General features: G+C 37.5%; 1 protein-coding gene and 1 long non-coding RNA gene across 6 annotated transcripts; one reads left to right on the top strand and one right to left on the bottom strand.

Annotated features, from left to right (window-relative positions):
• Positions 1-13,383: 13,383 nt before the first annotated feature.
• Positions 13,384-195,997, top strand: LOC311438217 (uncharacterized protein). 5 transcript variants are annotated; one of them, XR_014694011.1, is made up of 8 exons: positions 13,384-13,521; positions 14,607-14,721; positions 111,731-111,795; positions 121,812-121,902; positions 153,958-154,162; positions 171,337-171,374; positions 172,688-172,732; positions 194,797-195,997. XR_014694011.1 is itself a non-coding variant. In XM_084522374.1 (5 exons), exons 2-5 carry the CDS (start codon positions 14,618-14,620, stop codon positions 190,407-190,409), a joined length of 402 nt encoding a protein of 133 aa, XP_084378500.1. In that variant the 5' UTR covers positions 13,384-13,521; positions 14,607-14,617; the 3' UTR covers positions 190,410-190,728. The 5 variants fall into 5 exon arrangements, 1 of the variants encoding a protein (XP_084378500.1); XR_014694012.1 differs by having other exon boundaries at positions 14,607-14,663; XR_014694013.1 differs by lacking the exon at positions 14,607-14,721.
• Positions 132,168-238,138, bottom strand: LOC311438220. The gene is made up of 4 exons (XR_014694017.1): positions 238,087-238,138; positions 199,467-199,525; positions 186,978-187,073; positions 132,168-132,787 (listed from the first exon to the last, which is right to left on the bottom strand). It is a non-coding gene; the product is annotated as an uncharacterized lncRNA (long non-coding RNA).
• Positions 238,139-253,554: the final 15,416 nt, after the last annotated feature.

Here is a 253,554-nt window from a genome sequence, read left to right on the forward strand (position 1 = left end):
CTTGTATGGGAATGCCTAAAACTCCACAATTGCAGATTAGTTCTTTCTTTTCTTGTGCAATGCGTCTTTTCAGATCCTACATTCCACAAGATCTCCTGTGACTTTTCTTGCCACTTTCTAGAGTTTCTATCCCATCCTTATCTTTCTTCCTTATCTTTAACCCCATGGTACTCAAAACTGGACACCATAATCCAGTTACAAAACCACAACTGTAGAGTGATACTTGCTTCCAGTCTTACATTCATCTACTTTACTGGTATGTTACAGTATGACATTTGTCTGTTTATTATTATTAATAATAGTATAATTTTGCTGACTTTTTTTTTTTTTTTCTTTAGCTTGGATTCTACACAGTGTGATTATCACTTCTAGTTTTTACTCCATTTCTATTTATGCAGTCAGGTTGGGGAGATATTTCCCCTTACCACTTTGCAGTTATTCATATTGAATAATATGCTATTGATTTCAGGTCCTGCTTGCAATTTATCTCTTTGAATGCTAGCCATGCTCTTCAAAATACTCAGCTTGATGCTATTTTCAGATATTACAAGTAAACTTTCTATTCAGTCCTTAATCAAAATACAAACACGTGAATAATGAGGTAGATGGCCCCCTTTTTAACAGATTAGCTTTATGAAGTGGAATGCAATGGAGAATCACAACACTGCATAGATTGGAATTCTATTTTGCCTCAACGTCCTTTTAAAAGGAATGTAACACTTACATATTCTTTGGTCTTACACTTACATATGCTGTCTTGATTGTTGCAGTACCCTACAATAAGCAGTCATTGTCCAGGAACCCTGTAAGTATGTTTCATGCCTAAGGGGTTACGTTTAATAGCACAATGATGTTGAGCCTAGCACCACTGCATCCATTAAAAACAGTATCTATATTTTAGTAGGTGATAGCAACAGACATAATACTTGTCATTGATTTTATAGGTTGAGTTTGTATCATAATATATTGACATTGTACTTTTATACAAGACTTGCTTCAGGGTGTAGCTGCATTCAGCACTGAATAACAGGCTAATAAAAACTGTAGCAGAAACAGCTTTACGACCCTCCATTGACTTGTGTTTTACATTGTATTATCTTATTGCAGACATCTGAATTAAAGGTTAACAAACACTATTTAATGGGTTGTCGGAATGAATGTACAGTACATGAATACATGCCTAGCAATGTCTATCACACTGTACATGCATTGTGATTTGGGTGAAGGCAAGACTGTAAATGGGTGATGGCTCCTGACTGACTCTTTTTAGTAGTATGAAATAGCACATTTTGTTATACTTCCTCCAATTAAGTGCATATCTACCATTAAAGCAATCTGTCATCATTTTAACAATGTCATTAATTTCTACAGTGTCTCACAGATGCTTTGTTCTTCCTTCAAAATTAGCAGCACATACATTCATATAGAAACTTCAAAATGCAAAATAGGGAAAACAAGTTTAAGAAGCCATCATCTGTAAATTATATAAATAATAAAAAAGTGGTTACTGAGGAAATGTGACTGCTTTAAAAAGAAAAAGTACAAAGTACTTTATCTGCAGAAATTGTACAGTAATAAAAATGTACTAACCTATAAAAATATAAATTATTTTTCTCTCTCTGGTAATTATAAGGAAATATGGTTTACCATACTACAAAAATGTACTAATCCTATAAAAATATACTAAATTATTTGTCTATCTATAGTAATTATCAGGAAATATGGTTTACAATAGAACAAAATGTACTAGCCCTGTAAAAATATACTAAATTATGTTTCTATCTATAGTAACTATTAGGAAATATGGTTTACAACTCATAAAACTAGCATTTTAAATATGATGATGTTGGCTACACAACTACAGAATCAAAAATGAGACTGATCTTTTCCTGTTTTCTTCAAAGACAAGCCAAACTTACTTTACATGGCTCTAGTAAACAGAGAAAGAGCTACTAAATGCTCTGTTCAAAATCAAATGTTTAAAAAAATTGATGGATAAAGCATGAACACGATTTTTTTATGGGATATTTATTTTCCTGAAAGCTTCACATTCAAATTATAGTGACATGTCAGGCTGATGAAGTATCAGCTCTAGAAGCTAGTTTTGTTAACACTGCACTATATTTTTCTAAATATAGTTAAGTTGTTATCCCTTTAAATTTGATTTGAAACAGTATCAATCAAATATACTATTCAGTTAAAAATTAAACTGCAATAAATTCATCTGCATTACAATTTTTAATTCCTTTCAACTGAAATGGGGCAAAGATACCAAAGACTACTTAAAAATATATTGCACTGTGCCCACAATGTATACAACTTATGGAGAATATCAAGGCAAAATTTTTCAAAAGCATCCAAACCAATTAGGATACTAAATTCTAATTTCAGAAGGGGCTTAGGATGAGATATTTGAAAGTATGAAGCTCATAAGTCCTTTATCATAGGTGCTTAAATGCTTTTAAAAACCTGTATAACATTTATGCTGTGATAACAGCATAAATTTACTAGCTTTCAGTGAGGCTTCTGTCACTGATTGTTGCCACTTCAAACAATGACACACAGTATCTCAGGTCACTTTTAGGAACTGCTGAAATATTAACCCTAGTTAGAATAGTAGCCAGCCTTTTGACTCAAGTGCCACTTTGTGAGGTTTCCAGTTTATTTAAGCATCCCCATCAAAAGGACTATGATCCTTTTATTTGTGAATGCAATGTAATGTTGGACTCATTGCTGTCAGGAAACTGGCACGGTTGAATCACTTGATTCAACAAATAATTTTTTTTTTTTTTTTGAATATAGATATTTGTCACTGTGTATATTCAGAATCTTTCATATCCTAAAATAATATACTTGAAAACTCAGAAGAACTCATAATATTCTTCTGTTACATAAAATGATTATAATAGTCTTCTCTTTCCTTGTAATGATGATCTGATGTGATAAGAACACTGTGTTTTGTTAACTACAGCCTACAGATTTCACAGGACATGGGGAGGTATTTATATTAAACAAAATTTTCATAAGGTACATGTAAGACAGGGATAAATTTCTCATCACAACTCTAAGAAGAATATTTACATAATATTTTAATGACTTGGGTGGGGCAATATTATCAATATTTATTATCAATAATCAATTCATGAGTTCAACCGCAGTTATCTCCTACTCTTTCATTTCAAGTAGGGGAAATAAGAAACTCATCAGGTGGAGGGAGCAATTAAAGAAGGTGCCAAATACTGGGGATGTGAGAATCCTGATCTCCCTCTGCCTCCACCCTAACAGAAGTAACAAATCTGTACTATTTAAAAGGCAAGTTACTGAGGTCAGGACCAAAAATCTAGTGTCTGTTTGATCTCTGCTACTGTAAGATTCTCTGGAGAAGAGAAACAAAAGTAAAAATCTTCTGCCTAAATTCAATTTCTGCATAATAAAACGGATACTCTACGGAAGCTAAGGGAAACAGAATGGCCTTGTCAGTATCTTGACATAAACCCAGAAAATTCAAGGGGATGTGCCAGTAATTCTACAAGAGCCTATTCCTTGGCTTTTGTCCAGCTTGATCCTACAGAAGTTTTGACATCAGTCCAGAAAGACAGAAGGCCTGAGTCAGTTCTCCAGAGAGGGCCCTGCTTTGACATCAGTGCAGCATTCAATATACTGATGAGCTGGTGACCTCAAGGATACATGACAAAGTCTACCACTTTTAGAGCCACTAGGCTGGAGACCTCAGATAAGTTTATGCTTTCAAATCAGCACGGTAAGCTACTGTTTCTGACCCAGTCACTTCATTGTTACTCACCACTTGGCAGGAGACCAGAAAGTTACAGATAATATGCCAGTGACTTTATAGTGTTATTTTGTTTCAGACTGTTCCTGGTTCTTCTGCCTCAATATCAGTTCAGAGAAGCTGCTGAAGGGGCTTTGCCTTGTCTAACCCCCCATGTTGTATGTTCTAACACAGTGGCCTCACATATTCTTTCCCATGTGGCCAGCAAACTAGGGGTGTATGAGAATCTATGTCTTCATATACAGCTAATAAAACGAACCTGTTATTTGAGAAAAATAACTCTATTTCGTATGATTTCAACATCTAGCATCTCCCAACCTTGGATTTTTTTATTATTATTATTATTTTTAAGTATCTCTTTTAGAGCTGTTGATGCTGTCAGATGCCTGGTCTTCAGTCTACATGGTGGGCACCTCTGGGGTCATAGACCCTAAAAGCCTTTTGATCATGAACTTACAATCAGATGAGCCCTAAGAAATCAATGTCAAATAATGCTGTCTGTCAGAGAGAATTCTTTTAGAATTTCAACTTTATTCTGTTGAAATCATGGTGCATTTAGGCCATCTCAACCAAGTAATCTGATTCATTATCTTGGAAACATCTATTAATGCATCTTTTTTTTTTTTTTGGAACATATGAAAACAGCTCTCCCAAAGAGTATCAGATACCTTTCTGTGGCATGATATTATCTCAAGTATCCATAAGTACCAAGTTACTGCCTAATATAAACAAGACAGAGATCTTCAGAATGGTCTTTGTGGGAGGGCAGGAATCCCATATGATCTGACCATTTCACAGAATCACAGAATTGAAAGGTTGGAAGAGACCTCAAGATCATCGAGTCCAACCTCTGACCTAACACTAACAGTCCTCCACTAAACCATATCCCTAAGCTCTACATCTAAACATCTTTTAAAGACCTCCAGGGATGGTGACTCCACCACTTCTCTGGGCGGCCCGTTCCAATGTCTAACAAAACTTTCGGTAAAGAAGTTCTTCCTGACATCCAACCTAAAACTCCCCTAGCACAGCTTTAGCCCATTCCCCCTCGTCCTGTCACCAGGCACGTGGCAGAGTAGACCAACCCCCACCTCTCTACAGCCTCCTTTAATGTACTTACAAAGAGTGATAAGGTCACCCCTGAGCCTCCTCTTGTCCAGGCTGAACAAACCCAGCTCCCTCAGCTGCTCCTCGTAGGACTTGTTCTCCAGACCCCTCACCAGCTTCATCGCCCTTCTCTAGACTCTTTCGAGCATGTCCATGTCCTTCTTGTAGCGAGGGGCCCAAAATGGAACACAGTGCTCGAGGTGCGGCCTCACCAGAGCTGAGTACAGGGGGACAATCACTTCCCTAGACCTGCTGGCCACACTGCTTCTTATACAAGCCAGGATGCTATTGGCCTTCTTGGCTACCTGAGCACACTGCTGGCTCATATTCAGCCGACTATCTACCAATACTCCCAGGTCCTTCTCCACCTGGCAGCTTTCCAACCACTCATCTCCCAGCCTGTAGCTGTGCTTGGGGTTATTGCGCCCCAGGTGCAGGACCTGGCACTTGGCCTTGTTGAACTTCATGCAGTTGACTTCAGCCCATCGGGGTCCAGCCTATCCAGATCCTCCTGCAGAGCCTTCCTACCCTCGAGCAGATCGACACACGCACCTAACTTGGTGTCATCTGCAAACTTACTGAGGGTGCACTTGATCCCCTTGTCCAGATCATCGATGAAGATATTAAAGAGGACCGGCCCCAGCACCAAGCCCTGGGGAACGCCACTAGTGACCGGCCTCCAACTGGATTTGACTCCATTCACCACGACTCTTTGGGCCCAGCTATCCAGCCAGTTTCTAACCCAACGAAGCATACGCCAGTCCAAGCCAAGAGCAGACGGTTTCTTGAGGAGAATGCTGTGGGAAACAGTGTCAAAAGGCTTGCTGAAGTCAAGGTAGACCACATCCACAGCCTTTCCCTCATCCACCCAGCGCGTCACTTTGTCATAGAAGATCAGGTTCGTCAAGCAGGACCTGCCTTTCATAAACCCATGCTGACTGGGCCTGATCGCCTGCTTGCCCTGCAAGTGCTGCATGATGACTCTCAAGATAATCTGCTCCATGAGTTTCCCTGGCACTGAGGTCAAACTGACAGGCCTATAGTTCCCCGGGTCTACCCTCTGGCCCTTCTTGTAGATGGGCATCACGTTTGCTAGCCGCCAGTCAACTGGGACCTCCCCCGATAGCCAGGACTGCTGATGGAAATGATGGAAATGATGGAGCTGATGGAAATGATGGAAAGCGGCTTGGCCAGCTCCTCCACCAGTTCTCTCAATATCCTCGGGTGGATCCCATCCGGCCCCATCGACCTGCGCACATCCAAGTGCTGTAGCAGGTCACCAACCATTTCTTTGTGGATAGTGATATTTCATATGAACGTGGCTTAAAAAATGCTCAACATTTCAATTTATATTCTTGAAAAAAATGAAATATTTGCTACTTTTTTCCTTCCTGATTTTCCACCATTGAGGCAAATTAAGTTAGAACGAACTGAGCAAGTACACCTTCTTCAATAGCAAAGGGGAAAAGGAAACAGCTAAGTGTGAAAGCTGCTGAAAATAGCATGATGGATATGGACAGAAAAAGGTGGAGGGAGTATGCAGTAGTGATAAAAAAGGTTCCAGCTGGTTGGGTAGTCAGTAAGATTTGAGTGACTCAGAAAATTTCATAAAATGGCACTCAGCATTGCGACCATCTTTCATGCTGGAGCCCATCCAAGAAGAAGGTGGTATGGCTCAAATACCAAGGGCTCCCTCTTATCCTGATTTGTGTTCAAGCAAGCTAAAACTTTCTCACAGCTGTTTCTTTCCTTAACTCAATTTCTAATGAAGTGATCTCCTGTCTTATGCATTACACTACTTTTCCATGCTCTACTCTACTTTCACATGCTCTTAGAGATACATTTAATGGGCAGTATGTCCTCAGGGTAAGAACCTTTGTATACACAGTTCTCACATCATGGCAAGTAATGTCAGCTCTATTGTGACATTACTAGACCCGCTAGTGTGAGGGAGTGGGGTCATAAAACAACAACTAAACCAAAATAAAAGCAAGAGTTACTTGTTTAGAGTAGCTCAGTATCCTACTTGGTTCTTAACTAATAGCTTTCATCACTGGAAACAACAGGTCTCCTACAATGGTCGTAATTTAGAAAAGAGTTCAAGAACAGTACAAGCATGTTATTTCCATAATGTACACTCCTAACTTCTAGACATTTCACTCTAAAATAGTGTCACCAATCAAAACATACCAGAAAGTAAATTTAAAAGAATGGCAGATCCATATACTTACTTGCTCTACTGTTTTTCCTGCAATTGCCTTTAAAAGATCTCTGGTATTGTCTCAGGAGTATTAAGGTGGTACTTTTTTTTTTTTTTTTTTTTTTTTTTTTTTAAATCAAAAACAAAAACAACAACAACAAAAAACAACAGGGCACAACGTTGTATTTGTTAATACTAGAAAGGTATTTATATTTTATCTCTATTTGGCAGTAACTGACTTGTGGCAACTAAAAGAAATCAGCTATTTCCTAAAAGAGTGAAGAGAATATCATAATTACAGAAAAATCTATGGTATGCACTACATTTTTATTCTAATTATTTATTCTGTTATTAATTATATGCTTATAACACTATAAAGGAATAAATTTCTACCCATTTTTCTAACCACATGACTGAATTCACCTATAATAGATTGCCCTGTTGAGAATATGGTGTGACAGTCAATACTAAATGATATATGATGAACTTCAAATAACCAGACACCACGTCCTATTGATTGACATGCCAAAACCATTGCAGTTTAAGAAATTGTAGACAATGCAAATTGCTGTCTTCCTGCACCTTCACTTAAGTATCTTTCTGTTGATGTAATTAAATTGAAGTGGCATCTGAAATTTATCAGACAAACCATGAACTTAAAGAAATGTCCTACAGAGATTGTAAAAGACTTTTGCAGTTACATTTGTAGTTCTTTTTTCTCGAAACATTGCTGAGTTCAGTGAATCAGATCCATATTTTATTTTATGGATTTTTATTGTCCTCTGTCTAAATATTTTAATACTGGTTAGATTTTAAATGATAATATTGGAGTTATCCCTCAGTGGATTACTGAACGTTTTTCTAGTATGAGTCAAACATCTTCATTACAATCATTTCACATATAATGGGTTTGATAGATTATATGCAGAGGGCAAAAAGGCATAACAGGAGAATAAAGCCCTCTTACTCCTGTATTTGCTGAAGTTATTGAAGAAGACACCTACAGACTATCTTTTCCAGTGCTTCCGAAGTGGGAGCACACCATGGACAAGACCTAGGAAATAAGGTGCGTGAAAAGAGGGAAAGGTGTGAAACTTTACTACAGGATTCTACATAGTGTTACTTCCCCAGGTGTCTGGTGAAAAGCCCTTATAAGTAACCCATTCATCACCTAAAGCCAACAAAGAGTGGAGAACACATGTATTTCCCACAGCTTTAATCCTGTTTCACTGGGTGTAAGTTCAGTACTGCACCTCTTCCCACAAAGCAACTTACTACAAGCTTCTAATCGTTATCCACAGTCAGATCTAAAATAGTATTGCTGTTGGAAGGAATAAGAGAAAAAAACACTTTTTAAAAACAATGAATACAGGTAATATGTTACTTCTTAATGAAAATAATAAGCAAGTCAGAAGCTTGCCTGCTGTCTTTTACATTCAATGGCAAATATTTGTCCTTGTTGCTTTAGAGTTAGCAGATAAGCAGTGTTACAGTATTGTCTGCTCAATGTATATTCTTTAGTCATGAAGTGATGCAAAATCAGGAACATTATTTCATCTATTATATGGAAGATTATAAAAAAGAGATTGAACTTCATTTTTACTTTTTACATTTTAGGCAATGTCACATATTCATAAATTGGGACCAACTAACCAGGACAGCAAAGGCAGATATAAAAACTGTTGAAGTTGAGGAATAAATTCATTTCAAAACTTGACATATGAATCCTGATACCTCAAAACATGTCAGCTGTTGTCAAGGGTATTGGCTGCAATCCACATGAGAAAAAGAACAATAAAGCAGTGAGAGAATGAAGTGGGTTAGAAATAACCCTAGTTAGATGAAGGAGTGGTTCCAGTTAGCTCTGGAAATTTATGTTTAATGCCAGATAAGTTTTATTAGTTGGCAAATATCATATCACTGAGGGGGGCATATAGGAGAAATACTATATAACATACTTCTGGATCATATTATAAAACACACACGCACCCAAAAAAAAATCAAAACAAAACCCATCTCGGTGACTACCTAACAGCTATAATCTCTATTCAAATTGAGGAAAATAAATAAATAAATAAATCAGATTCTTACAAAATTTAAAACAATGTTCTCAGTTATATATACAAGAATGTTTGGTGTGTTAATTTCTTTTTAATTCCATAGTATGTAAAACAAGTTTTAATTTCAGTCCACTACAATGCTTTACCAATCACAGAATTAAGCTGTCCACATCAGTGCACTGCAATATTATCCAGAAGAGTTAAACCTTTTCTATGGTACTGTCTTCCTTTCATAAAGCTGTATATGTACTCATAGTCATGGCTGGTCAGCCTTTCAAATTCACTGGAGTGTCTCTCTACTCATTTCAGTGGGTTTTGCTTACATTTTTATAGAGTTTCCAGTAAGTGGAATAAATACGTTCTTGTTTTCTTATTTCACAATAAAACTTCAAAGCTTCCTCATTCATCCAAATTTGTCTTAATCATATTACTGCACTGTCTTTGCTCTGACAACAAGAAGAATGACTAAGTAGCAATATCTCCTCTGAGAAAGAGTTAATTTTAATTAATCAAGAGATCCATCTGATCTTTAGTAGAAAAAAATGGGGATTGTCACTTTAAAAAAGAAAAAAAAATTGCTCACAGTTATGAAAAGAGTCCAAGCCTAGTGCAGTAGCAGGAAGTTTAAGGGGGAACAGACTGAGAATGGAACAGAATGAATCAAAAGTGAGGACTGAGGATAGGGTCAAATCTTCAGGGCATAGTTTTGCTATAATATAGTGCTAAACAGAAGGAGAGACAATTCAAAATGCCATGGAGTTCATGAAAAAAAACTATTCCCTTCACCCTCTCTGGGTAAAGTGCAAGCATGTTGCTGGCAGAAAAGTTGAAGATCTTATTTATGTCAATACACACTTGTATCATTTTAGAGTTTTTGTGCAAGTGTTTTTTAGAACACATACTTGAATGTATGTGTGCAAGTGCCCTTTTGATAACTTAAGAATAGCATGATTAACATAAACCTGAAGGTATAAATTTAAAGCTGCTCTTGTGAGAGTCTGCATACATTGCAGTTAAGAATGGAAGTGATAACCATCTTTTTAATTCACATTTCCTCCCATAAGCCTGTGACTCTGTACAACAATTTTGTTTTTGATCCTTGTGTAGGAATGGTCCTTTTGAACGACAGCATCTTTAGCAGATGATTTAATGCAACAATTCTTTAAAGCAAAGGAACTAACTGAAATGATGTTGAGGTAATTCTCCAAGACTATGCTATTAAACCGTCTACTTTCTCCATTTCCCATAAAGCGATGCCAACCACTCCTTGCTGAATTTAGTAAAAGCTATTCGGTTACTTAAAATGTGCTATGCCATTATATGGTAGAGAAATATGAAAAGGGAAACTATATCAATCCTTGTTTAAAAATCCCTCCTGAAGTATGCGGTCAGTGAAAACAAGGTGCCCAAATGTTAGTTTATGTATGAGCATTTTGAACTCTTTTTCAGATGAATGGCACCTAGCCAGCACACCTGCCCCATGAGGAAAACACACATGCATAACTCAGTTAATTAAGGAAAAAGTATGTAAACGGTGTCAAAGAGGGAAAAAGGCAATGCATATTGCCTAGAGCAGTCTGACCTTAGAGGCATCTGAAAGATTGATTAACGAAGAGGCCATCAGGCTGCTGTGTAAACACACCCTTTCATTCACTTTATCTATTATGCAGCTGACCAGTTGGAGGATCTCTTCAGTAGCAAGAAACAGTCATTTCTGTCATTGACTAGTCAGTCCCCGGGGCACAAGACTAAGGACACTATTTTTGGAATAGCAAACCTGTTATCTGCAAAGTCAGCAAAGTGTAGTCTTGTTTTTTTAAATGGCTTCCGGGTAAAGTTAGAGGAAGTTTATTTGGTGGATGACTTATTTACTTAGAAATGCAGTTTCACAGCACATTTAGCGTGTATTGACAGATTGATTTTAGATATGAAAACAAAAATGTCCTGAGTCATATTCACAGAGAAACAGTGGTAACCACTCTGTTCCTGACCACTGTGGTAAAAGCCCACTCCTTTGATGAGGCAGCTCCCGGGTCTATTATCTACATCTCTACCCACCTCATTCTGTAAGGTAGTCTCAAGTCTGTCATGCTGATATGGGTTTCAGACACAAGAAGTGTTATCAGACTCACAGCTTCAAGGCTGCTTTCCACCCATGCAGCTGGCCCACCTGTGGGCACCAGGCATCCAAAAAGCAGGCTGCTGAAACCCCTCAGAGATGGGACCCCATCCTGACTACAGCTCTGAAGAGGTGCAGCCTCAGCTTCCTGCTAACTGGGCACTGTTCAGGGTGATCAGATGTCATTCCAGCTCAGCATTCCTTCCCTAGCAGGACATAAACAAGAACACTTAATGTTTTCAATGGGAAGAAAAAGGACAGGCCTACTAGAAGCCTAAGGGCTGAGCCTGGCATCACATGGGTCCCTGCTGGCTGGGGCAGCAGCTGACTGGGCCTTGCTGCCACCACCACAGGCACCCATGCACTGGGTACAGGCGGGAGCTATGCCCTGCTGCATATAGGGTCAAAGACACAGGATGTGGTGGGGTTGTGTGAGGAGTTTCCAGCCTTAGAGCCTGGCCACATTGGGTACTGCTTCCAAGAGGTACGGTGAAGCTTAAATTTCCACTTCTTGTCATGGAGAGAAGTAGTAAGAAGTAGAAGTAAGAGAAGAGTACTCTTGTCAGAGTACTGAGACTCAGTACTCTTAATACCTAATCTCTTTGTACAGTCCTAGATAAAAAAGAAATCTCTGTAGCATTGGTATATTACACATGATGACACATGCTCTATTAATATAAACCAACATAGGTCCACTTAATTCAATCTGGCTATTATAATTTACTATCTTACAGGATATGATCAAATATTTCTATTTCAAGAAAAATAAAATAAAATACAAAAAATACTTTTCTAATCTCAAACAATAACAATGAGAAACTAGTTTAATCTGAAACCTTTAATTCATGTGTTGCTGCACTTTGATGAGGACTGGATTCACAAGCAACTGTGGAACAAAAAATTGCAGTTTCCCTTGCTTAATAATGGCCCAGATTGAAAGTCTTGATTTAATCATGACTCATCATTTATTTGGGAGGTTAGAACCAAATGTTGCAAGTGGCAGTTATCTCTTTTTTAAAACAAAGAAGACTTAATGAGTCAAGTTGTTAGCATTATCTCTCAAATCTACCAGACTACAAATAACTGACAAAACCGTCCTGTACATTTTTGAGAAATTAACATAAATTAAAGTTTATTTGCAAAGTGTTCCAATTGGCAAAACATTCTCAGTCTAATTTTAAAATATATTTATTTGGTCCACCTGGCTGTTACTAGTTGCCAGATCTCTTTCAGCTGTATGACAACATTCGACCTCATCCCAGCAGGTATGATGCCGTGCTGTCACAACTGCCATGGCAATTGCTGGTGCCTAGGGGGACAGGTAAATAAATGCTCTTTCGTATTATATAACAGTTTTCCCAAGTGGTGTAGCCCAGCAAAGTGGGAGACAGTAAACTACAGTGCTGAAGGAATCTGTGTGCACTCAAAACCCAGAAAGTTACCATCACTTTGTGTTCTGAATACCTTCCCTAATATACTGGGAGAAGAGTGGTGTCTAATGTATCTTTTCCAATTAATAATTCTTCTTCAATACTAAATTATTAAATAGTATCTTTATTATGTATAACAACCAGTACCCCCAATGATTGAAACTATAAGGACTTGTATGCAGAATCTGAAAAATCTGGAATGCAGTTTCCAAGTATTGCCTTTCCACTGTAGCATTTGCAGTTACCTGAGCTATTATCAGTAGTATTACTGATACAAAAGTTACAAAGAGGAGAGTAAAGATTACAGGGAAAAGTAAAATATTTAATAGACATAGTTGAAAAAAAAAAAAAAAAAAGATATAAGGCAGAGAAGAATCTGAAGAATGGCTTGTACAGCTGAAAGTTCATGTACTTTCTGTAGTTATATTAAGTGAGTCTGATAAAAGATTTGAAACTCTTCAGCAGTTTTTGACTGCCTTAAAACCGCAATATTAAGTTGTGCTAAAAATACTTTGTCCTAAACATGTCCTAACAATTCTGTGTTCTGGATTGCAACATGAAAGCATTATCAGTAGAGCAAATATTTAATCAAGAGTGAATGATGAGTTTGGATATTTAAATAGAGACTGTGAGTATGAAACACATGAAGAAATTCTACAAACTTAGGAAATGGGAAATATGTCCAATTTTCAGCATTAGGGAATCTTTATTTTCTTAAAAATATTTTCTGCTTAAGAAAATATGTATTCATTTGTTAAAAAGTGTCAATTTTACCTGCCTTTTCTGATGTATTGAACCTGACCAATACTACAAAGGTAGGTTTACTCTTGTTTTTATGTTTGTGGAGACAGTCTGGAGTATAAAGAAAATATAAGTAATATAACTTGTGGAAATGAAGTGGAGCTTTCAAGTTACTGAATTTAATAAAGAGAAACTATGGCTGAGGAGAAGTGTTGATGAACAGGGAGCAGGGAGCTGTTCTTTGTAGGTACAGCTGGTGCTAAGGTATATTCCCTTATGAAAATACTTAATGATGACCTTTGGTTAGATATAACTCTGTATTCCTTCCTCTGAAAGAAATGCAACTTCTGAATGTATGACAGTTCTTAAGAAATTTTCTAATCTAATCTTGCATAGCACATGCACCCTGTTATGCTTTCATTAGCTTTCATTAAATGGCTTTATGATAAGAATTAAAATTTTGTCAGAGCTTCCTATTATTTCTTCATGTGGTTGAGAAGGAGATAGGAGAGAAAAATGTATGATTGCCATTGTAAAGCAAGAAACAGTTGCAGCCAGGTCTAAAGTATGAAAAGGAGAAATAGAAAAAAATCTCAGGAATAGAAAAAAAAAATCAACTTAGATATTTAAAGAATTATTTGGAAATCCTTTACAATAATGTTAATATTACACTTTGGGAATCACCACTGTTCCTAAAATCTGAGAAGCCTAATGAAAGAGGAGCTGAATCAGATTCATGCTGATGTACTTTCATAACAGACAGGTAAAATCTGTTTTGCTATAAGTATGGCCTTTGAGAGCCTTACACATAACCATAAAGTGTATCTCTAATAGAGACATCTTCTGCTAATACGTAAAGAATTCATTTTTCTTAAGTGCCCCACTCCTTTCTTTCCTTGGAAAGAGTGCATTTGTAACATCTGTACCTAAGTGATCTTAAAATACCCTGCTTACTTCTTGGAAAATAACCAATTTATGGTAATTCCATACCATAGAACTAGAACAGATGTGAATTGCTGACAAAGGCTTGACTAAGAGAACAGGAGGGCTGCCTGCTAATAGCTGCCCAGTGCAGCATGCCGTGTGGGATTGTTTGAGCTCTGTGTGTCTCCAGAGGACAGCAAGGTGGCTAAGATCCTGCATTTACAATCTCTTTCAGATTTTCCCTGAATGCAATGTCATCTTAATGGAGCATACTGCAATGTGGAGTTTGACAGTATGTGGAGTTTTCTGTCCCTGGGTTCGCTCTTCTGTGTCAGCAAGTCAGCAATGAGGTGGGAGAGAAGGTGTAGTCCTTCCTGGAAAAGGCAGTAGCACCAGTCAGGAAAAGTAATCAAGGGAAGTGCTGTGTTGCTTGGTGCAATAGATAGAGCCTGAGTTACTGCGACAAGTGCAAAATGGGAAGATATGTGTAGCATTGGTAGCATATTTGAATCTTTTGAAAGTGCTGATTTAAGCCAGCTACCACTATTCACAAATTAGTGTAATTTCACAAATTGCAAAGTTCTGTAAATATGAAAAAAAAATAAATAAAAAAATCCTGTTTGGAAAAAAATGGAAAAAGATTAAGATTTTTTTTAAATTATTTCTCACAAAATTTATTTGAATATACTTGAAAGGGTAAAACTAATTGTTTTGGTGGGAAGCTGCCTTACTTTTCTGTGTTGTGGTACCACTTACAAAAAGCCAGTAATAAGATTTTAACGGTAAGGCAATTTTCTTTAGAAAATAACAGTTAGGATCATTTGTGCTGCTTTTTGTGTCACATATTTAGACTAAAATGACAGTTATTCACAGAATGGGTGAGGTTGGAAGGAACCACTGGAGGTCATCTGGTCCAACCCCCTGGTCAAGCATTGGCACCTACAACCTAGACCATGTCCTGGAAAAGCCAAAAGATCTCCAAAGAGAGAGACTCCACATCCTCTCTGAGTAACTTATAGCTGCTTTGCAGTTTACTTATTTTCAGATCTCTGTAAATACAGTTGAGCTTTATTAAAAGTTTAGTGAGAATGATATCCTGAAGAGAAAAACACAGAAGTGACAAGTTACTAAGCATACACTGAAGGAATTAATTAGATTTAATACATAAATGAGTTTCTTGAAAAGTATCTGAAACTATTTTTTGTCTAGAGATTATAAACTACAGTTTTGAGCAAGACAAACTGTATTGTCAGGGAAACAAAGAGGATGAATTCTCCCTGTTTTTAAGTCTTCTGTCTCCCTGTTAAAGCCTTTGATTTGGAGTTACTGTGAAAATTTGACATCAATTAAGATGATTTATGAATCAAGTGACCTTGCTGTTGGGATATTTTTTTCAGTACTGTTGGGTCTTTGGCATGTTTGAGGTAGGCATATGACATTTAACTTAATAGCAGGCTATTAGGAAAACTATAAGGTAGCACAATGTTAAATATAGCAGGAATTAGTGAAAGTCTGAGCCCTAGGTTTTAGCTACTAAGGTACCATTTCTAGGAGCATGTCAGCATTACACAACTTCTTTTATCAGTGCTAGATACACAAGATCAAAATGTTAAAAAGGTCATGCTGTTTGGGCTGGGAGGCGGTTGTCATGCAAAGCAGGAAAGCACAGAAATCAGTGATGCTGTGGGGACTGAAGAAACAAATTTTCTTTTATGTTGGCCTTTGTTTTCAGTGTTAACATCACACAATATTTAGTGTTAAAATCTATTTTGTTAGCTGTGTTAACCTTTGGACACAAGCTCACCAAAGAAGACCTGAAAGTGCTGAGCACTGTGGCATGTCAGTGTCTTAGCCGAGGATGAGCTGCTTATAGTGGAAGATGGCACTGGCTCCATAGATAGTGGCAGAGGGGCTGAACCAGCCCCTGCCTGCTCCCTTCAGGCACACAGCTGTAGTCCTGCTTTATATTTTCTTCATCTCCAGTTCTTCATTCTCACTGGTTGGGGACACTGGGGATGGCTTCACCAATTGGGAGGAAGGCAAGGAGAGCATAAGATGCTCTATTATTTTCCCTCTCCTTGCAAGAATGTCTCACTGGGGATGTATGTACATATTTGTTAAAGGCTTTGCTCTAATAATTTGTTAAAGGCTCTAATAATTGTTAAGGGTTTGCTCTGATAGCAGTACTGCATCATATTCAACATGCCAGTGGCACGTTGGACTGGAAAGTTTTTTCAGTCCTCTGCATTGCACAATTTCGTTTACTTTCAGTAAGAAACAATTCAAAAGGTATTGACTGGGTCCACCACCTAAGGTGACATGGTATGGAAAGTTGCCACCGCTAGCTAATGTAGATTTTATAGCAACCCCCAGTTTCTCAAATGCCATGTTGTTGTTTAAACTCTGGTGACAGTGACTGAAACTGGTGGATTGCCTTCTGGTAATATTTCTATTGGACAACATGACAAGTTGAATTACTGCTGTATAACAGATTCTACATACTACCACAGCTTTTAGAAAATTGTTTTTGTCAGCTAAGAAATTATTGATTGAGTAAAAAATATATTTAAAGTCAGGCAGTGAGACAGGTTGGTGAAAAGGTTAGGTATAGTGTGCTTTCCCAGAAATCACCCTTTAAATTCTTCAGTGATCAACACTAAAGCCACGATGCCACCTAAACTTCCAGGTAATCATCTCTAGTTACAGAATATATGCTTTAAGATACTCAATTTTGATTATGTAAACAAGAAACAAACTTCTTACTACATTAAAATTATGTAAGTCAAACTTGTTCGTCCTTCTAAGCTAAAGAAAAATGAAAACCTCCACAGTAATTAGTTTACAGATACGATGCAAGACATTTTATGTGGCAGGTCAGCAAAGTCAAAGGGAAAAAGTATATACTTAGCAAAGGTAGCAAATTCTAAGCTTAGAGAAACAATAATTTCATGAACATGCAGAATCATAACAAAAGCCTTACATGGAACAAAACGGTAAGACATGTTTTATAAGTACAATTAAGAAACCTGGTTTAACTCTGTAGGTATGAACAGTGTTCAGCACTGTTTAGGAGCAGCTGTTTTACAGTAAATTGTACAGCTTAATGGAAACTTGTGTGCACAGGAAGAGACATAAAAGGAGTGCAGGTGATACAGACGGAGGGGAGTTGATTTGCAAGGTATGGCACAAGCGAGAGGCACAGCTAGGCTGTTTATTCAGAATCTTTGCATTGAATGTAACAGCTGTCTCTCTGCTTAATAAAGAATGCATGGATGGGAGCCTTCAAGAAGCCAGAATGATAGTTTTGGTTCGGGTGTCTCATTAGAGCATTTTGTGGGGCATGATACATAATGATACAATTTTTTAATTGGCCTCCAAGCAGAATTCCTTGAGACCTTACCATTTAGGTCCTGCAGACTCTCCTCTAGATCCTGAAAACACATCTTACTGTTTTGAAGAAAACTCTATAGATAATTTCAGCCATCAAAATCTCTCCATTTTTAGATCAATCTTTCATTGCTTCATTTGCTTTTTCTGGTTACCCTGATGGTGCATTTATGGAAAGCTGAAAACTTCTTTTAAGTTTCATGGGAGCAGCAGATATCCAGGTATTGATGGACTGATGCTTTACAGCTTTTTAAAGCTTTCCATGTGTCTTTGCCCGTCCTAGGATTCTCAGTGGTTTCTGAAATTGCATATATACAGAAAGTGAGCTATATGAACAATTTGAACGTAATGTCTCTTCTAGCTTCACTTGCTTTCACCAGCTAGAAATTTATTTAGTTGCATATTCTAGCCCCAGATTTTTTCTTTCTTTAACAATATGATAATATCAGGCTATCGGTGTAAATACACATGCAATTGTCAGTTAACCTTATGCTATTATTTTCAGAGTGCCTGCGGCACTGTATCAGTACTGTCAGAGCAAAAATACCACAGAACAAGGTATTTCCACATTCTTTTCCATGAGCCAAGACACAAAATGGGATCATTACCAACATGTGGTTGTCTGCAGTTCAATATTAATATGTCTGCTGCTATCCAAAAAGCATATTTGTGTAATTCAGCAAAATGTAAACATGTGTTCCTGAAGAGACCAGGTGCTGCCAAAAAAAAATAAAAAAATCATATCTTTTTAATCAGGCATAAAGTGTTTTGGTGTGAAACTGCTCAGATAGTCTTTAGACTAAGTTCAGTGCTGGTGTAAGCAGTTAAAACTGTTGGATTCAGAAAAATTGCTGTTGCTTACGGCAGTTGAGTGTGCAGCCCAGAATTACTTAAAATCATCAGTTAATATGTTGTATGCTGGGCGTGAGGGCTGAAGACAGGAAACCCCAAGTTCCAGTACTAGCTCTGCTGTGAACATGGAGAAAGGACTTACTTAAAATTCCTTATGACACTTAACTAATCTGGCTAAATGTATCCCTACTGTATCGCATGTACAGAGTTGGCCTTCTGTGTCAGCTTTACCACCTGTAAATGGTGATGATTATAGACACTTACCTCACAGGAATATTGTCAGGATTCATTAGTTAATGCCTGTGTGGTGCCTTGAAAATGTTAAATGCCACATGCTGCAAAGCAAGGTATCATTAGAATAGTTTAAAAAGACCATTTTAGGTACCTTCCTTTCTTGATTTATATACATAATTCTGTTGATAATAGGGATTTCTCATGTGCCCCAAGAGGGGAATAGGGTCCAATAGGGTACACTGGGACCAATTCTCTTTTCATAGAAGAATGACCTAAAAAATTTAGTCACAGCACATCTGGAGTCTTGCTATTTAAAATTCTTATGACAAATTTTGAAGTTTAAGTGGACAAGATTGGATACAGATGACCATTATCATATCAATTACCATACCTAATACCTTTTTAAAATGTCATTATGAATCAGTAGCATCTTTTCTTCATTAATGTATGTCTTTACACTATGGGTGGAGTTTTTATACCCTTCAATGTCAAGTACGGTGTAATCAGCTCTGATAAATGGTGCTTCTGTTGTAGACATTGACAGAATCCCCTCGTTCTTTAAATATAGTGGATACAAATGCAACACATACATTTTAAAGCTAAACAATGGTGTTCAGGTTAATTCTTAGCATTTACACAGTATTGTAGGCCTGTACATGCTGTGAAAACAAACCTTCATTACATTTTTGAGGTAGTTAAGATAACAGAGATCAAATGTTCTGTCAAAAAAAGAAACTTTGGTACTTGTCCAATTCTCTAGTCACTGAGCACTGTTCACTGAAGCCAGTAAAGTCACACCAACACACTGAGCATAACCCTTTATAATTTACGTTGTTTTGTTTGTTTGTTTGCTTTTTCCACACTGCTATCATATAAAAGTCTGAATATCTTATATTTTGTGGAAGTCTATTTATACCTTTATTTTTCAGATAAAAGTAGTGAAATTAGATCTGGCAGCAAGGGAAAAGTTGAAATGTACAAAAAGCGGTGCTGTCTTTTCTAGCACAGTGTTATTCTTGACAAATGTGTAGATCCAAACTGAAATTCAGATACTGTTGTGGTTGCTCTCCTCCATTAACTGTTGCCAGGATTATTCATACGGTTCAAGGGAAGAGATAGGCAACCGGTTGTTCTGTTGGACAGGCATCGATGACTTAATGAGTGAGGTTGTTCTCATCCTTAGCTATTGCTCTACCCTCTGAAAACACATCCAAGATAGGTAAAACTAATTGATTCATTAGTAGTCTCTCAAAGCATTGTAAGTTTAAGCTTAGTAAATTAAGAAAGCACAAAACTGGCAGCAGGATCTTCATCTGTCTAGCTTTAATTTGTCACTGCTTATATGTTGAGTGCACTTGAGTAAGGACATGAATGCACACAGAAGTCAATGAACTGAACAAGGATGCTCCCTGCTAACCAGTAAGATATTCTGAAGAAGACAAAGCTGGATACATCACAGGTATCTGAGTGCCTGAGCTAGGTCATCTGTTACTCATTAAAAAAAAAAAAAGGAAATAAAAGAAAAAAAATTCAATAACCAAATGCTCAACAGTTACCACACGTCTTGTTGCAATCAGTAATCCTATTGTTAGGAGGAAAGAGATTTCAGATTCAAGGGGGTGGAAGCACAATTTGAAAATGTTTTACATGTCTGGGAATGTCAGACTATCACATACTTTTCTAGTTGTTTCTTTAATTCCTTTCTATTGAACCTATTTGTTGACTTCAATAAATTAACGTTATTTGGAGTAAGCACCTTAATTTGAGGTTCATATAGAGAGTAGAGGCAATATTTATCTTCTTTCTCTTTGTAAAATGTAGTAATTTCAAAGATATAGAGAGCAATGCAGTTCTTTCTGTGATACTATTACCTAAGTTTTTTGTGCTAAAGATCAGGCTGTCAAAGCCAAACAATAAAAGTTTGACAGGTGTGATACCACCACTCATGAACCTACCTCAGTGTTGGGCTTAGGTGGCTAGCGTGACAACAAAGTCCTTGTAATTTACCTGCAGCTCTTGATTGCTAGCTACCTTACTGTAGCACTCAAGTCTCATTCTCAAAGGCGAGCATGTACCCTTTATGCTTACAAATAGAGAGGACTCCAATTTTAATGGTCAGAGTGCAATTTGTTCTCTGCTGTTTAAAAATAAAGCTTATCATGATCTGTATGAGAAAACTCTTGTGCCTCTAGACAACATAACTTTGACTCTGTGAGCACACATAGAAATACCCACCTGTCAGTCAGTCAAGGTAGTTTAAAATACCTGTGCTGCAAAAGCCTATGTGTCATTATAGATTTAGCAGTACGAGCAATGTTCTCTTTGTCAAACAATGAAGCAATATGACTAATTAACACTCACTAGGGAACCTGAAATAATGATCTCTCTCTCTCTCTTCCTAGAGCCAATTACCCCAAATATTCAGATTAGCTACCTACTATTTCTCTGAAAGAAATGTCTTGCTTTCATTTTCTTTTTAATTTAAGGCATTATGTACCATGTAGCATCATGTTATAGGATGTTATGTCACATCCTGACAGCTTACAACTAGGGATATGCTGAATTTATTGGATAGTTAATACCTGCCTGAATTAACAAGATAACCAACTTCTCAGGATAAGGAAATCTGGGAAATATTTGCAGTACTTCCTTCTATATTTGTAGGGACAATTTACCTGACTGATTTAATCAGCTGTAGTATTTCATTATCACTTCCACTAAGAAAATGTTTAAGCATACATGTTTATTTATGCATACGTTAAATTCATATAACATGTATGTTCTGATTGTACAAATGCCTATAATACCTATAAATATAAACAATGATTCTGTAACATAAAATTATGATGCTTGAGAAGTCCTTGATCAGGAAGATAATTCCACAGATATTATTTTGATCAAATTTACCAAGTTCATAAACACTAAGACTGTTCATGGAAGTCTCTCTGTTATATGGTGACTTTAAGCCATTACATAAGAAACTTTACCTCACCACTAAACATTGCATCAGCCCTAAAACAGAAAATAATTTAAGTATGACACCTTTCCAGGTCTTGATGAGGCCTGATAATAGATGGTTGTACAAAGTCCACAGCTGAAGATCCTTTCCTGAAGACAGAACTGAATACTCTAGTTTACAGAAATGGAGCAGGCTCTTTTTCTTCTTTCCCTCACAAATGGGATGAAAGATGGGTAGGCGTGTTGTTCATGAAGCCTAGTAATACTAGTTGACTAGTTATGGGATTCCTGTTGAGTTGAAAGCAAACTGTTTTTTTGACAGCTGTCCTGAGATTGCTGTAATTAGAAGGGTGTTTTTAGACATCGATGTTGTCACTTGAAGGTTGATCCTTGAATTTTTCTGAGCAGAACAGCTTCAGCATGAGGATGGGGAGTATACTGGCCTTTCAGAACCAAAGGAAGCCTTTATGACTGGATGCTATGCTGGCACATGGAAGAGGTGTGTTCATTTCTTCTCAGATGCAGAGCATTCAGCCTTTTCCACTTAGATTAGTGCTCTGCCACTAGAACAATGCGGTGTTAAAAATTAATAGCTGAATAAATAAGAGAGTTTAATACCACTGCTTGGGTAATCTGTATCACGCACATCATACATGATCCTCATGTATACATCATACATGTTCCTCAGGGACCCAGACAGAGGAATGCCAGCCTTCTGCATGAAAATCGGTGATATCAAACTGTGGTGCTTCTGGTGTGCATAAAAGTGATAGCACTACAGCTACTTATACAACCTTTAACATATGACATATCAATAGAAAACTTGGAGCCAGAGCTGGGCTACATCTGAGCAGAGGCTTATAGGACTGGAACATTTACGTAAGTGCAAAAAGTTCTGCTTAGGTCACATTGGCATTCAAAATCTATTTTTGTATTAGAGTGGAGTCAGGTAGAGGACTGTTGAGTCACAGTACTGAGAACAGTGCAAAACTTAAATGATTATTTTTTGGCCTTGTTTTATAATACCAAAGTGCATCTTTCTATGATTCTTAATATTAAGAATCAACAAAACACATAAGATACACCTAATTTTAAACTATCCAGATATCTCACAAAAGTCAAGTTTGAATGTGAGACTACTTTCATGCTCTTATTTGCATTATGATGTAGTAATTAGGTGTTCACACACATCAGAACTTCTGACTCTCATTTCTTTCAGGGGGAGTGGCAAGAGTATGCATTTGCTTGTGACAGGGGCACTGCAAATTTATTGTGACATTTCTTAATGAAAACCATCTTTGATTTCTAAAGGAAGATTTTTAATTTAATATATTGTCTTTCAAAAAACAAATTTTAATATCACTATGTTGTAAATTTTGCACGTTTCATTTAAAAAGTGGCAGAATTTCAGCACTAGGGTGAAATTTTCCTTTTTAACCAACACTGTTATGAAATACCTATCTTTGTATCTGCTAAACAATAAGAAAATTGAGTTTCCAAATGGTTATGGTCCCATTTGTAGTGAAATTTAGCCTGAACCTACTGATCAGATCTAACTTGTAAGCCATTTCCTTCTGTCTTTCAAGCAACTTGAGGAAAGATCAGACTTCATTCCCAAATCAGACTTTCCTAATATTAAATGAATTAGGCAAGCAAAATTATTTTTTGCCACACCGTACCTAGAGGGCTGTTAAATGAACACACTTGAAATTATACTGTAAAGGTTTTGAAAAATTCTGTTAAGGATAAGTGATAGTTTTCAGTGGAGAAATTGGTACACGACAAATGATGTCAGGCTATGTCATCTGAGACACCAGGATCTGTAAGGCAAACACTTCTTTCTCATGAAAAATACCTGGACTCAAAAATATTCTTATTTCTGCTGCTGGCACACAGGAGATGTTTGTTCATGTCCTCTTAGATTTTTTTTCTCCTCTCAAATTTCTGAATTTCTGTGGTACCGTCACTCTCTATATTTAAACTTTACTGTCACTAGTGAGAGTGTAAAATCTTTGACTCGGGCAGAAGTTGGCACAGCCAGTCTCAGCCAGTGCATGACACTGATATGCATGTGTAAATATAGGAAAATGATGTTTATTTTCTCAGTGTACATAACACAACATGTAGATCATGCATAGATCAGGGTTTGCCAGTCTGTTGTGATCAGGTGTATTAGTGGGAATTAAACAGCTAAGGCTTGAGCATTTGTGCAGTAGCTACACAAATACTCTCTGTGTCAAGCTTTGAAAGCAACATATGTGGACAATTTTTCTTTTCCATCTACTTGTGGCTGAGAAAAACCGAGATTGACAGAAGAAGCAGCATTGAGGTGACATGAGACTGTCAAGTGGAAAGTCAGTTTAAGACAAAAAAACAGGGAAGCTTCCATTGACTTGACTGGAATACACAGTGTGCCTTTAAGGGGAAAATATGCTATGTCCCCGATGTTTACAAATTAGTTCACAGGTAGAAAGTGCTTTTAAGTTGCTCTGGATGCTGAATTTATAACAATTTTATGAGAAAACAGCACTAGGTATCATGTCCTTTTAATGTGGTTGGAATTGAAGTTCTTCATTCTTGCTTTTCCTATTTAAAAGGTTCAGTTCAACACCATTTGAAGTGGCAGCATAAACTGGTTACATGAACCTAAATTGCTGGCACTGAGAGCCCGCCACTGACTTGTGTTGTAAGCCTTTCACAACTCGGATCTTTTCAGAGGTTTTATAAAACATCTTGTAGCAGCTCATCCTGTTCAGGGATTTTTGGCTATCATAGTATCAGCAATTGCAAGGCGTTGTAATATATATATTATTATATACATTCAGTGAATATTTTCTTTGTCTTCCTTCTCTTCATACAACAAAATGAGGTTTCTTAACTGTTTCTCTGCATACTGTGCTTCACAGAAAGCTGTTCGCTGCCTGGTGTTGTAAATGGAATACTGATTTGTTACAGCTTCCATCCTTTACTAGTGCTCCTGCTGCTCTCCTCCTCTATCTTTAGAAACTTCCTTTTTAGACAGTGAAAACAGGATAAGACAGAAATGTACTTCGTTTATTCATTCTCTTTCTTCAAGCTGCATCATATGCCCCATATTACAGTGACTAATGTGATAAATTACATGGTATCGAGACTGAAACAAAGGTACTTACAGGAATTGGAAATACAGCTCTACAATTAATTTTCTAGTACTTTTAAAACTAATAGTTCTATAAAACTTCTTAAAGGTTTTTAGGATTCAGCAGACTGCAGTTAATGCATTTTTGTTCAGAGTTGTGTGGAGTTTGGCTAGCTTGTTGGCCACACGATTACAAATCAATTTAAGAGCAACCTCTTAGGCCTGTCTGCTAGGTGTGCATGCAGACCTGTTGAACCATGTCACCATTTCTATAATTGCCTTATACCAAAGAGAAATACTTGAAACTCCATGTAGGTACAGAAGCGGTTTACTTAAGTATTGTAGGTTAACACAGAAAAGAGTGTAAGATGGCCTAAGAGTCTTTTGTTATATGTAATGCTGCTCACTGCTCCCAAAAACATTTGCTGCCTTTAGTTTTCTGCTTGATTTCTGCAGAGGCAAGAGGACTGTCATCACTGACTAACCACACAAATGTTTTCTAAAATTATGATGGAGCTTATTTTACTGAGCCTTAGAAATGTAAGGGCCAAAGAGCAAAAGCATCTTCAGAAGTAGCACATGAAATGTGTGTGAAAATAATATTTCTGAGTTTGTTACATGCTGATATCTCTCAGTTCTTTTTGAACTCATTGCCATGGTCTTTTAAAAAGCACAAGCTTTTAGAACCATGACTCATTCAGATAAAAGTTAATTACTTGTGACTTTCATGAGCAACTATGAACAAAGGAGAGTAAAACAGGCACAGCCTTATGCAATTTAGAAAGAATTTTCAAGCTACATTTTAGCTTGAAGAGCTGTGTTACTAAAAATGTTACTGCCAGTGAAGCTTTCCAGTGTGATAGCACTGAGATGGCAACATTTTCCCCTGATAGCAGTCCAATCACTGCTGTATAGGAAATTATTTTGAAACAGGTGTTTGCTGTCCTTTTCTTGTTCCTGTGCTTGCTACCAGGGAATAACAGAGTGCAGGTCAATCAAACTATTGTTCTTCTACTCTGAATGAGAAATAGCTGCTTCTAGTAATGATAATTTTAGAAATGACCACTATGGTTAGAAAAAAATGAATCAGTATTCTGTGGTCTGTGATATGTTTCAAATGACAGAGCCTTGTTAAGAGGACATCATTTCTGCTGGGTAGTTTTCAGAGCTGTGTCAACTTTTGTGTTGGTGCTTCTTTTTGGTATTACCTTTGGTATTTGGCTGCCTAGCAAAGCACAGTCAATTCTGTAGAGCTGCTATGGTCTGCTACAAGTAATACTGCGTACTTGAACCAAAGTTAATGCATGTCTTGAAAGTCAATTGTGAAATAAAAGCAGTAATTTTTCCTCTCATGTGTCCTACAGTATGTGGCAGACCGGCTGCACACATGTGGACCCCTGGAACTGGAGAGCTGTTGAGTTAGGAGGATCAGGTGCTCCCACTGCTGGCTCTAGTTAGCACAAAACAGAGGAAAAAAAAAATCAGTTTCAGTGCTGATTACAGCTATTGTTGAACTCTGAGTCTCTGTCTCTGCTATCCCTGCTGCTGTAATTATAGTGTTTGCCCCTGCAACCTCTCAGTTACCTCAGTTACCTCAGCAGTTACCTCTGGTGGGAGTCTAGGGAAAACTTCTAGGGAAACCTCTGTTGGCTGATGTTCCCTGAGGTGTCACGAGTCCTTTCAGAATCGTTGTGACATTTACAAACCAGAGTCTTTTGTTTTATTTTTCTGTGCAACAGCATAAGCACTCTGACAGAGTTTATGCCTCATGCTGTCACCCTGTGGAGTTTGCTGCTGTTGGAGGTCATTGAATCAAACAGTTTAGCTGTATTTTGTTTTAGGGGATGAATACTTCTATTGGGATTATGAATGCATGCATTTTTTCAAGACTCAATAAGTGTAATGAGATCAGATGCTTTAGGATACAAGTATATCACTTAGCTAGAGGGGTAAGGAAAGAGTGTTCTCCTCTAATGGACACCATGATACAATTTGAGGAGTAGAAGCCAAGGACAGTCATCTTGACTAAATAATGCGTTGGTCATAGCAGGGTAGAAGAGATCACTGATGGAAAAGATATGTGCTGGGGCAATGATTTGCATGTACAGTTTCTGCTTATGTTCAGAACTATAAAATAAAAGCTTAGTGGGGGGGTTAATTTTTGTTATTGCAATCACATGTTGATTGCTACCATTTCAATAAAATATTTTAAAGAAAACCGCACTCAGTGGAGATGACAGATGGAGAAGCAAATAAAGTCCTGCATGATTTCAAGTTTTAAGTGATTTATCTTGCTAAAGGCAGCATACTTAGTGCAGGTAACCACTTCAGTCAGATTGATACAGTTGTTGTTTCAGAGCTTGTCCAAATAGCCTTTTATGTTGCAATCAAGTAATAGATGCAAGATTGACAAGGTACAAAGAAAAGGAGCTTTCAGTCAACAAACAGACTAAAATCCATTATTGTGGTGTGTACACTGTGTCCTGGACCTGTAAACACATCTTCATTGATCCCATGGAAAGATAGAAATATCTCCCCTTGTATGGTTCAATCAAGACCCTTTTCACAAAGGCAAAGTGCAAACAATATTGAAAAAGCAGAAAAAGACTGACATTACAGTCAAACAGTAAATAATGGTTGTGCTCGGGAAGCCTATCTATAACATTTCAAACTGCTGTCAGCTCAGATGAAATGTATAACCTCTCTATTACAACCTTAAGAAAGATCAAAACACATGTACTGTACATTCCCCTTACTGTCATACCCTTTTTACCAACTGACCAAATCAATAAGAAAAAGAATTTATTATTTATTTTTTTTCAGTTTTGCATGTTTGTGGGTGTCTCAGGTCTAGAAAAATCATTGAGACAAAGCTCTGCTTTTTGTTATTGTTTTTTTAATCCTCATCATTGTAATGCCTGCAAAAAATGTTGAAGTATTTTTAGCTGAGTTTCATGTGATCGGGCAAGGCATGTAAGATAGATGACCTAATACGGCATTGTCCTTTTTGTTGTTTTTTATATATTTAATCATCTGTGTTACATATAATTTTTAAATATGACACTGCAGTCAGAATTTATTTATATAATTAATAAAAGACATACTCTATTACTTTGCCTATTTAGGTCTGCAGTTGAGTTAGAACACACAATGAGTTCACAGCAAGTGCACCACCCTGGCAAATGACTAGCTTAGCCACCCCTTTCACTCCACGTCCCCAAATTCCATTTAAATCCTTATTTGAAACCTTAAGTGGAATTGAAATTTAGTATAAGCTTTGGTCTTTCTCACCAGTGGCAATGAATTTTATGCATACTGCACCAGGTGGTGCTAATAACTGTAAGGTTCTGCCCAAGGATTAAGCATGGTCTATAAAAAGATTAATTTGCTATTTAAAGTTAATATTGCTCATCTTGAACTGTCATCTAGATAGTATGAAGCTGCTCCTCACTTTCTTGAGCACTGAAAAGGGGTCTTTATGTAATGAATAATTACAGCCTCTGGCTAAGGTCACTGGAAATCTGTCCTACAGGAAACTTGTGCAAATGCAAGGAATTATGATATCTTTCGGAAATACTCCTTTATGAATTGGATTGGAGGGAAATAGCCATTGCTGGCTGATGTCTTAGGAGGTACTTCAGGAGGCTGTGATTACCTTGCTTTATTAATCTCCTTCTATAGGCTTATTGCAGGCACCTTTTCATCACAAGGTCCAAGTAAAAATTTGATCAGTTGTATTTGGTTAGAAAGTAATAATAGCATTTAGTTGGGGTACCTACTCTAAGTCTGTTGGGAAACTGTTAGAGAGCCACAGAATGGCTGAGGTTGGCGGGGACCTCTTGGAGTCATTTGGTCCAACCACCTGCTGAAGCAGGGCCACCTAGAGCAGGTTGCCCAGGATCACATCCAGAGAGCCTTTGAGGGTCTCCAAAGAGGAAGATACGTGCACATCCTCTCTGGGCAACCTGTTCCAATGCTCAGTCACCCTCACAGCAAAATAAGTGTTTCATGACATTCAGATGGACCCTCCTGTCTTTCAGTTTGTGCCAGTTCCCTCTTGTCCTGTCACTGGGCACCACTCAGTTGTTATCTTTTGTTATTATCTTTTATCTCATTGGTGTTTGCTTTTTATCTAGAAGTACTGGAAAGCTTACAAGACAAGTCATTTTGTTATGGAGACCTTTTTGTTTCACAAACAAAGCGATTTAGTTGTTGAAGAAAGTTTCAGATTAACATTAAGGGTGAAATCCTGGCTATGTTGAGGGTAATGAGATTGTTGCCAGGGCTTCAGTAGGTCTGAAAAGCTTTGCATCAGACCAGATCAGTTCTGCTTATCTTTTGCTCAACAACAGCTGACTTCCTGAGAGGAATGAGGATGTTGTGGCCCTCAATTAAATTTTGAATATATCCAAATATTTAAAGTCCTTACAGCAGAGCAAAATACAATTATTATTATGTAAGATTATTGTAAATAGAAGATAAAATGCATAACAATATTTTCATTATGGTAATTTTAGGAACAATTTATAAGAAAATGATAGCATACATTACATACTGCAGCTGTTTAGGGTGAGAGAAGGGGAGAGTTTGAGAAAGGAGGTTACCAGTAAAAGGTAGAAAGGTGGATGGATATATGTGTGAATGGTTAAATAACTGTGTCAGGAATCCTGAGCAAAAATAAGGGCAGTTCCCTTGTCAGGTGTTGTATCAATTACTGGATTTGGTTGTGGGGTCTATGTTAGGCAGAAGTGAGAGCTGGCTGGAGTTGATGACTGCACATCTGTTAAACTCTGAACTTTGCACTAAACATTCTTCTTTGCTTTTTATGCATGGCTGGGTCATAACAGCTAACTCTTCTGTTTAGATCTAACTCCGGTTGTTAGATGTAATCACTTTCTTCAGCACCTCTTTATTGAAGGCAGCCAGAAGGAGGGAAATTTCTGTGAAGTACAATCATTTCTGCAGCTGCTTCCCTAAATTAAGGGAGTTAATAAATAATGGCAGCTTTTACTAAAAAAAGTTATGGAAAAAGTAAGGCTACTAAATAGAAGCCAATAGCTGCTAATATAAGATCTTTATTTTTTTATTACTATTATTTATTTATTTATTTATTTATTTTTAATGAAAAGATTTGCTAGGTTAGAACAACTCACAACATTGCAAACAATTGCATGCTTGTGTAGTTTCTCTGGTAGATGCAAGACCTAAATTAAAGACCTTGATCTTGATTAGTCTGACTGGGTCAGCTACCTACGTATGTGTAACAATATAAATTTTTACAGAACTGATGTAATTGGAAAATCTTCATCCTACTCAGATATACAGCTGGGTAGTTAAATCATAGAATCATAGAATATCCCTAGTTGGAAGGGACCCGTAAGGATCATTGAGTCCAACTCTTGGAGTGGAGAAAGCTCATTTTCTGGAAATGGGAGCCTTAGGTTAATCAAAAACGAACCCACAACTATCACATCCTGCATGTCTATAAAGGATACTGTCTTACTGGTATTTGGAACTTGGTGGTCCTTTCCTCCACATTTTTCTTCCTTCTTTGTCTTTCTTTCCTTGCAAGTCCTTGGAAAGTCTTGAATTCTTCCTTTAGTGTACTAGTGTGGAGAAATGTTAAAAAAAGAAAAAATGCCTATCCAACTCTACAACTCTCCAATACATCCAGCTGAGAACCATAGGAACTAGAATTGGTGTGTATCTTTCAAAGTTGTGTTCTTCTTGCTTGTTTGTTTTCCTTCTAAGTCAATTGTAAAATACTTGTCTTACTCTTACATGAAAATAAAACTAGAGGAAAGTCTTTACTTTGCAGCCCTGTTTGAAGTCTGCATTAGTCTGTTTAGAACAGCACTACTTGAAAATGATAACTGGATGTTCAAGTGAAAATAACTTAGATTATCAAAAATTGACCTCCGAAGTGTCTGACGTGAATTGTGTATCCTAAAATACTTCATAGCAGATTTTGAAATCCAAATTTTGAATACAAAGTGGAAAGAAAAGTCTGTTCTTACTTATTTGTTTCTCTTGTATTACAAAACATTAAAAAAATGTGTGTTTTAAATACCCTGTCTTACCTACTTCTTTAATTACTTCTGTCTAGGACCATCCTACATCCTCCTATTAGGTCATTCCTCCTTAAAGAGGAGACTCCATAGGCAATCCTTTTGGAAAAGCAAAAGAGTACTGAATAGTCTTTCCATATGATCAGGATTTCAGAATGTATATGGTGTTTGAAATGGGGACAGGGCTACTGAGCATAAATTTACTGCATGTAGCAGTAACTGTAATGATTTTTTTAAATTCTGGCAAGAAGATACTCTTCATTTTGGTTATTTCCTACAAATATTACAAAATAAAAATAAAAATAAAAATAAATCCCTGGGTATTGCCAGATCTTTTAGTTTGTATTCCATCTGTGGAAACTAAATTTATTTATAATCTCCTAGTACAACAAGAATTCTAATACTGAAACTAAACAGGCAAAATTATGTATATGTTGTAGGATACCAGCTTTGCAGAAAACAAATGTGCAATGACACACTGGGTATATGTCAATTAGCATTTTATTTTGGCTAAGGAGCATGTGAATATCCCAGTAGTTCCCTCTGATCTGGTTTTAGTTCAGACATTGGCATGGTTTCTGAGCATGCCGGCTGGACTCCGAGCTGGTGCCAAACCAAAAGATGTGTTCCATAAGTACTTTTAATCCACTTGAATTGCTAATGGGTAGTAAGTCCATGTCAGTGTGATAGGGATAACTGATGCAAACTCATCTAATACAAGGTTAGTATATGCAGTGGGTACTTGGCAAGGACTGTTTTGCTGCACAGATCTATTTTTATTTGGTCACTCTACTTGCTAATGCAGGTGGGGACACTGGGTTTGGAATCCTTTCTCTGTTAGTAGCTGGTAGCAAAGGTGTCCAGATGACGAGACGGTAAGAGAGCAGTGCTTCTGTAGTGTGCTCTCGCAGCCACTAACCAGCAGGTGATGTCTCAATGATTTTCTCATCCTGATAGTATTATTTATGTTCAATCCAAATAATTAAAAAAATAGGAGCTGTGATACCAAACTCAAGTTCTTAGTTCAAGGCTTAGCCTAGAAGACTGTGCAATTGACGTACTTAAGATGCCCTGTAAGAGGTTTCAAGTGAGAATCTCAAAAAAAGCATGTAAGTGGAACAGACAAAAGCTTTAAACTCACTCCAGAAATGCTTGGGTCTAGTCTGAAGCCACTCTCCTGAGAGTGTCTTTTCAAGGCAAAGAGTGGTGGTTTTTTTTTTTGAGACCCACAGCACTGCATCCTTTCTGAAGATAGGTGCCTAGGCCTCTACTTCCAAAGAAGTAAATGAGGATTATTTTTTTTTTCCTTTAAAAATGATGAGAGTAGTGGAGGTAGTGGTTCTCTTTATACAGTAGTATAGTGAGTACAACATTCACTCAGCAGATGAATGGTTTCTCAGTCTGAGACTGCTTTACCCAACAATTGGTGGATTACTCAGTGAAGGAGGTTTACTCAGCAAACCAGGGGAGATACTTTAGTTGACATCTCTAGGATTTACATCTATAATCTAAAGAAACAAACATGCACTCTAGCTGCTCTGAATGAATAACAACTTAAGAGTACTTGATACTTATCAGTCCCCTTCCTGCTTCCCCAGAAAAGCAGATCCCCAGAAGAAGAGCCTTAAGATTTCTTAAGAGTCTGTTTGTAATATATGAGTAGGTAGAAAGTAAATTTCTCAAATTAGTTATTTGCCCATCTGTAATGAAGGTATCTGGGACCATATGACAATAGCTTTAGACTAGATTAAAAAAATAAAGATTGATGAGTACCTAGATAGATGACTCGAGAAATTAGCTGATGTTGCACTTACAGACTACATAGTTATGAGACACAGGGAAAATTCTATGTGAGGCTGTTGATTTGAACATTGGATTATTATTATTATTTTTTTTGTCAACTAGATGTTGACTTTACAACCACGAAATCTTAGTGTTCTTACATAATATTATAATATTAAATATTAAAAAAAAAAAGTACAAGATACCTAAGATACCTGTTCCCCAGAATGTGTATATAATGTACTTTCCAAGATAACTGTAAAACACTCAGCAGAAGCACTGAGAGTAGAAATGTACTTATCATAGGTACCTTCTATGGAAAATGAAGGAAGCAAGCACCCCAAAGGGTAATTCCATTCATCTTAGGCCTGAGTTGCCTTTTGGCAGTGCCTATCAGTCTTCATTGACAGTACAGAGAGCCTCGGGACAAATGTGCATCTAAATCCATCCACCTGACTTAGGTGCTTCAGTTAAACACTGAATGTTAAGTGGCATAAATGTGAGCATGGTGAATTGTGTAAATTCTTACTGATATTTAATTCAGTCCTGTCATAGACCAAGGTCATTATAATAATAAAAGTGAATTACAATCATTTTTTTTCATAGACACCCATATCAGATAGCCTTAAGCAATATTACATATAACAATTAAGCAGCTAGTAGCCAAAATAGCAGATTCAGCTGAACAAACAAGTAATGCAATATATGAACATTCTTGCTGACATCATATTTCATATGCATATTTATTTGTTAATTATGGGAGTAAGATATACATAGAAATTTTTAAACTTAAGATTTTTTTAAAATTATTTTCTGGCCTTTCCAAAAGGTTTTTTTCATAATCAAATGATAGAGATTGCTTCAAGCTCCCTTCCCTATTTTGTTATGATTTGTTTTTAATCAACTAATAATAAACCTTCCCATATATCAGCTTTCATTCCATTTCTTGCAATAGCCTGTTCTTTATTGTTGTGTGACATAAGCCTGGATAATGGATGTAAGATTTTAGTACTGGCCCACTGCTGAAAAATGCACAGTACAGCCTGTTCAGCCTCTGGGAGACAGACACTGACTTAAAATAATTGATAAACTATCTCTGCTAGGTTATCCCCATTTGAGTACACTCACTACTGTGTTCTCACAGAGAGGGTAGATGACTCTGAAACAAAGTACTTGAAAAATGGCTTGGATTTCCATATGACACCCAAGAACAATATGACTTCCAATAGTCAGTATCGTAGTAAGAATTCTGTAGCTTTCTTTCTGTAAGAAATATCAATCACTTGTGATTGAAAAATGAATCTGTAAAGTTAACCTATGCTGTCAAATTTGATTTATTCAGAGGTAAACAACATTCCAAGAGGATTTAGTGAGCCTGTGTTTGGCAAAGGGGTATGTTCAGGTTGTGGCACTACATAGATTGAATGTCCAAACATTTAAAAACTCTTTTATCATTGGCCTGAATACAAAAACGACAGCCTTCATTTGGTGACCTTAGAATGTCCCTGCTATTTGTTATGGGCTTTCTGTATTTAGTTTAACCTTCCATCATGCTGGGGTTAAATAAATGACAAGTTGTTATTTTTCTGATTTTTAGATTAATATTGAGCCATTAAGCTATAAACATATTGAGTAAGAGCTCAAGCCAGTGTAAATCAGCATAACTTCATTGTTTCCAGTAGAGGTTTGCTGAATTGCATCAGCTGAAGAGCTATCCTGTTATTTGGAACCGTACTATATCTTGCTTTCCTACAGAGCTTCTGGCTGGAATGTTTGATCTGTAAATCACAATATTGTCACTATATTTTTTATCCTAAACTCTGCCTGCTCCTTCAAACATGTCTTTATTCTTACTTACAGCTGTTCTCCCCTCTCCTTTCCTTCACTTCTGAATATTTAGAATGAAATAAAAACCCAAATATATTTATGAGGAGCAGAATCTTGGACTGGTAAATCCAACTGTGCTGTTATAAATGTGGACTACATTTTTTAAAAAGTAAAAATAAAAATGAAGGCCTGAGGTCAATTTACCCACTATATTTACACTTGCAATTACCATAAGCGTGCATGCAAATGGGGTGACTGAATGCAAAAACAGCGAGATAGGTGTCTGTCTAAAATAGACAGATGGTAATTACATGCAGAAATGTCAGGGAGCAATTGTGCACAGACCTTTAGCCTCCTTTTCAGCTGACTGTAGCCTTTGAACTATTTTCCTTCCTTTGCAGGGCACGGTGCTTGCTTGCTTAAGGTATAGCTTCTTGTCTTGAGAAAAACGAGTGGACACAGGGTTTCTATATTCTTTTTATTTTTATTTACTGTCATGAGAAAAGTGGCAAAAAATATATATACAGATATTCTTTTCCAAATATCAAGCACAATGTATTTCAGAGTTCAGTATTTCCAAGCTTTTAGATATTGTTTCCAACTAATCTGGCATTGTCTCAGATCACACCCAAACCATTACTATCCAATTGTATAAAAACATATGCTTGGCCTGCTACTCAGAAATTACAACACTCACATGGCCTTATGGTTCAGAGAGTTGTGAAAGTGGGGTGTTTCCATAAGACAAGTGGCAATAGCCTGTGGTTGTGTTGCTGTAAAAGCCATTTAAAACAATTACAACTGAAAATGAAATTGCCTTTGAAACAACAGGTAAAGAAATGTGGTGACTATTGTATAAATTTCCTATTTGTGTGTTTTCAGTCATAAAGAAAAAGAGCAAATTAAATTGATGTATTTCCATTTATTTTTTCTATATTTTTAAAATTACATTACACTATATTGGATGAATGATACATGTTTATGCTAAATTTAATTTTAGCATATTTATAAGCCTGTCTTAATACATAAAACCAATTTCCCCCTTAGAGAATAACGTTACAAGTTTCTGTTTTATTGTATTCCCTCCTTCCTTTCTCAGCTTTATTACAAACCACAGCCTGACTCCTTTTTCAACACTGTATGTGTTGAATCACCAGTAAAAATCTCCAAATCTGAAAGGAAACACTTATCACAACAAAACCAAACCAACTTTTTTTTTTTTTTTTTTTTTTTTTTAAGTAAACACCTTTCATGAAGTCAACAACAGTGACTTCAAGGAAACTATTAGGTGTGAGTTTTGCAGTTGTGTGTTTTTACGCAGAAAAAATACTGCGTAACTTTGCGTATGTTTCTGCGATATTTAAAGAGTGCATGAAATAGGTGGGTGCAACAAACAAACAAAAAATATATTATGTTTCTTACTTATACAATGTTGTATTTGAGTGGGCCTGATCCTGCATCTGCTCTAGCACTACTCATTGGGGTCCTGATTCATTACATGTTTTACTGAACCATATGAAGACAGTGGCAGGGCTTAGTTTGTGGACCCCACAAAAACCTCCTTTTAGGTGTTAACCCAGAACAGACATCTTTGAGGTACCCGTCCAGTTCCCTGGGGAACTTATCTTTCTGTTTTCCCAGTCAATGCATTTATTTTGTTTATTTTTGGTTCAGTCTAATACTCCCACTTCAGAGCTACCTAATAATGACCATGGTGAATAGCGCTCTTCCAGCATGCTGGTGAGGTCCCACACTACTGTGTGGTCACTGTGCTCTGACCCACCTGAGACCTCTAAAATGCTTCAGAGATAACAAAGTTTGAATAAAAGTTCGGAGTTTCTGTGGCAGAGTAGAGCTCACTGTTGTCTAATTATGTGGGTTCTTAAAATGCCCATAGCCATGCGAGCCAATGCCAAATACTTCTGAGTAGAACTAGCCATGTGTGGCCTTTCTGTCCAGCGAGGCAGTGTGCAACATGGGAGCTGAGCCTCATTTCTTAAGAATGTGCTTAGTTTGCATGTTGTTACAGTGTCATGCTACAATTTTCATATTCTCTGGGGAAGAAAGTCACTATGTTTTTTTCTAAATTTTTTGTTTGATGGAGTGATGAAAAATATGCTTACCATTAACATGACATATTTCCCTCAGGGTTAATTGTTCAGAGTTTCCTTCATTGTTATTTTAAAAATATAACATCCCAATGTGCTGTTTATGAGACCTGTAGACTTGGATACAGACAGGCATTGCAAGAAGATGGGTCCCTGAAAAGCATGTAGCTTGTGACCTGTGATGCCATTGCTGTTCCTATCTGGGTCTTTCAAATGGAAAAATAAGAATCAGCAAAAGACATCAAAACTCATGTTCAATGTGACCTAAGCTAGGATTTGTATTGCAGTATTTCTTTAACAATAAGTGGATACTATACTAATTTATTCTGCCACTAAGTCCCTTTGCTCATTCTCTCATGTAAAATTATTCATAGAAACACAATTTTGATGTCATTGCTTTTATCAGCTTCAGCCTAGGTGGCTGAGTTGATCTGAGAGCCTGAACCATTCAGGTACAACACGGACTCTGCTATCACATGGCAATGCAGCCTCGTAAAGTTGTGTTCTGGGAGCACAGAGGGACTGCTCAGCCACTCACTGTAGAAGCCCTTCTACATGCTCAGGAAGCCCATGGTAGGACATGGGCTTTCTCTTGTAACCTCCAATCCCAGTCAGACATTTTTTTCCAACATGCAGTTAGTTTCTTGTTCTGAATATTCATTTATTGTTCTTCAGCATATAGCTTTGCTTTTAGTTATGTCAGTATTTTGCATGGAGGGACCTAGCATACTATACCATCTTGTTTGCTAGCCATGGCTTTCCTGGATTTTAACTACCACTTTCCTATCTCCGTGTTATTTGCCCATTTTATTAGTCTTGATTGTTTATTTACTGACAGATGAGTACACAAATTTTAAATAGGGTCAAGCCCAATACCAGTTTCACACAGTAGAAACACCCAGATCTGGTGGCAATTCTTCACTGAAGACTGCCTGTGGGACCTGTCAGCATGTCAGTTCTTAGTTCATTTGACCTGCATAACATAACTAAATGCCATGGTAATAACTTACCCTGCCCTAAACCAAGTTTTCTTATGTCCAGTCCAAGTATGTGTTCAGTGTGCTGTGGGGATGAAGAATCAATGACTGAATTGAAGATTAAAAGTCATTTACTGCTGTCAATGGGAATGCCCCAAAAGAGAGAATAAAATAAATGTTGTTATGGGAAGGTAGGGTTCTGCAGAAGAATCTTTTCAAATCAGACTAGGAAGCACAGAAAGTTTGCCCACAGTTGGCCCACACTTGACAGACTTGACAGATTTTTTTGGCAAAGAAACAGGAGGATCCATAGATAAAGGGAGCATCTTATCTATAGCAAACATAAATAACCACTTTCTGCTAATGTGGTTTGTGTCTTCTGTGGTTGAGGTTGCAAGTGGGATGCTTCAATAGTGCAGAATAAGCCTGAGAGCTATAAAGGTAGACTTTGAAATAATAAAAAGAAACTGAAAAATTCAGAGTAGGCAGAAGAGTTTGCTACCCACAAACCAGATCAGACATTAAAAGAACAGCTGCCCTGCCCTGTTTTTATGTGGTGTCATATCTACCTGGTTCTTTTTATGGTAACTTAAGATGCTTGATAATAATTTAAATGTTTTACTCCTTTAAATTGTTCTTTGTTTCTACAAGAAGCAGGTAAAATAATCCTGAAACAACAAAGCAGGTCATTGCTTATCTTAACTTGCATCATGTGTGGTGTATACAAAGATCCATTGCATGCGGCCTTGCCATGGCTTTTCTGACCTTCAGAACTCTCCTTGGGCAACTGAACTTTTCCCTGGGCAGTGTTAAGGCAGAGGAGTCTTCACGTCTATTCCCCAAAGAATGGCAAGTAGTGAGATGTTGCACAGTAGTCAGCCTGTTACAACAAACAAAAAAGAAGGGGAATCTTACTTCTGAAGGACTTACATTAGCTGATGTCAAAATCTATGTTTTTGATAGAATTGCTCATTTCAACTCTTGTTCAGTGGTCTTTCTATTTAGAGTAGACAAGTCGCATACTGCAGAGTATTTTAAAATGACTTTTAAAAATTTTTCTGAGGTTGCAGGCTGTTATTGAAGCACAGTTAGGGACACAGAGTACAGTACTGGAGTCTAGCTTCTCTGTAACTCTTTAGAGTCCATTTTTAAATTTTATTTAATTTACTTTAATATTTTAATTTATTTTGATAGATTTTGAAGGAATTCTTTTCAATATTGGTCCTGCATTTTTCAGCATCATATGGCTTTCTGATGGTGAGCTATCACAATATCTAAATGGAATAAAGTTTCAGAAATTGTAGTGTGACATCTTATTAAGCCAAAGATAACCATTAAAAATTAATCTTCACCCAAAAACGAACCTAGAGATATTTAATGGTGTTCAGATTCACTTCAGTTCATCAGAACTAACAACCCAGCCCAACTCCTTTTCCTATATTTTGATATTTTTTCTGATGTTTGAGGGGGAAAAAAGGATTTGAAACTGATGAACAGAGACACAGCTGGTTGAGAGACACCTCTGCTTCATTTTAGAATAGAGTGCTGTTTCTAAGCTTCTCACTGTATCTCCAAAATCCTGGAAGAGTCGCATATGGAGTGCAGTTTCAGTAGACAAGATAAATAAAAACTTGGACCCACAGTCTAAATCTAAAATGCAGCTACTATACAGTTTTAATGGTCTTATTGAGACAGTTTTTATGACAGTATATATCTCTTAATTTATAGTTAACTTTATTGCATAATCTATATGTGCATACACAATGAGTTCAGTGTTTTAATCCCACTCCCTCATGGACAGTAATCTGCATCACAAAGCCACCACACATAATTCACCTAAATTGGCAGTCTTTTCTCAAAAGAGTTTTTGCTCAGAAATGACCTGTAGCTGCAGAGGAGCTGAACTGCTTTCACTTCACCCCCGTTGCTCCTTGTTTAAAGTGTGGTGTGCCCTGATTGCAGCCAGGGTCAGTGGCAGGGCAGAGCAAAGTGCTCTAGCTACTCACTCGTGGTTCCCCTTCCTTGGGTGTGTGGCTGTGTGCATACCCTGCTCCACTGACAGACCCTGTCAATGCTTAGACATCGGGTGTGTTAAGAATTAAAAAATATTTTTCTTGTTATTGTTTACAACCATGAATTCTCATTCTGTGTGTTGCAGTTGTGAAGCAGGATGAGAATGGTGAGCATTGCACAACAGCTGGGCTGTAGGTGCTTTGTAGTTAATGGAGCCAATTGATGACTAAAACCTTTGTCTTTCACTGCTCGGTCTGCACCCTGTCATCTGTACACAGGAATGCACAGATTGTCATAACCTGCAAAATACTGGCTCACTGATATTTTGTACACTCTAATAGGTGATGTTAACCTCTCTCCTTCACACTTTCTTCTTCTCAGATTGAACTGACTGTAAGCATGACTCTGTTGTCTCTTGCCCCCTTCATGTGCCAGGTGCAGGATGTGCTGCTGAACTGGAGGGGGTGAAAGGCCGGTATCCTGCCTAAGGGCTGTGTTTCTTAGGGATGCCCTGGGCTGAAGAAGCATTAGGAGTCACTGTCACCCTTACACTGATATGTAGCAGCCCTTCTGCAACTGCATGAATGGATGAGGTGCACCCCTTATGTCGCTCCCCATGGGACTGGAGTAAATATTTACCCCTACTTGTGATAGCAGGTTTCATGCCTTGGCATACTAGAAAGTTCAAAAGCCTACTCCTGGGCTGTGGAAACCATAGCTATGTAACTTTCTTTACACAATTACTGTAGAGTAACCAATCAAATTGGAGTGAGAGAAAGCTTCCGGTTTCAGGAGGTGATTGAAGAAGCATTGGAGACTCAGGAAAGTGAAGTGGTGAGTGTGTCGCTGAGGGACAGGCTGCAGAGCCATGACAGAGTACCAGATAAAGCTCTGGTGAGTACAACTCTGCTTGCTTGTTGTATCACCTAGGGCCATAAGGAAATGCACGTGAAACCCTCAAACCTGCAGATGGTGCTGGAATTATAACAGCAGATTAGAGAGACTCCACAAGGAGTGCTCACCCCACCACGCTGCTCTGGGCACCTCTTCCGAATGTTAACCTATCTATGAAAAAAGCCATGCTGTAATTGAAGTGTTCTTCTCTTCAGAGAATTTGGTAAGGAACTGGAGGAGGCATAGAGAATTTAACAGTGTTTTTTTAGCTGAAGTCACTTCAGTATAGAGTTTTGGTGGTGCATATCATAGAAGATGCACACAGGAAATCATATGCATCACAGATAACCCACAGAATACTAAATGCATAAAACAAACATCACAGTGGCTAGTTTTTACTTTTTTTTTTTTTTTTTTTTTTTCTCCTTTTTCTATGTTAATATAGTGAAGAAGTCTACTTAGGTTATTCTTCTATTTCAAAAGAAACTTCTTTTATATTGTTTGGGAACTATGTACATTTTAACTTTCAGAGTACAATGCTTGCAGCACTGAAATCAGTAGTAAATCTTACTGGCTTCAATAGAGCCACAACTCCAGTTTTATTGAGCTTGTGGTGTTTGTCAGGCTGTAGGCTTTGTTGTTGTTGTTGTTTTTTATTGTTTGTTTTGTTTTCCATAATATGCAAAGTGGATAAAAATATGACTTGATCAAAGTAAAAATGTTATTCATCTCTTTTGTATATAAAATAAATGTGCACTGACATCATCTGACTTTTTCTACACATAGACCACAACACCACTCCATAGAATATATACAAAACACTCCTTGATCAATATTGTAACAATTACAGAAAATGCATTGTAAATATAGTAGGGAAAGAGGCAACCAGATCATAAATTGAATGACTTTGTTTACTTGAATAGTCCCTGAGCAAATTGTAGTCCATGAGAAAAAAATCCATAATTTCAAGCCATTTTGCACAATTGACAGCCCCAGGAGAGGAGAAGATTAAGGAACAGAAAGATTCCCTACCTTGATAGTAGAGAAGACTCACTTGTTTTCCCTTTGCTTACCGTCATTAGCTTGGAACTGCAGACTGTATTATTCAATTATTGTATATCTCTGGTAAATTACCTTGAAACGTCTTGATGTTTCAAAGCACTGTGTAAACTGGATTTTGTGTTGCACAAGATAGTTGCTTATTATTGTACTTACCAAGTTTATGTGTGGCAGGACCCAATATGCAGTACTTAGAAAAAATTATAGACTTAGCCTGACACTTAATCTTTCATGTGTGTGGTGTAAGGGATGTGGTGTAGGTACATTCCCTGTGGTCTTATGAACAGACATGATGAGCTGAAGCATTCTGTTTTTCTACTAATAGGACCTTGTGAAAGAAAGTCTCTCTAATATTCTATATTCTAATGATGGTTTCATCTCAAGCAGATCTGCATTTTTTAATCAAATGAGGGAATTTTTTTTTTTTACTACAAGAAACAGGTCTTTCAGATGTTGTGTATTCTCCAAATACTTTCTACTTCCAAGTCTGTAGAAACAAATCTACCTATACCCTGACAAAAAGGGGAAATGTCAACTTGCATAATACCAAATTAGTTTTGAACCTCCCAGATTTTGTTGCTGTTGGAATGTATGTTCATCATGGTTATTTTCAGATCTTTATTAAAACCGGTTGAATATTGAACGTGTCTGAAGACGTACTTAAAGTCTAAAACTTCTGAGATTTAAATTCCTTTACACTCGGCCTTCTTAGTTTCAGTTTGGGGGAGATGGAAAAACAATTTAAACACTTTACAACTGAAAAAGATACTTGATTTTGTTCACTTCTGTTGTTAGCAGTATGAAACAAATGTAAAACAAATGGAAGTTGTGCCACTCAATCAGTGGATGTCAATCAATCAATGGATGATTCACAATAGAAGGGACAACTTAATAAGCTTTATGAGACAACTGTGGTGAATTCAGGATAACAGGAGCCAGGGACAGGAGGATGTGTTGTGAGTAGCTGAGTTTGTGTGAGGAAAATGTGGGTGTGAACAGGCGTAACTGCTGTTTGGCCTTCATAACTTTCTCATCCTATATCTGAAACATTTGTGTCATCAAAAGAGCTGCAGGAAAAAAAGTGACTTGGGTGACTAGTCACCCTGAGTAATGCCTTGCAAATTCTCAAAATGAATGGACTGGCAAGCAGTGACTGGATATTCATTTAAATGAAAGAATAGCTACAAATGAGAAATTGGATAACAGAAACCAGCTTCTCCTTTAGGGTCTGTGTTGCCCTGATTAAACACAGAGAAATGTTTGACCCATACCTTATTTTTACTCCAATTTAAAGATTTCTGATCCAGACAATTTCATAAGGTAGCTGTGTCATGTGGTGAACAGTGGTGGTGAACAATACTGTAGTATTTCTGTGGCAATCACTAGACAAAGACAGCATTTTCATTAGCCAGTCAAGACTTTTTAACTTTGTACCATCTTGGAGAAACTTACTGACTGCAACTGTGTAACCTCAAATGTGAAAAACAAATAAGAAAGGTATAAATTTATTCCTGGGTTAGGCAGTTCAGAGATTGTGTTCACTCTGGAAGCGTTATTACTTTTTCTTGAGAGAAAGACAGAGTCTCCACAGGAGACTGTAGTAGAGAAAAGACAGAACAGGTGTGTGCCTAAATTATCTGCCCAAAACAAAGCCTGATGAACCTAGGGGAAAATCCTCATAGAATTTAAGCATTTTGAAAGAACTGTTTGTACTGGGTAGGCCTTCTTAAAATCGAACTCAAGTGCCATGAATCTGTACTGACCTCACAGGGGATATACCAGTTTATGGCAGCTAAGAATCTGTCCTTTTTATTATAAAAATGGAATTAGATTAAGTTCATTATTCTAAATGTCACTTTTACAATAAAAAAATGAACTTGAGAGTGGCTGCATGGCAAAAACTGCTACTGAAAAGGTAATGAGGGGTAAAAGACAAAGGAAGTCTAAATAAGTCCATTTAACACAAACACAAAGATGAATAGGCAGATATGAATATGTACTGTGAATAAAGTACATATATCAGATACATACATAATGATAATATACACAGAGGAGAAAGAAATATATATAGGACATTTTTTCTGCCTGAGAAAGATTTACTTACCCTAACAGAGATTAAAACTGATAGGTGTATTTGTAATCTCTGTACAGTTCTTTAAAGCTGTTATAGGAAGAAATGTAACACAGAGGACAAGAGCTGTCACTTGCCACTCATCAGTGTGGTAGCCTCCCTTTGCTTGTGTGTTCCTTCTCTTTCCCCACCTTTACTTTGGCAGAACTGGGAGGAGAACTTACTTCAGTACAGATAGCCTTAATCAAGCTACAGTGGCTGGCATTTGCTAAGAAGCAGTGATTGCACCTCATTTCACAGGGTAGCCACCTAAATAAATGTTTTATTTTTTGTATGCCAGAATGTTCCCCATGACTCCTGTACCTCTGGATTGTAATTTTTTTGTTGTTTATTTAATGAAGAATCTCCTGTTTCTTATCAACTATCCTCAACACCTACCAGTTGTGTTACTGTTTATCGTTGTTACACTGTCTCAAATCATCTTTGGGAATCTGTGAACAGTGATGAAATAAAATAATCATAATTGTCTTTTCCATTATCATTTGTCCCAATTTTCCTTCCTTAAAAGTATTGTTAATGAAACCTAAAATAAGACTCCATGCTACTGTGAAAGTTTGCAAAAATTGCTGTACTAGGTTGCAGGGTAGTAGTGAAGGATGCTTTGTGTCTTGCTATTTACTACAGTGTGCCCTAAACAATAGCTGAACAGTATTTGCAAAGTGTTAGGAGAAAATTGGGACAGCTAGGTATTATTTTTTGTCATTTGTATTCATTAGTTCCATCTAGTTTCTATCATCCTGTGCGAAGGTGATCAGTTAAGATTAGTGAACTATTAAGTACCAGCCTACAAAGAGGATAATATGGATTCCCCTTCGAGAAATAATGATTCCTATGATGATTCTTTTATTTTAAGCCAGATGCTTAGATTATGGGCAATACATTGCTCATTGTAATGTCTATGGCATGGTTTGCATATAATGTTGATAGAAAAGCCTACCGTACCGCTCTGATGAAACCAACCTACAAATCAGTTTCCAAGAAATGAGAATTAATAGAACAAGCAATAACATCCTAATTTCTACACGACAGCTAGAGTAACACTTAAAAACATTCTGCATTACCAGATAAATACACCATTCATTTTCACAAATGGAGTCTGTTTCAATTCTCAGCTGTTGGATGATGATTTGACTTGGAGCAAAGGCAGCATAATTGGGTAACAGCTGAAATGTGCTTCATTGAAAAGGGTTGAAAGATCCATTGCTGGATTTCCAGGAGTGTGAATTACAATTCCAATAATATCAGAAGCAACTAATTCTATTCTTTAGAAGTGAGGACATAAAAGAAGTTTTAGGTTTTCTTATTTCAAGCTTTAATTGAGGCCTAGGTTGTAACTCATTTTCATCCCTGAATGGGTGGTAAAAACATACACAGTAGGTAATTCACACTACCTCAAAAACTGTTAGTGCCATAAGAAGACTAATCAGGGTAAGCTTCCAGTAGCAAATTATCAGCTACAAATTAAAACCTTGCCGCATGTCTGCTAAAAGCAACCTTTTTTTCCCCCCACTAACATTTGTCTAGATTAGTAACTGTTGGATTACTACAGGCTACGAGGAATAGGGAGTGATCTGAGCAATCCATCAAAACCTAATGTTTCAGAAGTGAATGGGGAACTGTTTTAAGCCCTTACTTTTGTTTAACTGTCACATTTACTAAATTTTGAAAATCTAGTGTTTTGTTATTTTTTAATGGCACACATAAAAAATATGTCAAGGAAGCAATTTTTTTTTAAATTAATGTATTCATTTTGTTTAACTTGTAATGCATCAGTCTGAGCAATGAGTTGAGGCACAAAACATCTGGCAAAGCACCTACACTCCTGTGGATGTGTGTTCAGGACGTGATGTGTCCCATCTGCCATTTAAGCCCTTTGTCCTTTCTAGGGGCACATTTTAGCAGACTGCAGTCTGTCGTGAGGAGCCCTGAATACCCCCCAAATTTTAAATGCGTTGCCTTTGCTTCCTTACCTAACAGAGAGTTTCATTCCCTTTGTGATAAATTGTTGGGTTCATTTGGCCCTGGACTCTTCATTTCTAGATTTCTGTTTTTCCATCAGACTTGAAGTCAAAAGAAAATGAAATTTGTCAGTCCCATCACTAAGGCAATGAAATGTAGAAGGGAAGCAAGTGATCAATTAAGGGTCATGTGTCATGTGCAATACCAAATGTTATTATTTTGGTCTTATACCTCTGTATATCTTTTCTGAAAACACCCTTTTAAAATATATGTATATATATATATAAAATAAAAGGGTGAACTCTTCAAATGTTCTTTTTTCCAGTTTATTCTTACTGTTCTGCTTCCCAGCCCCTGAGTTGTTTAAAAGAGCAAGAAATATTTGCACGATGTGTTTGTACTCTTAGAGGAGGTTTTTTGATACTGAGTGCAGGTGTTTTACAAATCACCAGAGACTTGCTCTCTTCCTTAATCGCTCCAGGTAGAGTCAATTTATGGTGTGTGTTTGTTTGGTATTGGTGTTTAGGTTAAAAGAACAGTGATCCCTGAAATAAAGGATTATCTTGTACTCCTTGCAAGCACCTTATTTATGGATTACTATATACATAGTATGAACAAAATAATTACAGTCAGAAAGCATCCTGAATCTGTTTCACAAATGCTCATTTCATCCTCTGGATTCTGTTTCATAGACCCAAATTCCACAAAGTGCTTAAGCTCATGCTTAAATGTAAATAGTTTCTTCATTTTTAAGCTTTAACTGGGGCTATGTGCTGTATCATACCGTAGGTAGTCATGATGAACCTTTTTGGTCTCCGGTGATAAAAGTTGTTACTTTGCTCATTGGTGCAGATGATTTTTTATCATCGGCCAATGTGATACCAATGCTAGTAGATGCAGCACCATTGTTATGGATGCTGTTTTTCAACTGAATGTATCTCATGCAAAAAAAAATTGCAATTTTTACCCTTTGTCCAAGGTCTAATAAAAATAATATATATATATATTTATGTATGTATCACACATGGAGGATTTCTGTTGTGTATTTTAGATTTTTGTGTTTTTCCTGATTAGCAACAAATTTACAAAAATAAAATAAAATAAGATCCAAGATAAGCTTATTCTCCTACTGGTTGTTCTTTGTATGGAACCAGGTAGCACTACTTAATTCCATGACATTGAAGTTTGCGCTATGTTTAACCAAGTCAAAGAGAACCTCAGCCAAATTAAATGAGTTTTTTATGTCTCTGTACTACCTGATGCTTCTCTTAATTAAGCTTTGTATGTGTTAGGACTTTTCATCAAGCTAGTCATCATCTTGCATCAGGTCTGGGTGAGTCCAGGCATCCAAGGTAATACACAATACTCTTATTTTTGAGGTTCCTGACTCTTCCTTATATGTGTTAAGTTATACATGAATGCTCATTAAATCTACTAAGATAACTGTTTAATGTGTTACTCAATAGATGAAACATAAAACTGTTCTTTAAAAAATCAGTAAAATTGCTTGGAGGAACAACAAATTCATACATCAGCCCATTCTTTATGTTCTAAAGTGCAATTTACAGGACTGAACTAAAGCAAATGTCATACCTTTAATTTTGTAAAAAGTTATGTACAAGTCTATTATTCAAAATAATCACATAACTGGGAAATTCACTGAACAGCTACCTTTCTGCTCAGCAGGGTGCCATTTTATAGACTTTAAAATTCACTAAGTTCAAGCAGCTTTCGTTCTCAATAATACATGTGCTAAATATGTCACATTAAAAGTGCTTTTGGCATGTAAATGATCCGTTTTCACATAGAAATGCTTTTAAAAGAATCTGAGCTCACTTTTTTGGAAATTATAAGTGCATTGAATTTCATTGTCCTACAGAACCATGTAGAGTTGATCGAAGTGAACTACAATGACAAACCAACCCTTGTCAGCCCTTATATTTATGTATCATTTGAGCTGTCAGAAGTATATATAGTTTCATTTTCTTCTACATATTTTCTACTCAGTTCAAAAAAAAAAAAAAAAAAAAATTTGGTGTAAGGAGGGGGAGGTGGGTTTGCTTTTCTAGGCCTAAGTGCTCACAAGCACTTCTGTGTATAAAAAGTTAACATTTCACTGAAGACTTGCAGCATGTTAAACTGATTTCCTAAGCTTGTTAATTTTTTCTTAGAACTCAGCAGTACTTCTACCACTGCTTTAATGTTGAAAGATAAGGCAAATGTTTTACAGGTGATTTAGGATGCTTATCCTCCAAAGAACGAATTCTGAATTCTTATGCATAATATGAATAAAACTGAAAGCTTAATCTCTGTCTCTCACTGCTTCATTATACTGCTGCATACCGAACAAATTCTCTATACTCTGTATACTGCAGAGCGAGATTCTTTCATGATAAATTGATTGTACCTATTCCCATTCTCTGTAACTCCATGTAAGGGACCTTGATAATGTCAGACATATCCTGCTTTTAAAAATCTTTTGTTCTTCCTTATTAGAATAAGTAAAGCAACTTGAATACTGTTTGGAAGTCATTATGTTATTATTCTGGTTACCTATAATACAGTACATGGCTCCAGGATTCCCACAGATACTTGTTTAAGAAAACAATCTGTCAAAAATGTTCAATTCTTTTTTTAAATACAGAAACAAAATTTGTGAGATGATTCAAAAAAAATAATAAATTGAAAAGACTTGGTTTCAGGAAAGGAGAGAGAAAAGAAGAAAGGAATAAAACATGTATTGGTTTGCAAAGTCCCAAAAGAAAGGAAATAGAATTCTTTAACTTGGTGGAATTGCAGTGTATTGGAAACCCTATACAGGCCTGTGGTGGAGGTCACTGTGGGTAGGCATTAATCCTGGGTGCTAAAACCTGTGGGGAAGAGAAGATACAGGAATCCATAGCTCCCTGGTTTTGAGTTGCAGCTATGAATAAGTAAAGTCATAAGATGTAGCTGAGTATAGGATCCAATTAATTCCATTTCCAAAAGTGACAAGTGGCTTGATTATATGTTATATATATCTCTGAGCGTTTTTGTTCTGTACAAATCAGAGTGTAAATAGACATATCATAGATTAAAAATGGGAGATTGATGTGACATACAGTAAAAGCAAAGTTTGAGTATCTGTGTTTTGTGTATGTTTGATTAACACATTTATTATATTAAAAAATATTTTGTGTGTATTTACATCATGTATTTTTTAGCATTTTTATTTCTATATCAAACAAGAATTCTAATATTATTCTGTCTAGTGATCTCAGGCAATACTAGATGGAGACTTGAGAGATTTAGACTCACATTTCTCCTCTTTCTTAAAAACAGTCATTGTTTATTATGTATTATCTAAAGCTAATCTGAACCAAGAATACAGGTTAAGTCTTTGAACATGGAATATATGGCAGAAAGAGCTCCAAAAGCACTCAAGTACAAATTCTGTATCCTAGTAATAGGCTGGTTATCAGCTGGTTATCAGCAGCCATCCACTCAGGAAAGTCTGCTTCTGGAGAAACACTTGGCCAAGGCATCCTGGAAGTTGTCCATTTTACTATGGTGACATGTTTGCTAGATGTCAGTGGATACTTTAAGCATTCAAGACTCTCAGATTAGTTATTGCAGATTTTTCTTACCAGGTGTCAGATTGCTATCTTTCCACATTTCTTGTAATACCCATTCAATAATGAGGAAAAACATTGCATCAAAATGTCAAATACTTGTTCTACTATCTTCCAACCTTGTGTAATTATTTTAACACGAGCCATGACCTTGTCTTCCAGATACTAAAATACAGTAAGAAAAGTAAAGCACATTAACCTAGTTAATCCTTGTTTTCCATTCAAAAAAGGCTTAAAATTTCTTTAGGATCTGGATCTGAACTGAAGGTGTCTATAGAAGCCTATCTCAAAAATAGATAAACTTGTACTTAGAGAAATGCTTTTCAACTTTCATTCAAGAAAACAGCCGTTGAAGAATGACCTCTGAATGTGTCTAAAACATGTTTGTAGCACAAAGACCCAGTAAAATATCCTGATATGTGAAGTCATCTCTTCAAAAATGCTACCCTTATGTGTGAAGAATTTGTAAATTCCAGTTATTGAAAGGTATAACTGAAATTGTGATATTTCTTATAGCTCCCATGTATGATCTCACATGCACTATGTAAATGACATAGAAAATAAATAACAGAGATGCAGCCAGTAGGAGTCTATATAGATTGAACTGACTTCCTTAGAAATTAATCTAAAAGCTGACAGCCTTTAGTAAAGAACTGTACCTTTTCTGTATTTCTTTTTCAAATCATTTGGCATAATATTTTATCACAAATCCTGTTGCATTTATAATTTCATGGGGGTAAGCAGGTTATAAAAAGATCAGCTGTAGTTTTAAATAAATTCTGTAGAACTTTTTTTATAAGGGTTTGTTAATCCAACTCATATTTGTTGCCAATGGGAAGCACTTTAAGATATTTCTGACTTCATACAAATTCTTTCTAACTTTGTGTCTGGCATTCAAAGCTATTTACGGGGATTTTTAAATTATTGACATTTTTAGGCTTTTAGATGTTGTGGATGCAACACTGAAAGTACTGATTTACTTTTTAACTTTCTGAGGTATGTTTTAATAAAAAAAGTGAAAAACAGTGCCTAACTTTGAACATAAAAGAAATCTCGGTCTCATTAAGTCAACAGTAATGCTCTCCTTAACTTCAAAGGAGACCATGATTTCATCCAACATATCTAACAGTTCCATAAAACACACAATGAAAATCACTTTACAGTATTGGCAGGCAGAGTATGCATTTTGTATGCATCTCAATGAAGAAAAGGCAGAAGCATTTTGACATATTTACTAATGCACGCCAGCTCAAAATTAAAATAGCAGAGGGAGATATTGTGTTATAGCTCTCTGGGATTATTAAGTGTGCACTGCTGCCATTTAAAATGAGGCAAAATCTATGCTGTGAAATTACAATTTTTTTATTTTATTACAATTCTGTTGAGTTCATATATACTGGCTTTATTTACTGGCTATGATGTACAATCCATGGTTTCTCTTAGACAGGGAAGAACATTCAAGGTGCATGGGTGAAAGGTGAACACCAGCAACAAGCATCCTGCTGAGCTCAAAGCTGAAAACATACCAGTACGGATTCTGTAAGAGTACAATAAATACAGCCACCTAAGGTTAAGTGAGTTAATGTGTGTTCTGTTAGACACTTTCCCGTGGTAATGTTAAAGCAAGTTGAAAGCTACACCTTTAAATAAACTGCAAGAAAAGGAAAAAAAATGGGCCGATACATCTTAGTGAAATTTAATATTGGTAAGTGTACAATGATTTTCAAGTAATTTAAAATGTATACTTAAACTGGAAGTGGAAGAAAGGGTGTGGGAGCAATGATTTCAAGGTTAAAGGTAAAACATAGATTTTCTTTGTATTATATTTAAACTGATATATATGTATTACATATAAAAGTGAAGAAAAATCTCCAGAAATATAATATTTTTCATCACTGGCTCTGATAGTATCACACTTTCTTCATTGTCAAGAATAGTTTCCTAAGAATGTAGGAATAGTTTTAGAGGATTAATTAAATTTGTACTGTTGCTGACCTCCTGGAACAAAATTTTACATCTCTACTCATGTGTCTGAAGATCTTAATTGTGTATAAACAATTTCCTTTTCATACAAAAAAGGTTTCCAAACTTCTGGTGAATTATAGTAATCTTCATCTGATAATTCTTGCTGCTCTGAAAACTACTAGTGTTTGGAAATAACTTAATTTCAGATGAGTCCTTGTATCTGAAATTGTTTATCTTTTCATAAAGAGATCTTGCACTTCTACATTTTTGCCTTAATGCCAGAAGAGTCATCTGCTTAGGAAAAGCTCTATTATTCTCTACTTGCAGTGCATGTCTGGTCTGAGAACAGGTTTTTAATAAGAGAGGTGTGGAATAATGGTATGATGAATCATCCTGCTGGATCTTACAAAAAAAAAAAAAAAAAAAAAAAGTGTTGTAAATAGTGATCAGATATTCTGTGGCCATGCCTTTATCAGCTGAGATTTGTTCTAAAATCTGAACAGTGTGCCAACCAACTTGTCATTACTGCCTTCTCACTACGTATGTTTGCACATGCTTATTTTGTCAGTGTGCCTCATCATTTATGTACAGCCTATATTTCCATCTCTCTGCCTATGCCTAGTTCATAAAGCTGCAGGGAATTTTCAGGAATTGCTTCTTCCTGTTTCTCAGCTGTTAGTTATCACGGTCAATCTGAGACAGGCTGTCTGCTTACATGAGCACTGCTAATCCGTTTCAGCAGAAAGCCAAACAGGTTACTGTAAACCATTACTGTATTACACAGTGTGGTTGAAGCTAACATGTTTGTCTTCACATGGGAGAGGATAAGAAGTGCTGAGATTCAGGTATCACATCACAGATGGTGAAAGTCAAGAGCAGAGTCCACATTCTTCCTTCTGTTGTGTTACTGCTCTCTCACTCAGCTCAACCCCGACTATGCATTAGTGTTTGATGTTCAGGTAATTCCCAAGGGCATTTATAGGACAGATTGAACGTCATTGCAATTAAGTGTATAGATATAGGTCTGTTAAGGCTTTTTGATATTTTAAAATAGGAATATTAAATAAGGTGCTGACATATATATATCCTGGTGGTATTAAAAACCAACAAGTCTCCAAAATGGAACATAAGGAGACAAAAAGGCCGTCATCAGACAAGGCTACAAAATTAATGATGTATTCCATTTCTCACTTGAGAAGAGGATCAAAGAATATCATCTATTCTTAAAATTACAGAACCTACCTTTTGAGGATTAAGTGAATTTTCTGATCTTTACAATAATGTGTTCAAGTGTACTGTTGTTACTCCTTTATGTTGTACTATGATATGGGAGGAGTGTAATGTGTGCCTGTGGCACGAAGAACTATTCTGGAATTGCTTAAACACGGCATTGCTCCTTTTTGGTCTGGGATTTCAACAGCCAAGAGCTGCAGTGGGGGAAGCCTATGGCATTCTGTGAAATTGGCATTTAACATAGCTTGGGCTTCAGATTCCTTGGGGTTCTGTTTTTGTATGCTTTGACCTTGGAGATCCTAATCTCTGACTGGCATCCAGGAATGCTACTGCACTAGGACAAGTTGGACAGTGTCTGGCTGTAACAACTTTGGATGATTGCAGTGTTTCCTGTTCCTATGTGTTACTGTTCCTTCTCTCCTAGAAATTCCTGCCTCCACTATGAAAGACAGCTCATCAGCTCATATTACATTCATAGCACTGCATATACTTGTATGTGAAAGTGCATTATTCCTGCTAAGGGCAACCTTAATATTCTGGGGCTTGTTCAGCAATTGGGGATGCTCAGTGTGAGGTTACCAAATATAAATAATACTGTAGTACATAGGTAACTTTGAGGTAGATCTGCCAACAGAGGGGCAGGAAAATTTGCACTTGCCCTAGGGTAAACAATTTCTACTTCTGAATCAGAACATAACTGTGGATTAAAACCACCTCATACATTGAATACATGAGAACTCAGACCACTAGTTTTCAGGTGTTTTACGACAATACAGCTCACAACACTTGCACATGATAAGTAACCTATCACACTTCAGAAATAACATAATTTTGGGGTATGTTGCCTTTCTATTAGGAAAAGTTTAATGTGTTGTTTGTTTTTTTAATTTTATTTTTTATTAGAAAGCATAAACTGTACTCCATCTCAGTGCTGTCAAATATTTGTAATATTGAAGACAATCCCATATGGATAATATAAGGAAATAACAAGGTTCCAAATGAGAGCTCAAACACCTAAATGTAAAGATAATTTTGCATCTTGAGATTCTTCATTTTGTTCTTACAAAATTTGAAAATGTGGTTTGAATGGATTTTGAGAAGGTCAGGGCATGAAAAATAAGAGGTTACACATCACTTTTGTTTACTGTACAGCACCTTCCAAACACGCACATTCAATTTAGTAAGAGCACCAAATATTTTCCCGTGCTCCTGTTTTGAAATACAGGCTTTGCCTGCTTTCTGTTTGCTGCTTACAAAAGAATGACATCTGCTGGAAGAGGTCACTAGTAAAAAGGTGTTAGCAACTGAGAGAGAAGTTGAAATCCAATCTGGATAAACGTATGTTTGAATCTTTACCAGTTATCACCTAGACATGTATTTACAGTAGATAGATAAGTAGGTGAAAACAGTGTAAAATAGTATTACCTAAAATATATTTGAAAAGTGATACTTAAAATTGTAAGACATAAGCAAAAATATCTGTGCTGAACTTAAAGAGATACAAGAGATGCAATCAAAATACAGTTATATTGATTTGATTCTTTCGGGAATACAGTTGATTAGCAAAAGCTGTTTTGTTTCTTGTGAAATATCTTGGGTTCAATACAGTAGCACTTAACCCAGGGAAGTGCTTCAGTGGAATTTTCATGGACTCCTGGGAGTTTCCATAAGAACTGGAGCAGGCTTTTTCTACATTAGCAAGTAACTTAGTGTAATACAAATTAATCAGTAGGTTAACATAGATGGTGCTGAGGCCCTTCACATCTCCATTACATCTCCATTACATGTGGTTTGAGGAATTTACATTATACAGCATTTTATCTCATTGCTGGACCAAACATGTTTGGTACACAAATGGTTTTCTGAAAAGACAAAGTGCTGGGTCCAACCTGGGGTGTTGCAGTGCACATACTTGACTTGGAGGCTGCCTAGGGTGCTGTTGGACTAGAGCCACTGGTTTAGCTGCCCCAGAAAGAATCTTGAGCCTTTTTTTGAAAAAAAAAAAAAAAAAGTTTACCATTTCTAGATACTAGGGCATAGATAAACATATGTTCAGATATCCAGCCACAAATATTTGAATAATATTTCAGAATATAAAATGGTTAAATTCCTTCATTGAAGTAACCAAATAGGACACCCGGCAGAGACAGAAGAGTTCTGTGGCCTTAGGCCACAGAACAACTCCAGAAGAATCTGCAGAAAATATTTCAGCCCAATGGCTAACTTAAGCTTCATAACACATTTATGGGACTTCTTTATCACAGAAAATGAGAGCATTTGCCAAACAGTATATCCCAATAACATATTCTTGCTCAAGTCACTGTATGTATTATACAGAGACATAATCTGTCCATAGCTAGGTACCATTCTAGACACAACGTCATTTTAACCTGAAAAAAAAAAAAAAAACAAAAAAAGGGTACATACTCCTCTGGCTGTCCTTTAGAATAATTTTGAATAATTTTGCCACCAACAGTTTCAGTCATATTGCTGTTCTGAGACAGAAGAATAGCTTGGAAAAGTTAGTAACAGAAATAGTTCGTCCAAGTAAGTCCCCGTAGAGCAAAAGGCTGTTTCCAAGGCTACTTAACTCTTCTGACTTCATGCTGTCAATCAACATTAAGATAGTTTTATGTTAAAGCTTTGAAAAATTCAGCAATATACAAGCAAGATGGAATCCATATTTAACAAAAGAGTGAATTTAATAGCAGAGCTATAGATAAAACATTAAAGGTCAAAAATACACAGAAGAACAATAAACACCACAGTGATACAGGAAACAGTATAATGAACAGAATAAACACTGAACTGGCAGTTGAAGAGTAGTAAACACTACTGAGATATTAATCAAGAGGGACTGTGGTTTATGGCTGGATTTGCCTTGAGTCAAAGCAAGACATAAACCAATTTATGTAATATATTTTTGTTTCTAATATTTTCACAGACACCAAGATGAATATTTAATAAAACAATTAAAGACTTCTTATCCTTTTTGATGTGGTAAGAAACTAAGAAACAAAGGCCCATTGCTAATAGTTCATCTTTGTGGGAATACTTATCATTATTTTGACATGAAGCCTGAATTATTATTGAAAGCAAATAGAGAAACAAGGTCTCAAAGCTCTTGGATTTTTCTTTTATTCCTGCCATTGTCACTGTGTATTCTGTGGCAATGAAACAGCAGATAAATTAAAGCTCACAGAAGCAGATCTAACAGTCCTTATAAGAACATATCTTTCCTTATAAAATTATGCAAAAAGATACATTTAATTTCCCCTCATTCTTATATATAGACTTTGGATTCTTTGATGCCCTGGACCTGGTGCCCTAGAAAAGCCAGGTACTTTGAGTCTGTACTTCCTTTTCTATTTCTTATCAGTCACTTACAGAAGCTTTTTTCCCCAAGATTTTTTTTTTTTTTTTTCTTTTTCTCAGGAAGAAATGTCCACCCCAAAGAAAATGAAACAAATCAAAAACAAACCCCCCAAAAAACACAAAACAACAAAATAGCACTTCTTTCCCTCCTACAGAATTCAGGGACAGGAAGTCTCTGGAACAATGCTTAAATACCAACCATCAGCAGCACACAGCTGCCTGTGTTTAAAGATCTTCAGGAAATGAATCAGCATATCACTTAAACTAGGCATTTCCAAAGGCTAGAGGATGGGAAATCTTTCCATGGCAGAAGGTATCAGAAGGTTTGGGTGGCACAGTGATTCTGTACACTGGCATTCATCCTTTTACTTTAGGAAACGTCCAAAAATATTTTTAAGCCACTTAGAGATGATATGAAAGCCTCTGTGAGCAACTGGTCTAAATACATTGCAGAAATAATGCTAGGTCATCTAAAGCAGTTGTTGGTATGAGATGACAGCTGTGCTGATTTTACATACAAAACAGAGAGGGAAGCAACAGAAAGTTAGCACCAGTTAAAGCCAAGAAAATACTGTTTAAAATAAGCAATCCAGATTTTACATATGTACTTTGTAAATGACAGATGGACACTTAACATCCAGTTGAGAGGTTTAGCCCTAAAAAAGTAGGACGTAACTTTCATCAGACCTTATCCTCCCTTTCCTAACTGGGCAGCAAAGATGCCAAAAAGGTAATTATGTGTTTGTGGTTTTGGTTGATGTCTCCTTTTAAACCTCATAAGTTAATGGAAGAAATAGTCTTGTTAGAGACCAGAAAGAGTCTTTTTTTCTTTTTAATTTTGGAGAAAGTCACCTTAAATTCATTGTTGTTTTTGTTATAAAAATAAACATGCCAGCACACATTTGGAACCCCATATGACTATTTTCTTCCCAGTGAGACAGTGTGTTCAGAGGAGTATAATATTTGACAGTCGTTAGCAAGCAGAGAAGTCCATTTTTCTTTACCAGTAATATCCTTTCACCTCATTATAAAACAAGAGTTGTCATACCAAAATTGAAGACATGTCAACAGAGTGGGGAAAATCATTTTTAATTACTGTATGAATAAAGCTGGGGGATTATAAGAAATGGGGGATGGAAGTGTGATAATTGAAAGAATTACAGGCAATTCTTGAATTACATTTTGTATTTTTAGTTATAACATTATCTATGTGTTTCTATATTAATCACAGAATTGTCTAGGTGGGAAGAGACCTCAAGATCATCGAGTCCAACCTCTGATCTAACAGTAACAAGTCCTCCACTAAACCATATCGCTAAGCTCTACATCTAAACATCTTTTAAAGACCTCCAGGGATGGTGACTCCACCACTTCCCTGCGCAGCCCATTCCAGTGCCTCACAACCCTCTCAGTAAAGAAGTTCTTCCTAAGATCCGACCTAAAACTCCCCTGGCACAACTTAACCTGTTCCCCCTCGTCCTGTCACCAGGCACGTGGGAGAACAGACCAACCCCCACCTCGCTACAGCCTCCTTTAAGGTACTTACAAAGAGCAATAAGGTCACCCCTGAGCCTCCTCTTCTCCAGGCTGAACAAACCCAGCTCCCTCAGCTGTTCCTCGTAGGACTTCTTCTCCAGACCCCTCACCAGCTTCATCGCCCTTCTCTAGACTCTTTCAAGCATGTCCATGTCCTTCTTGTAGCGAGGGGCCCAAAACTGAACACAGTACTCGAGGTGCGGCCTCACCAGAGACGAGTACAGGGGGACAATCACTTCCCTAGACCTTCTGGCCACACTGCTTCTTATGCAAGCCAGGATGCCATTGGCCTTCTTGGCCACCTGAGCACACTGCTGGCTCATATTCAGCCGACTATCTACCAATACTCCCAGGTCCTTCTCCACCTGGCAGCTTTCCAACCACTCATCTCCAAGCCTGTTGCTGTGCTTGGGGTTATTGCGCCCCAGGTGCAGGACCTGGCACTTGGCCTTGTTGAACTTCATGCAGTTGACCTCAGCCCATCAGTCCAGCCTATCCAGATCCTCCTGCAGAGCCTTCCTGCCCTCGAGCAGATCGACACATGCACCTAACTTGGTGTCATCTGCAAACTTACTGAGGGTGCACTCGATCCCCTCATCCAGATTATTGATAAAGATATTAAAGAGGACTGGCCCCAGTACTGAGCCCTGGGGAACACCACTCATGACCAGCCTCCAACTGGATTTGACTCTATTCACGCCTGGCTATCCAGCCAGTTTTTAACCCAACGAAGCGTACACCAGTCCAAGCCACGAGCAGACGGTTTCTTGAGGAGAATGCTGTGGGAAACAGTGTCAAAAGCCTTGCTGAGGTCAAGGTAGACCACATCCACAGCCTTTCCCTCATTCCCCAAGTGTGTCACTTTGTCCTAGAAGGAGATTAGGTTCGTCAAGCAGGACCTGCCTTTCATAAACCCATGCTGACTGGGCCCGATCGCGTGGTTGCCCTGCAAGTGCCACGTGATGACACTCAATCTGCTCCATGAGTTTCCCTGGCCCTGAGGTCAAACTGACAGGCCTGTAGTTTCCTGGGTCTACCCTCTGGCCCTTCTTGTAGATGGGCATCATGTTTGCTAGCTGCCAGTTGACTGGGACCTCCCCCGATAGCCAGGACTGCTGATAAATGATGGTAAGAGGCTTGGCCAGCTCCTCTGCCAGTTCTCTCAGTATCCTCAGCTGGATCCCATCTGGCCCCATTGACTTGCGCACATCCAAGTGCCGTAGCAGGTCACCAACCATTTCTTCTTGTGAGGGCCACATTCTGCTCCCCATCCCCTTCCACCAGTTCAGGGTACTGGGTATCCAGAGAGCAACTGGTTTTGCTGCTAAAGACTGAGGCAAAGAAGGCATTGAGCACCTCCGCCTTTTCCTCATCTTTCGTAACTAAGTTCCCCCCCGCATCCAGTAAAGGCTGGAGATTCTCCTTAGTCCTCCATTTTGCACTGATGTATTTGTAAAAACATTTTTTTGTCTTTGACAGCAGTCACCAGATTGAGCTCCAGATGAGCTTTGGCCTTTCTAATTTTGTCCCTGTGCTGCCTCGCAACATCCTTATAGTCCTCCCGAGTGGCCTGCCCTCTTTTTCAAAGATTGTAAACCCTCTTTTTTCTCCTAAGCTCAGGCCACAATTCTCTGTTCAGACAGGCCGGTCTTATTCCCTACCGGCTCGTCTTTGGGCACGTGGGGACAGACCACTCCTGCACCATTAAGATTTCCTTCTTGAGCGCTCAGCCTTCCTGGACTCCTCTGCCCTTCAGAACCGCCTCCCAAGGGAATCTACCAACCAGTGTCCTGAACAGTTCAAAGTCAGCCCTCCGGAAGTCCAACACAGCGGTTTTACCGTTCCCCTTCCTGGCTTCTCCAAGAATGGAGAACTCTACCATTTCGTGGTCACTCTGCCCAAGACCACCACATCTCCCACCAGTCCTTCTCTGTTTGTGAAGAGAAGGTCTAGTGGAGCACCTCCCTGGTAGGCTCACTAGCCAGCTGCATCAGGAAGCTATCTTCCACGCTCTCCAAAAACCTCCTACACTGCTTTCTCTGGGCTGTGTTGTGCTTCCAGGATATATCCAGGAAGCTGAAGTCCCCCACAAGAACAAGCGCTGACGATGTCGCTACTTTTGTCAGCTGCCTGTAGAACTCCTCATCAGTCTCCTCATCCTGGTTTGGTGGACTATAACAGACCCCCACCAGGATGCTTGCCTTGTTGGCATTCCTGCTGATCCTAACCCACAGGGACTCAACCTTATCATTCCTAGCCTCAAGTTCCATGACATCAAAACTCTCTCTGATACAGAGAGCCACACCACCATCCCTTCCATGCTGCCTGTCCCTTCTGAAGAGCCTATACCAAGATATTGCAGCACTCCAGTCATGAGAGTGGTCCTACCATGTTTCCATGATGGCAACCAAGTCGTATCCTGCCTGCCACACGATGGCTTCCAGCTCCTCCTGTTTGTTACCCATGCTGCGTGCATTAGTGTAGACGCACTTCAGTTGGGCCATTGCCTTCTCTCCCAGCTTTGCCATTGTTACCCTTGGCACAGCTCTAACAAGCCTTGTTTCAGCCCCATCTCCCTTCTCACCTAGTTTAAAGCCCACTCAATAAGCCCCGCCAGCTCCTGGCCCAGGTTCTGTTTTCCCCTTAGAGATAGGGGCCCGTCTGCAGCCATCAGGCTGGGTGCCAAGTAAAGCGCCCCATGGTCAAAAAAAACAAAAATTTCTGTGTTGGCACCAGCCTCTGAGCCACGTGTTTATCAGGTGGGCTTTCCGTGTCCTCTCTGTACCGCTCCCTGCCACTGTAGGGATGGACAGAAACACCACCTGTACTCCTGCTCCATCCACTAACTGTCCCAGTCCCCTGAAGTCCCGTTTGATGGTCTTCAGGCTTCTCTCTCCAATGTCATCACTGCCAGCCTGGACTATTAAAAGAGGATAATAGTCAGAGGGGCAAACCAGGTTGGGAAGCTTTCTGGCAATGTCCCTGACCCTGGCCCCAGGGAGGCAGCAGACTTCCCTACGGGTAGGGTCAGGCCGACAAATAGGTCCCTCTGTTCCCCTGAGAAGGGAGTCGCCCACAACAATCACCCTTCTTTGTGTCTTGGTGGAGGCAGTCCTAAGGTGTGGAGTCGACTTCCTCGCCCTAGGCATCCTCCTGGGTAGACTTTCTACCTCTTCCTCAGCTACCGGTCTCTCAAGCTCCAGGGCCTCAAACCTGTTGCGTAAGGGCACCAGGGAAGGTGGGGCCGGTGGGGGAGGGCATCACCTGCGATGTCAAGCAGGGACCTGTTTCCATTCCTCCTCAACTCCTAGGTCCCCTCCCTCTGCCCGACAGCAACAGGGCAGGGGATCCACCCCCATTTGGGGTGTCTCACCCTGGCACCTGTCCTTCAGGCCGCGCAGGGAGTCGCTCCACAAGTCTGTCTCCCGCTCACACTCCCTGATATCCCTCAACCTCTCGACCTCCTCCTTGAGTTCTGCCACGAGGCGGACCAGGTCGTCCACCTGCTCGCACCTCACGCACACAGTCTCTCTGCCCCCCCTGAGGTGGTAGCAACAGGCTCAGGCACTCCCTGCACCTGGAGACCTGAACTGCCGCAGTTTTGAGCAGGCAGTCGGTCTGGGTGCGTACAGACTTCCTGGAGAGCGCACTGTGCCTGGTGGAGACCATTGCAGCTGAGCTAGCGGTAGACCGCCGTTAGCGGAGGTGTTCGTATGGGCGGGGGGGTGCGCTCTGCCCTTCCTACTCGCCCTGCCTGCGCTAACTGCCGCGCCACTCCCTTCTGCCACTCCCTTCTGACGCACTATGCCCTGTTTGCCCGTCCTGGTCGCCGCGCTCCCTAGGGGCAGCTTTTGAACGGCCGGGGAGGGGACTGCCTGGGCCTACGCCTCGTTCTCGCCTCGTTCACCTCCCTCGCGAGGGCTGCCGGGTCCTGGCGGCTGCCTCGAGTGGGCTCGGTGCAGGAAAAATTAGCCCTGCCTGTCTGATCCCCCGCTCCGCTGCAGAACATGTCTGCCCCGGAGCCAATCGCTTTGGCAAGTGCAATCAAAATTTAGATTTTGAATTAAGAACATTTAAATTAATCTTTAAATTAAGAACAATCAAAAGATGTGTTGGTAAGGGGATGTGCAGGTTAGATTCTTTTAAAGTATTTCCATTGTTACTACCATGTACACTGCAGCCCTGAAGTAAGCTCTGGAATAAGTATACCTCAGTTCTGGGCTTCAGTGAAGATATAAGGGTCAGTCAGTAGCAAAAGTTGTTTATCAGAAAAGAGATACTCAAATTAAATTTAAAGTCAGATCTATAAATAATTGAAATTGAAAGCAATGTACAATTTTTAATATAGGACCTGCACCTCTGTGTTTCAGAAGGTTCTTACACATTTTGATAAGATACACAGTATACAATGAAAAGGTTATTAATATTAAGTAAATATTAAAAATAAATATAAAAATAAATAAATAAGGTTATTAATATTAAATAATTTTCTAGAATGGCAAATGCAATTGAAAGATTATTAATTTAATTGAAAGATTATTAATTTAATTCTTTTTGTATTTTTTTTTTTTTTTTACTGTTTAAGATATGTTTACAATGGCCTGGAATGCCATTTTACATTTTCTCTTTCAGACATGAATTATTCAGCATTACTAAAATACTTACTAAATTGAAGAAATAAAAATTAGTAGTAATTAATAATAGCACGCTTGCTGCAGCAAAGATACAAAATTGCCATTAGTTTCTCAATATCAACAGCCACGTTTTATTATGTTCCATTAGTGTTTTATCTTAGTCCCCTCACTGTTCCTCCTTCAGAGAAGTCTATAGCGTAAAGTAAATGGGCCACATTAATATGCCATTTCCACCTGAGCCAGTGCAACTGCACTATAGATAGCCATGGCTGGGTGCATTTTCACTAGTAGCTGCCAGGCATAATTTAATCATTTTTAATAATTTTATAGATATAACCTTTTACTCAACTGCGCACTCTGTTACATTAATTATTAGTAAGTGAAAATATAATTTAAACATGAGTCAATAATCTATGATATATTTTTTGTACGTTTCCTTCTTAGGCAGTCCTAACTAATAACAATAATAAGATTTCTACAATATTTCAGTGTATGGCTGAGCAATAAATATTACAATGTGAATGAAGGACAAATACTAAGCATGATATGTAGAGAAAATTGAATTAGTTTTCCAAGTACTGCATTCAGTATGGAAGCTTACAACAATATGTATATGTTTAGACAATCTTTTAAGAAAATATGATACATCAAAGTCTTCAAAACTTTAACAACAGATTATTGTAACAGTTGAATGAACCTATTTCTAAAATTTAGTCTTTACAATGCTGGCTGTATATGGCATACAGAAGAATAACCTTCCTTCAGATCAGGAAGGTTCTTAACTGTATTGAAGTCTGCTTTAGTCCTTCCCCCACAGTCATTTTCCCCTGTTTGCATTCGAGAGCCTGAGCCTTTAAATTCCTGAAAATCAAGGAACTGGAACCCTGTGGTGACTATTTTTAAGCTTTGTACTACTTGTTGTATTTTCCTTTCTATTAACTGTTAGATGCTGCCAGCTTTTGCCTTTCCTGTTTATTAGATTTGTTTTCATTTCTTATTTCTGGAGATGTGACAGTCTTTCTTATGAGTTCAAAACATTTTACTTCATTTCTCAGAGCATGGAAGGAATTGAGGAAAAGTGAAGGACCATATTTTCAAAAGTTTGGATATCCAGTAGAGAAAATGGCTAAATAGAGTTTTTTGATTTTTTTTTCATTAAAAAAAAAAACAAATGTATCCAGTTCAGCTGAAGGTTATTAGGAAGTGGTAGATAGTTGGCATAACTGAAAACAATTCCCATTTTGTGAAACGGGACATGAAAAATTAGAGACAATTTAAAAAAAAAAAAATTCTGCCCTTTTATTTGAAGGGGTACAAAGTGCCTACGGTTTTCATACTGTCACTGATTTAAAATCAGTAAATGTATTCTATCTAATTAGTACTTCATGTCAAAAACAGGAGTCCTTTGAGAGTGATCAGAATCCAGGTCTCTTCCCAGGGAAAGGCATTCATCCCACTTTCCATGAGAAGGAATGAAATCTAGGTCTCCTACTTCCTAGCCTCCAGCCACCAAGATCTTAAAATGAGTCATCGCTGCTGTCTTTATTATGCATATATTGAGTGAATTAGTTGTGGGAAAGCAAGTCATGCATGTCAAACTGTAAGAAAACTTCTGGAAGAAAATCTTTGGGGAAGAAGCATTAATTTCTGGATCTGAGCTGGGCTTGCACAATTAAAAACATAATGATTCAATGTATGTAAAACACAATGATTCAATGAGATGTAAAGCTGGTACCCACTTCCTGATTTTAGGGTCCTAACCACAGACTCTGTGGTACTGTGGACTCAGCAATAACCTGAGGAGGGCTTTGCAGGATCATAGCTTAGTCAAAAGTTCTGCTTGCATCCTTGTTTCTTTGAAATTTTTAAGCTTCAAGCAAAAACCAGTAAAAGTGTTGTAAATGGCCAAAATACAGCTTGCTCACTAAGCAGTCACTAAACCTGGGGAAGTATATTATAAAAATTAGATAATACAACAAATCATTTAAAGAGGTGCATGGACGAGTTCAGTTACGCTGCTGATGCAGAGAAGTTTATAGAAAGGATAATAAAAAGCATATGATTTGGTAGGTAAATAAGAATGTCTTCTTTATGCTTTATCTGGACTTAGACAGAGGGTAAAATCTGCACACCTGATAGCCCTGCCTGCACCTCAGCTGTGCTTACCTTGGGGTTGGGGATTGGGCTATACTGCTGTTGGAGAAAAGGCTTTGCTTGGAAGGGTGGTTAGATGGATGACTGGTGAGAGCCACTGAGGTCTGTTATTTATTAGCTAAAACATTGCAGAAATGAGATAATTAAGATTAATATAAAAGGAGTAACTCAGGATGTTCAATGAAAAGCAAGTCTTCCTGCAGAAGGAAGGAAGGAAGGAAGAAAGAAAGAAAGAAAGAAGGATGCTTGAATGCTTAGAGACAAAATTGAGACAACAAACCACAGTTAAGAGCTTAGAGACCTTCTCTCTGGCAATTATAAGCAGCAATTTGTGGACATTTGTATATTCCTTAATTTGTGATTGCATCTATTAAGTACATCTGTTGAACTGAATCAATTTAATCTGTTAATTATCTTTTTATCCATTTTTAACTAGGTGTGTTTTCTCTTTAATGTAAAGTCTGTGGCTCTGATACAGGGCTGGCTATCTTCATCCCAAATTAGTCCCTATTCCCATGCCTCATTCACTAGATCGTTTTCTTTCTGCGTTCCCATTTGTAAAGTACTTTACAAATTGTGATTACTCATCTCAACACTCCTTCATGGGAGATAAAAACAGAGAAATTGATATATTTACAGTAAGTGTGTCAAAGCCAAGAGAACTCAGGCATTTCTGGTTCCTGGGTTCAGACTGCACCCCTTGTTAATCAACTGTATGAAAAATTGACTGTAAAACAAAGCATAAAGTAAACAAATACCTACTGCATGACCAGCAGAAGAACATGATTAGAGAATAGGATGCTGAGAGGTGTGTACCACCACCAAGTTTTGAGGAAAAATGTGTCGTATCTTCAACAATACAGATAGCATTCACTGTCCAGTCTTTCATAAAAAGCATTGTACAGAAATAAGAACTACTTACTACAATGCTTCTTGATTTGAACAAATGTTGGCATCATTTAGTTTTGTGGCAGAAAGTTGCTGCTCTTCTTGCTGATGCCAGGAAAAGTGCTTAAGTGATCTGCTAGATAAATCCTTGCTGATATGATATTGGAAATGAATACCCTGTTCTAAGACGGAGTTACCTGTTGACATGCCTCCAAAAGGGTTGTTTGAGCACCATTTTGCAACTTACTTCACTGAGTTTTGATTTTAAGACTATGGTCATGGTGCTAAATAGTGTAACTCCATTTACAGAGAGGATGAGCTTTACCAAGTATTGTTCTAAGATTTCTTATAAAATTACACTGCTCTCCACTTTATTGCGTGTCAATAAGTAAATTGTCTGAGTTTTGAAGCTAGCCTTAGACGGTATAGATGAGGAAGTTAAACTCTGATCTATAAGGAATCACAGAACTATAGGGGTTGGAAGGGACCTCAAAGGATCATCGAGTCCAATGATTCTGGACTTTATACAGTACTTGAGATTTGGGGGCAAAATAACCATATATTATTAGGAAAGCAATACAGTCCTGATCTGAGTTACATAAACGTGAAAGCTTCCCGTCTGTGCTATCCTAAGCAGATTTTAGAGCAAGTATCACACATCCATTAGGGATCTAATGCATGTTTAGCTTAACTGGTAAATGTGTGTCTGGACTACACTATGGTGAGTTGTGATTTTCTGATCTCTTCTTTCTCTTCAAACAGTCCTGTTTCTTGAACACTGTACAGAACTTGACAAGTGATATTCTTAGGCAGCATCTGACTCTCTGAGAGTTATGAATGTTGATTGTATTTTAGTGTAAAAAATAATTGAATAAAGCTATTTTTTTCTGTTTCCTTTAATCATGTGGTACTTCCAGACATTCCTATTACAATCTCACTGCTAACAATAATATTACTTGTACAGGTTTGAGGGCTTTACCTGGCCAAGTTTGGTTTGTATTATTTGGTAAATTTTTCAGCTTTTTTTTTTACAAGTTTCTAAGTGATACACATACCAAAGTATGTGTATACTAAGTGATACACATACCAAAGTTTTGTACAAAACCTTTGAATATCTGTGAGCAGTGATTCCTAAAGGAGAGATTATCATTTGCTTGGTTTGAAAGATGAAATTCTATTTTTATAGAGTCCTTTTATCCTAAGTCTGTAGCCAAAATATCTTTGTGATAGTAGAAATTAAAATAAAACTTGTGTTCACTTTGAACTGACATTATCTTCTACTGATGAAGCTTAAGAGATACCTCTTCACCACATGACCCTTAATTGCACTGAAACTCAATGCTCTGTTTTAAACAGACCGGTTTAGTAAAATAAGTAGCTGTCATCATTTTTCTGTTTTAACTGCACCTCAAGGTTGAATGACAGATCATATTGGTACGTGCCTTAATATTCTAGAAAAAATAATCTGATGCAGCCTATGTAAAGGACAGCCTTTCATGACCTTTATTACCCTTGATAAAGGCCATCAAAGGATGTTCTTTATTGGATGGTCCTTGAGCTTTGAATATATATATCAAAAAAGTGCACTGTGTGAAGCAAGATATTTGTCTATATCTTTGGGCACTGGAAAAAAAAGGAAGGAATTTGAAATATACCCTCTCTTCAAATTAGCAAATAAATCAGAATCAATAATGCATTATAACTTTATTATTATTATTATTATTATTACGGTGTTTTCTTTTAATAGTTTAGAGTTTTGTGAAAAGATATGTATTTGAAAATGTCACTTCATACAGGTATATATGATGTTTCTGCAGTTGGACTGGCTGGGTATTCAGCAGCTTTCATGTAATATTTTCATTACATATGTGATCTGGTCTCTCTCTTTCTATCTTTTTTTTCTTTTTTTTTTTCTTTTTTTTCCCCTACATAAATCTGTGGTACTGTACTGTGGGTCTCTAAAATCCCTGAAAATACTGATAAAATGTAAGATTAATTTTTAGTTTTTAGTTTTTAGTTCCTTTGACTTCAGTGGGATTTCTTACACAAGGACATAGCCCCATTATGAAGAAAGAATCACAGTATACTCATCTGAAGGGTGTCTTAGTGATTTCAGAGATCTCATTCGACATTATTAAAATGCAACAGTCATACCTGCTTCAAAATTAAGGCACCTAAAAATTACATTTCTTTTTCATTGTAGATTTCCATTTTTTTTCCTAAAAAGGTCATCTTTCATCTTTCTTCCAGCCAAGAAAGGAAGATGATTTAAATCTCTTATTCATCACTATTTCATATTTAAAATATTTGTGAATTGTCTGATGGCTATATATTTATAATGAGATAATGTGAAAAAGCAGATCACCTACTTGTGAAAAGGTGTGTTTTTGATGGCAGTCTACACATCTATCTCAAAGCAAGTGATCTTGCCATAACTTCAAAAGAAGAGCAACAAGTTGTCAGTTGTTTCTTCCATGTCTTAGTGTTTTTCCATAGACTTTTAGTGGTTAAAACAGATCAGATCTGACTACTCATCATATTGACTACTACCTCTTAATTCCTGTTGTAGATCCTATTTTTATTTCCTGTCACTCAAAAAAACAAAACAAAACAAAACAACAACAAAAAACATCTTTCATTGTAGTTATGTTTTAATATAAGCTAGCCATTGTGCTCCTCATTACTCTTATCTTCAAATAATCTTGCTTGCCTTCTGATTTGCCATTTCTGCATCTCTATTAGGCAACTTCCTCTCATCCTCCCTTCTTCACAATTTCTGAGTTTCCTCACCTGTTAGGGACTCCCTACTCAGAAGCTTTCTGTCCTCTGTTTCACCCCTTCAGTCCCCTATTATTACTCTGTGGGATGTTGACACATTTATACATGATGATTTTTTAGTACTAAAATAGCATTTGTCTAAATTTGGAATCAGATTTTTTTTTCACTAGCATTTTGTAAGCTACAGAACTTTCAGATAACAAAAGCCAAAAAATAAAATAAAAAGGTAAAATCCAGCTTCTCGTACACTAACATGATCTAAAATGAACAAACAAGATGTGAACAAACAAATGTGTAGCATAAGGTAACAGTAAAATTATAATTTTTTGCCTATGAAGCAAAAATTTTCTCACACCCTACTTGTGAATATATAGTTCCAGGGTGACCTTATCTTGACTTCTCAGATCAGAACATTCTTTAAGTATTCCATATAAAGATGTATAATAACCAGATTTTTTCTTATACACCTGTGCATTTTTCCGATGTTTTTTACTGACTCAGCTTTGTAAATATTTCTGTTACTCCCTCCGCTGTTGTAGCCAGATCCTTAGCTTACAACCAACTATTTATTTATTTATTTTAAAGCTTGTAGAAGAAATTTTCCTAAATCACAAATCAAGTTTTACTGACATATTTTTGTTGTAAAATTCTAAACATCTAGTACAGAAATGAAAATCCTTTATGGGGCTCAAGTGCAATTTCTTAAGATCTAACCTGAAAAGGATTTCCAGCTGAGTAGTGTATTTCCATAAATAGTGATTTACAATAATAAAATATATAATATAATACTTGAAATAGAAATACTGACACAAACTGAACTCTATATATGTGAATGTTGCTTCTATGAGAAGATGGTTTATTAGTTAAATAGAAGCAACTTTCAGAAGAATTTAGTACATATTTATATTTAATATTAATCAAATTACTATCTTTTGTTTATTATTGTGCACTTTGAATAACATTTTCCTGATTAAAATTTCATCAGTGAGTACAGTTCGGGGGAGAATTTGCCTCCTTTTTCTCTCTCAGTAGGGAAGGCCCAGGGAATATAATTGTCTGCTTTTACATAATACGAAGTACAATTGCCTAAACTAATCTGAAAGAAATGTACATATTTTCATGCTCTTAAAATCAGTAAAAATAGCTTTATTTGGTTCAGTTTTCTGAACATGTAATATTAAATTAAAACAGGTGTTTTGAAGAAATACAAGACATGCTTGTTTCTTCATTAATTGTTGGTTAAAAGACACAAAAGTTTCAGAGGTTTGGTGATACTTAAGTTTCAGCTTAATCAGCTTGCAATTACTCCAACACATTTTTGTACTAACCCTAAAGACAGGAAACTTTGCTGCTTTATACCCAAATGTTTAGATGATCAATACACTCATTGGGCATCTGGTTTTCTTACTATGGCCTACATAATTTACTTGCTTTGTTTAAAACGAAAAGAATTAACTTTGGCTAGAATTAGTATATTTTTTGCACTTACTGTGAGGCATGTGGTGATCTAAGGGGTGGTAACAAGTTGTTTGGCTCAAGCTCTTTCAAAGTAGGACTAATGCCCTTGTAAGCTGGGTAAGCAACATCTTTGTCTAGTGAATCTGGATAACCTCCATAGCCTCTCTGTGTGAGTCCAGGACAGTGCTACCAAGATGGTCATGTTGGTGGAGGGATTGGTAGAGGGAGCTGAGCCTATTGGTGAAGAGGGACAATCTAACAGTATCCTACGACTGGTATCCACAAGGGCCAACAGTACACTGAGTTGCATCAGGCACAGCATTTCCAGCTGGTTGAGGGAAGGGACTGTCCAGCAAGGAGCCGGGCAGTGCAACAAGGACTTGAGCTAAGCTGGTGCTGGTGTCCAGACATCCAACTCTACCTGCCTTGAGTGGCCACTTTGGCAGATGAAGACCTAATCATCAACAGTTCTTATGAACATTTTCCAAGAAAGACCTATGGAATGAAAAGATACACCTGCCTATTAATCCTGTCCTGTTAAATCCTTGTCCTGTTAAAGGACAAGGAATAATGATGAGAATGCTTGTATGCTAAAATATGGGGATCTGAGTGTGACACAAATGTTATGGAATAAGGGGTGGAGGTTGTACTGGGTCTGGCTGGACTGTTAACTTTCCCGGCAGCAGCCCATACAGTGCCGTAGTCTGTACTTGTAGCTGGAACAGCAGTGTTATCACACCAGTGTTGTGTCTACTGCTGAGCAGCAGTGGCACAGCATTGGGCCTTTCTCTAACCCTCCTAGGGGGTGGGCAAAAAGTGAGGAGAGAAACATCACTAGGGCAGCTGACCTAAACCAATCAAAGGGATATTCCATATGTCACACTCAGCAATAAAAGGTGGAAACAGGAAGAAGAGGGGAGGGGTGGGCTCTCGTTGGGAAAACGTCGGTCCTCCTCTCGAACACCGGCTACGTGCGTTGAGGCCCTGCTTCAAGGACGTGGTCAATCATCGCTCATTTGTGGGAAGTAGAGAGTAAATTCTTTCCTCTGGACTTCCATATAGCCTTCATTTATTTTGTTTGTTTGTTTTCCTCCCTTCTTTTTATTTTTCCCTTTCCCTCTCGCTTTTTCCCCTTCCCCTTTTATTTCCCTTTAGTTAAATTGTTTAGTTCATAATAATCTTTATTTAATTATTATTATTATTTCCCTTTAATTAAATTATCCTTATCTCAACCCGTGAGTTGTTCTTTGCTTTACTTCTCCCCCTCCTCATCTAAAAGAGGGGGAGTGACAGAGCGGTTGTGGGGTTTAGCTGCCCAGCACGGTAAAACCACCACAGTCCTTTTTGGTACAGTCCCTCTACACTGTTGTGGCCTCACCTTGGCTACTGTGGGCAGTTTTGGGTGCCACAAAGTGAGGAGGCCAAAACTATTAGGGAGCATCCAAAGGAGGGCTATGAAGATGGTGAAGGGTCTAGAAAGCAGAAGGAAGCTGAGGAGAAGCTGAAGTCCCTTGGTTTATTCAACCTAGAGAATGGGACTGAGGGGAGGCCTCATGGCAGCCTGCAGCTTCCTCACGAGGGGAGCGGAGGGGCAGGTGCTGAGCCCTGCTCTCTGGGGACAGGACCCGAGGGAACAGCATGGAGCTGGGACAGGGGAGGGTCAGGCTGGGTGTTAGGGAAAGGTTCTTCATCCAGAGGGTGGTCAGGCAGCGGGACAGGCTCCCCATGGGACAGGGATGTGGCCATGGCACCAAGCCTGCCAGAATTCAAGAAGGATTTGGACAAAACTCGCAGAAATGTGGTTTTATTTTTGGGTGGTACTGTGTGAATCCAGGAGTTGGACATCATGATCCCTGTGGATCCTTTCCAACTCTTCTATGACTCTATGGTTCTATGAACTGTTTGAAGTGGAGTTACAAAGATGACAGAGTAAGACTCTTCTTAGTAGTAGCAGATAGTTAAACACCAGACAGCTGCCCCTGGAGGATCAGCTTAGGAAGTTAAGTTTGGACTCTGGGAAGTTGATAAAGAATGTTACTCACAAATTTGTGAATACTTAAACTTGTATTAGTGTAATATTACATCTTAAATTTGTTTTGTGTTTTGTTTATTCCTCTGGTCTTAAGACTTTGTGCTGCTCTTTTGTAATGACAACTGTATAGGTGGGCCCTGAGTGGAATCCCAGGCTGTGTCTGTTCTTTAGCCCTGGCAGTGAGCAACAGAATATGGTATTCTCATTTTTATTATCTGTAGGGAACAGTCCTAGTCTTTCATATCTCCTGAGCTGTGTCAAGGCAGCATTGGTGAGAGAATGCTAATTGACATAGGATGAAACCATGAAAAGGGGTATGCTTTTGGTGTGTGCTCAAGGTCGTACCCATCTCTGGTTGGATTACTAGTATAAGATGTTGCCCCAGTGACTTCCTTAGAAGTATATTCTAAGGCACAATCTTAAGTGTCAGGGGCTAAATTAATTTATACTGAAAGAATTTTTCAATTCAAATTAACTTTTATTTTTTTTTTTTTTGGACAGAAAAATGGACTCCAAGCATAATGAATTTATCTGAATGCATTTATGGGTCAAGCAAAAGTCGTTATAGACATCTTCAAGTTATCTTCAAATTTCACATCCAGTTTGCGTTAATATAAATCACTTTCCCCCACAAAATATTGCTACTTTTTTTTTTTTTTTTTTTTTTTTTAAATTAAATATTCTTCTTGTGATTGGAGAAAGACAGCACCATTTGCAATACCATTTTCATGTACTCACACAGGTTATTGCTGTAGACACAGAGAACTATCTGAACAAAACTATTCCCATTTCTGGTGGATGGCAATTAACCTTCAGGTTATGAACTCATAAAATATATTAAGGTTTATGTTATCCAAATAAAATATCAAAGCAATATGAAGCTTCAGGAAAGAGGATTCAAGTTATTCACTATGGAGAAAAAATATCCTCTATTCTACTTTCAGTTCTTCTATATTGCAATCTGTTTTAGACTTCATCATTTTATTTGTTTGTATACAAGACCAGAGTATGTATTAATATGTGACTAGATGAAGAGTGAATATATGTAATTTTTGCAGGTATACTGTGGTGTATTCTTCTGTGTTCTGCTGAACTGATTCATTCTTCCACAATGGGAAATGGTAGTGACTCACTGTGGATGCACAGATACAGTAAATGCACCAGTGGCCTTTACACATTTGAGGTGGACCAGCTGTGCACAGGGACAAGTGCATTTTTTTCCCCATAATGTGATCTTTAAAAGCAAGAATGTAAGACCATAAATAAATGGACCAAAATCACACTATAACACCATATGTATTGTATTGTAAGGGCTTAAGGTGGCCTCACCAAGTTATAAGTTCAGCATACAGTAAAAGACACTACACCATCAGCTTTAGGGATAAATAACTTACCTCTAAATGTAGTAACATGATACAGTAACAAATAGAGATGATTTATCCAGGTTGAAACAACAGCAAATCCAATGATTCAACAATAGTGGTCTAAAATTAACATCTAGGGGTGTAAAGACTTACATAACCATGGTTATCAAGAAGGCAAGCAGGAAACAGGGCATGGCTTCTTTGGACAGTGGGCAACTCAGACCAGCTGACAGGCTTGAGGAATGCCAAACTTCCTGACCAGGCTGTCCTCCTTTACTGGGGAGGCACAGAAGCACCACCTGGACTTGTTAACCAGGCATCATGTCCTACTTGTGCTTCCTCTACGTCCTTTGTGTGAACAAGGCAGGAAGTACTGTGTAAGGCAATACTTGTACAACACTTTAGGGATCTTTACACACTCTGAGCTATTTCTTCAATAAATCTTGGCAAAAGTATGTAGCACAGAAGTTTTTGTAATTGTGATACATGCAGGCAGCTGAGAGTTTATTGGCCTTCAAAATTCCACTTAAACAGTCTCAGTATGAACCTCTGACATGAAATACATCCTTGTGATAAGAAAAAATTATTATTTTATGTTATCTAGTGCTTGAAATTTGCAAAAAGCACATTGTTTTACTTAACTAAATGGATCAGCCCATCTCTTGTTGAATACAGTAAAATGTTACTTCCTGTTGTTTTAGAACATTTTTATCCAAAGATAAGCTTTGGATTTTTTTATTTATTAATTTGTTTATTTTAGTCATGATCTCATATAGACACATGGTGGTACTCCAAGTGTTATTCAGGTCTTATTCTTAATATGGAGATCTTGGATTACATTTAAAAGAGAGGAGGAAGAGTAGGGAAGAGAGAGGAATGACAACCAAAAAAGACAAGGAGTTCTTGCATGTGGGTCCTCCAGATCGACAGGTACAGAAATGGGGAGGGGCATGCCCTATACGCTACAATATTCCCTGCTGGAACAAACCTGACCTAGCCATATGCTGCTGAAGTCACCTTTGTTCTCTACCTTCTTTCTCTTAGATTCACATTTCACTTTTTTCTCTCTTCTACTTTTCTCAGTTTTGGGGACTTTCACTCCCATTTTGTCTTTTAGATATTCCTTGTACCCTTGAACACTTCAAGTCAATTTGTTTGCAGTCATCTGGAGAACAACTGCTTAACTTAGTGAGGCTTTACCCAGAGATCCCAAAGCAGCACAGACCATGTCAGCTGCAGAAATTAAAGAAACGTAGGCATTTGAGTGCAGTTTTACACCTGGAGTAAGACAGTGGTGGACAAGGCTATTAGCCTGACAGAAGTGCTTCATTAAAGCTGCGGGTCTATTCTGGGGAGCTGGGCTATTGGCACTTGGTAATAGTGCACTCTAATGTCAAATGTACTACATTACTCAAAGGAAGCCAAGTCTTGTTCACTGGTAGCATAATTAGGAAGATAAGTCCCAAGATATTAAGTAATTACCAAGCTTTGGTCATAAAAGACTTTTTTTTTTTTTTTTTTTTTTTTCTTTTTTAAACATTCTGAACAGAATTGGAGATTTTCAGAGAATTAGAGTACAAAACACGTATCACTTATTCTGTGTTACCAGACTGAAATCCGTGAAGTGAGTTGCTCATGTTGCATTCAGTATATTTCACAAGTATGAAGAAGAATTACATAGCATGTGGTGTATTGAAGAAGCCTAGAAGTGTGTCTAGATCATCAGAGGAACTTCAAGGAATAACATAAAGAATCTCATTGGGAACTTACAAAGCAATAGGCCATTTTATTTGAGCGTGGTCCTGAGTGTTTCTGTGAAATTACAAATCAACTTCCTGGCTTCCCCCATACCTGTCTTTTTGTATGCAATGTTAATGATACAATGCAATAAGAAGGCCTTGTTGCTGTAGTGTTCAACTCTTTGGAAGTCTTCCAACAGGTTTGGACTAATTGCAGAATCAGAAAAATAAGAAATTAAGAGTTATTCTTTTCTACACTTTTCCTTTCCTCTTATCCTCTGCCAAACTAGGGCTGCTGAGGTGTTATTTCAAACACAGAAAACTAGTGAAAAGCATAGGGTAGGTTGGAAAGATTGAAGCCTGGGAAGAGTGCGAAGTGATCTGTGAAACCCTGCTGATTCGAGAAGGAACTCATTCTTTAGCGGATTTGTCATACTAGAAAGGATTGGAAGAGAAATTTGCCTGGATCCTCTGTTATGTGGTCCATCTTTAGAGCTCAGAAAAGAGGTTTAAATTTAGACTCAAACAGCAGTACATTGTACAGACACTGTGTAGATATGTAGGTACTAATGATTTGCTAAATCTTACTGTGCTTTGGTGGAGCTATTACATATGTTAGGCTCAGATAAAATGCTTTCATAAAATCAAGAAGCTAGAATGGAGTCTTGCTGGTAAGAGGCAAAGAGGAAAAGTAAGGTAGAAAGAAAAAATAAAAGACTTTCGGACTGTTGTGCACCATGTTAAATCAGGAGATTGGAGAGAAGAAAAGCAGCTACAAAGTCACCAGTGAGTACCTAATGGACAATGAGCTCATTTCTCTGTCTCCTATGTATTCTGAAAGTTTTCTGTCCCTAGTGCTAGCTCCCAGTTAGGATTGAGAATGGTGTTTCTCTTTATGGCATGTTTGATTTTTAACTTTCTGGGTTTATCCTTTATCTATTTATTTATTTATTATTTTTTATTTTGCCTTCTAATAAATACAATTGCAAATGAGCCTTTTTCCAACTTATTTACAGTCAGTGAAGGTGTAACTACTTTAAACGTACCAAAGGTTATTGTTAGCCGGAAAGATTTGTCTTCAGGCATGTTAAATTAAGAGACGTATTATAGCCCTGTCATGAGGAAAGGTGTCTGCCTCTCCACAGCTAAAGTGAATAGACATTGTTGGTGGCAGAATGCGAATGTAAAGACAACCTTGTTTGTCATGGCCTAATCAGTACTTGTGGGTGACATCCTTGACAATATTGCTGCAGGTTAAGTAGTTTTGATGCTACCTTTTGCTAGGCTTCTGTTGTGACAAATTTTTGTTCTTTGGGAGTTCAACTGCTGCATAGGACTTTAGAATTTTGCCAAATCTTTTCTTTTACTTTCTCTCTCACCCATTTTGGGGAAGTCAAATATTCAGGCATGGATCATTTTATATGTATGCTACCACATGCCTATTTTTATTTTTATTTTTATTTTTATTTTTATTTTTATTTTTATTTTTATTTTTATTTTTATTTTTATTTTTATTTTTATTTTTATTTTTATTTTTATTTTTATTTTTATTTTTATTTTTATTTTTATTTTTATTTTTATTTTTTTTGCATAAAAGTAAACATTTGCTTAGTGTAATCAGCATTTTAAAAAATAAAACATGAGTAAAAACACACACATAAGGGTTTTGGTAGCCAACTTTTGGCAAGTAATTCTTAAAGTTGCTTGGCACCAGATTTAACCAGATTCGTTAAACTATTTTTAGGACAATTTAATATTCACTGTCCAAAACTACTCAGATAACAAACAGTCCTTTGTTGAAATACCAAATGGCTGTTTAGCCCATTTCTTTTGTTCAGTGCTCAGGATTTCTTTTGCTGCCGTGCAACTGCCCACGTGTTGCTTTCTTTAGTGCATACAATACTTGCAAGAACAGGAGTGGCACTCCTTACCGAGTCACAGCAGCACTGTCCTCACACAAGGAAGAATGACATCAGGTGATAAGGAAATTGCTGTGCTTGGAGCTGGAGAGTGACTGGTTAGCCTGCTCTCAGCAGTGCCATGCTGGGTTCTCTTTCAGTAGAGCCTGGCTACATTACCCTGCCCAATGTTTAGGCCAGTGAGCTCACTAGCATTGACTTCATTAGATTCATGAGTTCAGTTTCAGACTTGTGCAGCAGAGGGTGGATGTTATGTGTTATGTGCATATTTGGATACATCACTAGCGTGTACCCAAACTTGCCATGCTCCATCTCTCTGTAGTGTGCTGCCATGTAGTAGCATAAGATACAACAAGATGCATCTGTTTGAAGAGGTTTAGTTTAAGTAACCTAAGACTGAGATTTGTATGTAATGTTTGAAGAAAGATACCTATCTACACTTGCCTCTATCTCTGTATATTACATGAGTGTTGAGAACAGGTAAGTGTATTTTTGAATACGAACATGGTCATGTTATATTAACAGTTTGATATACAACTCTTTGGAATAAATATGCTGAACAGAATATGGTCAGAAAGGGCTGAATCTTTAGTGATCAATTTCATTGAATACATCATGTGTCTTTCAGTTGTCTTTAAGGGCAGCTGAATGAGACCCAACACGTAGTTAGGAAACAAGGTGAAAAAAGCTGAGTAAACTTCTCTTCACTTTTTTCTTTTTGCTTCTGTTGTAGCTTTCCAAGTTTTTTGATCTGTACCTTTGACAGAAGAAATATGTATCTACTGTTCTAATGCTCTTTCCAAGTACATAGTTCTTTCTCAGTGTCATTAAGCATTTCCTTGACATACATCCACTACCATGTCTTGAATCTCAGAGCAGAAGGAAGTCCAGTAAGTCCTTTTGTAAAAAGATTTTACTGAGTCCAATGAAAGAACACAGGTTGTCATATAATAGCTAAGTAGTCCTACATTCATAGGCATTTGCAAGCTTCCAAAAAGAGTCCTGTGATGACTTGCTATCAATGTATGTGAATGCTTGGTTCCTCACATGTGAATGTTAACAATTAGGCTTTCCCAAACATAATGTAGTGAGTTACTTAGAATCACAGAATCACAGAATCAGAGTTTCTAGGTTGGAAGAGACCTCAAGATCATCGAGTCCAACCTCTGACCTAACACTGACAGTCCTCCACTAAACCATATCCCTAAGCTCTACAACTAAACGTCTTTTAAAGACCTCCAGGGATGGTGACTCCACCACTTCCCTGGGCAGCCCATTCCAATGTCTAACAACCCTTTCGGTAAAGAAGTTCTTCCTAAGATCCAGCCTAAAATTCCCCTGGCGCAACTTAAACCCATTCCCCCTCGTCCTATCACCAGGCACATGGGAGAACAGACCAATCCCCACCTCTCTACAGTCTCCTTTAATATACTTACAAAGAGTGATAAGGTCGCCCCTGAGCCTCCTCTTCTCCAGGCTGAACAAGCCCAGCTCCCTCAGCCGCTCCTCGTAGGACTTGTTCTCCAGGCCCCTCACCAGCTTCGTCGCCCTTCTCTGGACTCTTTCAAGCATGTCCATGTCCTTCTTGTAGCGAGGGGCCCAAAACAATATATTTTTTTATTAAATATAATGACAACCAACTGTAATGGTTAAATGTTAAATTATTTAAATGAAATAACAACCACCGGATGGCCTCAAGAAAATAGGTAATTTGAACAAATAAGTAGTTAAATATTACAGAGTCTCAAAATAGGACTTATATTTGTCACCTTTTTGCATTCTTAAGCTAAGACAAAAAGAGAAACTAGTGGGACTAGGAAAAAATATTTTTTACCAATAATGTGTCTGGAACAATGGCTTTGGTATTACGTTGCAATCCAGTAATAGTAATAATAAATTAATAAATATTTTTTTCTTCCTTCCAGAAGTTTCACATTAATTTGTTGCTTATTCATGTTCTTCTGTTATCACCAGTACAAGGCAAATAGATGCATCTGTTGTACAGTGGCTTGTCAATGCAATAATGACAGAGGAAGGGTTTGCAGTTGCAGAGTCCCAGGCCCTATTCTTATGTCCATACATGCTTTGAAGCGTTCTGCCAGTCCACCCAGGCTGGTGATATGTAGTGGTTAATATATGTGTCTGTATATCTGTGTCAATGCAGGTGAAAACAAGTTATCTGCTGGTTCTGAAGAATGTTTGAAATACATGCTCCAAAATGAACTAGAGGGCAGCACTATTATTGTGACAATCTTCTCCAGCTGCATTGGAGAAGAGGCTTCTGAAAAAATACTATCAATTCATTCTATGATTCATGCCTCTCGGCCTGAGTGAAAGGATACCCCAAAGCAGAAAGAGTAGGCACAGCTTGGCTGACCATATAACTTTGTATTTCCCAGTCTTGAAATGCAACAAAATTCAGATTTACACATCAAAATCAATTAGGCCAATGAAAAGAAAGAAGAAATTTAAAACAATCACTGGCGTTTACAGGTATCTATATACATATAGATACCAATAGCTTAAGATACCTTTTCATTTAAGAGAAAGGCTCTGCTTTTACAGAAGACTGGACAGAGTGGATTTGCCCTTCAAGTCAACCAAAAGTCTATTGCTTTAATTCCTTATTGCTGCCTTTTTTTGGCCTTTAGCGTCAGTCACAGTGTTTACCAGTCAAAGTCCCAAATATCAATTCAAGAGCTACTTAATCTATGGAAAAGTAACTGAGACTGTCTTTGTATTTGACTGAAGCACTGTGGGGAACTAAGAACTGGATTGACAAATTAGACAAAAGATATTACTAATCCTATTCACTGTATACTGTTAAATATGTATGAAGAGGATTTATAACCAGTTCTTGAAGAGTTACTTTATCATCAGTTTCATTTGTAAAGAAAAATACTTGAACTATTTTACTGCAGCCTTTTCCCTGCATTTTGCTTTCCACATTTGCTTACCTGAATTCTGTCTTCTGATGACAAAGGAAATAATTTATGATCTGCTACGAAGTTTATTGGTTTTCTGAGTATCTTGGTATGGTTCTCATAGTAACTTTTAGTATCACCATTTTGAAGTTTTCTTCAGCTTCCCAAATAACAACTTACTCATGTGATCTTGAAACAAAAGAACCTTCAGCTCAGCGATATTAAGTAAGCACAGGCAAAACTAAGACAGACAGACTTCTGCTGTTATGTGGTTTGATCAAATGCTGAAATGTTGTAAACATTTGCTTCAGTTTACCATTTAAATGCCCACATATCAGAAGAAAAGCAGATGCCAGAAGATGCATATATTTAAGAATGTGTTTAGGAAGAAAGAGAAAAAAGTTTTAGAAGGTATGATCTGCTAGTTTTAGATCGCTTCTGGACTTAACCTGTAGTCCTCACTCTGTCTAAACAGACATTGAAGTCTCAGAGTTGCTAGGAAAAAAGAATCTCGTTCTGATCCAAAGCCCACAAAGATAACAAAGATATGTTGATTTCGAAGATTCAGTACAGATTCTATATTTTATAAGCATGCTAGAAGAAAGGCTTATTTCTTCAGATGAGCCTAAGAGATTTAAAAATCAGAGTCTTATAGAAGGTCAATGGTACCTGAGTTTACAAATAATTTTGAACCTTTAGTATGAGTGGAATCACTACCCAGTTCGACCTGAAATGCTTAGAACTGCTTTTATCATCAGATGTTTGAGCAAAATTGAAATTGGTACCTGCCACAAAGATGAACTAAAATTATTAATGCAAGCATATTACTCATTAAAGAAAAAAAAAAAAAAGGATTTTTTTTTTCTTTCCCAAATCAATCATTAAACCAGAAATAATTTAGTTCTCAGCAAGCAACCCCTACTTGCTTCATCTCAAAGGAAATTAGCATTATATACACCGTTGCCAAAACACTCTGCTGCTTTACCTACTCCTCCTAGGCACTTTTCTGAAATCCAGTAGAACATTAAATTTCAAGATCAGATTTCTTTGGAACTGCTCTTTTCTACCAAAGGAGCATCTTTGTTTGAACACACACTAATGAATATGAGTTGTTTGGATACTGAGAGTCACCTCAAGAAATGAACAGAATAGTCTCCTTTTGTCTCTTGAATAGCTTAGGTAAGATCCTATGTTCATTGTAAACATGGCATAGTATTCCTTCATTATGATATATTGAAAGTTCAACCAGATTGTCTGTATATCCACACTTACGTCTTTCATTGTTGTGCCTCCAGACATGCAATAACATTTGCAGTCTCTTTTGTTTCTCTGATATTTTCATACTAAAGTTTTCGACAATTTTTCTGTCTCCTTTTCTGTTTTTCCCCCATGTATTTCTTTCTGGATAGTCTAGCTGAATTAAGTGAAGAATTAAACTATGTAATACTGCCTTATTATAGGCAGAACAAAATGAAGATGATCTGATGAGATAAATCGCTGAAGGTTAATAGCTTTTTTAAAATCAATCTTCCTTACAAAGGAAAAGGGTAAATGGCTTAGTGGATGAAGCCTTGGCCTCTCACCTTTGTGACCATAGTTCAACTCTAAACTGTGAGGGTCCTGAGTTACATGCTTTATTGGGCTGAGATCAGTCTCTAGTGGGCAGGAGTCTGTATTACAAGATTCATGGACGTATTTTTCCATACAGGCGGTAGCAGCACGTGAGGCTGATAGAGACTACTCTGTCATTTCCCTAAGCAGTGTGACTGACACACCAAAGTTAGCATCGCTCCAAGCGAAGTGTGAGAAAGTCGCAGCATGAAACCCACTGCACTGTATCCATGCCGTGCATTGATTAAGGACACTGGTGTCTCACACAGCTTACAGACTTTTGTCAACAATAAATACAATGCTATCCATTTAACAAACAAAAATGAGGCAACTTTTTTAATAATAATTAACAGATTACTAGGGAGCTTTAATAATTGTAATTGATCATTTTTCCTACCAAGTTCAGGCAAAGAAATAATTTATCTCAGCTGTTATTCAGAAGGAAGGCAAAATTTCAGAGAACAAAATAATTGAAGTGTCAATTAGGAAGTTTAAGTAAAAGTAGGGAAATTAAAAAAAAAAAAAAAAAAACACCAACATTTCTAGCATAATTTATTAGCATGTTAATCAAGTTTTAATCAGATATTAGTCTGATAATTTATGTATTCCCATCAGTCATGTGCATGAAATGACTATTAAATAAGCTTCTTTCTGATTTAGTTTTAATAATGTGTTTTAATAGAAAAGCACACTGCATTCAGAGTAGCAAAATGAGCAACCCAAACTGTCTACTGAATAAACATACAAGGCACACACACACAAAAAGCTTTCAGTTAAGGAAGCTGTCGTAAGCGTGATTTTTGTGAGCAAAGATATTTTCCCTTGGGACCCAACTAAAAGCAGAATTTCTTAATCTTATGGGAAATTTTATTTTCTAAGCCAAAACAATGTAGGGGAAAACCTGCTATTTAAATGTGAAAGGAAATTGTTTTGGTTTACCTGTTTGGCCTTTACAGCAAGATACAGAGTCTTGTGTAAAAGTATTCAGCTGGCTATGCCTGGGTGTTGTGAATGTCTGCGTATAAGCTTAAAATCAGATATATAGAATGTGTATTTTTGCTGCTGAAGACACTGTATAATTAATATATAAATATAATTTGAAAATAATGTGTATGCTGAGACGTAGAAATTGAGTGTATGTTAAGATGTACATACATTCATGACACTTCAACATTCATCCCAGTGATTTTTAATGATTATTGCTTACTGTTAATTCAAAACACCTGCAAGTCCCTTTGTTTTGATCAAAGCACTTTTTCTCCCCTGAGACTGGTGGATGGCTTTGTAATTTGTGAGGTAATATGTTAAAGGTCATGAGTTAATATGTCCTATGGAACTTGTTCTTCTTCTTGCCTTCATTTCCCAAATGGATGAAGGGAATAGCTTTATTTTTGGAACTCAAATATAATAGCTTTATATTTGGAACTCCTGCTTATATGTGCACTAAGCGTATTTATGCATGTGTTTGTGTGTGTATCTCAGTGTGTATACATACATACAAATGCACAGAGTCACTTTTAAGACAATTTTATACAATACTTCTTGTAGCAATCTGACTATCGCTGTCTGAATCGAGTAGTATTATTATCCTTTTTAAAATTAAACTACCCACAAAACATGCATTTACTTTCAGCTATAGAAAATGCTAATAATGCTTTTAGAATGGTCTTTAAAAAGTCTAATTATATCATTTAAAAACTGAGAGACCAAAGGGCAAGCTAAATTCTCCTAACATAAATCAGACTTTTTTATTTCAATGACTTTAAAAACCTCAAATGCAGTAATTTTAATAGCAATGAAAGAATGAATAAGTCATAACTCCGCCTGATCACATAACTGTCTATAACTGTTATTAAATGCTCCAAAATAAGTGAACTCATTATGTTTCTGCACTGCTTTTAGCTAATCTAAGATTCTGCTCACTTAATCATGCAGAAAAGGCTTTACCACAGTTTTAGACCCTCAGCAAGGTCACTTCAATGCCTCTTTTTTTTTTTCTGTTCTGCACCGATCGTTTAAGAACAGCACTTTGACCCGAAACTGATGATCTCTCATATAAGCTTGAATGCTTAACCCTGGAAGGGCTGTGTTTCAGATGTACATTTGCACAGCCTATTGTCATATTTGTTGCAAACTGAGCCAGACACTCTTTTCAGGGAAGGAGGAAATGCCAATCAGAATTTGTAGATGTCATGTGCATGAGGAAAGTACATTTTACAATACCTTCAGAGACTGAAGTAGTGATTTTTAAAACACATGCTCCTGCTATGAACTATTTGATGAGTTCTAATTGGCTTTAGAGGTATGGCAATTAAATGCTGTTTTTCACTCTATGTGTCTGTTGGACAACATATAAGTCATACATGTCAAATCTACCTAGAAATATAATTCATTTAGGCCTGATAACTCATTCAGACAACTCTTGCATCCAGTGAAACTATAAACACATCCAAAAGCTATAGTATCTTTCATGGAGCAAATGTTATGCCTTCTCTTCATGGTGTCTGTGCTACAAAAAAAAGTGCTTTTTAATGTCACTAACGTGTCTTCAGAAATCAGTAGCAGAGGCCAAGTCCTATACCACTGTAGCTAATGGAAAAACTCTTTTATTGATTCAGTGCTAGAAGGCTTGGACTTTGAATCACAAATGAAGACTGTAATTCTCAAATGCTAGTGCACAGGCTGAACTTTACTCATCTGGTTTGTGCTGTTGATATCAACAGGATGATTTCACCTAAGTTAAAGAAAACTTAATCCTACAGGCATTTATTTCTTGACGTGCTTTTTCCTTTCTCTCCATGTATGCACACATAGTCAGAGGGAAGCATAATGCAGCCTTAGCATAGATGCAGAGTGGTTAACAGGTCTGTTATAAAGGTAATCCTCATCCAGCACCACTGTGTTTTCTACACTTGATGAAGAAAGATGTTCTTTATGGTGACATGTTTCAAAAATACTGCTCTTTTTTTTTTTTTTTTTTTTTTTTTTTTATTTTTATTTTTTAAATGCCTTAAAGGGAGAAAGATTGTGTTTGGCATGGATAAGAAATCATTCACATATTTCTCCATCCTTTTCTGAGACTTAGCAATGCAAAAGCAAAATTTTGTTTTATTACATTTAATTATAAAGGAGGATAAAAGTAAAAGAAAATAAATCCTAAGGAAAAGCATTCCACCAATTCTGCATTGCCCACTGCAGCTTTTCCAGCTGTCATGGAAAAGCTATAGCAGTGCTTACCTGCGTTGGAGAGACAAGCACTGGTCCCTCACACTTTCCTGTGAGATGAAATTATCTTCTTTTCTACAGATATAAAATATACTTTCCAACTGTATAATTTCTGGCCATTCAATGCTGCCTGGGGTTAGAGTCATAAAATCTAGATTGTAGATCTATTATGCTTCTTCCCCAGAGAGAGCATTGGTGGGAAGGAACCATCCCCCCTCTCCTCAGCCCTGGAATATGAAGGAGAGTAGTATGCAAAGGCATTTGTACATCTTGGTCATGCTTTTGTTCCTCACACTACTTGAAGAATAGCAAGGACGTGTACGATGGTGTTGTCACTCCCTCGGACTGTGGGGTGGTGGGTGCTTCTACAAAGGAAGTGAGCTTTTCAGCTGTATGGAAAGATAGCTTTCCCTGTACTGCCATAAATCTTACAGCCATCAGTGTTCCTCTGGGCCTTACATCCCTAACATGTCTGCTAGGGAGCTGCAGCTGATTGTTTAGAGTAGGTCTGTGGTGTTTAACCACAAACTCTTCAAGTCAGAGACTAATGAATGTTTCTACTGTACCTAAGCACAACTGGTCCCTGACTTACAGACTCTACTGTAGTGCACTTTATAAAAAGGCAGCATAGTAATTCCTAATGTCACATGCTGGCTCTTGATGCAATACTTCAATATCCTAAGATTAAAAAAAAAAAAAAAGTTTTAGGAGTGCAGAGTGTTCATATATTGTTATCTATTTCTTGTACAAAAATGTACTTTGGTATATGATACATTAGGATTGCTGTATTTTCTGAGAAGGCCAACAAAAGAATTACGTTCTGAATATTCCACAGTGAAACAGTAGGTTCACCAAAAAAAAAAAAAAAAGCAACGCAAACCAAAAAGTAATAGAATGGCCCTTCAGCTGGACGTAGAAGAACAAAATAATATTATATTTTAATATTGTTTGCTTGAGGACAATTAATATTTAATTAAAATGTAAATTTTGGTTCATTCTATTTAGATAAATGATTGAGCCTCGAATCAGTGCTCCTTTTCTCATTTTAGATAAGAAAGAGTACAAATACAGGTTTGAGGGAGACAAGCTCAAATGTGCCTCAAGAACAGGAAGGAATTTACCCAGTTCCCACTGGAGAAGTGTTGTATTTGGAGCCCTGTGTTCTTGTGTCTTTTCTCAAGTCCATTCAGCAACTTCAGAAAAATACTTGGAGCATTGTGTAACCACGGATTTTTAGGCCCCTTTTCAACTGTAGTGCCCTGTCCTGCATTCTGCATGTGAAATAAGGCCACTGAAGCACTTAAACAAGTCAGATTCATACTACCCTGTTCTGCATATGATAAATTATTGTGACACCAAGGTACTGCCACTGGGCAGTGCCACAGAATCACTGCTGCAAGGAAAATCTCTTTTATTTTTGAAAGTCTGTGTTCTCATCTAAACAGGCTAGCTCTTCACCGTGAAAACAAAATCCAGCTGCTTAGCAGCAAGAAGAGTCACATCTTCAGTTGAATAAATAAAAGACAAATATTACCACTAGAATGGCAAATGAGGAGATTTTCTACAGGCAAACACAAAGCAAAATCCCTTTCTAAGCATTTCAGAGTGTAAGCAGTATCTGCATCCAGATCAGAATTGCGTAAATATGATCCACATTCTTAATTCACTAAATCCAAATCCTAAAATGTGATGATTGTGTGCGTGTTGTGTGGGTGGGGGAGGAGGAATGCTACCACATTTTGTTTCCCTATTTTCTTGCTTGAGTCCACCTAAGATTTAGGAAATATTTTAAGGCCAGCCAACAAACAGTTGTGTAAGCAGGATTATTAAATTCCCTTTGTTATGATTTATGAAGACATAACATTATTTATGCATATTTGGATAAATGCTGTGTATTAGCAATCATGTTTATAACCCCTGATGTTTAGCACATTTTAGCATGAATTATTGTGTATGGGAAGTAGTTTTAGAATATTATAAAGTATTTTCTCCTAATCAACATGTTTGTAAATATCCAAGCTGGCCAGTGAATTAAAGCAGAGTAAGACACATGAATCTGTATTCAGCCAAAGTCAGTGAGAAATTTCCTAATGACTCCCTAAGGAATTAGATCAAACTCTATAATAATATAATATAATTTTATATATATATATATATATATATTTTTTTTTTTTTTTCCAGAGGATTGATCAGCTGTAAAAATTAACAAAAAAAAATCTCTGGTTAAAGAAAGTGAAAACATGAAACAAAAATATCTGGTCATGCTAAATTCTAGCTATATAATCTATAATATAGATTATATTATAATCTATAGCTATATAATCTAGCTATATAATCAGTTACCCACTTGTAACCTTTTTTCTGCTAATTGTATTCATTGTATTGGATCAACAGAGCTACATAGACTGCTTGTAGGATTCCGGGACAGAGGATGCACAGGATTTTTGACTGGTACTTTCAAAATTTGTTTTTCAGCCGTATTACTTTTGATTTAACTTTGGTATCTGAATGTTTGTCACACTATGCTGAAGCACAGAGAATTATGATTTGAAGACCTTTTTGATACAATCAGTTTTACTTGGGATCCAAATCCATGGAAATTTGACTTTGCATAAAATACATTGGTTTCATATCTGTGAGCAACACAGAACTCGGACATCAATAAATATTTCAAGAGACTGATTTGCTTATTTGTAAGCAAATTTGTGTTGATTTGTGGGTTTTCCATGGGAATCACTAAAACTATGCTAAATGGATTTCTTCATTGTGGTTCACATTTCCTGGTAACACCAAAGATGGCTCAGGATCTCCTGGATCCACTGTAATTCCAGTATGAGAATTAAGAAACTTTTCAAACCCCCTGGCAAACAACTTAGTTAAATTATTGTTCACATTCATAATGTTTTATAAAATGATGCAATACAGTGTAGATACCACTATAGGCCACAGGTATCTAGAGCCTATTAAATCAAATTACAGATAAACCCACTTGAAAAAGGGGGCAGTATGCAAAAGGAAATTGAGAATGGTCAAGGATGCATGGGGTCCTGATTTTTGAATGGGTTTTCAGAGAAGCAGAGAAATTCTGGAAGGAAACAAAGGTGGATAAGAAAAATACTGAAGCACACAGAATTAAAATGAAATAGGTAGACATGTTTTTTTCTCCAGATAGAGGCACACGCTATAAAACCTGTACAGTATGTAATGTAAATGTATTTGGAAAGTCAGTCAAATGATCAAGAAAAGACAAAAGGAATGTGTTTTCAGTACTGCCCTGGAGGTTGCTAGGTGTGTGTTCCATCAGCTTCAGTCAAACGGAGTAAAATTTTTAGAGTTATCTGGATGGAGTTAATCTTTGTACTTACATTGAAAAAAAAAATTAAAAGCATGTATCTTTAAAGGCAAATTAATTTTTTTTTTTTTGTTGCTAGACAGCAATATTTTGATGAATTCTTATTAATTAAACTAATTTAATCTAAATTATTGATTAATCTGTCAGACTCCTACAAATATTTCTTTTAAAACAACACATACGCAGTATGGTGGTGCATTGAAATAGCATTGTATATTACCTTGTCAAATAATGTGAAATACTTTTTCCAGAACCTGAAATCAGAAGAAAAGTTTTTAAGCCAGAGATTCTTCTCAAACTCTTGCTTATACATTCATCTCCTTCATGGGCATCTTAATTTTCTCCCTTTCTAATAGAGTCTTCCTCTGCAGGGAGGGGAGGCTAGTTTACCAACCCTTCTTTACTGTGTCTCCTTTGGAAAGTAGGTAATCCTACACTGCATGGTTCTTTCCTCAGTCAAGGGTCTAAAAGAGATTAGGAAATGCCTCCATATAGTCATGATGCTGCAGTACTTCAAAGCAAGTTTGCACCCTTCAGACAGTATAAAATTATAGCTGGTTTAACATCACCCCAAGGTCACTACTATACTGGAGGTATATTTAATTAGAGTTAATTCTTAGCTCTTGTGTTACCCATTTGCCTAGCTGCCACTTGTTCTTCTGCCAGGCAGACCAGGCAACAGAGTGCATCCAGGCTATTTCAGCTGGTGTAACTCAGAACAGCTTTGGATAGATTTAATGTGTACTTAGGACTGGAACATTATCTCTGCAGCTTCAATTTTGGAGGTATTTGAGGGCTAGCTTTATATCTTTTCATGCTTGATGTGTTATTGTAAAGATACAAGATGTATTTCCAGTTCTGTGTCTGGTCTTGTGAGAAAAATGATGAGTGAATTGTGCTCTTCACACAAGTCGTCCTTATGTAATGAGTGTACTGGTGGTAGTTTTAGCCCTCGGAAGTAGGGAGAAAGTACTGTGTTAGCACAGAGTTAGTATAGTTCTTTTCCCCGCACTCTGAAAAAGAGAGGAAGTAGAATTCTCTTGCCTTCTTCAAGTCCATCTTAAATATCTTAAATACCATCAATTAGCTGGTCATACTAGAAATAAGGGAAAAAAAAGGAGTGATTAATCCAAGCCTCTTTCAGATGATAATTTCAAATCCATAGCTTCCTGGAATTTGGGGTGAGCACTAGAAAAAAATAGAGAGCCTAGAGAGGTTTTGTATGCTTAGTTTCAAAGCAAACTGCATTTTCTAGCTTCCAGTCATTTTATTGGACTTCCTTTTAAATTTCTATATTTTAACAAAGTTATCCAAGTACTTGCAAACACAAGAGTGTGAAGAGACCTAAGACAAATGTAGATTAAATGTTACATGAAATTTAGGAAAACTCTTGACCCAAATTCAGGACCTCGGTTTTGAGGATTACTTAGGATGCTCACTGAAATCTCTCTTTCAGATTGGAGATTGTGTTGTTTTGTTTCTTCTCTAGTTAAGTGATTAGTGTTGTGCAGACAATTATTATTTTTCAGACATATTATTTTTGCCTAAATAATTAGTGTGGCTCAAGGAATGAGTATATATACTTACCTGTCAGTAGGATATAGTCCACTGAAAAGGAACGCTATGAGGCATGTCATTTATTCATTTTTTGAAGAGGAGTGGGAGCATTCTTATCCCACATCATTGTCAAACTAACCATAAATTCTAAATATATTAGTAAAGATCTTTACTGATCATGAAAATATGTTAACCATATGTAATGCTAGAAGTGCTTTACAGGTGAAAGTATTGCCATAACTCACAAAATCTCCATGCTCGTCTGTCTCCAAATTCCTCGATAAGTCAACCAGATGCAGATGACAGAATAGTCTAGTATCCTGTCTTCCACCTATTCTTAATTTAATTTTACATATTGTCCTAAGACAGCCTTGGACAAGAGTAAACTTGTTTTTCAATACTTATAATTTATTAACAAACATTATAAATTATTATCATTAATTTATTAAATTATTACATCAATAAATTTTAATATTATCACCAAGCTTTGAAAGTAATCCACCTCTATGATTATTTCTCAGGTAGTCTCTGAAAATCTGCAAAGAACATATATTAATCTTAAAAATAGATCTAGGATATTTTTATTTACTTCAGTTCTTGCAATATGCCTACTTATTTGGATGAATTTACCACAGTAGACAGAAGAAGCTAATTCTTTTGAAATGCGTTTTTGATTTTCTTTTTCTATTGATAGCGTGTGATTTCTAAGGCAAGCTCCATTTTCAGAGACAATCTTGTCAAAGGGTTATTTTACCTCACAGCAAACATACTGATCTCTACTGGTGTGTTCATAGGGATATCAGAGTTTAATCTAGGGCCTGTAGTGGAAAGTCACTTTAATGCTGAAGACTCTCACAGCTGAGAGGATAACAGAAACCCTCAAAATGTTCCTGATCAGCCAGGACTTCTGTGTCCTTCCTGTCTCTTCGACAATAGCGGCCCTCCTATGTCCATTTCGGGAAAGGTCACACTTACTGCAAGTTAAAGCATGGTGAGATCCCTATATTCTGTCCATAAATATATCAGTATTCTGTTCATATGTATCCATATTCTATGGATAGATTGTGTTTTTAAATAGCAAAGTTATTTATGTTAGGTTTATGTTCAGCTGAGTTGTTAAAGCTGACCACAGGATGTCAACACAGCCGGTGCTGTGAGCCAGATTCACAGCTTGTTATTCTACATGTGAATTATAGACAAAGGTGCTAACCTAAGGAACAGTTTCCTGACATGTGCTATGCTTTCAAATAAAGGTAGTACCAAAGAATTCTTAAAAGTTTCTCCTTCTTGCTTTCCAGCTAACAGTTCTCTAGCAAAGCATACAGTTTGCCAGAGGTATGAGTCAAAAATCATGCATGGTGATTCCCTTCAATCAGTAGAGACTAATTGTTTATCCATCTGTTAGACAACATGTAAATCAGGTAACTCCTGAGAATGTAAAACTCCTTCCTTTCCTTTCTCTCCCTACCCCTTTTGTAGGAGAAAGGCTGACTTTCCTTACAAGTCCACTGCTTGTTAAATTCATCCACGCTTCTAGGCTTGGCTGGTGTCCTTAGACATATCTTAATGTACCTTTTTTTTGTTTTGTTTTGTTTTAATTACTCAATTACCTTAATGACATCACAGTCTCGACTTGTTCTTAAGAATATATAGAGACTAAATATCAAAGCAATAGAAAATGGAATTAAAAACAAGGTGTCAGAACTATGTTTCATTGTTGGCTTGAGGAAGTCTGGTTTTGTCATGCTTTCCCCTTCTCCTTCATCTCCCCAAACCACCAGATTTGTCAGCACTATTTCAGAACAGTATAAATAGTCCCTGTGAGAGAATAATGAGCTTTTTGTTAATTTTGAAACTTACTGGGAGTTCAGTAATTCACGGATGCACATGTGCATCACTGATAAGATCAGTCAGGTATCACCCATGAATTATATTGTAGTTATCTGTACTGTTTAATCATTATTCCTGTTTTGCAAGAATGACAATAAAATGTGTTGGACTGTTTAAATAAAAGACATTCAGAATCAAATCATCAGTGGAAGCACTTTTAAAAAGATGTCAACCTACATTTATGCTAGTGATAGCAATCCTCTCAAACTGAATGCAAATGGCTAGCAAGTTAGAGTATTTACAAACGCCTTGGATATTTTAACATTCGCACTCTTTCTACCTGCCACAGCAAATTTGAACTAGATATTCCAGCTGCTGTCAGATCCAAAAACAAGCGTGTCCTTCATCATGAGCACCCCTACCAGGAATACTTGGCAATATGTGCCTATCTTTCCTGTGTATTCTCTGCCCTGTAGCTTGCAATTAGTTGATACAGTAGAAAAGGGAGGACTGCAGAATGATAGAAGTGCTGATGCTTTGCCTCGCCTAGTGGAATATGAGAGTCTTTAGAGGCAAGCTGAATGTCAAAAATGGAGAAAACCCCTCCCTTGCTTAAAGGAACAAAAAACTCCAGGAGACTGTGGGCTTGTTCAGCTTTAGGCATATAATTATGTAATAGACTACAGTGATGAGTAACAGCTTGTGTTTCAGTGTGGCAGAGGCAATGCAGTACAGTGATCCAAAGTACATTTTTTTGCAGTCCCATTCTGAACCACCACCTTCACCTACACTGCTTTGCCCTTCCTGCTGCTTCTGATCTGATTCTGATTATTATTGTAAATTGTCGTTATAACAGCTTAAAGAATAACACCTAAATTAGGCCTATCACTGTAGTCCATAGGTTTCTGACAGTAAACATGACTGTCTTAATAGCTGATATGTTTTCCCGTAATTGTTTGGTTTCTGATAGGATCCTTATTTTTGTCCAGAACAAGTTTGACTTCAGTAATTTTGCAAACACTCCAACAATTTTGCTACTTTTGACACATATCAGCAGAACCTTTTGCTGTTGGCAAACTATCATTTAATGAAACATCAGGAAACGTGCTGTAACATTCATCTAAATGAATCTCTCATGCCTAAATGGGTAATATTGAAACACAAATATTTTTGTGTTTGGGAGAGTTTCCCTCGAGATAAGTATACACAAAATGGAAGCTGTGTGAGTAATGAGTGACAGTTTCTTAAAGGTTAATATTTTCTTTAATCTATTTCCATAACGGGAGAAGAGAAGAAAATACTGTGCTAAGCATAAGGTGTGCTTTTGGGATTAGAGAAACAATCTCCGCTAGTATGTATATCTCAGACCACAGGGAACAATATGCACACCACAAACACATTTTTATTTCATTTAATAAAATATAGAAGTGTCTTAAATATTTTTCCGTGATATTAAAAGGATTGAGGATTCTTGAGATTTTTTCTTTTTTTTCTCTTTTTTTTTAAGAAAAGTAAAACTGCCCTTAATGCTGGACTAGACTCTGTGATTGTCATGTAAGGTAATGAAACCATTAAATGCACAGTATTAAGAAGAGACGAGATGCAATTAGCCAAGAAATTACTCTGATCTCAGTGACATTTTCAAAAAATCATAATACAATATACATTGCAGGACATGATTGACAGTCTAATCCAGTTTTGATGGAACGTAGTCCACATACTGAGAGTAAAGCAGTACACGGCCAGATAAAGCTCACAGCTGTGAATCCCTGATATGTCCTTACAGTCTTGTCACCCAGGAAATTCCTCAGGTTTAAAAGATGATGAAAGTATCGACCATTAATGACAGGATCATCTCCTACCCTGAAATAAAATGTACTAATCCCTTTTGCTAGGTCTATGAATTCCTAATATAAATTATATAAACTGTAGTAATTCATCTCTGTTAGCACAGTTGTGTTTGGAAATTGTACAGCAGTCTTTGCCCTATTTGAAATGCTAGATGAAAGCAAGACATGTTCGTTTAAGCTGCAGCATAAAGTAATTTAACACAGGGGACAGAATAACTTCTGGATAATGAGCAGTAGATATGTAAAAGAAGGAAGTTCTAAAGTTCTAAAATGGCCTCATGGATTTATGGCTGATCTTAGAAAGAGGCCAAAAATGTAAATATAAGAAGTATGGTTAAATGCAGGTGCTTTGTTAGACATTTGTAAGATGATTTAATGATTGAGTCATACAGAGTACATGCTCTGACTTCAAAGAGACATACAATGGTCATTTATGTCTTACAAATAATTTGGATGGTAACCTATCCATCATTTTAAAATACAGTAATGTGGATCATACTGGATTATGCTGCAAGAAAAAAAAAAAGTTAAAAATTAATTTGACATGACATTAAAAACACATTTGAAATTCTGTAATCCATTTTTGATAATACATAGGCTGCACATATCTGTCAAGCTGGACTTGCAGCCTTATGCTTATATGTCATTGACACCTGCAACATTACATAGACAAACAGTCATCAATGAAGTCAGATAGTTAGCCTGCTAAGGGACCTGCCCTGCATCTGCAAATAATACAAAGCACAAACCTGGATCTTGAGTATTTTTCACACGAGTAATGACAGCAGGAAACATGCAAGGTTATTAAAAGAAATATCTGGGATGAATGGAAATAAAAGCATTCAGTAAAATACATGTATGTTTTAGCTGTGTGCATTGTCCTCATGCATAACAGTACAGACTAGTTTTAAGAGTAAATACTGTACAAAGAATATTGCTAATAAATAATATTTACTTTTCAAAGACTGTAGTTGTTATAGAGGTAACTGTTCAAAAGGATTCTGTTTGGTAGCATCTTCGCATTCTGAATCCGGTCAGCAGAAATTTGCAGTGGAAATCATTGTATCACTTACACAAAGCAAAGCCTAATGTTATTCAGTACTCTGAGAACAGATTGGGAAGCAGAACAAGGAAGAGTCAATTCTTTCATGTCTGACTAGCATTGCTTTTGCCAGTTATGTTCAGAATCATTGTAGTAAGATCAAAAGCTAACAGTATACATAAGTTCCCACAACCTGTGGGATTAAAGATATCCCACAGGTATGATGGGTTACCACCGATTCAAACTCTTCAATTTTCAGCAGGTTCCAACATAGTTTGAAATATGAGCCAAGCCACAACTGATTGCATGCCATTCTGCAATTGCCTCAAAGAACCACCTCCCCCCCCCCAAAAAAAAATACACCACAAAAAGCAGCAGCAGTGCAGCTGAGGTCTATTTTATTTTTGTCATTTGAAATGTCTTGAACATTTCAAAATAATACTGACATAAGGCACAATTAGAATGCACAAAATGCAGCATTTAATGACTACATTTTATTACAATGATGTACATATAAAAATACAGTTAGATTACTATCATGCTAATAAATTGTAATGGTGATAAGAAAATGTGGGAAAAAGAATGTTCCATAAATTAGCAGCTTGAAATTGGCAGTGTGACAAGCACCTTTGATTTCACTAACTTTGGTAGTAGCCAAAGGCTCTCAGCAATTCTCAGAAGGAGCTTTGCACCACACCACATCTCATAGTAAACCAGAAACATTGAAAGAAGTTAGGAAATGGTAATATAAAGTAAGGCTGCTTCTACTGCTGCACAGTATCTTCCATAAGCCTTCCATAGATGGCTTCTAAAAACTCAGTGAAGCCTCCTCAGGGAAGATTTTTCCATTCCTTTTCTGAGTCAGATACTGTACAGTCTTATAACTCACTGTTATAAATTAGCTTTGAATGTATCTTGCCTGCACAGTTTAATATCAGTAGGTTCTGTCTTCTCTCTTACTTTTAATGAACTAAAATTGAAGTACATTTCATTCAAAGTCAGGGAAAAATGAAAGAACACCAGTTTTTTCAAGGGATAGTTTGCTCTTGCAGCATGGGTTCTCCCAAGCAAAGATTCAGGGGAGAATGAACAAGAATGTTTTGTGGGTTTTTATAGTAATCATTTTTACATTCAGTAATTGTACTCAATACAAGAATAAAAAGAATTAGAGACAAAGAATTGAATTGTATTCTTTGTCTCTAGCTTTGACTGTCTTCACCTGAGGTAACTGAAGATTATTGGCCCAAATTCTTTTTTATTACCTATTCTCTAATTTTTAGATGAACAAATAGTTAAAACTGCCTTTTCTTTTTCCTATGTGCACAATGTAATCAAGGTTTTTATTTTTGTTATTTCTAAGGGAATATAATAAAAAAGATGGCTTCAATTTTAACTGTTTTAAAAGTAAACAAATATGTTGAGCTTTCTAAAAATAACAAATACATTGACATTTTTGGATATCTTCCTGGGTTTCAGTACTTTGCCATTTATATTTGGTTTTTAGGCAATCAGCTTTCAGATTTTGGCACAGTAATTTATTAGAGAACCCCCATTCTTGTGAGAAAAATCAAAACTGATGATGCCAACAGACTCAACATGTGTATATAATGCAAATGCTGTTACTTTGCTGTGCAAATGTTTAGAAAGAGGCAAGAGGAAGATGCTACTGAAAGGGAAATTAATATTTTAGTTGGCAATATTTTTACTGTACACATTTTGCTCTTCATATGTTTCCGGGTAACCATAGATTTTTAATATGTATTGAACTATATTATGCCTAGGATCCTGAGGTGATATTTTTTGTTTGTTTTTGTTTTCTAATAGAATTGTACACGCTGAAATTTAAGTTGTTGAATATTATTTTGACTGTTTAATTCCAACATCAGCTACATTATATCTTTTTATATATCTTTTTTTTTTATATATATCTTTTTTATATAATCTTTTTATATTTTTCTGCTTTTGTAAGATGAGTAATGTCATATTTATTAGTAATTTTAAAAGATCTCAATTTCAATTTAGTATCAAACAATAGTCTGATAATAAAGAAGACTACAGTTGCTGCTACTGATAGTAGTGGAATAACTGAATTTGTTGTAAGACTAAATATAGGATGACGACAAATGTTCTTTTTACTTTGTTCAGAAAGCACTGTGTAATGTTTCTATTTGACCCAAACTTCTAAGTGACTCCCTACAAATGTTATTATTTTGGTTAAAAAAATAAATAAATAAATCACAGAAGTTAATGCATTCTGAACTGCCAAGTATAGAAGATATATTACTACACAAAGTTGTTGATGTTGTATTCAAAGGTGGGGGAGGGGGGGGGCGGAATTTAGCGATGGTCTCCAGTCAACATTAGATAATAATAGTTCACAGTTCTATAACACTTTACATTCTCAAAGTCTGTATAGTCATTTGGAAAGCATCAGAAAAATATGAAAAGAACAAATCACTCTCAGTTTAAAAGGAATCTGTGTGCTTTTACAATTAAAAGAATTCAGTGGAAGACCTGAATGCCATTTTTGGAGAATGCACATGTAGAGGGAAAACCTTGTTCACTTAAGGGAGATGTTAAATATTTTTCAAGATTTGAAACCACTTTTTTTGACAGATCTGCTATGGTTAATTAATTACTTTCATTTGCTTTAAGTTGTATTCTCGAAGATGAATAGTGCATGATAACAAGGCGAGACTGTGTGAGGAAGACCTTTGGTAGTCTATACAGTGTGCTGCCTCATTACAGAGCTAGCTATCTGCAGGAAGCCTGACATTGAAAGGTACCACACATCCCATAACGCCCTCCCTTAACTGTGATGATTGTAGCTTCTTCCTAAAAGTGATGATTAGGAGAGAGAAAAGCAAAACTGAATGCTGTATGAATATTTCATGTAAATGTAAGCAGGCACTTACTGGACGTGGACCTTGATTGATGCTAGAGTGCCTCTAAATGCCTTGACATTGAAGGGTTTAGACTCCCCTTTCCACAATGACTACTTCAAGAGCTGCAGTTAATAGTGGAATATAGCTGTATTTAGCTGAAGAGCTCTTTATTACTGGCTGATATTAAACAAGACCACATGCCTTAGGTTTGAGTAAGTGAATCTAGATAAAAGAGATAGTGGATGTCTAAATGAGATAAGATAGTTCAGGTTTCTTCTCCTTCTTGCTTCCCCTTCAGAAGCTCAGTTGCTTATACCCCTTTTAAATTTCTTCCTATGCTAAAGTGAATGAACAATGTACAAGGGGATTCTGCTGCAAACTGTTTTACAATACTCATGTTCAAAAAAAGCACCAAATGGAAATGTCCAAAGATTTTTTTACAGGCAGGCAAGTGTTACAAAAAGGTACTAAAATTAATATAATCACTGGCCAAAGAGAAAAAGACCAGCTCTTTCAAAGATTGATTTTTCATTTGCTTTCACAGGGATACAAATATTTCTGTGCCTGTGTTTACAAGTAAGAATCTGATTCTGTCATATATTTGAATTGTCCTTTTGAAAAGAGAGTGGCCTTTAATGGATTGCTTTAAATGGAGTAGTAGTACATGCAAGTAGTTTAGAAGCTGAAATCATCATTGTAAAGGAATTATCTTTCAAAATCAGTCACATGAAGGAAAAATCTTTTGAAAGTTGACACAGATGTTTCATAGAGAGAATGAAATGGTGGTCATAATAGGTCTTTTCGACATTTTAGTAACAGACAAATTAGCCTTACTTTGAAAAAAGCTCAGTGACTGCCATTCAGTTTTGTCAGGATTATGGACTACTCTTTCCAAATACTTGTTTTTTTTTAAGGGTGATGTAATAAAATACCATAAGTTGAGCTCTGCTGCATCTATCTTAATTGATACGGTACTGAAGGAAGAGGAATGATTCCTCACCATAAGCTTGAAGAAGGCAGAATACACTCACATGTAAAGTGCGTTTGACAATGTTTTGTGCTAACTTTGCCCTTCCTTGCAATTTGTATAAATAAGACTCTGTGTCAACCAATGAGGGTGAAAAGATAAGAGGAGTTAAATTATACTTCTCACAGAAGCAGGAAGGCTGGAACCAGTGTAAGCCACCTCCTCCTCCATTCCAAAGTGAGTAGTTTTGTAACTGGTGCACCCCGTCTCTGGAGGAGTAGAAGCTCTTATCTATATGACTTCTTCCTGTGCCTCCAAAGTTCTAGTATTTTATGTATCATAAAGGCAATTGAAGCTTTCTTTTTATTCCACCCTTCTCAAAAGAATTAAGGTGTCTTAATTAAGAAAACTTTGGGTCCATCTTTTTGTTTGCCACACAGGTTCTCTCAGGTGCTTGGAGGATGGAATTGGCCTTTCCCAAGCATCCATATGGATGGGTGTTGCAAAAGTTCTGTTCTTCTCTGAGGTCACCAGTAAAATGATTCCTCAGGCTGTATCAACTAATAATCAACTAGTTTTATCCACTGGGATCACAGAAGTTTGAATGAGTTTTCCATTGGATTGAATGAGTTTTCCATGGATTTTTCCAGCAAATTGTTAACTATACCAGCAGAAGAAACGAATTTTCTTGGTTTTGTGCTTTTTATTATAGCTCAGTGTCTTCTTTGCTCTAGACTCAAGCACTTTTTCTTTGTGTTTTGCCAACTGATGTTTACCATTTTTTTCTTTTTCACATGACATACTAGAAATAAACAAGCAAATAAATAAATAAAACAGGATTTATTCTATAGGGATGTGTTGCACCTTGGCTGTTTATAGAATAATTGGCTACATGTATTCATAGATTTTTCTCCTTCTTCATCACATAGATCACATCTAAGTATGCTTTCCTGTGAAAAAATGGGGCTGGATTCTCTTCCCTGATGAAGTCAGGAGGACTTTTAGCTATTGGCTGTAGCAGCAAGTGGATAACAAATATATTCTCCAGTTTCCCACGTATTTCTTTTTTAGTTTAGAAGTTTATGTATTGCATAAACTGTAACATGAAGAGAAATGAGTGGCAGTAACTCTAAGGCAAAATTGTAGGAGCTGCCATGTGACAGCCGCTACAATGTGCTCTCATTTTTTCCAATAATACATTGGAATAGCTCCTAACTCTGTGCTAGTTAGTAAGGTTCTGAGCACTTTCCAGCTGTGAATAATCCCTGTGTGCTTGCTCATGCCCACAATTGATTTTGTGTATTACTGAGCTGACCATATATTTTAAGAACGTTAAAGCCCATATGCACCCTTATGCTCATATAAAAATTTCACAGAACATTGAAGTTAAGCTTGTACGGGTAGGTCATGGCGGCAGAGTGAAATGGCAGAACAAAAGCGAACCTCAGTAATGTTACAGTCCTGCTTGTTTCTAAAGCACAGTAGTGTGCTTTAGAAATGTTATGTTATTCACTAGAGACTGGGAAGACAAGCAGGAATACAAAGGTGCACACAGAGGCTTGAAAAAAGGCGGGTTAATGGATACTGGATGCTTTTGTAATTAAAAATAAAAACAGATTTAATCTTAACATTTCATAGTCAGTCATGTGTCTGACTTTAATAACTGTAAACTTGTACTCATGTCTTTGTGCACTGATACAAATGCTCTAATTACCTATACGTGCAGCCTGTTCCTATGTGTCCTGAGCACACAGGTGAAGTCACTCCACTACCTGCTGGAACTCCAGCAGATGGTTATTCAGGCAAGAGAAGTAGGATTTTGATGCCACAGTTAGATATTTATGAAAAGAGATGCATTGAATTGTATCTCAGTATTATAGATCAATTTTCAGGACAGAGTTCCTAACAGTGTGTTCATAGGCTGGGTACAAAACCAATTTTATCTGCTTCAGTGGTGTGTGAACTGTATAAGGCAAGACATCTCTTTACTCTCTGATAGCTTATCTTCCCTGGTGACCATTTATGCATGCTCATGTAAATATACATATTTTACAGAAAAAGCTCTTTAAACTATCCTTTGAGATGACCTTGAAGTAAGAGTATTTGAATCTTCCAGGAAATTAGCAGCAAAGTCTGTTTTTATAATGATTGGTGGTGTGGGAAGTGCCACTCAAAGCAGAAGTAATAATCAGAGCAGCAAGCTGTATTACAAAGAAAGTTTTTTTTACAAGGAAATATGCAAAAAGAAAAACATAACCACCCTTCCAACCCTGCAAAATTGGATCTGTGAAATCTTTGGAAAATTTGTGTTTGTCAAAGTGGAGCTACTATATAAGAATAAAAATATTAGAAGTAAACAACAGTAAAAATAACCAATACTTTGTTGTTTGTTTGTTTGTTTGTTTGTTTTTTGTCCTGCTGGACACATAAATAATGACTAAATTTAGTTGATGTTAATAAAGAAAATAACGAAGCTTTTCCAGGTGATACAATGAAAGCTTCAAAACTTTTAACAAGGCAACACGTGGGATGTTTTATTATATCTTAGTGTGTAGTTAATTATTTTTATTGCCATTTCCCTTCCCTTCTTTCTGCTATGTTTTCCCATTTTGCCACCAACCAAGGCTTCATACAGGAATATCGTTCCTCTTAAAATATGAAGTCCATACTTTGTAAATATGTATGTATAGTGAAGATTGATATCACTTAGATCCGCTGCCTTAGTATATACATAATGAACCAGACAAATCAAAATATTCTCCCTTTATCTATGCACAAGCAGGTTTATAACTCCATGCTAAATTCCCTCACACAGATGCACACACTGTACAAATACTCTTGTCTATAAACGTCTTTTGGCATAAGCACTTTTGTCCGTAACAAATGTGTACTTTCCATGTGCACATGCACATTTCATAGAACACACATTCCTGTGTTCCTTGCCAGCCCATATCAAATGCCTGTATTTGCTTTTTCTCTTGCTGTCTCTTCAGAGATGCCTATATAAAAACTTAATCCTTGCATTATGCCTGTATCTGATACTATACATAGATGTATTCGTTTTCTGTACACAAGCACACATGGTCCTCGTAGCGTTCCTTGTAGAATTCATTATGTACCTCTTATGTAGTAGCAGCTTGATTAACCATGAAATTATGGTAAAAAATTTCTGTGTGGAACTGAAACACACCTCTGTAACAATTCTACAAGGCCTTCCCTTTTGAATGCTATCATAGTGTAAAACTAAGTCATAAAGAATTTTGAAAATGCTCAGAAAATAAACTAGCAGATGAGATGACATGGTAATAACATATATGTTGCTATTTTGAATTTTGTTCAGTGGAATTGTTACTGTGAATTTTACTTATTCTTAATGTTTATGAATATATTAAGAGTCAAAGTCTGTTATCAATTCCAGGTACCAATACAAAGTATTGAGCAGTGACTTTGAGACAGATTCTCAGAGAGCAAGACAGAAATATTTGTCAGAGGTGAAGAGGAGGCAAAAAGCCCAGCTGGAGCTCAATCTAACACAAGATGTTAGGAATAAGAAGAAAGGCATAGATATGTGAGCAACAAGCATAAGTACAAGGAAGATGCAGGTCAGCTACAGAACATTAGTACAAGCTGACATGTTAGTTAATACAATACAGAAAAGGGTGACATGCATTCTGTGCCTTGGTGTTCAATGGTAAACTTAGCCTGCAAGTCTGTGCCAAAAAGAAATGACAAAGCAAGATGAACCCCTGCCTGAAGAGGAGAGTCAAGTGCCACCTATAGTTATTGTACATATTCAAGCATATGGGAAATAGTGGGATGTGTCTGAGGGTGCTAAGATAGTTGGCCGATAGCACTGCAGAGTTTCTCTGTTTCATCTTTGAAAGGTTATGGGAGATCAGGGGAAGTCCTGAACTAAAAAGACAAATACATACCCATCTCTAAAAGAGAAGGTCTGGGAAACTACAGACCAATGAGCCTCAAGTCAGTCCCTAAACAAATTATAAAACAGGCACTGATGGAAGTTGTTTCCATGATCATGAAAGACAAGGTGATTGGGAAGAGTCAACATGGATTCACCAGTGGTAAATGCGTGACCAACTGATTGCCTTCTGTGATGAAACAGCTTGCTCAGAGGGTGAGGGGAGAGTGGTGGTTGTCATCTGCCTTCATTTTAGCAAGACGTTTGACACAGTCTACTATAATTCCTTTAGGAAATTACACTAAAATAGCTCCTAGTCTGTAAGGACCACATCAGTCAGATAAAAGAGGTAGTAACTGTACAAAAAAGGAAGATAGTAAACTCCAAGGGTTGGCTCAGATTTGTTACCAGTGACATACTACATCTACCTAATTAAATTATTTTAGGAACTACAAAATTTAATATCTAGCAAAACAAGTTTGGGGGAAGAACAGTAGATATTTTTGTTTGTTTTTACCAAAAGAGCTAGTTATTAATCACCTGATAATATTTTTAATCACCTGATAATATTTTTCCTTTTCATGAAAAACACTGATGTATTTAAAGTAAGGCTGATGGAAATCCATCAAATTTAATTACAATTTTGTTGGAAGGTTTCTTGTGTCCCCGAGATGGGCATAAGATGCAACAACCCTATAATAACCAATGAAGCAGTAGTGTGAGAACTAAGGGACTCAGTTGCAAGTTCCTCTGCCAAATCAGTCAGAACAAGGACTTCTACTTCCATTTGGTGTATATCTATTATATTTACAGTTGTTTAACTCACAAATGATAAAATTCTGTTTCAGCTGTATGCTTCTAACTACGATAATTTCACATGAAAGGTAATGATAGCCCCTTCTCAAAGGCTAGGCAAACAGCAACCCTACTGTGAAAAAAGACACAAAGGGAAGAAGAGTTTAGGCTGTGATGTCTGTACAGCACTGACTCTTACTCAATTACAATTACTCATTTCTACTCTTTCTGCTTCTACCCTCCAAAATAATTATTAAAGTCTTCTTTCTTGTTCTCTTGTCATTTAAGCCACTGATTCTGCAAACCTCTGAAATAAAATCCTCTTTGGCTATGTCAGTGACAAGACCCGTTGACCTTCAATGTAGGACGGATTTCAGCTCCATTGGGTCCAATGATTTTAAATTGGACTCTGTAAGCTTTCAAGAATGTTTTGATGCTGATCTCAAACTAGTTTTACATTGTGTAAGGTAGGACTAGAATTTGATTAGTCAGCCTAACTGAAAAGGCTTAAGAACTAAATGTGGGACCTAAATCTAAACAAAAGTTGTGTGACTCGATGTAACCAGAACAAGAAAATATATTTCTAGAACTAAATTCTGAAATATTTAATATTCATAATGATATGAAAACAAATATTTGTATCATCTGGATTCTCTGTGAAATACAGATTATGATTAAATTTGAACAGCTAAGTAGATTAATATAGTTTAAAAAGTAAATCAGAATGCTGATTCCTGTCATCCCTATTTTTGGATACCATCAACAAATATTCAGGTATAAAGGCAGGGCAGGTTTTGTTCATTAGCAATTGCATAGGTTATCATAGACTAACTGTCATCACTATGTTTTCCGGAAATTTGTTTTTAATCCAGCAGTACCATATTGCTAATGATTGAAACATCTAACCACAGCATCTTCTACAACAGCAGAGAAAAGCCATGGAATTTATTTTAATTAGCCTTTGGAAAACAAAACAAAACAAAACAAAACAAAACAAAACAAACAAACAAAACAAAACAAAACAACAACAACAAAAAAACGTAGAACTCAAAATCCATTGTTCAAATCATATGGCAGCCAAGCAGTGTAAGAGGTTTCTACAGCTAACTGGACATCAGGGACTCATGTCTGTGTTCAGAAATGTACTAACCATTTAATACAAAAATGTAAGGGATGTGTTCACTTACACAGTATCTGCCTAGATAGCCATATAATTATGATTATGATTATAACTGAGAAACAGAGACAATAACAGAGGCCAAATTTTTAACTCCAGAATAAAGTTCAAAAGGACTGTAGGGATTTCTCTGGAGATGAAAGAACATGTGTCTGCATCATATGTTAAATATGCCTCCATAAATGTATGTGAGTGTTTTACTAAAATATGGTTGTGCTAAATTAAGGCCTGTTGTCTGCTGAAAAATGCAAATCACAAAACAAGTTGTTGACTGATACACGATGCCAGATCTTAGGAAATCAAAGCCAGATACCTTTGTACCTTTTTTTTTGATGTTGTTGTTAATGGTCTATGAGGACATCAGACAAACGTGTTTTTCTTTGGCTAAATAACACATGCTTCTGGGCACTAAAATGTTGACATTACAAGCTGAACAAGGTTAACTTTCCTTGCTGATCTATAACTGTTTGCATAATCTGACTTCACAGTGTACAACAATTTCTGACATATGCAGCTTACCAAAGTTGATGGACCTCAGTGCAGATTTCAAAAAAAATTTAAAATTTCATTTTTGAAAATACAAATTGTGTACAATCCTTGAAATGAAAAATATGTTTTGTGTTGCAACAGGAGTGGCAATTCACTGCTTTTTTTCTTCACTGAAATGCCTTTGTAGGGCAATACTGAAGAACTTTTTAAATTTATTGCAGTTATGTTTAAAAACCTATTTCCACTTGTGGCAGTTCAGAATACTCTATAAAGTGGTCTTGCTGAAGCTCTGTGGAAATTTTGCTTCAGATACCCAAAGAAGTCTGTCTGAATTCAATATTATTTACATTTATTAACCGTAACATGATAACGAAAGGTCAAAGCATGTAGGAATTCTGTTTTATGACCAGGTTAAATTTTTTTAGAATTTGTTATAATAATAATTAAAAAAAAAAAATAATCAGAAGGACAGAAGGAAAGTAAGAAACAGTAAGGCCAGCTAGGGGGTAAAATCATGCCATGGTATACTGAAGATTCAAGTATGACTTTTCTCATAGTAGGTCTTTCTGATCTAGAAAGACAATTCCATACTGGGACTAAGAAAACCAGTTTTGGTTTCCATGAATCATAACCTTTAAAATTCTCAGGCTTATTCTAGTCACTAGACTAATATCTCTGATCATTAGGTCAGCAGAGATAATGTTTCTCAGCCTTTTTAAAAATTTTCTGACACATCTTGGAAGCAGAATAAATTAATGCTGGAAGGGATTTCTGGAAGCCATCTGGTCTAACCTCCTACTCAAGGCAGGGCTAACTTTGAAGATAGATCAGATTGTTCATGGCCTTTTGCAGTCAGGTTTTAAAAATCCACAAGGAAAGGGGTTCCTTAGCCTGTTCCCATGCTTAATTTCTCTCACTGTGATTTTTTTTTTCCCAGTCGGAATTCACCTTGCTGCTACTTCCAATTGCTATGATTATCTTTCCATGAATATCTCTAAGACAAGTTCTTCTCCCTCTTCTCTATAATCTGCATTTAGACATTAGGTATAAAAGCCTGCAAAAAGATCCCCTTCACCTTCTTACCTCCTAGTTGAATAAAGTCCATTCAGCTTCAGTGTATATCTACACAAATCATATGCAGATATGCATATGTGTACATTTAAGTGTATATGCCTGTATATGTGTATATATCATGTACTCTAGTCTCATACCCATCTTGATGCCCTTCTTTTGGGTTCTCTTGGGTCTCTCACTCTCGCGGGAACAGGAGAGGACACTGCACTCCAGATGCAGCCTCACAAGTGCTAGGCAGAAAGAATCATCATTTCCCTTGACCCACCGGTTCCATTCTTGTAAACAAAGCCCTGTCAGTGGCTAGTGGTATCACCTCGAGGACATATTCCTGGCTCATGTCCAGGCTGTTGTCCACCAGAACCCCTAAACTGCAGACTTACTGTGTTGTCAGTCAGTTGACAACACGTAATGATGGATGGGATTATCCTAACCAGACGGGATTTTGCTTTTGTCCTCGCTGAACTTGGTGCTCCTGTCAGCCTGTTTCTTCAGCCTCCAGCTTAGAGAATCCCTCAGAGTGGTGTCCCTAGCTTTGACAGCATCAAGCATTCCCCCAGCTTTGGTGTCACCCGTGAAATTCATGAGGGTGCACATCATCCCATTGTCTAACACATTTAAGAATGTGTTAAACAACATCAGCCTCGGTATCTGCCACAGAGGAATCCCACTTATAATCAGTCACCATGTAGACTGAATTGCTCACTTTTAACATTCCAGCCCCACAGTCCAGTGTATTTTTCATCCACCTGGTAGTCCAGCGCTCCCATCCATAGCTCCCCAGTGTGGCTACAGAGATGCTATGCCAAAAAAAACATCCAGTTTGGAAGTAAATGATATCTTCAGCCCTTCCCAGGCCTGGAGAGCCAGTCATTGTGTTGTAGAAGACAGTGAGGCTGATGAAGCATAATTTGCCCTTAGATTTTTGAAAGCTGTTTCCAGTTACCTTCCTCTCCTTTTTGTGATTAGAAGAGGCTTCAGTGAGGACTTCCTCTGTGATTGTCCCATCTTTTTTCTTTAAACAATCCTAGAATATCCTTGAAATAAGATAGCATCAGGGAGCCATATGGACTTAACACCTAAAAATATTCAGAGCAAGTACGTCTCTCCTCTTTCTACAAATTTTGACACAAATAGTCTCTCTAGTCAAATCTAAAGCTTTAGAAAAGTATGCAATAGAAAAAATACCTGATTTTATAGCTGTCCAGTCATTTATACTCTTTTTGTTGTTAAAGCTGCCCTCTTACAAAAGCATTTTATCCAATCTTCCAGTCAAGGGTGGAAGTATAACACAGTCAGGCAGCTGCAGTCTTAAAATGCCAGTTTTAAAACCATCTGCTATCAGTGACATCTGCCTGTGTTTCAACTGGTAAATGTTCTTCCTTTTTTTTTTTTTTTTTTTTTCTGGAACGATGCTGCTTTCTCTCACCTATTTCAGAAATATCGTACAAGCTTGGCAATATTCGAAAATATTCCTATTCATTTTTATGGCAAGCCCACAGGTACGCATGGATAATGCCACTGTTTGGGAGCTGGCTTTGAATATTTACATATGTATATATGGATGGATTTCCTTTTCAGTGTTAATTTGAAAAGGACTTGGGAGGACTGACACATAGAACTTTGGTATTACTTTAATTTAAGTTGTTGAAGCAAAATGAAATATCAGTCTACCCAGACAGTTCTCTCAGACAGATTTTTCCTCAGAGCAGAAATGACCGTCTTGGTAGGAGTCAACACACCAGGTGTCAGTTTGGTCTATGCAGCCTTTTTGGAAACAGCCTTGTTACATAAATGAAATTGAGACACAGGTTGAACAAAAAGCTTCTCCTGAAAACAACTAGTGAACTGTTTCACCAGTGTTGCATTGCACTTCAATATAGGATGAAATATATTTCTATCAAAGGGCATCTGTCAATATGACCTCTCAAAAATAGCAGAATCAGTTTTGTCCAACAATGTTAGCATAAAAAACTTTACAAATCGCTAAAAGGAGAAAGGTAAGAAATGTTCTCAAATACTGTAGGTTTGAGCAATCTGCAACCATATCTTGAGTTAAAAAAAAAAAAAAAAAAAAAAAAAAAAAAAGAGGAAGAAGCAAAAAGCAGTGAAAAAACAATACCCTTATTTTGACTGGGCCAATGGTCACGGTCCAAAAATGTTTGTATCATATGCAATGAACACTTTGCTATTAAAACATTTTACCTTACAGAACAGTTGATGTTGTGGTTCCGCTCGAGTGGGCAGCCGAGCTCCACCACAGCCGCTCTCTCACTCCCCCTCCTCAAAGAGGAATGGGGAGAAAATATGTGAAAAGGGGCTCAAGGGTTGAGATAAGGACGAGAAAAATCACGCAATAATTATTGTAACGGGCAAAACAGACTCAGCATAAGGAGATAGTAAGATTACTAAGCCTATTACTAACAAGCGAGAGAAGTGAGAAAACAAAGGAAAAAGCAAACCAAAAGCACCTTCCCCCCCATCCACCCTCTTCCACCTCCTCCCCCTGAGCGGCGCAGGGGAATGGGGGAATGGGGGTTATGGTCAGTCTACAGCACTTCTCTGCCGCTCCTTCTCGGTCACTCTCGTCCCCTGTGCTGTGGGGTCCCACCCACAGGATGCAGTCCTTGATGAACTGATCCAGCGTGGGCTTCCCACAGGCAGCAGCTCTTCCAGAACTGCTCCAGATATAGGTCCGTACGACGGGGTCCATCCCTCAGGAGAAAACTGCTCCAACCTGGCTCCCCTACGGGCAGCAGCTCCTGCCAGGTCACCTGCTCCTGCGTGGGCTCCTCTCCACGGGCTACAGGTCCGGCTCAGAATCTGCTCCGGCAGGGGTCTTCCACAGGCGGCAGCCTCCGTTGGTGCAGGGCCACCTGCTCCACCGTGGTCTCCTCCACGGGCTGCAGCATGGAACCCTGCTCCACCATGGTTCTCCATGGGCTGCAGGGGGACATCCTGCTTCACCATGGTCCTCACCACAGGCCGCAGGGGACTTCTGCTCCGGCGCCTGGAGCACCTCTCCCCCTCCCTCTACACTGACCTTGGCACCTGCAAGGCTGTTCTCTCACTCCTGGCTGCTGTCTGGCGCAGCGTTTTTTTCCCTGTCTTAAATATGCTCTCACAGAGGCGCAAAACAACATCGCTTATTGGCTCAGATCTGGAAAACAATGGGGCCCTTCCCAAACATGGGGCAGCTTCTAAATCTTTCTCACAGAAACCACCCCTATGGCTCCCTGCTACCAAAACCTTGCCACGTAAACCCACTACAATGAAACTGTCTAAATTATGAGTATTTCACATAGCAAAGATGATCAAAAGCAGTGATTAATATCAAGGTATGTCCCAGCTGCTTAGGGAAACTATTGGAAAGATTATTTACTGGACTATCTCATATTTTCAATATTCAATTTTCCAGGTTACTCTATCTTTTAGAGAACTTAGATTTGGAATTTTTCTGTGTCATTCACAAACTTAAGCTCAAAGCCAGTACATTGTTCCCACTTTTTTTTGCAGCATCTTACCTCATATTACAAATATTGCGATCAGAGGTAATATACATTTTCAAAACAAAATTGCTTCTGCTTAAATTCAGACCTTGAAAAGATCCTTGAGTATTTAACACTGTATAACAAATTATAATTTCTACTTTGGTGACCTGGCAAAGCTAAATTGCGATCAAGCCCAGAAAAGAAGAATTCATACAGGAAAGATGACATACCCTTGAATGGAAGAAGTACTAATGGCCTTTACTGTAAAGCAGCATCAACAAACTTAGTTCCAGAGAGCTTTCCACAATTCTTTTAATATTTCTTTCTCTTTATCATAGCATAATACCTGACATGACAACAGAAATGTCAACAGTTAGGGCTCTATTCTTCAAATCGTCATGCTCTATTAGCGCTGTTTTTCTGTGGGATTTACCCTGTCAAAGAAGGAATCACCAAGGAGTAAGGTCTATGGTTGTCTTATTCACTAAATCCCTTTTCTCAGTGATGCACAAATGACTAAGTACTTTTGGTGCCTCTGCAAGACAGAAAGTTAAAACAGGGCAGTCTTAGGTTAGGGTGAAAGGAAGTCTGTCCTACACAGGCCAGATGTTCTATGTGCGAAAGAAACAAAATTCTCAGGTGTTTCAAAAAGAAAAGACATAAGGAATAAGTGCTTGAGGGTAGCTCTTCCCTTGTTCATCTCTTTTCGAGGGATTTTATGGGACTCCATGCAATTAAAGGCAATAGAATTACTAGCACACACATCTGTGACCTGTACTTGAGATGTACCATAGCATGAGCATTGTTCGTCCAGGTCTTTCCAGAATGCACGGCTCTGCATTGTTTGTGTTCTTCACTGTGCAGTGGCACAGGGCAGGCCTGTGACCTCAGAAAGGAACAAAATGAGACCCCTTAGTAGGTCAGTGCCAAGGCCCTTTGCCTCGGAGGTTCCCATGCAGCAGCACAACATCTACGTTCACAGTTACATGCCTTACCTGTGTATGCTATGAGTCTGACAGGGAAACTTGGTAGGACACTGTTCTGCTAAGCTTAGGCACCAGTTGTCTTGGGCTTGGAAAGGATGTTGAAAGGCTTTTTTTTCTGGTAAGTTGAAAGTATCTCCCCACTTGTCATGCCCTGCACCTCCAGCATTTGGTCCAGCTGCTGAGGCTGTGAACTTGATCCACACTACTGTGCACATAGTATGGCTTAGTCTGTGGGGAACATTCACAGCAGAAGTCCAATTAGGAGGGGCTTATTATCAATGTAGAATTGTTTGATAGAATGATCTCTCCGGTGCTGAGCAAATATTGGTTTTGGAAAATGAAGTGGGAAGTTTTGCTACTGTTGCTGTTCAGCTGAATACTATGGCATTGTGTTTGGACAGAGTCTCTTGTGCTGCTTCGATGATCATTAGTATTTATGAATGTGAGAAAGAAAAAGAAATGCAGATGTGAATCTGTAGGGTGAAGCCTCTGTGTGAGCAGCTGTATGTTCTACATTCTACAATTTTCTAGTAATTACTTTTACTCATATTTTGCCCTATAAAGAACTCTAGGACATAACTATGACAGTAGCTCCTACAGAAAAGTTACTCCCTTTCCATTTCAGTCCTTTTAATTTCTAGAAGGAAGTCTAATTTGCCTTCCTTCAAAACAGTCTTTCCCCTTAAAAATATTTCTTCTGCTAGAACCTAAGATTTAATAGCTACATGGAGGTTTTAAAAATGTATTTTTGATCACTTGATTTCCCCTTCAAACTAGTGGTAAGATTTTTATTTTTTTTTTACATCTGTTTTTTATTGGAAAAAATGCTTAGCAATAGTCAATTGAAGTGCTTCCTGTTTTGTGCAAGTAAGAATCAAATTGGACCAGCTATATGGATGCTAAGATACATATTAAGGAGAATAAATTGGAATAAATGGAGAGATTTTTAATAAGGGAAAGGGGGTGCACTTAATAAAAAGAGCATATAGAGACCCTGACTGTGGCTAATGTGCATAAAAAATTCAGCCTGTCAGATCCTCACTTTTCTAATTCAGTAATCTAAATAATTTATTTGACATTTTAGCTCAAGATGACCTTTCTTGGGAAAAAATTACTGTTTTAAACTTTTAGCAAGTGCAACCACTGCAGAGGATTGCTGTTGAAGTCTGCATTTTCCCAAACGAGTAAAGGTTAATCTTGTACAGCTCAAACACATTTCTGACCCTTTTAAACAAGTTCACAAAAAGTCATTTAATTTTTTAATATAATTTCAATTATATTGCAATATTTGTGTTAAACGAGCTTTCTTCCCACCCAACCCTTTTATTTCTGTTGCTCAGAAGCCATTTCCCATGTGTTCAGAAGGATTTAGGTGAAGGGCTTGTTTTGAATGAGTAAAGGTACCATTCTACCAAATGTTACTTATAAGGTAAGTTCCATAAATCAAGAGAAAATGCATGGTAGATTAATAGGTGAGTAGGTTAAAACAGCCACTAGTAATAGCAAGAAAATGACTGTCCAGAGATTCACAGTTCCCAGACTGGTCACTTGACTCGAGTAATCAGCCTCAGAGCTATGCCACAAAAAATGATCATGTCTGTCCCTGGATTCTCTTCCTCTAACTAAACAATCCCATATTTTGCAGAGGGCATTTCAGTGGCTCTACTAAAGGACATTTAGTGTAATTTTACTTTGCTATTTCTGATAATTTATCTAACTTCCAGACAGGTCACTAAAAAAATCTTTCAATGTAAGGATTAATATACCCCCAATTGTACATAATAAAGGCTATAATTCTCTCAGGGTGTTCAGGTGACTTTATAGGGGTACATTATTTATTATTGAAAATGTGAATTTTCTAGAATGGCTGAAATATCACAAAGGCTTCAGAGTCTGTGTAAAAGCTATGGTGCAGCTGCCAGTTCTGAGAGGATCTAAGCAACTAGCTATCAAAGTAGATGACCAGCAGTACTTAACTCACTCATGAGATAAAGATTCAGGGTCAAGGATTCTATCATGAGATAAAGATTCAGCTGTCTTCAGATTGTTTATTATTATTATTATTATTATTACTTTATTTATTTTTTCCCCATGTTATGTTTTACCTCTGACTCACATTATTTCTATCATTCCAGATCATCATCTTACTCATAATGGTGTGCAACTGGAAGCACTCCAGTACACTCAGTATGAGACCAGTGTAAGTAAAAGGAGGATCACTGCACTCATCTCTGCTGTAATATTCTCTCTTCACACCTCCACTGTTTTCAGCTAATGCTTTCTTTTCTGGCATAACAGTAGGGGTTTGATCTGATATGCCTGCACATACCAGTCATAAACTACTACTATAAAAATGGGGAGCTGAATGATCAGTGACGCTTATGCTCCTAAGTCATTTTGGCAGTTTTAAAATCCAGGGTAAGTGTAATTGGCCTCTTAAAGGCTTCCAGTGTTATTAACTCTTAATTAACAACAATGGAATTATCTGTGTTGCAGATAGTGTTAGAATTGCAGACCCCTCATAGTGTGCAAGAATTTATTAAGGCAGGTGTGGTATAACGTGAATAATTCTGTGTTACTCTCAGGGCCAGCTTGTCACTGGAAGTGGCACGGCTGTTCCCATACCACATGGAGATATAACTCTCAAACCCTCCTTTGAAAACAAGCTAAAGGATGCAGATCTAGCCTGCCTGGCTCTTCCCCCATTCCAATAACTAGAAGCACTGGGCAAATACACCCTGACGATATGGAGCAAGTTTATGATAGCTGTAACTGTCTCATTAACAATTAGAACATTACGTGTGCATATATTCCAGTTGCTCCATTAAGTAATAAAATGGAGATTGAACTGGTGACCACCAGGACTATTAGCATAACCTCTATCGCTTAGGAAACCAGCGTTCTTTGTCCAGGGTCCTTTATAGTTGCTTCATTCTCCATAGATGAGGCATGCAAAGTTTTGTACTGCATACTCATATGGGAGCTAACCATTTTCACTGTGTGAATAATAAAAATTGTTATAATCATTTCCTTCCCATACACTAGATTGCAAAAGAGAGCTTTTTTCAAAGGATTGAGTCAACCTTTCTATGTCTGCCTAAATGCCATCAGTTAGGGTATGCCCACTGGCTAATTTAAGTTAAGGCATTCAACTTTACAAAGGATGTCATAGGGGTTCTGGACAGGCAACATTTTATGTAGTGCCTCTATTTTCCTATCTGACATGCTTTTTCAGCTCTTAGACTTCTCAAGCAGATGACCAGAGTCTTGTGCAGTGAAACACTATGGGCTGTAGTTTGTGTAATTAATGAAGTAGGATATTGCACCATGTTTGTGAGACATGGACTATGCATCCAGTTTATACATGTTTCCACTTTATGCAAAATATAAAATATCATGGCAAAATAAAAGTAGTAAAACTCACAACAGCATTGTAAAATGATTGCTCCATTTTTAAAATTTTAATAATAGAGATAAGCTATTGTTTTGTAGCTCTTTATTGTCTAACTACCAAAATCCATGAGGTTACAAAATACAGTTTTGGATATTTTAATATTTATTTTTCAACCTGAAAACTGTTAAAAAGGGGATGATTCTGAGTGAATTAAATTGGACCAATAGGATTAAGTTTAGAATTCAGAACTGGACATGTTGAAAATGTGAACTATTACAGGAAGAGTTACTTTAAGCACTTTACTGGGTAAAGCTAACAAAGGAGAATTGTAAGCAATAAGCTGCATACACTGCCATATGAATTTTATTGCTAGTTGGTATGATTGCAAAGATGTCTGTATGAAAAAAAGCACTGGTATACTGGCACTGGAGTCAGGGTAATCCTGCTGCCTTGCCAAAAATGGCCTGCAGGTAATCTGGTTGCTTACTAGTTATGGTTACTAGTCCTATTAACCACATGCTGGTCTTGCATCTTCATCTCTAGTTGTACCCTAAAGCTGTTCAAACTATCTTAGACAGTAGGAGAGGCAGCGTTCATAGAGAGATGGAGTATTATTTCTTAGATCAGTATATAATGTTAGGTGATGTTGAAAAACACATTAAGACTTAGTGTTCATAATTGAACAGTAAGTCTTGGACAAGAATTATCACAGAAATTATTTGATCTTTATATTTATTTTTCATTTTAGAAATGTGACTTTGACTCATGATTGAAGTAGGAATTCAGTGTAGTCAATGTGACTTCTAAGGCACTTGAGTAAGGACTTGAATTAGCAATCTAAAGCTGAGAGGTTTGTTCTTCTCATTGACAGTTCTCTATGAAGTCTAGATCTTTTGGCTTGTAAACCTGTTGCTTTTGCATGCAGTACTGAGGCTCTGAGAATGTCATTGTGAGAAAATGACAATGAAATAATGTTTAAATCTTCTTCCATGTTTCTATCCTTATTATGCAAATTGCATGTCTCAAAACTGTCTACCTATCAGTTATAAGTTTGGCTGGTGTTCACATGACTTTTCATGAAAGATGTTTCTAATTGATTTTCTTTATCCATATTTATTTTCTGTGCATCTGTGATGTCCATGCGTTAAGTAAGAATCCTATAAGGCATTTGGTGGTGATGTGGCAGATGGTGATATTTGTTCTGAAGTTATTTAATAGGTATCTTACTAGTCTTCACAGGAGAATGCACGGAGAAAAAAAAATTGAAATGCAGGAAGATTGGCCTGCTGTGCTCTTAGATATCAATGCTAAAGATCATTTCTTGACATCTTCTGTCCAACCATACTGTACAACCTGTGCAAGTTACACACCTGGTTACACACCAGGTTGTACAACCTGGTTAGCTGTGCAACCATACTGTACTTAGGAAGATGACATTGTTTCTCAACTTCATTTCCAGCATGCAGTGAAAATACATAATTCTCAAATGATCAAACATTAGTTCCCACGAAGTGTTGGGACTCTTCCACTCCTTTAAGCAGTCAACAAGGTGAGAAAGCCATTTGTCACCAAGAAGGAGCAACACGAACCCATTGCATAAGAGGACTTCTTAAAATTTGCCTGTGTTTTCAGGAGATTTCTCAGAACAAATGCAATTTGGAAGAATTAGTCTCACCCATTTACAGTGTGTTATGTAAACTCCTGATGTGAGAGTTCCTGTGTGGAACTTACAGTCCTGTGTAAGTTCCCTCCCTTGTGCTTATCTGGCCTGCACAGCATTGCAGGATACAGTCATGATCATAATGGGGGCACCAGGGACTTCTGACACCCATGAAAATTTCTGTTGTTCCTTAGGTGTAGGCCAGAAATATGACCTTACCTTTGAGGACAGTGTAGCTCTTTAAAATCTGATATGAAGAACTGCAGAATTCACACAATGGATTGCTAGATGCTGCTCCCAAACTCATTTGGTTAAGGTCAAGAAGCTGCTTGTAAACACATAGTATGATTTCCCAAAAAGGCACCTCGTTCTTTATCCCACTGAGTGGCATTGTGATACATAAAGAAGGTCAGCCTAAGTGACCAGTAAATGAGCCGCTACTTAAGACTGTGAAAGGCAAAACTGGTTTCCAGATGCAGCTGGAAAAAGGCTAGATCTAAGAATCCTTACCACTCCTGATCCTGAGGAAACACAGGCTCTTAATCAGATGCTGAATCCCAACACTGTGGTTTGAGCTATGCATGGTATGTCTGCATTTCTATTTCAGTTTATCAGATTAATACTGCATGGTATTAAAACTGCAGTTCTATGTTAAAATGGTTATAAATGTTATACAAGTCTGAAAATTGTATCAGATCCGAAATTGGTTTAAGACTGTTATTTCCTACAATGAGAAAATGCAAACAAGAGAATAGAATATCATTCAATTTTTACTTACTGTGTTGTTTTCTATAAAACCTATAGTAAAACTAAATTTGTGCCCCAGATTAGCAGCATATTCACAGGTAATGTGTTTGTGGAATAGAATAGAGACATTACTACATTTTTGCTTTCCATCGGTGAAGACCACTGTCATAGCACCTGTACTTGGTAAGCTGAAGTGGAGCCTGCTGTGGGGACCTTACTGGAGTACTAACTGTTAGCTGGTAGTCTCGAGTCTGAGTCCTGTCCCACTGCCCAAGTGTAGGTAGTTGACCCAACCACCTCCTTTAGGAAGGCAACCACCTCTGCTAACAAAGGAGAGAGTCAGGAATCGGTTAAAAGTACTCAGCTTAGACTGTTCCACGGGAGTTTCATAGCAAGAACCTCTTTCCTGTAACTACACAGTGTGATTATAGCCAGCTAACAGCCTGCTAAGCCACATGCCTAAAATTTGCTTAACTGCTCAGGGTTTAGCCTAAAGGTGGTCTACGTACCCCCTAAACCTATGCATCATTAGTTAAAACTTTTGCCTGCCTAATGCACGTGGAAGTCCATAGATCTGCGCTGTCACTAAGCTAACAAGAGCTGTTGAGCGTATGCTGTTTCTGGCATTTGATGGATGATAATGGCTGCTATTTTTTGTTATGACCATCACAGCTTGAGACTGTGGCACACAAAACATTAACCTCAAGCCCTGCATCAAAGTTATTTACAAGATACTTACACCTCTATGCACTGAGGAAGTTGAAAACAAAACAAAACAAAACAAAACAAAACAAAACAAAAAAAAAAACAAAAAACAAAAAACAATTTTGTATCAGAAGGCTGAGTTGCGTTTCTATATATGAAAAAAAAATAAAATTGCCCTGGATTTCAGACTCTGAATGGGATTACTCAAAATGGGTAAGAGGTGGAATGAACCATCATCTATATAAATACACAGAGAAAGAAGACATAACTAGAGGAAATAATTTAAGGTCTCTTCTCACCTGCACATTAAGTTCAGTCCCGACTGGTAGCAATACCAAGTTACTCTAAGCTGTTGGCATCCTGGTAACCTCTGTGAAATGGATTTGGTGACCTCAGTCCAATTTGTATTGCCAGCTGAATATCCCTTTTTCCTGGAGGCATGAAGCTTTTGGGTGTTCCCTGGCATCCTTCTTGGAAATCTCAGGACTGAAAAGAGCAGACAGTCCTCGACTGCCTAATAATATTGCAAGGTGCTTCCTCCATTTCTAGCCATTTTGATCGGATTCTCTGCATGAAAAATGCAAACAACACAATACATAAGTTTTTTTTTCCCCAGGGATATCAATCTGACCCTTTTCAAAGCTACTCAGCTTTCAGGTTTTTTTCTTGTATGCTGAGTACATGTCAGGCCCCGTTTTCAAACATAGATGCTCTGACTGGAAATGTTTCATTCTTTCTGGTGAATTATTTTTTCATTATTTCCCTGTCATCACCACTCCACCTTTCTTTTTTAATGAAAGGGGTGGGCGAGGTGGGGGGAGACGTACAGGTTCATGTGAAGTTGATCTTAGGGCCGAAGTAAACTTTTGGCCTAAAATTCTTTCCCAGGAAGAGAAACATAAGAAACAGTATTTTCACTTCAGCTCAGACATCTGCATGGGCTTTTGTGCAGCTGTAATAAATTATTCACTAATTTGCTTGTAATCAGACTATCTGATCTGCTACTTGATGAGTAGCCCAATAGAGAAAGAAAACCACAGAGATGTAGCATTACATTCAACTTGTTAGAACAGACCAGGGAACAGAGATATGAATGATCACATGATTTCTATTAAATTAAAAAGGCTAGTACTCCGTTGTGCTGTCCTTCCAAAATGTCATTAAAACTACTTGTGATGGAAAACTGCACGAGCAGTCACCCAGAGCTAGTTGATGTTAACTTGCTTCCTTTGCAGTTTACTGACTGGAGAGGGAAATCCAGAAAGGGGAAAAATGTCAGACAGGCTTAATGATTTCTAAGGGAGAAAAAAAAAAAATATATATATATATATATATATATATATATATACATAGATACTCTACCCCCCCACACCCTGATACCTTCATTCCCTGTCTTTTTTCCTCCCATCTTTTCCTGTATGGCTGCATGATGATTTGGTTTGAAATTCGGAATTGCCTTCCAAGTATAAAAAGAGACAAAATTTTTACCTGTTAGTTTCAGCAAGCCAAAGACATTTCTGAAAAAGCTTCACTAGGCAACTTGTGTAGGTCCTCTCAGAACCTCACCTACGAAGCCTGGTGTTTTTGCAGCACTTTTCAGCAAAAAGAACAAATCTATGGCAAAAAGAGGCAAGCAACCAAAGCTTTAGCTCCTGCCTGTAGAAGACATTTTTACCTAGAGACAATAGAGATTCATTTTAGACCAAACGCATACAGCCTATTTTCTCTTCCTCAGAAAGAAACAGAAATTTCTGGTCCTCCCCGCAAGTCTGCTCTCCCCAGCACTGCACTCATCCCTCCCCCTGCAGTCACACTTTGCTTGAAACCAATTCACTGGCATTTGCTGGTTTATTTTATTTTTCCAGCCAGAAAATGTACTGTTATTCTGTAAATGTTTTCGTGCTGTCATACTTCGCAGACCATTTTCTTCCTATTTTTGGAGGCCTGAATCTGCCTTTGGTCACACTATTTGCTCCTCTATGGTCACCTCTGAGAAGATTAACCCTTTCATTAAAAAAGCTTGGTCAGGGTCAAACTACCGCCTGGCTCTGGACTCTTACATCCCTTTGATCTCTCAGCTATGGAGAAATTATTAGCAAATTCTAAGCCTTCCCATGTGATTTGTTTTTGTAAATTTGTAGAAATTATTCCTAATCCTATTACGTGGCCGAGGGCAAACCTGCATTAAATATATGAGACTTTTTGTTATGTGGCAGATGGATAATAAAGGAATGCTGAATGCAGCCCATTCCAAGTTATGGGAATCTGGACACTTCATCAGCATTCACTTAATCCTCTGCCATGGCCTACGCCTTTGATGAATGCTCTCATTTATGACCACTGATGCCACTCACTTAATTTCAGAGAAGAAAAATAATACCTAGCTGTTAATGTGAATATTTGAGTTTATAGCTGTACAATGAATAATTGTGACATTATCAAGGGAACATCTTCTTATACATTATTCACTTGTATAGACCACATTAACCAGACAGAGGAAACTTGCAGTTTTGCATCTTCCATCTTCTTTGGAAGGTAGACACTGTGCAGACAAAAGTCAGTGTCTTAACCCAAATTCTAGCTGACAGTCCGTATCAGCCCTCACTATATTTTGCTCATTGTGGTGCCAATCTCCTATCTCACCAATGACATTTTTTCAAAGAAAGAGTGGATTTCCTAGAGACTCTACCCCATGCAACTTCCATAGCTTTTTATTGAATAGGAAAATGTATCCCTCCTTTTCTCTTCAATGCTGTTGCCATGTAGTATGTCTGTAAATTTAAGCTGAAAATTAAGACAGCACACAGTTTTCATTCGTACTTTATAAAAAAACGCACATCCCCTAATAATAATGTTCTTTTCATGCATTTAAAAATAAAAATAAAAATAATAAATAAAAACGGAGTTTATTACATCTTCAGAGTTTCTCATGTATTAACTCACAGCTTTCTCATTCAGAATTACAAATACTAAGGTGTGGAAACATATTAGCTTGGTTTACAGAAATCTGTGTTATCTGTTTGTTTTCTTTTTTTCTTTTTTTTTTTTTTTAAGCATGTTTGTACTATCTCTATCTGATCTGTCTCCGAGTTTCCTTATTTCATTCAAGAGAAAATATAATTCATTCCTAGTGTAAATATTATTTTTAATTGAAAACACTTCCACATTTTTAAGCGTATTTATTTGCATTCCTGACTGTATAGCAGTATTTAAGAGTAGGAGTTTGTTATGTTTTTATCCTACTTTTCTGCAAGTGTAGTAATTTTAGTTGATATTTAGTGGTGCTAAAATTCTAAAAGTAGAACCCTGCTGTCCCTTTTGGTTTTCATGTATAAAATTCAGAGGTATATTGAAGCTCTGGTAAATCATCAGTGTGAGAAACATGTCTGTATTTAGTAAAGTGTAATAAAAAAACAGTCAAACATCTTTTCTTAGTGGGAGTTTTCACACGCTGTAACTAATTTACTGGAATCAACTAGAATATGCAACAAGAATAAAAATAAATACTATATTTATTTTTAGTACATTTGTTGATCACTACTTTGAAATCTAGCATAGCAGCCTATCAGGACACCCTGGACTGTCTGCTCCAAAATGAATATAGATAGGGGTCCCATGTAGAGTGGTTGCTTCAGTGATCCCTTCCACACTGTCACCTAATTTAACACACAGGCAAGCTTCTGCACACAAGTGTTATTTTGTATTTGCTGTATGTATTGAGATGCCTGTCAGAACCAAGAGCACTGTCAAAGTGGAAGTTTGTATTTGGAAAAGGGATTGTAATACCTTGTGCAGTGTGTCCATATAATTGTAATGATCCAAGATCTATTTTTTAAAATAGAAAGAAATGCAGACTGTTCTGTGATTGTAAAATGGTACAATGATGAAAGATTACAACTTAATTGACTTCAGGGAGAGCAAGGCATGGCCTTAACATCATAATGTGCTAAGCTAAATTCTTCTCACCCACTTAGATTTCTGTGTTGATTTTTGATACTTTTGTTTTTTCCCCTGAGAATCTCTAATCTAGAGACTTCTGCAGTCACACGATTATTTTTAAAGTATTCTATTTACTATTAACCAAAACATTTGGTTAAAAAAAGAAAGTAAGCTATATGTTTGCAAACGTAGAAGACAAGAATACAAAGCCTATTAACAGTGGGTCAAATTTTCCAATACACCTTTTGGTGAAAATCTCCATAATTCCAGTCAGATATTTTTCCTGAAATAAATTGCACCGAAATTGCCCCCCCACCCACAACACCCCCCCCCCAAAAAAAATAAAAATAAAAATAAATATATATATATATACACACACATATATGTGTATATAGTGTAGTCCATAGTAGAATTTTTGGTGAAGCAAATCTAAACTAAATCCCAGAAACTAAACAACAAAATAATGTATGGGGGTTGTATGTGCATACAGATACTTAGCTATATCTCTTGGTATAAGTAAGAAGTAGTTAAAGAAATCCAGACTGAATATACTTTGGGGAAACCCTTTAAATATATATGGGGTTTGAGAATAAGAGTTACAATAAATATTCTTCACCAGCACCATGTCACTTGAAACATGTAATACTTACCTGTGTTGTGGCTAACCTACTTTGGCAGTCAACTTTGCAAAATTATTCTTTACTATTATATAAAGGTTTCATTATACACAATACATGATCAATGTCTAAGGGTTACTGGCTGTATCATTTCAGGCTTTGCTGATCAGTCAGCTGGTGGTCAGGGTCCCTGTTTGCTAAAGCAAAGTACAGATCACTCTACAGTCATGCTGTTAAATGCAAAATGTGTAAAACATCTTTCATATGCTGTAAATTGGAGACCATAATAAAAGAGAACAGGCATAGTACAAAAACATTTTTCTTGGTTTACTAGAATTAGGGCTGACAGTAAGAATATTATATTTTCCAGAAAGTATATGTGTGTGCTTGGGGGTGAGGAGTTACCTCTTTTTTATAATCTACTGGGTACAGACTTGTAGGTTGTTCACTGAATTTTTCCTTACATTTTAAAGCTCCTCTTACATGGCGTCTTAAAAGAATTTTAAATGAGTCTAAACAAAGCCCTTCCTGAATGTAATATTACTTTAAAACAATGCATTCTTTTCATATCTCTAATGAAAAGGTAATGAAAGCATGCTGATGTTGTGGCTCAGTTTTACAGTCAGAAGAGCTTGCTTGAACAAAAAATATAAGAAGCAGCAAGGCTAAGCTGCAAAGCCGAGAGAAAGGACATCTACCAAGGCACTGGCTGTTTTGTACTGGGCATTGAGAGCAAAGCAAAAACAGCCTCCTGCCCACCGCTTGGAGTTTGCATGATCACAGAGCAATCCTCCAAACCCATTGTGTCCAGAAACTGAGAAAATGCTTTTACTTGAAAATAAGACATGCTCACGGCTTCTCTTTCATGAGTTTGTTTTCCAGGGTGACTGTCTTTGAAGCATACAGCATATATCATGTGTGATAAATTATACTTTGCTGAAATGTTGCCTTGCTAAAATATGCTAAGAAAGCTCTGAGCAATATTTACAAATAGTTTAAGTGTCACAACAGTACACCCACCACTCAGTCTTCCATTGATTTTACTATAATAAGACTTGTAATAAAGGATACCACTAAGTATTATGAAAGTATTCCTTATAAAGAAAGATAATTGGTGAAAAATCTCTAAAATCTATATCAAAATCATTTTGCAGATTCTGCAATCACAGCTGTCAGGAAAAGCAACCACAATCTCTTGTCTAAGAAGAATTGTGCTATTACTTCTTGTCTTTCTTTCTGTCCCAGGTAAGTTGTTAATTTACTCACAAAAAAAAAAAAAAAGCTTAAAAATCTGCTGTGGCCACTGTTTTTTTGTTTTGTTTTAAATAAACTGCTATAATTTAATTTAAGTTGTGCCAGTGGAATGAAGAGCAGCCTTACTTTGCCATTTAGGATAAACTTTAATCCTGTACACCAAGTGTTAAATTCTGCTGTCTGCTACGTGAGTGTAAATCTGGTGTAATTCCTCTACTGCTGAAGAAAGCAGTTCAAATTTACATCAAATCGAAAGAAGGAAGAACCAGACCTTCCCCTGAGCATTTGAAAATCACTCCAATATATTAATGAATATTTCTTGTGCATGCGACTGTATGTTTTTAAGATCTTCCTTAGGGAAGGTAAGAAAGGCATTCAAACACAAGCTAAACCTTTTTTTCTATCAACCTTTATCTTTATTTGTTATTTTTAATGGAGTGTGGAATATGCCTGATATATTTGTCAGTCACAAGGGCCTGTTTCACCCACTAATACCAGTGAGTGACATTGGGGTGATTTTAGCTTACTTAGGCTTGTTCTGGCGGGTTACTATATCTGTCGATCCACACCACTTAGATCTTGACAGAAACATAATCATGTTATATGGGTATATACGGAAGAAGTAGTTAAAGTATATTAGAAAACATATACACTGAAGTGGATCATTTTTTTCAGTCTAAGAAAACAAGGTGCAAGCTGAAGGATGTTGCTCTACTCGGAGCTTACTATTATTTGGTTAACCAAGAGGAAATATGGTGTAATCTGGAGAACTCTTGCTTCCCCTTCCAAACACATTGTCTTGTTTTTCTACTAAAACGAATCTATAGATTCAATGACTTCTTGAACCCTTTTTCTCATGCTGAAATTAGCACTTGTGAAAAGAGAAGCCTAAACGCCTCGACCACACCAGTGTAAGGATCTGAAGTCTGACACTGCCAATGTGCAGTGTCAGACTTCATTCTAGCTGCATTCTAGCTGCATTTTTAGCATAGCAACTGGGGATAATATAGTCAGGTGAAATCTAAAGTAATTTACCCCACCATCAAAATGCTTCCGAAGACCAATCTGCATTTTCATATTAATAGCAATGCTTAGACAAGCTGCCCTCCTACCATTAAATGCATATCTATGCTTTTAAATTTATTATTTATTTTTTGGCAAAAACAAGCAAAGTCCCATAATAATGTTTTAATTTACAAATTATAAGTACATTTACATACAACTAGGAGTACTTTCAGAAGAAAAAAGCACTTACATTTAATAAGAAACACATACAAAAAGTGCAATGAATTCCATGACCGGGTGTTTGTTCAGATGAGCTACAAAGCAAGCTGGGATGGAAGGGAACTTGTGGGTCCCTGTTTAGTATTAAATTTTCAGACTTGATGTGATTGTATTATTTTATCTCTGTGAATGTAGCACATTTGATATATGGTTATAGCCTAATAAATGTAACAATAAATATCACATTTGTATTCAATTTCAGAGGTCTCCTTACCTCCCTCACACCAGCAGCAATGGGTGTGATCTTATAAGGGTCTGACTGTAAATAATCTGGTTAAACACAAGGTTACTGATGCACTTACAATATAGAGAGTCACAGAGACTGTGGTAAGATTCAAGCCCCTAGATGTGTCTTCCTGTCTCAGTCAAAGCAGATGTATTTGATTCTGAAAAGCAATGCATAATCTATTTTTGTTTGTTCAATAAAGGAACTGTATATTTTCCATATCTTTAGGGATTACTTTTTGTTGTTTTCAAGGAAATAATTTCAATGCTTACAAATTGTTGGATGACATTTCCTTGTACATTTTTAAATATGATATGCAGGGAAAATATTTCTGGTTCTAATCTTTTTATTTAGAATAGAGAAGCTATGTGTAATCTAGGAGATGAAATATGATATCTTTATTAAAGTGGCACATGCTAGCTCTATTACACTTACGGGTCTGCCAGTATATCCATTAAGGAATCCATTTTTCAGACTTTTAACACTTGTCTGTATTCATACCGGAGTGAAACTTGGCACTCAGGTTTATAGCCCAGAAGCAATTTGTGCTGCTATTTACAAATGTCTCTTGGTATTCATTTAAAAAAATGTTTTTCTATTAAATGCCTGAAAACCATTTGGTTATTTAAAATGCAAATGGGAGTAGTATTAAAAAGAACCGTGTTGTCTGCTCAAGTCCCATGCTGTAGCCTGAGAATACTTTTGCCATATGAAGTTTATCATATTAAATCATTATGGAATGAGCTGAAAGTTAGGAGATGGGGAATTTTTTGAGATTAGAGGCTTTATATACCCTTGAGAGAGCTGCTTCTGATTATCATTTCTCTACTACATGATTTAAAAATTGTGTATACCTTCATTTGCAAGTTACAGTGATTTGAAAGATCCCTGTACTCAGATAGATAACAAACTTTCTTAGAAAACATTGAGTATGTATTCATACAATTCATTTGTTTATTTCAGGATTGAATCTATTAATAGTCTTTCATGGTAACATAGTCTTGCTTATTTTATTTTATTTTATTTTATTTTATTTTATTTTATTTTATTTTATTTTATTTTATTATTTTATTTTATTTTATTTTATTTTATTCTATTCTATTCTATTCTATTCTATTCTATTCTATTCTATTCTATTTTAAAAAAGTAAGTAATTCTATCTAAGTATGCCATTTTACCTTGGCAAAAGGTGGTGGAGAAAAGGTAGCACATTAACCTAAAGTCCAGTCATATCTTCCACTGTCTTAGTGTTTGAATGTAAATTTACAGTGATTTAATTCAAATATACTTTTGCTTCTTTATTTATACATTATCATTTCTATTTGGTCTTTAAATAAAAGCTCACTTCTTCTGAAATGAAAATAACTATCACTATTTTATTCTCAAAAAGTCTTTATCCTCAGCTGATGTAAATCAACATCTGTGTTGATTTTTGCTACTTTTTGCATCAATCCAGAGATTACCTTGTACTCATAATAAATACATTAAAAGTTCTTAAACAATTTGAAAAAAGTTGGAACCATAGCATCTATAAACCATTGATATCAAGTCTCCTCATAAGTAGAGATCTATTATGACCTCCTAACTCAAATTCTGGATTTGAGAATATATAAACTAAACAAAATGATAAATAATTTTTTAACCTTATCAGCATGGGTTTCTCTAAACTATGAGAAACCTGAGGTTTCTGAGGTGGAAGCACTGAAGAAAATGTTACAAATAAAAGAAATCCAAAGTCAAGTGTTCTGTATACCTTCAGGTCATTTTAGGTTTTAGGGGTTTAGAGAAGCCCCATCAAGCTCAATTTAGACTTCAGGAATAATTCCTTAAAGCTATTCTGTAAACAAAATGATTCATAGCATAGACTTTTTGTTCAATTCTGTAGCTGCTGTTCCTCAGCTGTGGATAAAAAAGTGCACAGGGTTTTTTTAAGACTGTACTTTTCACTTCTGTAAACCTAATTTTTAGTCTTGGGTTCTGAGAAATCAAAGGCTATTTAGAATACAATAAAGAATAAAAATGTGATCAATTCTAAGAAGTATTTCTGTGAAGTCTGAACAAAGTGGGAATCTGAATTGCAGCCCCAAGTATTTAAATAAGCTATTACAAAAGGAGTGCTAGGAACCATTATATTGCATGATTTCTTGTGAATAATAGAAATGCTCTCTATCAGGTATTTTTGCTTAAATGGAATAAATGTTTGAGAGAGATGGTGTTCATCCATTGTAACCTTTCACGCCACTACTGTTGGTATTGTTATAACTTCATCTATTAAAAATATGATTTGAATCTATTAAAAATACTCTAAAACTTAGAAGTGTGGTTTTAAACCACCATACATTAGAATCTCCATCTTTTGGTAGTGTGTCATTTATGCTTTAATGACATCAGTGTAGAATTTCAGCATTCTTATACAGAAAATGTCTGTCATACACAAACAACATTATGGCACTTTTAGTATAATATGCCTATAGTAGTGCTATTATTTAATGGTGTGCTTTTATATTGCTCAAGTTTTTAAGGATAAATGTGCCTACATCATACACTAGTCCTGGGGCTAGAAATGGGATTACTTGCTGTTAATAAGGTGAGTGGGCTTTCATCTCTAGTTATGATGGTCCTGATGTCACTGATGTTCACTGATTACTTCAGTGAAAAGACTTGTCACATTTATGACTTCAATAAGAGCATAAGCAGTCTCTGAGTCCGAGTTCATCAAACTTCCTGCTTAAATCTGGTGCTTTTCACTGGTGGGACATATTCATGTAGTGCAAGAGTTTTGTTGATTAGGACTAGTTTCACTCGATTGTCATTTAGGAACAGAGGTCTGGTCTCTGTTTGGGCTTAATTCTAGCTGACATCCACACTCCTCTTGCTTTTGCCACAGAAAAAAAAATGAAATTAAGTATTTTCTTAAAATTTTAAAAGTTAAATTAAGGAAGTCTGCCTCTAGACTGCAACCACACTGCAGTCAAGGGTATAGCTTGAATACAGGTAAGAATCTGGCTCAAGTGAGGATCAGCCAAGAAACAAATGGGAGAAGTATATTTGTTCCAGAATGTCTGGTGATTAAAATACCATGTGTTCCGTTGCTGTTCTCATGCAGCACTACCACATAAAATTACAGTAACACTGCATAACAGGGTATTCTTTACTAGATTTGGTGGGATCTAGTATCCCAAATACAGAAATGGTTCCTGTTCATGCAATATGAAATATCCCATTTGTTTTGGTTTGTTTGTTTTTTTTTTTCAAGGAATGTATGACAGCAGGAAGGACTGATTTGTATGCTTTATTAGTGAATAAGGCAAAAAATACACATTGTCTCTTTCTAGTAATGGGAACTTAATTTAGAATATTATTTTCTGATGTGAGATACAGTTTTATGACAGTATGTTTTAATACTGTGTTAAACACTTATGAAATGATTTATAATACTGTTTTTTTTTTTGTTGTTGTTGTTATTTTGTTTGTTTGTTTTGTTTTGTTTTTTTTTTTTTTTAATTTTGCATTGTATCTTGCTTTTCATATCCAGTGCAGTCATGGTTTTCATATTCTTTGGCCTATGAATTTCCACACTGAATGTACAAACTGGCTTTCCTGCTAAAGCATAAGATGAATTCTCTGAGCTCACCTAATCTATAGGCATCCTTCTCAAAAAGTAAATACCCTGAAAGCTGACTGAGAGAATGAAAAGATTTATTACCCATTAAAACCTCTAATAAATTGCATAGTTAAGATACTAAATACAGGAGATGTTTGAATTTCAATTGACTGTGTGTGTAAAGAGTCTTTGGGCCATAGTAAATTATGAGAAATTTCAGGATAGGTGATTGTACAACATCACAAGGGAACATATCCTTTAATAATGACATCAGTTTTACATCCCCTAATGTAGTTAGAATGCTATAGGTTATTTAGCTCCAATGGACCAAGCTTTCAAATCCAGTCAAACATCTCCTTGGTGGTCTTTTGAGAATGGCCTGGCATGATCTTGGGAAAACAGAGCCCTTCTACTTAGTACAGTCACATTTGAAACCCACCTTCAGGTCTCTCTGGATGTCACAGCCCTTGTCAGAATGTGAGTACTGCAAGTATCTGGTCACTGCTCAGACCTGCAGCCGATACTTTTTTTGGTCTACAGTCTTTTTGATTCCTAAAAGAAAGTCTTGAAGCTGTGGCTCATATTGATTTGAATATGTTTTCTCCAATTCTAAAGTAATTTATTTTCACAATCTAGTGGATGCTAGCTCACTAGTTAGCATACAGTAAAAGTCTTTTGTTCTTCATTCAAGTTAATTCATGTAATAAGATATGAGTGCAGGTCTGCCAATGTAAGAAATAACTATATATGAATTTGGAAGAAGGTGCTGGTTGTTCAGAGGAAATAGATACTTGAGCTGAGATGCTAGGACTCTGATCCCTTGACACTTAGGAATAGTTACTAACTACACATGCAACAAATGTAATCACAATTCTGGTACGTTTAAACCCCTGTTTTACCTTCAAACATTGCTACTGGTTTTTAAGCTGAACCAGGTGGCATATCCAGGAGCCCTTCAGGTAAAGTGCATCGTTTCAGGCACACCTGTGCTTGTGTCTGGAAAAGAGAGCCTCTCTGCTTTTGCTGCTGAGGCAGCCACAAAATGTCAAGATAATCTTAATTTATCCATTAAAAATGTAGGCCCATATTTAAGAGTCATCAGCAATAAAGGAAAATATACTGAATCATTTCAAGTGCATGCTAATCATTTAATGTAATAAATGGAGCAACTCTAATTATCTCCCGAGGAAATGATTTCACACTAAAACAATGGAAATGAAGAGGTTACTTTGGGAGCATTATACACAGCTGAAAATTACTCATGTGAATCTAGAGGATATTTCAAATAAATAGAAAGGATTGCTTATGCCTTTCCATAATCATTTAATGCTAGGAGAGAAATACTAAACGATGGTAAAGATATTTAGTAATTTGCACTCAGCCAGTGAGGCTTTCACAGGTACAGCTACACGGCCAAACACTGCTCCTTTCCACCGAGACACTGCTTAGCACCAGATCAGTGTCATAACTACAAGTTCTTAACACAGAACAGTTGAACAGAGAACAAAAAGATGAATATACTAGTCTTTGATATTTGTTAATTCCAGTGTGCATTAAAATTTACAGATTTGTAATTGATAATGCCTGTAAGCCTTTCCCTTGAGGTGCCTGGCATTCTTTATTTTTAAAAGGATAAATACAAATCTTTTTTGATTATTTTTTTTTCCCAAACTAAATCCCATGAAAGCTTATTTTGGAAATTCAGCACATTTTTAGCCAACAAAGAAGAAAATGAAAAGCAAACTTTTGAATAAGATGTAAAATTTCTCAGGGAGTGGGGTTAAAATTGAGTTTAATGATTCAGTCCATTCCCTCCAAGGGAACTGATTTCACTGCAAGCTAAAATGTTTTGTTAAATTATGTACTTCAGTTGCTTGGGTGTTATGTCTCTCTTGGAGAAGCACATGAAATGAGCACTATCCTCCTAGGCATTTTAAAAACACATCCACATTAAATAGAATATATATACAGTGGTTGAGCATACAGTCTTTTTAAACTAGATAACAAAATGATTTTGACTTGTTTTAAAACCTTTTCCTTTAAATGGCTCTAAAGCTAAGACTAAAAGATAGATAATGTGGACTGAAAATTTTCCCCCTTGCTTTCAGTTTTGTAGAGAATAGCACATTATAGGTACTTTCCTTTGTGCAAGAATCACATCAAATGCCAGGAAAAATACGTCTGTTTTGGCTACATATCTAACAGCATGCTTTCCAGAACCATCAATTTGTCTTTATTAATACATCAAATGCAGTTTGTTTAAAGTGTTTGTCCATTCTGGTGCCATGCTACTATAGATATTATTAGCTTATACTTATTACTAAAATTGGGTAAGATACAAGAGAATACAGCTTTTTGCATAGTGAAAGATATGACCTAGATCAAGACAAATTAATGCACGGTGATTCTAAAAGCATAAGCAGATGACTATAACTTTTTGAAGGTCTGCGTTTATTTTAAAGCTGACATATATTTCACAAGAGAATAAACAATTGTTTTTTATCATAAGATTACTGCTCATTGTGTACAAGAAAACAATTGTTATCAGGTATGAACTTAAATGGAATCAACTGCAGCAGTCTTTACAGGAATTTACCGAAATGTCTGCCATTCAGAGCTGGCTTACCATAATATTCTCTATGGAATAGTTGACCACAGGATTCTCATTCACAAACAGCCAGGTTAAACAGTTAAATGCTAGCAAATCCTGCATAGCCCTGTGGGAAATTTCACTTTAATCCCGAACTTATAAGAGGACAATCAAAGCCCAAAGCCTGGGTAACAAATCTGATCCTCTGTTGCAATCTGTGTCCTCATGGGAAGGAGAGAGATGCTCCCTGTACAAGCCTGAGATGGATAAATACCTAAATGATGAGATAGATGGGGAATGCAGAAGAAGCGTCTGGCTTCAGCCATTCGCTTCCAATTTCACATTACATTGTGAAAGGCAATTCTTGTGCAGCTCGGGAACAGCCAGTCCTGATTACTATAAGTTGAAGTGTGGCTTAAGGAATGATTAATGACAGTGTCAGGAGAAAACAAAGCACAATGAGAGTTATCTCTAATCCACCTGCTTGCAGATGCTATAGTAAGGGAATGAAAATGGCCCCAGCGAGCCCTGATAATAAAAAAATCAAAATAGAAAGGTGCAAAGCTGTAGATATGTATTAATCTGATATATAAAAACTAGGTCTTAGCTTGAATAAAGCATTAGGCATGAATGGAGCCCCATAGGTGATAGATATTAGAGCATAGTGGACTTCACATTGTCTGTATTTTTTAAATCAAACAGAACTGTTCCCTTCAGTATTGCCTTTGACATTAATAGGTTGGTATTTGAAAAGTCACAGTTCACTAGATGAGCAGGCTTGTGAGTTCAAGCTCATTAAACAAAACCTCTTTTTGTTGGTGTTTCAGAAAAAAAAGTGACACCATACCACCACCTTGTGGCTTTGCCTTGCATAAGCCCAGGGAGGAGAGACAGCTGTTTCCATTGCCAAACAAGCTACAGTCAGATAAAACATAATTATAAGATCTTCGTTCTTTCTGAAACGCAAACAGGCTTACAAGCTACTTCAGTTAGCACAAAACACCTGAGAGGCAGCAAGGCCATTTCAAATAAGTCTTTAATTCGATTTCAAGCTATTCCTATTAGATCTGCTTTAATTCAAGACAGCAGCTATTGCAGACATAAGAGGGTCACTGATCACAGCTATGACTGAAAATGCAGTGGTGGTTTCCTTCAGCTGCATTTCAGCTGCTCCTCTTCTCTCTTTTTCTGACCTATCTTCCTAAACTTCATGTCTGCTGGGAAATCCTGCACTAGTTGTGAGCTGGGATCTGGAAGTTCACTGCATGGAGCTCTAGGACACCCGTTCTCACTCCTTAGTGCTTGTGTTGTTCATCAGACAGGGCACATCTGTTAAGATCCGTAACAGTGACAGTCTGCTGCTGGATATAAATCACAGCAGTCACATAAGAACTACTTGCTTGCTTTGCAGGTTTCATATTCTGAAAAGTAGTTTGATTTAAATAGTTCTACTGTCTTTTCATTAGGGAGAATTGTTCAAATTCAAGGCACAATGTAAGGTTTCATAAAACATCCAACTGCCCAGGAACCTAAACCTTTTTAACTCTCACTGGGACATAGGTTCCTCCTATATCACCTAGGGCAAGTTGAAAATTTTAGCTATCATCATGGAAGATGGGAATATATACTTCTTGAGACCTTCATGTACATCAGATTTAAAGCTATTGCCCCTTGTTGCCAGCACTGAGGGAATTATTTGACCCCACTGAATTCAGAAACAGAAGTCCCATTAATTTAGATGGGTCAGGATTTCATCCCAATTGTCTCCCTCCCAGCCCCCCTTTTTCTTAGTATGACCAGCAACAAATTAAATGTTAATTTATATTTCATGGAAGTATTTTAATATTGAAAATCTAATGAAGATTTAGCACTCAGTTTTTAATGAGGCTGACATAACTGTCAAAAGAAAGCAAATACATTATTTTAATTAATATCAATTCATAAGTGCTCCTGATTTATATATTAAACAAAAAAGAAAGTGTCTTGTCATACACTACAATTCATTCTGTATTCACCCATCATTTACTCAGAATCTTTTCTTTTCTTTTTTTTTTTTTTTTTTTTCATGTGAAGGGTATGATGGAAGCTGCCATGTAGAATTGTGCAGCTGCTGCAGATGCTATAAGTACTGTGATCACATCACCCTTATTTTCTGATGACGCGCCTCAAATCAATTCTATCCATGTGTCTTTGTCTCCACCTGACACCTCCTGCTATCATAATAATCATGCTGTATGGTTTAAAGCCTATAGCTTTTGCATACTGTATTTTCTTAATAATACCGGGGATCCAGACAGTTTCAGTGCTATAAAGATACATTGTTATAACCAGAAAAGGGTCTCCATTGAAAAACTTTTGATCAAGGTATTGAAACCATCCAAAATCAAGTATGTTACAGCAGAAGTTTTGATTGGTCCATTTTAGAATCTGATAAAAATTGAAATCTGGGTACATGTTTGGGTCCTGATCTCTCCTCTAGTCAGTAGGGTGTTGGGGTGTTTATTCAAGCTAAAATTTGGAATGGAGCAGAACAGACTAGAGTAGGTTATGAATACATTTGGAAGTGCTTTTACTTGTGCAACAGAGCAGAAAGGGAATATTTTAACAAAGAGAAAGTAGTGTTGCAATTACAATGTTTTATATAGTCATGAAAGATGATAGAGTTAAAACTTGAAAATTAATATATCAGCATCATTAAACAGACATTTCACTGTGAAGATGCAATAGATTGAAGATTACAGTTACATAAATCCAAATCCATTTAAGGGTTAACATCTCTGCTAGAATCAAAAGCATGGAAGCATGAAGGTACCACTGTCAAACAATTGTCTGAGATCCTTTTATACCCATTTGTTACACTATGTACATGGTTATACTCCTCCCCACTTCGGTATTTTTCCCTTTTTTCCAATAAAATACTTCATTTCCTTCAACCTCATCCTCCCTTCCTATGGCATAAGTTTCTATCTTGATCTAATGCAATCCTCAGGAACCTGAAAGGTTTCTTTCAAATGATCGCACTAAGCTTTCAAATGTCTCCTCACAAGCATGCTACCTTTGGATGAAATTCTGGTCTTGATGCATGCTCTATTTTAGGTCTGTCTTCCTGCTTTCTTTACAATGTGTGCACCCAGGCATCTTCAACCAGGATTCCGTTCTGAATGTACAATTCCTGAAAAACATTGAGTCTTAGCATGATAACCTGTAAGATCTGAAGGCAGCAGCAAACTCAGCAGAGATTTACAGACTATCACAAAATGTATTTTAACAGAAGCTCAGAATCCTGTTCTGTTAAAAGCAAGGGGTGAGAGAAGATACAGGATTAGAAGATCAAACTCCTAAAAAGGGGGGTGGAGGTTCAGATTGATTTTGGACACTTGACTGAGATTTAAACTGTCTCTCTCCAAGCTGTTTTTGTGCAAGCAGATTTGTCTCTGAGCTGCTAGGGGTGAAATCTTGTGTTCAGAAAGAGCTCCTTAACCAGTCATTTCAAAAGATTTTGCATGAATGTTCTTTCTGGCCAAAACTCATTCCACCCTACAAAGTCAGAAACCAGCCAAAAGCAAGAATGAATAATTTACAAAGGGCAGCTGGCCTGGTTCTTGCAAAATCAAACTAAATTCTTGGCTCCAACCCTCCTTTAAATTACTAGATCCAAAGCTGAGCCCTGCAGGTCAAGAGTATTCTTACATCTGAATTGCATATCTGCCTAAATTTCCCTTTTTCTACTGTATGTAGACCTTGGATAAGGTATTTGATTTTCACTTACTTCCTATCCCTAAGTTGCATAGCACTGCAGACTCAGCCACAGTTACCAGTGCTACTTGTGATAATGTGTTTTAAGAGCAGGCGAACATTGCTTGTAGTTTGCAGAGGACAGGCAGATTACTGCCTGGTGAGAAGTTCTCTTAAAGTAGGGTATCTGAAAATCGAGCTACAGTCACTTCCTGTAAAACAAAGTATCACCCAAATTGCTTGCTTTTGTGTAATTATGAGGACAGTTACCCTGCTTCCAGGGATGTTACCACACAGCAGTGTGGTAGTAAGTGGTCAGCTCACTTGTGTAACTGCTACAGGTAACCTTCTGAGGTGGGAGATAATGCACTTTACCAAGTAATCTCTTGTTTTGGTTCAAAATCCTAGCAGAAGATGTGAGGCAATGCTGAGATCCCTACCTGAATTTCATGCTAGGGCAGTTATTTTAGAAGACCTGAATATGTTTTCAGTATATCACATAGTGACTTTTCAGCCATCTCCTCTGACACATTAACCTGCAGCAAAATAAAGAGTTCTCTGTAGTAGGCAGCTTAATATTGAGTCCAGTTGTATTTACCTTAACTAACAAGAATTCCAGCCTTTTATGTGAATGTTGTTCCTGTTGTGGCTGCATTAAAACATTAAGAAAGTGTCACGTTTGGAAACTGGATCTCTCCTTGACATTCAGTAGGTGCTGAAACTCCACGTACTTCAGTTCTGATTTGAGTTCATGTTCCTTAGAGTTTGATTGCATATGCTGCTCTTTGTGACAAAGTATCTGCTATTGCAGCAGATACTTCAGCATTTTCATAAAAGAATCCCAACAACAACAGCAGGGCCATAGGCCATTTATTATAGACTTAATTTCTTGGATAGCTGTATGATTTTCTTCAGCAGTATGTCTACAACATGTACAGCAATTGTCAACTGAGTGTCAGTATAAGGCCTGCTGTACTCCCCAGGGGAATAACCTGTACCAGTATAAACACATTCATGCTGATAACTTAGTCCATGCTGTAGCCTTTTGTGTGTTCAGAACATTTAAAAGAAGCTACATTTTTATGGAGTGAATTGAAGTGTGTAGTCTGCAAAAGGAGCAGAAAAGCTGAAACAGAGCATAAGATGAGGGTAGCTCAGACGCATTTAGCATCAGCAAACAAAAATCAGTGTTCACTCAGATAAATGGATTTCCATGTAATGTTCCTACCTTCTCTCTTTGTTACGCATGAAGCTTTTTTTTTTTTTTTTTTTTTTTTTTTTTTTGCTTTTTTTCTAAAGCTAGTGGTAGATCTGCTCCTGGCAGTATGTTATGTTCAACCATTAGTTTATTTTTTAGGACTAAGAAGAGATATTTCTACATTATAAATTATTTATAAACATAAGAACAAAGGGAGGCTTGTCAGGGCTGCTGGTACTTTGAGAAAACAAAAAAAAAAAAAAGATGATGAATTTATGAAGAATACAATTTTATGAAGGGGGGGGGGAACGCAACTACTAATTATTAACATTCATCTGCAGACAAAGAATCGAAAGGATAGGATTAGAGGGATACATTTACATCTGTCTGTCACAAAAAGAAATCTCATTAAAGGTTTACTAGACTGTCACAAAACTTCTTCTAATGTTAAACTTGAGGGTCTCAAGGGGGACAGGAATATCTCATTTTTGGCCAATACAGTGAAGTGATATTAAAAAAGCAAACAAAAAAAGCAAACAAAAACATTTGCAGTTTTAGGAAAAGCTCTAACTGAATCTCCTTAGGTGACAAAAAGGTTCATATGCCATGGAAAAAGTTTTACATGTCACTGCAAGTTTCAGTAGTTTCTATTTACACAGCCATGTGTACTTTGAAACATGATATGGCTGCCACAGCAGTCACTTTGTGAATAGCGTTCATCATCTGGACGTTTCGTTTCATCTATAAAAAGAAATCTGCAATAGGTTGCTTTGACAATTCAAGATGCTGAGCCACAGTTTCTCTGCTTTAAAGAAGCAGACATTAAGGTTAAATACATTAAAAGTGCACAAAAATAAACACACTGTGTATGTACAATATGTTGACAATAGCAAAACTTCAGTATACTGTAGTGCATGATCAAAGAACTGAATCTGTGGAAAAGAAATCCTGAATCTAGCTAAAGCTGTCATTTTATTTTTCATAGCAAACTAGTTTATACTGAATACACATCACTAAGGAAAGATCTAGAACACTTCTATATTACCTGGGCTGATGTATGTGGCCACATTAGTAAGGTATTCAGATAGTTCCTCTTAAGGTCAGACATCTATTTTCTAGGATTGTATTCTAATTGATTTTATTTTGATTTATGCACTGGTTTGATTAACAGATGAAATGGCTTGCAAAGGAGAATGTTTTCATATTGAACATCATGTTAGAGAAAGTCAAAACTATCAAAGAAAAATACCACAGGTTCATCCAGATTCATCCAGATAAGTCCTTGTAAAGACAGTTCTCAGCGGTGTACAAAACAAACCCAAGTAAAACCCCTGAGATTCAACTATTCCATTCCAGTTATTAAGGATTTGTTTCCAGGTTTTGGATTGGATTAAAAAAAAAAAAAAACCTAGAACACTAACCTCTGATTTTCCATTCATTAATTTTTCTAACTCCAGTTTGTAGACTATTCTCCAGTCTCAATTTTCAAACCTGACTGGTGATTATCGGTGTTTACTTTTACATGCATACCCTGAGACAATATAGAAGGCCTGATTTTCAGAGGCTAGTTCCCAAGGTCTGCTGAAGTTTCAGCTCTCTAGGTCTCTCAGCTTGGGCATCCAAAACAGATGCATCCAAATGTATGCCCATATGTTTGAGCATGTTGCACCACTATATATGCACTCCCTGGCACTGTTGAAAGGCATACATTCCCTGCAACCCTCCTACGCTCCTCCCTCTGTTCTGCTCCATTTAGGTCTGTGCACATAATCTAGATTTCAGGTAACCTGAATGAAGAAGTTCTTTCTATTCCAGTAGCTGAAAAATTAGATGGTCAAGACTGGAGCCTCCTCTGCAGCCCACTTTCAACATGTGAATTCCCTGTGCATGCAGGTTTCAGTTACCTGCAGAAGACACTGTCACTGAAAGGAAATACAAAAGTGCTGGCTTTTAAAACAGCAGTTGTGTATGCAGAAATAACAAAATATTTTGTTCTTAATATACCTATTTTCACATTTTCCTTCACCCAAAACTTCTTTTACTGAATGCAACTGTATAACAAAGCCAAACAATTGTTGTAACTTTAGGAAACACCGTAATACATTCCTGAATGACTTTTTTAAAAAATAAAGCAAAATTCATGCAACAGTGACAAATAGCCAACAAGCCCTTAATATAAACAAGTTAAATAATGTAAAAATCCCTAAAAATGTGAAATTATAGATGTAAATATCTATAGATGTATAGATATAAAAAAGCACTTGGATTCTTATTGCCTTTTTCAAATCATTTATCTTACAGACAGCTCTTTTTTACGTACTTTTTGCCATTCTTGCTTGATATTTTAGTAGACAAAAACTGTTCAATAAAGGATATTGTTTAAGAGTTACCACATTATTTTCTTTTTTTGCATTCCATATCATATAGTACATTAGTACTAATCACATTCTAAAGAACAGAAAAAATATACAGTAATTTAATAGAGGATTAAATTTCACATCTTTGCAATTGGAAGTCTGTTTTCTATAACTCATAAGGTAGGCATAGGAAGCCAATTTAAGAAGCAAATGGTGAGATTTAAAAAGCTACAGTAAAGCTAAAATTGAATATTTACTTTGCACCTGTTTTCTAATACACACACACACACATATATGTATATACATACATATATATATAAAGGCAAGTGGAAAATAAAATCTTTGTTTCCTTTTCATTTCACTTTTTACTTGGGAATTAGATGTTTTTCATTTTTATGTCCGAAATAAACATCTGGGTCAGATAGCTACATGAAATACCTTTCCAGTCTCCAGATAGAACAGAATTATTGAAAAGCTACTTATAACTGAGGATTTCTGCTAAATGCAAATTATTGTAGTTGACAGCTATATCAATATGAAGAGTATAATACTCTTGCGCATTATTAATATTTGTTTTTGTAACATACATTGCTAAAAATAGAATTGTTGCACTTCAAAAATGTTCTTTATGGTTTAAAGAAATGTATTATTCAAGTGTTTTTAATTTTATATAATAGGAAAATATGTAGTGTAGACAGGCAAGTAAAAAAATCATTGCTGAAACTCATCAAAGCAACGGCAGGATTTTCACAGAGCAATTATTGAATCTCATCAAAGTTTGGAATCTGACTCAAGAAAGATGTGTTTTCAAGTGCTTGTGCCTAATTCCTCTCCTGAAGCAAGCACTTTGCTGCCTATGTGCAAGTTCAGGAGATACAGCCCTGGAAAATACTTTCTGTCTGCAAGCTTAAACTTGTGTTCAGTCCACACAGCCTGTCATGTTTAAGCTTGACTCCACAGGAGTGCTAACTGTGAACAGTGCATATGCACAGTGCAACGCTAATATCAGTTCCTCCACTCTTCTTCCCCATGAAGAAGTCTGCACAGCTATGGTGCTCACTCATCTTTTGTCTCCTGCCAACAATTACTTCTGGTGAATTTTATTTCACGTTCCCTAAACTGCATCTTTCAGACAGTAGTGTGGGTCATATGTACAAAGTTAGGGCATTTGGACATGAGGTACCTACTGAAATAATAGGATTTGGGAGTTTGGATTCTGGAACTGTTCCTGTGTACACATAGGCTGATTAGGAAAGTCTCCTGTGCAGGATTTGCCTCCTGACAGATTTTTGTGTCCTTATGGCACAGTGGGGAGTAGTAAACCTATTTGGATTATTTGTCAAATATTCTAGAAGGCCAAAATTCAAGGCCTGGAGTTAAATATTAAGTGAACTAGAGATTTAGGAAAACTTCAGGCTTTTCTGTAGTTCAGAAGCAAGGAATGCAGCTATTGGCATACCTAAGTGTCTAAATACATAAATATAAACACTTAGATAAATTTCAGGGTTGTGGTACACATATGGACAGCGAATTCTGCTTGTTTTAGGACTGTTTTCTCTCCTGGAAAAGGAAAATACAGTTTCTAATTCTTCCAAGAATACCTATATAGTAGCTTGCATTTCCAGTGGGGACTTACCTCTCTGCTAGAGCAATCTGGGAGATGCAAGGCAACAAAGAACTGTGTATGGCTCATGTTTATCTGATACAGCACTTTCTGATCAGGGATTCCAAAGAATTTTTAAAAATTAGGTCCATTTTGCAAACAAGGAAGTTGAGGCACTGCACAATGCAATGACTGAAGCTCTACTACAGGCAAACAGTCAAGCTACAAACAGACTTGTTACTTCCTGGTGCTAGATACACTAGGCCAACCTTGCTGTTACTCACTGCTTTAAAGAAGTATTCCAGATGTTCTGATTTAGGCTTTTTACTGCAGGCATTATTTTAATTTCATTATCAGCAATGATTAATGGAAATTAATTTTGAAAGTTAATGGAGCTACCCAACAGTAAGATCTTGACGCTAAAAATTAGTTAGGGATTTTAGATACTTTTTCAAAACTTCAGATAAAGTCACTGAAGTTATTTAAATACGCTGTGTAGATTCTGTAAACACTGGCAGTTCTAAAGTCAAGGCAGAACATTCCCCTAAAGCAACTTTTCTCATTTAAGAAGGAATTAATTCAGGACATTGTGTAGGAAGTCAAACTAGGTGATCACACTTATCCTTTCTGGCTGTGTAATCCATGAGAAATGTGGATATACAAATATATTGAAATATCATTTCCCACAGAAGTAACTATATATTTCTTCACATGCTATATCTCTTTGTGTAGTGACAGACTTTATATTTCTGATTAGTATGTTGTAAAGTGGGAGAAGATTTTAAAACATTGTTGGAAAGTAATCCAAGTTTCAGCGTATTTCCTTTCGGCTTTATAGTGAAAGCTTTAAGTGCCCTCTTTTGGTATAATATGGGAATTACAAGAAAGGTGTTTTGTTTTTATTAAAAAAAAAAAAAAAAAAAAAAAAAAACTTTGAGGGAATCACAAATCTCCAAATTATGGGAATCTTACCACGAGTGTTATACAAATGAAATTTGCCCACAGAAAAAGCATTTAATTTCATAAAAAGTCTTATTATATGGTATACTTCAATATTGATCTCATATATACAATCACTTCATGCTTTGCCACTAAATTCTCCAAAAATATTGGACTTCGATTGTGATGCTTCAAGAATATCTGCTTAAAGCCAGTGCGTCTGGAATGCATATGTGCAGGAAAAGTAGAATTATAAGTCATATACTTTCTGTTGGTTTAGCTGTATGGTTATGTCACACTGTTTAGCATGGGGTTGGACTTATAAAAATTGTGACTAAGTTATAGTTGCAACATCTATGGTGCAGTAAAAGGTCAAAAACATTTATTTTAAGAATATATAGGTACAAATGTGGAGAATGTATTGGTTTAACTTGTATCTCTGTGTTTGGCCATCTGGATGCATGTAGTGCTTCTGTCCATGTTTCTGGATGTCTAGAACAGTGATACTCTGATCTGTGTAAACTTTTCAATTGGCTCCTTTTCTATTTTTATTTAGTATCTATTTAGCTCATTTTACCATGACAAAAGAAGCTATCATCTTCTCGTTTCTTCTTCCTCAGTAACACTTGCTACTGAGATAGTTTGCAATACATTCAGAGTTATTGCTAGTAGTTAACATTTATGCTATGTGAGAGTGAATCTCAGATATAGTTCTAAAAGTAGTTAAAGTCAGTTTTTAATAATATTGTCTGCCAATTAAGAAAATCTGTAGAAAATTTTGATTAGAAAGCATCAATAGGGTGGTAGTCTTTAAATTTTACTTTTAAGGAAGGTACTTCACTGCATGAAAGAGGTGTGCTGAAAGTACATGCTTAACAAGTACAGCATGAAACTAGAAGGGAGTGCTTTACAAGTTCTTTATTGACACTAAGATATTCTTCACAAATGTTCTTATATCCTGCTACACTTCAGCCTCTGTTTCTTTGATCATATCAACACTAACCAAGAGATAATCGATTCAGCTTTTCCATCACAGGTAGTCCTACTGAGTCCCAGTTTCTATTCCAGTGAGGAATGCTTGAATCCAAAATCTTTTTCAAACAGATACAAGTATGAACATTTAAGCAGGAAGTGAATACAGCTCACAACATCTTTTTCCAGTCCCTCATGAAAAAAAGGAATGGTCTTGGTATCTGCTTTTTGCTGTTGGTATTCTCTTTAAAAAGATGAGCTGCAATTTTAACTACAACTTGCAGAACAGTGGTTGAATATGAAAGACTGTAACTTTGCAGGCATAACATCAGTGCTAGCTTTATGAGCAGACCGAGGGCAATAGGGCACATTGTCACATCAATTTTTAATCAGGATTCTCCAATTAAATCAATGGACAGTATTGTTTAAAAGTCAATAGTATAGTAAAACCCTATACTTGGCTCAAATCAACAGATTTAGAGGACAGTCAAATTCAGGCTGACTGTAATATAAATAATGGAGGTTGCTTTGCTTTCAAGCACTCAATCATTTAGCTCACTCTAAAATGCAAAGTTACAAAATGCACATCTGATGATACAGTTATACTCCATTTGTAAGTACATTTTCTGTAATGTGGAATGGAATGTATTTTTCATAATGTGATGAATAACCAAAAAAAAAAAAAAAAAAAAAGCAGAGTTTTGTAAGCAGGTAGGAGACAGAGAAGCAATTTGATATAGTCACAAATCATTGATGGCTAAGAAAGAAGTGTTATATTAAGCAATTTAAATGCCTTTTCTTATACTCCTGTGCAACAGCACATATTTGTTTTTTAAACAAAATACAAGAAATTTTCACAATATTTCTTGGCTTTGTATGCTAATAAGGCAGAGTGAGAAGACTATTACACAGCAATGTTGCCTAGTGTTAGGTAAAACTGCAAAAATATTAAACATAACCATTCTATAGTATGGACAATATCTGGATTTAGAAATAATGATGCTGTCAGGAACAAGACAGAGAGTTAAGTTTTCCTCAAACAAAGGAGAATCTAACAAAGAACAAATGGGGTAGTTCTGATAAGGACAATTTGCTGGTACCTATCTAGAGATTTATTTATGAGTACACTAACATTTTAAAAAAACTTTTATTCAGGACCAAAGAGCACTCTGGGAAGATTTAAATTAAGAGGTTAGCAAGATTTTTTAGACCACTTTATTTTACTGTTTGTTGGGTCTGAATTCTCAACAAATAGTTCAGCCTTTAAAGATGGGAGTAAAAGAGGTGTCCACCTGGAGACCAAGAACAGTGTGTTTCAGCAGCTAACTGTGAAGCTGAAAAGTAAAAGAAAAAATTGTCCTAAGTTTTAGTCTGTCTCATACAAATTGAAAACTTGATAAACATACAGGCTTTCATTGGCAGGTTTTGTTTTTGTTTTTAATTATTACTATTCAGTCAGTTGGGATTATAATCAATTTCTCTTTACCTTTTTTCAAAGGACTACATGTCTGTGAGGGAAAGAATACAGTTGATCAGAAAAGCCTATATTTGCCTAGAAATTGATTCCCTGAAATTATAAATAATCCAGAGTTAATAAGGAAGGTGGACTAGAAATGTTTCCTTTTATATTTCAGAAGTTATAAAATTCTTGATAGGCTCCAGTTCAGAAACCTGAATCTGTCATTCCCATAGATACAAGTAGATTGTAAATTTTCATAAGCTTCTGCAAGAATGCGAGAGTTTAGGGATAAGATTTGCTGATTTTGTGGAGATTAGTAAAACTTACGTTTATTTTGTTAGAAGCAGCATTAATTTCATACATACTGGTTATGTTCTTAAAACAATGGGTTGTGATTAGACCTGAGTGCTTGACTGTATTACCCTTAATTCTTGCCTTTTGCAATTAATGATTTAACAGTGTTGGCTACTTCAAGCACTCAAAAATCTTGATAAACCACCCAAAAGTATTGAGACTGTTTAGGGAACTACTTTTACAAAAAAAAAAAAACAAAACAAACAAAAAAAAAAAAACACCACCTACATTTAGAGGGTTATTTATCTTTTGGATATAAAGTATTAAGAGCTCACATTCTCAATCTTTCAATCCTTTTTTTTTTTATTATTATTATTTTTATTTTTAGGATTCAAGATTTTGATAAAGCAATAAAAATTAAATTTTGATTTTTTTGATGAAGTCCATGAGAATTCTGTCACTAGTTTCTCACTGACCAAGATCACCCGTAATAACACCGGAATTGTGAGGAATTTATGAATCTGGCAAAGCTGATTGAAGATAAATCTTTGAGGTTGCAGAATTCTCTGCTATTCTTTGCATTTTATATGACCTGAGGGCTCTCAGGTATTTCACTGAGGTATTTCAGTGTATTATTGGCAAAGATCAGAATTAAAATTTGGATAGATTTTACAGAGAACAATAAATTTTCGTAGAGCTGAGTGTGTTCTAGAGAGTGAATATATGCTTGGTATTTAGCATCAGAATGGCAAGATATTGTCATCTTGTACAAACGCTCATAGTTGGCCTAGGGTGACATATCTAAACATCTGAATTTCCTGCAGGAGTCGTCAAAGGGGAACTGCAGTCTTCTACATTCTAAGGAGCAGGAGGGACTGTAGTTCCCTGTAGCAATGATTATATTGATAACAAAAAAGAGACAGAAGGACTCATCATTATAGATTTTGGTCTCAAAATAAGACACTAAGAGAAAATTATACTATTTTACATTATGAAGTCAGGAAAGAGGACAACAATACAATATGGGTTAAGAAGGAAAATGTTATAAGCAAGCAGGCATCATTCAAATGTGCATTTGTCTAAGAATGTTTTTCTCTAAAATCAGGGTTAATGGTATTCTAGTGCAATGACACTCTGTAATATCGGCCACCCTGGATATGATCTTCAGAGATCCCCAGTTTAGAGCTTTAATGCTCATCCAAGCCCCTGTTCCAAAGTTTTTCTGATGCCAAACTGCTCCCACTCCTTTACCAGCCTGTTCTAGAGATTTGACAATTTTTTTTTAATACATCCCACATCTTATCTCAGCCCCAGGTCTTTCCATGTTAGCCTCCTATTCTTTCATATCTATGAAGCACCAAGTGATAAGATGAGGGGAAATGGCCTCAAGTTGTGCCAGGGAGGTTTAGGTTGGATGTTAGGAGGAATTTCTTTACGGAAAGGATTGTTCAGCATTGGAGTAGGCTGCCCAGGTTAGTGGTTGAGTCACCATCCCTGGAGATCTTCAAGAAACATGTAGATGTAGAATTTAGTAGCATGGTTTAGTGGTGGACTTTAGTACTAGGTTAAAGGTTGTACTAGAGGGTCTTAGAGGTTTTTTACAACCTGAGTGATTCTATGATTTCTGAGCTTCCAGTCCATCAGGAGCCTTCCATATTCTCCCAAGTCTACCTCTCTAATCTACACTCATCAAAATTCATCTGCAAGGAGATGAAGCAGCATTCTGTGGAAACAGAAGGTTTCTTTCAGTAGTTGCATAACGCCAGACATGGTGTGTACTTAATCAAAAATCCATCCTCAGGGAACTTTGTTGGAACTAGGAAACATCAATTCATAGAAAATACAGATGTATGGTAGTTACAGCTCAGAAATGATGGGTTTGTTAAAAAACCTTCTTTTCAACAAAAAATTTAATCTTCTTTAGTGCCTTCTCATATTCATATAGTAAATGAGTACAGTGATTTGAATTCCCTTGTCCAATAAATAGCATTGCTGCATTCCCAAGCCTCAAAATCAATCCTGCTTCCCAGAGCCCACATCAGTTGTGAACCACCCACATCTCTATGATGTCATTTTAGATCAAAACCAGCAAAGACTGATACCTTAGCTCCTAGTGGTTTGGCTACCAATGAGATGTGGGAAACCCACATTCTTTGATTTCAATTAAGGGTAGGAGGGTTTTGAACTTCTATACAGTAGACTGGGGTTCCAGCCACTAGGAAGGCTGTTACAGGGCTTCTTGGTTGTTAGAGGATGCAAAAATTCTTGAAATCTTTCAAACATTTTATCAGGCTGAGAAAATTGTTTTCCACTCAGTTCTAATTAGATCGTAGGGTCAATGGAAATCGTAATAATTTCTGACTTTGAAAAATGTGATGTCTCATTGGCTTGAACAGTTAATCAATGATTGAATTCACTCGATATAAGTTTACTTAAGAAACCAGAAAACAGATGTTATGTCTCATTCATTTTGTTATATAGGCTCAGAAAGGTAATTACTAACAAAACTTAGAAAACCTGATCTCTGACAACTGAATTACATTTCTGTGTGCATATACTGTATACCATGAAATGTCCTGGAGTTAAGAGTTACAGATTCTGCAGCTGGCCTAAGGGAACCTTTCAAGACATTTGGGATTTATAAAAGGTCAAAGATTACAAGCAATGCTGACCAGTTAATTGCTTCAGGTGAAATAAAATGAAAGTAAGAAAACCATTTTGCATAGTATCAGTGTAGTTGTTGGAAAAAGTCAGGACAAAAAACCCCACTCGTTTGGTGCTAAAACAGCTATTTTTGGATCTGTAATTGTCTATCATAATTTTTGCTTTCATAATTAATAATTTTACTTTCAGAACATGTGATCAGATTCCAAGTTTACAGTAAGCTTTCATGAGTGAATACAAAAGATTAAAAACAGAACAAATAGGTAACTCTATTCTGTACAAAAACCCTGTTCTTCAGCACAATTTATGACAAATTGTGCTAATGCAATGCTAGTCAGAAAGTCTTGTAGAAAAAAGGTAAAACAAAATTCTGTTTGGATGAGAGTGTCTTTTTTTACATATTTGAATTAAAAAAAAAAAAAAAAAAAAAAAAAAGAAAGAAAAGAAACAAACTTTTGTAAATCTAGGAACTGATGTCCTTGCTTTATATGCAGTTTTCAGGGTTATTTTACCAGGTGACTTTTAACACACAAGTTACATTTAGTTCCTACTTGACAATTCTGATGTGTGAGCCACAGTAGGTGCTATGATTCTTTTCCTTTGCCATGCAGTTTTAAAAAGGGGGTAGAAACTGAGAAAAAAATAAATAAATCTGAATTTTGTCACTCCAATGAATATACCAATTGAGCAAGAAGTTGTTTTGACATAGTGTTTTATTAAGCATAAGTGTGATCTGCGTCATAATACTTGTTAGATTGTAATTTGTATTGGAAGGAATTGAGAATCTAAGAGACCCACAGTAACTTAGAATGACTTCCTGAATTAGCACCAAGTTTTCATTTGATCTGCTACTGCTTAATCTTGTTTGTAGAGACAGTCCTCTGATTCTGTTGGAATCTGAAGATTCCAACATTATCCAGAGCCTTAAGTCATTCTGAGATGAGTAAACTCAAAGAATTACATCATGATGCAAATCCAATGACCTTAACTCTTTCACCACCCTAAGATATTTGATTTTCCTCCAGGAAAGTTGTGTTGGGTCTGTCTGAGCTGGAGTCACCTTTTCCCTGCAGCAGCCCACACAGTGCTGTACTCTGCACTTGTAGCTGGAACAGCACTGATATCACTCCAGTGTTGTGTCTATTGCTGCATAGTGCTGGCACAGCATCAGGACTCCTTCCAAGCCCCCAAGAGCCAGCAGACTGGGGGTGGGCAAGTGATGGGGAGGGGACATTGCTGGGGCAGCTGACCTAAACCAACCAAAGGGATATTCCATAACACCTGATGTCACACTCAGCAATAAAAGGGGGGGCTCTCGTGGGGGAGGGGGCTGTTCCTCCTGAACAACCACTACGCGTTTGGGGCCCTGCTTCCCAGGACGTGGCCGAACACCGCTCGCTGATGGGAAGTAGAGAATAATTTTTCCTCTCTCTGTGCTTCCGCGCGGACTGATTGCTTCTTTTGTCTCTGTTTTTTTCCTCCCATTCCCTTTCCCTTTAATTAAACCTTTCTTATCTCAACCCTCGAGTTCTCTGTGTTGTATTTTCTCCCCCTTCCTCTTTGAGGAGAGGGGGAGTGAGAGAGCGGTTGTGGTGGAGCTCGGCTGCCCACCTGAGTAAAACCACCACAAAAGTATATCTAATTCACTCACTTAATCTAGGCTGAAATACCACTTCATTTATGAATCTAGCATAGACAGAATTATATCACAAGATAAGTGTCCCTTGTCAGCCCTCCCAAGAAGAATGTGCTTTTAGAGAGCCAACTGATGCACATTCTATAATGTGGTAAAACACCCCTCCTTGAAGCTAGCAAGTCACGAAAGGCTGTTGTACATCAAACAGTCTGAAACTGCATTTCAGTTACTCTGCTGACTTTATATTGTTTTATTTTGTTCTGTTGATAAAGACATAGAAGATTAAAGGCTAAACAAAGGCTAAACATTAAACAAGGCTTACATTGGCTAAAATACTCAGTCTGGAGTGAGGTCTACAATAAGAGGTGACAAAAAGTTAGTGTTGGTTTATATCATCATTAAATTGAAATAGAACATCTAGAGAATATACAAGGTAGGTTTTTTGTCAGGCATCTGATACCTTATATGTTATTAAAACACAAAAAGCTGTACAACTGAATGCAATGAAACAAAAAATACATAGTCTACCTGAAGAATTTATCCTTCTTTCTTATCAGTGCATTGTTCTTTATTACATAAGGATATCTGCAGATTCATATGCCAATCCAAGGATTTCACAGGTTTTAGTTTAATATTTCAATACCTCCTTGAATCACAGATTTGTGCAAATATTCAGTATTTTCTACCCATACAATCTTACTTAGGTGTTAACAATTGGAGTGGTAAGTGATTGTGGTACATACAGTGCTCAAGCATACCTGTTTGAAGCTAGTACTATGCCGATCAGCTCCTGCACAGACGGCTTTTCTGGTTCTTGTGAGAAACCTTATAAGTGAAAGTTAGTGATAGAGATATTTCAAGGAAAGGTCTGGGGCAAAAGGATCTGCAAATATGAATGCAGATTTCCTAAAAAAAAAAAAAAAAAAAAAAAGAATTCATTTTTTAAAAGGGAATGACCTTTTCTTTTTTTTTTTTTTTTCTGCTATAGAAGTCACATCCCAGGAATGATGATTAATAATGATATATCTGTGCTGGTTCTCTTCACAAAAGCTCAGTTTGGGGATGTTAGAGAGGCTAACGTGGTATTTTTATTTGTTTGTTTTTTTTTGGCTGGCATTTACTGAAAATAAAGGGACTGGCAAAAAATGAAGGAAAGAAATTAAAGCTTTCCTACATAATTCCTTGTAGCCTGGGGAATACACAGGAAATTGGAAAGCCAGAAAACAAGAAATGTTGTCCTAGAGCCTTCCAAAAGCTTTTTCTAATGTTTCAGTGAACCTACCTGTGAAACATACAAGGCTGAAGACAGCACAATTGAAATAACATCATCCTCTCTGCCACTGTGGTAAATGAACTATTCCTGTAATCTATGCTGACAAAATAAATCATTTCCCAGTGTCAGCTGAAGAGTTTGTACAGTCTCTTCATTATTATCTCTCATTGCATGCTGTCTTTCCCTCTGATCTATCGCCTAAATTACTGGTACGAGAACTCCCTCATATGCAGGGATAGCTCCATTGGCTAATTCAGGCTAATAGGAAGGGGAGCTGCTCTGAGGGAGTGCTCAGTTGGCAGGTCTGAGGAGGACAGTGGTAATCAGCTCGGGGCAGTGCTGATCAGGTGGGAACTGTAATTTCTTTGTCTGGCAGAGATGGACCTAGGAGAGCACATACACCCACGGCCTAGGCCACATGCAAAGTTGGGTCACTCTGCTATCACTTCCACAACAAAAATTCTGGATTTTTAATTCAAAGGAGAAAAAAAAATCATGCTTTTTTCTTTAGAGATGCCTAGCTCAGGCTCCACATCTGAATGAACTGTGAACACCATAACATTTAGCAGTGCTGTATGTAACCACTAAATCACAATCTGCCATGAGCAGAACTGAAACACGGCACTGTTCCACTGCTCCCTGACAAATATCCAAGTCACAGCTAGCAGAGCATGTGTTCGGTATCCTTCTGCAGGTCAGCTGCTCTTGCATTCCTCAGTATTCACTGATGGGTGAAGTGGAAGACGTTAACAGTATGAATTTGAGGAGTTTGGATCAAAATATGTAAAAGTCAGATGGGGATCTTTGAGTTATCAGTAGAATAATTTATTTTTATTACACAGTATTTAATTTAAGTAAAACATTAATTTTACTTTTCGAACTTTAGTGCTTCCAATTTATTTGATTCTCACTGCTCCCTTAAAAACAGAACAAGGCAGTTATTAGAGACTCTGTATGAAGAAAATTCAAAGTGACACATGGGAAATTCTATCCATCTTTGAAAGAAAGCAACTTACTGTTGTAAGAGTATTTGGAATTGGAACCTCCACTTCATTAAGGTTATTCTATTAAGGTCACAAGAACACATAGAGACACAGATCTGGTAGGCAAGGCATAAGAAACAATACTGAAGACCAAAAGTCTCCAGTCACTAGTTGACAGGCCATCAAGAAACTACAGGCATCACTTCAGAAAGGGACAACTTGGACTTTGTAGCTGGTGGGAAGAACTAAACAAGAGGAACATGAGGATCTGGGATATTTGAAGGTTTTCTGTCGGCTATGCAAAATTAGTGAAGGAATGTTTAGGGGAAAGGAGCTGTGGAGCAACAAAGGATGAAAGAGACCAAAAAGAGTATAAAAGGAGCCCATCACATACAAATTGTTGCTGCTCAGTACATTCATCTGACTGAGCCCTGCACGTGATCACTGCAGTCTGCCCTGTCTTATTATTAAATATTTTCTTAAGTGTGTAATCTCACTCTTTACCCCACGTGTGTGAGAGTACTGTGAGGGCTGTGCTGGTATTCATAGGGACCCATGAGCACAGGGTGCCTGGGAGATGAGTGTGCAAGTGCATGCATCTGTTCGCTAGTGAGCATCACACTGCACCAGCCAACAGGTGGGAGATTAAGGGAGTGGGTTGGAGGGCTCAGCACTGGCTCTGAAGATGCTGTCTCTTCCCTGAAGAACCTAGAATCTGAGAACCCAGTGTTGCAGCTGGATCCTGACAAATTGAAATCAGTATATATTGATAGATTTTCAGAATTGGATGAGATTAACTTGATTTTAAGGTCAGCAGATGGGATACAAGAAAACAGGAAATTCAGGAAAACAAACAAACAAACAAACATTGGAGTTTTCAAGTGAAGGGGAGATTTTTGGAATGGTTCAAGTGAAGTAGTGGTTTTGGTTATTTTTTAAGGATCATTTAAAAGGGTTAAGTCTAAAGTTATTAGGTTTTAAAATCATTAGATCTAAAGGAACGACAAAAAAGTATTGTATGCATGTGTACTGTCTGCTAGGGAAAAAATATCTTGCCTTCCAAGAGATTAGGTTAATAAAACAATTTGCTTATATCTCCTTTGTAATAATTTAGCTAAGAGTTTGGAGATAATGTTTTTAACATTAACATAATGTTTTTATACTATTTGAATATTAAATAACTATTAAATACTTTTAAATATTGAAAAATTAAAGATGAAACCCAGGAAAATACAGCTGTTTATATCATATCACTGTTCCTCTGAATGAGATCACAGTATAATTGAATGAAATATATGTATCTGGAAGGTCATTAATTAGTCAGCATGTAGTAGTTCACAAGACCTGCTAATATATGGGACTTCTGGGAGCTTTTTCAGATTGAAGCAATTGATTTTGTCACAGAGCCAAAAACTAGAAAGTAGTTTTAATATATTTTTTCCCTCTTCTAGAAACATACCTGATAAATCTGGCAGTGCCTTTTCTTTTCTTACCCTCTGTTCAAATCAGACCATAATTACTCTGGCATCAAGGTCAGGCAACTTGGCTAGCTCTGAAAGATATCAGCTGTTTTTCTCATGCTTGCTGAACCTCTCTTAGACAAATTTTGCATTGTTATTTGTGTCAGTTTTATTGTGGAACATCGCGCTGCCATCTGGGAAGAAAAACACCATGGTACAGGAGCAGCTGGTGAATGAGAATGGCCAAATAAACATTGGCACTCATTCTGCCATTAGGTGAGATAAGAGGGCTGAGGCCAAGCCAAAAGAGACAGCCCCAAACTACTGCCATTATCCTTCACTGTCCCCTTCCCCCTTATCTCTGTTTAAAAACACAGCTATCGTTCATTTTAGAGAAGGGCAACCAAACCTAGCTATCAGGTGTTGGATGTGCCCTTCTGAAGCCTGGAAAACAGAGATATCCACAGTCAAAAGCATCTGAAGTGTCTTGCCAATTGGCTGAGTGACTGGATGCTTTTATTTCACTGGAAAAATAACAAAAACATATCATATTTCTGTAATGATTCCTATCTTAGGAGCTCAAAGCACTTTAGACATAAATTAATTCTCTAAGCACTTTGAGAATGGGTAGGGAGCTACTAGCTCCTTTTTCATAGGCAGGCAAGTTAAGGCACAAAGAAGCAAATACCTTTCTTGTCTATGGTTAGATACGGAATTTGTGTTAATGCCATGAATAAACCCTAATTCTATACTGCCTTGCCTTTTGCCCTACCAGCAACCTGATTTTCCCTCCAGAGACTTGAGGCCAAACAAGAAATTTAAGGAGACAAAGTATTTACCCAATTTTTATGTCCAGAAACACAAAACACTGTCTAGGGTGCTATTCCTGCCTATTTGTTGGAGAACTGAGCTAAGTAGCTGGTTGGGGATCCCTTACTGGCAGACACATTGCAAGTTAGAGGAACTACTACGTACTTATACGTAGTAGTACATATAAATAAAATATCACTTCTTTTTTAATAATTAGCATAAATGGTTGCCAGACAAAAATAAATTTGAAACTGATAAAAAGCAGTCTGTATGGTATTCAAGATTAAGAATGGATCATTCCTTGTAATGCATTATGTTTGTCTTGTGGCATCAAACACAGACCCAGTTGTCCACTCAGGCTTGACTGCCAATAGTCTTTACTGGCTGATGGCTGTTTGGGGAAGAGTTTAGTAACCTCAGTCCATTTCCCAGTAATAACAGATGGGTCATTTGATATGTCCATTTCCCATGTGATAACAGCAACATCATTTTTATGGGCTGAGAGTCAAAAACAGGCAGTTTTTCAATGATAAGGGGATAAGCCTTGCTTCCTGTCATATACAGAAGCCTTGCTTCCTCACTTATGTGATCCACCCCCATTTTATCTCCTTCCATTTTCCTTGGTAATCCTTCGTCCCCTGCACAAGTCTTCCAGTTCCTTCTGTCCTTGATTTGAGGGCTCTAATCGCTGCATCTATTAGGGTTAACTGAAAGCTCCCTGTGTGTGTGTGATGTTTAGCTTCAACTCTGTAAATGTCTCTAATGGGCTGAATTCCGCCTGCCTTTCTCTCAGTGGGAGCACTGTTTCAGGTCTCTCTCTGCAGCTCTATTCATATTCATAAACTCGTGCCTTTATGCCTTCACCAAGTTGCTGGGAGAAGGGGCCCTTACAGATGGATTCTGTGTGTTGTCACTTCATTATTTCAGAAAGCTGTGCTACTTACCAAATGCCTAGACCACTGGGTGCAACCCTAGTCATGGCATATGGACACAGCCCCAGAAGACATGAACCATGTAGCCACATCTCATGGTGACCAACTGTCCTGTTATAGTACCTTCAGTACAGTAGATTTGTTCTACCTTTTTATTTTCCCAGGACAACTTCTGTTCACCATGGAGAATGCTGATGTTACCATTAAACCTCCCTCCCCGCCCCCACCAAAAAAAAAAAAAAAAAAAAAAAAAAAAAAAAAAAAAGAATAGAGAAAAAGAAAAATTAGTGAAGGATGCAAAAGTCAGTGAAAGAAAACAGAAAAATGTTTTCAAAAATCATATTTGGTGAAATGAAAAAAAAAAGCTCTAAATCACTGAATATTTTTACACATTGGCATTATAGGTATTTTATAAACCTGGATCTGTTGTATCAGAAACAAATTCTAAACACCTGAGCTAAAGACATTTTAAAACCTTTGGGGGAAAAAAAAAAAAAAAAAAAGAAAGAAAGAAAAAAAGAAGTGACCGTGAATGAGGCTATGCAATGTTCCAGGGCTAAACAAGGAATTTTAGTAGACTGATGCTGGTTTTGTGTGGGAACTACTCAGACACTGTGTCATTAGTGTAATATCCTAAAAACATGTCAATACCACACAATAGAGAACATCCCAGTGGGAATCTGCAGTGGCCATCTGGTACAATATATAACCATGAAAAAATATCTGTTCAGGTCCTGAACGTAATTTAGATTTATCAAATATTACACCTACATTAATTAGCCATAATAATGTGCCCTAAAACTAGGCCTTGTGTTGTCTAATTCATTTTTTCTGAGTATAATATTAATTGCATACTCTTTTAGTAAAGTATTTCAGTTGCTCTTAAGTGTAAGCGGTGTAAACTGTAAGCAGTGACAAAGAAACATGGTTTCTATTGTGAACTCTAAATGCTAGTTTTTTTGGGGGTTATTTTTCTTTTGCCCATGAGTTTTGTACTACAGAGAATGAAAATCTGAAATTTTACTTTGCAGGAAAAAAATATGTAGCTTGATTGATCCACGGTGACTTTGAAACTTCCCTTTATATTTTATTGTGCTCCAACTTCACTTTGATTTAAATGTCTGATTGAACTCAGTATCTCAAAGAGAACAGTACTAAAAGTGGTTTCCCAGCAAGATTCATGCAAAGTTTGCAAAAACATCAGCAGTTCAGAAAGTGACTGAACACAGCCTGTTGTGACAGTGGAATCTTGACTATATCGTGTGACAGTGTCAAGTCACAGCACAGAGGGGAAGTTATGAGGACGTTATGGTCTTGAATAAATACAGTTCTGGCTTTTCACAGAACAAATGAAAGCTTGAGATGCTAGGTAGGTGCTGGGAAACATGCCATTTAGCAGGTTTCCCAGCTGCAATAGTACTCTGCCACTCAGAATCATGTATCTGCTGCTTATTTGTGCTTGAACTGTGAGGACTCAGCCTGACAGTGAAATGTGCTGCCATTATATTAAAGGCAGGTACAGTGGCTTTGAGGCATCAAGTGGGGGGCAAAAGAAGGTATATTTTGTTTGAGAGACGTTACAGTGAAAGGGAAAACAGTGAGTATAAAAGAGTATTCAGAAGAAATTAGATACTAAACTATTTCTTTGACACTAAGCTTCTATGGATGGTGCTAGGCAAATCACTATGTGATTTATCACTCCATGATTAGTTTTGACATACATAAAAGAAGGACGGCCTCAGTAACAATTGTGATAAAATGCTGTGGGTAAAAATGCTTTGAGATAGATTTTTCTTTCCTAAACCAGTCACTGCATCGAATCTCAGTGTCCAGCTGGTGATAAAATTATTTCTCCTGTGACTCTCCAATGACTGTGCAACCTGCTTTTCCCACAAATTTTTCATCACAACTGCAGCAATGTTGCAAAATATGCACGGTTTTGTTACAGTAGTTTTAGATATATGCACTGAGAAACATAAAGAAAGAGTGAGCACTGCATAACTGTTCTCATTTGTGCATCTTCTTAGGTTCCTACAGGCTGAGAACCTATATATTGCCATTGCTTTTGGGACTCTCTTGTAGTGGTAACCAACACATACCAGTAGAAGCCTAGCTGCAGCAGCATGGAATTCATTGCAGAAGGAAATGCCTCAAAACAAACTAGATAACTATTCAGTTTTTCTCCCTGGAAGACATCCATACTACTCTGAGTACAATCTTCTTGGTATCAAGGTACGTGGTTTGAAATTAGCTTATGTATGCCCTCAAATACTGCACTTGTATTACTGTAACGCATCCTGGCAATAGGTAGTGATGTGCTATATTCTTCTTGTCCACAAGATGTCAATGCATCCTAAGAACTCTAGTGCCCATATCTGCCAGTTTCTGTGTAAAACGAGGCCTAAGTGTTTGTTTTGTTTATTAGTGTTTAGTATAACTACAGTGCCTAGGCCACCATAGCCATTTTTACAGGGTCCACTGAGCAAATGTCACTGCTCATAACTGATACTAATGGCATAGATCACTCCATCCTGCAGAATGAACTTTTGGGAATGGTGCAAATCTCAAAGATCTTATGCCATGCAGTCAGCTGCTTGTCCTGTCAGAAACCTGGAAGGAGACAGCAGGATGGGGCAATTAGCAGTACACATGCATGCAGAAGGAAAAGTAAGGTATGTTCGCTTAAGCATTATGCTTATTAGCTTGAACTCCCAAAGGGGAGCTTTGCAACATCTGACTTGCTCAAAGCGTAGGTGGAATGAGTCTATATGTATCAACAGCTGCCCTTGTTTCCTGATCAGTTTAAAAGAGGATTAGAATTAGATTTATAGAAATTTGAATTATTGCTGGTCTGTATAGAAAGCTTCAATTTTGCCCCCATTTATATGACAATATTATTGTAATAACATGAATGTCCTGAATTAAAACCAATGGGATAAAGCAAAGAGTTTTTCTCTTCTGGTTATAAAGAACTCTCGAGGTCTTCATATGATCAATATTAGGGAAGTGCTAATTTTGCTGTGTTTTAACAAGTTAATCTTTTATTTGTATCCCATATAGATAGTTGAAGGTCATAATATACTTGTCTGATGTCTGAAGTCATTCATACAAATGAAATGGACCGATGTAGTCCTTATTTGCCTTGATTTAGAATTAGCTGGAATGGCACAAAAGACCTACTTTATAATGTTTGAATTTTGGCATAAGTCAGCAGGACCTAAGAATGTTAAATTGGTGTATCTGGAAAGGGAGATGCCAGGGTGGGTACTTTTACTGGCATTCCCCCAGGGGAGAAGCAGCCAGCATTCATGAATTTGTTTCAGTAATGCAGTAACTGCTGCCAGTTTGTCAGAAGCCAAGTTTTGCCAAATGCCTGTTCATTTTTTCCATAGACCTTTAATATTTTCTTTCAAAAGAGAAGTAGGGAAAATAGACTGAATGTCATTTTTACAACAGAGGAGTGAGACTTGTTCTCTTTTGAACCTTTTAGGAAAAAATATATAATTTTTTATGGTTAATTTTGTGTAGTATAAACCGCAATTCAGTCATTGTCATTCATCTCTCATTTTGAGGAGGAGATTGATTCTCATTCCATCTACTTGCATAAACATTTTATGGAATTAGTGGAAGTGAAATAAAATGAAATAAATTCAGAATTAGTTTTATATAATATTATTGGTTATTAATTGTCTAGTACATGATGTTTTCATTCTGATTTCATTGGGATAAATCTGGATTAACATGCACATTTCCATTTCTACTAACTGATAGAGAAATACAGGGGGAACTTTTTGCTCTTAAAATCCTTAGCTGAAATGCATTAAACAGGATCAAATGCTACCATGATTTCTTGCAATCAAAGTTTACTCATTTGTTTCCCACAGATAAATGTTCTACTGTAGAAAACACAAAGATTTTATAGGCTTTTTTTATTGTGGTTTTATTTTTTTTCTTCTTACTTTTATTCTTAACAATAATATGCTTCTACCCATTTCTGTTTTTATTTTTTTATCTATCAGAAATTATATCACATGAATAGAATGTTCACAGAGGCAAAGCATCTGTATTTCGATGAAACATTTCATTTATCCATGAAAGGAGGAAAAGTTAGTATCCTTTCCCAGAAACATAAGTGATACAACTGGATATGGTGTGGAGGAAAATGGAACTCCTTTTTCCCATTACATCTTCCAGGATCAGTTCAGACACAAAGAGCTGTGCTCATGGGATCTGGTGCTATAAACTTCCCATCTGTGGGATCTGCCACTGTTTTGGGTATCTGAGTCTGGATATGAGTAGGGGTAAATCTTTAACTAAGTTGGCTGGACTAGCAAGACTGACTAGAAACAGATTGGCTGCCACTTCAGTACAGCAGATAAAGTTTTGCCTATGAGTTCATACCCTATTCCACATACTTAGTGCAAACAGACAGTCCCTGGTTGTGCCAAAAAGCCAGAAAGCTCTTCTGAAATGAACTTGTAGAAAATGTGTTTTGACAGAACAAAACAGAAAATTAGCTGAACAAGAATTACAGCCTAGGAATTAGGAACTAAACTGGTTTTCTTTTGATTTTTTTGATAACATTTTAATCAACAATACATTAACCTCTCCTAACTAGGAACATCCTCAGATCCACCTCTGGCAATCTCTCTTTGTTCTCTGTCTCTGTCTCACTCTCTTTCCCATCCTTGATGTCCAGGTTTATGTCTGACAAGTCACCTCAATAATAAACTATTCCTTTTCTTCCCTTTTTTGCTTTGATAAATAGTGAAATAACAACGTTTTGCACTTTGTAAAACATTATCTTTAGCATGAGGTGACAACTGATGAGACAGTTAATCTCTTAGGAGCTGAAGTTGCAGGCGTTAAGCAAATTCAGGCATTTCTGCATTAGTTATACTTGCATCACATTTGGATGATCTTCAATGAAACTATAACTTTTGGTTTTCTTCTCTAAATGAAAGCTTAGAGTCTAAACAGCAGTTAAAACAACTGCTTTTTTCCTAATGTCATACAAGTATTTCACATCTTGTTTCTCAGAGAAGTGCCCTTTCTTATCCTTGTGCCTTTGCAAGTATGAAGAGAGGTAATCTATTTTAATAGCTTCAAGTGGAGACACTGTATGTTGAAAGGAGAATACAACCAGTAAGTCAAGCTTACTACCTTACAAAATCCCAATTTCAAGCACTGCATAACATACATAAAATGAGAATCTGAGTAAAACCTAAATTTTTGTGGCCAATAGTCTACATATGACTTCCTCTCATCAGGAGAGTAATCCTTCAGGAAGCTTTAAAGCTTTCTGAAAAAAAGCTTCCTGTTTTCAAAGGACACTGAAAGACAAGGCTAGCTTCAAACCCTCTTGTTAAACTGCTTCATAGGGCACAGCCACACCTGATTTCACCTCCTTCCTGTAATTAATCATTACAAATTTTTTCTTTAACAAACAGAACTTCTGTATACAGCATCTGAATTTGTGGCAATTATGTTTATTCATTTCCACCAGACTGGTAGGGAAGATAGATCAATAGACAACATTTTGACCTGAGGCTTGTGAGATGTAGACTTTGTGTCTGTACTATATGAGACCTCAAACAAATCACTTCGAAACAGACAGCTAGGTGTATCTCTCAACTGTATTGTTCTGTGTTTCAGGTGGCTGACAGCCTCTGTGAGTTTTGCTTTCAGTTTTGGTATGCCTGTATTGTCATTTGATGGTAGTTTTCATGACAAGACTATGGCATGAGATTTATCCAAACAGACGTACTGTTCTTCATCCACATTATTGTCTAGACTTTCTATGGTCAATGGAGAAAAATAGGCATTGGAGAGCATGATACATCTGTTCTTTTAGCAGATGATTCATGCCCTAAAAGTGCCTATTTCTCTCCATTGACTAGAAAGGAACCTTAGTCCTCACTACCCATAATTGAATAAGAGACTATGGTCAGCAGATCTGAAAGTGTGGCTTCAGGAACATCTGGAGAGTCACCTGTAAAGTATATAGTGTATCACCTTTAATACTTTAACACTGTGGCTTCCTAAGCTCTGACAGGGTGACAGCAGATGCCTGAAGCTCCATAGCTTTACAAAGTATTGATGAAGACATGAGGAAAAGGAAAGTGCCATGTTCATAGCCATGCTTGAGATTACTCTTAAAGAGCAATGCAGAGTCTAGCATTTTCACATTTCACTAAAATGTTGAGGACAAATATCTCAAAGATTTTGAGGAGCTTAGATACTATAGTGTTGAGGGCCAAATAAGGGCCAGCTGAGATAGATAAAGCCTGCTGTTTGGAATTATGTGGTTTTGTACATCGTGATCTTCTGCACATTAGTGCTTGCCAAGTGTACAACAAAAGCATTTCAAGCACTGAGACATTAAGAATGTCATTCCGGAAGCAGTTAAATTGTTGCTGACCAGATATATGCACCCTGAGAATTAAAGTCTTTTTTTATGTTTTGGAGGTTTTACTACATTTTGTTTGTTTGTTTGTTTGTTTTTCTGCTTTTGTGCTGCCACCCCCCTATTTAGTCTTTTTTTTTTTTCTCCAGATTTATTTTTTTTTTCAAATTAATGGAAAACCAGTCAGCATGTAAATAGTGATCCAGAATGATCATTAAACATCTGTTAAAACAGGCAAGAGCCAGGAAAAACTTCAGCTGGACTGCAATTGTTCTTGAGAGGGTCAGCAAGGGAGAGAGAAAGCACACAGAGCACAGGAGGCAGCCAGAGTCTTTCAGATTTGGTGGGCTTTTTTTCTTTTTCTTTTTCTTTTTCTTTTTCTTTTTCTTTTTCTTTTTCTTTTTCTTTTTCTTTTTCTTTTTCTTTTTCTTTTTCTTTTTCTTTTTCTTTTTCTTTTTCTTTTTCTTTTTCTTTTTCTTTTTCTTTTTCTTTTTCTTTCTCTTTCTCTTTCTCTTTCTCTTTCTCTTTCTCTTTCTCTTTCTCTTTCTCTTTTTCTCTTTCTCTTTCTCTTTCTCTTTCTCTTTCTCTTTCTCTTTCTCTTTCTCTTTCTTTTCTTTTCTTTTTCTTTTTCTTTTTCTTTTTCTTTTTCTTTTTCTTTTTCTTTTTCTTTTTCTTTTTCTTTTTCTTTTTCTTTTTCTTTTTCTTTTTCTCTTTCTCTTTCTCTTTCTCTTTCCTTTTTTTTCCCTTTATTTATTTATTTATTTTCCCCAGAATCATTACTGTTAGGAGGAACCAAATGTCTGTGGCAGTTCTGTCCCAAGGGGTACATGGCCCCCTAGGGTAGGGTAAGATGAATAACTTATGTTCCACGCCTGCTGCACTTTGCCATTTTGTGAAGTGCACAGATATGACAAGGGTTATGGAGAACATAGAAATGGATGTTCCTGCATGTTATGACAGAATGCACCCAGTAAGCTATTTATATTATACAGTGGCAAACTACACTAGCTATCCACAGCTTAGGAAGCACTTTTATCTCTACAGAATTTTGAGAAACAAGTTCTGGTGAACCCTTCTTCTGAAATTAAAAATGTTTCTGCCTCCAGCTGTCCATCCCACTCTTCTGCCAAGAGTTACCACAGAGTTGGTAGAGGGGAACACGTGTAGCACTGAAAAAGCCTGGTGTCCTAGCATAAACCTAGCATAGAAGATGGACATCATCCAGCACCACCTAGATGGAGTGGCTAGGAGACAGGTATCTTCCTTCTGCATTGGTACAGGAACCTTTGCCAAAGGTGGGGTGGACAGCTACCTGCAACAATGTCTTAGCTCTAGAGCAGCTCAGCTATTACAGCTCCTACTAACTTCACCCTTTGTTTATAGAAACTACCAGGAAAGTCTCTATGTACTAATACATGTACATAGAGCCTTAAATGTTACTTGCTTTCATAGAGGCACAGTGTCTATCCAAGTATGAAATCTGAATGAAGCTATTGCAATATGAACTTCCAGTGTATAGCTTTTCATTCAGAGGAATAGGGGCAGAATGCTATCAGTCTGGCTGAGTCTGTTTAAATGGAGTAGCCATCTGTTATCAGAATGCCATGTTGCCCAATTAAAACAATATGACTGGATTACAACAGTTTGAATAGCATTTTTTGCTAGACTGTTCCTGATTCTAAAAAACCTACCATTCCTTCTGGCTGCTTCTGCACCTGCTAATGCAGACAGTGCAAAGAAATAGCAAGCTTGACATTTATTAACAGTATGGCCAATAAGCTAGGTCTGAACCTGAAAATATTTATGCATTTTAAACTTTGGCTGACTGTCCAGTAGTCATTTCTCCATTTTTTTTGAGGAAGTGCATGGATTTCAATATGAGAAAAATTTCTGCAAAGCTTTTGTATACACATAGTACATGGCTACTAAGAATGTGAGTTTATCAATGAATTATTTTTACTTTTAAAAATAAGTTTTTAAAAGTAGTAAGTCCTTCACTTTTTTCTAATTTAGAATGCTAAACTGGTAATTCTGAATGTTTCTTATTATATGCCTAACTCATTATAACAGAATTTCTGTCTTTAGAGTGTTCTGCATTTATCAGCTTTTCTGTAAGATGCAGACGAACATTCCTTTCGGAGGTAGTAGAGCTTCCATTTTTAATTTGTATTTTTGAAAAGATAAGAAACAGCAAACACAAAATGGATACCAGCAACTCAAACCTGTGTTTTCAAGAACAAAAATAACTGTTGACTGGAGAATTAACATGATGGCTAAGAGAGTAAGGCAAGTCTGTTAATCAAAGACTCTATTAGTTCCCACCTCCAGAGCACATTTATTTTACTTAAATGAAATGTTCAGTTTGATGGCTGCCAAACATACCAAACAAGACAATAAGGTCTTTCAAAATATGCTTTACAACTGTATTTACATTTTTTCTTAGAAAGATTTGAATTTAAGGAAGTTAGAATACCTATAAGGTTGGATTTCCTAGTTTACCTATCCAGACCATCATGAAAACATAGCCCCTAGGATTCCCACCCAGCTTCACACATACTTTCTTGTTGTAGTCTAGTCTTTGGCTACTGATAGGTCCCTGTACAATTGCAATAGCCACACTTGAGCCAAGCACAGGAGTGGATTACATACCTGTAAAACTGTTCCGTGGTTCTGAAAGTATATTATACCACATCCCATTAGATGTCAATTCTGCTGCTGTCATTAATTCAGTTAGCCATGGCACCAACTTTGTACCCTTCTCTCTGACATTTTGGCTATGCTCAATCTACTCTGCACACTGCTGTACTTCTGCTTTTGCTCTCTTTCTATCACTTTCAGAAATCTTCAGTGTTACTTGTGTGGTTTTAGTGTTCTGGTATTGGGAGGGAGAGGAAATGAAGGCTGTTCATACTCTATTCCTCTGTCAATCAGCAATCCTTTAAAGCTGCTATGGGTACGGAATAAGTGGGTCCTAGGTAGGGATTGAGTGAGGAAGGGGGTTGGATAAAATATTCTTCTGTTTCCAGTGCCACATACCATCAACTTTGTTCTGAAATCCTCCCCAGACAGGTTTTGGCCTCCAATAAAATGCTAATATTCCCAGATTAGTCAGGAGTGAGAAAGATCCTCATTCATAGTTTTTTTACTCTTTTAAAACCCCGCTGACTTTATATTCAAAAGATTTAGGTTTAAAATACTTGCTGGTAACATTAATTTTGTATCATGAAAAGGTTCACATTATGTAACGAACCACTGGTCCATCACACTCTTTAAGCCTTGTTTACCTATGCTTTATTTTTAGAATGCAACCTTTTTTTGTTGTTTCCTTCCACTAATATTGTCTCAGTCTCCCATCAGCACAGAGCTGGTATTTGGTTTTGAGGGCTCTAGGGAGAAAACAAGTAGTGGGGCTCCGAGTGACAAGTCTACAGTGATGTTTGAGTCCTGGACTTCCTGCCTACTTACAGAGAGACTCAGGCTAACATTTGCCCTAAGAGATTTATTTTTTTTCTATTTAGAACTAGGCCATTGTGTCTCAGTGAAGATTGCAGACTCCTGAGGACTTTGAACATTTCTTGAGAGGAAATTCAAGTTTGATTTCAGAGCATACCTTCTATAACATGTGAAGCTACTAATAGATCTACTAATAAATGTTAATTATTTAAGTAATGGAAAGGAGTGTAGTCCTTAATCACATTTAGTAGATTAGACATGACGTAGCAAGTCAACCAAGGCATAGTAAGTCAAACTTGATGAAAAGTAAACTTAAACATTTTTTCTTGATTTCTTGGTTCCTCTTAGAGTCTCCTAACCACTCATGAGGTAACTTGTCCTGCCAACTGCATGAGCTGCCCAGGCATCCCAGCATATTCCGAAAACCATAGTAACTGCCTTGTAACCATGTCTCCTTCAAAGAGACCATCTACCTTACTTTCATATGTCAAATTTGTCTTTTATGGATTCCTATCTCAAACCTACTTCCTTTCATCAAAGCATGTGGAGTACCATGAACACTTGAATTTTGTGCAGAAAATTACTTAAGTTCTCAATTGTCTCATCTTCATCATTCTGCTTACCGCAAAATATATCACTGTGCTTCTTTATCAGACTAAAATGAATTATAGATTAATTGAAAATGGCAAAAGCACTGAAGAGAAATTGGATAATTTTATGTTTTATGAATCTGCACAGCTCCATAGACTGCAGAAGTAGCTACTTTACACCAGTTGTGGCCTACAGCAATTTAGAAGTCTGCTTTCACTACTTCATCAGAATTGAAAAATGTTTCAATTACAGTTCTACATGCACCCAAAGTGACTTTGATCTCTTTGTTTTTCCTCCCCACTAACCAGGAGCAAATATAATTGCTTGTAAACCATACAGAGATGTATCACATGCCAGTCTTATTGCTGTAGTAAGTCAAAAGAGCAAAAGATTGGAAAAAAAAAAAAAAAAAAAAAAAAAAAAAAAAGATTGTCAAAATCATAAAATGGTGGCAAGAATTTTTCATCCTGAATTATTATCAAATTATTATAGTCATTAGTAGATTGTTTTTTTATTTTCTTTTCTGTTTTTAAATCACTTGTGAATGATGTGACTGACTTTACCATGAAGTTGCATAATCTCTGGCATTTATACTAACCCTATACTTTTCTATATTTAAATGTCTCAAGTGAGAATCTTGGTTTTCCTTTTGAAAACAAAAAATTCTGAGCCTGCATGGCTACACTTGAAGAAAACTTCAAAACCAATGAACCTTAAAATTTGAGAAGCTTAAAAACAAATGAGAATAACAACAAATTTTATTTATTTATCTGCTTCTGAGTACCATAATAATTAGGCTAATCTGAAAGTGTCCATGAAACTCTATTGAACTTTGAACAATCTGGGATTTTTAAGTGTTTTTTTTCTAGATAAGGAAGGAATCTTCCAATCTCCATGTGACAACCCTGGGCTTAGACCTCCTCCCAAATTCCCATGCTCAACAGTGACACTAAGAATAAAATACTCAAAATCCACCAGCATCATCAGAATCCCAAAGTTAGCAAAGGACTGGAAAGAATCAAGAAAAGTTATTTACCTCTGTCTTAAAACCACAGATCAGAATCAAACCTACTGTATATATAGAAAAGAGAATTATTTCATTCTTTTGTAATTTTTTTCCAAATTCATAATTATTTCCCCCATAACATGAAGAATTTTTCAAAGTGGGAAACGATCACAAAAATGTGGTGTTTTAAACTATTTCAGTACCAAATCTTGAAAGTATTGCAGAAAGATAGTCGTGTTTTTAAGAGTTTTAGGGACAATCACATATAGCTTCAAAAAAAAAAAAAAAAAAAAAAAAAAAAGAAATTAAAACTATTCTTGTTTCTTATTTAAGCAGCTTTCAGTCTGTGAACTATGTTTAGAGTTCTTGTTCTCTGCCACAGTCATGCAGTAACACATCTTTTTTTTTTTTTTTTTTTTTTTTTTTTCCCCAGGGCAGGAGCATACAGCAGTAAAAGAGGAAAAAAAAAAAAATAAATAAATTAAAAAAAAAAACAAACAGTTGTTTAGTCTACTTACTATTTTGAAATCTAAGCTTAGGGCAAGAGCTACATAAGTGTAACATGATGCTCATAGCATCCGGTCATAATTAAAGCAAAAACAATAAGGAACAACAATAAAATCCCTTTCTGCTTTAGCTGTGCCTGTCTGCTGTGCCCAGCAGACAGGGGCTTTCACAATTGCTGTCTGGCCCACCAGTCACTGCTCATTATGCTGACACTTTGAAGCCCACCTTCACTTCTGCTAACAGGGAAGCTGATACTAAAGATTCCACTTCATCTTCAAGAACCCATTGTCAGCAACACAGTGTGACTCTTTGTGGGGCTGAAGGGGTGCTGGGAATACATCTAATGGTACACACACCAGGTGTTTACGGATGCAGTGGAGTACCACTGCATCTCACCCCTAAGTATGAACTGAAAATGATGAAATTAGCACCCCAAGTCTAAACCACAGTCCAGCACTGAATGTTTGTAAACCAGACTTGTACTAAAAGTCCAGGTAAGTTTTAGGCTCAACATGTAGAGAAGAGAGACAGAAAGACAGAGACAGAGACAGAGGCACAGTGTACACTTACACATGTAGGTAGGTGTAGGCTGACCTGAGCTTAGAGCTGATAACCAGTGAACTAGTTTCTAGTCTTATGAGAAAGTTGGCTCATTACATAGAGCACCTGTGGCTGTGCAAACCCAAATCAGAGCGGTCCAGTGTCATATGACTGTGTCAGCACACTTCTGTATGGGCAGAGTCAAGGCAAAAGAGAAAGGAAGCTAAGTTGCAAAATTGGATGGAAAATTTTTGAAGCTTCGGACCAACATTGTGCAAAAGAACAACCTCTCTTTTGGGTTGATACTTTATCAGCACTTCACCATTACCACTGCTGTCCTTGTCACATCTCAATAAATTACCCGTGACTGGAAATATACCTTCAAAAAATTCTTCACAGGCTCTGAACACTTACAAAACTAGGTTGGCCTGGATTAGTCAGAAAAATAAGCTCAGCTGCAATTAGTAAACCCTTAAAGGAAATCCTGGTTTAAGTTTTGAGTGAACCCGGTCCTCTCTAAATGGTTTCATCGAAACCACATGAAACCACATGAAATTCAATGCTTTTCTCTGTCTTTTGCTTTGACTGTTGAGTTCATTTAAGCTCTAAATTAAACAGAAACCACAGTGCTTGAAATCTGTATGAAGTGACATTGGAAGTAATGTGCCCTGGAGTTGAAATGGGAGCATCCCATCCTCAGCCACTCTTGGTAATTCTGCCATTTCCTTTTGCACATGAACAATTGCAAGCCACCATGATGCTTTCATTGTCTGGAATGGCAGACAGATTTCCATGCATTTTGCAAGGTACAGCCAGAGCTAGTCTACTCCATCAGCACAAACACCAGAACAAGAAATATGAGGCATGAGCTCCCCCAGCCCAGCTGGGTCTAGCTGCATGGGCCTGCTGCCCCACCTAAGCTGGTCAGGCTCAGATGGTTTGTACAAAAAAAGATGTGGCTTCTACCCTACGGCATTTCTTCATCTTTTGTTAGTTCACCTGCCCATGGCAACAAGAAATTAACTTCTTCTAGACAAGTCACAAAGACTGTCTTGTTTTAAACTACCTCAGTAAAATGACAATAATCATATTTATCTAAGTGCATTGAGATCTGTGGATAAGCAGTGCTGTATCACTGAAATGGATCACTGATAAAACAAATCAGCAGTGCTGCTAACTGTAATGCAGTGTATTAGAGTATAATTGGAAGGATTTTTAAAAGTCTGTCCACCCTTAAAAGTATTACAGAACTTCTGTATATTGTGACTACTTGCAGTTTGCTGCAAATCATTGCATAACCATTTCCAATGTCAGAAACTGCCTCTGATCGAAGACTTTGAGGCAGCTTCTAGACCACAGTTTCTGCCCTACTAGCACAAAGATGCTGTAAGAACCATTCAGCCCAGTGGTGTTGCCTGAGGACAGGTCATGGCAAGAAAAGCTACACACCTCAGCAAACTGCCCTCGGGGACACTGTCCTGGGGACACCAAGGAAGCCCTGCTTCAGCACCTGGGCTGTCCAGCTCCAGGTCTACCATAAATGAATCATAGTGAAGTATAATAGGTCCTTTAACCTTTTTCTGGTCTCCTCAGTGAACGATGTCCTTATTCATTTAGATTCCATCTGCTTTCCCTTGGGCTCACTCAGATATTCAAGATTCACTCCTAACCACCAGTGCATCATTTACACATATGTATGTGTACTTACATATGCCATTTAATTTTGACACAGTTTCTGGCCTTGATCCAGCAATACACTTAAGCACATGCTTAGCACTGAGAAAGGTGGTATACTAGACCAAAATAATATAATTATTGCCCTAGGAACACAGGAAGCAAAGCAGTAAAAAGAAACCCATAAAATATATACTTTTAATGTGAGGGCTTGATCTGCTTATTGGTTCTGTAGTTCACAGCCCACTGCTCCAAAACCTAGGCTCCATGTTTAGATTTTTTGTAAGTCAATTTTCTTGAATAATGGCAGAGAAAAATCCTCCCAACCATATAAAACTGCAGCCAGTGCCATATGAGCCTCCAGGAGTTCCAAAACGATGCTTTTCTGAGCAGAAACCCAGTTCCATATGCGGACAGGCTGGGTTTGGGAGCCAGTGCTGGGAGAATCCATTAGCATTCAGCTCGCCCCTGTGCAGCTCAGCTGTTGGGCAGAGTGAGCTGGTTGGTGACGTACTTGGGGCTTTGGCAGAACCTCATGTGTTAGCCCCTTTCTCTTCCTGTTCTGATCTGAATGAATAGCCATTCTGCTTAATTTAACCTCCTCTTCTGCCTAAGTATGTACTCTGTCTATTCACCCTAAAGCTAGACCTCCATATTTGTAGAACTAAAATCCTTCCAAATGTTCTAGCAGTGCTGATTCATTTCTGATTTCTTGGCAAGACTTTTATTCAAGAATAATCCCAAGTGCAATTGCAGTTATACAACATAAATGTGCTTTTTGCCATCGTCACAACTTATTTTGCTCTCCTAGTCAGTATGAAATATATCCAAAAAATCATGTTTCATTGATACAAATCTTATCTACACAAAGAGGGATTCTTGCACTGTCTACACCCACATAGATACATCTGGCTTAGAGAGTAGCCAAATTCGTACAAAGACTTCTAACATAATATAGTCTCTTCTATGTGCGGAATCCAGCCAGTAAACAGTTTAGGCTAGCATATAAGTAGAAGTCTGTTGCTGAACCCATCTTTTTCCAACATGGTAACAGATCAGCTCCCAATTATCTATCCTTTACATTGCAATCCTTAACACAGTACATTCCTTGACAAACAACATAAGTACAGCAGCTCAGCACCAGATTCTGCTAACAGGCACCACCCTACATAGCATTAAACTACCACAAATTAAGAGAAACTTTGGCAGAATTTAACAGCAAACACTATTCCAGTACGTGCTTCTGTCACTTGATTTGTCATGTAAATACATGGCTCGTATAGCTTTTTCCTCAATCGTGAGGAAAGTGAGATTAAATCGGATAGTGAGATTAAAACAAAACCCATCCCTTGTCCCATCTGAGCCCCAACAGGTTCTTCTTTGGAAAAGTTTTATTAATCTAAGTGTTCCTTTTACACCAGATTTCTTCATTAAAATCAAAACCAGCAGTGGAACTTCCAGAAACATAATATTTTATATTACAGAGAACTGTCCCCGTGTCCAAGCACTTTATGAAAATGAGTGAAATAACCCTTACTAACTTTTTGAGGTATGGAAGTATTACTATTTTCATTATTGAACCTAAAGTGACATAGTGATCTGTGAGCAAGCCAGCAATTCAATCCATATCATCGGGTTCCTCTGGTCATAACACATTCTTCAGGAAAATTATTGCCCAGTTTTGAAGACCACAAATATTTAGATATTCAATAGAATACATAAAATTAAAATAAATATTGGATGCTTACCAAATCTACTTCATAGGATAAAAAACATAAAGTATATATTTTTGATTTTTATATAACAAAATTAAATTGGGAATCATTAGAACATTGCTACTGACAGAATATGTAATACATCCATAACTGTCAAGGTAATGTAGTGCAATTTATATTTTCAGTTCATCAGAGCAAGGTGGAATGTCATGTCATAGAGGTAAAATAAATGTAAAGAATAACCTAAAATATATTATTTATAGATAGATCTTTTCTAAAGCCAGCAGTAACTTCCCTAAGAAATTGTGCTTGCCCTACATGGTTGTATGTGTAACTAGCAGCCCAAAGAACTTCAAAATCTTATTTGGGCTGCTCTAAGGTAACACCTGTCTCGGAATGTTCATGAAATAAGAATGACTGTGCATACAATGAGCACTTCACTTTTTTTTTTTTTTTTTTTTTTTTTAATAGTGTTGGACTTGTTTTCATAGGCAGTGAGCAAAATCTCACTGCCGTCTCAGTAGGAAACCTGAGTTGTAAGGCCCTGTCACAGGGAAAAATGTTAAGAGTGGCAAGAGCTCTCTCTTGTCTTTATTCATGCAAAAATCTCCTTCCAAGGGCATATTTTGATGAATTACTTTTATGGACACATTATTCTCCTGTGCAGAATTACCCAAAACATTTTTTTTGTGACTCGTGGGGACTTTTATTGAGCAGTCAGCTTTTATTCACCGGTTACAGTAGTGCTTGTGTTTTTTTTTTTTCTTTTTGTGTTTGTTTTTTTTTTGTTTGTTTTGGTTTTGTTTTTTTCTTTATTTGTTTGTTTGTGTTTGTTTTTTTGTTTGTTTTGGTTTTGTTTTTTTCTTTATTTGTTTGTTTGTTTTGTTTTTGTTTGTTTGTTTGTTTTAAGTTGCATTTGTATTTAAAAATAAAAGAAATGTAGAGACATGTTTCATGGCATCCCTATGCTTTCCCTGTTTTTTTTTGCAAGGGTAATGGTAAAATTTTGTCACTAGGTGGAGCGTCAAGCTGCAATCCTTCAGTGCTCATCAGCTGAATTTCCTGCCGCTGTAGCAGGGAGTTCCTCAACCTTTCCAATCCTGTAGCTAGGCAACTTCTAAACCATTTGAGGTAAATTTGGTTGTATAATCTGTTGTACGTTATAAATCCTATTAGAAGCGGTTTTTTACGTATTGAGTCATGTTTGCTGTGACTGAAGTTGGATAATGATCAAAGAGAAAAGAATAAAGACTTTCCACATGTGGGCCTGCAATGTAACTTGTATATTAAATTGCTCCATGTTTGGCTCTTCTAATGTTCTTCCAGAAAAGCAGGCTGATTGCAAAGAAAATATGGTAGTGCTGGTAAGATAATACTATTTTCTATTAATGTCTGGCCATGGACATTAATTATGCAAATCAATACACTAGTAAGATGGTAGACTGATAGAAGATAACATAACTATGCAAAAACATACAGCTGGGGCTTCATCAAACCAGGACAAACCGCCTGCATGTCCTAATATATTTAGCATGAAGAAAAAAAAAATCCTTTATGCTGCAAGCTGCACCAGTTCAGAAAGCTCTTGGAAAAATGCAGCCTCACATATGGTAGCGTGACATTTACTCTTCCGGTGCCACATGGAGGGGAGGAGGAGCTGCCTCATGCTAGCTCTGTTGTGGTAATAACTTGACCTCACTAGGGAATCAGGAAATCTCCCCTGATTATTGCAACATTCAGTAGGGCACACACATCTCCTTTCCTAACAGGAAACCTCTTTCCCATGCTCTGTTCAAACGTAGTATGAGCTTCATTGTGAAAAAATGTGGCATACTGAATCGTGAGCTGAAGTATGTCCAGAAGGACCTAATCAGAGCTCGTAATTTGTGCCTCTTATAGGTAGGCTGAGCTTTCTGACCCTTAAATATTACTGAAAAGATAAGGGTAACTTTTGAGAAAAACAAACAACATTTATATTTAGGGCAGTAAATAATGCACAGTAGTAAGATTAGGGTTTTAATCCAGATTGTCCTGGCTACACACTATTCCAGGGGAATACTTCAGCAGATAAATTCCAAATTAAGAGCCCATTTAGTGCAAAGGGCTGAATTCTGACTGGCGCAGAGCAGAAAGCATCCCCCGCACAGGCAGACAGTCAGAAAAACTTCTCAGAAGAAAACAAGCATGTTTAGCTCTTTGTTTCAAAGCCACTGCTTTATCCCGATGAACAGATTGAGCTATTCAGATAGGGGGAATCCTGATAATAAATAGGTGTAGTGGAGGCTGTGGGAAGGCACTGCCTGGAACTATGCAGTGTTTATGTATTTAGAGTCATATTTTTGTAGAACAAAAATTGCAGGAGTCAAGCTTGTAATTAAAAGGTTTTTATCTAATAAAAACTGACCTGAAAGGGAAGCAGCACAAGTTACCAGGCAACGATTTGCAATGGATCGAAGCAAACGTAGATAGTGCCTACCTCTTGGGAGAAAGCTCTGCTGATCTGGCAACAGATAAATTGATTCTCAGTGTTCTTTTATAATCTTTGACCGCTCCCTTTATCCCGTCAAACATTATTTCAATTAGAGAGTGAGAACTGTTTCTTACAGTATCAGAGCAAAGTAGCAAAGTATATGTTCAGCAGTTCTTTCTGTTCTTTTCAAATTTTATCCCAAGTGAACTAGAATTTCATCTATTCTTGAAATATGTAAGTGCACAAACGAAGCAATTGCTTTTATCTGCAAGTGCTTTTTCAAAACTTTTACAGAAGTTAGTCTCATTAAAGAGCAAAATTTCACCATAACTAATTTCTCTAATTTACTAGTTAAACCAACATAAAATTTGCATAACAAATGAGGCCTATGCTGCATGATTTTGTACCTCTGGTATATATTGTGTTTATATACAAGATTTCCTTTGATATCAAAGGCCCATAGATTATAATACTCTCAAGATTTGAGACTTTTTCATCGTTCTGTACTCTGAACTCTGATATGGTGTCAATGATTACAATATAAATGCTTGATAACATCAGGGCTGCTTTTAATTGTTACATGGTGTGGCATAGTGCATATAGAATAATTAAGTGGTTGACATAGTAGAAAAGATTCCTTCTTTAAGGAATATATATCTCAGTTTTCAGAAAATATTTTGTTTATAAAAAGCCAAGGTCATCCATACATTTCACTGTCAAAAACTCTAAATTTTTTTTTTAAAAAAAAAACAACTACTTGAGAAGTTAGTTCGGAAACTATTAAAGTAGCTGGACCATTGTACCAGCCCAACAATAAAACATGCAGAAGTTTCAGACACATTAAATTCTGTTTAATTAAATTCTGTTAGATTTCCCTGAGACTAATCCTGCATATAGTTTGAGCAACAGAATTAATGCTGATTTTAAAGTGCACATTTACAGATACTCCTTGACAATAAATTCAAATTCAAATGTATCTCAAGCACTTCTTTATTTATAAACCCACATTTTTTTCCACTTCTTTTTTTACCCATCTACCTGCAGAAAGGTCAAATGGTCTTAATGCTTGACTGCTGAAGGGGGTAAGTCGACGTGCTTAACATTACATCAATACATTTTCTTCCTTTATCACTCTGGCTTCTGGCACATGATGTTCTGCTGTTTCCTAAATCTTTTGGAAGGATCTTAATGTAATTTACTGTTAACTGCATGCCTGAATTACTTGAATATGTAGTGCATTGATTTGATATGAATACTATTTTACTAGAATGTGGGTCACTGAATTTGGGAAGATGACTCTCAGCACTCCATAGTTAAGTCTGAAAACATTCACAGTTCCTCCAATAAACAGGAGATGATGGATTTTATTCATGTTGCAAATACAATCACTTATTGACCATGTTGAAGTCATGTTTTAAGAGATATACAAAGATAGCTTTTTCAGGGAGCAGAAAATTATATTAATATAACAGTGTGTGTGGTGTAGTTCCTGCTGAGTGGCTGGTGGAAACAGCTGTTCCCTTTAGTCTTGGTCCTCAGATTTGGGTTGATCTGTTTTTGTATAAACTAACTTTGTATGCTGTGAACACAGACAAAGGTGAGCCCTTATTCTCTGGTGTCCTTTACAGACTCTTCCTTATTCTCAGACTTTCTGTAAACCAGCACTTCAGCAAGAGAAAGATTTGACAAGGAGCCTCAGTAGCTCCAGGCTGAAGGCCTAGTATGTCTGCCTTACTACCTGGACTTTCTTTCATTCCAGTGTTGCTTTTTCATATTTTCATCTATACTAGTATTTCCTGTGGAAAAAAAAAAAAAAAAAAACAACTGACTACTTTTTCAATTTAATTAATTGGCAAATTTGTAATGTGAGCTGCAGTTCTCATATTTTAATTTTTTTAATTCTCATTCTGCTGCCACAACTATTGCCAGAAAGAAAGAAAAAACAAACAGACAAACAAACAAACAAACAAAACAAAACAAAACAAAACAAAACAAAAAAAAAAACAACCACAGAATACAAAATGACCTTCCATCTTTCCTTGGTCTAAATTCTAACTTCTCACTATACTGCTTCAACACTGCCATCTTTCATCTTTCATGTGGAGAAATAGAAGTCTGATGCCTGATTGTCTCTTCCAGTCTCTCTCTCTACACAGCCCGATGACCACATCCCATTTCCTGTTCCCACCTCTCTTATTTCTTTTTCTCACTCTCTTTCAGTGAATCATTCACAATATTGCCATGTGTCTCCCACCCAAAAAGCTGTTCCATTCCTAGCTGCCTCTGCAACCGCTTTCTGTCTTTCATTAGTGCTAAACTCAACCACTATTATATCTTATATGTCTTATACCTAAACAACCGAGGCCTTATACTTTTTCTTCAAATTCTGTGCTAGATTTTCTCTGATTTCTTCCCACGGCGCTGATGAAAATGCTCCCAGGTAAGCCTATACTTACGTCTTCCTAACTAAGTCTCGGGATTAGTATTCCAACCTCATTCTCTGTGACTTGGCAGCCACTTTAGACAATATCACCCATGTGCCTCTTGAAATCCTGTCCTCTCTTTGCCTCTTTGAGACAGCTATAATGAGAGTCCCTTTGAACTGCTCTCAAAGTATTCTTCACATGCTCTCCAACAGTCCTTTCAGTGTTCAATTTCTCTTCTTACTTTGCACCTTAACTAATGGCAGTCTAATCCATAAACACAAATTCAGTTACTTAGCTGATGCTTCATATTGATTATCTGTTTTTTGGTTACTAGAAATATATTTCTTATCCAAATTCAAATTTCCACCTGATGTAACTATGGAGGTTCAGCACAAGCTCAACATGATCAAAACAGTATTTATTATTCTTTCCCCACAGCCATCCTCAGTACTTCCTTTGTCATTCATCCTGAGCAATACCACATCCTGCCCATTGTTAAAGCTGTTAACCTGAACGTTTTTTCATTTCTTACCTCTCTATAAGTCTTCATATTAATTCAGTGATTAGGTTTTGTTCATTCTTGCTGTGTAAGTAACATAAGTCCTTTTTGTCCATCCACACAGCACAAACTCTTGCCTGTATTTCCATCTTGTGTTTGTTTTATGTTTTCATCCGTCTCCCATTTTTCCCAACACAGGCTTTTACTGCTTATCACCTACTCAGAACATTTTTGCAAAGTCATTTGCCTCATCCAGCACATGACCATGTCTAAGTTGATACGTCTGTATCAACTCAAATTATTTGTATATGGTTTTCAAGCCCTTCATAAGCTCTGCCTCTCAACATGAGGGTATGGTCTTTAACTGATCAATGACATTAGCTTCCATTTGACTCAGAAATATTTTCAACATAATTACATATTTGTGTCTCATCTCATGCTGCTTCTCATGCGTGAGAGAAAGTCTCCATGACCACTCAAATATGATCACATGAGCTAATAAAGCATCGTCTTTCAGAATTAGAAAAGGTGTAATATGTTTCAGTGGTTGACATGCTGAAACTACCATCTGTCTTTCTGAAGAATATTGCCTCATCATTTTGCTCATACTTCTGTTACCTTTTATTTCATTTTATGTTGTAAGCTGGGGAAGGTGAAATATGGTTTTGTGCTTGAACAGTGTCAGGTGCAACTGGGACATGGTCTTAAACTAGGACTCTAGCACAGGACAGCAATATAAATAACTAACTGGTACATATTTTTTATGTCAGAGGGCTGTCTTTCAAGCCCAATTCCATCTCCTTGAGGGACATTACATGCCATAATACAAATTTGAAAACAAGAGTTTTCAAAATTGTCTTACAAAATATATTTTTTTTTTTTCCTGAGAAATTAAAGGAAGAAGCATCAATTTTGTTGTGTTTTTATATCTGTGTTCTGCATATTTGAAATTGCAAGTCTGCAAAGGAAGTTTAGCTTCCTTTGTGTTTCCTGTTGTGCTGATGTCTCAATGTGCATAGAGTAGCAACCTGACCAAGCAAAATACAGTGGTAAGAGTCCTTTTCTGGTAATAAACATTAGAAGCTTTCAACCTTCCAGGAGATAAATTAATATTTTGATTTATTTATTTTTTTGTGAGTTTTTTGGTATGTGTCATATATATTCTAATCAGTATTCATGTTGCTAGGGTATTTATTAAATCACAGTGTTAAATTTTAATTTAATAAACCAAATTTTGCATTTATATTTGCAAGTGTTACACAGATCTAATTCTAAACCAAACACTGACTAACTCATACAGACGACCATCCTGTAATCTATAGAATCAATCATTTTAAATACAAAATATCACATACTTTCAATGAGCTATATATGAATGACAGATCACCAACTATTCACAATGCATCCAAAGTAAAATTTCACTATTTAAAAATTGTAATTCATCTACAAACTGAGAAAGTCAGTGTTTGGATGTATGCATATCTGTATATGTTCTTATATTTTAGATACATTTGATATTGCATTTGATATATGTTAATAATATTGAATTTTTGAGAAATAAGAATAAACTGAGTGCTTTTTTCCAGGTGGATTTAAGCATGTCATATTATATTATGACACAAAAAAGAGTTATATTTTAAGCATTGTAAACATAGAAAGTCCATTAGCATTTTTGAGATATTTTTATCTAAGATTATGAGAGTTTAAAGTTTTGAGTTTGAGTTTGTTGGTTTTTTGTTTGTTTGTTTGTTTGTTTGTTTTTCAGTAAAGGGCAAAAATACAAAATGCTTATATCATTCCCTTGGCCTGTTTCTGTGTCAGATACTGCATTTGCCATCATTTATCCTGTTAACATATTTATAGTGAGGAACCTTTGCTCTTGTTAGTCACAAACAGGACATGCTTTGGCAAAGGAATTTCTTTCAGATGGCATGGAACTGGCAAGCATAGTGACAGAGTGGTATGGGTTATATAGACAGTTGGTTTTGAATTGCTCCTGCATCATCTTTATGTACCATCTTCCCTGGAACTGAGTGCAGGAATAAATGTAAAAGAAAGCTGAAGCATCCTTTCTCTGATGCAGAAGCCCAACTCTTGTTTAGCTGGCATATTTCCTGCTTTATTATAAAATATTTCCAAATGTTAGATTTTGAAAATACATAAACAAATGAAATCATGACCAGAAATTACCAAGTTCCACAATTTTAGGCAGAGCAACCTTTAATGAATTGTGGTAGAGGACCTGGAAGAAAATAATAGCTGGTTTGTGTCAGAGAATCGTTATTCTAGGTCATCACTAAATCAGAAAAGTTACAAACAGGATGTAGTGGAAAGGACCTTAAATGCCTTAAACATAAAGGATACATCTATTAATCATTTTCATATCCTCATTACAGTGACAGGAGAAGTCTATATCATCAACTACCCCTTATAAGAAGACACTTCAACTTAGTTCAAAATTTTAGGTGAAACTTTATAAATCTACAAGAATAAATGTAAAGATTCTGTAGGATATTTTCTGTAGTCTAGGTGCATTATAACAAATGAATAGATAAACAATTGTACATCTTCATTTATATAGTAATCTGAAACAATATTTTCATGTTTCAAAAATGATAAATTACTACTTGGCATTCAAGTTTATGAGATCCATAAAAGAATGAGTGAAGTTAGTTTTTTCCTTTCTGTCAATGAAACAGAAAATCCTTATTCATTACTGATTATAAGGAGTTTTTTTCCAGGATGGTCTCAAGTACTTACCAAAACTTTTAGGTTTATCAGTACTAATTCTCAAATGTTTTCTTCTAACTCAGATAATTCCTAGAAACCAAAATATAATGCTTATAAGAAATTCCCTCAGTGCTACTGTAGGTCTCCTACAGTAAGGAAAATGATTATGTGTTCAGGAATACTGACAGACACTAAAGTTATCAAATGAAAATTCATCTTTCTTAAGCCAAATGGTAAAGTGTTTTAAAGGGGAGAAGGATGGAGATTGGAAAGAGTTCTGTAGATTTTTGGCAGATTGTGATCCCCTCCAAATGGTACTATAAGTGGAGTAGGTGCCAAAAGGGGAAGTACTTTAGAGTTTTGCAAAAACAGAATCTGACCAAATCCATAGCAACCCGTTGTTGTTAAGACTTATGTTATATGATCTCCAATTGCAGATAGCAATGAATAAGATGAGTAGTGCATCGTTAATGGCTTGGATTTTCTTTGATATCAACCTAATGTAGCAGGACGTTCAGTTGTTTTCAATGCTATAAGTATTTGAAGCTTCAATTAGATCACCAAGTCTGATCTCTTATATCAATCAGGACATCTTTGATATAGGAGATAATTTTTATGCTTGTATTTTCACTTTTTTGTTTGTTTGTTTTTTTGTTTTGAGTAAAAGTGATCTTTAGAAAGTGAGTTTCTACCTTTACAATCCACTAATTAGTTTCTCCAGTAATTATTTAGCTTTCTTCATCAAAATAAATCAATGTTTTTGCTTGGTATTGTCTATGAATGTACTTCCTAAACATCACAGTCATTTCTAAAACTTCCTTCTGATAAACTAAATAGATTTGATTTCATTCAAACTATCCTTGTCAGTCATATTCCTTAGCCCTCGGCTAATTTATCCTGTATTTTCTCTGTATCATATTCATCTTGAAAAGATATATCCCACAGTATATAATGTATGGGCAAATAGAGCAATCAGATGTGACCCAAAAAGGTTCACATGTAAACATAAATGCATTATAGAATTAGCATATGTTTCTGACTTCAGAAGTATTAGTACTGAGGGAGGATTTTTTCTTTTAAATGGAACCTTTGGAGGAAAAATGCTGCCATTAGCTCTCTTACAATTCAAAACATTTTGAGAAAAATAGCACTAAGGTAGCCACTGTAGAATGGCAACGATGAACTAAGGTATAACAGTGAAGCTTAGAGCTTAGTGGAGTGGTTGTATAAATCCTTAACATAGTCAGATTGGTATTGCAGTGCAAATGCTGCAATACTAGTACAAATAATTGTACAAAAAGGATTGTTAAAGTCTTGAGAATGGAACAAAACTACCCATCTGCCCTTGATTCAGCAGTCTAGGCTCCTAAGGAAACTATGCAGATCGCAGAACACTAAAATCTGCCAAAATTGAACCAAGACAGTTAAACAGAGACAGTGTGAAGAAGAGACAATATGAAAGAGTTAGTTTTTTCTGTTCAGTTCATCTTAGATAACTGTACTCTGTTGGAAATTTGTAGTCTCTTTGCTTGGTTGATCACTGCTGGTTTGATTTCTTCTGTTAATGTGATTTTTTTATATATTTGCCCAGCTTTTCTGAGGAATCTTTCATAACCACAGCAGTGCCACCTGATGGCTTTGCAGGCTGCTTTTATCTAAAACAAAGAGTTTATGCAGGATTGTTTGTTCTCACTGAAGCAATCCATGCTTTACATGGATAAAAATTGGTTTCAATGGATGATCTGAAATAGTTCTGTTCTGTTGGCAGCATTTGAGTAGAAGAACATTTTACTGGCATCAACAAGATATTACTTACTGTATGTTCAGTGTTAGTGAAAGCAAGGACAAATTGTCACAAAAGGGTATCTCAGAGACTATCAGGGTACCAAGGTCTTATTGGTACAAAGATGGATTTGCAGTTTTGATACGTGTGACTGCATAAACTGGACCCTCCAAGAAAAAGAGGAGAAACAGATGGTGTCTTCTGAAATGTAAAATTACTACCATGTTGTGAGGATATTGGGAGTAAACACATGAGATATAATATTTTATTCAACAACACAATGTTGTACATTAAGATGTCAAAGTTATATAAAAAAAGATTAAGTAACTTACGCTAAGTCTAAGGGAAGCAAAAAAAAAAAGCACTGGAAAATCCTACATCTTCATGTTGTGCTTGAACCAGAAATGTTACTGCATCTGTGAGAGTATAGATTTATTTTATTTTATTTTATTTTATTTTATTTTATTTTATTTTGAATAAGAAAGATCATGAAGTTAGTAAAATACACAGAATATATATAGCACCCCTACTAGAAACCCAGCTGCCTGTAGTAATGTTGATTCTGAAAAAAAGAAAAAAAAAAGAAAAAAAAAAAAAGAAAAAGATCAAAGAAATGGGAGACACTATCATTACTGAGATTGCCTATGTAGCAGAGTAACAAATAAATGCTCGGTAATGATAAGGGCCAGTGGTATCAAGGCACAGATACAAGCCTATTACGATTATAGCCAAGCGTCACAGTAATAAATATGCTCTAATGAGGTTTTGAGTAAAAATAAGACTTATCTATCAACTTCTTTGTTATCAGATCATCTTCAAGATAGTGCTTTTAGCCACACGTATTAGATTTGATGAAAGATTGCCCTTGGCTCCACTGTAAATATTTTAATGCCACTCTGCAGATGATCCAGTGGTTTACATAAGCTGTCTGCCAAAATGCAACTCGTACCTTATCCATTCTACATATGTGTGTATTTACAGACAATACAAAGAGAAGATTCAGCCTGGCAAGATACACTGTGCCACCATATCATTTTGTTATTAATCTTGATTTAAGCAAATTGTTTGAACTGTTAGAAGAGGTTCCAGATAACAGCAGTAAAAAAGTAATGTGGATTTTTAGAGATAAATACAGTCCAGAATATATCTCTAACACTACACTAGCCAACAGAGAAACATTATATTTCATTTGATAACGCAGCCCCTATAAGAATCTATGATCACTGTTTGCTCAAAATCAGGCATTAAGACAATGTTTCCATATGTTGGTATCTTGATAACCCATGAAAGTTATGCTTACTGTGACCAATTTAACAGAAATATATATTTAAATGAAATAGAACAGGTTGTAAAGTTCCATATTCGGGGATAAAAAATACTTCTTTTTTATTACTTTTTTTTTTTTATCTATATGGTGTTGAGCAGCCTTGTTAATATGGCGTGCAGCTGACCAAATTAGGGATGCAAATGAATAAGGCCAAAATGTCTTACTACACCTGTTAATTACGTCTATTATATATAACAGCTTAAACTGAGTATTCTACTAATGTTACAAAATATGTTCTATATAGGTCAACAGGAATGTCTCCCACTCTCCTTTCCAGAAAGGAATGAAACTTGTTTGTATTTGCTACAGTTGTCATTTGAGCTTGGAACTAGCATTGATAATTTTCATGAGGCTCATGCTTCATGTTTATATATATGTTCATATACATATGTATGTATACTTACATGCAAACACAAGCTTGTATATACACCTACATGAACAAATGGAGTAATGAGAATGGGACTATGAAACATAATATTTCTGGAATGGCCTAAGAGTCATGCATTGTAGTAAATTTAAACGAGAAGACCTTCGTTTATTTGATATCACAATCTTGTTGTTTAATTTGTTGCCTTAACAGTATTCTCTGTTAATAACTGGAACAAATACCCTAAAAAGCAATTTTAAAAATAGGTCAATTTTAACTTTCTCCAAACAGCATTCCAACAATCTTCACTGGTTTAATATCTAGAGCATTGTTTTATAGGACTTCATTATGTGATGAATTTACAAGACACATTGTCAAGGTGAGTAAGATTCAGGAAGCCTTTTACTCAAAGTTAAATATTTATGGTTGATAACATTTCTGCATTGCCAATGATTGAATGGAAAACATAGAAAAGACAAATCACTTTTTTCAAATCTGCAAGCATAATACCATGTTTTCTAAAATGATGAAAACATATTTTTGTGCCACAGGTAGCTTTAGAATAAATGCATGTTGGTCACACAGCAGATTTTGGTTCTGCAAATCCAAAAACAGAGGATTTCCCAGCATCATCAAGCTTCCAGCATTCAGGCAGGGGCTCAGGATCTTAGGCTGATTCAACATTAACAAATGTTGATAGTAATCTTTTAGACAGATATAGTCCAAGCCATTACAGGTATTTTTATAAGAGAACACTTACATGTGAACTGAAATACAGGGGCTCTGTTGGAGGACTAATGCTTTCTGTGCCACCTAACAGGCTACTACTATCTTTTAACTTTGTCACAAATTTTTAGAGGAAGTTATAGTGATTCACATCGTCTTTCTGCATCCTGAATTCTCTATGTGTGAAACGGTGATGTTACTTCATTTCACCCACACATTTCTTAAACTCCAGGCTGTTCAATGCAGGACAGTATTATCACAGCTTTCAACAAAATTACACCACTTTTTTTTTTTTTTTTTTTTTTTTTTTTTTTTTTTTCCCAGTACAACTAATAGATCATTCTTTTAACTGGATTAATTAAATGAATGAATGAAGGTGGAATGCATCCCATCTAATTTTAGCAACCTAAATTTAGGCACTGAGTCTAAGCTAGTCATGTACACTTCTGTAGTAAATGAAGAGAGGTAGAAATTCCCAAGGGGTGATTCATCCCATTCTAAGGTAAGTGCACAGAAGGAAGGAATTGCTGTCTCTCTCTTTCCCTGCCCCAACAATGAGCAGGGACAGCTGGTTGACTACATACATACCTCTTTATAGATGAAAGTAGTTGAAATGACTTGTTTTTTTAGTACAGTTTTTAAAATATGGACATTCATCTTTCCCAGATTAATTTGTAGTAGATATAAAGCCAAAGAATAAATTTCACCAGCCCAAGGATTTAGACAGCACATGGTTAACATTCAGTATATGAGTATTGACAGGAGAAATGTGTACTGCTTTGTTGGATAGAATTGTTTGAGGAACAAAGTTAAGTGCATGTGAAATGGATAACCAAGTTGAGGCCTACCATATCTTCAGTTTTACTTTTGAGAAAGAGAAGTCATTGCAACCACATACATTTTAAGCTTATATTGCTTTGAAGATTTATGTAAACACACACTAGTTGTAAAAGAACTAGCAATACTGAAAATCTCCACCTATTTCTATGCCACCATGTTAGTCAATAAATCAAGGCTAAAAAATTAGCTGATGCATCTACCCAAGGTACCAAATTTGGTGGTGCATTTTGAAGATACCTGCTTACTGGAGTTCTTAGTGTTGCTGAGTGGTTGCTCTGTGTCAATTACGGGATTAACAACAGCAACCACCTATCATGCTAAAAATGTTTTTGCATTATTATAAAGTACTGAAATATTTTCACTGCTTACTTGTACCAAAAGCTATAAGTACATAACACAGTATTATCCCATCATGCATGCATATAAATATACTACTGGACAGATTGCTGTAATTATCATGCTATCATATCATCAATTCCCTTTATATCACCAATATTTTGGTTATTTCTTTTTTAAGCTCATAGTTTTCTGTACATTTCATTCATTTACCAATACATAGAAATTTATTGTTTTGAAGGGAATGGACACAGTTGCATTTCTAAACCTCAGGGTTGCTTTGGGTGCTGAGAATGCAGTCACTTACCACATTATTGAAACTCATTTTTGCTGGAGTTATCCAGCCATATCTTGTGCATATCTCCAAACTCATGCTTGAGCTTTTTCAGAAGTGCATGGTAAAATAGTCAATATTTGCTGAGTGAAAATGATGTGGGATCCGTTTCCCTTCTTCTCATAATATCTGATAGTTGTATACTTAGAATCAGCCATCACAACTCTGTGGACATACCAAAGTTCTGCCAGTTCCTGTGATTTTTAAAAGAGATGTGTAAGAGCTCCTGTTGTCCAAACTCTAAAGTATGGACTATTTTCCCTTTCCATAAATATGTCTACAGAAGTTCTAATAAAGTTATAATTCAAAACCTGAAAACATGAAGAAAAAAAATAAAAAAGAAAAACAAAACAAAACATGAAAGGCCATGCAGTGCAGTCAATGCTCTCTAGCTCCCAAGACAGTGTACTAGTCTCCATGTATAAGTGAATCTTGTCCAACTCTTTCTCATTGACTGGGAAAGAGCTGTTATTGTCAAACATTATGAAAAATATTTATGCCTTTACCACTAAGTGTGACTAACTTCGAGTTTTAAACATGGGAGTATGAGCAGTAGTGGATACAGAAAGTTCATGCATGAGATGTTGATCCAAAACATGCATGAGATGGCTTTTGACACCGTTTCCCACAGCATTCTCCTCAAGAAACTGGCTGCTCTTGCCTTGGACTGGCACACGCTTCGTTGGGTTAGAAACTGGCTGGATAGCTGGGCCCAAAGAGTCGTGGTAAATGGAGTCAAGTCCAGTTGGAGGCCGGTCACGAGTGGCGTTCCCCAGGGCTCGGTGCTGGGGCCGGTCCTCTTTAATATCTTCATCGATGATCTGGATGAGGGCATTGAGTGCACCCTCAGTAAGTTTGCAGATGACACCAAGTTAGGTGTGTGTGTCGATCTGCTCGAGGGTAGGAAGGCTCTGCAGGAGGATCTGGATAGGCTGCACTGATGGGATGAGGTCAACTGTATGAAGTTCAACAGGGCCAAGTGCCGGGTCCTGCACCTGGGGCACAATAACCCCAAGCAGAGCTACAGGCTGGGAGATGAGTGGTTGGAGAGCTGCCAGGCAGAGAAGGACCTGGGAGTGATGGTTGATAGTCGGCTGAATATGAGCCAGCAGTGTGCTCAGGTGGCCAAGAAGGCCAACAGCATCCTGGCTTGCATAAGAAGCACTGTGGCCAGCAGGGCTAGGGAGGTGATCGTCCCCCTGTACTCGGCTCTGGTGAGGCCGTACCTCGAGTACTGTGTTCAGTTTTGGGTCCCTCCCTACAAGAAGGACATTGAGGTGCTTGAGCAAGTCCAGAGAAGGGCAATGCAGCTGGTGAGGGGTCTGGAGAACAAGTCCTGTGAGGAGTGGCTGAGGAGCTGGGTTTGTTCAGCCTGGAGAAGAGGAGGCTCAGGGGCGACCTTATCACTCTCTACAGGTTCCTTAAAGGAGGCTGTAGCGAGGTGGGGGTTGGTCTGTTCTCCCACGTGCCTGGTGACAGGACGAGGGGGAATGCGCTTAAGTTGCACCAGGGGAGTTTTAGGTCGGATCTTAGGAAGAACTTCTTTACTGAGAGGGTTGTTAGACATTGGAACAGGCTGCCCAGGGAAGTGGTGGAGTCACCATCCCTGGAGGTCTTTAAAAGACGTTTAGTTGTAGAGCTTAGGGATATGGTTTAGTGGGGACTGTTAGTGTTAGGTCAGAGGTTGGACTCGATGATCTTGAGGTCTCTTCCAACCTAGAAATTCTGTGATTCTGTGATATGTTCATGGCCCTCAGAGCTGTCTTTCATTAGCTTGAAATGCATTACGTAGAAGTTTGTTTCCTGTGTACAGAACTGCCATGTACCCCTTATTTATAAACTTTTTTCATTCTATAAATAATTATTTGGTGAGGCTTCTATCCACTTTTGGGTTTTGTAATCTGCTTCTACATTCCTGAAGCAAACTTGATGTTACATCTTGCATCTCTTTTTCCAGTAAATGTCAAGCATAGCCTAAATTCCTTGGCTTTCTGTATCTTCGCATAGTACTAAACAAATGCCATATATCCTCCCCATGTGTCTTTAACACTATTCCCTCCCTGAACCAGAGTCACTCCAGATAGCATGGGGATAGAGATAGCATGGGGAGAGTTTCAATGGACCTGTTCTACTGTTTTGTATATGCTTGCCTTGGTTACTTTTTGTGTGTTTCTAGCATCAGGTATATTGCATACCAGTAATTCTCTACTGTCCAAGCCTGAGCTTTGAACAGCAATTGTTGTGTTTCCAAATAAATTCCTGCCTGCTTTGAATATGCTGTTTCCTTTCCTCATGTGAGATTGTTTGTCCATCTGTTGCTTTTGATTTGGCTTTTTTAAACTCTGTCTTCAATGCTGGGAGAACATATTTACGGAAAGCTTATCCATCAACACATCTTTCAGTATATATTTCACTATGTGTTTCCCTTTGACACCAGCAACACTGCTCCTCCAAACTCAGCTTTCAGCTTGCAGTAAATAGTTTCTGCTCAGAAATTTTATTTACTGAGTTTTATGTGGCATCTTACGTGCAACTTGTCTTTCTATGAGTTTCTATTAGTTCAGCTGAAAAAAAAATCAATCTATGCAAACAGTTTATGGCACACAGTATTGTCTACCTGAGAATGTTCAGTGCTTTCTCCCATGTTATTTTTATACTCTTTGTCTTAGTGTACAAAACCATAATAAGGATCCTGCCATGCTGACAATCCTGCCAGCAATTTGTACTTGTGTGATTGCACAAGATTACTGTGCCTGTCTTTCCATGAAACCTTCATCCCTTCCTCCCATAAGAAACATTTCATCTCACTTGCTGTTGCACTGATGGGAGCCTTTCTTTGTCTGTTTCTACCCTGAGGTATGCTCCACTGCTTACATACCAAAAAGTTCTGGTCCTGCAACCATACAGATCAGGGTCTGGCATGTAGTTTCTAGACTATATGTTTGTGTTTTCTTCTCATGGAAACAAAAGACATGGAAAGAGAAAGGAGATGTTGTTGTTGTTGAATCCACACTTGGGTACTGAGATGTGAATTTTACGTGCATTCTGTGATCATGTACCTGATAGACCCATCTTCACTGTTCAGCAAAATAGGCATGACACAAAATGTATGCATTTTAGACTGTACAAAAAAAAAAAAAATCAGGACACCATTAGAAGCAACAGCAAACATGGTAGCAAATGTATATTATGGAATTAAGTGACTGTTTTACACCTCAGAAAATCTTTTTCAGGCTTTTACATATAAAAAGACTCCCCTTAACTATACCATTAACCTTATCTACCTCAAACTTCCCAACTCCAATACCCCCAACCACCTGCCTGCTTCCTGGACCATGTGAAATGTAGATGTTCAGTGTTCTGGTATATTTTCCCACCTTGGACTCCATCCAAACTGCACTTTCCAAAGGAAAGTCTGTTGTTCACTGGAACAAAGGTAACGGTTCCTTTTGTTAAAGTGAATAGGCAGGTATTTACCAATTCTGAACTGCCATTATTTATTTCTGCAAATAATTAAATGGCATAAGTCTGTATTCTAAATCTAATGTTTACATCTTTCTGAATTTTCCATTACAAGATATTCAATAAATATATGCATTTCTATCCTGTGAGGAACACACCTTTATAAAGCCCTAGTGTAAGCCATTCAGAATTGGTTGTTAACATGTGCAGAGAATTAAATTATGTAAGGTATATCAGTAAGAACTGTGACAGTTAATGAAACAGATGTCCTCCAGTTCCTTGGCTCTAAGTAATTTGTGAACAACATATAGTACCAGTACAAAAAAGGTGTTTTGAATGCAAAGGTAGAGCAGCTAAAAACCCCAGCATAACAAGGAAACAGATTCCCTGAGATCATGAACTGCAGTGAAAAAAAAATGTGCCTAATCAAAGTCACCAAATTAGCAACCTGGGAGTATTAGCATGCAAAGATGTCCAACAGATATGGAGAGTTAGTTAACTGCAATACAAATGCTGTCTTGCACTCAAAGAGGCAATAAGGTGATGCTAATGTACCAACTAATACAAAATTAAATTGTCCATAGATAATCCAAATTTCAGGCAATAGTACCTTTCTTTCATCAGAATTGGAGGACAGTAGTTTATGCATCGCAGTCATTAATAATTATTAACTGTCAGTATACTCACAGAGAAGATGATCCATGGACTTAATCCATGGTCATAGAAATTTTCACCTTACTTATTATTACTATTCCTCTTTTGTTTATAGGAGGTGTATTACTGAATTATAACCTGTGTCCAAGAAAGTGGATTTTTTTAACTAGAAAAAATATGATTTGAAATTTAATACAAGGCTGGGAGATACTTTGTGATTCTGATCAGCTGTTTGGGAGTATTTAACAAATATGAAGTGACAGAGTCTAGTAAAAATTCTAACTTTAAATAAATATATAAAGTTTGAGGAAGCATGGACTGTGACCACCAGAGCAGCTACTGAGAAAATGTTCCTGGAGTCATTCGTTAGTGTTATTCTACATGGTAGATGGGCAGCATATTTCTATCCTCTCCAGTTAGTTTAGAAAAGATCTCTCAATGCTGTGTAATATATTCTGCAAGAGTATAAGATTATGGTTTCTTGAAACTATAAAAATACAAAAATTACACTAATTCAGACATCTGTTTAACAGAAATTAAATCAAAGAATGCCAGCATGGGTAGACAGCAATGTCTTGTGTCAATGGCTGTGGACACATATAAGATGGACAAAATTTGATTATTTATTGGGATCCCAAGGCTTGGCCCTACAGGAAGAAGTATTGTGTGTATTGGTCATAGACTGTCATTACAAATAGCAAGAGGACCACAAAAGAAAATCATATGTTTGCATATGGCTGTTGTTTCAAGACAGACACCTGTTAAAAAAAGGAAGCACAGGAGGAAAGAAGCTCAAAGTGGCTTCGGTAGGATTTGAAGCAAGTGATCTCCAAAGTAGGTTGTAAATCAGGACATCACATGGTTAAAATTTATGGCTTTACCAACATCTTGAAAAATGTATTCTTGGATATGTAGTGTCTTTAAGATATGTTCTGCATTGGGACTTTCTGTGTTATTGTAGATTTGACTGTGCAGGATATTTCTCATGGTACGGGAAGCAAAGGGGAAAAGAGGATTGTGCACTGTAGCCAGTTTATCCCAGCTTTGCCAAAACAGAGGCCTTCTGAAATGTATTCAAAATTCACACCTGCCTGCCAAGTTTCTGCATAGAAAACAGAGCACAGATTCTATAATTATTTTTTTCTTCTGTATGAATAAGCCCACTGGGAATTAAAAAAATAATAATTATGTTGTGACTTACTGTTTTAGATGATGACTATTAAAAACATTTTCCTTTTTTCTTGGAAATGCAGTAATTCCTTTGGAGTAGATCAACCATGCAATGAAATTATTTCATCTGAAAGACATGAGACATTCAAAACTGTAATAACTTCCTTCCAAGGTTCAGGCCTTATCATCATAACTCAGAGTACTTCAGACTGTTCATCATTCTTCAAAGTATTTGAAAATTCTTGCCATTGTACAGAATATGAAGACTTTCCTCAGTTAAAGGTAACAGCAGCTAAACTCCTGTTTGATTCAATTTTCCCTCAAGTTATTAAGCTGTAACTTTAAACATACATCGCTGCGAGGACTGCATTACATAATGTCTCTCTCGGTCTTACAACTACTATTATGAGACAACATCTATTCAAAATATGAAATATTTTTTTTTTTCCCTTACAGTACAGCAGACTGGAGACAGAAGTCTTAAAGTTTGTCTGCTGAAGGGTGTAAGCTGCATCCCTGGTTACTAATTTAGTATCATACAAAATGATGGTTTAATTAAAAGCAGCACATTGCCTTTGATAAACAGATGTGCCCTTTATTTAACTGTTACCCACAAAGTTAGCACAAATAGATTTTTTTTCTTTGTCACAGCCATTTAATTTCTGGCCTTTGGTCATTGTATCCAGATATAGGCCCAAGAGGCACAACATTCCCAATTAATGTGTATTGTCATAAATATTAGTTCATCCTTGCAAATCTCTATAATTTCCTTAAAACACTGCATCTAAGAAGTTTAACTTTTCTGTATGGACTGTATGAGTAACAGTCCAGTAAAGCCACACCTAGTTGTCAGTGGCCCAGGATTTGGGTAAACATGGTCCAACCCAGCACTCATGTGTCCAGTGACTTGGTAAACAGTGGAGCATTCAGGATTTTAGGGTCCTACCTGCTGAGTGAATACGACCCCACCTTGCTATTATTGCCGTAACAGCAAGGTAAACAAAAACTCGACATACAACTCAAAAGAGCTACCATTGGGCCTACTTAAAAATAATTCTGTGCAATTGCTTGATAGGTTGCTGAGCAAATAAAGGCTCGGCTTTGTTCTACTTCTTTTGGGCCTAGGTAAATAACAAGTGTAGAAAAGCACTCACGAGTTAATAAGCAAATACAGCTTTTAACTTTTCAAAAATTATCTGTTAGATACTGCAGCAGATGTTATCATGAATATATTACTGATTTCACCAGTTTATGAAGAGTGCTTTGCCTTATTTTTTACATTGTGTTTATCTGTATGTCTTCAAGAGCTACATATTTTTAGCATCGAGCAAAAGGCAGAAGGTCCATCTGTGTTACACTGAAGTGAAAAAAAACTAGATGTACTTTTAACAGTTGATATTTGTCATTTGATTACTTTTTAAGTTCAGCTCAATTTCTGTCCCATAATGTTCACATAGACCAAGACGTAATACTTACCAAGGATGGACACGAACTGATGTGTTTAAGTGGCAATCTCTAGAAGGCTATCTGAATGGATTTGGTTGAATATGCATTTGTGGCAACATTGTTCCAGATTTTCAAAGCTCAGCATCTGATGTACCAGTCAGCTTTGAGAAGCTCTCTTTGGATTACATATTTAAAGTTTCATAGAAAGCCCTCTGGAAAGTCCTGCATCTGAAATTCAAAGTCTGCAATGTCTTCATTAACAGTTCTGAGGTCTAGTGGGCAGAAAATCTTCCTTTCAAGCACTCCATCCACCTCTAATTAAGAGCATTCACTTTAATGGTATTTCTTGTAGGTACATAATAGTACAGTTTCAGTTATTTTGTGCTCATGAACAGTTAAATATCTATGACCTGATCTTCTGGGCAGCTGAGCACCTCCTTGAAGGTGGTGAATGCCCCAGTCAACATGTTGATGGCTACTTGAGGGTTGCAAAGTAGAACTGTTGCTGTGGCTGTGCTTGCTCTAGTAAAATGCAGGGGAATAAAAGAGTTTCTTTGCCTTTATTTCCCTCAGCAAACACACAGCTGGGGCCTGTGAGTGAATTGCAACAAAGCAAGAGTTCTATCTATCCTACATCCTGTATTTATTTACACCAATGGGACTTTTTGTTTGAATAAGGGCTGGTAACATAAGCATTTCCAAAATCAAGTTGTAAGGTTTTCCATGTGACTGTGGTGTTTTTTGTTTTGTTTTGGTTTTGTTTTGTTTTGTTTTTCATTACTGTAATCAACTGAAACAAACATCAAGGAAATCGTATAGGCTGTAGGAACCACTGAGTCTAAAAACTTCTGTGAGGCATACAACCAGAATACACACTTGAGAATCAAGCAAATCACAGCTATGTGAGGAGTTAAGTGATCACAATAGTAAATAGCTCTGCTACTGCAAACAAATATTGCTCTTTTTATTACATAAAATAGCTTAGAAAAACAAGTTGTGCCACCAGTAGTAATATGTTTTCATCTTAATACTTGATACAGTTCCTGCCTCGCATTTGCGATACTGTTCTGTTTTCTCTGAACTGACTAACCCGAAGTCTCACTTATAAAGAAATGTTGTCACTTTAAATATGTACAAGGTCTCTGTATAAGAGAATTTTGAAAAAGAGCTCTCTGAATATTGCTTTTCTAAAATGAATTATGAAAAGAGATGAGAGGATTCTTCATTAATAGGCCAAATCCAACTAAGCATAAACTGGAGAAGGGTATTCCCCACCTCCAGTTAGAAGATAATATGACATCCCATAGCTTGCTTGCAGTTTACCCCAACTTGGAAGAACTCAACTTACATTTTCTGACAGCTTTCTTAATTAGCAGATGGGGATTTTGGCCCACAAAGAAATTGAGAAAAGTGTACAGATGAAGGGCGAATTTGTTAAACTTTGCGATGTACCAAAGAACTTGTTTAGTGAACAATTCTGTCCTGGGTGCACTGCAGTTCTGCTGTTACTTACAGCTTGGGTGAATTTTCAGATTTGCAGGTACTCTTCAGTCACTGTAAGATTTTTGCCTTTAATTTGCCAGCAGGCCTTGGTTCTGTTTTGCAAGGTAACCAATATATGAAGTGTTCACATACAGTCTACACTATATTTTAGCTTCACTTTATGCTTTTGGCTGCTCTGGCTGTTACAGGCAGGAAAATATTGCGCGGTAGGAAGGGCTGTTTTTCAGTTGCCAGAATTCCTCCACAGTCTTAATGGAAAGAAGCAGGACTTTTTGGGGGAGCCAGCATCTCATTTCTATTCCGCTCTCATACAGCCACTGTTGTATCTGCAAAGGCTGCAGAGTGCAGCCACTGCGGCCGGAGGAACAAAGACACCATTCAGCTGGGAGAGCAGCTTCCCTTCCGCACCACTCTCCGACCACAGAGAGGTTGGCTGGAGCACGCTCTCCGACAGACACGGGATTCACCAGCTGAACAAAACTCCCCATGGACGCCCTCTCAGCATGCTGAATGAGCCCACTGGGACGAAGACTTCCTTTTCATTGCTGGCAATGAGGGTCGGCTGTAGCTTGTCCCTGTTCCTCCACTCTTCACGCACACAAACACATCCTGTGGGCTTTGCAAAGCTGCCACTCCTGAGCACTAGGCTGGCTGGAGGCACTACCCCAGCAATGCTCTCGGGTGGTATGTTCCAGTGCTACACAAGTTATAAGAAGACATTGTGTCTAATCTGCCACCCTGAAATCCCATTGCAGGGGTCATTTCCTGACTTTTGTGTTGCTGCAGCCCAGTCCCTTGGAAGTTCCCACCCCCTGCAAATTTCTAACTGAGTATATAATTGAGGCATCTTCCTGTATCTATTTCCTAGATTATACCCATAAAAGCATTTTCTTTAGTTTAGGATTTTGCTTAAGAAAATTAATGTAGGCATTTAGTGATTTAAATAATTAAAATAGGATTAAGTTATAAATAAGTATTTAAAGAAAAAACACCTTATTCATAGTGTTTGTTCTTTTTCAGACTTCAAGTAGATGAAAAGCATACAAAAAATTGTTAAAACTTCTTAGCAAGAACTCATGCCAACCTTTAACATATCTGTTTCTTTAATAAGCAAAACCAGGTCACAGCTTTCATTTTCAAGCCCAAAATTACATGGTACCAATACTAGATTTGCAAGTCAAGCATTGCTTTGCAGATAAACAACAGATATGGCTGAGAGAGGCTAAGCCACCATAAACACAGTTTCAACAGAGTCACCATTATGAGCAGTGGCAATACAACATCAGAAGTCAGCAATTAAAAAGAAAAATAAATCAGGCTAGGATTAGCGAACCAACTAATCCATTGAATATCATTGAAGCAATTGAAATTTAGATCATGAAGGAATAAGGCCCAGCATGTCTGCAGTGTAACTACATGTCATTAACAGATATGGTAGAAATCTTCTCCCAGATGAACCAGTTTAGCTCCATTGATTTCAGGGACATACTTTTTATTTAAACTGCTACAATCAGTGCAATCAGATTTCTGGTGCACTGCTAGTCTGGCATATAGTGCAAGCAAATCTCTGATTTGTGCAGTATGTTGTGTTTCCTTCTTTATTTCCCAAAGTAAAATTAATTTATTTCTACTCATCTGCACTAAATGTGTACATCAGTAAAGCATGAGTCGCCAAGCCTTGGTGGCTTAGTTCAGATATGCATGCAGAAGTTCAGTGGTTTCCAGAGTTTATCTGATCTTATCCAAACTTCTCCAGTCTGGAAACTGGATGGCAATCTCTTAAAAGCAGACTGTCTTGTGATTTTGCAGTACTTCCTTGTTTCATTCAGGTCAGCTGTAGTGCAAGAACAGCCTTTCTCACAGTATTTTGGCATTTCCTATTTCAGTTCTGGCTGAAACAGAGAAGTGCCGAGGCATGAGAAATAACTTTGCAATAGCTTGCAAAACATTTTTAAAAGACTAGATTTGCTTCCTGTTGGCTCAAAGTTCAGGTTAATTTTATTCTAGGTAGACTGATCTAACTATTTCCTTCCCACACAATAATTTTTCTAGTTTCTTTGCTGACCAAATATAATTTGTCCAGTAGCATTTTCCAAAGAACAAGGCACTTTGAACAAAGTGCAAAACCTAACTGGCACATAATAACATAGAAAGATAACTGAACTGCTGACAAATGATTTTCTGTACTTTTTTGCCAAACTCTAAGTTGTAGTATACTTGTCCTTAGACTAAGTGGCATATCTAGATTTATTAAGGGTACTGTTACTGACTTAATTATTTATACTACAACAAACTAGAGGCAGAATCCTGCTGCACCTTACTTGGCGACATTCTCATATGAAAGTTCTCCAGTTGAGTGAAGAAGGATTTTTGAAGCAGTTGCACCAGCATTCCAGTCCAAGATAGGAAAATAATCTTTAACAGTGATATTGCTGAAAACTTATGTCTTTTAATTTATTTTTTGTTGTACTTCTTATATTCCCTGCAAAAGAATAACGAGTCTAAGTCATTAATAGAAGTGGATCAATCATTTGCATAAAATGAGTAATCAACTTTCATGCTCTTCAGAACCAATGTAGGGTAAACTGCAAACAGGCAGTTAAAAAAAAAAAGAAAAAAGAAAAAAAAAATTTGATTTGTCCTCCATTATTTAATTTGCTACTCCAGTTTTCTGTATTTAGACATAAACACACACACACACACGTATTTGTACTTTGTTTTATGAAATCCAGCTTATGCAGGCTTCACTTAAAAGGTACACACCTGCACCACCGTTAAGCAGCAGTCTGTTACACATGTGTCCAAACAGTATTCATAACACTTTCTGCTAAAGAAAGCCCTGGCAATGTGGCAGGTGTATATTTGCTGGATGTGCAGACTCAGTCAGTGAATTCTAATGGAATCTAATAGAGGCACTGCTGTCGGACTACAAGAGTACTGCAAATTTTGGTGACTGCAAAGCTATCTGATTGTTTCAGTTTTATTTCTCCTTTCATACTTTTAAATGACCAGCTGAATTCTTGTTAGATGTTTGTGATGAAGAGAGTTTGAAGAGAGTTTGTGACGAAGGGAGTTAGATTAAAAAAAAAAAAAATTCTTCAGGAAGAAGTCTTCAGGAAGCCAAATGATGCAACCAATATAATGCTGCTATAGTAAGGATTCCTTGCTAGGCTTGAGGAGCTTGCAAAGAGCAAGGAATTAGTCTTTCCTGTTTCACTGGGACAGAGAGCATAAGCAAATAAAAAGTCTGTCTATTTTATTGTCTTCTCTTCTGACCTTTCAGAATGTTTATAAATACATTTAAAGCTAGTTGTTGCTAGTAGATTTGCAATATTTGGGACACACACTTTTTTTGTTGTTCGGAGAAATTAATCAAAATGCAATCTTTTCATAGAATCATAGAATGGGTCATGTTGGAAGGGACCTTAAAGATCATCCAACTCTCTCTGGTCACACCTCTTTTGATGCAGGTTGGCTGTATTGTCTATTAATCACCTGAGGAAAAGAAAATGTCCTAAAATCTTTTATCATAGGAAGTTCTTTAAATCAGTTCTCCAGACCATCCAAAACCAAAAAAAAAAAAAAAAAAAAAAAAAAAAAAAAAAAAAAAAGCCATGCGAAAAAAGCAACCTTGAATCTTTGTTAGTCTGATGAAAATTTCTGAGCAGCAGTCAAGAAGCAACTTATTTTTGGTGGTATTACCAAGTTTGAGATCAGAAAGTCTTTACAGAACCTGTATAAGAAAAACAGTTGACTATGCTTCAGGAACAGTCATAATGGTCCTGTCCCACACAACTCTCATGGGACTTCAAGCTGGCTGAGGATTTTCTATCTACATGTTTTGGCCTCTCATTTCCTACTTATGGAAAATGTAGTGATGCAATACCTTTTGTTTGTTTTTTGTTTTTTGTTTTTGTTTTCTACAGGAAAAAGCTTTTATGTAGATTCCCTCCATTTTCCCATCAGGAAAACCAAAAAAAGAAATAGATACTTTCCAGTTGGCTGAATATGAAACCAAATATTCTGGTTTGCTGAACAAGTCTGAAATGTTTCATTTTAAGTCAGCATATGCTGAAATGCGTATCCCTCTGCAGCTGCTTTGCTCTCATATCCATGTTCTCTCGTATGGACCAGTGTTTCTTGGCCAAACTCTCTCTTTTCAAACTAGATGGATGGTGCTTCATCAAAGACATATGACTTGGGTATTAAATGCATGACTTCAGTTTGGCCATATGAAAATACTTCAGTTGTGAAAATACTGAAATTAAGTATTACCTTATTTTTGTACTGGATTTTTTTTCTAAATATTATGTTCCATACAATAAATTGGAAATTCAGCTTTTGTTTCACTCTGAGATGAGATAATTTATTGAAATATTATAGTCTCAAACAGATGACATGCTGATTTTCATTCAGCTCAGGTATGATTAGAAAAAAAAAAAAAACAAACAAACAACAAACACCAACACCACCTACAAAAAAAATCCTCTCCTACTAGTACAAATTGAATCATTCTGGTCTGTGTACTTTGGTCCTGCATTTTCTTAAGAATCCCATAGGTTTGCATAAGGTTTCCATAATCAGAAGAAGACAGCTTTTATGTTTCTTACAGTAAGGCCTGAGTCTGCTCCCACTGAATTCAGTGGGAGTTTTGTCACTGACTTCAATAAGAAGGGATCATCTTAAGTGAATATTTATGGGTACAAAAGGAAAGGCACTGGGCATGTGGTTATCTCCCAGTAACCCACATCCTGCTGTGTCTTTTTGCTTACAGGCATTATAAATAGGCACTGTTTATATACAAAAGAACCTTTTAAAGTAGAAGTACTTTTACTTACTTGTGATTAAAATTGCTATCTGGATATAGAGAAGAAGACCACTAAAAACCTGCCTTATTCTAGGGTGTATCCTGGCTTCTGAATGGCTTCTGAGAAGACAGAGAAACAGAATCTGAAAGGCTGTCCTTTACCCACTCTGATGATTTTTTTTTTTTAAAGTGTAACAACATATAGAATGTCCACCTATCACTAAAAGTACCTCCATGAACTGATGCTTAAGCCCTTCATAATTTGTTGTGTTTTTTTATATGTTATTATTTTCAAAACACTCGCAACTATTTTTTCTGCTTGAGTCAGAAGTGTTTGCCCAGTACAAACTGTGTGAGATCACTTAGTTTTTAAAATTTATTGTAAGTAACTATTGATCATGTGTTGTATGACAGTGGAACATTTTTTTTCAGTATTAAGTTGAATGCCTTGTAGAAATTTAAAACTCTTCTCGAAATATTAGCAGTCTTTATCAACAAAATTTGTAATATCTTCTGTATTATTACCATATTCTTTTTGCTTCCTCAAGTGGAAATCTATTTTTTAGCTCTATGTGGCATCAAATTTTTCAGAAGGGCAAGGCAGGCCCTGATCTTGATATCCTTGAGCACTTTTAGGAGGAAGCTAGTGCCCTACTTCTATGATGCAATATTGAGTCCTGGTTGTGGGACATTCCGGGTGCTCAGCACTCCCCAGGAAGTGCTGAATTTTTTCTTTGATAACAGCAGAAGATAAAAGATAAAGCTCAGGTAGGATGGCAGTAGTAAGACATTTGTCTGTCTTTGTTTAAGGTCTGCAATCCCAAATCCCTTTTTTTTTTTTTTTTTTTTTAATCATAGGCTGTATTTTAAATTCAAGTCAAGGTGATGAGAGTTAGAAATTCATTCATTCACAGTCTTTCAGTCACAAGAAAACAGAAATTCAAGTTGGGGAAAAACCCTATTAGTCACTTATTCTGTGACCTTTCAAACTCTTCCCTAATTATATTTACTTCTAAATTTACTCACAAAATTAATTCTATTTGTTATGTATTCAATCTAGTTTTAGACATGTTGAAAGATGGGCTCTGATACTCTGACAAGCCTATTGAAACATCTCTGCATTCTGGGTAAGCCTCTAACTCCTCGCCCAAGCCAAATTAAGTAAAGCTCATTAATTCAAACTCCGGGAGACAGAAGGCTAAAGATCAGACTTTTATAAATATGCACGTGCAAAACCTGGTCTCATAAATAAAACATATATGACATTTCAATATCCATCATTCTTCCTAAACATAGTTTGCATCTCATATAATGCATCTAGCTTTAAATATTTGAGACTGAGTGCATCATGCATATAGTCTTTTCTTTTAAGAAAAGGTCTGTAGTCATTCCCAGAACAGAAGTAACTGTCATGAACTTTGTAAAGATTGTCTAAGCAACTGGTGTGAGTATTGAAAACTGCTCTCAGTGAGCTTCTCAGCATTGCTTTGGAATTCTTTCATGTGCTCCCCTACTTTTGTGTATCAAGAAAGATTTATTTCCAAGCATTGTCAACTTCACTGAAAAGCACTTCATGTTTACCTTTATTTGCTCATGTCAAGTAATTTTCAAGTTGTTCTGAGGCAAAACTTATCAAAGGAGTGGAACTAGAGATTCCATTGTGCAAATCATATCACCATTCCACAGCAGCAAAATGCCATCTTTTCATTCTTTTGTAGCACTGAAGAACTGGATTTTTGACAAGCTGAATTCCCAAGAATGACCAGTAACACCATGAGCAGACATAATGTTTTAGCATTTGGTGGGATGCTATTAGGTAGTTTACATGATTTACAATAGTCATTGCTGTTTTCTTTATGGAACCTTGGAAGCAAAAATGGAAAACTATAGGGCAGTGACCATATAAAAGTAGGATACCTACCCACATTAAAAATAAGATCAATATAATAATGTCTTACATTCATATTCTTATATTTCTATAATTATGTCGGACCATAACATCTCTTACTTAAGTTAGCTTAAAACACACACAGTCCTTTGAATTTTCCTTGATAAGGTGCAAGAGATTCAAATCTTTGACCCAGGATTGGGTCAAACAAAACAAAACAAAAACAAAAACAAACAACAAAAAAAACACCTACCTATCAATTTTTGGCTGGTTCACAGTCTGTTCTATACTATTTTATTTTATTTTCTACTTTGGCTTTTTGGACTGACTAATTATGTTACACTGTTTGGCTTTATCATTATGTAGAAACGAAACACGGCTAATATCAATAATAAAAAATCAATAAATGATTTTTTTCTTTTTACATATTTTCTGGCTCTTGAAAGGGGAGTTGACTTACTGATTTCATACTTTTTTTTTAGAGTCTTCACCTTTTCCCATTCATGAGTATTTATAACGGTGAGTTGGAAGGTACTGGTGCACTCTAAATGCATGGATTTGTTGCATGCATTTTCATGAGTATTTATAATCATGTCTTAAATGATTATTCTTGGTTTCAAATTTACATATTACAGCATAACATCTCTTTTGTTGATCCATAAGAAGAGAGGAGTCTAACAGGATCAACTTCATGTTACCTGAAGCTTCCCAGGAGGATCTTGCTGAGTCTCCTGTTTCAGGACAGACACCACTCTTTTAAAGTTTGTAGGCTAAATCATTTCCCTAGAATCTGTGGTGGTTTTCTGAAGAGGTCAGACTACAGCTAGAGTGCCTTCACCACTAAAATAGGAAACTGTCACTGGTCTGGTGACAATTTCTGCTCAGAGAAAAGTTTCAGCAGTTAGTTTGCTTCTTCAGCATAGATGGGTGGACATTACCTGCGGTGTGTCCAACAGCTAGTACTCAGTCCATACATGCTGGTGGAAACCTTGGCTGGGAAGGCTTATGCCAGATGGCATGGTGAGCAAGCAGGCAACACAAGGAGCAGTAAGGGAGATCTCAGCTGGAGACCGGGTTTTCAGTGCTGTGCACTTACCATTCTATGCTGCTCCTCCTTAACTGCAAAGCTGCCATGCCGCTTGGTTTATGTTCTCCTTGTTGTTGTTGGCAATTACTAGATTGTGCAGGATGGATTACAGGAGCATGTGAAACCCAGGTAAAGCTATTTACTGAAGATAAAACCTCCGTGCTATTACAGATACTGTACTTACACAAGAGTATCATTAACATTTGTTCTAATAACAGGAAGGGTTGCATTTGTCCTGAGCAAGTTAAGGAAACCTTGTCCATCTCTAGGCTTTGTAGTAGGACAGTGTTACAGTTCAGTGTCTGTCTATTGACACTCCAGAGTCATGAGAAACATCTGTAATAGAGATGGTCCTATGTTCGTTCTCACACAGAGAACAGAAGTTAATTCACTGTTGGTCACGTTTGTGATAATGATTAGTGATATTATTTAGAACACAGGAGATACAAGACTGATGCCTTTATCAGCCTACAAGGTTTGTAAATCTACCTTTCCCTCCTCTCTGTGGCAGTTGTGTATTCATCTGCTGACAAATTGTTCTGGGTAAGATGTGGTGACACTGAATTACCAGTGAACTACCAGGTAGAAAAAAGTTATTCTTACAGGGTAAAACTCAACAAAATATTTATTTATTTATTTATTTATTTTTTTATTTTTTTTTTCAGCATTGAATTAGCCCAACTTATAAGTACAGGGAAACTTTCATCAACATGACATTCCGTGCTTAAACATAAGTGATTGTATAAGTACTGCATTGAATTAAGAGCTGTCCAGCATCAGTTTTCCATCAGGCATGGTAGTTACGTGGTCAAAGTATTTTATAAAAACTTACAAATAAATTTTATCCTTGCAAATGTGAGATAGTAGAGCAGTATCATCATGCTCAGTTTTAAATAGAAAAGCTAACAAAGGACATTTCCAGGTCTGTGCAGCTGCAGTGACACTGTTAGAACTCTGGGTCTTCTAGCTGTAGGATCTGTCTTTCTTCACACCACAGAATGGTCCTGCAGGTAGTTTCATCTGTAGAGAGTTCCCATGTTCACAATCTCACCAGTTATTTTTAATCATATTTTACATCGTAGAACTCCATTTCTGCCTGACCAACTTACCCTTCTGTAGTAATGCTCTCTAGTTCTGCCTCTGCCATAGGTGCAGGAGTATGAAAAGATTTCAATACTCCAAACTTAAGCTTGATGTCTAAAAGTGTATAACAATACCTTATAACAATCAGCCAGCTGATACATGTTACTGTGCTGGCCTGGCAAATACTACATAGAGCTGTAAAGGCATCTTAATTCTTCTTGTACCTTCATGGAGTCCAGCAAATGGAGTACCTAGAGGATTTTGATCTTTTAATTAGCCATACCATCCTTAATCTTAGGGGAATACTAGTGTTCATTTACGTTTGTCTGAGGAAGAAATCAATGTGGCTGTCTATGAAGGAATAGGAATGTTAGAACAAACTGAAATTACAAATGAAAAACTGTAATAAATCTATGCATTTAGAGTGCATCAGTACCTTTCAACTCAGATTCATGAACAAACCTGATATTTATCACAGTCACTCAGTCACTATGGTTTTATCATGTTTTTGCCAGCATCTATGTACAGGAATTTTATCCTTGTATCAAATTCTGTCTTCATCTGTGTGAGATCATGTTGTTATTGGCTTTGTCTGTCTTTAAAACATAGCCAGATTTATAAGTGCAATATTATATTATAAAATTATAGAATTATAGTAGTGCATTATACAGTTCTAAGTACAATAATAAAAAAATCAAAATCTCACAACTATTCCTATGCTTGGATGCAGCTGTACCAAAGAGCTTTGTGACCTTGGTTCTTCCACTGAAAAAAAAAAAAAAAAAAAAAAAAAAGATCAGTGATGGTTATTATTTATCAATATTATTTGAATCACTGCAACACCTTCAGGCACCAGTTAGAGACCAATGCTCCACTGTCCTCAGTATTATACAGACATAAAATAAAGACTGTCCTTGCCTGAAATTTCTTCCTGTTTTTCCATCCGATGTTAATGATTTGAAGGGGATATTTTTTCTCTTTGTTTGTGTTTAAAATTATACATATCAACATCTTTTATGGTGGCTGAGATTCTGTATTTAGACTCATGTAAACAGATCCCTGCTTCCGTGAATTCAGTCAAGTTCTATATAGGAAAAAGAATCAAAAGTTCAAGGTTTATGTGAGCGTCAGCACCAATCTATGGCAATGGCACAGTTGCTGTATGGGGAGTGACATGAAAAAATCTGTCTAGTTGGGACAGGAAAATCCTGAGCACTTTTTTCCTACCACTCTAATTTCGGCTTCTCTTCTGACACATATTTGCTGTTACTGCCTTTTTTTTTTTTTTCCTTTGTGTTTTTTTTTTTTTGTTGTTAGAAAAGCCTGCGCAAGGCAAGATTCACTTTGGGTCCTGCCTGTTAGAACCAGGTAATTTCTTCAAGAACTGAACATCAAATTCTTCTTTTTTCTTTTCCAGTTAACTGGAAGGTCAGTTTAATTGGTACTCGATCACTTCTTTATAGTTAAAAGCATTCCTGAAGGAAACTGGTATTTAAAATATGTCTGATCCCTGTAGTAAACTACATCTTGCCCAGTTCGTTCTTGGGAGGGGAGAATGGAAGAAGGCTTCAGGGCATTTAAATAAGGAAAAAAATGGTTTGTGCTGTAAGAAGCTCAGTGTTGCATACCACTCACAGGCCTAAAATACAGATAATTTTCCTAAGTCTGAGAATTCCCTGAAATCTGTTGTAGCTTTTGACAAGACATGGTATTTCTCTACACTCATTTTCCTATGGTGGCAGAAAGAAATGGCAGCACTGACCAATCTCACAGATGAGCATTCAAGATGAATAAATAAATGTTTATATAAGGTTTTGAATACAAAAAGTGGATGCATTAGTAGAACAGTATATGTGCATATACAGTTACTATCTGTTACTTAAAGTATCACAGTTACTGAAATCTCAGCTCTTAAAAAAAGTTTAAAGACATTTCAAACACCAGAGTATGACTCAGAATCCTGTTTTCCTCCTTTTCTCCCCTTGAAGATCCATTGCGCTGTGTAGAAGATCCACAAAAACAACAAGGAAACAGACTTTATAGGCAAAGAAGCAAAAGTGCTGTCAAAAGCTAATGTAAACAAATTTAAAGTAGGGAAAAAAATATATGTGTTTTGCCATTCACTATGACTCAATGGTGTGTTACATCTAGTATTGTCAGCATATGTGTTTTAGGCAATGTGAATACGTTTCAGCTGATGCTCTTTCTTTGATTGCACAATATTCTTCCCAGCTCTGTGTTATTCACCAAGATAAAATATTAAAGCAAATGAATTGAATTTATTGCATTCAATAAATTTACTGTTGAAGACAGTAAAAGCAATGTAATCAATCTGCTTTCTGTTTTTCTAGTTTCTCTCTTTTGTTCTATACACTTCACTTTTTTCTAACAAGGATAAAGGGTAGTTAGCAGGTAGTGTAGTGCAATATCATTTTTACTGTATTTCTCTGGGTCTCATGAGAGATGATGCATACAGATTTGTCAGCTCAGTCCACTTCCTTACATCCGACATAGCTTTGGTGTCAGAAACAGGAACATGGAATGGTTTAGTACAAAAGGGGGCAAGCAGCAGGAACAAAAATTAGATATGTGTGTGAAGAATGTGCACAACTTGGGAGAACAGTCCCTTTTCCCTGAAGTTCTCTGGTACATTTGTTTCTTAGGAAGTCACAGCTGTCTAAGTTTACAGTGATCTCTATATGAGTTGGACATTTGGGGATTTGTGAAAAGCTGACTTAAGTTGGAAAAACAAATAGTATTTATAGCATTATGAGATCAGCTACTTGTACAGGCTTTGATTTACTGAAAAATAATGCTAATAGATGTTTCTCAGTCACCTGAATAATCAATATATTATTAAAGCAGGAGCAATAAAAGAGAAGAAGTATTATTTAATTCAAAAGTCAACATTTTTCCTACTTGTCCAGAGTAACTTTTGTGTTTCACCCCAGAGATGGCTGCACTGCAGTGACAGATACATAAGGTTTGGTTATGAAGTATATAAGCCCTTCCAAAAGAAGATATAAACATTAATATAATGAATGAAGGATTTTTAAAGAAAATGATCCAGAAATGCTGTTCAGAAAAATTGCTTTCAAAAAAATTTTTTTCAGAAAGCAGAAAAAAAGAAAAAGTGAACAACAAATAGGCAATAGATTTATTTTTCTACAAAACTAGAATAGTTGGCCCTAGTGTGTTTCTTCCCCAAATGGGAAGAAACTGGTTCTTATAGGACTTTCTTTGATAATCGGGTAAGTAGGTATACCACTGGTGAGTTCAAATGCCTTTACCTCATGTTGATTACAAAGGATTAAAAATGTATTTTCTGAGGCAAGGTTTAGGTAGAAGCGATCTTACAAGATCATTTATTTACTGATTTAATTTCTATAAAATGAGTTATTCCTAATATTCTGAAAGGCTTAGGGAGGTTTTGTAATCAAGCCTGATGATATAGCCCAAATTCTAAAATGATCATGCAAGCCTAGAGTGCAAGGGGTTTAAAATTAAATAGGAAAACTCTTAACCTGAGCTTTGTGATTCAGTGTTTCTTATGCAAGTAATTTACTATAATTGCAAAGAGAACACTGTGTCCTTACATGCCTGATGTAAATTTGAGCCTAAAACATGGGATGTCCCTCATAATGAAGTATGAGTTTGGGTGTGTCAGATATGTGTGTGGCTTCATTTGAAATTAGCTCCATGGCTGAACATGACAGGGAAAGAATATGCTGAAGTTTCTTCTCATACCATAGCAGAGAATGTCACAAACGAGTGACTCAATGCCAAAGCTATATTTTCAGTTTCTGTTGTGTTTGGTCATCTTTCTGCTGTGTGGGAAGGATGGCATGCCTGGTCTCCAAACCCCTACTTTATGTGCTGTAGCAGAAACATGCCCAGCTGCAAAAGTGAGGCAATCTTCCCCAAACAAAAAAGTGAGGTATCTCTTCCCCTTATCTTTCCAATGCACACATTTGGACCTACATCAGAAATCAGGAAAACTTACAATGAAATTTCATTGGTTTTATGCTCTCCCACATATATTCTTCAAAACAGAAATGGCAGGATTCTTCTTGTTGGCTGCAACCCTACAATATGCTATACAGTGTTTCCTATGGGCACTCAAGCACCCTAAAAAGAACTGAAGATCGTAATCATCCCATCACATCTGTGACAGTTTGCATCCCATCTTTTTATTATTTTGGGGGGAAAAGATGGCATATTTATGTCATTTCAGACAGAAGTATCCTTCTTTTAATATAAATAACTATACTCTCACATACAGACAGCACAGTTTGTACTGTTTCTGTTAAGAAGATGAATTTTTAGGGAAATCTTTCAGGACCCTTTAGAGTAAATGGGAAGAAAAACATTAGAATAGTCATCATTGCACTATGGATTTTACAGACCACATTCTCTCTGTTATCTACCGTTACCACGGTACAAAAGTCACAGGATTACATGAAGTGAAATCTGAGACATAATTTCTGTCCAGTCCTTTTACCTAACTTTATTTAGCCAGCTTCACATCCTGTCCAGTGCCCTCATTATATCTGAGCTGCACTTAAATATGTGTATCCAAGAGTCTGTGTAGTCTGACATATTTTTTTATTTCAACAGAAGATCAATCAAGTCTGCTTCAAGCAATGCTGCCAAGCCAGCAACTGCAAAGGTCCTCGGGTCAGCATGACACCGTGGGTTCACATGTACTGGCCACTACCCACTCTCCAGTACTTCAGGGCGTGAAGAGCAAACTCCTGTGTATAGAATCAAAGTTAGAAGTAGGTGAACACAGCACAACAAAAGCAAATCTGCAAGTGATTAACATGTGAAACAGGAAAGAATACTTCCATTTGCATGACAGCCTGATATCTGTTTGCTCTCCTTTTGTTCCTTCTTTTGTTCTCCTTGTGCTGTCACACAAGTTGGCTGTTTTACCTTCCTATATTCTCATATTTATGCAAGTATATCACTACAGTTCTTCGTGGACTAGAAGCTGAACCTGAACTTCCCTTTTGACTGTTGAAAAGATGTATCGTGTGTGTGTATGGAGAAGGGGTAATTTAGGGGTTTCCTCACTATTTTTATTGTTTTTCTGTTCCTTCTTTTGATTTAACACAGGCAAGAAATGTTATCACAGTAATATTTATTCTATGTAAAAAAATGTATAGTAGCACAAAGAGGCTGATATATTTCATATCTCCTTCAATACCTCATTTTTCATCTTTACATGGCTTATATCTTATGTGTACTTACACAAAGTGCACCTTTCATTCTTTGTTCTTAGGTGCCATACTCCCTGCTGAGATTTGGTTCATCTCATACATAAACCTACTTCCACCAGACTTCTTTTTAACTAGTGCCATGATAGATAGTGGGACAGTTTGTAATGGGATGATCTTTCTGGCTCACTTCATTAATTTCTGTTCCTTGATGATCATCGTGAGACACATTTCTTACTCTCTGCTCACAGAACTCATTGTTTCTTCATACCTAGATGTTGCCTTGTGTGCTCAATCACTTCTTCTCAGTGGTAAATTTGTAAGACACAGATGCAGTCACTTATGATATTTCTTAAATTCCATTGAACATTGTATTTCTGACAAATTCTACATGTTCACTCCAAGGCATGATGCAGTGTTAGTCATCTTTATATATTCATACTAAAAATAGCCAACCCCACAGCCAGCTACCTCTCTGTAAGTGGAAGCCGGCTCTGTGACTGTGGAAGGGTGACTAACTCCTAGTGCAAACATTCTTCAGAATGCCTCAGCTTAGTCAGCTCTGCTAGGACATTTCTTCCACTCTCTGGATGATTAATGTGCTAGCCATTGTCTTAAACATTAGCTTTGTATTGGCAGTGGTAGTGAGAAATATTTAATATGAAACTTTGCTCCAAATTTAAGAGATACTCTACGAAGTTAGAAAAGAGGCTGTTTTCATTTGTCCTATCTCATATTCCATTTTTGCTGAAGTACATGAGATCAAGTATGCCCCAAGGCATCTTGCACTACTGCTACAACCTAAAAACTGTGCATTGGCCAGTAACTAGTAACTCCTGATTGTTTCATGTCCAAAGCCACAATTGGATCACCCTGTCACTATAAAACTAATGATTATCATCACTTTGTATTTGTCCCACAGAAGACAGAAGAGATAAGTTGACTCACTACACTGAGTAATAAGCAAAAAAAATAAAACTGTGTAAGGGAATGCATAGAGTTGTTTCACAACTACTTTTGGGAAAAATCAGGGTAAAACAATATAGCTAGAGAGGAGGTGCTAACTTTTAAAATGGTCAAAAATAAAACAAAGGAATATCTGTCAGATTTTAACAGGCACCAGAGAAAGGGCCAAACTGATATAAAATTTGTATATCTACCAAAAGAAATTGAGAATCTTCCTGGGAGCAGAGAGGACAGCTGCTGTGGATTTTTCTGTTCTGAACTAACCCAGATCTCCGCAATGCCAAGTAATGGTTACAGTAGTAACAAAATGTAAATTGCCACATCTATTATACATATATACATGTTTATATATATGTACATATATATACACATATGTTTGCATGAGTGTGTAAAATACTTCAATATAAATACACATACACAGTTCATCCATATATAAATACAGACAGATACATATAGACATACAAAATATAGAGAAATCCATACACATAAAAGAAAGAGCATGTGGATGAAAGCACCACAAAATATCTGAGGTTCATAAAAACGTTGGGGAAAACATTTTTAATCAGCTAATTGAGTTCATATGGTTGCCTCCAACTCTTATCTATGACAAACCTCATTCCAGTTCCTAGTTCTGAGTCACTATAGGTCACTATTTACCTGAAACATATTGTCAGAATCCAGGCTAGCAGATGTTAAACCAACCTGATTAATCAGAAAGTTTAAGAAAACACCATATTGAACTTTCATCCAGGACTCTGATAGACCTGAAGCTGTAGGACTGGAGCCATAAATACCTAAAATTAGTAAGTTCCCAGGAAATAGACAAAGAGCTATCCTACATATAGGATGTTCAGTGTTTTGATGGAAGGTGGTTAAAAGGTGTCAGCATGGAGAGGGGGCTGAACTTTCAATCCTCACATTTAGAGCTAATCATGTGTATCTATATTATATTTCTCTTTTAAATGAAAGCTTGCACACTCAATGAGTGTGCAAATCTGGTACGTTTTCTTTCAAGAATTTAAACAAATAGAGCAGATGAGAAACTGTTTTTAGGTCATTTCTTTTCATCGCTAGCACTTCTAAAAACAGATATCTCCACAAGGTCCTCAGAAATGAACAATTACTGCTTTTACTGCATCTTCAAAGTAATTATTTTTTATTGTTACTAAATGTACTTTTTGTCAAGGACACACTGCTCTTGACTAGTTTCCTGACTGCAGTTGACACAACAAAGATCTAGAACAATACTAGCATGACAAACAAAAATAATATTGAGGAGCCTGATATACAAAATAAGTTACTGGCTTTTTCCTCACTGATAGCCCAAAATGTCTAATCAGTAAGTGATACTCTGGCTTCCATTCAACTCCCTGCTTGTGGCCCTAATAATGATGTCAGAGACTGTGTTTCAATATATACACTGAAAAGATATATACACAGACAAAAGAAAAAAAAAAAAAGTTTGTAAAACGATATTTAGCTATCTAAACAGAAATAATTTCATTTGGAAAAAAAAAAAAAAAAAAAAAAAGGAGCAAAAATGTCCCTCATCTGGTCTGTACAACAGAATTTTAAAGTAATATACTCCAGAGGATCAAATTATCCAGGCAGCAGAAAGAGAGACAAAACAAGCAGCCAAGGATTTTGAATAAATACTACAGCTGTGGGAAATGAGTTGCAGAAATAAAAGGAGGAGGGACCAGCTACAGAGTTTGGAGGGTAATAACCATATTAAATCTACAGGAAACACTCAGAACAAAATTTACTCTGATTTATACCCTAAATAACTCCATTGAATTCATTGGCGTTCCACAGGATACCAAATCTCAGAAACTGGTTACTATGTGATGGCTGTGAACAAGGAAAGGGAATTCTGCAGAAATACCACTGCTTTTGTCTTACCATTTTTATATTCCACTTTTTTTAGAAAACTTGGAAAGTGATGATCTTGGAGTGGTAGCTAGAGCCAATGGTATTGCAAGCCGGTGTTGCACAACTCCCCAGCTCCCAGAGCTCTGGTGTTCTGATTTCATCCACTGCTGCTCTACTTTTGGATTGCTCATGAAGGACTTCAGGCTGTTAATTCTGTGGTGAACTGGCTAGTGTGTATATTATTCATACAGATGTGGAGCACTGACTAGAAATAAATCTCAGGATTTAATTCAGTTTAGGCATGCTGACCTTCTTTTGCCTGAGCCCTTCTGTAAGCATGAATGCTTTCCAGTCATACATGCATGTAAGGTGAAAAACAGAATGGGCTGAGCCACCCAAGAGTGATTCTCACCTAGGGACTCTTTTTCTGCTTCTGCAATTCTGTTTTATGCCCCCTTCCTTGCGGTTAATTTCACTGCTTTGGATCTCTCAAGATAGTTCTCCTATTGCCAGTGAGAGGATTTTGTTGCCTTCCATACGTATTTCTTCCTCACCATCCCTATATGTTAGCATATGACGAGGCTAGAATTGCTTCAGCCAGAATCTTACCTGCTGTCTGTCATAAGTAGACAGTGCTTCTCTTTTCTGCCAAAAGGTAGAGAAACAAATAGTTAATTCTGATTAGCAGGGAAAGCATGTTTTATTAAAGCTATTTTCTGTCTGAAAAGATACATGCAGCAGTAATTTTGACTTTCTACAGCAGGCTTAAATGTTTCTGTGCCTGAGACATCCATCTGAAGTGGTGCTTTAAAGTTTTAATTATTTTAATTATTTCCTATGAGCTTCTACAATTTTTTCCTAGCTGTAATAGAGACTGGAGATGGAAATATGACATAATCCCAAATAAGGGGGGTTACTATTCAGAAAGATCAACAGCTGCATAGGCTTATTTTCAGGTGTTCTCCTGCCTGATTGTTAAACCAAACAGGTGGAATCTGTGCCAAAACCGTCCTTTCTTGTTCAAATGATCTTTTGGTGCAGCTTCATCACAGTCCCGAAGTTCTTTGTTATATTTTATCTGCTTTTTATGTACAACTTAAGCCAGGTCCAGATCTTTAAAGCTAGTGAAAAACTAAAAGCAATTTAGGACAGACTGTATCGAAATAACACTTTGCGTGTTTTCAGTCTTTATCTTAAAGGTGAAGAAACATTGCACAGTTCATTAGAAAGCAAAAGTCTTCTAAATAGAATCATAATATTCTAATCTTCAATTTACCTGATATCCTCAGTGTTTCTGCATTTAGAAATACAAGGTTACTTCAGCCTTATGCTATATGTCACCAGACATATAATGGAAAAATTTATGGATGTATTTAACCAAAGCTGAGACCAGAAACCTTTAAAAAATATATATTATTAATAGGGACCTAATCACTGGGCAACAGACATAGTAATGGAATTATATCCCAATCTTTTTGGATATGGTAAGGCTACAATGCCATTTGCATTGAGAAAAGACTATAAAAATAAAATGTTGCATTGGAAAGCAGGGTTGAGGATGAAATCCTGTGAGAAACATATTGTTGGTGAAAGATAGGGGAAATGAAACACACTACCACCACAAACTGAAAAGTCATACTATATTACTCGTCCCACTGCTATTCACTAGCAAAACATTGCTTTTGCTAATTCTCTTGAATTTCCACAATATCTGCAGAACAGACGTGGAAAGTAGATACATACTAGGATGCCTGAGTAATACTGGTGGTCTGGGTATTTTTAGGCCAAAATCCACTATTGATAAGTCTGGGAAAGGCTTAAAATCAGGATTTTCATATTGATTCATGCTGTTGTATTTATCAATAGCTGAATATGATGTTCATTAATAGTGCCTTTTGTAAAAATCATCTTATCTGTTAGTCTGGCTTTACAACACACGTAGTAAACAGTGAGGGCCATGGGAATGGGCTAGTGCATGGAGGCAGACTCTACTGCTAACATTGGGCAAGATGAGTCAGCTTAAGCTGTTATCATTTAGAGTAGAACCAGTCTGTGCAGGAGATTGACTCAGCTTCAGTGCTGAATGTACTGCAAGCAAAGCCTAAGTCATGTAGTAATGTGTTGACTTTTGCCTGCAGTTTCTTCAGAATGAGAATTAACTCCATGTGTGATAGTTCAGTCACAGCCATAAATACTGGGAGTCCAATGTGTTTGGCACTCGGGCAAAGGGTTAGAACAAAGCAAATTAAAATAGAGGAAAGGATAGTACAAGTAATGTTTTCTACTTATCACCCATATTTACAGATGAAATTTCAATAAAACACAGTGAAAGCATGAGCTGGAAAGATATTTTCTTTCTCACTAGAGCTATTTCTTTTCTGCAGTAAACTACTAAGAGACAATACATGTATTGGTAGTATTGGCATCCGATGAAGTAGGCAAGAAAAAGCAACTGTAATGTGAGCTGTTTAGGTGGGAGGATCTTTTCAGGATGAACTGGCAGTCCAAGAGGTTGCCATAAAGGCCAGAAATCAACATAAGGGAAGGAAAACACTGTTTGGTCAAATATCCTTTGAAACTGTCATTACAATGACCTAGTCTCATGAAATCAAGGTGAAATCCATAGGAGCAATGAATATGCAGGACTTTCAGATCTTTGCTTAGATGCTTAAAAGCAGAAGTACAAAAGGCAGTGGGCACAAACTGGAACACAAGAGGTTGTCTAAACATCAAGAGGTGCTTCTTTACTCTTCAGGTGACAAAGCACTGGCACAGGTTGCCCAGAGAGGTCATGAAGTCTCCCTATTTGGAGATAATCAAAAGCTGTTTGGACATGGTCCTGGGCAACTTGTTCTACCTAGGTGACCCTGCTTGAGCAAGGAGGTTAGACCAGATCTCCTCCAGAGGTCCCTTCCATCCTCAACCATTCTGTGATTCTATGAAAAATAGCTTTGAAAACTTTATAGTTTTTTCTGTGATTCATTGAAAACCATTGTGAATATACTTGGAAAGCCAATTGAGGGCTTCATGCCACTGGGTTCTTCTACATATCTTATGATGTTTATCATCTTTAACTACAGGTGTCTTTGTGCATCATTCCATCATGACTTCAGGGGAAGGGCAAACTACCAGTTTTATCGTCTCCTATTTCCAGATGCTTCTCTTCCAAGGACCACCTAAAAATCAGACCCTATGTCTGAGTGCATTGTCCAAACGCTTCTTGAACTCTGACGAGCCTAGTGCCATGTCCACTTCCTTGGGGAGCCTGTCCCAGTGCCCAAACACCATCTTGATGAAAAATCTTTTGCTAACATCCGACCTGAACCTCCCCTGGCTCAGCTCCATGCCATGGCCACAGGTCCTGTTGCTGTCCCCAGAGAGCAGAGATCAGCACCTGCCCCTCTGCTCCCCTCGTGAGGAAGCTGCAGGGCACCATGAGGCCTCCCCTCAGCCTGCTCTGCTCTGGGCTGAACAAACCAAGGGACCTCAACTGCTCCTCATACATCTTGTCCTCTAGGCCCTTCTTTGGGCACTCTCTAATAGCTTCATGCCCTTCTTATATTGTGGCATGCAAAACTGCACACAGTACTCTTGGTGAGGCTTCACCATGGCAGATCAGAGCGGGACAATTCTTACCCTCAACTGGCTAGCAATGCCATGCCTGATGCACCCCAGGGTACAGTTGGCCCTTTTGGCTGGCAGGGTACGCTGATAGCTCATGCTCAACTTGCTGTCAAGCAAGAACCCCCAGATTCCTCTCTGCAGGGCTGCTGTCCAGCCTCTTATCCCCGTCTGTACATATATATATGCAGGGTTGTCCCTTCCCAGCTGCAGAATCTGGCATTTGCTTTTGTTAAACTTAATGCAGTTGGTGATCGCCCAGCCCTCTAGTCTGTCAAGACCCCTCTGCAAGGCCTCTCCACCCTCGAGAGAATCAGTAGCTCCTCTTAATTTAATAGCATCTGCAAACTTACTTAGTATACATTTGAGTCCTAAGTTCAGATTATTTATGAAAACATTGTAGAGATCTCGCCCCAAGATGGAGCCCTGGGGAACCCCACTAGTTACTGACCACTAGCCTGATGTAACCACATTTACTACATGTACATGTATAACCCTTAGAGCCTGACCCATCAACCAACAGAAGTTGACAGTATCTGCATGGCAGGAAGGAAGGAGAAGCCTGTATCAAATATGTGAAAGAAAGAAGAGGGGGTTTTTGTTTGTTGTTTTTTTTTGTGTGTGTGAGTGTGTTTTTAAGAATAAAAAATAGAGTCTTTCCTTTTATATTCTTTCTTATATGGCCATTTGAAATATTTTCTGCAGAACAATTTTTAAAGATTATACACATACATACACTGAGGAAGCTTACAGTCCACACATGGGAATTTGTTCATGGACCTCAAAAAAAGGAGAAAATCCTACTCTCACATCTGGCAGTCATTTGTTCATTGTGGAATTGTGCATCTGAAGGTATTGCATAATAAATATGCAGGGCCAAAATCATCCTGGGTGTAACAGTACTGACGTCAATTCCCTTACACCACGAATGAATTTTCTGTGAGGAATGCAAACTGTTTTCATGACAGACAGAGAAAGAGTTTAGTACGGATTCTTCTTCTTATTTTCTTTAAACAGCTGGCAGCTGGTAGACGCTGGTGTGCTGGCCAAGTGCAATAAATGAGATAGACCATGAAAAAGAACAACAAAGAAAAATTAAGAAGGTTGCTCAGATAAGAATGGGTCTGTATGAGTTTTCCTGCTTGGAAAGAGAACGGGAATACGGGAAGATGGTGAAGAAAAATGATAGCATCTTATCTTTTCCAATAAGCAATTATAAAATCAAATTTTTTATCACAAGCAGAAGCAGAGTACTATCTCCCATTCCAGACATTTCCAGACTAACTTTCTTCTTAGTGTGGTCATATCAATTAGTGCCACAGCCAGTGCTCCATATTATTTAGCATCTTCATTAATGATCTGGATGATGAGAGTACTTAGAAAGTACTCTCACAAGTTTTGCAGATGATACAATATCATGAGGAGTGGTTGACACACCAAATGGTTTTGATACCATTAAGAGACATCTCAACAGGCTGATGGAAATCTCATAAAATTTGACAAAAAAAGTTCAAGCTCTGTCACCTGGGGCAGAATAACTTTGTACACCAGTACAAGCTGGGGACAATTGGCTTGAAAGCAGTCTAGCAAAAAATGAGCTGTACATTCTGGTGGATAATAGCACAAGCCAGCAGTGTGTCCTTGTAGCAAAGAAGGCTGGGCTATGTTAGGAAGAGTATTTCCAACAGGTCAAGGAAGATGAGCATTGGGTAAGTATTGGAAAGTCCGTATTTGGAGTGCTGGGTCCAGTTATGGCCTCCCCAGTACAAGAGGCATGGACTGAATGGATCGAATCCAGCAAAGGGCCATGATAATGGTTCAGGGACTGGGGTATCTTCCATGCAAGGAGGGTTTGACAGAGTTGGTATTTTTCAGCCTGGAAAAGAGAAGGATCAGGATGGAACAAGACTCTTCTCAGTGGTGCTCAGTGAATAAGCAATGGGCATGAACTGAAATACAAGGAATTCCATTTACACATAGGAAAAAACTTACCATGGAGTGAGTTGCCCAGAGAGGACATGCTGTTTCCATCCTTGGAGACACTCAAAACTCAACTGACCCTGATCAATGTGCTATAACTGACCCTGCTTGAACAAGGGGTTGGACCAAGTGACAAGAGGTCCCTTCCAGCCTCAGCCATTCTGTGTTTCTATGAAATTCAGCTAAGGTTTTTGTGAGCCACAGCACAGAGATCATTACAAGATCATACAGGTGTGGCCAACACATAATATAAGGCAAAGATTTTGTTTATCTAAGGTTGGAATGTTGTAGCAGCATGAATCTGTTTCATTCCCTACTTCTTCATGTCTTTGGGCTCCTGATCCTGCACAAAAAAGATTCCTGAACTTCACAGAACAGAGGCTGAGCTGCTGCTGGTACTTACAGTAGCCACAAAACTAAGAGGTTATGGAAGTCACAGCTTAACCCAAAATGCTAAGATCCTCCCAGGCAGGAATATTACTAAATTGTAATGATTTTTTTTAAATATGTTTAAGTCCTTTTTAAGGTCCATGTTTGTAAATGCAGATCATTTGTATACTTTTCTCTCAAGCTTCACATGCTTTAAAATGTTCTTTCTTTGATTCTACTTAGAGGGGAAATGATCAAGATACAGGCCCTGGATCTGTATCTGTATCTGTATATGTAAAGAACACATAAAGGATATACCCTTAACAAAGAATACATTGGAATTGACTTTGAATTTATACGTATGTATTGTTCAGCTAATTTGCTTCAACTGAAACTTAATTAAATAGAGCTACAGCAGTATAAACCAGTCTAAACAAAGTAAAAGGAAAATTGTATTGTATGCACAGGTTTTAATTAAAACTGAGATTTTAAAGATTTTTTTTTTTAATTGAGCTATTTCAGACTGCAAAAATCAACACTTGCAACTTCAAACACAAAACAAAAAAATAACATCCTCAGTCTAGTCACAGTTAACCACATAGTGACTAAATATAGCATCAGCTAGTCCTCAGGATGTGTCCACAATAACAGATTACTCAAAATGTTCTGCTGCTATTCCCTACCTAATATTATGCCTACAACAAAATGCGGAAGTTTAAAATATCTCTGTAATTATGGTAAACAGACAACAATCAGTAAAATTGCAGAGTACTGTCTGCTGTTCCTAACCTACAGGCTGTATATAGAAAGCTAAATTAAACAATTTTGCCTGCCATGGGTACTCATATGCATACTAGATTCCAGGTGCTGGTGAAGCATAGGGAAATCATTTTGAGCTGGATATAAACTCTAGTCCAGATTTTCTTGAAGATTTTTAGACGATTTCTAATTCTGAACAATTAGTGTGTGTTCCTTACTGACTGTGTCAAGAATTTTCACAGATATTTTTAAATGTAGGAGTCATTAGATAGAATGACACTATTTCCTTTTGCTTTCTTACTTTGGAATTGTGATATTACTCAGTGTCCAAAAACCTTTATGCTACACTCAAACCAAATTCCTCTTGGAATTGAATACAAAAAGAGGAATGTATCTGCTTGAGGTTTCCCTCTCCCTGTGTTTTGAGGAAAGCAGTATTTATTTCAGGGCACGGCTTCCACCCCTGCCTGCCTGCGACCCCCCAGATGGCCTTCTGCTTACGTACTGCAGCCTCTGAGTGAGAACAGGAAGAGGCGAATCAAGGAAGCAGCTGGTCTCTGAATCACAATCCTCTCTGGATTTCTCTTTAAAAGAATCATAGGAAGATAACTATTAGAGCAGAAATATATTCCTTGAAGCTACCTCTGCAGCTGCTACCAAAAGGACTCACTAGCATGGTGGTAGAGGTGTAATTGTGAGCAAAGAATTGCAATTTGCAATTGTGAGCAAAGAAGTTTTGCTGTCACAGATTGAGAAAATCTCTTTCTCTTTGGTTGGTAGGATCTACAGGGCTGGATGGCTACAACTTCACAGCCTGTACTAAGCTGCCTTTGATTGGCTCCAGAGGATTCCCTTGTATCTCACCCTGAATAAAGACTTCCCAGTCAGGGTTGCTGGGAAACTTAACCTAACAATAGATAGAGCAAAAATTCGTTAGGGATTTCAGCATCCAGTGATCAAAGTGAAACTCAGGTTTGATAACAATATCTTATATAGGAATAAATGGATACACTTTACATAACAGAGAAACCGAATCATGATTCTAGCATCTCAAGATGCCAGAATGCATTTCGTTGTTGGTAAGACTTTCATCTTTAGTGACATATTCCGTATTGCTCTGTCTACCTATTAGTAAACATTACCAAAAAATATGAGTTTTTGTTGTTATTGTTGTTGTTGTTTTAATGTGGAGAGACAAATTTCTGGATGTCTCGTTGTGGTGGTTTTACTCAGGTGGGCAGCCGAGCTCCACCACAACCGCTCTCTCACTCCCCCTCTCCTCAAAGAGGAAGGGGGAGAAAATACAACACAGAGAACTCGAGGTTTGAGATAAGAAAGGTTTAATTAAAGGGAAAGGGAATGGGAGGGAAAAAAAACAGAGACAAAAGAAGCAATCAGTCCGCGCGGAAGCACAGAGAGAGGAAAAATTATTCTCTACTTCCCATCAGCGAGCGGTGTTCGGCCACGTCCTGGGAAGCAGGGCCCCAAACGCGTAGTGGTTGTTCAGGAGGAACAGCCCCCTCCCCCACGAGAGTCCCCCCTTTTATTGCTGAGTGTGACATCAGGTGTTATGGAATATCCCTTTGGTTGGTTTAGGTCAGCTGCCCCAGCAATGTCCCCTCCCCATCACTTGCCCACCCCCAGCCTGCTGGCTCTTGGGGGCTTGGAAGGAGTCCTGATGCTGTGCCAGCACTATGCAGCAATAGACACAACACTGGAGTGATATCAGTGCTGTTCCAGCTACGAGTGCAGAGTACAGCACTGTGTAGGCTGCTGTAGGGAAAAGGTGACTCCAGCTCAGACAGACCCAACACAACTTCCACCCCTTATTCCATAACATTTGTGTCACAATCAGGTACAGTTTAGTATATAGATGTTCTCATCACCATTGTTTTCTGTTCATTGAAGCATTTTTATGTCTGTACTTCTCTTTATTCTATAGGTCTTTTCCCAAAATGCTCATAAGAACTGTTGATGGTTTCGCCTTCATCTGTCAAAGTGGTCACTCAGGGCAGGCGAAGTTGGTTTTCTTGACACCAGCACCAGCTTAGCTCACATCAGTGTTGCACTTGCCCGGTTCCTTGCAAAGTTGACCTGTCATTGGTTCTGCAGTGTCCTCCTACAACACATAACTTGGATGACAGATTAATTTTCTCCCAGTGTTAAATCTCCTTGAGGCACACACTTGATATCCCCATCTTTCTGCATTACCCACCAGGTATACCCTGGTCCTTGGGCAAAGACAATCCCACGAGTGGGTTTGCCTTTTCCCGAGGCAGGGGCAACCCACACCGCCTTCCCCATCCACTTCCCCACACGCACTACAGGGACTTTAGCTTCTCCCACAGTGTGTAGGGGTTTTGTTTCAGCAGGACCAGGACGGCTTTCAGACCCCCTGTTGTTAACTAGCCAAGTGGCCTCTGGTAGATTTATATCCCAATGTTTCCATGTCCCAGCACCCAATGCTCGCAGCATAGTTTTTAACAGTCCATTGTACCTCTCAACCTTCCCAGAGGCTTGTGGGTGATAAGGGATGTGATACACCCATTCAATGCCATGTCTCTTGGCCCAGGAAGTGATCAAATTGTTTCGGAAGTGACTCCCATTGTCGGACTCTATTCTCTCCGGTGTACCATGTCGCCACAGCACTTGCCTTTCCAGGCCCAAGATAGTGTTTCGGGCCGTGGCATGGTTTACAGGGTATGTTTCCAGCCACCCAGTGGTTGCTTCTACCATGGTGAGTATGTACCGTTTGCCTTGGCGGGTTTGTGGAAGTGGTCCGATGTAGTCAATCTGCCAGGCCTCACCATATCGAAATCCAAGCCATCTCCCCCTGTTCCAGGGAGACTTTACCCTCATGGCTCGTTTAATTGCAGCACAGGTCTCACACTGATGGGTAACCTGTGTGATGGCCTCAATGGTCAGGTCCACCCCTCGATCACGAGCCCATCTATATGTGGCGTCCCTCCCCAGATGTCCTGATGTTTCATGAGCCCATCGAGCTACAAACAGTTCACCCTTACGTCCCCAGTCCAGGTCCACCTGAGCTATTTCAATTTTTGAAGCTCGATCTACTTCTTCGTTGTTCTGATGTTCTTCGGTAGCACGATTCTTAGGCATATGGGCATCTACATGACGTACCTTTACAGCCAGGTTTTCTACCCGGGCAGCAATATCTTGCCACAGGGTAGCAGCCCAGATAGGTTTACCTCTGCGCTGCCAGTTGTTCTGTTTCCATTGTCGCAGCCACCCCCATAGCGCATTTGCCACCATCCATGAGTCAGTGTAGAGATACAGTACCGGCCACTTTTCTCTTTCAGCAATTTCTAGGGCCAGTTGTATAGCTTTCACTTCTGCATACTGACTTGACTCACCTTCCCCTTCCATGGCCTCCACAACTTGTCGTGTGGGACTCCACACAGCAGCTTTCCACTTCCGATGGCTCCCTACCACACGGCAGGATCCATCAGTGAACAACACATATTGCTTTCTGTCTTCTGGCAACTCATTGTATGGTGGTGCCTCTTCAACACGCGTTACTTCTTCTGTCGGTGCTCCGAAATCCCTGCCCTCTGGCCAGTCCATAATCTCTTCCAGGATTCCCGGGCGATTGGGTTTCCCCATTCGAGCCCGCTGTGTAATTAACGCTACCCATTTACTCCACGTAGCATCGGTTGCATGATGTGTAGTGGGGATTTTCTCTTTGAACATCCAATGTAACACAGGTAGCCGTGGGGCCAAGAGAAGTTGTGCTTCTGTACCAACAACTTCTGAAGCTGCTCTAATCCCCTCATATGCTGTTAATATTTCCTTTTCAGTTGGGGTGTAATTGGCTTCTGATCCTCGATAGGCCCGGCTCCAGAACCCCAAAGGTCGGCCTCGAGTTTCTCCTGGGGTCTTCTGCCAGAGGCTCCAGGTGAGCCCATGCTCCCCAGCTGCAGTGTACAGTATGTTTTGCACAGCTGGTCCAGTACGGACAGGCCCAAGGGCTACTGCACGAGCTATTTCTTGTTTGAGTTGTTCAAAGGCCTGTTGTTGCTCGGGGCCCCACTCGAAAGAGTTCCTCTTTCGAGTCACTCGATATAGAGGACTCACAAGCTGACTATAGCCTGGCACATGCATTCTCCAAAATCCCACAAGACCTAGGAAAGCTTGTGTTTCTTTTTTGCTAGTTGGCGGAGACATAACTGTTATTTTGTTGATCACATCCGTCGGAATGTGGCGACGTCCATCCTGCCATTTTACCCCCAAGAACTGGATTTCCTGTGCAGGTCCCTTGACTTTATTCTGTTTAATGGCAAATCCAGCTTTCAGAAGAATTTGAATTATTTTCTTCCCTTTCCCAAAAACTTCTTCTGCTGTGTTACCCCATACGATGATATCATCGATATACTGCAGGTGTTCAGGAGCGTTCCCCTGTTCCAGTGTCGTCTGGATCAGTCCATGGCAGATGGTAGGGCTATGTTTCCACCCCTGGGGCAGTCGATTCCAAGTATACTGAATGCCCCTCCAAGTGAAAGCGAATTGTGGCCTGCATGCTGCTGCTAGAGGGATAGAGAAAAATGCATTAGCAATATCAATTGTAGCATACCACTTGGCTGCCTTTGACTCTAGTTCGTACTGGAGTTCCAGCATGTCTGGCACTGCTGCACTTAGTGGTGGTGTGACTTCATTCAGGCCCCGATAGTCCACTGTTAGCCTCCACTCGCCATTGGACTTCCGCACTGGCCATATAGGACTGTTAAAAGGTGAATGAGTCTTGCTGATCACTCCTTGGCTCTCCAGATGGTGAACTAACTCATGGATAGGAATCAGGGAGTCTCGGTTGGTGCGATATTGCCGCCGGTGCACAGTTGTAGTTGCAATTGGCACTTGCTGTTCTTCAATCCTCAGCAATCCTACAGCAGAAGGGTCTTGTGAGAGACCAGGCAGGGTAGACAGCTGCTTAATCTTCTCTGTGCTCAAGGCAGCTATGCCAAAAGCCCACCGGTACCCTTTTGGATCCTTGAAGTACCCTTTCCTGAGGTAGTCTATGCCAAGGATGCACGGAGCCTCTGGGCCAGTCACGATGGGGTGCTTTTGCCACTCATTCCCAGTTAGACTCACTTCAGCTTCCAATATGGTTAGCTCTTGGGATCCCCCCGTCACTCCAGAGATAGAGATGGGTTCTGCCCCTTGGTGGCCTGACGGCATTAGGGTACACTGTGCGCCGGTGTCCACTAAAGCTTTATATTTTTGCGGTTCCGGTGTGCCAGGCCATCGAATCCACACAGTCCAGTAAATCCGGTTGTCCCTCTCCTCTACCTGGCCAGAGGCAGGGCCCCACTAATCCTGGTCGGAGTATCTATCAATTATTTCTTCCAAACGTGAAGCAGAAACCTCTTCATCAGGGTCAGGAGTAATACTATTCCTTCTACTGCCTCTGGGGGACTGTTCAACAGAAACTGGGGCAGCAATCTTCCTAGGGGCCCTCTTTGTTGCTGTTGTATCTTTCCGTAGCTCACGTACCCGAGCAGCTAGGGCCGAGGTCGGTTCACCATCCCACTTCCTCATATCTTCCCCGTGGTCACGTAAATAAAACCACAAGGTACCTCGCGGTGTGCGTCCCGGATTCTCCCTTGTTTGAGCCGGGGACTGCTGGCGCTTGATGGCCGAAAGATTTTTCCGTTTAGGTGAGGACGAAGCTATGTGTTCATCTAACCGTTGGGACAGTTTCTCCACAGCTGAAATGCAGCCCCGTACTGGGGGAGAGAGATTTTCTTCATATTTATGAAGCTGGTTGGACACGGTATCCACAGTTGGCCCCATCCCCTCGTCCCAACCCATGACTGCCAGTGTGCTGGCATGTGTTGGGGGTGCAGCTCGTACAAACTTCCGCCACATGGACGCTGTGCATTGCACTTCATCGGGGTCTTTAGGTGCCTGGGCGTTGTTTAAATCACTATAAAGCATCTCCAGCACAGCTAATTCCCGCAGCTGCTGGAGGCCCTTATCCATAGTGGTCCATTTGTTTACTTGGTAGACAATATCCTCTTTGTGGGGATACCTTTCTTTCACTGCTGTTAGGATTCGCCTCCAGAGGCTGATAACTTGTGCCTCTCTTCCAATTACTCTATCAATGAGTCTTTCTCTAGAAAGGGATCCCAGCTGCTTGGCTTCGTTGCCTTCTAGCTGTTGGGTATTGGCCCCACTATCCCAGCATCGAAGCAGCCAAGTGAGGATGTGCTCACCTGGATGGCGACTGAAGTCTTTCCGTATTTCTCGCAGCTCACTCAGAGATAGAGACCGAGTAGTTTCTGATTCATCTATGATTTCAGTCTCTTCTTCGCGATGTTGCCGTGATAACGCTGCTTTAGAGCCACTTGCCTTTTCCTCTTCTCCCTCATCCGTAGAAGGAGCTTCTTCCCTTACTAAACGACCTGATCTCCATTTCCACTGTTTCGTCTTCACTACAGGGGCGACTGATACCATAGATGGTCGGTCCTCTAGGGTAGTCACAGTGTGTGCTGTCTCATTATCAAATTCAGGAACCTCCCTATCCCCTTGAGGGTGCTGGGCAATGTTAATTGACATCTGATAGGCGTAAGCCAGACCCCAGCAGAGTGCAGCCAGCTGGTGGAGTTCTCTAGTATTGCCAGGGTCAGGGCATACGTCTTTCAAACATTCCACCAGTTTTCTTGGATTTTGTACTTGTTCAGGGGTGAAATTTAGAACCATTGGAGGAGAAAACCGTGATAGGTACCTGCCCAAATCCCCCCACACACCTTGCCACCCACAACTTTGTCTGGGGACAGGTCCTTGAATAATATTCTTAATAAATTGCTTTACTTTGGGGAAGATGACAAACACTAGACCTAGTGATAGGAGGATAATATCTGACCAGGGGTATCCAAGATACTGAAAGGCTGCTGTAATTAGCCCACAGGGAGAAAAGTAGAAGGCACTGTAATTCCTAATATTTTCAATAAGATAATCTCCAGGAGACCAGGAGGATAACAATGCCGGGTCTGAATACCAAACAAAACTGAAGGCCAGTATGTTACAGCACAACATGATAAAAAAAACAAGCACAGACTTCAACACTTTCTCCGATCGGATGTAAAGGAAAAAAGAAAACAGAGAGTGGGCTATATACAACATATCCACACAGAAAAGTATTACCAGAAAACCGAGCATTATGACTACCAATATGTTAGTTGTAAATACTTCAATCAATGCTATTATTATCTCAACCCTCGAGCCCCACGTTGGGCGCCAAAAAGGACTGTGGTGGTTTTACTCAGGTGGGCAGCCGAGCTCCACCACAACCGCTCTCTCACTCCCCCTCTCCTCAAAGAGGAAGGGGGAGAAAATACAACACAGAGAACTCGAGGGTTGAGATAAGAAAGGTTTAATTAAAGGGAAAGGGAATGGGAGGGAAAAAAAACAGAGACAAAAGAAGCAATCAGTCCGCGCGGAAGCACAGAGAGAGGAAAAATTATTCTCTACTTCCCATCAGCGAGCGGTGTTCGGCCACGTCCTGGGAAGCAGGGCCCCAAACGCGTAGTGGTTGTTCAGGAGGAACAGCCCCCTCCCCCACGAGAGTCCCCCCTTTTATTGCTGAGTGTGACATCAGGTGTTATGGAATATCCCTTTGGTTGGTTTAGGTCAGCTGCCCCAGCAATGTCCCCTCCCCATCACTTGCCCACCCCCAGCCTGCTGGCTCTTGGGGGCTTGGAAGGAGTCCTGATGCTGTGCCAGCACTATGCAGCAATAGACACAACACTGGAGTGATATCAGTGCTGTTCCAGCTACGAGTGCAGAGTACAGCACTGTGTAGGCTGCTGTAGGGAAAAGGTGACTCCAGCTCAGACAGACCCAACACACTCGTGGGCAAAGAACATCCATGCTTTCTTTTAAAAATTTCATAATTCTTCAATAGTATTAAACAGATGACTAAAAGCTAAATTACATAAATACTTGCTCTATTAAGGACATACAGTAGACATAAAGGAATGCACAAGTCCAGTTTCAGGAAATCCTTGAGGTGTGTTACATATTCACTGTACAGCAGTTTTCCCAGTACTTCCCTGGGAGGCTGCACTTCTAATATTTTCAAAGTCTATATTGAAGAGTCGTCTCTGTCTTAACTCAGCTATTCCAATACAAACCCATGCACAGCTGGATTTGAAGAAAATATAGAAACTGTATCCCTGTTTAATTGAGCATGTAGAGGCCAAAATTGAATGTCAATAATGGTGAACAGTTTTTGGTCAAGATACCTATGAAAAATATATAGATTTTGTTAGTCATTCTTCAAATTTAGGAAAATCTTTCTCATTTTAGAAGAGAACAACTTCTGGAGGCAGATATTATCTGTTTCTTAATTACCCCCAATGTTTATTTTATGAATGGAGCTATAAGATGTACTGAATTTCAGAGTAAACCTTTTGCCTTTCATCTCACAGATGAACTAGACCATTTCTGTACCAGATACTCTCAAGATATTTGTAAAACAGCCAAAAATCTGAGCCATATGTTCAGAAATGCTTAAAAACAGTACTGAAATTGTAGTATCTAAAAATAGCTTCGGTTTTCTGGTCTGAGACCTGACATTCTATTCAGTTTTTACTTGGAACTTTATCAGCATTTGGAGATAGCTAGCAAGAGCTAAAATAGCAAAATGAGTATAAGAACTCCTACATTATCAGAGCCATAAATGACTGTGCTTTTGCATCTTCCGTCAGGAAATTATACCAAAAAATGACAGGTACATTCATTCACAACAGATCAATTCCCATGTAAACTCCTGAAAGCTTCTTATACTTGATTCCTTCTCAGATGCCTTCTGAGATCCATTTCCATTATGTTATTTTAAGGAGAGGAAAAACAACAACAACAACAACAAAAAAGACATTACTGGCTCTCCTTCCTGGCTCATAGTTCCTTCCTGCCTTCTTGCCCTTACTGAGAAACTGTCTTGATCTGGTTGAAAGCTAGAGTAATACAGAAATACAACCTTTGTAGCATTTATGCATAAATCAAATGCAGATTTAGATAGATTAAGGGATTTTAATATTCCCTAGTTATGCCACTTGTTACGTGCTTCCTCAATATAGCTGTTAATTCTGAAGTTTTACCTATGCTCTCCCTCTTTTCTATTTATCTCAGGATTTTTTCATGGTCAAATACATTTTCATTTACAAAGTCCAGGAACTCATTTCAGTGAGTCAATATGAAAAGAACTTCATATATGTAGAGGCTATGTACAGGATGCTGAAATTGGGTGTTTGCTACTTTGTTGCTTGCTATCAGTAAAAGTCACCAAGGAACTTTGGAAACCTTTACTTCTGCTCACTGTGTTTTATATGCACAGATATAAATACATTTCATAATTTACATTAGTAGAAGACAGTGAAAAAAACAAGTTTCTCTGTTCTGACATTATTAAAATTGCATTTTTAATTCCCATTCTGTTAATTTCTAGATACCTTTTCCCATATATTTTGTATGTGTTACTAATATGGATAGAAAAAAAACCTTTCCTACAAGCTTAGTTGGTGACCTCAGATGACACTTTACATTTCAGTTTGAAAACAGACCCAGTTAATTACTTGAAACATTTATTTCCTTGATTAAACATCTCGTGAAGACAGAACACCAATTTTCATTGGAACTTAGGCTTCTGAATGCAGAAGTCACTTTTTAAAAAGAGCTTAGATGCCTGACCTGGATGTTTGTTGAAAATCATCCTTTCTTAGCTTTAGCATTAAAAAAAAAAAAAAAAAAAAGTGAAGTACACATTCCTGTAATATTTCATCAAGTTCTGACTAACAGAGAAACAGAAATGTTCTAAAATGTTCAATTACAAACAGGCATAAACTTTGAGACATTTTTGTGGTTTCAGAGAAAACTGACTTGAGTACACACGTCTGGAAAGTCCCACCAAGAAGCCACTTCTGTATTTTCAGGAAATTAAGTAAAAGGGCCCACTGCATTTTTTTTCCTATTGTCCTGTGTTTGTTTATTTTAAGTGACAAAATAAACAGACATTTGTGATCATAGGTACAGCATTTATACCAAAAGACACTGTTTGAAGATAAAAAGGTAGCTTATGTAAACAACAGTTCTTAAAAGTTTTGAGACCATTTGTAATGGTCTTATATTCTGTGAGATTGTGAATAGTGGGGGGATTTCAAAGCTCTGCAGCTGTGGAACCAAGCCACAATCACAGTCATTCTCCCAAGTACTCCTTTTTTACTTCCTTTTTCTGGAATTACCCACAGAGATTGCTTGACATATGAAAAGTAGTAGGATATACCACAAGATGCCCCTGAAAGGTTATGATAAGAAAGGTGAGTGGAAAAGTACTATCCTGAATTAGATCATCATTCCTGAGCATGAGATACTAGATCAGAAGGTCCCTGTAGCTCCATGTCCTGTCTCCAGCACTGGTCAATAGCAGATACCTACAGAAGAATGTAAAAGCAAGACAAGTATATTGTCCATATTCTCCACTATTTGGAAGACCCCCATATTCAGTACCTCATAATTCAGAGATTTCTTTACATAAGAACAGAAAAGCCTTGTTGGTTCAGAACTAGGGTTTGGCCCTTGCTAATAAATGTTGAAAAGATTAAAATTACAGTCAGTTGGATCCTGATGTAGCTCAGAATCACATTTCCCCTTTTTATAAAGCAAGTGGCTCCATAAGCTCCATCAGGTCTGCATTGACAGAATAGACAGCCTCTTTCCTTTCTTTTGGAAGGTCTTCCAGAACAAGGGCTCTTTTCATTCCTTCAGAATTTCTTGATTTCTAAATGCCCCTGGCAATCCAGAAGGCAGGCTGTCCACTTGAAAGATTTCAAGCATGAGTACCTTCCAACCCTGAGGCTAGAGATCTGGAAGTCTCAGAAACAAGACTTTTTGTGATGATAGTGATACCAGGCAGCTGGAGACTCACAACTGCCACACTGAAGTCTGATCATGCAGAACTCTGTCCCTGCTGACTCCTTAGCAGTATTGCAAAGCTGTGACACTTGGAATGAGCCCTGAGCTGCACAATTAGTGATCATGGCGGAGGCATCACAAGTGAAGGCATTAAACAGAAAGTATGTTTCACATTGTAGCTGAGCAATCTTTGTTGCTTTGTGGTGAGGAAAATGGGAATTCAATGGGACTAAAAGAAAAGGAAAGAAAAGGAGAGTATTCCTCACACTGGTGTCCCAAGTTCCACTGCATTTCTTCCTCACATTGGCATCTCAAGTTCCACTGGATTTCTGCAATGTTTCTCCCACTGAAAGAATGATGGGATTAAGGTACTTCATGTAATCATATTATATACTTGCCTATACATACTGTTGAATGTCCAGCAGTAATTAATGATATTGTTCCTTTGTTCAGCTTTAGTGTTGTGAAAACAGTTTTCTAATAATATAAGATGCTGTTTCATGTTAATATCTTACACTTAGTTCTTCCTTTCTGTTTTTAAGAAAACAAGCCCAATGTCCTTGCTAAAGGTAAGAGGTTGCCTAGAAAAAGCATTTTCAGAAGGCTTTAGTTCAAAAAAATGTAAGCAATGATGAAGAGTTATGGCAGAACCATCCTGTCATACTGCTGCTGCACCCTGCTACTCCCACATAAAGCACAGTGCTAGGGACAGCATCACGTCCTCACCTCGCATAAGCCTCTGTTCCAACAAGATGTGACGGCTGAGCTTGCAGACACAGTTATGTCTTACTGAAATATTAGGGTTTGTTGTGCACAGTGACATGCTGAAAAACTCTTAATTAGCTGCTATTTACAGTATCTGCTTTTACAGTAGATCCTAATTCATTGCCCTCTGCCTATACTATGTCTGTATATGCCAAATGTAGATTATATTGCAGCTAATATCCTCTTGTGTATGCATATACAAAAGATGATTAGCTGTAAAGCCTTCTGTGAGACATGTTATGTGGAAAACTACTTACAAAATATATCAGGTTGCACCAGACAGCTGCCTAAATTCTGGAATGAATATCTGCTAACCATTTATATGCCAAAATTGTCATTCACAGTTACTTTGTAACTGTATCCAAACCACTAAAGCAAAAACTTTATTTGGCACATAACACATTTCTGATCCATGGTTGCACTGGTACTAAATAATATACCAGCCTAACACAAGCATGTTATTATGCTTTTTCCTTGCTTTACCAACCTCTGTGGTCTACCATGCCCTCACTCTAAATTTCAGATGTCTGTTTCTAATTGGATGCTTCCTTCTGTAATGATAAAGATGATTCATATAGTGTCTTAAACGTATACAAGACTTTTCGGAACATGCTCGATACTTCTGCTTTAAGGCTGCTCTGTGCTCTTCCATAATTATATAAGGTCTTCTCAAAAGGGGATTGGAAAAGGCTGTACTTTCCAGAGAACAGCAAATAATGTGATTTGTAAAGAGATCAATGTGAAAAAGATATAAACACAAATTTGTACTCTTTGCAGTGGAATCCATGAAAGCTTTTCTGATACTATTCCTTTTGTGACAGTATGTAATATTCTAGTCTTCCTTCTTTCAAAGAAATATGACTTTCTTTTAGAAAACATTATTCTGTAAAGATACTGAATAAAATTAAACTTTACCTAAAACTTAGAAGCTCTTTAGGGCAGAGATACCTGTTATATTTTGTCTTCAAGTAGAAATGAACACAGAGAGAATCTCTGCCACCGCTGGAGTGCCTTGGCACTTCCACAATAAAAACAACAGTGACTGTGGTGAGTAATGTGACCTCTACTTTTATTTATACTGCCTTTTTTGTATTTACACTTGTATTTAAATTTCCCTCCTCTGTAAACTTCTCTCCCATAGGTCATAATTTGTTTCCCCAACCTGTCCTTTATTTTGCGTCTCAATCATTGTGAGGCTTATGAAGGGGGAACACTGGAGAGAGAAATGAAAAATTGTGCTGGCTGTTTCACCAGAACACGGGAGTTTTCCCTCTTCAAATACCAAGAGGCTTTGTCCATGAAACTCATGAGTGGCCCTGTAAATGCACAGATAAACTACAATCCTGATTTCCTAGCACTCTAAGTTTAACAAAGTGGAAGAGGTTCAGCAAATGGGCCTGTGTCTTGTGGCAAAATTTAAGCATTCATTGATTTCTGTGAGCGCTTGAAAGGACAGGTAGAAATAATATTCACCCCACCTTACCACCCACCTACATTGCCCCTGTACAGCTTTTCCTTGTCTAATGGATGTGGCAGTGACTGCAGAGCTCTCTTAGTGCAACTGCCAAACCTTCTTTTCCTGTGGGAGCTGGGAGACCTATTAGTAAAGGCATCTTCTGCATATTCAGATTCAAAGGTCATTATCTGCCTTTAAGTTCAAGATATACAGCAAGCTCAGTATATCTCAGATCCTTTCTTTGAAGCTTTAGCCCCAAAAGACACCATTTCCATTTGGCAGCAGAAAATGATTCACATGTTATCAGAAGCCGGCCTTCCTCTTCTGGGAACTGGAGGAAACCGGATTTGTCATTCAAAATGTCAGCAGCATTTTAGGTAGCAAAAATTAAAAGGCAAGGGAACTAAGGCCAATAGTTTCAACTTGTATAATAACAGTGTCAAGACATCTGAAAACAGGAAGAAGAACAGGTCTTGGGATGTTTTAAGTTAGGTGCCAACCTGGTTTCAACCTGTGCCTGTTAAAAACTACAAGTCATTAGGAGCATAAAACACTGTTGATTTATGCTTCTTATTCTCCTCCCAATGTCATTTTATTCTCATTGTACAATTGACTTTACAAGCTCCAGCTGAGGACTAACGTCACCAAGGACTATGGAAAGCTCTGCTCATGTACAGACACACACAGAGAAAAGGCTGGTCTGCTCTCTAGAGAGCAACTGCACCTATTTTGTCCCGGTGTGAGACAGGAACCTGTCATGTACTCATCATTGTCAAAATACGCTCAAAAAGAATAAAAATTCAACACAGAATGGTTTTCTGTAAAGTATTTTGTTAAAATCTGAGAACATTATTATCGGGCAGTCAGAAAATTAGTTGTTTTTGTTGTTGTTTTTTGTCAGAATAAAGTTAATTACAAAATATAAAGCAATATTTACAACATTTACAAGCATGGGCACTTAATGACAGTGCAAAGAACTTCTATAGGGGGCAATTCTATTGTCTATTATAGTAGTCTGATTTGGCCTGATCTCAGGAAATTGACCTTGAATCAGGTCAGCAGTCTGGTGACTTCACCCGTTACTGAACCACCTGATACAAACAGACATGAAACTAAGAACTCCATAAAAATAAAATCTGTGGAAAATAGAGTCTGAGAGCAGCACTCAAAAAACTAAGGTGAATGAAATGTTTGTAGATGTAGGAGTGTTACTTCTTTGACACAGGATGGCAGATGGGTAAAGGTATGATTCATAAACATTTATCAAACAGAGGATTAGCCTCAATATTATAAGTGAATTTGTGCTAGAGAAGAATGTCTGAGAGGAACCATATGGCTTTAAGTCATGAAAATAACAAGTTTGCTGTCCTAAAAAAAAAATTAAAAAAAAAAAAAAAAAAAAAATCTTAGTGAGGTATGTGGTTTTGATGGCAGATTTAGAAAATGATTGGTAAACTACGTTAGATTGTAATTTTAAGAACCACTGAATTATCCTACATTGGTGGTACTTGTCTTTTATTATATGGTCTGAATTCTCAGTGTGGCTTTAAATGTTTGTGTCTACTCTAAGTGCTTTTTATGATATTCATTTTTGGCCAAAAAGAGGATATTTTTATTTAAAGAGATGTGTAAAGTGTCAAAGATTATTTTAATTTATACATTGAATGTAGCTTTATTTATTTGGAAGACAGTTTCTAAAAGGAAATTATTTCCATTTGGAAATGTGAATAGTTAACAAGACAATTATGCTAGTTTTGCATGTAATTCCTTTTTATGGATGCATAATTCCAAGTTTGGAAAAAATGTAAGGTGGACATATTTCTTCCAGTTTTGGAGGTGAGAACACTTTCCCTCACAACACTTGGAAATAGCAGTTGGGGTGAAATCAGTAATATTCTAAATATGTTCAATGTTTATACAGGAAAAAAATAAAATGTCTGACTTGCATCCTACAAAGGCACTGACAGTGTTTGTGGAAACTGGTGGTGACAGCTGTCAAACAGGAAATGCGTAGCAGGGAACAAAACGTGGCAAAATGGCCTCCAGACATTTTCTTAGAACCAGGAGAAAGGGAGTTCAAGTCATACTTCAGCTGTGCAAGGGACTCGAGAGCTACTGGACAAAAGTGCATTTGGTCCTTTCTGTGGAGAACACCAGCTTGGCGTCCTTCTCCAGTGACTGCACCAAACATAAAAGGAGCCCCAGCTGTGCAGGGTGGCCCCATGTCAGCTGGAAGGGCGTGAAAACCCCCAGACAGCAGCCCTAGTGAGGAAGAGGGGAGGTGTGGGGGTGCAGTGTGCCATGCCCCCAGCCAGAGGACATGCTCCAGGTCCCAGTGACACTGCATTTCCTGCTCAGCCTGGAATGCATCTTTCCTAACCATACCCACACTACTGACAGACATGAGCAAATTACATGTGTGAAGTCTGCCTTTAAGCAGATTTCCTGCAGCAGTGGGGATGTAATTTGTGACGCATCTTCTCAGTACTTCACCCGAAAGTAGACTGGCCAGCTGAGGAAGAGAAATGAGCAATAGTAATTCCCCTCAGAATATAGTCATCTTCTTCCCAGTACTTCCTCATGGTCCTAGTTTGTCATCTTTTCTTTCTGAATGTAGAAATTCAAATATATGCATGCATAATTCAGTATTTCATTGCATAGCTTCTGCTGTGATTTTTCCTACTACCCTTTTTCTGCCTTAGCAAGAATCTTTCCATGTTCCTCAAACATGGGACTAATCAAGGAAAATAAAGGCCCCTTTTTCCAGGAATAACATAGAAAAAATAAATCTGAAGCACTTCCCAGCAATTTTGGCACTTCCAGGATGATCTGCAGTCTTCAGTGTAGCTCTAAAGAACTTTTATCTGGTTTCTCAAAATCTCTTTTGACCACTTCTATAAATCTACTAGGGTTACCAACTTGAGCACATAACAGCAGTCCTAAGTGCCCCTAAATTACCTTCAGAAAATACCTGAGATGCCTCTCTTCCATTTACATGCCTGATTAAGTGCTTATTTGCTATGTAGAGCAAAGCTCTTGCTTTGAAAATTCTGTTTACTTAACAATTATCTTTTTGAACTAGAGCAATGCTAGACGTTTCTACTCTGGTATTTCCAAATCCCTCCTTGGCTCAGTTAATCAATCCCAAAGCCCTTTTCTTCTTTAAATAGAAGACTGGATTTATGAACGCCACAAATCAGGGGTTTTTACTTGATGTTATAGTAGTCTCTACATTTCTCTTCTGTAATATGAAGACACTGACCCTCAGGCAAGTTTAGCAGCTCTGCATTACGACAGTGAGACAAAAACAGTTTTAACTGCTGATAGGCTCTGTATAAAGACAAATCTCAAGTTCTCAGGGGCAGTTCCTGTGCTTATGATAGCTTCCACTTTCCCTTTTCCAAAGACTTGGCATAAACAGTTATCTGGGAGAAGGTTGAGTATGTTTCTGTTGGTTTCATTGTGGCATGAAATGCAGTGGTTAAGTAGTTGGCCAGGAGTGGGAGTAGTGCTTTTTTAATTTCTCTGAATTAAAAGTCTTTTCCTTTGTCCACTCTTTCTTCTCCAGAATCACTTCATTTGAAGTCAAATGGGACCTTCTTGTGAGACTGGATTGTATTGTAGCCATGACACTTAGTAAAAACAAAGACTTTTATTTAGCTGTGTTCATCCCCCTCTTCTGCTACCCTCACTTCCTTTGATTTCAAGAATGTTTTACTGTTAGCCAGTATATATGACACAATAAGTATACTTTCATTCTTCCAAAAATAACCGTAAATCAGCTGGAGACTGATCTCAACTGAGACCACAATTGAGATTTAAAACTCAAAATTGCAAAACTCATAGCAGAATCCAATGTTTGAATCTCTTCAATCCAAAATGATATAAAGCCCTTGTGAATGTGTCTAAAATACTGAAATACACAACAGCTTCAATTATTTCCTGTCTCTGCTTAGCTCTTTTCATGGCCTTGGTCTCATCACTTTGATTTTCTCACACTCAATTTCTCCATCTATAAAATAGCGTTAAACTTACTCCTTTGTTAAGTATTATAAGATAAACTAGTAAAGTGCTTTTATAGTACCTGGCTATTATAGCGAGCATGGACAATACTGAGAAAATAAGTTACCCTAAAAATTGCACTGACTATAAGCAAAAGATTCTTGCTCAGAGATGTGGGTTTATATAAAGCAAAACAAAACAACAACAACAAAAAGCCATCTCCTTTGGACCAGCCTAATGACTATTCCAAACTATTGTTTAGGTAGTAAGGCAAGATTTTTTTTAAAGCTGAATATATTGTAAGCTGAGATACGTATATTTACTCATCAAGGTGAGAAGTAGGGTGCCAACTATAAAAGAAAAGAAGAAATATTTAAATGTATGACTCATCATAGGCACAAAAATAAAGCATTTTTGTGGGTGTCAAAACTGGCTAGACTGCATTTGTTGCCCTCCCAGTAATTAACCATTCATGAGTGATGGACATACTTGCTGGCTGATGTATAGCATGAAGGAGTATTCTGCCTGATGAGTTCCAGCAAAATGGATACCCTTGTTCACCTTTAGTCCACAATCTGGCATATAATTGAAAAGTCAGTGGATTTAAAAGGTTTCCACATTGGTATGTGTGTTTGTAGGACTGAGACTGGAATTTGTAAGGTATTTTTTTAATCAGAAAGTACCTCCACTTTAAAAGGCAATGTGTAGATCTGGCACATCTGGCTTCTCAACAGTAAGGGACGATGAATGAATCCTTTGCTGCTTTGTACACACAGGACATTGGCAATTATGTAAACAGGGTAGGTAAGAAACCAAAGAACCTTAGGTGGGGCAGTGCTCTTTCAAGAATAAATAATTCAACAAATAATAATAATAATAATAAATCAAGTGTAAGAGAATTAGACTTATTTTTTTTTTAAATTACAATTTTTGCGGTGAACTCAGTTACCCAGCTCTTGCATCATGTTGCCTTACAAATTGGCTACACAGTTATGCTAACCTAAATTACTGGTTTGTAATTGGACAAAACCTTTGAAAAGTTTCTCATATAGGACTGAACTTTTTATGACCTGTGTCAAAAACCTCTATTTGAGAATAAAAGCTCCAGTTTCAACTGATGAGTTTTGCTCATACAGATGCAACAATTGATTTGGCAATTCAATTTACATGGAGGTCATTCCAGAGAGGGTTTTACAAATGGGACAATTATAGATTATTTTTATTTCTGTGACTAAAAAGTTAAATTTTCAGGGGTCAGTTGGTAAATCTGTCCCTCAAAAGCATTTCAGGCAAACGACCTTTCATGTTATATGAGGCGCATAAGAAGTCCTCCACCTAGGGTTTCAATGCAAAGACAAGGTCACCAGCCTAACTGCTCAAATTGGCTGGTAGGAATGGCCTTTGTTGCAGTGATAAATTGGTCATTTGCTAAATAAAACTATTCTGTGCTGCAGATTTACTTGCCGATGCTGGGTTTATGTATGGGTCATAGAACAAATTTGATATATAGCATACAAGATGACTAGTTGCTCTTTGTTTTAATAACAAATATATGTAGAATGTTTGGCCATGCCTAGTCTATAACCCAAATGTCTGTGCTGTTAAATTACACTGCCCGTTGCAGCATTCTCCCAAACAACTCCGAAGCACAATTTAGGAGTAAACACAGGAGAGTAACCACCTGCAATAGTAGTTTGCAAGCAGCCACTCTGATTTGGAAGGATAAAGAGAGGTTAACAGTACTGAGAAGACCAGACCATGCCAGTTGGCTTAAGGCCCAGAGGATACACTATGGTACTATGCATTTTACTAGTATGGATGTAACTTTAGCCTAAGAGACCAGATAAATAGCTTAATATGCTATTACCGAACAAAAAATAGGGTGCATTGATGCAGCATCTGAAGTCAAGATATGTTCCCTGATATCTGTAGTCAAGTAAATAGTTTTGTCAATATCTCCATGTTAGTGATGTAAATAGCCTTGTCCTCAAATCAAGATTTATGTCCTATGTACACAATAAGCCTGAAAATGTGGATTTTGTTGAACCAAGATGAATCTGGACCCAAGAGTGTTCAGAGGCTTTATTACTTGCCAGCTAGATCTAGACAAGCTCTCTATGGGTCATATATAGAGATACATAGCCTGAAAAGTAGGGAGGCAGTGGGTAGGACATACTTCCCTTACAGCTCTTCTTCAGGCTATTTCTCAGGATAGTGTAGACAGTCATTAAAATCAAAAATCTACTCAGCAGAGTAGGAGTGACTCATATAAGCAACAGTTTGCTGAATCATCCATTTTTACAGTTGAAGGGCTTCACTCATTGTTCTTCTTGCATAGCAATTGCACGACTGCCAGCCTAAACTGGGTATAAAATGCTCCTAACTCTGGAGATGCTATTTTACACTCTATACTCAGTACTAGTGCAAGTCATTGTTCAAGATAAAGAACAATGGAGAGCTGGGACTTCAAAAAGTAAAGTCAGGAAGTCTCTTTTTATACATGCAAGGCAAGTATTATTCTGCTTACACTACAAGCTCAATGGGCTGAAATGTGTACAAATCCAAACAGAAACAGAGGATTGTTTACTGTCATTTATTTTTTACCTTCATTATTTAGTGTACTGCTTTAAGACAAATATTCTATTAATCAGGGTTTAGAAAGTATTTTATGTTTATGAAGAAAAAACAAGGAACAAAATGGATTAACTGATTGATGCTAACTTAGCTTTAGAAAGATCTTGTGTTTTTTAAAAAAAAAAAAAATCTGAACATGTTCACTTGATTAATTTTTTGTTGGTAACATCATTTTTGAGTTGTACTGCAGGTATTCAGCACACAAGTAAGAACTGAGTTTCTTCTTTTTAATTGACTTACAAAATAGGCAGAGGGAAATCATGTTTCAGAATATCAAAGGATCACCATAAAAGTTTTGTTACAGAAAGCAATTTCTACCACCACTATGCCTTTTACCTAAAAACTTTGTTTGTTTTCATTTGTCTGTGTTATTCTTTCTTTCATGTGCAAAATACCAAAGAGCTTCTGAGTCCCAAGAATATCCAAAGGTTCAGTGTCCCCCTAAGAAAAGTTGGGCCACCTGACAAAAGCTAACCAGCACTGATTTATAGCAGTGTGGAAGTGCATAGGTTGCTGTGGTTACAGAAATACCAAAACCTAGCTTGGGTATTTGACTACGGTTGGAGGGAAGCACTGTTGCAGGTTTCTGTTTAGAGCTAACCGTGTTACCAGCAGCAGTTTTTGTAGGATGTATTTCCTGAACTCTTAAAAATAATGTTCTTAAGATAAGTGCTAACACATTAGCAGCCAGATGCTGCTCGTTAGGAAAGAAGAGTGACTAAGCTCAAATCACCGTCAGTATCAGAGTGAAAAAAAAAAACAAAAAACAAACAAACAAACAACAACAACAACAACAACAAAACTTTCTGGATTTATTTTCTTTTGGGGCAATGCAATTATTTGAAAAGTTCTGTCAGGCATCAGCTGGCAATATATTTGTGCTCAGTTTTAAAATGTGTCTGTATTCTGAAATGGCCTATTTTTTTTTTTATTATTATTCTCAAATAAAATCAATTAATGTATTTTTCATCCTTTAACCAAAACTAAGCACTTTTTGAAACCCCTAGTGACTGTCCTACCTTCAGCACTACATTCCCTCTGGGAAAAGCTGCTACTTTTCGTACACAAAAAAAAGTCGTGACACAATTACATTGATTCACTTTTCCTCAGCGCTAAAAATGGGCAAATCCAGGTTAACTGTGAGCATAAACTCTCTACAGCACAAAAACTCCTTCGATGAGCAGCCTAAACTTTCCTTACAGGGGCTTATTTGAATATTCCTATCCCCGTTGTAAAGAACAGACAATTGATGCAGTCTGCTTCACTGTGGCAGAACTATAGATAAAGCTTTTGCCTTGTCCTTAAGGTAGCATTCCCTTTGTACGCAGGTGTCCTATCAAGTTACTTATTTACAGCTGAGTTACAACATTCCTTTCCGTCTTCCACTGCATACGTGTGTGCACGTGTGTGTCTACAGAAACACACACTGGAACGAAGAGGGGTAAATATGCACTGATATCCTATCTACGAATGGCACCCAAAATTGGTAACACTTCAGTCTCAAAAGTCTAACCCGTCTGATCTTGTCTAGGAAGCAGAAGTTCCAGGATAGTCATGTAATGCACAAGCAGAGTTTTTCCCTGCTTACTGCATGAAATGTGGATTTAAAACTTAAGCAATCTTTACTGTATGTTCCATTACACTTAACTATAGCTGAGGTCTTTTAAACAGCACGATAATTGCTAACGAAATGATCAGGTTTTCAGTTCATTTAACATGTAATATTTGTATGATTAGGCATTATGCATTTCCTTAACATTCTTATACTTAACCAGTGAATATACTATGCAGAATTAATGAAAGAAATTATATAATTTTCTCTGTAATGTTTATTCACAGTATTATCACCATGTGATTTAATTATTCTGATCAGTGCAGGTCTGACTGTCATAACACTCATGCAAAGGAAGGGCAAGTGTTCAGAACTATAACAGTAATATTTTGTCTGCTCTGCACAAAATTATAGAAACACTTAAATGGCCATGTGAACTTAGAATACTTTCAGCCTGAGAATACTTTTGTTTTCTCAGGTTTTCAGGACTTGGGGTTTGCTTGTTGTCCTAGTAAACAGCATTATTTTTAAGTTAAATTAGTTCCTTTAAAAATTAGACTTTTGCACATGTATGGATTTGTACTTGAATGTCTAATAAACAGCTTTTGTTTGGGTACTAAAACTGTCAATTAATTGGACTGTTCTAGTGAGTGACACAGCTCCCTGAACTAATCAGAGCTATTATTGCTTGTCCTGAAATAAGGAAGTGCAAAACTGCAGTTCATATACAAGCACCTTTCTTAGAGAGCTAAATGACAGTTGCCCTTTCATGAACTTGAACTTATCTGCAATTGAGAACAAAAAAGTGATAAAAATCTGGGTAATGAAAGTGCATTGGTTTCGATTTTCAGTGGTTTGTTTGAGAGCTAATCTTGATCTTTCTGAAGTTGCTGGTAAAAATATTGTAAATGAGTTGTGTGGGTACAGCCTATGGTGGATTAAAAAGTTCTTGCCCGTACCTGGAGATGTCAGCTATTGGCCCACCTTTACTCAATTCTGAAATTGTGATTAAAATGTGTGACTGAACCAAGCAGAAGCTTGGCAATAAATCTGCTTGTTAGTATTGGCAATAGATTATTATTGTTGTTTTTTGTTGTTGTTGTTGTTTGTTTGTTTGTTTTTGTTTTTTTAAGAGGAAGAAGCTCAAAAGAGCTGGAGTATTTTGATTTGAAAATTGGCAAATGTGATTGCCTGAGGGGTGGACAGGGGTAGAAACTGTTTTATTGAGTAGATGAGAATTCTGAACACAGCAGGAAACATAATCTACAAAGCTTTCCAAAAATGCCAGCACTGATATTAAATATGTATGCCTCACCCCATTTGAGTAATAAGAGTACTGTGAGTTAAATTTATTTCTAACAGTGGTGAAAAACACATCCCACACAGATATGATAAAGCACCAGAAGAACAATGAGACAACCTGGGGGATGAGCACTGCTGTGCTACCAACCAGCAGGCCTACAGCCCCTCCAACCTCTTCCCGCACCCCCAGGCAAAGAGAATCCCAAGGATAAGGCTGTGGGCAAGGTCCCTGTGCTACACGGCTCCCATGCACTTCCTAGAGCCTGCTTGGCCCAGCTCCCTGGACACAGGAACCTCCACTACTTCCCTTGGTGAGCTCAGCACAGCCCCACGCATCCGGGCTGCAGGATGCTTGACCTGACCCGAGGCTTCTCACAAGGACAATGTGGTTTTGTTATTGGTCTTTTCCAGGATCAAAAGAAAAAATATGCTGTCCAAAGTACTCCGCTACATGCCACAGGCAAGCAGACCATCCTGCACAGTAAGCAATGCTCTCTTCTTCTCTGTATTAAGTGATAAATGGAGGGGGCTAGAAAGCACAGCCTTGCCTTGACTAAGAGGAAAACTTTCTTACGCAGTAGTCCCGTATCACTGGACTGGGATAAAGATTTATCACTCTTTAAGCTGAAGTATAGAGAAAGCAGCCATCAAGAATTTCAGCAAGGACAACATACTTCCAGTTATGCCTCCCTGCACTTGGCAGATGACAAAGGCATTGAATGTCAATAATTAAACCATATGGACTAAATTTTTTACCCCCTCCACTCCAAGCTCCACACTTTTTCTTGTGGCAAAGTATGGTTTCAGCATTTGATCTCTTCTACTCACCCCTCCCATCCCTTTGAGGAAATTAGTTGCATATGTAGATTTGGTTTTGTGTTTTCTAATCTCAAATAGGATCTAAAACTGTGTTTCAAACAAAAGGAAGATGAGTGGGCACAGATCTTTACTTTCTATCAGTGTCTTTCGCTGCCATCTTCTCACAGAGCATAGCACTGATCTCCACAGACTTTTTTTTTTCTTTTTTCCTCTTCATCATATATCTTGCTTAGCTTTTTGTGTGTTGGCTTCTGGTAGCTAAGCCTCCTTCAAATGAAAACTTAAAAATTGAAAAAATATACAAATGGCATTAAGAAAATCACAACAGACAAATATGATCCCACAACATTTCCTAATTTGTTATGTATGAGGGAGTTATGGACTTCATGTTTTAAGTGTTTTATAACTCAACCAAGAAATACAGATGGTATTATTGCAGAGTTATTTCAGACCTCAAAAGCCTAAAGATGGCCATGCCAAAATAGAAAAACATGGAAGAGGTTAAAAAAAAATGTGAAAGAGAAAGCTTTCTCATGCAAACAGTCTGCTGGAAGTCTCAGCCTAGTGTACTAGTGTTTGTGTCAATCTTAGTGGAAAGGGTTTGCATTTCTATTCTCTGTGAAGTTACAACTCCTCTTTCTGATTGTTAGGAGCTTGTTTGTTCACATATTTTTGCGTTAGAAAACCTGACAGATGTATACATCATGTTCAATATAATAAATCATTAGTGTATTGCAGAAGAGTGTCTGAAGTAGAAATTAAGATCAGTGAAACTGTGAAGAAAGTATCAATCATTTGTAGCTTTTTTTGTGAGTATTACTCTAAATTTCACCAAATCCAGTTCCCATGTAAGAATTACAGACCACATTTGTTTGGAAGAAAGGATGTGTGGTACACAAAAGAATGATTCACAGAAGAAAAGATAGAAAAAGAAGAGAGAAAAACCTAAAACTGATAAAAGGATTGAATGTTGAAGAACAGAATACAAAATCAGAGAAGTACAAAGAGAACTCAGGAACAGTTTTGAAATCTAGAAAGACAGCTTTCAAGTGACTATGAGCAAGAGTAGAAGAAGTCATACCCTGTATAGTGGGTCTCTCCTTGAAATATTTTCTGCAGGCAAGGTGATCAGGAAACAGATTTTACGTTAAATGCTGGTCACACTATGTAAGGTGCAGTCTGAGAATTGTGATATATGCAAAGAGCTTCCACATGAGTAACGACTACTTATTCAGGCTCATGTTAAAAATCTAACACTAAAAATAGAGAGAACTATATGAAGTTAGAGAAAAACACCAGCTCAGAGTTCTTCATCACATTGGTTGATGTATACTGACTTTCTTGCCTTCTGTGCATAGCTTCATACCTTCTACTGCATTTTCCAGCTGGTGATTATTCAGTTAGCAATCAGAAGAGAGAGCATCATATCTATTGTCAGCATAGTAGTTATGTGATAGTAACGATTTTGTTCAAAAAGGTTCAATGATTCATCCAAAATCATGGAATGGGGTATCCTGATCTGAAGGTGGCACAGAAAAGGCTTCTGAGTCTCTCTGGGTTTTGAGATAAAATACGATTTATTTGTGATTATACAGCAAAGGGAATGTTCTCAGAACTGTTTCTAAGAATAGCAGGATGACTTCTTCAGCAGTTCTCTGAGTAATTTGAGATTGGCGTATATTGTGTGTTTCTCTATCCCATGAGAACCTTTTGATCATAAATATATATATAATTTTACATCAGCATTTTTGGCATTTGACTTTTTCTTTTTCTTTCACAATAGCTTGACTTGCCTAAGAAATTTGCTTTGCTCCATAGTTTTTGAAGAATCTTTGTGGGATCTTTTGTGGGAAAGCCATAACATGCATTAACTCTCGGACTTCACAATTCTTCACCTTATCTGCAAGCAAATAAAAAGTCTGTGGAAATCTAAATGGTAGATTTGAGAAAGAAGGATCTGAGAATGATGGCAAGGCATAAGAACCACAAGAGAACTGTTCTCAGAAGATTTACTACAATGCTGTCAAAGCTTCTTGCATGCACTTCATTTAATATAAGTAATCACCATACAGTAGCTAGCATATATGTAACCAGTATATATATATGTATACTGTGTATGTATATATACATATAGTGTGTGTATATATATATATGGTCATGGCCAGCATAGGAGATAGTAATAGTCTGATAGTTTGGGGTAATCCCAAAGCAAATGTCAGCTCTCACAAATCCTGAAAGCCATTGATTATGACTCTATTACTAATGGAAGATAAAATAAAAATCAACAGCATTGACATTATAGGAAGAAGGAAAAAGAGTTGTGGAATGATTAAAGGACAAAGAAAAAACAATCTGATTTAGCTGAATCTGAGTGAATCCAGCTGAAATGTCCAAATGTTTAGTAGTGGGGAGAAGATGTTCCTTTTACATTCACTAGCTCTTGAAGTTGTTTGTCCCAGAGTCAGATCGCTTCAGGGCTCCCTTAAAGTAAATCTAAATCACAAGATCAAGAGAGTACTTTGTTAGCAAACTATTGCAAAAGTATAAATTCCCAGTAACAGTGTCTTTCCTACTAAATCACAAGATCAAGAGAGTATTTTGTTGGCCAATTATTGCAAAAATATAAATTCCCAGTAACAATGTCTTTCCTGTGATAATGTCTCACGCACTGTTGGGCTGGGCTGAAAAAGATTTTAAAAAGATATGTTCTTTAATTTAGAAGAATATGTTCTCTTTACGTTTCATATACATGTGTGGCTGCCATAACCTAATGCTTCTCCAGTAATACAACATCGCATCTTCATACAAACCAAAATTTGATGCCAATTCTTTTGTAAGCTGTACAAAACAGAATAAAATTTCTAAAAGGAAAACTGAAAATTTACAAATAAACATAACCATATTTGGCAGTATGAATGTTTGTACTATTTTTTAGAAAAATTAGATACAGTGGAGGATAGAAATTTCCTGCCAATAGGATTCATAGCAGCTGAAAAGCCAATATAGCAATAAAACCTTACACAATTATTGTCTGAAAGTCCAAGTTAGCTGTTATAGTCAATGTTAACTACATAAATGTTAAACTAATAAACCCTGGAAAATATACTGCTAGGCATTGCATCCACTGCAAAATGCAGCATCTAACCTTCGAAAACTTGTAAGTAATAAGAGCTTTAGCACCAGACCAAAGAAAATGCCCTTACTGATTCATTCCACTATGTCTTTGTCCCAGTTTTTCTATTCCTGGACCTTAAAACACTTTTTAACAGATACAATTTATCCTCTGAGACCACTAACACCGTGAAACATACCACAGCAGTATCTTCCTGATAGTTTCAGATCAGGGAACATAAAACAGATGAATGTGCTAAATAACTGTTTTGCTTGACTCCTCCTCATTCCTGAAGATAAATGTACTTTCTTCTGCTGTTTTGAAACCTGAACTATACTTACAGGAGTGCTGCTGAGATGGTAATCACAATTTGAATAAAGGTAATTGCTACGTTTATTCAGGAGGACATATCAGCAAACAAGACCTCAAGACTTCATTGACAGGAATCTAAAAAGACAAGAGTTTGAAAGACAGCATCAAAAGCTGTTTTCCATTGGATGACCTTCTGCAGCTCTCCATGTAGTGTCTGTGCTGTAAACAGCAAGTTTCTTTCTAGACAGGTAGCTGAAAAAACAAAGGTTATTTTCTCTTACATTAAAAATGGCTCTTGCACACTGGGTTGATTGGAGTCTTCTATAAAATTTATGCCAATCAACTGCTGTTTCCATTGACTTCCAAGAAAATCTTGCTGTTTGATTCTCTCTTAGGGCTTTTAAATTTTCTTAATTTCCCCAAATGCTTTACCAATCCATTTTCAGTATTCCTACTCTTACTGTTCTAAATTGATTCATAGCCAGTCAAGACAAATAACAGTTCCCAGCAATTTCAGATATATGGCATCTTCAGGTATGCATTTTCTAGTAACAGCAGGAGAATAATGTGCGGTTAACATATTAGATTGAGATCAAGAGGTCTGGAATCAATTCATGTTCTTACCACAGAGACTCACTACAACCTTGGGCAAATCACATCAGGAAAAAATGTACAACACAAATCTTTAAGCATGTGATCTAGGTACCTCAGCTACAATCTAGTCTCCCTGTGCATTTCCTGTAGGCAATGGATAGATAATAGTTGTAGGTACCTCCCATTTCTCTCTGCAACCACTATTGGACTTCCACTCTTTATTGGATTCCTCTGCATATTCAAGGACGAGCTCAATGATATCTTTGAGTCCTGTAGACACACTGACACCAGCAGCAACAAAGCCTGCCCAGTAGGTATAATACTGTGGGGAAAAAAGTGCTGAGAAGGTTTATTAATTTATAAATGTTTCATTTTTCTGGAACCACTGAGATAGGTGTTCATGCATATGTATGCATATCTGTGCAAATCCGTGTGCATGCAGGTATGGCTACATATGCATCTGTCTGTGAATGGCCATGTGTGTATCTGAAAGCTTAAAACAAGGGCACTTTGCAGACATTTAGGAGAAGACTGATTTAGGGACAGAAGAATTCACCAAAAACACAGAGCACATTTCCCACCATGTGTTCTGCATTTTGCTTGTCTACATTTCCCATTTAGGATGAATAACTGGAAACACTCTGTCAGTATCCCAGATCACAAGAGGAGCAGCATGCTTCTTGACTGCCACACAATCTGTGAAGGAGAATAGGCTGTTTGCTGTAGTGTAAATCAGATTAAGCTGAAGAGAAGCAATCCTATCACTTCCTCCCGCACACAGACAATTTACACCTGCACTATTCAGCTATGCTGAAGCATTTTAATCAGTCTCAGAAAATCAAGAATATAATTTTAACCCCCCTTGTTCTCTTATACAAATAAGAGATCCAGGAATTTCATAAGTAGATGTCACAGCTTGTGTGTACAATGGAAAGAATTAAAAATAGCTTCTAAAACCTGATTAAATTTTTGTATATTTGTGAACTAGATTTGGTCATTATATTAACTGTACAGTGGTATTTGTACAGCAAATACATGTACTTTGTTATTTGCAGTGTAAGATTAATATATATATATATTTACACATGGATGATAAGAGGAAATATGTAAAACATGTGTATTATCCATGATTCATTGACAACAGGGCAGTTTTTGTCCTTACTTCTTTAGAAATGGTATTTCCCACGATAGTGCCAACTAAGAATAAGACCCTATTTTGCTAAGCACTATGGAAACAGAATAATCTCAAAACTAGCCCTACCTCAAACAGTTTACAATCTAAGAAATGAGAGAAAGCAGATAGTAGGTGTTCGTTTAGTCTTTATGTCTTGCCTTGTATACTGGAACTGTAAAGAATTATATAAATTGTTGCTAGTTCTGATGCAGCTTTGTGATTTGCAGATTAAACTGAAACAGCAAGTATGGTTTCTGCCCTACTGTTCCAAGATGTGTTTGAATCTCTGGATCTGAATGAACCTGACAACCTTTCTCCTCACAAAGGCTTTATTTTGACTTGCAGAGTTTTGATTCAAACTTGGACAGAAGGGGAGAGAAGCTGTAGATTTTCTCATGCCTTCCAAACCGAATTCTAGATCAGATCAAGCCTCAAAATTATATTCTACTTTATACTTATTCCGAATATTATTTATTTGTCTTTAAATGTCCTGAAATCATTAAATCACTCCAATATAAACAGGTCAACAGCAAATGTTAGCAAGCTGTGGCAGCAGAGGGAACATCGAAGGGCTGAAGTGGCATTAAGGCCTTCAGATGAAAGAATCTAGCCTCTGAACCTAACAAAATGCTTTTCAAAATCTCATTAAAAAAATAAAATACGTGCAGGAGCATTGTTCTCCATGTCAGCTTACAAAGTGCACTTGTTTCTCATCAAATGCTGAAAGCAAAGCATGAAGCTGGAGGGAGGGAACCAGCAGAGTTCCTCCAGTACTGTTCTTGGGATGGGTCTCATTTGCACCTACATGAGTGTAGGGGGTCACAGAACATGTCTGTGGTTAGGAGAGGTACTAACAGAGGGAAGTGATCACCACAGAGGAGGATATCACACAGGAACGGGAAGAACTGGATAACTTTGAGGACTGGATTTACAGAGATGAAGTGAAATTCAAAGGCCAAAATCAAGTGGTTGTGAACTATGGACAAAGCTTTACTACAAAATCTTGAGCTCTTCAGCTAGAAACAACTCAGGAGGAAAACTGTATGTATGCATTAACTGGACACAAAATTATTCTGAGCTACTGATCTGCTGTAACTGAAGAAAAAGAGAAATGTTTTCACAGGCTGTATTGGAAGGACTAATACCTTTAGTGCAGATCTCTGGCAATATTTAATATAAAATATTCTGTAAAGTTTCTGTGTTTCATGCTCAAGAAGTGTGAATTCAAGCTCCAGGAAGGTGCTGAGATGGGTTGTTCAACCAGTCCTGGAAATGGAGAGCCTGTCATGAGAAAAGACTGGAAGATCGTGGTCTGGTTTATCCAGAAGTATGGTGACTGATATTATGATGGTCTAGAAATGCCTCAAGAGGGAAAATAACTGTTTAAGCTAGCCAGCAATGTTGTCATGAGAATACATGAGTACAATCTGATCGTGAATAACTTTATGCTGGAAATTCAGATGTTTCCTCCTAATTAGGGAATGAAGATAGAGATCAGCTTCCCACTGTGAGTATGGAGGGGAAACATGCTAGGGAGTTGTAACATGAAGTTTGGTTAATATAGAAGAAAAATTATATAATGTGGTTGCTCATGTCAGCACGGCACAGCTACATAAGTCAAATTAATATCTTGCTCCTCAATGCTCTATAGAATATTTTTTGCTTATCTAATGCAACACTGACTTTTTAAATTAGTGTTTCACAGGCTGGACTGAAACATTTTAAGGTCATCTATATATCCAACTCCCTTTTAATTCATATAATTAAAATATATGGATTAAAACATTGGGAACTCAAGCATTTTTCCCCAAATTATTGATGGGAGCCACACTGTGATGTGGAAGCTGAGGGAAAGACTTTTTAGTCAGTCATCTGAAAAAGCTGTGATATTATTTCTAATAATATTGCTTTCCAGGGCCCCCCAATGGACAATAACTTAGTTCTTTCCTACTTGGTATGTTTATCAACCATTGTACAAAGATCATCTGTGCAACTGTCAGCATATAAAATTTTTTTTATAAGTTTTATTGTTTACATTCTGAAGATGTTAAATATTCCTAGACAGCTGGCAAGCACTCATTTTACTTTCATATTCCTGAAATACATTGAAAGTAACTAAGATTATTTTGTGGCATTTCCCACTAAACCTGTATGCCTGCAAGCATTGTACTATCAGGCACTGCCTCAGCAGCCTGATAAACTCCAGACAGCTTCAAAATCTTTTTCATTTGTAGCTGTCTGTGATGTCTCAAAAGAATTAATATGACCATTACTGATTAATTTCTTTTTTGATACAGGAGAGAGAATGATGCAAAAATACTTTTGAGCCCACCCTTTTTTTCAAACAGATTTAGCGTGTCCTTTTTCTTTAGCATTCAGTGCTCCTTGAGATCCAAGAGTACCTTTTTATGGTTCACAAGTTGCTGTTGTAATCAAGTTGGCTGCAGGCCCAAAGCAAGCTGTGTGACTCAGTGACAGTTGCAATCAGTGCACCAGGAAAAAGACAAAGAACCAATACATTGGGAAGCCACAGCTACGGATGAAAATGTTTGGAGAGCTTTTCACAAAGTCTATTGGTTGGAGAGCTTCAGATTTAATCTGAGGTTTAAAAAATTCAGTACCACTAACAATGAACATATGCAGTATCTAATGCTGTCAATTTTTATACTTAAAAAGTATTGTTTGATTAGATACGATATTGTTAATGTCCCATTGTAAAATATATATATATATATAAAAAACAAACAAACAAACAAAAAACATCAAGGATGTGCTTAACTTGATGTATTTGCTTAATTCTCAGAAATACCACTGAGATTTAGATGTGAACTAGATAGGAAATAATTTGATTTATACATTGACATTTACTATCCCAGAGCCTGATAGATTCTCATGAAAATGTGAATTTTCATTTCACAAGTTTCCTGCCAAGGATTTGAAGAATGTTTTGAAATCAATGATATTGTTTCAGTAATAAAGGTATCCATCATTTTTCTGCCCATAAAAATTCCCTGATAGAGATCTCTTTTGTAAATTCTTTCAAATGACTAACAAGCATTTTGGTAGTACTTCTGTGATCTACTTTTGAGAGCACTCAGGAATCTACGCTAGCTCAACTCTGTAGGGAGGAGCTCAATCAAGGGTAAGATATGGCCAATGTTCAATAGTTACACCTGCTCTGCCCTTTCTTTGAAGAAAGAAAAAATGCACAAAGCATATGAGAACAAGTCAAATATATCCCGGATAGCTCCAGCTTATGTAATAGTACTCCCACCTTCTCTGCCAGCGATTCATTGCTTCTTCATGAACAGCAATGTACTCAGAAGTCACCCACAATCACACATATGAATATAGGCCCACTCGTTTGCACATTTGTACAGCAATTCCTCGAATATTACCTTGTATCAAGCAGTTTAAAAATGAACTTTTAAGGCAGAGTATACAATATACATTTTAAATAGCCTTAGGAACTCAGCGGATACATCAGTGAGAACAACGACTTGTACTCATGTCAGCAAGAGGCTTCATAAAAATTACATTAAAATTGCCACATTGCCTCACATTCGTTGTCCATCGAGTCTAGAATCCTGTTGGTGAAGGTGACAAGTACCAGATGCTTCAGAGGCAGGTGCAAGAAACCCCCATATCAAACACTTATGTAATAGAGAGGGTTCTTCCTAAAATCAGGCAGTTAGTGGGTGGCTTATGCTTCACAGCAGGAGAGTTTATAATGCCGTGAAATGTTTATCTTCATTATGTAACTGTGGATGTGATTACCCATCTATAGTCAGCTTGGGTAAAAAGTGCCACAGGGCTTTTAATAAACACTACTAATCAAGACCTTGTGTCATTTCTAAGCTCAGAGACATCAGAGCAATTGTGGCTCTGAGATACCCTGAAGTATTACACCGATTGATAGACTGTTCATTTTTTAAATTATAGGAAGCGCTTGCAAGTAGGGTTCATTCAGCCATCTCAAAGTTGGATGTCTGGTCTAAGCTAGGCACTAAACCAGAGATCCACCCTAGTCCCAGCGCTACTAACTCACAGTGGTGAGATTCAAGGGTTACATGTCCTGAGCTTGAATTGGGGAAGTAAGCAAGAGGACTTTTTCCTTCAAAACCTTCTAATTCAAAAGAAAAATCTCTTAGGCAATTGACATTAAAAATAGCCCAGGTCTGAAGTACATTACAGTTATAAGATAACATTCATAATCTCTATTATTCAAGAAGAGTGAGAGTGCTATTTTAAATAAAATGATTGATTTGCTTCATCGTAAAGGAAATTCACTCCTTTCCTTTGTAAGGAGGAATTTAAACATCCAATATAAATACCAAAAGCCTTCTATACTGTGTGCTTAATTTTAAAATTATATTGCTGTTTTAAATTGCAAGTCTCCTCCCCAAGTTAAAGCTTTTCTACAAGAGGCAGCACACATGCATAACAATTTAATTGAATTTGTTTGATGTTATAATCATGCCATTAGTTAATTTAGCACAACTCTGTGTGGGTCCTAGGAATAATGGTACACACAGCTTAGTTGTCACACTGTTCTGCAGCACAAGCAAGAAGGAAGGAAAAGAAACAAACCCCACATGGGAAGACTCAGGCTTTAACATTAATTTAAATTAATCCATTTCATTAAAATGAGAGTAGCAGACATGGTGGGAGAAGGTAGCTAGGTGGTGGCTGTGGTGCAAGGCAAGTTCTTTCTCTGCATTGCCAGTGCTGGGCAGAATATTTCCTGAAGTGCAGGATACCTGCAGCATCTGTCTGCACGTGAGCTACCATTCCTTTCAGGTCCTGTGTATCCATTTCTGATTTCTTTTTGATAGTACTGGAAAGGAGGAGCTTGGGAGAAAGGGCTCCTTCACAGTTATGTATCTGTTTGAATCTCTGAAGCACCTTTAAAAACAGAGCGGGCACATCCTGTCTCGTGTTTTGAAGTGAGAGAAATTAGGGTGGAGTAAGTATTGTCCTCCCATGGTGGTTACAGCTGCGTAAATGCTCCCTGGCCATTTCAGCATGAAATAAACAGGTTTGCTGTAACTCCCTTCAATGGCAGGTTTAAGCTAATTTCCAGCTGTGCACTGAAAAGTGTGCATACAATTGACCACAGCATCTCAGCTGTGATCTCTTCAACCACACCATACAGCACGGATTTCTACATGAATTGACAATGATCGCCCAGCCCAGGGGTGGCCAGGCTGGGAAAAGACCCAGAGCTGCTGACCCGGTATACATTGTTCAGTGTATCAGACCACAGTTTCCCCTAGATAACATGTTTCTGCGTATGAGACAGAAATCTGCCCTTGGCTCCTATTTTATATAGACTGAAAGTACTACAGCGAATCTGTCCTCTGCTGCTGGCCAACAGACCTTCCATTAATATCTGAGTATCTTTGGGACTTTCCCTTCTGAGGATCCCGAGGAGTGTTTTTTTCTGAGTGAGCATTGATAATATGGCCCCAAAAGGCCAAAAGATAAATGTGTGAAATATTATATTAAATTTAGAATGAGATTCTAAATAAGATTTTTGTTCTTCACAGAATATTTACTTCTTAATAGAACAATTAGCAAAGGGAAAAAAAAAAAAAACAAAAAAAAAACTTTAGTAATTTTCCGTGTACTTAGATTGTCTGTTTTTTTCCTTCTATTTATGCACATTTTGCAGTATTTTGCCCAGTCTCAAAGCAAAGGGCTGAAACTACAGACCACTGGGTTTTCCCACTTGGCATTTTTTGTGTATGTGTGCATCCCATGAATCTGGACAGTGTGGCTTAGTCTAATTAAAGTGACAAAATGCATCCACTATTGAGAAACAATAAAATAGTGTCCTGCTCTGTAAATGCACCACTCTGGGCTTGTAATCACCCATCTTGACTAGAAATAACTAGGGGAAGAAAAGGGGAAGGTAGGGGAAAGGTTAGAAGATGAGAGGATATTCTTCCATCTGTGCTGTTCTTTAGCATAATCAACCTTAGCAAAGATTTGGAGTATACTATGAGAGGCATAAATTATTCTGGCTTGTGCTGTCCTCCTTCTAACTTTAACCTTCCAAATAATCTAAATTAGAAGTATGCTTGCCTTAGGCTTTCTATGGAGTCAATGAAGAGAGCAAAGCATCTCCAGAAGATGACTCAGATATTTCACTGGTTTTGTGCTTGGCAGGGACGGATGCACCTCCTCCAGCCGGACGGCAGCAGGGAGCCAGGGAAACCCAGGGAGCCCCAGTTGCAAGCAGCAGCCACTCTGTCTCTTCCCAAACACATGCAAGGAGTGCTCCTGCACATATTGCAATTACAGTCACAGTATTCACAAAGAAATAGATATAAGGAGAAGTATGCTTTCTAGCTGAAGGAAGACTGGTGTACAAAGGAGACATTTTTGTTTCCGGCTCTACCTTTGCCTTGAAGAACTACTTAGAATTAAGTACTACTGCTGGCATGTAAACACAGACAGAAACAGGAAACATATATCCTGAATTAAAAGCAAAACATTTTCTCATCGTATTTTCTGATTGCTTCCCCCGAGCAAGAAAACATCTCTTATTTTTATTCCACCTGATCCTGAATACAGCATTCAGCTGCAGCGCTTGAAACAGCAGCCCAATTCTAAGGCCCCAGTTTGCCTTGTTTGACACACACAAGTGCTGCACTTCAGGGCAGCACAAATTGGCACGGCCTTCATGAAAAGCAGTTTTGCACTACCATCGTTTTCTTGTTCACCCTTCTGTGTTATCCCTTATCTTGGGCAAGCATGGGTGTTTACCCAGTTGCATATTTTACTGGACCTATTGAAAGACTAATCAGGTTTTATTTCCTACACTGGTGTTAGCCTGGGTGCATTTACCAGTGCAGTTCATTGCTCAGCACACAACTATTTGGGCCCCTAGGTAAGATGCAAGGTAAGGAAGGGAGCAGAGTAGGAGGAAGGTGAGGCTGCGTCTTCCAGAAGCAATGCTGACCCACACCTTAGGGCCAGCAGGGCTTCAGCAGCAAGGAGGAGCCAGGGTAACCTTCAGTCTCCCCTTTCCCGTCATTGGCCTTATCTGAATGTTGACAAAAGAAGAAAGAGGTCAAGTCTGACCTCCATACCTAAGCACTCACAAATACCACACGTTTATCCCCAAACACCCAGCAAGAAAAGATGGAATAAAGTTCCTGAACAAGAGCTATCACAGATCACCACTGTGATTGTTGTGCACCAACAAGATTGTTGTGCATCAGAGTCAGACCAGCTGATACATCTGAAAATTCACAAGATGTCCCCCACCTCCCTAGCTGAGCCTCTGTTCTTCCAACACAAAGCACCAATTGCTAGCATTTTTCTCTGTACTGTAAATACTAAGCTATTCCAAATACATAACTGGTATAATTTATGAAATTCGGATATTCTGTTGGGTAACAGCCATCTAAAATACACTAAAATATACACAAATTATGTATACAAATTGGATTCTAATGTGTTGTGGGTGTTTTTTTTGTTGTTGTTGTTGGTTTTTTGTTTTTTGTTTTTTTCTTTTTTAAATCTTGCTAGAGAACATCTTGGAGAAAATGGGATCAAACAGAACATGTTTTTATCCTGTATGCAGTAGCAGGATTCCTGGTTAGAACTTAACAAAATCTGACTTTGCTGAAATATTAATACAGATTTAATCAGCTCACTTTAGCTAAATCCTTACTGGGATGTGTGCAATGACCACCCAGCGTTTAACTCATACTAGGACTCTGGATGAAAGCTATTACAAAAGAAATTCCCTAATGACCACTAGTAATTTTACCCCAAGGTGGTGGGGCACCCATACTATTTCCAATTTTTGTAAACTTATCATTAGGATCTGGATATATGTAAATAGACCGCTGTTTTGTGGAGGCAGATTTTGCAACTTTTATCCTTGGGAGTTAAAACCTCAAGCAATAATTGGTCACTTAAGTTCTGCAATGACTAACTAATCTGGACAGCATTACTTCCACTGATCCTATTATGGATTTTAAGATGTGAATGCCACGCTGATCAGAATTATGCAACCTAACCCCTGTAATACATCTTCTATATATAATTCTTCTGCCACAGATTTGTGGCCTGCTACATGACATGGCCACGCCTGACCATCTGTTTCATTAGAAATATTCACAAACACAGGTGTAGTCATTTTAAGGAATTGTATATAAGCATATTGGGCCAGATGCATGCTGGCTCTACATTGTTAATATAGGATATATATCTTAGTCTTGCTTAGTCAAACAAATGTGTTTTCCAATGTTGAATGGATTGCCTAAGTCAAGCACTCCTGGTTACCTGACCATTTTGAAGACTAAGGAAGGCAAAAGCAGATGAGTTTTGCATGTTAACATATGTGAAAATTACAACATATAAATAAATAAATAAATAAATCAGAATTCTGGTTATTATTTCATTTCTACATATGAAAAGGCAGCCTTGCACATTACATAACTTCCTAATTAAATACATTGACTTCATTTTCCCTCAGTGGTAACTACTGCCCCTCCGTTTCCCATTTAGAAAGGTCTCTAGAACCAGAGACAGAATATTTACACCTCAGAGGTCCACAGCTATTAAAATGTTGCAGCAGAGCAATGGCTTTGAGGTATAAACTAGTTTTTGTAAGGTGGAGCTAAAGATCTTTTTCAAATCTGAGAAGGCCAGACTACAATTCAGGATGTTTTAACTGCAAGGTCTGTAACAACCAACAGCACAAAGGCACAGACTGGTCCTGGATCTGTTTGAGTTTGTGTGATTACAAAGGAAGACAAGCCCCTGAAACGTGTGGCACTTGTGACATGAAGCGGTCATTTGTCTGATGTTTCTGAATGGTGTCACCTGTGCTTAGGGCACTTCTGCCTTGTTTGCATGGGCAGGGCTCACGCATACTTTTCACATAAGCCATGTACACTGAAAATGCCCGATCACTTACTTCTGCTTAAAAAAAAAGCCCCCAAACCTGGAAGGCCCTGAAACAAACTGCTTCTCAGCAAAAGGACACTAATACTCCAGGACTGTGTTCTCTGATCTTTCCAACCTGGGCCAAGACAAAGAGGATTTTGAAACCAAGACACAGACCAAAACAGATTTTCTGTCTTCTTTGTGACGTTCAGATAAAGGGACGGAAACTGCTCATAAGGCCTTTGTGGCATGAGATTGCCTTCAGAAGCTGAAGAGCTTCCCCAGGTGAAGAAGCAGTGGGCCTCTCTCCTCTTACCCTCTCCATGTAGACCACTACAAGCTGTGGGATGAATAACACATTTTCATAACTGAATACACACTTTATTCTTAATGTGGACATTCCTGAAAACCTTAAGGAGACTGACATCATTTGAGGTATGTTAGAAAACAGTTAATTTTATTGAATTGTTATGGTGAAAAGCATTATTACAACAAATATATTTAAAGAATTAAAAAACAGCAACAGGTTAATGTTTATTGTCATCATCATGTCTCTTCTCCTGAGCTGGCTCTGCATAGAGCTATATCACTGTCTTACAAACTGAGCTGATTGCTGAACATTCTTGTAGAGGATAATGTTAATCAAATTATCTTAATAAACTTAGCTTACAGAATGGTAAATATAATGACTTTGAAGTCAGTAGAAAATCAGAAAGTAACAGGAAGTCACAGTATCTGCCAGTCACGAGACAGAATACGCGAAAGGAATTCTCATTGTTAAGTAGAATATCAAGTCCCCACAGCTAAGCTTCAAAACACGTTTTTTCAAAGGCGGGAGTGAGGTTCCTAGAATCAAATTGTGTATTTGAATCAATGAGAACCGTCAAATTGTACAAAACTGGGTTTCTAATGTATTTTTAGTATTTAGCTGAGATTGTGCCATGAAAAACTGATCCATTTGAGTGTACCATTTTAGGAAAAAAAAATATTTTTATAAAACAATTAGAAATTTTCCTCCAAAAGTGGCCCAGATAAGGAAGCAAGCGTTATTACTGCAGGTTTGAAATGTGTGCTGCTTGAAACACGTGCTACGGGCCATTTATCAGGGCAGGCATGATAGCAGTTTACTATAATTGTTCCATTATGCTCATGGTAGGACTCTTCTACAGACACATGGAATTTTGATCCGCGGGAATATTACCAAGAACAGAAACCACCGAGAAATGCCGTGTGCCTTTTCTTGCAATGTATGATAAAAATAGGTTTTCTGATTAAAATGCTTCAATGCTTTACATACCCCTCCCAGAAAAAAAGAAAAAAAAAAAAAAAGAAAAAAAAAGACAGAAGCTGTATATGTTTTTTTTGTTTGTTTGTTTGTTTTTATTTATTTATTTATTTTTCTTACTTTAATATTTTCCTGTAGTTTCAATTACAAAGAAAAAGTCCTCAGGAAAAATCTCGGGACACCATTGAGCCAAATTTTACTTTCATCCTGAAGCAGAAACGAAGTTTTTCCTTAACCCCTGGTAAAGGCGGTGCTGCCCGTTTGCAGCGTGGCCTGCGATGCTGTGAGCCACCCGGGTGCCCTAGAAGCAGCGACACCTCCTTCCTCTGCCTCCTTAGGGAAAGCAGCCGAGGCGACCCCCGGGAGAGCTCGCCCCGTCGTTTCCAAGCAGGAAGGCAGAGCTGGGAAGAAAGCTGGCATTTCCAGGGGAAACTGGCACGGGCCGAGAGCTGACGGGGCAGGTTCCGGGGCAGAGCCGGGCGGACGCTCCTGGGAGACGATCGATGCCTTAAACTCCAGAGCCCCGCGGCGACCCCTGCCCGCACCCCGCCGTTACCGCGCCCCACTCCGCTCGCCTCGTTCCTATGGCCCGCGGCGCCTCCGGCTTCACCATGTTCTGTGTTTTTCACCCCAAAACTGGAAGCTAGAGACGGAGCCGCGCCAGGCTCCCCCCGCACCCCACCGGGAGCCCCCCGGTACGGGGTGCTCTCACCCGAGGGTGCTGCCACCACTGAGTGCTGCCACCTCGGGGTGCGCCCACCCCGACCCGGGTTGCCCCCGGACCACCGCAGCAGGGGGGAGGCGGCGGCTGCGCAGGGCGCGGATCCCTCCGCGGCGGCGGAGGCCCAGGAACGGCGTGAAGAAGCCGCCCCGGGGGGGCCGGGGGGCACGGGGACTACTTTCGGGAAACTCCGGCGCTGGGCAGCCGCCGGGAGGGAGAGCGGGCGAGGGGGCTGCTTTCTTACCCTCGCTCGTCCCTCCTCCCCTCTTTTTCCTTTCCTTTGCCTTCCCTCCCCCCTCCCTCCCCTCCCCGCGGTTATTTTGGATCAAGCTGTGGCGGCGGAAGGAGCTTGAAGCCAACGCTTCCGCCCAGTTTTCCTGCGAGGAGGAGGAGGAGGCCGCTAATGGAGTTGAGGCCGGGGAGGGAGCGGCGCTGCTGAACTCG

This window comes from Aythya ferina (genome assembly GCF_964211825.1).
Source record: "Aythya ferina genome assembly, chromosome: 5".
Taxonomy (NCBI): domain Eukaryota; kingdom Metazoa; phylum Chordata; class Aves; order Anseriformes; family Anatidae; genus Aythya; species Aythya ferina.

Coding starts and splice junctions, on each gene's coding strand:
- LOC311438217 (XM_084522374.1), top strand. CDS start 14,618: ATGCAATGTCATCTTAATGGAGCATACTGCAATGTGGAGTTTGACA. Junction 14,664..111,730: donor CTGCAATGTGGAGTTTGACA/GTATGTGGAGTT, acceptor CTATCATTCCAG/ATCATCATCTTACTCATAAT. Junction 121,903..190,209: donor TGTCTTTCTTTCTGTCCCAG/GTAAGTTGTTAA, acceptor GCTCTCATACAG/CCACTGTTGTATCTGCAAAG.